At 50.7% G+C, this 276,246-nt stretch overlaps 17 protein-coding genes across 21 annotated transcripts; 12 read left to right on the top strand and 5 right to left on the bottom strand.

Annotated features, from left to right (window-relative positions):
• The first annotated feature begins 36,184 nt into the window (after positions 1–36,184).
• On the top strand, positions 36,185–39,963 carry LOC134506817 (cornulin-like). The gene is made up of 3 exons (XM_063317172.1): positions 36,185–36,322; positions 37,479–38,601; positions 39,899–39,963. Exons 1-3 carry the CDS (start codon positions 36,185–36,187, stop codon positions 39,961–39,963), a joined length of 1,326 nt encoding a protein of 441 aa, XP_063173242.1.
• Positions 39,964–56,394: 16,431 nt separating this feature from the next.
• S100A11 (S100 calcium binding protein A11) lies at positions 56,395–60,425 on the top strand. The gene is made up of 3 exons (XM_063316579.1): positions 56,395–56,535; positions 59,586–59,744; positions 60,229–60,425. The coding sequence occupies exons 1-3, from the start codon at positions 56,533–56,535 to the stop codon at positions 60,394–60,396; spliced, it is 330 nt and encodes a 109-aa protein (XP_063172649.1). The 5' UTR covers positions 56,395–56,532; the 3' UTR covers positions 60,397–60,425.
• Positions 60,426–66,222: 5,797 nt separating this feature from the next.
• Positions 66,223–75,214, top strand: S100A10 (S100 calcium binding protein A10). Its single transcript, XM_063316896.1, has 3 exons — positions 66,223–66,345; positions 73,292–73,454; positions 74,734–75,214. The coding sequence occupies exons 2-3, from the start codon at positions 73,323–73,325 to the stop codon at positions 74,896–74,898; spliced, it is 297 nt and encodes a 98-aa protein (XP_063172966.1). The 5' UTR covers positions 66,223–66,345; positions 73,292–73,322; the 3' UTR covers positions 74,899–75,214.
• A 2,465-nt stretch (positions 75,215–77,679) lies between these two features.
• On the top strand, positions 77,680–87,740 carry LOC134506816 (uncharacterized). Its single transcript, XM_063317171.1, has 7 exons — positions 77,680–78,292; positions 78,398–78,450; positions 81,675–81,826; positions 82,657–82,827; positions 83,479–83,589; positions 84,463–84,587; positions 85,883–87,740. The coding sequence occupies exons 1-7, from the start codon at positions 77,680–77,682 to the stop codon at positions 85,939–85,941; spliced, it is 1,284 nt and encodes a 427-aa protein (XP_063173241.1). The 3' UTR covers positions 85,942–87,740.
• Positions 87,741–90,885: 3,145 nt separating this feature from the next.
• On the top strand, positions 90,886–96,727 carry LOC134506585 (acyl-coenzyme A thioesterase THEM4-like). The gene is made up of 6 exons (XM_063316827.1): positions 90,886–91,170; positions 92,062–92,215; positions 92,976–93,144; positions 95,265–95,375; positions 95,609–95,733; positions 96,189–96,727. The coding sequence occupies exons 1-6, from the start codon at positions 91,045–91,047 to the stop codon at positions 96,245–96,247; spliced, it is 744 nt and encodes a 247-aa protein (XP_063172897.1). The 5' UTR covers positions 90,886–91,044; the 3' UTR covers positions 96,248–96,727.
• Positions 96,728–104,028: 7,301 nt separating this feature from the next.
• On the top strand, positions 104,029–105,153 carry C2CD4D (C2 calcium dependent domain containing 4D). Its single transcript, XM_063316958.1, has one exon. The coding sequence runs from the start codon at positions 104,113–104,115 to the stop codon at positions 105,151–105,153; it is 1,041 nt and encodes a 346-aa protein (XP_063173028.1). The 5' UTR covers positions 104,029–104,112.
• A 6,239-nt stretch (positions 105,154–111,392) lies between these two features.
• RORC (RAR related orphan receptor C) lies at positions 111,393–140,084 on the top strand. Of its 3 annotated transcripts, XM_063316903.1 has the most exons (11): positions 111,393–111,468; positions 121,608–121,637; positions 133,716–133,801; positions 134,108–134,249; positions 134,560–135,081; positions 135,448–135,569; positions 136,048–136,180; positions 136,627–136,734; positions 137,047–137,157; positions 138,082–138,191; positions 138,358–140,084. In XM_063316903.1, the coding sequence occupies exons 1-11, from the start codon at positions 111,399–111,401 to the stop codon at positions 138,520–138,522; spliced, it is 1,599 nt and encodes a 532-aa protein (XP_063172973.1). In that variant the 5' UTR covers positions 111,393–111,398; the 3' UTR covers positions 138,523–140,084. The 3 variants fall into 3 exon arrangements, with proteins under 3 accessions (XP_063172973.1, XP_063172971.1, XP_063172972.1); XM_063316901.1 differs by having other exon boundaries at positions 138,082–140,084; XM_063316902.1 differs by lacking the exons at positions 111,393–111,468; positions 121,608–121,637 and adding an exon at positions 123,609–124,473 and having other exon boundaries at positions 138,082–140,084.
• Positions 140,085–142,870: 2,786 nt separating this feature from the next.
• Positions 142,871–239,893, bottom strand: LOC134506522 (neuronal acetylcholine receptor subunit alpha-7-like). 2 transcript variants are annotated; one of them, XM_063316743.1, is made up of 11 exons: positions 239,821–239,893; positions 238,155–238,294; positions 237,403–237,447; positions 237,195–237,304; positions 236,187–236,266; positions 235,707–235,874; positions 234,826–235,020; positions 233,210–233,296; positions 232,758–232,867; positions 231,731–232,319; positions 142,871–142,882 (listed from the first exon to the last, which is right to left on the bottom strand). In XM_063316743.1, the coding sequence occupies exons 1-10, from the start codon at positions 239,876–239,878 to the stop codon at positions 231,807–231,809; spliced, it is 1,506 nt and encodes a 501-aa protein (XP_063172813.1). In that variant the 5' UTR covers positions 239,879–239,893; the 3' UTR covers positions 142,871–142,882; positions 231,731–231,806. The 2 variants fall into 2 exon arrangements, with proteins under 2 accessions (XP_063172813.1, XP_063172814.1); XM_063316744.1 differs by lacking the exon at positions 239,821–239,893 and adding an exon at positions 238,436–238,934.
• Positions 148,832–150,808, top strand: LINGO4 (leucine rich repeat and Ig domain containing 4). The gene has a single exon (XM_063316950.1). It carries the CDS (start codon positions 148,923–148,925, stop codon positions 150,723–150,725), a length of 1,803 nt encoding a protein of 600 aa, XP_063173020.1. The 5' UTR covers positions 148,832–148,922; the 3' UTR covers positions 150,726–150,808.
• On the top strand, positions 153,624–166,899 carry LOC134506717 (semaphorin-7A-like). The gene is made up of 14 exons (XM_063316998.1): positions 153,624–153,787; positions 158,487–158,626; positions 159,455–159,508; positions 160,392–160,487; positions 160,615–160,720; positions 160,916–161,014; positions 161,309–161,448; positions 162,080–162,255; positions 162,799–162,907; positions 163,866–164,067; positions 164,418–164,533; positions 165,028–165,197; positions 165,417–165,472; positions 166,328–166,899. Exons 1-14 carry the CDS (start codon positions 153,697–153,699, stop codon positions 166,657–166,659), a joined length of 1,887 nt encoding a protein of 628 aa, XP_063173068.1. The 5' UTR covers positions 153,624–153,696; the 3' UTR covers positions 166,660–166,899.
• On the top strand, positions 171,161–177,354 carry TDRKH (tudor and KH domain containing). Its single transcript, XM_063316894.1, has 13 exons — positions 171,161–171,293; positions 171,746–171,852; positions 171,994–172,183; positions 172,408–172,547; positions 173,156–173,459; positions 173,711–173,874; positions 173,988–174,160; positions 174,625–174,689; positions 175,020–175,171; positions 175,255–175,368; positions 175,817–175,913; positions 176,202–176,298; positions 176,686–177,354. Coding segments are annotated over exons 1-13 (1,728 nt in total). The 5' UTR covers positions 171,161–171,169; the 3' UTR covers positions 176,687–177,354.
• Positions 177,569–181,054, bottom strand: OAZ3 (ornithine decarboxylase antizyme 3). The gene is given in 6 exon segments (XM_063317170.1): positions 177,569–177,846; positions 178,169–178,254; positions 178,999–179,174; positions 180,052–180,129; positions 180,131–180,191; positions 180,843–181,054. Coding segments are annotated over 6 exon segments (828 nt in total). The 3' UTR covers positions 177,569–177,631.
• Positions 181,885–186,664, top strand: MRPL9 (mitochondrial ribosomal protein L9). 2 transcript variants are annotated; one of them, XR_010068823.1, is made up of 8 exons: positions 181,885–181,974; positions 182,652–182,811; positions 182,935–183,059; positions 183,187–183,237; positions 184,273–184,374; positions 185,202–185,285; positions 186,276–186,596; positions 186,650–186,664. XR_010068823.1 is itself a non-coding variant. In XM_063316945.1 (7 exons), exons 1-7 carry the CDS (start codon positions 181,894–181,896, stop codon positions 186,408–186,410), a joined length of 738 nt encoding a protein of 245 aa, XP_063173015.1. In that variant the 5' UTR covers positions 181,885–181,893; the 3' UTR covers positions 186,411–186,611. The 2 variants fall into 2 exon arrangements, 1 of the variants encoding a protein (XP_063173015.1); XM_063316945.1 differs by lacking the exon at positions 186,650–186,664 and having other exon boundaries at positions 186,276–186,611.
• RIIAD1 (regulatory subunit of type II PKA R-subunit domain containing 1) lies at positions 189,558–194,530 on the bottom strand. Its single transcript, XM_063317099.1, has 4 exons — positions 194,435–194,530; positions 192,110–192,186; positions 191,115–191,161; positions 189,558–189,752 (listed from the first exon to the last, which is right to left on the bottom strand). The coding sequence occupies exons 1-4, from the start codon at positions 194,516–194,518 to the stop codon at positions 189,679–189,681; spliced, it is 282 nt and encodes a 93-aa protein (XP_063173169.1). The 5' UTR covers positions 194,519–194,530; the 3' UTR covers positions 189,558–189,678.
• Positions 199,876–223,830, top strand: CELF3 (CUGBP Elav-like family member 3). The gene is made up of 12 exons (XM_063316841.1): positions 199,876–200,521; positions 207,676–207,758; positions 217,330–217,378; positions 217,607–217,735; positions 219,076–219,155; positions 220,023–220,166; positions 220,318–220,450; positions 220,652–220,801; positions 221,433–221,498; positions 221,591–221,686; positions 222,816–222,959; positions 223,547–223,830. The coding sequence occupies exons 1-12, from the start codon at positions 200,377–200,379 to the stop codon at positions 223,672–223,674; spliced, it is 1,347 nt and encodes a 448-aa protein (XP_063172911.1). The 5' UTR covers positions 199,876–200,376; the 3' UTR covers positions 223,675–223,830.
• Positions 239,894–242,604: 2,711 nt separating the features above from the next.
• Positions 242,605–259,887, bottom strand: SNX27 (sorting nexin 27). Its single transcript, XM_063317257.1, has 13 exons — positions 259,454–259,887; positions 251,763–251,994; positions 250,176–250,368; positions 249,362–249,426; positions 249,096–249,200; positions 248,396–248,474; positions 247,747–247,910; positions 247,066–247,155; positions 246,650–246,799; positions 246,041–246,169; positions 245,847–245,906; positions 245,585–245,647; positions 242,605–245,111 (listed from the first exon to the last, which is right to left on the bottom strand). Exons 1-13 carry the CDS (start codon positions 259,843–259,845, stop codon positions 245,064–245,066), a joined length of 1,770 nt encoding a protein of 589 aa, XP_063173327.1. The 5' UTR covers positions 259,846–259,887; the 3' UTR covers positions 242,605–245,063.
• Positions 259,888–261,346: 1,459 nt separating this feature from the next.
• TUFT1 (tuftelin 1) lies at positions 261,347–274,507 on the bottom strand. Its single transcript, XM_063317258.1, has 12 exons — positions 274,441–274,507; positions 267,692–267,766; positions 267,304–267,408; positions 266,292–266,378; positions 265,344–265,415; positions 264,762–264,878; positions 264,262–264,390; positions 263,633–263,727; positions 263,387–263,492; positions 263,214–263,297; positions 262,512–262,612; positions 261,347–261,721 (listed from the first exon to the last, which is right to left on the bottom strand). The coding sequence occupies exons 1-12, from the start codon at positions 274,498–274,500 to the stop codon at positions 261,658–261,660; spliced, it is 1,095 nt and encodes a 364-aa protein (XP_063173328.1). The 5' UTR covers positions 274,501–274,507; the 3' UTR covers positions 261,347–261,657.
• Positions 274,508–276,246: the final 1,739 nt, after the last annotated feature.

Here is a 276,246-nt window from a genome sequence, read left to right as displayed (position 1 = left end):
GCTTCAAAAATGGCTCCCTTTCCTAAAGTAAGGGACGGCCCCAACGCCTGATCAATACTCTCATGGTGGGACAATAGGAGGAGGAAGGAGTATTAGGCTTGTTCCCCACCTGGAGTTATTTATAAAAATAATACAGGCGGGATAAAAAAAATCTTAAAAAAAAAAACCAAGATAAAATATTGCGATCGGTGGTGGGTTCGTCCATGGATAATAAAAGCCTGCCTAAGTTTACAGGCAGTATAACAAAATTCCGCTACATGGGTGCTTCCTTTGTCCTGTTCCTTCTTTGCAAACAATTCCAAAAGGTTTTTCTTCCTTTTATCACCAATTTAAGTAAGCTGCTTTGTGCCTTTGTCTCCAAATATTTTGTTTTTTATTTAATTGGGGAATTCTTCTAAGCAGCGGATTCATTCCACCGGCTGTTTCTCGTGCAGTTCAAACAGTGGCTTTTCCTGGATTTTGTCAGATTGGGTAGGCTGACCATAAGTCCCGTTTTGAACGGGACAGTCCCCTTTTTTTTGACATTTCCAGACTGTCCTGTCGTTTTAACACAGATGTCCATTTTGTCCCGTTTTCTTAAAAACCTTACTTAAATAGGTGAAAGTTCCCGCAAACCTGTCAGAAGGCAGTCTGACTTTGGGTGGAAGGAGGGGGAGCTCTGCAGAAACGGCGGGGAAAAAGCCACAGAGCTCAACCCGCCGGGAAACCTAAAAAGCAAAAAACAGGATCGGCTGGTAGGCGGTGATCAGAGGGCGAGCCAATTGGCTCCTGCCTTGAAATGGCAGGAAGAAAAGAACGTAAAAGCACAGCCGGAGGAGGAACAGCTTGTCGGGGACAGCCGTTCACTAGACCCTCCAGCCCAGCCTTGCCTCTCGCAAACGGAGGCATCTGAAAGTTCCCAGCCGGAGAAAACCGGAGAAGTTCCTGCCTGCCGATCCCGCCCATCGCCCAGCCCTGCCCCGTTTTGCCATCCCAATGTCCCGTTTTTGTCTCAAGGAAATTTATTTATTTATTTATTTGTCAAATTTGTCACCGCCCATCTCCCCCAACCGGAGGGACTCTGGGCAGTTTACAATACAGAATAAATATACAATAAAGTTCAAATAAATATACAATAAAATTCAAATAAAATCCCATTAAAAGTAAAACTAAAACATACGGTCAGCCTAAGATTGGGGCCACTTTGTAGTTTCTCCTTGCAAATTACACAACAGGGTGGGGTTGTGAGTGGGCCAGAATCTTCCACAAACCCAAGAGGAGAAACTGGGGCAGAAGATTTCAGCAGCAGCCGTGGGACCATCCAGCGTGCCCGCTGCAAAAGCCAGCCCCTGGGTGTGTGTAGGTGCAGCTGCACCCCTTCACAACCCAGAGTGACATTTGCCTGCCACATTGTGGTCACTTTTCCTGATTCAGTATCTGCAAGCCGGGTGTGAAAATTGCACCCAGGAGCATCACAGGAAATAAACAGCGCAATGGGGCAACCATTAGCAAACCACAGAGGAGGTGACACAAAGGAGGTTGTGTTTTCGGGAAGAAAACACCACCAAGCATCTGCAGGGCTGTGTAATTGAGGTGGCAAACACATTGGCAGCAGCTTGTGGTGGGGAAGTTGCCAACTTTCTCAACCCTTTGAGTGATTAGGGAGGGCCAAAGGAAGCTGTCTTAAAGAATATAATGAGTTCTCAGCACCCACTTGTAGCAGAGGAAAATATCCACATTTTTAAAAGGATTTTACGAGGCTGGCTGCCTTCCAAATCCCCCCAAAACAGAATAAAAGTACATTTTTAAGAAAACTGAGTACACGGAATGAAGACAGTCTCTAAGGGGCAGGAGAAACCATTTGCAGAAATGGCAGATTAGGAAAAAGTGTGTGTGAACATGCAACCGTTAGGAGAAAGATGTCTCTGTCTGTGTGTGATTTTTATTAAAGATCTTTTTAAAAAAAGGAAGATAAAAACGAATGCAAGCTAATATCAAGTAAGAAGAAGAAAAGAAAAAGAAGGAACTCAAAGAAAAAGCTAAAAGTGCAAGAAAGGGGGGGAGGGAAAAAAATAGAAAAGGGAAAAAAAGAAAGAAGGAGCTTCCCATCTTCTTTACAGCAGTTATAAGTACAATTATAAATTTATCTCTCACTCTGTGGTTATTTATCTATTTATTTACTTATCCAATTTCATCACCACCCATTGCCCTCAAAAGACGGACTCTGGCCGGTTTACAGTAGCGCTAAAGTGAGATTAAAATACAGTACAAAAACAAGGTATCTAAAATAAACTTATAAATATAAAATAGTGTCCAGGATGGCAAAATTAAAAGTTCTAATTTCAATTCATAAGTACTCAGGAGCCATGTTAAGGTGGTAGCCACCCCCGGCATTGCCACACAATTCTTTCTATCACCTATCCTGTCTAATCATCAAAACCATAAATCGTAACTTCATTTTCTTTTTCTGTTTCATGCAAGAAGTCCATAAGGGGTTTCCAGCCAGCAATAAACATGGATATTGTGTTCTTTCTGATTAAAGAAGTCCATCTGGCCATCTCAGCAAGTTCCATCGTCTTCACCCACCATTCCTCCTTTGCAGGGATTCCCAAATCTTTTTATCTCTGTGTGTGCAATAATCTCGCTGCAGTTATCATGCACAGCAACAAAGCTCTGTGACTTTTTTCCAACTGTTTATACATCAGTCCCAAAAGAAAAACCCCAGCTCTCAATGATATTAATCTTTAAAACCCTCTGAATCAGTGCATGTATTTGGATCCAGAATTTCTAGCTTTTTTACATGCCCACCAACCATGATAAAATGTCCCTTCTTGTTCACATTTCCAACATAAATCTGAAGTGCCTTTATACATTCTAGGCAACTTCTCTGATGGCCTGTGCCAACAGTAGATCATTTTATAAAACCTCTCTTTAAGGCGATCACCCAGTGTGAATTTCAGCCACAAATTTTCCCATTATTCCATCTGTATATTATAACCAAGATTTTCAGCTCGCTTTATCATACATGCCTTCCCTTGTTCGTCTTCTGTTTCAAATTTCGATAAAAGTGTGTCCGTTTTAGCAAGCACGTATTCATCGTAATTCTGTTTCAAACTCAGTCTTACAATGTTGAAAACCATAAATTCTTTTGCCTACTTTAAATCTTTCTAATAATTGTAAATAAGAGAACCATTGACAACTATACTCCTCTGCCACTTCTCCTGGTTTTATTTTACATTCCCCTTGACAAAATTCTAGTAGCTCAAGGATAAGATAGCCATTTGTGTCTGCCTATTATTTCTCGTCTATAAAATATTCTTTTTGTGCTGAGAGCCACAAAGGTGTTTCCTAAGTTTGCATTTATTCCATTTTCTCAATACGGCACATCTAACATGATTTTTAAAATCTACGTTAACCTTGACTTTATCGTACCACAAATATCTATGCCGCCCAAATTTCAGGTCGTGTCCTTCTAACTCCAAAGGTCTTCTATTTCTTTCATCCAAATCAAACAACAAGCTGCAAAATACAATTTCAAGTCAGACAAGCCCAGGCCTCTTCTTTCCTTTGCATCTTGTAAGACCTTATATTTAACTCATAGGTTTTTTCCCCTGCCACACAAATTTAGATCTAGCCTTCTGCCACTGTTTAAATGGTGCATTGGTTGTCAAAACAGGCATTGTCTGAAACGAAAACATCATTCTAGGCAAGACATTCGTTTTTATCACAGAAATTCTCCCCAGCAATGACAGTTGCACTTTCTCCCATCTTAACATGTCCTTCTGAACTTCATCCCACAACCTAACATGGTTGTTCTGAAATAACGTACAATTCATAGCAGATATTTTACCTTCTTCTCAGTCTTAAAACTGTTATTCATCCGTTCTGCTTGATCTTCTATTTTCAGATCTTTGTTAACATCTTTGTCTTCTGTTTATTAATCTTGAAACCGGCAATTCTTTTAATCTGCCCATTCATATTTCAGCTCCCTTTAAAGGATCTTCCAGAACCACCAAGTCATTTGCAAAAGCCAGAAGGGCAGAATTTGGACGTCAGTTTACAGGACAGCCAAGGTTATCGTTGGCACATTAGAAATGTGCGTGTGGAGAGAAAAACATGTTTAGAAAGAGGTACTTCAAGTCACATGGCAATGCAACTATGATACTAGACCCATGATTTAGTGATTAGCTGATAGAATGTGGGGTGAATGGAAAGGTTCAACCTTCTTCCCCACTTGACTCACCCAACCTGGACATCTGAAGTTACCATTCCTGGCTTTTGTGATGAGTGATGAGATGTCCAGAGAATGTGTGGAATGCTCTAAATCTCCGTATCAGTTCCAAATTGGTTGACAAATGACCAATTGGCGATGCTGGGGGTCATTCCTCCCATTTAGGGATTTTTCTCTGCCATCTGCTCATTCTGAGTAATGACAGGTTTCACGCTGGAGAAGCCCAAATCGCTGATTGTTTTGACACCTCACCTGAAAGAGATCAGTGGGGAAAAGGCTCAGGGTTGAGTTTTAATCAACATCAAACACAGCTGGTTAGTTAAACCACCGTTGGGGAGAACAAAATGTGCTCATTTCATCCTTCATTAAAGGATTTGGCAAAGTGCTTATACTTTGGAAGCCTCGTGGCCACCCCCGTTTTTCATTGCTGTGTTTGGATGCTTGTCTGTTTGTTGAGCTGAAGATTTGTTTGTTTGTTGAGCTGAAGATTTGTTTGTTTGTTGAGCTGAAGGTTTGTTTGTTTGTTGAGCTGAAGATTTGTTTGTTTGTTGAGCTGAAGATTTGACTCCTCTTTTCAATTTTACCAGTGTCTTCTTTAGGAGAGATGTGTTTGTTTCCCATCATGAGCTTGGGAATATGAGCAAGGACAGAAAAGACTCCAGGACCAACGTTGATGTTCCATCAAGTCTCCACCCAAGTCATCTTCTTCCTCCATTTATTTCCCCATCAATGTGTCTTTATTGATAAGCTCTATTCCACATGCTAAACCCAGGCTAACTAAATACTGTGGCTGTGTCCACATGAAATGCGATGCCCATTGTACTTTGGTTCAACATGCCTGCTTGGTTCACACAGCATGCCATTACAAAGCGTGAACAATTGCAACTTGTTCAAGTTGAAAAGATCGCAATCATTCATGCTTTATAATGCAGCCAAACACTGAGTCCCTTTCTTTCTTCCACTAATTTAAGTCCTTGTTCCCCTAATGAGAATGTTTTTTTTTCCTAAACTAAAATTAACCTGCTCTCATTTTTTGACACGTTCTTTCCAAGTACAAGTTCCTCTGGCCTATACATTTCCCCTCGTAAATTCTTTTGTCAAATGTAAGTGCCAGTCTTTGTACGTTACTTTTAATGGCGTACTTCTTTTCAGGCCTATTTGCAATCAAGGGAAAGGAAAAAGAAATGGACCTCATTGGATGCAGGTCCTAGTTCTCCCGTAAAAGTTGGTGGGGATGGAATAGCCACATCTGTTTCCAAAGGAATCTGTAGTAGAATTCTTTCACGATCCCTGATGCTTGGTTTGCAGCTCTTAAAAGACCAAATATAGTTAGATCATAAATATAACCTAAATTTAAATAGAGTTTGCTCACCTAGCAGTTTGAAAACATGCCAATGTGAGTCGATTAATAGGCACCGCTTCGGCGGGCAGGTAACGGCGTTCCGTTTAGTCATGCCAGCCACATGACCACGGAGGAAGTGTCTTCGGACAAACGCCGGCTCTTCGGCTTAGAAACGGAGATGAGCACCGCCCCCTAGAGTCGGACACGACTGGACTTTACATCAAGGGAAACCTTTACCTTTACCTTTAAATAGAGTTGGATCCTACTGCACAAGAACATTTATTTATTTATCTATCAAATTTTACCACCGCAATCTCCCCCCCAAAGGAGGGACTCTGGGCGGCTTACCATAAAACAAAATTTAAAATTCAATAACCTTATAAATACAATATAATACAGATAGACAGTAAAAAATATAAAGCAGAATATGTTTTAAACATGGATTCACTCCCTAGCACCACAGAGCTGGAAGAAACCATCAGAGTTTCTGGAGATTTCCCAAGCACAAAATAGCTGCCTTATTATCAACACCACATAAAAGAAAGTAACGTCGAATTAGCTTGATTCCTGGCGATTTAATGAATAGAAGGTTGATGTGCTTTCCCTGTTGCGATCTAGCCTTCAGCCCTGCGAAATCTTAGAAGTCTCCTGTTCCAGAACTAACCAACCCAGAGAAGCTTATCCAGATGTTTCCATATGTTGAAACACACCAGCTGGTGGAAGGACATTGCAACTAGAGGAAATTAGTGATCTCCCCCTGAAAAGAATATTGCGAAGCCGGGGTTCACAGTCAATTAAAGCGGGCATTGGGGGAGAAACGATACCCAGGCAGATCTTTTTCTGGACCCCAAGAACAACAAAATGGTGGAACCAGATGAAAAACCAGGTTGATTGCAACCAGCCGTGGAAGACGGGATGTTGTCCGGAAGATAACATGAGTAACCAATATTGGTTTCTGCCCTGTGGTCTGCTGTTTTCCACTTAAGCACATTCCATTTGCAGTAATGAGGCTTTGGAGTAATTGAAGGGTCAACTAAATGGAATTCCTTCTTTTTCCCCTGGGCTTTGAATTTCCGGATCCCCGTGTTCTTAAGAACTGTATAAAAAGGATTAGGTCCTCCTAGGCTCCCATTCCATGCTGGCTCTTTGACAACCCACTGCTATCACCACTGACCCAGGTAAGTGTGCTGGAATCCATTGGGGAAATCTTTACCTTCGGCATCTTCTACCTGTCCAACATCACAGACCATGGGAGGATGTCGATGGACAGTCGTCCGGGGGATGAACCAAGAGTGGTGTCCCTGATAACGAAGAAGAGTTGGGGACTTCACCTTTCTGCAGATGGGTTCATCCCTTCTCGGAGCTTCATCTTCCAACCCGACAAATTGATGCCTAGTTCCAGATGTTTCAGGAGGGACAGCTGTGGACGTTGATGGAAAATCAAACCTGGTGGATGGAGGAGACCGCAAAACAGGGGAGGAACAAGAGGTTCCAGAGAGGGACAGAAGAATGATAGGTGTTCACCTAAAGGAACCTGGAGATCTGCATTAGCTTCCCTTGGGATTCCGTTCCCCTGGAGCAGCTCATTTGAGGCCTACATCTATGGCTTCTAAGATGAAGGTCAGGGGAAACTGCTTGGACACCTGATTCTGTTAATTTGGAAGTTGCTCCAGGGCAGCTTATCTAAATCTTACCCAAAAGGTGTTCTGGTTTGGGCACAGCGCCTGCCTCTCTGCCCTACAACCAAGGATTTGTTTTCTCCTGTAGGAAGTGGGGCAGGGCATTCTGTAATGAAGATCTGGGGAGACACAAATCAGATTTAGAATTCACTGGGAATGACATGGAGAATGGAATCTACCTCGCTTGATCTAAGAAGGGGGTTCTCCAACCCCGTTTCAGTCACACAATGCTGAAATTGTTTTGGTTCAGCCTGACGTTGGAAGTGCATACAGGTAGTCCCTGCTTAACAACCACAATTGGGACTGGAATTTTGGTTGCTAAGCAAAGCAATCATTAAGCAAATGATTTTATGACCTTTTTTGCAGCGGTTGTTAAGGAATCACCATGGGCGATAAGCAAACCACGTGGTCGTTCCATGAGTCATGCAGTTCCCCCATTGATTTTGCTTGCCAGAAGCTGGCCAGGAAGGTTGAACATGACGATCACGTGACCACGGGACACTACAATGGTCATAAATGTGAACTGGTTGGCAAGTGGCCAAATTGTGATCACGTGACCAGGGGGATGTGTGATGGTCGTAAGTGTAAGGACCAATCGTAAGTCGGTCTTTCCAGCCCCGTCATAAGTCTGAACCATCACTAAATGAGTGGTGGTCAAGCGAGGATTACCTGTACTGGTGAAGAAAACCTGTTAAGATCAAGTTTTGAATTATTTTATGTCACCTGAAGCAAGGGGGTTGGTCTTTTTGTAGCGCAGGTATTTCTAATCTGCCTGCGTTTTTCCGCATTTAAACATTTGCTTTCTGCTTTGTTCGGGTTACGATTTTTGTGCACCACCGGGAGGAGAATTGCAGGGCAAAAGCATTGAAAGAATTTTAAAGTCTGGAATACCCAGAATTCCAAGCCCACATGCCCAAGTAGCCAAGAATTCTGGGAACGGCAGTCCCAACATAGCTGTAAGGCTCTCTGTATCTGAATCCGTAAGATTCAGAATAGTTGGTAGCCAGCCACTGAAATAGACAGCCTTGCTCCGTCTGTTCCCACGATCTATAAACCTCACAACTCTGCCCCAAAATAAGGTGCAGGAGAACTACTCACAGAGCAATGCCACGTTGCGGTGATCCTGTGCTGTCGGCGCTGATGGAACAGACGCATCCACGTTCTTCAGGTTTAATCGTGACGCAGTCCAGTTTCCATTCTGCAGTTTGCAACCTTGGAGCGTTGCAGTACTTGGAGGCGGGCTGGTTTCCCATGGGTGGAAACGCCTGCCAATCTCCGCTGTAAAGTTCTTGGGTGTCAGCCCTTCAAGGTAGACCAGACTAGGACACTGACGTCTTGCCGGCTAAGACTACTTTCATTATAAGGTTCCAGTAACAGAATCTTGCCAGTCTGAATGTGCGTCCTCCTCCTCTCCCTTAATCTTTGTGAGAACTGGGGAGGGTCTTGTTTGAGACGCTTTCTCGGGTTACAGTTCTGGCCTGGACTCAGGTTTCTTTTATCTGTCTTGGTAGCGGCTCTTTCTCCTGTTCCTCTACCATTGGGTTCCCTCTCTTTTTCCCCCCGCAACAAAAATAAGCACACCATGAGAGAAGGAAAGGGGTAGAGAGGGAGGACCATGGATGGAGGACAAGTTTAGTCCTCCCTGGTCTGTCACCTGCAGGAGGTCACTGCTCGGCTGTGGTCAACTCATCTGTCACCATCTCTGGGCCGTTGCGGGATTGACTTTTTGCAGTGCTGTCTCTTTCAAGGCCTCTGGCTAATGGTCCTGAAGCCTGGATCTGGTTGTGGTGGGCAGATGGACAGCGGACCACACGTTCTGAGCTGTGTTTCATACCCTAGTAGTGTCCCCCAGCTTGATTACTCCTCCAGAGAGGCTAGAACTAGAAGGAAACAGGTGTGACATTCTGTGCCAGCTGAAAAAAGAGAACCACAAGCAGAAAGGCTGTGTAATCTCCCACCCCTGTCTTTTTTCCAGGCAACGTTGTCTCCCTGCATCTCAAGGATGACTCACCAGTGCAAACTCCATACTGAAATCCCCACTTCCTGTTTGAAGTTGGCCACGAAAGGAAGCCCACAGGCCAAAACCCTGACTGTGCCTGAGGCACCAGTGGTATCGGTGAGCAGTGCACCGACCCAGACCTCCACATGTGCCTCTTGTTGCGGGATACCTTTGCTGGCCACCCAATCGCACCCTCCGCAAACGGTGACCGTTTGTGCTGCCCCAGCACCAGCCCCGGCCCAGTCTGTTACGTGCTGCGGGATACACTTGCAGACCCCCAAATCTCCCCCTCCTCAAACAGTGACTATTTGTGCTGCCCCAGCACCAGCACCAGCCCAGGCCCAGTCTGTTACCTGCTGCGGGATACCCCTGCAGACCCCCAAATCTTCTCCCCCTCCTCAAAAAGTGACCCTTTGTGCTGCCCCAGCACCAGCCCCTGCCTCTACTCAGTCAGTTACTTGCTGCGGGATACCCCTGCAGACCACCCAATCGCCCCCTCCTCAAACAGTGACCATTTGTGCCATCCCAGCCCCAGCCCAGGCCCAGTCTGTTACCTGCTGCGGGATACCCCTGCAGACCCCCAAATCTTCTCCCCCTCCTCAAAAAGTGACCCTTTGTGCTGCCCCAGCACCAGCCCCTGCCTCTACTCAGTCAGTTACTTGCTGCGGGATACCCCTGCAGACCACCCAATCGCCCCCTCCTCAAACAGTGACCATTTGTGCCATCCCAGCCCCAGCCCAGGCCCAGTCAGTTACTTGCTGCGGGATACCCCTGCAGACCACCCAATCTTCTCCTCCTCAAATGGTGACTCTTTGTGCCATCCCAGCCCCTGCCCCAGCCCCAGCCCCAGCCCCCACTTTGGTTTCAGTTCCATGTTCCTCTGCTTGTACCTCGTGTGTGCCGCTAACTCTAAGACTGGTGCAACCGGTGAGCACGGATGTCTCCCCGTGTTCAGCTTGCTGCACGGCCCATCATGGTTCATAGAAAGAGCGGAGGAATGGAAGGACCACCCTGGAGTCGGCACAGAACATTCTCTTTTCTTGCTCTGCCATTTTCTTCTTTTTGCGTCTCATTTCAGGCACCCTTCCCTGGTCACATGCCCCCCAAATACGTTGGACTTTAACCCCCATAATGGCCAGCCTCACTGCGCAGCAACTGATTAGGAGGCCAGTTTAAGGAGTACGGGATGGGTCAGCTCTGCTGGCTTCCATCCTCCTTGGCACTGGCGTCCGTAACGAGCCATGATAACATCCAGATCACAGCCCATGTGTGATGTCATCAGAATGACTACAGCGGTGCAATGGTGTCATCACGCACACTGTCTGCTTGTGTCTTTTTGGAACATCGTCAGCCGCAAGTACATAAGTTGTGCCATTAGCCCAAGAACATTAGCAGAGGTGACTCGTCATTCCACGTATGCACCAGATGCCACCGCTCTGTGGGATCGTATTATTCCTGTTCAAAAAAGTTATCTTTTGCTTATCTGAGCTCTGCCTAAAATATTTCCTGCAGCAAATAAAAGGCACTTTCTGTGGCCATAAAAAAGTACTGTGTGTTGTGCTTGATCAGCCTGTTTCACTACAGAGTTGTGGAGCCAAAAGGAGGGAAGGGTGGACGTTAGAGAAATAGGAATGGTTCCACAGGAAGACATTGGAGGTGATCAGGAAGCCATGGGGAGGGAAATCAAGTGGGGGAAGTTGGAAGGAACTAGGTAAGTTTAGGCCAGTGGGGAAAGGACCAGATGGAACATTGTAGCAAATGTCTAAAGGACTTCACAGATTTTTGTTTCTCCTGAGGAGTAATTCTACCAACATAAGTGGCAGGAGACCAGATCTCCATGGACCATTAAGGGAATATTCTTAAGGGTTCAAGGGCAGTTCAGTGGTGGCAGCAATTCCCTAGATCTTAGGAGTTCTTCCTTGCTGAGGGGAAGCATCAAGAAAGGATGGACAACCTTCAGTTGAGGTCACTTGACTTCTGGATTTCCTTCAGTAGATGAAAAGTGGCCTTCAATAAGCCCTCCAGTACTGGGTGGTGAGTTGCATTGACCAACACTCTTGATGTTTGGACATTTTACCCAATGTTCAATGTTGTAGCAACTGCATTCCTGGCACTTGGGCTCTCCTTATGTCACATCCAGCTGGAGAGCATTTGCCTCTTCACGTTGACCACTGATGCTAGTTGCCCACCAAACCAGTGGCTGCCTCATCTTGGCTCCATCCCTCGTCTACCTGGTGTCCAAGGACAACAATCCACAGAAGAGAGAGTGGAAACAATTTAACAATGGGATGAAGCCACATTGCCTAACCACATCTCAAGGAATAACACAACCAGCCACATCAAGGGCTTGTGGTCTTCTTGAGAACTGTGCTGAGACATCGTTAAGCAAGCAGATCCCTGGTAGACTTCTGTCCTTTGATCTTTCCACACTTCCTTCTTGTCTCCCTGCCCACTTACTTCACAATATGCAGCAAACTGGTTTACAGAATTCATCACCATCTCAATTGGCTATGATGCCATCTGGGTGCTGGTCATCAGCAGGCCACATTTGCTTTGCTCTGTGTTTCCGTGATGTTAACACCTCTACCTGCACATTTTGGTCCATTCATCAAGATTACATTAGGTTTACTCCATCCCCCAATTTTCAAGATGCCTTCAGCTCTAAGAGGAAAGGTGGAAAGGAACAATAGATAAATAAAAAGAATAAAGGGAAACAAACCAGCTTTGATCTGCCCTTGTTGACAATTTGTCCCCAACTTGTCCAAGAAAATCCATCCCTTATAGAACCACTTTTTGTAAGGGACACATAGGATCTTTCTCCATTTGTTTGTCTCTTTAGATTTGATTTGATTTGGATTTATTTGGAAAAGAAGCGTCAAGTTGTCCATATCCCACAAAAATACTTAAACTGATGTACAAGTAGTCCTCAGGTTAAGACCATTTGTTTAGTTCAAAGTTACGACAGCACTGAAAAAATGAACGCATGACAGTTGCAGCATCCCTGTGATCACATAATCAAAATTCAGGTGCTTGGCGACTGTCCCACATTTACAACCATCGCAGTGTCCCCCCGTCACGTTCTCCTGCCCTGCACACTGTCTCTGCTCAGCAGGAGAAGCGCGAGATCCTCGCTTAACAACCGCATGGACCTCGTGTAACGACACAACTGGGGCTGCCGGAATTGCCATCACTAAGTGGCACGGTCACGTGATGTTTCGCTTAGTGATTGCTTTGTTTAGCAACAGAAATTCCGGTCCCAATTAAGGTTGTGGCCCGAGGACTACCCTGAAAAGGTTATTGTCCACTTTAATTCCTGTTGAGCCATGTATTTTCAAAACGCCCAAGACTGCACTTGGATTTAAGCTACCTCCTACAATTTTTGCTATTATGCGCTAATATGTATAGATCTTTTATTAATATATGCATGCTGTTCTTGATGGACTAGAATTCTAGCAACTGAACGAATCCCCAGCTATAACCAATATATCCACAAGGAACATTTGAGTTGAGTTTTCTTTCTTTTTTTTAACTAACTCTGAACCAACGAAACAGCAGATCTTTTCACAGACAAGAAAGGAACTTGGATGTAATTTTTACCCAGCAGCCTCCGGAGTCTTTATTATTATTATTAGTCTGGGAACAAAGCATGATATCAATGCTATATCTTTCCACAAAGAAACAAAACAGACAGCATACAAGTTTAATAAATTATTATTATTAATATTAGTAGTAGTAAAATGAAATCTTGGAAACCCGTGCTCAGCAATAGAAAGATACGACGGTGTCAAGACGGAAAGATGTGTGTGCGTTGGGCACCGCTGTGCCAAGGATGCAACATCGCCCTAGCGTTGTGACATCTGACACAATGTCATAAATCTTGTCACTTGGGGCAGGTGATCAAGACTGCCCAAAGTTGCTTTCTTGGGGCGATGGTGTGGCCCACTTGCTGTCATTTGCATTTCCGGTGGGGGAAAAAATAAGTTTCCTGAGTCCATTAACTGCTTTGAAGGACCGAAGGATAACTAAGTTCTTGAGAACTTCACTCTTGATCCACCCATCAGATGACAGAGCAGATTCCATTCCAGGGAACTCAACATCCCTTGTGAATTGATTGGTCATGCCACTTAACTTATTTTCCAGAGAGAATGACTCAGTTAATTTACTGCATTAAATCTGCTAATCAGAAGCCTCCTTTATTTTTTTTCCTTCTGATGAACTCTGTCACATGCTCTCAAGTTAAAAGCAGGCCCTGGTCATTTTTCACTAAAAGGAAAAAAAAAAAAGGCAAATGCTAAACTCACAGGTAAAGCCAGGAAACTTGAGTTGAGAAAATGCATTTAACAAATCCCGAACAGATTTCTTCATGTCTTCTATTTTATTAAACCATTCATATATTTATTCATCACTTTTTATAATATTATATTTTGTTCTGTCTGATCATATACTTATTTATCTTTAGATCTTATTATACAAATGGTTTGTTTGATAGATAGATAGACAGATAGATAGATAGATGTAATAGTTCTATTATTTGATAGTTTACTGTATCTGGCTTACGGATGTAATAAACAATTTTATTGATTTGGCTACTCCTAATAATTGCTACCTTAGATCACAAACTTAGCTATACTCTCAATGGCCAGATTCAAAATCAAAATGATCTCCTCCTAACTAAATTCTTCAAGTGTTTGACCTGGATGAAGTTTCCTAGCTTGCCGCATTATTTTTGGTTTATCGCTCGTCCCAAGCCGGCCTACCTCACAAGATTGTTTTATAGGGACAAATGAAGGGAACACGTCCATTCTCTCTAGAGCTCCCACAGAAATAGCGGGGTACAAATAAATAAAACAATTAAAAAGAAATAAACCACATCCCTACAAGGCTGCAATTTACCAAACACAATATCTATCTCGCTCTGGAATGGGCTTCCAAGGGTCTTTCAGAGTCTGGAACTCCGAATCCCATCCCTGTATGTGGGAGGGCTTGAAGCTAAACCTCTAAGCAACCCATCTTCAGCACATGTCTGCTTCAACCCCTCCCCAAAACTACTGAAATGTGACCTGCTGTTTCAAAGACATGGCCGCAAAATGCAGCCCTTCAAAAGCTTGGGAGTGGCGCCGAAGCCCTTCAAATGCTGCCGTCAAATTTTAATGTTACGGAAGCAAAGGGGGGTGATTAAGCGCAGAGAGAGTCATCCCATGAACTGTATTTCATTTAGTTTAATTTTAATTGCATTTACATGGAAATCAAATTCAATGCAATTCAGAGTTCAGCCAGACCTGCTTTTCTTTTCTTTTCTTTTCTTTTCTTTTCTTTTCTTTTCTTTTCTTTTCTTTTCTTTTCTTTTCTTTTCTTTTCTTTTTAACTGCCTGCTTTTTAAGGCCAAGCAACTGAAACCCAAGCATGGTTTGCAGACTAAGAAAAAATGCACAATCTTAGCTTTCAAGTTGCTGCAAGAGGACACGTATATCTATTAAATATCTGGTTTGTTGTTCCAGGGTAATAGCTAAATGCATGGCCCCAGGAGAAGCCTTCTAATGGTTTTCTGAAGTCAGACGTTTAAAAAAAAGCCATTTAATTATGGTCTGTTTTCTTTCTACATCTCCTGTTTGTTCTGTTGTGTTCTGTTCTGTTTTGCTTGGCTTGGCTTTGTTTTAAACCTGCTAAAGGCAAATGTCAAAATCCGATTGAAGGAGAACCAGAAACAGAATGCCATTGTTATCTGATACAAAACCCACGCTCAGGAATTACAAGATTATCATAATTATCATTATCATAATTGTTATTTTTCCAGGTCTAAGAATACCTGACAGGCAGACATGGGTGTTCTTTCAACTAGTTTAATCAAAGAGGAAGATGCTTAAAGTGACCGCATTCCATTGCTTAGTAATTTTCTTTAAAAAATCTATTTTGGGGCAGGGGAGGTTATCCTACAGCCCAGAAAATAAGTACAGGTAGTCCTCGCTTAACGACCGTTTGTTTAACCATGATCCAAAGTTACGACAGCCTCAGGAAAAGTGCTTTCTGAGCTGTACTCACAACTGTCGCAAAATGTCACACCACCCCCTCAATCACATGATTGCAATTCGGACCCTTGGTAGCCAGCTTGCATTTATGAGTCGCGGTGTCCTGCGGTCACATGATAACGATTTGGGACCTTTTTTGCCACTTTCTGGCAAAAAACATCCATTGGGGAAGCTGGATTCACTTAACAATCATGGTGACTCCTTAAGTACCCATGATTTGCTTAATGACCATTGTAAAAATGGTCATAAAATCGGGTCCGGTCACGTGGCGACTCACTTAACAACCACACCGCTTAACAACCAGTTTTCCGGTCCCTACTGTGGTTGTTAAGTGAGGACTACCTGTATAGTCAACCAGATATCAAAGAATCCCCACCTTTTTGTCATCAAAATCAAACCTGATTTTTTAAATCTAGTGGGGGAACGACTGCACAGAATTATCTTTTGAGCCTTCAGGTTTGGCTTCAGATCAAGGAAACGCTCCCTCTGCCAGCCACGCTGCACATTTTTTAACACGCCAGGGCCCTGCCGTTCTCCCGCTCTGCACAAAACTTCACCACTTGCAGGAGAAGAAAGGTGGGACCGGCTCATTTCCCGCGTGGATCTGAAGCTGGATCCAGTATTGCCTTTAAGTCTGTGAGCCACGGGTTCGACTACCTTCCCTTCCCAGCCTTCTCCGGCAAAAAAATAAGAACTATAAAGCAGGGAGGAGTACATCAAAGCTCCACATGCATGTTTCCCCCAGCCAAGGTAGCCAGCACCTCTTCGGGTGGTGGAAGACATGTGAGCCCCTTTGGAGAGGATGTGACCGCTTTCACCACGTGCAATGCGCGCCCACCTTCGCTCAGCCAGACAATGAGATGCTGGCGGCTTCATGCATTTATGTGCATTTCCTAACGCCCACAGTCAACTTGTTTGCCTCTTGATACATAAAACATCATCTAGCAGCTAATTTCTCCAGGAAGCAGCACGCTTTGGAGCGAGTGGCCTGGTGGCTGTGGCGGTGGTTTTGCTCCCTGAATGCGGTTCGGAGACGGATTTGGCCCCGTGGCGATCCTCTGGCTAACCTCCACCCGCAGTCGAGCACAAAACACACAAAGCCACAAAGCTTCCGAGCAAGGGTTGCGATGGGAGTCACCAAGGCTTCCAACGGAAAGCTAAGGAGAAGATCGGACTCTGTGGCTGAAGAGCCAAGGGGAGACGACATGACCCCGTAGATGCATTGTCTTCCAGAAAAAGTCACCCGTTCTGGGTGGTTCTTATTAGCCCGCCCCCCTCATTGTTTGCATGTGCATTGACCAGTTCCACATCGTTGGAGCAGGTCAGGCGTCCATCTCTCCCACCCCACATGTTTGAACCTCCTCGTTACTTAGCACTTCCGCTCACCCAATTCCATCAAAAACTAACGAGGCTGGTCAGTCAGCAATTTATTGGGTGGAATACATTTGGACTCTCCTAACCACATGTTTCTTTCTCGCCTGGGGCAACTTCCCGGAGGCCAGCCTCCTCCGAGCCGTATAAAAGAGACCTGATGTGAGGCTGTCCTCCAAGCGAGCATCAGATTCCCGGAAACTCCTGCCACTCGTCAGCCACTGCGGTAAGTGTCTCCCCTTCTTCTCCATCTTTGAATATGTCCATCTCATAAGGTTCTGGAGACAACTTTCGAAACCCGGGCAACCTCAGGGCCACATTCCTTGATTGTCCGGTTTGGTCGTCAAGTGGGGCGGAAAGTGATTGAAAAGAGCCAAGGTAGCAATCTTCAGCAGTGGCTTCAGGGCAGGTTATGGTGCTCAGGCAGAGAGGAACGAGGTATCCACCCAACCTTCCAGCTTGCCGGAGAAAGCAATTTCTTAAATGAGTGGCGATGGAGAATTACAGGGAACAAAGGCTCAAGCCAGAGTGGAGACACAAAGGGGAGGTGAGCCGCATTTGGTTGGCGGCAGAATCCCCAGAGGGGGAAGCAAAGGTCAAAGAAAGGAGCGTAAGGGTGGAGAAGGGGAGACTGAGGCAATCTGGCGGTGAAGAAATCATCACACGGACCTTGACGGAGACTTACGAGGCTCTTTTTAATGTGAATTGGCCACCTCCTCCTCGCTGGCCCCATGTGAAATAAAGAGTTGGCGTAAATCAGACTTGCCAGAGCAAAGAGGAGAACATTAGATGGCGAAGATGCTCCCAACGTGCTTCTCCTTCAAGACTCTCCAATTTGGCAAGGGCCCAATGATTTGGTCTTCCTTGCAGAACGGTGTCGAAATGATGATCGTGAGGTAGCTCCCGCGGACGGTGTGTGTTCATCTCACTGGATTAATTATTTCCAGCGGCCTTTTCGGGTGGCTAACGCTGCTTCCTAACCAGTCGTTGAATATCATACACAGACTAGAAAAGCACAATTGAAACTTGCCGCCAAAGCCCCTCAGCCCAAAACTCACATTTCTTTGAAATGTGTTTTAAATCCGAGGGCAGGGACCTCAGTGGGGCCGCCCTAGGAGATTCCAGGAATATATTCACCATACATAGTCGTACCAGAGGCTCAGTCAGACCCAGTAAACAGGTTATGCTTGATTTGCTTTGATCTCGCTTTCGGTTTTTTCTGGAAACGTTAGCAGGCTGTGAAAACCCATCCCGGTCTCTCAAAATAATCCATTAATCCAGGTAAAATGGGTTTTGTGTGTTTTGCTATTCACTTGTGATGTGGAGCCTGTTTTATCCAGGAGGTGAGCTAAGGTTAGATCTGAGTCAATAAATGTTAGCCCTGCGAGGTAGTCCAGACAAGAAGCACACCCAGGAGGACTAGCTCTATTTTATTGTATTATTTATTATTTTATTGTAAGGTTCCTTCAGGACTGAAAGTATTTCTCCCCTCCTTTCCTTTTACTCTCGGGAAAACCAGGGAAGGTTTTCTGAGATGCTTCCCACTCCCTTCTTCCTTCTGTGGGCTGAGAAATCTTTTACATGCCCGTTTTCCAGTCTGCATCTCTTCCTCCTGTCTCCCAAGGTCACTCCCATTAAAATAAACTTACGATTGTGCTATAAGCTGCAGTTTTAATACCTATTCTTCTGGGAGCAAGTTTAATTGAATTCAGCACAGCTGAATGCTGAGAAAACCTGCATGGGATGACACTATTAATCGGATGACCTTTGGCTGGGCCCCATCCTCCCTCACCGATTCTCAACAGAAGGAACCAGGCTTGTTCCCGGTTGTAGGGAAAAGGCAGCTGCAGGGATTGACCAAAGTAGGCTTAAAGAATTGGGGGGCAAGCCCTCTGCTTTGGTAGGCATGCCATGGTGTTGCGCAGCCATCAAAGAGAGGCGCTGGATCCTTGGAGAGCAACCGGTTGCCACACCAGCTTCTCTGAAGTGTTTTGTTTTCCTTTTGCAGAACAAGCCACCTTCTCCCCCAGATGTCTTACCAGTGCAAGCAACCTTGCCTCCCTCCCCCCTGCCTGCAGGGCACCACCTTCTGTGCAAGTCCTGGCGCCACCGTCTGTGTCTCCCCAGCAAAGGGGCAGTGTGTGGATGTCTGCGCCTCCCCTGTCGGGGCCGTCTGCGTGACCCAAGGCCAGTGCAGCAAAGTTTGCCAAGATAGTTGCGGGCCCATGGTGGTGAGTCCTCTGCAGACCCAAGGCTTCTCTCCAAGCCTCACCCTCTGTGCCAAGTGCAATGGCAACTGCTGCGTGAGCGAGACCCAGGGGCAAATCAGCGCCGCTTGCGCCCCTCAGAAACAAGGCTGCCAGTGCACCGCCTGCCAAGGCTGCGTCTCGGTGACCCCCATCCAGAGCGCTGGGGCCTGCAGCTCCCCTTGTGGCTCCGTTTGCGTCACGCCCGTCTCAACGCCGCTGGGCCAAGCCGCGGCCGTCTGCGTCTCTCCCGCAGGCTGCGCCACCGTCTGCCAAGACCCCTGTGGCTCCGTCTGTGTGAGTGCCAAGGGCGGCACAAAGTGCGGCACAAAATGCACAGCCCCTGGAGCCATTGTTTGCGAGGATCCCTGCGGGGTGGTGAAGGGTGTGAAAAGCTGCGGCACCAGGTGCACCAGCCCATGCAGAGACCGGGCCTGCACAAAGGCATGCCCTTCGATATGCACAAACCAGTGCAATGTGAAGAGATGCTGAACACCCCCGGCTTCAAAGCCAGAATGAGAGAAACCAACTGCATTGGCCTGCGGCGCAGGGCACATCCCCCCTTCGGTGAATTTTACCCAGGTTTCTTATTCTGACCCCAGTCGGGCAAAGGATTATCCATGCAAATTTTCAGCTTCTCTGCTCATCCCTTCTGCCATATCCTGGGATTGCAATGTCTGTGTTCCGGTCTTCTGGAATATCCCCTTTCCCTTGGCAAAGTGGGGTCCTTTGTATTGCTAGTGGGTGGACAGATTTCCCTGGCTTTCCTATCACTTCCCTGCTAATCTAGAGCAAATAAAAGCAAATGAAAGAACTTGGTTGGTGCGTCCTGAAATTCTTCAAGGGGGTGACCCCTGTCTTGGTGTCCAAAGGGGCCTCTGGCTGAGAAGATCAAGAAGATCAAAAGCAAATGCTTTGAGGGAAAAGAAGGGAGGGAGGGAGGGAGGGAGGGATGACAAAGGAAAACAATTGAAGGGATGGATGGATGGATGGATGGATGGATGGATGACAAAGGAAAACAATTGAAGGGATAGATGGATGGATGGATGGATGGATGGATGGATGGATGGATGGTTGGATGGATGGATGACAAAGGAAAACAATTGAAGGGATGGATGGATGGATGGATGGATGGATGGATGGATGGTTGGATGGATGGATGACAAAGGAAAACAATTGAAGGGATGGATGGATGGATGGAAGGATGACAAAGGAAAACAATTGAAGGGATGGATCGATGGATGGATGGATGGATGGATGACAAAGGAAAACAATTGAAGGGATGGATGGATGGATGGATGGATGGATGGATGGTTGGATGGATGGATGACAAAGGAAAACAATTGAAGGGATGGATGGATGGATGGATGGATGGATGGATGGATGGATGGATGGATGGATGACAAAGGAAAACAATTGAAGGGATGGATGGATGGATGGATGGATGGATGGATGACAAAGGAAAACAATTGAAGGGATGGATGGATGGATGGATGGATGGATGGATGACAAAGGAAAACAATTGAAGGGATGGATGGATGGATGGATGGATGGATGGATGACAAAGGAAAACAATTGAAGGGATGGATGGATGGATGGATGGATGGATGGATGACAAAGGAAAACAATTGAAGGGATGGATGGATGGATGGATGGATGACAAAGGAAAACAATTGAAGGGATGGATGGATGGATGGATGGATGGATATAGATGATAGATGACATGAAGGAAGGAAGGAAGGAAGGAAGGAAGGAAGGAAGGAAGGAAGGAAGGAAGGAAGGAAGGCAGGCAGGCTTAATTTAATCAACTTTGTGAAAGACCAACCCACTTAATGTCCACATTATGCAAGCTAGATTAGTTTGTAACTGGATTCCGTGTGTTATGCAGATCCAGAAAACGGATGAGTTGAGCCACCAGGTCAACCAAGTTTCCTTGTGGGAAGGTAGCTGAGGAATATTTAAAATTTGTCCTTGTATTGTAGTTAAGAATATTCTAGAGGTGACGGACTCGTCCCTGGGGGAGCTGGGGGTGTCGACGACCAACAGGAAGCTCTGGCGTGGGCTGGTCCATGAAGTCAGGAAGAGTCGGAAGCGACTGAACGAATAAACAACAACAAATTGTAGTTAAGAAGGAAGAAAGTTCCTCACTGCAGCCTTTGGGGATGTTTCCTTCCTGTCAGATTCTTTCCTCTTGCAGCATCTGGTAGACTGCTCCAGAACACGGAAGATTTATATCGATAGCCTTGCTAGGTCCAGTTTTCACAAGGTTATCATCCCACTCCTGGTATCTGAGGCTAAATCTTCTGTCTGTAGATCTTTGACTTCATAATACTTACCTAAAAGCATTGTTTTTGAGAAATCTTAAACACCCTTAAAAGTTTTTTAAAGCTTTTAAATACAACGCTGCCCTTCGCCTGATTTGGGGGAGTAACGTCTGGTGGCAGAAATTGGGTAGGATCCCTTTTCCCACCCAAGAGATGGAACCCCATCTGGGAAAAATCTTAGGGGCATACACTTCAAAAGAGAGAGCATCTCCTGCAGCAAATTTAGAAGTAGGGAAACCAAGCGGGCACAGGGCCCTTATGCAGAAATAAATCCATCCGTAGCTTTATAACCCCAAATCAAAGACAAAATAGGGGTGGAAAGACACATTCCATGGATTTTTTTTTCCCACCAAGGACCAAGGGGGCTTCAGGGCACTGAAAAGGCGTGTTAAAGAGGGGGAACATCAACAGGAAAACCTTCCATCATGTGGGGGGGGGGGAACAGGTTGAAAACACCACCCAGAGAAATTTGAAAGAAATTCCCAAGCTCCCTTTCTTTGAGCAAGGTAGAAAAACAGAAGCCTCTTTATAGGGGAGGAAAGCTTGGGAGAAATACAAGCTGGGCTCCATGGGTTGAGAAACCAGGTAATTGACACGCACCCACCCATTTTGACAGAATAAGGCTGTTGACAGCACCAAGGACTTTTTTTTTTTTTAAGAAGGAAATACAAATCTTTGCTCCAGGGCTTATTTACAAACAAGCAGTCAAAACCATCAGACCTTGTTAAAGGGTGATCAGTGCATGAAAGAATGAGCAAGGAGCCATCTGCATGGCTGGTTCTGAGCAAGTGGAATTTGGGAGGTCCAAAGCAAAGGATCCTGGCTTCCATCTCTCTTCAAGAGCCATTAGATCAAAGCCAAGCTACCCCCCCTCCCTGCTGACTGTCATCCCTGTTGAGAGATCTGGCCCCATCACAACTAAGCGAACGATTCCTTTAACAGAATGCCCTCTTTTTTTTTTCCTCTGCCCTCCCCATCCCTCATTCCTTTTGTGCCATGTCTGTTGGGTGGATGGAATGCATCCCAAATGACAGGTTGAGACCGTGGTTTTGGCTGAAACATCAGTTTAACCAGTCAGGACAAATAAATCAGGGAAGATTTGACAGCAGAAGCCATGGCACATCCCGGTCTGCCAACATTTTTCATAGAAGGGTCAAAATGAAAACCACCGAGGGGGTGGTTCTACTTCCCTGAGAGACAGCTCAAGAGATTTACTCAAAGGACTGGCACTGGGAATAACATCTTGTGCCAAGCCTTACCTCCTTCCAGCTTCGGCTTCCCAGCGTAAGGTTGTTATGCACGGTTAATAGCTACTTTAATTTGTTAATTAAATCGTGGGCGGAGTGCAGAGGACGGATTCACAAGGAATTTCCTATCTCTCTGTATAAAAAAGAGCTTTTGGCTCACGGCACCTCTCGGTCACCCTTTTGGCTCCTCCGTCCCTCCTGGCACCCGCAGAGTCGGGTAAGTCCCATCTTGACTTCTGGAGTTTTACCAGTATATGGGGGTAAATGTATACATATTTATATATTTATATATTATATTATATATTTATTCATTCCTTTGCTCCTTTTCATTTTAAGAACAATTCTCCATGATCTGCAAGCGCAGCGGATCTCTCTTGCTGCTGGGCCATGGGAAGGTTCCTTCCCTGCCGGCTTCTCGAGGAGCTGAACGCCCTCCGTGCCTGGGTTGGCCTTCGTGGCCTTGCGGGGCTCCATCCGAGCCATCTGAGGTTGCAGGTCACCTTCTCGGTGGCAGCGGTTTCAGCCCCTGAGCTCTGCACCTCCAGCCGGCCGAGGAGAAGGGAGGCTGCTGGCAGGGGCTCGGAGGCAAATGCTTTTGAATCTCTGCCACAGAACCCATCCTCTGATGGGCCAAAAGTGTAATTTTCTGCCTCGAGCCGGCAGGTTTTTCGAGGGGCCGACCAAGGGCAAGGTGGATGGATGATATTCTAGAGGTGACAGGCTCGTCCCTGGGGGAGCTGGGGGTGTTGACGACCGACAGAAAGCTCTGGCGTGGGCTGGTCCATGAAGTCACGAAGAGTCGGAAGTGATTGAACGAATAAACAACAACAAAGAGACACAGTGGGGTGGGTTAGAGTGGTGGGTGCATGCCAGCCTGCCTGTTTTCTCTTCCTCTTCCTTGGTCCCTCCATCTCCTTCCTTCCATCCTTCCATCCTTCCATCCTTCCTTCCTCTGCTTTCTTCCTTCCTTCTTTCCTTCCTTCCTCTGCTTTCTTTCTTCTTTCCTTCCTTCCTTCCTCTGCTTTTCTTTCTTCCTTCCTCTGCTTTTCTCCCCCCTCTGCTTCCTTCCTTCCTTCCTTCCTTCCTTCCTTCCTTCCTTCCTTCCTTCCTTCCTTCTTTCCTTCCTTCCTCTGCTTTCTTTCTTCTTTCCTTCCTTCCTCTGCTTTTCTTTCTTCTTTCTTTCCTTCCTTCCACCCTAAACATCACTCACATAGAGGGCCTGACGATCCTCTACCTTGTGAGGCAGTCTACAGTTCCATCACAATTGCTAGAATGAAAAAACAAAAAAATTAGCACGGGCGTTGCTATTCAACTCTGCTTATCTCACCGAGGCATCTGGCCAGTCGCATTTCAGGGTGGAGGGAAGAAAGTCCCTTCTTGAATTCTCTCTGCTTTCCGCTGCCTGAATTTACATGGATTGATTGCTGACTTCATGGTGACATAGCAAATGTCTTTGCTAAAAATGCTACTTTTAAAAAAAAACAATATATAAAAGGGGGACCTGGAAGGTTTGGCAACTGGGAAAGCAGCTGCCCCCCCCAACTCTGCCCATGGTGCTCCTCCTGCCTGACGCAGAAGAGATGCCCCTGCTTTGCAAAACTGATCCCCCCTCTGGAGAGGGATAATCCTGATTCTTCTTTCCTTGCCTTTCCAGATCTCTCTCCCAGCGCTCCAAGCATGGCTTACCAGCAGATACAACCTTGCCTTCCACCGCCCAGCAGCACACCCGAGTGTTTGGCAGATGCCAAGGGCCTTTGCACACTCACCAACGTGGCCCCATGTGACCCCACCTGCCACTGCGCCTCTCCGGGGCCCCACCCTCCCTCCGGGGCCCCCCCATGCCCCACAAGAGCCCCAAACACATGTGCTCCATTTTACATCTCCCTGCACGTCTGTGCAGAAGCACCTTCTGCCCCAAGTGGGTCTCTGGCATTGCAGCCTTGTGTCCTCTTGCCAGCTGATGCCCAGCTGTGCCCGCTGGAAACGGCAGAGGCTCACTCTCCGCCGTCTCCGCCCACGGGTGGCCCAAGCAGTTCAGAGGCCTCCTGCTCAGACCCACAAGGCGATACTGAGCTGCCCTACGTGATGCCAGGCTCCACCGTGTGCTTAGAGCCCTCTGGGTCAGTTTCGGTGAAGCCCGGTGCCCCCAAGGAGGAGGACTCCATTTTCCTGGCATCCTACACTCCCCACTTCACCTAAAAGCTGATGGGCGTCTTGTGATGCCTGGAAGGAGCTAAGCAGGTTTCATCAACAGAAGCCCTTTGATTGTGAAAAATGTTCTCTTTAATTGGCACTGATGGAGGGGAGGGGAGGGGAGGGAGGGACCGACGGAGCACGAGCCCGTTGGCAGATGCCCATCATCCTCCTTTTGTGCCTGGGCCGTGAAGCAAAAGTCACTTAATCAGCAGGCAACCTCACCCAATTTCCTGAACCACAAAAGAAACCAACTCATCATTCTCAGCCCGCTGAAATTTGCAGAGCATTTTGCTGGTTTTTCGTGGATATTAAGACAGACCTGGACTGAGATGTCTACCTTTGTGTAAATAACGTACCCAAATGCATTAAATTGGAGGAAAGTCTGTCCATGTTCCTATTGCTTCCTGGAAATGAAACTCAAAATTGCACCCATCTATCACATTTTTTGCTTCCTGGTCATGCCGAAGTACTTAACTCTGTTTGGGGCATGGGTGTTTTGAAGTCACCCCGGTTTCGGACTTCTGGAACAGGTACCTGTGAGAGGTGCCAGCGGAGAATCTGTTTGACACAAACAAAAAAAGTCTAAATGTCCATCTTTGCTTCTGGGTGTCCTTTCCTGTTCTTGGGTCAAGGGTTAGGTTTTATCAATGTCTAGTTTTGGAGAGGGGGGATGCCAAATATTCAGAGGGACTTGGGGGAGACCCATCCCCAATCCCTGCCTCAGAAACAGTCTGGAAGCACCTGGACATGTGGCCGCTCATCTAAATTCTCAGCCAGCACGTACAAGTTTAGTGGAAGAAGTCTTTCTCTTGGCCTGCGCTCAGGGTTCGCTTAGGGAGGTCCTCCCTTCCTAAAGACCAGGAAACCCCGAAGCAGCGCAGAGATTTCATCTTCTCCTCCTCCTCTGATTTCTGCTTTCTCCTTTGTCTAATTGAGAAGCTTCAGGGCAAACCATTTCCAGCACCTGTTTCCGCCCATGCTGCCTCTCATCAGCACCTGCACATCAACCGTATCACCTGTTGCAGCCAGGAAAATAAACATCAAAACCAGGAACACTGCTCCTGTTTTGCCTCCCCATGCTCACTCATGCTCCTTACACTGGTTTGGATGTCTTTCCTCTGTTAGCCCTTGTCACTCGAGCAGAAAATGCCCTTTGCCAGATATTTTCCCTGCTTCTGTGAAGATGCAATAAAATGCTGTCTTATTCCTGCACGTGCTCAGGTTTGGGGAAGTGATTTCTGGTTTGGCTGGGTTTAGCAGAAGACCCCCGATCTGAATCAATCAGTGATCAAATCCCAACGATCCAGAGAAAGGTCTGGTTTTGCGAGATTTGTAAAGATCTTGATTCCATTCAGTTTAGAATGTCTCTTGAGGGCCCGTTTTGTCTGGTTTTTCTTAAGCAATACTTCAGATCTCCATGTTTCTTTCACAACAGGCTGGGGAGAATGTGAGATCGGAGAGGTCAAAAAACAGGAGAAAATGCACTTCACTGGTTTATGCACTGGGCAAAGGGCTGGGAAGTTTTACTGCCAAATGCTGGCTTTGAATCCTTGTATATTCAACCAGTTTTGTCTTGCACATTTTTCCTTCCTTCCTTCCTTCCTTCCTTCCTTCCTTCCTTCCTTCCTTCCTTCCTTCCTCTGCTTTGCTTCTATCTTCCCTTCCTTTGTCTTCCTCTTCCATCCATCCATGTATCTTATCCATCCATCCACTTCTTCCTTCTTTCCCTCTCTTCCTCTTCCCCTTCCTTTTTTCTCCTTTTCAACCAGAGGCATTTAATCTTTTTGGCTGATCCAGCTCAGTCCTCTCCTTATGAGGATGAGCTGCACCAACTGGGTGTCACCAGTCTGCCACCATTCCCAGTTTACTTTGGCTTTCTGGACAACCAGATGGCAACTGCAATTCCAGATCAGTCAAAGCTTTCTGCCAACCCCCATATTTTATTTTTGATGCATGCTGTAGGGGACAGCACGAAGAGGAAATGAAGAGGCTTTGTAATGCGCAGCTTCCATTCATTTCTAGTGTAAAAAAATTGAAAGGAATCCAGCACCACTGAAGATAGATATAGATAGATAGATAGATAGATAGATAGATAGATAGATAGATAGATAGATAGATAGACAGACAGACAGACAGACAGACAGACAGACATTAACCAGGCAAGGGGTTGCTGGGTGCAAAGGAATTCTCTATTTGCACATTGGTGCCCACAGGCCCAGGGTTGGGGATCCCAGACTCACTCGAGGAGGCCACCAGGTTGAAGAAGGTGGAAATAATGGTTGGCCTGTTGCATCCTGGGCACCTTTGGGGTCCTCCCCATACAAAGGGGTGCCTTTAAGGGATGATCCAAAAGATCCAAAGTAGCATTTGTATCAGAGAAAAGAAGGAGAGGTGATAGCTGATCGTCAGATGATTCATTAATCTACTTCAAGGTCAACGGAGTCCATTAAAGTCATCATGAGAAGAGGCTCTCATTCAAGGGTCACCCCAGTCCACCACATCACCCAGACAAGCTAAGCCCAGACTGGAAAGGCAGTCTTGGAGCCGCAGACCAAATCTTCTGTGTAATCCAGGGATAATTATGTTGCCGAAACCAGAGAGCGTTTATCAGGCCAAGCGGATGATTAACAAATCCTAACCTGAAGCTAACCAGGATGCCATCAGTTAATTAAACTGACACTCAACTCCTCTGAACAGGGCTGCGTATAATACAAGAGGCAGGCTCCAGGTGATTGTTCCCTTGATCCTGCGAGGTAGGCCTTCTCCTCTCACGGAAAGGAAGACCACCGTAGAGAACTTCAGTGAAATTTAGGAGTCTCCTCCGTATCCTCTCCATCACGGACAAGAGATAGTTGCTCTTAGACGATGCTGGACTGCAGATCCCAGCAGACACAGCCAACCTGGCCAGTGATAGGAACGCTGGAAAGCCATAGCTTTGCTGCCTCAAAACCCCTGGCTGGAGAACTGAATTTAGAGGAGTAAATTGCTGCAAGAACTATTTTGGCTCTTAGGTGGTGAGAAGCAAAAAGTTAGGGAGATCAACAATGATTAGCTTCATGGGAGACTGCTGGACCTTTCCAATGGACATCACAGATATAGGGAAAGATAGGAATGATGGAGATGGATGGATGGATGGATGGATGGAGATGGATGGATGGATGGAGATGGATGGAGATGGATGGAGATGGATGGAGATGGTTGGATGGATGGAGATGGATGGAGATGGATGGAGATGGTTGGATGGATGGAGATGGATGGATGGATGGAGGGAGGGATGGATGGAGGGATGGATGGATGGATGGATGGAGATGGATGGAGATGGATGGAGATGGATGCATGGATGGATATGGGAAATCTGGTCTCTTCAGGAACTTGAGAAAACTGACTTTCTTACGGTCCCCAACATCTGGCCATTACAGCAGTCTAGGTGTTATAGAACAAGCTCTAACAACATCTTCCCGTAATATGTGTTGGTAGAAGAGTTGGGAGTATATTGAGGTAATAAGACTTAGGGGGTCCCTGGCCTCCCCACCTTTGGCCATATCAGCCTGTCCGTATTTGTTGCCTCCTCAACCACATTTGAACCCAGATTCCACTCTGATTCCCCAGAGGCGCATCATCCCAGAGAAAATCAAAACCCATCACTCAGTTGGCTCTGCGGAGAAGCAGACACTTTTATTGATTCTCTGCGGTTCTCCCCTCAAGAGCAAAACAGTCCCTCTGTGGGGAATAGAAAGAAATCTGGATGTTCTTGAGAAGATTGAACAACCACCAGGGCCGCTTCCAGAAGATGTCGGGGGAGACCTCCTGAGGACACGAAGACATTGCGAAGCGGCAGAAAGGAACGAACGCCGAGCGAGGAATCACAGAGGCAGCACCCGGAGGAGAGGGAGGTTGAGGCCCTTTCTCGCCCCTCTTCTGTCGCAGCCATGGGGGGTGACAATCAGCAGCAATCCTTGGGGGTTTGTTTGACCTTCTGTGGAGGACACTTTACAACTGTGCCCGGAGAGCAGCAGGGCCCCGTTTTGGGGGCAGCCTTGGTGACTGGAGACGAGCAGCAGGATTTGGGGGGACATTTTGTGGGGCAGCAGGCCTCTGGGCAAGGAGGGATCTTACAAGCTTTCTTGCACTGGGACATGGCTCTCCACCGGGAGAAGAAGTCTGCAAAGAGAGAAAAAGTCACTTATTTAACAGGTGCGTCAGAAAAAAACCCTGATCCAGGCTGGCCAGATGCAACTTAGTGTAACCCTTTAGTTTCCTCCTAGCATCTCCTACTCAGAGCTAGACTGCCTCTGCGTGGGGAGGTTCCACTGCAAGTGACCAGTGAAGAGGAGAAAAGTCTTAAAAATGGATTTTAAAAATATCCTTACCCACCCTGCCCTACTGCATTCAAATCCGGAAATGAAAGATATTTGGGATAAAGGCATGCATCTCTCCCAGCTCTTTCCACCACCCCTTACCCAGGAAGTGATCATGGTGCTTCCTGTGGCTAATAGCCACCAATGGGCTGAACACCCATCTTGTAGCAGTGAGTTCCATAAGCTCATTGGGATATGCTTTAAAGGAAATCACCCTTCACCCTCATCTCTCCTGGATTTCTCACTGTCTGGATGAGGATATCCCCATTCGGTTCCTGGTTTCCCAAAGATTATAGCCACCTGTCCGTGACACTCTGGTCTTTTCAGTTAGGTTAATAATATTTGCAACTGTCCTTTTATTTAATGTCACATTCTCTGTTTTCTTGGAGCTTAAGAAGGAGGAGCAGGATTTTTTTTTCCTTCACCAAGAGGTGTGCATAAATTCATTTCAGAGATCTGGGATTAGTTCAGCTGCATTTTCCCTTTGAACAAGGTCTCCCGATCGAATCGTTGAAGCTTGTCAGGCCTCTGCGTCAGCTCAGATGGAGTTGCCAAAAAAGAAGTGGGTTGAACTCCAAATCCAAATGGAATGGGTGATTCAAACTGGGTTCGGCCACCTTTGCACACATTTGCTCATTTGCAAATAGATTCTGCAAAACATCGGGGCAGGAGAGAAGTAGGTCTTCTCCTGCAACGTAGGGTGCTAAAAACACCATGACTAACAGTCCCCAAATCTGTATTTGATGCTGCCCGCCTCATTTCTATAACTCCAAGTTTTCTTGCCGCAATCCAGAGGCAGACCCAGAAACAGGATATTTAAATTCCACCTCCTTGCGAGGATAACCTGCCATGTTCCTCACCTTCTAAACTCATGTTCCAAGTCTGAAACCCAGGAGTTGCAAAATTTTGCAAAGGTGAGACATCACCTCCCTTGAGGAAAGAAAGAGGGAGAAGAAAAGGAAATGCCAGGCTCTTACCCAAAGTCTGTGAGAAGGCACGGGCACACCGAGGAAAGTCACCACCAGGAGAGACTGAGGGGCCCAAAGCTGCCATCTGTCCTTTTATTCGGATCCCAAAAAGTGTCACTTCCTGTCACAGCCGGATAAAATGCATTGGGTGCGGGTGTTAATTGACTAATTGAATTTTCAATCAGCACCTCCCCTGATTGTCCATCCATGAGGACATTCTTCTCCGGTGACTTTTCACAGCAATAATGTTGGGCCTTCTGCAGAGAGGGCAGGAATATCCTCCTATAGAATATTTGCAATTATGATTTACAACACATTGCTTTTTTATTTTAATCATACAAACAAACAAAACTTCCCCGGCTAAATGCAGTCTACCTCAAAATATTGGTGGTATAACTCTCTTCCAAAGGAGGCCTTTCTCCACATGGCGCAATCAAAGAATTTGTCCCCAATAGGATTTTTAATCTGCATTTTGGGAATCTTTTTTATCAAAGAAGTTTGATAAAAGGATACTTTGTGACAGTGGGTTTTCAGACCCCTTCCTTTTTAAAATATTAATTGGAATTAGTTTGTTTTTTAAATTAATAGCAAAAAAAGAGTGAGCAAAATAATTAGGCCTGTCGTCCAAAGATTTGATAGTCTGAATTGATTTGGATTAATTCAGTCTGATTTGGATAAAACTTGATTACCCTTTCAATTCAATTTGGATCTGTTCTTCAGTCCCACATGTGATTTGAATGGTACAGATCAATTAAGTGAGTCTGATTCACTCAGTTCAATCCCTGCCAGTTCAGACCTTCGATTCAAACTGGATCCAAAATTCAAAGATCTTTATTACAGTCTTTGACCAGACTTTACAACAGAAGAAGAGAAATAGCTTGGTCTCACGATTCGTCAATCAGGAAAAAAAGGAAAACGATAAAACAGTAAAACAACATATCTAATTAAAAGGTTGGCACAATTGAATAACTTGATAAAAATATTTGGCCACTGGCTGTGTGGGTGGAGAGTCCACATCCCTTAAAAAGAAATAAACCAAAAATCCATCAGTTTGACCCTCAAATTTAGAAATGACTGGCGCGATCAAAGCACATCTTGAGGCATCCTCAAAAGGGTGGATCAATTCAAAGTGGATCAATTTCCGGAACCAATTCGAATTTCTCAAGGGCGTGGGCCAATTTGCCGAACTGCTTCAAACCGTTGGCTTGGGCCTGATTGGCAGCCCCCGAGCACCACGCATTTGTGAAAAAGCACCATTTCCCTTCTAAAATCGGACTTCGAAATCATCCTATTAACCGACAGCGTTTGCGAATAGCAAAATTGCTATTAATTTTTTAAAAAAACAAACGGATTGCAATTTTCCGGAGCTGGAAGAAGGAAGAACGAGATGAATTCGGATCACCTGACAACGTGAGACATTTGTCAAGAACTGCTGATGCAAAGACGCGTGTCGACGTTTGGAAATAATCAACGTGAGCTGATTATTTCATTAATCCCGGTGGCATTAGTCATCTCCTAATTGTTGTTCATGCTAATGTATACACAACAGTTGCACAGATCTTCCATTCTCTTCTTTTTAAAAAAATCATTTCAACTTCTGCCCATTTTCTGCATCCCAAGCAAATTGGGTGGGGCGCTTTAATTAACTTTTTTGGAGGGGGGACCAAGGGGCAAAAGGACCCAAAAACAGAGACAGGGTTTCTTTCTTTTTTTTCCGCTGAAGTTATTTGCAGAGAGGGAAGATGCAGAAGAACGGCAATGAAGTCTGGGTAGATACCGATTTTTTTTCCTTTTAACCTCAGCTTCTTACAAGCCATCAAAGAGAGAGCACGGGGGCATGGCTTGTCCCGAATCTAATTACAAAGCCAGCTTCTAGGTCCAAAATAGCTTCGTGAATCTCTTGAGCACCCAATAAATTTAAGTGCTCTGATGCCAAAGCCATCCATTTGGGGCTTGTGAAACCTTCCTTGCGAAAACAAATTCCAAAGTATGGCATTGCAGCCCATTTCAGACAGAAGATTATGCGCTGACCCTTGGCGTCTCCAACCCAGAACAGATTAATATTAATCGTCGTCGTCGTCATGTTTAATATATAATATAAATATTCTCCTTTATTTGCTAGGATTCTGCATAACGGTCTCCCTCTGGTGGTGCAATCTGAGAAATTTTCCGTCACCAAAGAGACGCCTCCCTCATTCCTTTGTGGTTTGGAACACCAAGAAAAGAGATCTTGCAAATTTGAAGATTGCTCCTTGGTCCTTATTTCCTTCCTTCCATAATAAATTAGTTTTATGGGGGGGTGGGGGGAATTATGGTCAGCGGGGAACAAATATCTGATCCTTGCTGAGGTTATGAGGTGCATTATTTTATGAGAGGATAGCTCCCCTTTTTTCAGTCTTCCGATAACCTATATTCTTCTACCCTTCTGTGCACTTTTCATTCAAAGGAATCCAGAAAGGATTATTGTCTTTCAGCATTGTGGGTTTTGCAAACCTAGATGGGCCATGAGTTGTGATGGGCAAAACCAAGAAAAATGGCATTGAGGCCGGAGGCTTGGAAACGAAAAGGAGGGCGAAATGACATCCTTGGAAAGATTTTTTAAAACCTAGCCTCTTTCCTTAATGATTTCTCAGACCCATCTGGAAAAGTTGGCCAGACCTCACCAAACCCACCCAGCTGCTTCTCCAGATGCTTAGCTCCAAGGGATGTGTTGCCCAATGCATTGTGGAAAAATCCTCCAGGAACGCGCCAAGAAGGCAACAACCTGGCCCGACTGGTTGGTCCACCGTTTCGTGACTGGCTGCCTAGAGACACAGCGTGGGCCTCCCGGGGAGAAATGTCCCATGCTACAGCTTTTCTGCAGAAGTGCTTCGTCGTGTTTTCCAACGACGGGAGCTCTTTCCATCTATGCCAGGAGCGTCCGCTTTCCCCTGATGGATTAAACAAATTAATGAGGCAAAGCAAGGCTCTAGTCCTCATGTTTCTGGGAAGGAAAAAAAAGACTTGGTTGAAATTAGGAAGGAGGTGTATCGAGATACAACAATATCTATGCTGGGCATGGGAAACTAAGTGTCCCCCATAATTAAAAAATTGCAACCCTCATTTTCCATGACCCTAACCCATCTTGGCTGGGCCGCTGGTTCCCACTCTCTAGACTTTGCACTGATTGCAACCTGCCCCTTTTTTCAAGCCATCTTCGACCCTGGAGATCTCAAGAATAGTGTCCACCTTTTTAAATAAAAAGAATGCTATGATTATTTGGAGCATTAATGCTTGCTGATTATCCTGGCAACATTTTGACCTGCCCAGCTGACAGCTGAGATTATCCATCTGTCACTTCCTTGTTAACTAGAGTTTTGATTTACTATAACAATTCCCTCCGGAGAAACCTGGCGTAATAACTAATGTTGACACAGGAAACCTTCTTCCCTCCTCCGCCCAGCCCAGCGAGGGGCAAAACAGATTTTTCTATCTAGATTTATGGCATCATTCCAAGGCCAAATGCCAAATTTGATTTCCTTGTGCTCTCAAAGCAAAAGCGATTAAAAAAAAAAACTTTGGTCTCACCTGCTTTCAAGGAACTGGCTCGTCTGACATCATGCAACCCTAAAAATACTAAGTGAAAAAGAAAAAAAATGCTTTCTTAGAGATGCAGCCGGCCTGCTTCTCCCGTCTATTCCATCACTGATTCCCAATGTTTGGGCTGGAAATGCCAATTTTTTTAAAAAAATGACACCAGCCATACACATAAGGGGCATTTCCGGAGCCAGTGAAAGGGAACCCCGAAGTTTGCAAAACGAATGGAAACACGGGGCAAGGGAAGAATGCGATCGTGTGAGTTATTTTTTCAAAAGCCCAAGGGCTGACTGAGATTAGTGGTTTACAGAATGGCGACGGTTCATTTCGAAAGGGGCGGAGGACAATGCAAGGGGCGCGCTGCAAGATTCACTGGGAGTCGGGGGGGCACCTAAATGCAACCAATAGGTGGTGGCCATGATGATGTTTCTTGCATTCAGGGACAAGGCGCCCCCTGGTGGCTGAGCCCGGAACTGCAGATGGACTGAGAAGGTGTTCAGAGAAATCAACATTGGGGGTGGGGGGGCGGGGGGGGCAGAGATGCCAAAATAAAGAACTGCAAATGCAAGTGGTGGGTGAGCAAAAGGCCAGCAACATGGCACCTGTTGGAATACCCCACCATTTGCTGGAAGAATGGGATGGGGGCATGATAACTATGTCCCGCCTGGGGTCTTTCTGGAGGTCTCTGTTGAAAGAAAGAAAGAAAGAAAGAAAGAAAGAAAGAAAGAAAGAAAGAAAGAAAGAAAGAAAGAAAGAAGGAAGGAAGGAAGGAAGGAAGGAAGGAAGGAAGGAAGGAAGGAGAGAGAGAAAGGAAGGAAGGAAGGAAGGAAGGAAGGAAGGAAGGAAGGAAGGAAGGAAGGAAGGAAGACAGAAAGAACGAAAGAAAGACAGAAAGAAGGAAGGAAGGAAGGAAGGAAGGAGAGAGAGAGAGAGAGGAAGGAAGGAAGGAAGGAAGGAAGGAAGGAAGGAAGGAAGGAAGGAAGAAAGAAAGAAAGAAAGAAAGAAAGAAAGAAAGAAGGAAGGAAGGAAGGAAGGAAGACAAAGAAAGAAAGAAAGAAAGAAAGAAAGAAAGAAGGAAGGAAGGAAGGAAGGAGAGAGAGAGATAAAGGAAGGAAGGAAGGAAGGAAGGAAGACAGAAAGAAAGAAAGAAAGAAAGAAAGAAAGAAAGAAAGAAGGAAGGAAGGAAGGAAGGAAGGAAGACAGAAAGAAAGAAAGAAAGAAAGAAAGAAGGAAGGAAGGAAGGAAGGAAGGAAGACAGAAAGAAAGAAAGAAAGAAAGAAAGAAAGAAAGAAAGAAAGAAAGAAAGAAAGAAAGAAAGAAAGAAAGAAAGATGCTGACTGGGATGGACTTGGGGCCTGATCCAGCCCTGCTCCTCTCCTTCCGCGGCCTGAGAAGGAACAATGGAGCCTCCTTGTCCTGACACAGCCTACCTTCGAGCACGCTGTCTGCCTTACAAGGTGAAAAAAACGAGGTTAGAAAATCTTCCGGATGGAATGCAGGCCAGCGCAAACAAAAGAAGAGGGGAAAGGGCGTGGAAAACGTGTTTCTCGTTGATGGTTTCCTTTAGTGGCTCTAAAAATACCCATTTGCCCAGCCATCAAATATGACTTAGCAAGTTTGCAACGAAAGCAAAAGATGCTGGTTATGCCAGCCTCACCCTGGCACAGCAGGCTCGACCAGCCGGGAAGGCCAGGATGCCCCGTTAAAGCTACAGAAACGTCGGGAATCAATCAATGTCATTCTTGGTCACCCTGGGCGGGCGTGGAAGCCCGGGGAGAGGACAAGTGCGGGGGTTTGCAGGAGCCGGGGTCGCTGAGTGAAGGGCCACGTTGGGATGGCTGAGGGTTGAATCAGAGGGGCAACGTGGAGGGGGAGGTTCCTGTGACAAAAACCATGATTAATTGGCCCCGGTATAAAAGTTAGGAGCTGCCAGCTGGCTGCCCAACCAAACCAGGCATTTTCTTTCCTGCAAGGTTGCAACTTGGCACACAGGTGAGTTGAGCGGGAGGGCGAGATGGACCTTGATGGATGGGTGGAGAGGGGAAGATGCAAAATCTTGAACCTTTTGGAGATAGGGAACCCCCAAGTATGGGGGGGAGGAGGAAGAAGAGGAAGAGGAGGATAAATGGATAAATTGAAAATGGGCTTGGTGGTCTCCTATCAGAGAGAGCCTAGTAGATCTTGCACTGAGGGGGTTGGGCTAAATGACCTCTAAGGTCCCTTCCTACTCAACAATCCTATGACACTTTCCTGGCAAACCCAGAGGGGGCACGGCTGAGAGAATTAGTCGATGTAGAAAATGCTCCTTGGATATAGAACCTGGGGAGGTGGGGGGGGGGCTCATAGAGGTTGTTCACAAATTTGGGCAAGGAAGGAATGGAGTAGTGGCTGAAACAAACCTCACGTTGCTTCAGAACAAGGTGGGAAGACGCTGACTGCAGCTTCCTCTGTTCCAAGCTCAATCTGAGCCTCTTGGGAACCATGAGGACTAGAATCTTACTTTGTTCCCGGGAGAAAAGCCATTGTTCCTTGAAAAAGCAAGCATCGATCAGCCTTGGGTACCAAGATGGAAAACGGCCATCACAAGGCATCTTGTCCTCTCTCTGCTCTTTCATTCCAGGGTCCCTCAAATGTGTGAAGAGATGTCTCCCCTTCTGCGCAATATACATGGCATCATCTGTGCTTTTGAGAAGTATGCCAAGGATGATGGGGACTGTAGTACCTTGAGCAAGGGAGAGCTGAAACAGCTGATCCAGAAGGAGTTTGCCGAAGTCATTGTGGTGAGTGCTGGGAACTGGCCATCCTGGGCCAGGAGGGAGAAGGAGACCAAGCTGGATGGTCTAGGAGGACGGTAGGGAATTGTAAGCACAGAGTATGAAGGGCAAAATCTGGACTCTGGATCAGACCAAGCCATGGTTGGATTTGATTGTGGTTCGCTGGCATCTAAACTGTGTTGGAGAACCACAACTGAGTTCTAGACCAAACCACCATGTTATGGTCAACCAAAAAGCGAGTCCACATCCCACCCAGGGCGCCACATTTGGGTGTTCCCAGCCAGATGCATAGAATCTCTGAGCCAGTCTCTCTGGCATTATCTCAAACCTACACGATTATTTTTAAGAAACCACCTCATGATTTGCACAAGTTTGCAAATGATTTCCTAGTAAGAACTCAGTATTTGAACACTGGAGCATAGATAGATCAACAGGTAGCTGTTCGTTGCCTACGATACCACTTTTGGAAGTTTTTTATAAATTGGTTTTATTGTTCAGCCTGTTTTCTAATTTATTTAGAAAAGATGTATTTATTTAAATAAAATGTATTTTTTTAAATAAAATTTATTCAGAGAGCCAGTCTGGTTTAGTGGTTAAGGTGCTGGGCTAGAAACCAGGAGGCTGTGAGTTCTAGTCCCGCCTTAGGCATGAAAGCCAGCTGGGTGACCTTGGGCCGGTACCTCCTTCTCAGCCCAAGAGCCAATCAGGCGTGGTTTGAGAGTTCTAGTCCCGCCTTAGGCATGAAAGCCAGCTGGGTGACCTTGGGCCAGTACCTCCTTCTCAGCCCAAGAGCCAATCAGGCGTGGTTTGAGAGTTCTAGTCCCGCCTTAGGCACGAAAGCCAGGTGGGTGACCTTGGGCCAGTCCCTCTCTCTCAGCCCAACCCACCTCGCAGGGTTGTTGTTGTGGGGAAGATAGGAGGAGGGAGGAGCGTTAGGCATGTTCACCACCTTGAGTTATTTATAAAAATAATAAAGGCGGGATAGAAAATAAATAAAGAAATAAAATATTTATTGGATTACACACACCCCAAAAAAACCTGTAAAAACAAATGTGCATCAGAAGAGAGCAAATTAGTGAGAAGGTGTCAGAGCATAAGGCAGATGGGAGTGGGGATGAGACAAATGGATCCTCTTGTAATCTCTCGGGATCCTTCCTTGCAGGACCCGTATGATCCCAGGACAGTCGAGACAGTGCTCCACCTTCTAGACACCGACTGTGACGGCAAAGTGGGTTTTGAAGAGTTCGCAGTCCTGCTCTTCAAAGTGGTCAAAGCCTGTTATAAAAAAGTGCAAGAATGCCAGGGGCCAGCAGATGGACCCACCAGGAAGGACCACAACAGCACGCAGCAGCAGGAGATCCGCCCTCCACAAGTGTCACCCCGTCCTTGTCAAAAACTTGTAGCCCCCAAGAAAGTTCTAGATGCTGAGGACCTGTCTCAAGGACAGGGAAAGGAGAAGCCCAGACTGGAGATGACGTGTGATAAGCCAGGTCGGGAGCAGCCCCAGCAGGATCCTAGGCACCCCACAACCCAAGCTTCCAGCGTGCAGTCGGTTCAGAAAGTGATTGAGGATCTGATAAGGGGGAATCCCACCTACCAGACTTCTCAGGTAGAATTGAGAACCGAGCAGGACCCTGCTCAGGAGCATCAAAATGTGGTTCCACCCAGGAGCCGATGTCTTCAGAAACCCCTCAGCCCAGATCAAGAACCAAGTCAAGATGTTCTACAGAACGTGACCCAGCCATCATCCCAACAACATCAGCTGGAGGAGCGTCGCAACACCAGGCAGAAGGAAGTGACTTCCCAAGCATTGATGCAAGAAAGACAAACTCAGCAGTCAGCTCAAGAAATGGAGCAAATTCCAGCTGGGAAAGCAACCCAGGAACCATTGCAAGAAACTCTTCAAGGGTCATCTGAGAGAAGGAACCAGCAAGTGCAAGTTGAAGAAAAGAGATCAGCATTTGGGCACACTGGGAACTCACAGGCGGCCAAAATTTGTGACCAAGAATCCCATTCTGTCCCACTTGGACAGCATCAGACTGGCCAAGAGAGACGTCAGTCTCAGGGAGTTGGGCAGGGTTCAGTTGCCCAACAGGGCCAAGAAGTTCAAGCTTCAGGACAGGTCATAAGTGGACCCCGAGAACATCAGATGTTAACACCGCAGGTCCACCAACTTCATGAAGAAAGGGAAAGGAAGCCCCCAGCATTAGGACAAGGCCAATCAGAGCAGGGGGCTTTGCCTCAAGAGGTCATCAGGCCTCAAGTGGCTGAGAGGAACCCAGGTTGTGAGTCTGCAAAGACCACGGTTGCCCAAGGCTCCCAAGATTCTTCTGCCAGATGGCCATTCCAAACGTCCCAGCCCCAGCAAAAACAGAAGCCCCTACAGTTCCCCCCTCCATGGTCAACAAAGCAATAAACACATCCTAGAAAGCCAAGACACCCTCCACACAGCCATGGAAACGGAGATGATCCACCTAGGTCAATCCAACTCACCCAGGACATCTTGCAACTTTGGAGAAAACCTTCCTGTTTTTGCTCACCAACAACATCTTCAAACCTTGGGGGCGTTGGGGAGATGCATGGCCAAGGCCCTCAGCTAGTTGCAATAAATGCCAGGGGTGGGCTGCCTTTAGCTTGTGGATCTCAAGTAGTTTAGATCTTGCTATGCTTATTTATGAACAACCAGGATGGGTGCTTCAAACATGCTCCACTGGTATCTGCAAGGAATCTTTTGAAAGAAACCTGAAATATATGTAGTCATTTCCTCTCTGTCCCATCCTGTGTCTCCCAATAGGCCCACTTAGTCTTGATATGGCAAGAAGGGAGTTCTGGAGCTCCGAGTGGGTCTTGGATACAGCCTGCATTTCCAGCTATCTTTTATCAAATCAGTAATGTTTATCAGCAGTCATTCTACAATGCAATAAAAGATTCAGCTTTACACTGAGTGAATGTTCCCTTTGTCCAACGGAAGGGCTGGCCCTCTATTAGATGAATATTGGAATTATACAAGAGAAAGTTAACTTATGCGTTAGGTGAATGGGCTTCTGTTCATACTATGGATGGTCCAGATCTCCCTCAGATCAGTGTTGCTCAACCTTGGCTACTTTAAGATGGGCGGACTTCAACTCCCAGAATTCCCCAGCCAGCTGGCTGGCTGGGGAATTCTGGGAGTTGAAGTCCGCCCATCTTAAAGTAGCCAAAGTTGAGCGACACTGTCTTAGATGACCATCATATTGTAGAATGAAAGATGTTTTAATTTATTTTATTTATCAAATTTGTCACTGCCCATCTCCCTCAAAAGAGGGACTCTCAACCACGTCACAACTTAAGGTGAGAGATACAAACCATCAACTGTCAAGGGCAAAAATTCATGGCCAAGCTTCACATGGACTTCTTTTGTCTCCCTACCCATCTAAATCAATGCTTCTGAGATCCTGCTTCTTTCTGTGATGCAATAAAAAAGACATTTGCAAACACATGTGGGATGCTTGCTCTTTACGACACACTGATTCTGAGCTCAAAAAGAAACCACAGTAATGCTAACCACCCCCTTGCAAGTTTGTGTTGGTCCTTCAATCATAGGCTTCATGGCCAGCAGTCAGAAGAAGACATATCCACCTCTGTTCTGTGGTGGTATCCACCTATGAAGTATGACTCTTCCTGGGTCAGTTGACTCAAGAGTTAAGTCCTACTCAGGAGTAGAAATTTGTAAGGCCTGCACCTGGGCCTTGAAGTACTCAGGCTGAAAACACTGGAAGCTTGAGGGGTTGGGGAAAACGTATCTGCTCATCAGCTTGGTTGTCCAAGCTATATGGGACTTCTAGCAAGGGATGCTTGGATCTTCTCTGGATTTTGGTTCGTGGACTAGTTCAGATTTTGTTCTACCTATCTGAGGTAGGTCATTTTGGAAATCAAGCTAACTTTGGGGTCATTGCTCTGCCAAGTGGATGAGAGAGGAATAGATCCAAAATAGTTGTTTTTTTTAAGGGGGGATGTGATTTTAAGGGGCTAATCCAGCTCTTTTACAAAAGAGAAGGAAGTTAGCCAAAGCCAACCACGAAATCTTTGCAACCCTTCCGGGGTGGGGGAAAATTGCTCTGCTCAACAAAGCCCAGGAGGTGTGAGAGCCATTCCATCTTGCTGTACTTGATTTGGATTCTCCTTAATCCAGTTTACAAGAGTCCCTTTTGGGAGACGGGTGGTGATCAATTTGATTGATAAAATAATAAATAAAAATAAAGTTTGGCCTAACCCCGCTGGTTCTGTATGATAATTAAAGTGAAATGGAGTCAAGTGAATCAAGGCAAAGTTGTTCACCCCCCTCTCTGCAATGCTGAACTAGGATCTGCCTTGATGTGTGTGTTGTGTGTGTGGGTTTATAAGAGGAATAATTCAACAAAAAGGCACTAGTTTTAATTCCTGGAAAGAAATCCTACAAACTCACTTAGAAACTATGCTCTCACAATGCACTCAGCCAAAAACTAGTCTACCCACATATTTTAGTCTAGCCTGCTGTTGTGGAAACCCAGGTTCTGGCTGATGGTTTGGTGTGTCCGATCAACCCAGTACAGCGCATAGCTTTAGTTAGAGAAGAACCATCAGATGATCTTCAAGCACCATCTTGTGGTCACTGGATAGGTAGCAGCTTATTTCAACCCAGATAATTTCAACACAATGTGGTTATTGGGTGTGGAATACTTCAGAGCTGTGTTTCTCAACCTTGGCAACTTGACAATGGGTGGACTTCAACGCCCAGAATTCCCCAGCCAGTGCTAGCTAGGGAATTCTGGGAGTTGAAGTCCACCCATCTTCACGTTGCCAATCATTGCTTTAGAGAACGGTGTTCTCCATAGCCCCGGGTTGTTTTGCCTCTGATGCAGAATTTCCATCGTTTTCTACAATACGGATCATGTCCTCACCTGTTTCTAAATCCAAAGCCCTCACCCAGGAGTAAAAAGTCAACCAAAAAGACAAACAACATGTTCTTTGTTAGAAGGAACTGCTCTTTAATTATCTCTTGTTCGTTTCCATCACCAGTAGCCCACCAGAAACCCCTTAATCAACAAAGTCTAACCTAAATTCAGTGGTTGCAAAAGTGAGAAGAAGCAAAGCAGAAAGGGGAGGGGAAAATAAAGACCAAAGCAGAAAGGGGAGGGGAAAATAAAGCTTTGATGGCCAACGGTCTGATGGAGTTGACACTCATTTGACCAACGCCGGACATATGCTATGACACGCGGGCCACTTTTGTATGTTCAGCATCAAAGGGGAAGCATGTTGATTTGTTTGTTCACCTCAAAGGATGCTATTGACTGGCTTCCTCAGTTTGTTTTTGATCATGGTTACTTCATCATTACTCTAATGGCTATGATAGGTGGAAAAATCCAGAGTTATTGAAGGTATTAAGACCACAACTGCGAACATTCCTGTTTGCTTCCTGGTCAAAGATTCCAAAATAAGGCCAAGGGAGCTGTGGCGTCTCCAGATATTGATCAACTGACAGTTCCCAGCATCCCTCGTCACAGATAAGGTGGACCAGAGCTACTGGGACATGTAGTTTCTCAACATCTGGAAAATGGCAGTTATTCTACTACTGCTTAGTCTGGCTTCAGACTTTATTTTCTAGCCCCTGCTGGCTGGCTTAAGGCTACGGGGCTCAGATCTGCTTGTTTCGGACATTCTGCATCTGGAAATCCGCTGTGGCCTGCTAGGATCAAGTTCTCTCCGACCACCTTCAGAAGGACTTCCTAGTTCTCGTCTTGGATGACTTATTCGGGCATCTCTCTCCCTTTCACCATACCTGGAGCCCATTTCTGGAGGCCTTCTCCTGTCTTCATCTCTGGTTTCAGATTCAAGTAACATGGGACGTCTCCTGTCTCTCTCACTGTCCCAGGATCCACGTTCATTGCATTGTCTCTCCCCGTTGCCTTCTCTCTCGCCTGCTTCACGGGTCTGGAGCCTTCTCCTCCTTGCAACATCCCTTTCTGGGGACTGGACTTCGTGGTGACGCTGCCTTCTGTGATCATCCCTCCTTGGTTCCTCTTCATAACTTTCAGGTCGGCCATGCTTGGGGTCCCGGGGGTCAGGCTCAGGGGATCGGGGTCTCCTCCTCCTCCTTTCTGTTGCTCGGGTTTCCTCCCAGCTGGACGGCTGCCTCCTCTGCTCCTCATCTTCGTGGCGTTGGGACCGTCTGACTCTACCTTCGGACTCATGAGATGGGGAACGCCTGTCCATGTCCTCAAGCTCGGATGAGTAGGACCTCCTCCTCTCTCGCTCCCTCCTTTCCAGATCCTCCACCTCCGCTCTTCTTGAAGCTTCACGTGGTCGTGGTCTGCTCCACCCATCTTCATTGCGTCTCCTTTCAGATCCCCTTGCTCCTTCCTCTTCTGCCCGATTTGCTCGGCTGACATCCTCTCTCGATCGAAGGGCAGAGCGCTCTTCTCTCCCCCTCCCGCGCTCTCTGTGTTCGGTTTCATGGGACTGGGATCTTCCCTCCCCACCCCTGGGCAACGGGCGATGCCCTTCCTCCTCCTCCTCCTCCACCGGCCTGCGGTCACGAATCCGACCTCGGCGCTCATCAGCCACACGGGGCTCCATGGCACGGCTCCTCGGCTCCTCGCGCATTTCCAGGCCCCGCCTTCCATCTTCCCCTTCCCGTGGTTCACGAGATGGTCGACTCCTTTCAAAATCACGCTCTGTGTGACCGTTTCCTTGATCCACCCGGGCTTCAGAGCCACCTCTGAAGCGTCTGCCCTCAGCCTCCCGATGCTCAGTCTCTCGCCCCCGACGTTGCCTCCCATCTTCCCACCTGGATGGGACCACTGGGGAATACAGGTCTCGTTCATCCCCATCCAGGGGACCACGAGCGTGACGTCTGTCACTGTCATTTCTTCGCACGATTTCTCGGGACTGGCGTGGGGAGCCCTCTTCCGGTGCTGGTTCCGGTTGTCTTGGTTGATGGCGTTCTGGTGTCCTGATATCTTCCTGGCTTCTGGGCTCAAGGCGTCGTGGTTCAGTCTCCCTTTCGTGGTGTTCCCGAGATGGACGGACTCTCCTATCACCGTCCCTCAACTCACAATCATGTCCTTGGAAGTTGCGTTCCTCTTCCTCTTCCTCTTCCTCTTCCTCTTCCTCTTCTTCTACAGGTTCGCTGGGAAGGTAGCATCTCCCCAGCTCCCCTCGTCTGCATTCCTCCATGGGATGAAGGGGTGTCCGATCAGAACCCCGTCTCTCCCGGACATTGTCTCCTTTCCTTTCCTCATCCCGGGACCGCCGGTGGTTGTTTTCATCCCCACCTGGTTCCCCATCATGCACATCTCTGCTCCTCTCTTCCTTGGGTGAAAGACACTCCTCGGGATACCAGCCACTATAGCAAGCTGTGGCCACTTCAAAGATGAAGAGAAGGAACTCATTGAAGTCAACTAGACTCTCTGTATTCACATCCAGCAGTTGGAAGGTCAGCTTGACAATTTGAGGGTTACGAGGGTTCTGGAAGAAACAGAAATCACAGAGAAGGCCATGTCATTTAGAGATTGAACAACCCTCTCCAACCACCAACATCTAGAGAGAGAGATCCCAAACTGGTCTTCAACGTTCTGGTGGATCCTCCTTACCTCTAGAACTTCACCAAACTCTTTCTGCATGAGTCTTTTCATCTCCCTTCGCTTCATGGTGGAACACTCGGTACGCCTTTCAGCATACTGGTGAAAGACTCCAATGATGGTACAAACACTGTCTAGAAGACAAGCCATGTTGGAGACTCTTCCTGCAGAAACAAAGGAAGGATAAGTTGCAGCTATCCTTGACTCCAGGAGTACGCTAACCTCCTTCTTGAATTTTCTTGAACATTCTTGAAAAGTCATGCCTCCATCACCCCTGCTAAACTAAGTTGGAGCAACACAGTTTGGCGAATTTTCACCATTTGCTAAACTATGTTGCTCCAAAATGTGAGTCCTTAATCCTTTTAATCGCCCCAGATTTTCCTCTTTTCCAGCCTGGTCCTGCTCTTTCTAAACTTCTCAGTGGTCTCCCACGTTTACTCCTTTTCCCAACCTCTAGACTCAGCAGTGTCAGATTTCAACCCACCCGGCTCAGTACGTTCAACAGTTGGAAGCCTTCAGAGAAATGAGTTAGAGAATAGCAGGTAGCCGATTCCTTTTTATACATTTCTTAAGATGCTGACACCCTCCTTGGATGATAGATAAATTTATTTCCAGCCCAGCCCGGCTTGTTACACCTCACCTCTTTCAAGCAGGTTGTTAATGCTTGTATTTCAACTTACCCCATTATAGCTGTCTTTTTAAAAATAAACATGCCAAAATAGTGTGAGTTTCCAGTAACAACTAGAATTTGACCTTCCTTGGTTAGCTATCCAATTAAATATTTCGGGGGAGCATCCTTATTAGTTAATGAGGATTTTAACTAAGAGGAATGGGGTTCTAAAACAAAAATGTGCGTTGGGGAACATAAATTAGGTGCACATTTGTTAAAATAATGGTAAGGGAGGAAGTGAAGGGAATAGAAGAGAGACAAAGTTGGGAGCATGAAGTGGCCTTTCCAAAGATCTGGAGCAAGGGTGAGATTATATATCATGGACTAACCTAACCAAAATTTGTGGGGTCTACAGACAAGTTCCATGTTCAGAAGCAGTATATCTCCAAACCCACCACCGCTGGGGAAAACCGGGCTGATATCTCATCTGCTTCACACCTACCTTGTGAACTTCAACAGACTTGTAGTTGCCAATGGTGGAGACTGATGGTCAAGCTGGATGGCCTTTGAGGCTATCAAAATTCTTCTGATTTGGCATAGTTTCCATGGAGGTACATCTTTCATTCCCAAAAGTCTTTCAACTCAAGGCAGATTTCTCATTCATGGCTGGAATGTTCTTTCAAAAAAATCTGTCCCTGGATGATGGTGGTGGTGGTGGTGGTGGTGGTGGTGGTGGTGGTTTTCTGCTCCAAGCTTGTTTTCCAAGACTGGCTACTCGGAGATGCATTTTTCATCCAAGGAAAGAGGAACTGTGGTGAAAGAGCTGACTGGAGAACAAAGGTGGCTTTGGGGCCTGCTTTCACATTTTACTGGAGCAAAATGACTTCTCCTTGATTGTCCCAATGGTGAGCAAGGCAGGATGGTCCAAGAAGATGGCCAAGATTGAAGTCAACCACTATGCCGCATACTTCTATAGCAGTCGAAGGACATTCTTAAGACCACCCCTCTTTTAAGTTGATCAGGGAAGAATGCATGTACCCAAGTTATTCTTATTAACCTGGTTGGCTTCAAAGGTGGGTTGGATGAATTCATGGAGGACTGACCTACCAAGGGCTATCACTCAACCCCATCTCACCAGAGAGATGAACCCAATGGGGACTTCAGAGCTGCTACTGGACTCCTTAACAATTCTAACCAAATAGGACTATTCAGGACACAAAGGAAACATCCCAGCATTCCAGGAACAGGACTGGGCAATTCTGAAAATCCTTAGTTCCATTCCTGGTTATCTTCACACAGAAAATTCCAAGTCTACTCTGCATCCAAGTCTACAGGTTGAGCTGAAGGGCCAGTTCTCAAAGGCATCTTATGATCTTGGATCTATGATCTTGGATCTTAGAGTCTGTTTTTGATGCAGAACAGGGTTCAGTTCCCATCATGTCCTTCTTTAGGATCTTGGATACAAAATATTTTCCTCCCCCAGGAGTTGTTGGGAGCAATGTTTATTCAAGATCCCCGTAGCAGCTCAAGTTGACGGTCTTCTCAAGCCTCCTTGGATGAATAAGTCTGTAATGTTTGGCTAATCATTCCTGCTTTTCAAAAGGTGGGGAATTTAAAAAAATAACATCTTCAAGATAAATGATACAATGAACAAATTGCAGCCCACACCCATGGGCTAATAATACCAGTTCTAAAGCAGTCATTTCATCTTAGATGAAGGCTCCTTTCTTTCTGGAGCACCATCACATATTTCTCGTTCCAAATAAATGAAAGATGCAATCAAGGGAGGGTCCAAGGCATGCAAGCTTGGAGGTTTGGAGAACCACCACATTTGTCGTGCCCTGAAATCCTGTTTTCAAAAAAAGTCCCGGGGACATTCCAGGTCGGAGAAACCAGCAGTGATAGCAATCCCTCACGGCCCGTCTCCATCATCTGGCATTTGGAGAGAAGCTGCTTTTGAACCAGGCGATGGAGTTAGCAAAAGCAGCTTCTCTCCAAACGCCAGATGATGGAGACGGGCCATGCAGGATGTTCTTGTTGGAAAGGGTTTCCCTATAAAGATGGGGAGGGGGAAGGAAAAGGCGGGATTCTGCCAGGTAACATTTCCACCCTGTGATATTTTGGGCCAGGCCCCATCTGCAACTGCCCTGTGTTTCTTAGCACTCAAACCCTGCCAGGTCCAAAACAGCAAATGATACATTGGCCTATCAGTGCATTAAAGTTCCACTTTTTTTCAGGTTCGGCCGGACTCCAATTCCCAAGAGCCACCACTGGTGTGGTGGGTGAGCAGGGCTGCTGGGAGTTGGGGTGCAGAAACATCTGGAAGGCTGCAAGCTTCCCGTTCCTGATCCAACTCCTTCTCATGGAATTTCCTTTCAGTGTCAACAATTATTCTTGCACACACACACACACCCCAAAAAAATCCTCCAACTCAAAAGATCAACCATCTGTTGACCTCTTGAGAGAGGGGTCCCCTGGGCAAGATCCATCATCCACACTCAGCCATGCCTTGGAGGCTTTAGAGGGGTTCTCAAAGCCTTGGAAGGGCACCCGTTGACCGTCGTCTGCTGGCACGGAGTCACAGCCTGCCTTTCCATCTGAAGATCTTCCTGAAATTACGACCTAAAGCCCATCGCGCTAATGAGGATGATGGTTTTGAATCCAAGGCTGGGTGTGCTGCAAGCTGGAGCCACAACTAAAGGAAGAGGGACTTGTCTGAAAAACATTCCAAGAACAAAGAATTTTGGAGTCCCTGGTGCCCTCTGAGCCCGGTTGTTTTCTTGCAGACGTTTCATTGCCAGACTAGGCAACGCGTTCAGTGCGAAGGGGGAGTGGGCCTTGCTCTCTGTTTATAGACCGTGGCTTGCCCTGCTTGTGTTGGTGGGGGTGTTGCTCTCTCCTTGGGAGTTCCTTGATTGGGCTGTTGTTTGCTGCTTGGTTGATTGGCTGAGTTAACAGTTCCTTGATTAGGGTATATTGAACCAACAGCACAAGGTCTATAAACAGAGAGCAAGGCCCACTCCCCCTTCGCACTGAAGACGTTGCCTAGTCTGGCAATGAAACGTCTGCAAGAAAACAACAGGGCTCAGAGGGCACCGAGGACTCCCCAGTTCAACCCTGAGCTACAAATATCCACTTCAATTGGTAGCAAAGAATTTGATCAAACTGAACCAAGCAAGAAAAATGGTCGGATGGGCTGTGTCTCCTTCTGGATATCGTCAAACCATAAGCATTTTATTTAGAAGCAGGAGCTTGCGGCCCACCGGAGGCGCTGCGTTCTCCATTTTGAGAAGAATTGAGAAGAACCCATTTAAATTTAACCACTAGACAACTTAAGGTATCATTATCCAAGGTGTAATTAGCCCAGCCAAGGAGCAGCAACTAAAACAGGTGGCTACAGGACAAAAATTACTCACATCCTTTTCTGCTGAAAACAAAACATAACAAGGAGGTGGCCTTGACTGGTTGAACAAACAGGGCAGGGACCCTTAAAATAAAGTGACAAAGGGTGTAGGGTAGGGACAGGAGAGCTTTTTTAGGGATCTGCCTTGCTCAAAGCATCTATGGTTGGGCACACAAGCTTCCCCAGAAGGTCCTGAGAACTTCTCGGCCATCCTTCTTTTTGGGGTCCATCTGTTGAGGACATGTTCCACAACTGAACACATCCAAAGGGTCTAAGGTGGGGGAATTCACCATACATCTTTCCTCAGACCTGTAAACTTTAATGCACATTTTTCCAAGGCACGTTTTTATTTCTCTTACCACCTTTACCCCACCATCACCATTAGGGTTGTGCAAAGCTTTGATTCAAAAATCGACTTGGTCCAAAATTTCTCTTGCACCAAACTGTCTGCTCTCCTGCTGGCTGGGGAATTCTGAGAGTCGAAGTCCACATATCTTAAAAGTTGCTATGGTTGAGAAACACCGCTTTAGATTTTAAAAAATTGGAGTTACTAAAGCAAAGAGTTGGCGGGGGTGGGATCTTACAGGCTTGGTGTTCTGGAGAACATTCAAAGCCCAGGACCAGATTCTGCTTCTCAATGCAACTTTTTTTGGAAGAAAAATCAGAAAGGGTATAAATTTGAGACCTGGAAGATAAATCTGTCCTTCAACAAGGCCATTCGTTTGACTCCATACAAATGATGACTCCTTCTCCATCCGTGATAGATCTCTCTTGAGGTTCTCCTGCTTAGTGACGACAGGGAATGGGACCTCACCCGTTCTTGGACTACAGGTTCTATCATTCTGGGATATACTGTTTCCAAACCTGGAGGAAAGATGGGTAGAGCTAAAAGGCATTGATAGATCCCTTCTGAATCCATGGAAGTCCGCACCAGATTAAATCATGAATCCTGACGGTGTCATAAGACCTCATGTTTTTACAGCCAAAGCTTAAATGCCTTTCCTTTCTGGAAACCAGTCCAACATTACTTTTTGAACCTAAGAGGGATCAAGACACCTGCTGTGCCAGTGAATTCCTCTCCTGGCAGAGGGTTGGACTGGGTGATCTCCAAAGTCTTCCAACCCTTACATTGTATGATTCTCAGCTAACAACCAGCCATGGGCACGTCAGAAGCAGGGAGACATTGACAACCACCCCATCAGCTATGGAAGGTGCTGTTCCTTTCTCTTTTTAAAATTGCAGAAAAACCACTAATGCTATTTTAGGCTTTTTCCCATTTTAAAGAACATGACAGCTAAAAGGTGGAAATACAAGTAGCCAAACCATTTGCTGAGAAGACACCAAGGTGGAACAGCCAGGCCAAAGATGAATCAGTTTGTCATCTAAAGAGGGTGTCACCTTGCAGGGTACAATTAGCAATCCTATAAAAGGGGATCAGCTTTCTAGCGATTCCTAACCTTTTCCTCCGAGGCCACTAACCTGATTTTGCTGACCTGGGTGAGTTGAAAGATTATGGGGCCATCAGCAGGGATGGCTGGGGATTTGAGGAGGGGGCCTGCTTGAAAACGGGGGGGGGGGGGGGACTCAAGATTGTCCTGGATTTGCAGTGCAATTCAGACCAGAAGTTGCATTATGTGATTGTACAGCAGAAGGATCTGATCAAGAATTTAGAAAAATCCAGGGCGTTCCAAGTTGGCGTTTCTCAACCTTGGCTACTTTCAGATGTGTGCACTTCAACTCCCAGCATTCCCCAGCCAGCCTTCATGTGTTGGCTTCAACTCCCAGCATTCCCCAGCCTTGGGAGTTGGTCCAGATGGACTATAGGGGAGGTGGGCAGCCTGGGGTCCCAATCCAGCTCCAAGTGCCAATTTCATTCATCAGATTTTAACATCCCTTCATCTACTAATTTCTTAAGCAATTATTTGGGGATCGCTTAGAGGTTCTTAGAGGGCGTGAGGATTCCCTTTGGGGCAGCCCCAGAAAAATGTAGGTCCTGCTTCATTGTCCCTTTTCCCTTCTCTGCAGAAAGAAACTCCAAGATGACCAACTTTCTGGACAGCGTCCGCACCATCGTGGGGATCTTTCAAAAGTACGCCCAACGGCAGGGTGGAAGCATCACTCTGAACCGGAGGGAAATGGAGGCGCTCATCCTGAAAGAGTTTGCGGAGGTCTTGGAGGTGAGCGCAAGCTGTGGGGGAGGGCTGAATTGGGGGGTGCCTGCCGTGACGAATTTTAAGGACCCATCGATGCCCTGCCTTTTTGCAAGGCTACGTGCTTCACCTGATGGCTGAATTAATCCATGTTCTAGCTAGACCCCGCACTATACAAACAAAGTGTATCTGAAATGGCTTGTGGGAAAGACCTTGGGAGATGGAGGGGGGAAGAGACGCTGCCTCGGGAACGGTCAGATAAGACAGGGCTGAGCCCACAGCTGCGTAATGGGCGGGGAAAGCGGCTCAGAAGGGGCCCTCCCTGGTTTCTCAGGCTGTAAAGGAGACGGGGGGAGAGTTGGACTTTCAGACTTGCCAGATTCTGTCAGTGTAGCTTTACAATAAAGTAGAATTAGCCCATCTGGTTGTGATTCCTGTCTGGTTTCCCCCGCGAGGTGGAGAGAACCCTTACATTGTGCTCCTTCAGAGGAGGAAGTCAACCCAGGCTGGATGGCCATCTATCAGGCATGCTCTGGTGGATCCTATTCTAGGAGACAGGAGGTAGACTACAGGACCTCTACGGTGCCTTCTGGTTCTACAAGCCTGGAAACACACTGAGCTGCAACACACACGCACACAAGGAACGCATCTAGGCTGAGCAAAGAGTTTCAGTGATCTCAGGGCCCATTTCCCCCAAGGGAACTCATTGGGTGAGCCAACCAATCAGGGATCCTATTGGGCAGGGCAACCCATCTCTGGGTGTTGTTCCACTTAAAACATCACAAATAATCAGCTTAAGCATGAAAAATGTTGAGGTGCTACTGGTGGCTGGAAAGACCACTTGGTCAGTCCCAAAAGCTGACACCCTTTCTTTTTTGATTTGTCCCGACTTCCAGAACCCTTGTGACCCACAGACAGTTGAGTTCACTTTCCAGCTGCTGGATGTCAATGGAGACAGCTTGGTCGACTTTAACGAGTACCTGATTTTCATCTTCCAAATGGCCAAGGCTTGTTACAGCTACCTGCAACCCAGAGAGTATCTTCTTCAAGAGGAAGGTAGCAGAGCCCTATGTGAGGGAGAACCAGGAGGATCCAAAAGAGGCCGTTGGCCACTTCGGGATGAGGAAAGGAAAGGAGACTACATCTGGGAGAGACGGGGTCCTGATCGGACACCCCTTCATCCCACGGAGGAATGCAGACGAGGGGAGCTGGGGAGATGCTACCTTCCCAGCGAACCTGTAGAAGAAGAGGAAGAGGAAGAGGAAGAGGAAGAGGAAGAGGAAGAGGAAGAGGAAGAGGAAGAAGAACGCAACTTCCAAGGACATGATTGTGAGTTGAGGGACGGTGATAGGAGAGTCCGTCCATCTCGGGAACACCACGAAAGGGAGACTGAACCACGACGCCTTGAGCCCAGAAGCCAGGAAGATATCAGGACACCAGAACGCCGTCAACCAAGACAACCGGAACCAGCGCCGGAAGAGGGCTCCCCACGCCAGTCCCGAGAAATCGTGCGAAGAAATGACAGTGACAGACGTCACGCTCGTGGTCCCCTGGATGGGGATGAACGAGACCTGTATTCCCCAGTGGTCCCATCCAGGTGGGAAGATGGGAGGCAACGTCGGGGGCGAGAGACTGAGCATCGGGAGGCTGAGGGCAGACGCTTCAGAGGTGGCTCTGAAGCCCGGGGGGATCAAGGAAACGGTCACACAGAGCGTGATTTTGAAAGGAGTCGACCATCTCGTGAACCACGGGAAGGGGAAGATGGAAGGCGGGGCCTGGAAATGCGCGAGGAGCCGAGGAGCCGTGCCGTGGAGCCCCGTGTGGCTGATGAGCGCCGAGGTCGGATTCGTGACCGCAGGCCGGTGGAGGAGGAGGAGGAGGAGGAGGAAGGGCATCGCCCATTGCCCAGGGGTGGGGAGGAAAGATCCCAGTCCCATGAAACCGAACACAGAGAGCGCGGGAGGGGGAGAGAAGAGCACTCTGCCCTTCGATCGAGAGAGGATGTCAGCCGAGCAAATCGGGCAGAAGAGGAAGGAGCAAGGGGATCTGAAAGGAGACGCAATGAAGATGGGTGGAGCAGACCACGACCACGTGAAGCTTCAAGAAGAGCGGAGGTGGAGGATCTGGCAAGGAGGGAGCGAGAGAGGAGGAGGTCCTACTCATCCGAGCTTGAGGACACGGACAGGCGTTCCCCATCTCGTGAGTCCGAAGGTAGAGTCAGACGGTCCCAACGCCACGAAGATGAGGAGCAGAGGAGGCAGCCATCCAGCTGGGAGGAAACCCGAGCAACAGAAAGGAGGAGGAGGAGACCCCGATCCCCTGAGCCTGACCCCCGGGACCCCAAGCATGGCCGACCTGAAAGTTATGAAGAGGAACCAAGGAGCGATGATCACAGAAGGCAGCGTCACCACGAAGTCCAGTCCCCAGAAAGGGATGTTGCAAGGAGGAGAAGGCTCCAGACCCATGAAGCAGGCGAGAGAGAAGGCAACGGGGAGAGGCAACACGATGAACGTGAATCCTGGGACAGTGAGAGAGACAGGAGAAGGCCTCAGTTTTGTTACTTGGAACCCAGAGAGGGTAGTAAGAGACGGCATCAGCCGATTGACTCAAGAGTTGATGAAAGGGAACAACTCCAGTCAAGAGAACCAGTAACCAGACTAACACAACCTGAAAGGTTTTCTCCATCTGATAGTCCAGGAGAGGACGACTGGAGGAGACAACAGATATGTGAGTCCAGACATACTGAGCAAAGAGAAGGGAGGAGACAAAACTATGACAGAACAAGCTGTGGCCAGAGACAAATCCAGGCAATTGATATTGAGCAAAGAGAAGGTGAAGGGCAAGGAAGAACGAATGCTGAGGCTAGAGATGTTGACCTGAGGCAAACTCAGACACATGGTGTTGACCACAGAGAGCGTGAACAGCAGAGGAGAACCTCATTGCATGACTCAGAAGCTAAAGTCTTTGACCAGAGGCAGACCCAAACTTATGAGGCTAGCTCAAGAGACGGTGAAGACCAGAGGAGAACTTCATCCCATGACTCTAATACAAGACAAGTCAACCAGAGGAGAACCCCAACACGTGAGGTTGACCCCAAAGATGGTCAACTGCCTAGAATGCCATCACATGATTCTGTTGACCAGAGGTGGACCCCCACACAAACTGACCTAAAGGAAGATGGTCAGATGCTCACTCACCTATATGAGGTTAACCCAAGAGATGGTAAGCAACAGAGGACGGTGCAGTCATCTGACCCTGACTTTAGGGATACTGAAATACCCCAAAATAAGGGGAACAGCACCCAGCCTCGTGAGGGTACCTCTCCTTCCAACCAAACAGGTGATCATGAATTTGCAGACGATCTGCTGAGAGACCAAAGGCCACCAGAGTCTGGTGAATTTCAACTATCAAGGAAGCCTGGAGAACGTAAGACAGAACAAAGCCAGGCCAGCCCACACACACCAGAGCAGAAACAGGCCCCAAGAGGGGACCAATGTTTGCCCAGACTAGAACCGAGAAGTCCCCAGAGAAGGTGGCTGCAACCCCATCAAACTGAAGCCCAAGAAGGGGAAGCTGGAGGGGAACAAACCCACCTAAAGGGTTCAACTGAAAACAAGGGAGAGATCTCCCAACCAGATGAACAGCGGACCACTGAAGGCCAGGAAAGCAGGATCAAGGGGCACCATCCCAAACCAACTGCCCATGCTGAAGGTGAGTCTGAATTATCTCTGGCTGGAAAGGGAGGCAAAGCTCAGAAACCTGCTGAGGGAGAAGGTCCTCAAGCAGAGGGACCAAAGTTGGAGGAGGAGGATGGAAGCGGCCCATGGGCCCAAGAATCTCAGCCGCCATTGGAGGAGGATGACCAAGAAGCTGTCCCAGAGAAGCCAAGCAGCTCTCTGGACGAAAGCAAATCGTCTGTGGTTTGCGACCCGCTGTATGAGTATCTGTTGGCCCAGAAGAAGCAGAAGTTGGGATGAAGATGTGAGCTTGAAGCACACTGTGCATTCCTGTCCACCCTTCTTGCTGTAGATGTTCTTTGCTCCTGTTGAGGTTTCTTCTAATGCGTTGATCTAATCCGCTCCAAATCAGCCCTTCTGTTCCAAGGTGATGCCCAGCAAAGGGTGTTACGGGGCCCTGATCCCTTCCCTTGCGGATGTATCCGTGGAAATGGGGTGAGCCAAAGGTGGGTCTGTCTGTGGTCCTGTGGGTTTTCCTCTGATCAGCTCCTCTAATCAGCTCTTGATCAGCCCCTTTGTCTTCAATGAATCTGCAATGCCTTCAAAACTCCATAAGAAGTCTCAAGATGAGGAGGGCGAAATGGAAATCCCACCTCGAGTAAGCAAGAAGCCAATGGAGGTCTAGGCGGATAGATGACAACACCTCGGTGTTGTCCATAGGCATCTTTTTTCTGTTATCAATAAACGCCTTCCGATTGAGGCAACCAGTTCTTCCTCCTGATTCTTTCGTCCGCTGGGAGCCCAACTTCACTCCAGCAGTAGAAATTCGCAATGCGAGGGGGCTTCCTTCTTCACTTATTTTTTTTTTTAAGTGGGGTGATTCCTCAGCGGGCAACACAATGGAGAGACAGCACAAAGAAATCAGCAAGGGTTCAAGAGGGTTAAATGCCGGAGGGAATGTTGGTTCAAGAGCCAATGAGGGTTTGTTTGTTTTTAATTTAATTTTCAAGTCAGTGCTTGCAGAGGGGAAAGTTGGAAGAGATCCACAGACCACAAGAGGGAGGTTGCGTCTTTCACACACCTCTGCCTGCCATTCTGTCCCTCTGGGTGTTGCCACGGGCTCTGTTTTCTGCACCCTCCCCTTCTCGTTGCCGGGGAACCCTTTAATCCAGATCTTTGCCACCAGATCGGCCCTCCTCCTCCCATCCTCCCTCTTTGCACTCAAGCACGCAATTCTTTAGAAATCTCTGGTAGGGTTTGTCCAAAATGCAAGAGGGCAGAGGGAAGTCGGCTTATCTCTGGAAAAAACATTCAGAAAAGAAACCTCCTTTTTTGCAAACTGTTTCTTCCTGGGGGAGCGGGGACAGGGATACAGAAAAGACTTACTTTAGTTCATAAAAACCCAGTTGCACATCTGCCACACTCACATCCAGACCCGATGAAAGCAGGGAGGGAGAGGATGCACTAAGAATGTGCCCTTCGCACAGAATGCAACCCTTTCGGGTGCCTTTTGGGAAATGCCAAGGTTCTAGTCCTCGTTGTTATGGGAAAGCCTCTAGGCAAGTTTCAGAAGAGGAAAATCTGTGAGCTGGCATGTGGCATGTGGCAAAGTTAGTGTCTGAGCCTTGGGACCCCGCACACGCCAACAGAGAGATTTGCCGGCATCCAAACTTTTTTTTCCCCTTCTTTCCAGCATTTAATCAGAGAAGCTGGAGGTTGTAAGGAGATGACTCAGCCCCGCTCAGGCCACCCTTGGCTGGCCACTTGCACACAGAAAAATTAGAGCTATGCAGAAAACGGCTTCCTGCCATGTTCCAAACAGTTTATGGATTGGGGATTTGGGAAAGAATGTTGATTTTGGCTTGCTCTGGCTTAGTGTGAATGGGCACACTCCCGGAAACTGAGTATGAAAATACTCAAGTATATTTCTGTCCACTCCTCTAAAATCTACATTTTGGCATCCGCATTTCCACAGTGTTTGCAAGCAGACTTCCCCGGCTAGAATGCCTCTTTGCAGGTCTGTTTTTCTTTAAACTTCACACTGGCATTTTTCTGCTTGCTTTTAAGCATTGCAAACCGTCTTACCAAACTTGGAAAGTTGCAGAATTCTGCCCTGCAAAGCATGTTCTGGGTTTCCTCGGCATGGGAGACCCAAATGGAGAAAATTTGGAAGAGGTGGGGGCAGGAAAACCAGACGGGGTGACTTTTTCCTCTTAAAGTTTTGGCTCCCAGGTTCTCGGATGAACTGAAAATCTGGGGAACTTGCCAGCCGTCCAGATTGCTGGGCCTCCTTTGGATTCCATGCGCATCCAAAATGTTGGGGAAGGTTCTCCCCCCTTCCACCCCTTCCACACCCAAACCATTTGGAAAGCCTTCAAAGCTGAAACCCAGGCCGATGTTGAGCAGGTGGGAATGCTCAACCGGTTGACTTCCCACCCGTTGGCCCATTGTTTCTGCAGACTCAGAGCAGGCGAGCCACGGTGGACGGCCTTGAGCGAGTTAACAGGAGTTGGGAGGACGAAAAGCCAACTTCCCCTTGAGCGCATTCCTGAGTGAGTGAAGCAAGGTGGGGCGTGCAAGTTCGTCGAATGAGCATGTTTTGCCATAATTGCTCAACCGGGAGACGGAGGCCCTCCCTCGGCGGGGAAAAGCCAGGCGTTGGCCGAGCCGGGGAGGGGCTGGGCTGTCTCTTCACCTCTCAGATCCACTGCGCGCTGCAACCGGCTCACCAGCAGCAGCCAACTTTCTGCTCTGCCCCACCAGCTGTCGACCACAGCTATGGTAAGGCGCACTGGCCCCTTGGCTGCCTCTGAAATGCACCCTGGGCGGGGGAGATTTCCTGGTCCTTCGGCACTCAGTTGCAGGCTGTTTGCAGTCTGGGGGAGGGAAGGAAGCAAAACGCAGAGCTGGGGAAAATTGGCAGGAAAAGAGGAAAAATTGATGCCAGGGCTGAAATCATGGGAAGAAGGGGAAATGGGCGGTGGCTGGGAGACCGAAACGCTCGCCGCATCCAGCTTTCTTCTCCCGGAGGCCCCCTTTTGAACATTCCCAGCCTTTTCAGCCTTGACGGGGGCTCCGGTTCCCCTGCTCCCCAGGCCCCTGGGTGGCTGGGGATGATGGGAAGGAGAGTGCTGGGATTCCAGGAAGGGGGAGCCACCAGCAGCCTGGAGAGCAGAGAAGCCTGCTAAGGTGTGGCCGCCATTCTCATTCAGAAACGTGGCGGGCGTCCACGCCCCTGGGGATGTGGATTTTCCCCGGATTTTAACAGGGGGCAGAAAAGTCGATCTCGTCTTTCCTGCTTGGTCAGGGGAGCAGATCAGGGCAGGCGGTGAAATGTTTGTGAATTTGGATTGTGGTTTCCTTTCTGTTTCAACGGAGGCCTGGGGAAAGGGTGTGGCTGGGCTCCTCGGCAGACTTCCTCTACCCATTTCAGAATCGCTCAGGGTACCCTTGTGCAAAAATCTCACTGGGATAGATGTTCAACGGGTGAAGACTTAGGCTGAAGGCAGATCACTACGGGTTGGATTTTGGCCTGCCACACCAGGATTCAAGGCCTCCAAGCACTGCCAAGGAGAAAAGCCAGCTCTCTAGTTTGAACCATGAGACAGGCAGAAATTAGAGAGGTGGGGTCTCACGGCATAATGGCCTTCCCAGAAGATCCTTGGTGGATTTCTGCCTAGATAGCTAATTCCCAGCTTCTAAAAGTGTGTTATATGTTAGCTAAGTGTGGGTTGCCAAAGAATCACTGCTCCTGCACTTTTGGGAGTGGTTTGATTGGTAGCTGCCAGCAGTAAAAAGATCTGAAAATAATCCTCCTGGCTGATTTTTTGCAAAATCAGCTCTGAGAGGTGTAGGAGGAGGCCTGCTAGAAAACTCTTACTGATGCAAAGACAGTGCAGATTACCATCTGCTAATCTGATTAGTGTTAACTTGAATTTGTTCCATGTTTGTTTATGTGTGTGTCGTTGTCGATGGGCTGTGCAAACCCAGAGGATAAGACCAAATGTCTTGTATGAATCCAGAAAGATGGTTAATTCAGTAACCAGAAGTGTTGTGTGAATGCAACCAAGCGGTTACTGGGGAGGGAGGAAAATTGGAGAGCAATGTTGGTGTGTTCTGTGATTTTTCCCTTCCCAGGGGTCTATGTGACAAGGGTGGGGCCAAACTTCATGCTCCAGTGCCTCCCATCTGCAGTTGCCAAGCTGTGTGTGTGTGTGTGGGCACGCATACATTGCCAAATGCGCTATATCTTTTAAAAAAAGAAAAAAGGCAGAGGTCTCTCAAGAAAAAATAAGTTCCAGCACAGGCCCCTAGGGGGAGAGAGCAAGTGTTGATCTGCAAGCAAAAGGATCACCGCTTCTGGGCATGGGGGGAGTGCCCTCACTGAATTGGCTGTTGGGATATTGATGGGAGCACCTCTCATCTTCTGAGCATATCCTGAGCGCCAACCCATTTGAGAGACCATCTTAAGGTTTAAAAGCAACTATCGCAGGGGGCAGGCAAATTTAACTGGTTCCAGAGTTAATCCATGTTCTAGGCCAGTGTTTCTCGACTTTGGCAACTTGAAGATGGGCGGACTTCAACTCCCAGAATTCCCCAGCCTGGGGAATTCTGGGAGTTGAAGTCTGCCCATCTTCAAGTTGCCAAAGTTGAGAAACACTGTTCTAGGTTCACATAATGCAGCTAACGGGCATCGAGGTATGAATGGGATTCCTCCATCCCTGAGACAGAGGCTCAAAGGCCAGTGGAACTCCCTTGGATCAGCACAGTCTATCCACCACAGGGCTTGGCTGGTTCAGAGCTGCTTCAGAATAAACCGGAGTTAGTCCATAACACGTATAGACGCTACAGACATTAACTCCGCTTGTTATCAAGGATCTCTGGTCTCTGTAGACAATGAACTCCTTCTAATCTTGTGGAGCAGCCTGTCCTAAACTTTTTCGCACACATCCCCATGAGTGAATCTTTCCCAGGCCCTGATTTTTTTTTCCTTTCCATATGTATGTGGAATAAATGACCACAAGATGACTCAGGGGGAAAAAAGATGTTTCGCTCCACATCGCCATTTCCCCTTCTGGGGTCTGGTACCCCTCATTCTCAACCAGGCTGGGGAACATGGGTGCCGGAGTCTGCCCACACTCTCCGAGTCCCCCAGAGTGAGCAGGCTATTTCATTCAGACCCACAAGAGGGGTGGAACTCCCTCAGATAATTCAGAGCACCTCTGTAAAACGAGCAAGTTGATTCCCGGGGGCGGCAGAAAATTTTGAAGATTTCATTTTCTTTAAAAGCAAAAGAGCTACGTTAAACATAGCACCCACCAGAGATCCCTGTTTTATTTAAGATAGAAATTACACCACTGAGAATCAGCACTGGGAGCCAGTTGGGTCTAGTGGTAAAGGCAACAGGCTAGAAACCGGGGGGCTGCGAGTTCCAGCCTGGCCTTAGGCACGAAAGCCAGCTGGGTGACTTTGGGCCAGGGGCATTCTCTCTCACCCAGCCCACCTCACAGGGCGGTTGTTGTGGGGAAAAGAGGAGGAGGAGGAAGGAGTATCAGGTATGTTCCCCGCCTTGAGTTATTTATAACAATAAGAAAGGTAGGATAGAAAAGTAAGTAAATAAATAAATAAAATCTGCCGGCGATTAATGTCTCCAAGGTGCATCCTGCCTCTGTGGATCTCATTTGGGGCAGGTCCCCCCACAAATCCCTTCCCCTCCTCCACTGCCCTGGAATTCCCTTTGGAAACAGGGCGCATCTTTCAGCGAATCGCACGGTTGCAATATTCACAAGCGAAGCCAGCGCGTTTAAATCTGCCCTTTTTAATTTCTGCAGTCCTCCCGCGGTCCCGTCAGCCCCACCGAAACCGAGCGTTGCATTGAGTCGCTGCTGGCTGTCTTCTGCCACTATGCTGGGAAAGAAGGGAGCAACTGCACCCTCTCCAAACAGGAATTCAGAAAGTTCATGGACACGGAGCTGGCGTCTTTCACAAAGGTAGGATTTGCTGGACTTTCAGCATTCAGCCTGGGAATCACCCTTGGTGGGTGGGTGCTCCCCTGGTGGTGAGACATGGAATTGCAAAGTGGGATAGCTGCTTAGGCAACTGAGACTGATGCCTAAGGCGTGTTTTCACTCTGCTGTTGTTGCTCAACCAGCAATTTCAAGACAAAAAAAGAGCCATTTGGGGTGCTGTTTCCAGGCAGGCTTGTGGCCAGGATCTGTCCCATGAAAAATGCTGAGATTTTATTATTGGATGGCGTGTGTGAACCCCCGGTTATAGTATTGCAGTACAGTAGAGGGTAGATCATGGTGACGGTGATTTTATCCATTATTATTATTATTAGTAGTAGTAGTAGTAGTATTATTATATCAACAGCTGGAACATTTGGCAGGGGGCAACTGTACCCTCAAGAAATCCATTTTGGGGGGTCAAAAGAGGCCCAGCTGATCTCCTGTGATCTTTTTTGATGCTTTGCAGAACCAGAAAGATCCAAGCGTCATTGACCGCATGATGAAGAAGCTGGACGTGAACTGCGATGGGCAGATCGACTTTTCTGAGTTCTTGAACCTCATCGGAGGCCTGGCAGTAGCCTGCCATGCCCAGACAATGTCCTCACCCACCGGTGGGGGCCACAAGAGACTGTGAAGGCATCCGGGCCATTTCAAGCAATGTCACCCCAAACATTCCAAAACCGGGGCATTCCGTAATGTCCCAATCAGAAAGGGCGTGCAACACCTTTCACTTTTTTTTCTTTTTTAAAATTGGAATAAAATCAAGAATAAAGCAGATTTCTAGATGTCTGTGGTCAGATTAGCAGGGCTGTGTTGGTCCACAGGTCATGGATTTCCAGCCCTGGGGAAGTTAGTCTTGGAATGCCCCTTCCAAATACCTACTCCCAAATGCTCAGTTTTTGTTTTAAAAATAAAGCTGCTAGCCCTCTGTGTTTGGGGAAAGAACAGGACAAGATTGCAGGTAGGGTTCTGCCTTGCAGGACAAGGAGAGGACTGTTGCTCAGGCCTTCAAGATGTCTGGCCCTGGTAGATTTTACTTATTTATTTTACACTGTCCAGTGGTACTAGAAAATGTACAACTCTCTGCTGCAATGCTAAAGGAGAATCAGGCATATTTGCCAGCAGCAAATCTTTCCTAAATTCTTTCTGCAACGCTGATGTTCAAACGTCCGATGCAGATTCAAACATCCAACCAAGCAGCCTTCCTAAATGGGCCATACCAGGTTGAACCACTAGAGGGCAGGGTCACATTTTTCAATATCCCAAAGTGCATTTCGAATGCAGGCAAAACACCCCAGATACATCCCCTGTGCAAGGAATTTTTGGGGAGAAAAAATACTTTGGAATGGTTTAAAAAAAAAATTCTCCAGGATTCCTTAGGGGAGAGCGTAGCCATAGATTTACGAAACCGTGCCTTCCACGTTTTCTTGAATAAAAGTAGATTGCCCTGTGGGATTTAAGGACCAGACTCTTGTCCTTGTGCGTGAGAATTTTTTTTTAAAAAGCTAGATGCTTTTTATTCTCTTTATCATTCTTTTATCCTCTCTTGAGTGAACAGGATGGTGTTGGCAGGTTTCTGGAGAAAACAGCACCCCAAGTGAGCTGTTACGCTCCTGGAGGAAAGTTCTGAAGGTTGAATTATTTTTTTCTGCACATTGCAGAGGGCTGCCCAAGACGACCCTTGGGGTCCCTACAGATTCCCCCATTCTGCAAAAACAAAAACAACCTGGTATTGTTGAAGTGAAAGGGTTGCATTTGGTCCTGTCCCCCACTAAGTTCTGTTTCTATATTCTTTCTATTGCCAATCTTTGCAAACCAACGGTGGGGTTATCTGCATCAGAAGTCATTAAAAAAAAAGACATGCATTCCAGAAATCCAGCAAACTTCGACCCCTGTTTAACATCTGCCGGGGCTGTTTTCTCGGTGACCTCGCTAGGCTGCGCTGCCAAAAAGCCAGGGCGGGTAGCTCTCAGTTTCAGCTGCTTGTCACCACCGGGGAATATGGCTGTGCCGCTGAGGCTTGGCATCTGGAAGAATCGGGTGCTTTGTTTCCAGCTCCACCTCCTCCCGGCTGGCACCGACCTGCTGCAGGTAGAAATCAAACTCAGAAGTCCCCCCCAAAACGGTCGCTGTGCCAAGCCTGGAGAAGCGACAGCAGAGCGATGGAGGTGCTCCAGAACTCCAGTTTTCCATGATTAAAAGGAAGGAATTGTTCTACATCCAGGGACTGCTCCCCCAGCCTGGTTGTCTAGGCCAGTGTTTCTCAACCTTGGCCCCTTGAAGACGTATGGACTTCAACTCCCAGAATTCCCCAGCCAGCCATGCTGACTGGGGAATTCTGGGACTTGAAGTCCAGCCATGCTGACTGGGGAATTCTGGGACTTGAAGTCCAGCCATGCTGGCTGGGGAATTCTGGGACTTGAAGTCCAGCCATGCTGGCTGGGGAATTCTGGGACTTGAAGTCCACTCATCTTCAAGGGGCCAAGCTTGAAAAACATTGTTCTAGGACTCCTCTGTGTTCATACAGCCCACTAAACTGGCTGAAAATAAAGCTGAATGTTTTGCTTGTGATGGGAACTCGGCCCCCTATTGTAACACATTACATAAACCAGCCGGTACATGAAATTCCTGAGATTTTATTGCAACTTTCCATTTTTTTCCCCTCGCTTCCTTTCCAACACCCACGTGTGCTGGAAAGAAAGATTCAACCATTCCCCCCCACCTTCCTGTTGCCTGGATTTTTCTCATCCTTCTGGGGCAAAAGGCTTCAGGACACGCTTTCCTTGCGCTTGCTCCCCAAAGCGGTGCAGCCCCCACACACATACCAGGTAAGTCTTCCCATAGCCTGGCTCATTGATTGACAGGTGTGGGGGGGGGAGTATTCTAGATCCACCAAGGAGCAGAAAATCAAATGGACAAGGGCCAGAAGCGGCTTTGTTTCCAAAAAAAAAAAAAAGTTTGGGGCCACCACCATCCTCCAACAAGGCAACTTATCAGTCAGTTTGACGTCTCTGTTGCACAATTCCTCCTTGGCACATAACACAAGGATTAGTAAACCTGTTTGCATCAGAGCCAAACTTCTCCCTGTATGATATAACCAGCTGGGCATCACACAAGAACCAGTCTTAGGATGGGTGCCTGTGTTTGCTTTTTTTTTTCCTCTTCCCTCCTCATCTGGTCTTCCTTTACTGCTACGCCTCAAATATTGCCACCTGCCCCAGCAGCCATATTTGGCCAAAGCATACACTGCAATCTTATTTGGGAGCATAAAATCAAATGGAAATTGGGAAGTCAACGGAACCACTTTTTTCTGGCAGAACGAATATGCGGGAAACAACACGCAAAAATATCTCAGGGCTTGACCGGAGGGTTTCCAAGGGAGCAATAAGCAAAGCAGCGATGATAAAAAGCTCCGATGGAGGCTGGGAAAATTCAGATGTGGGTAAACCGAGGCAGGCCAAAGGAACAAATCTGGGATATTTGGGGAGAATTAAGGAGGTGCAGAAACAGAGGCCAAGAAGTGTGCCAGAGTCACCCCCAGCAACGCCAGATCTCAACATCTCGCTTTGAACAAGGCTGCCAAAGTTAGCATATCCATCAGCCTCTGCCCCACGTTGGCAAATTAATTCTATACCCAAAGCCCGTTTAGCCACAGGCTTTGATCTGGAGCCGGCTGGAGAGAAATTCTCAGCAAGGTGGAATGTAAAATCGGGAATGATTTGGGAGGCCAATAAAGAAACGCCCACCTCAGTGCAATTTGGATTTATCGGGGGAAAGATGGGAGGTTAGATGATGGGCTGATGCACCGTCAAGGGAACATGCAGTGAAATATAACACACACACACACACCCTTTTATCAATCTTAGTTGGACTTGCTGGCAGGATCAAAGGTGAGAATCCGGAAGAGATTGAGAAGCGATTGTTGTCTCCGGGGCCTAGCTCTCAAGTGCCGTTCCGTTCCTGGAAAGTTTCGTGAACCTTTTTATTATTATTATTATTACGCTGTCACCTGATCCCTTAAAAAGCCAGCCAAACAAGCCTGAGCAGGGTTTTTTTTCCTTATCCCTTCCCCAACTTTGTTCCCTAAGTGGTCTTAGCGGAAAGCTCCCTTTGTGGGCTGAAAATGCAGATTCCCCGGTTCAGTGTCCAAACTCAGCCGAGTCCCATGGGACAGCGGGGTGGTGGGGAGGAGGCACCCCTGACGGAGGACAGAGGGGCTCAGACATCAGAGCTGCCAACTCAGCAAAACACTTGTCTTGTTTTGTTGACTTTCACACCTGTTTTCCCACTGTGGTCGAGTTTAAGGGGTTGGCGTGGGGGTGTCTCCTTCGCCATTGCAATGCAGGGATTGATGACTCCCAAACGAACAAATTTAGTGGTCAGGGGCTTCCCTGGACCGCCTGCTCCTCCCCGGTGGGGTTGAGGGGGGATAGAAAAACAGGATTAAAAGGAAACTCCTAATTGGTTACTCCAGGTAGGCTAGGCTGGAATGACCCAAAGAGGCAGAAAAGACTCCAGAAACATTTGGTTGCAGACGAGCTAAGAGGCCGTTAAGAAAGAACTCCAGGGCCTGCTGTGTCTCAAACGCAAGCCCTGTTTATAGTGAGATGAAAGTTCAAATCAGCGTCCAATGCTTGGGCCCCTTTCTCCCATCTGGGCTACCCCACAGACAGACACCCCGCTCTTTGGCGCAGGGGCTCCTGTTTCGGTCTCGTTCAGGTCACGGACAGATCTGATATCAGGTTGTTTCCCTCTGACCACGTGTGAACGGATGCTCACGCCAACCTCGGACGAGCCTGAAAAGTGAAGAAGGACCGAGGCTTGGATGGGAGGCCACCAGGAAATCCCAGGGCTGTAGACCAGACTGGGAATTAAACAAGCAAACGTCCTAGAAAAAGGCAAGGGGAAATGCCTTTGGGCTGGCTGTAATATTAGGAAGTGGGGTCACCTTCACAGAGACCCCTCAGCCAGGAACAGACAGGATTACTCAATCCTCCTGCAAATGCATCCATGCAATGCAAACTGCGTTAGTCCTATGTTAGTCTGGGTGCCCTGCTAAATGATCTCCACCTAATGCTTTTTCTACTGAGACAGCATATATTTTCTGACCATAAACCCTGGAAAAATCCCTCCCCCTTCCCCCAAATCTCTGGGCGGGGCGTACGCAAGCAACAACATGGCAAAGAATAACACACGAACCGGTATCGCTCTGCCCTCTCTGATGGAATTCAGGGAGGCGGAGGAGGGAAACAGGTGGCCAGGGAATGGATGGGCAGGGCTGGGAAGGTGCGGAAAAAACCGAGAACGCGGGATAGCTGGGCCTCCTGTGCGGGTGGGGAGAAGAAATCCTGCCTTGAGGAGCCCCCAACTTTATTTCAAGCATCCCTGCTAAGAGCAGTCTATCTGGCTGCTTTGGAGGAGGGCAGCTCTAATGTTTACGATCCCCCCCCCCTGACAACCTGCCTTTCGCTAAGGGGAAACCCTGATTCTGTGTGCAGTTGGGCCTGGTTTTTTAAAAGAGGGAGCTGGCTCGAAGGAGGAACATTCTGGGCAGACAAGGGGAAGAAGGAAAAAAGGCCCAACGCCATTTGAGGAAGCGCGAGGCTTGCGGTTGGCATTGCTTCACCAAATCTGGGGCATTGGTGACCGACCGTGACAACAGGCCAACGTAGTCGTTTTCTTAACCCTGGAGGTGAAGTTGGAGGCCTGCGTTCAGCTTCCGGCAGCGGGGAGGGATGGAGCAGCGTGATGCAGGGTCCCACTCTGGTGGACGGGCATGAAGGCATTTAGAGATGCCCAGGGTGTGGACAAGCCACTATACCAGTGTTTCTCAACCTTGGAATTCTGGGAGTTGAAGTCCACATGTCCTAAAGTCGCCAAGGTTGAGAAACACTGGGTTATTCAGTCCAGCACCTGTTTCTGGACCTGGCCTACCTCACAGGGCCGGCAGTAGGAGATTTGATCCTTGGCTATCCTCCTCCTGCTTTGCACCTACTCTGCAACTGACAGAAGTTCAGCCCTTAAAGGGGAAGTGAAGGAGAGTCTCAGCCGCAAAGCCAGCTGGGTGACCCTGGGCCAGCCCCTCTCCCTCAGCCCTAGGAAGGAGGCAATGGCAAGCCGCTTCTGAAAAAGGTTGCCGAGAAAACTGCAGGGACCGGTCCAGGCAGTCGGTGAGAACTGGACACAGCTGAAGGGAGGAGGAGGAGAGACTGATCTGGAGCAGCCCAGCCAGTGGCTAGGGTTTGGATGGGAGACCCCAAAGAGATTCCAGCGTCTGCAGATTGGAGTGGGAAGCCGACACAACGCAAAGCTGCGCCCCTGCGGAGGTCGGCTTTAAGGGTGTCTGCAGCTGACTGCGCCCAGCTAGACACGGCTGGCGCTTCGGCTCTGGCGCCGCTCCAAGGGGGTGGCTTCTCTGGCGCGGCTGCTGGAGATGCGAGTCCGGCTTCTCCGCCCCCTGCCCGGCCCAGCCCGGCCCGGCCCAGCCCAGCCTGGCGAGGGTTGCGGAGGCGGTGGCTGGACAGCCTCACTCCGTCTCTGCCAGCCGTTGCTCCAGGCTGCTCGCTCAGCCCCGACCCGCCGGGTGAGTCTCTCCGCTGCGCCGCGCGTAACGGGGAGCGCAGGGAGGGCGCGCGTAAAAGAGGGGCGCGCGGCTCCCCCGCGCAGCAGAAGAGAGTGGCGCTCCCCTCCAGACCCTAAAAAGCGGGGGAGGGGGTCTCCACTCGGTGGGAGGGGGCAATGGTACAGGGAGGCGTCGCCAAATCCCTGCGTCCGGGGAGAACTTCGCCTTGCACCCCGCGGGGGACGCGCGAAAATCGGGGTCGTTTGAGAAGAAGGGGAGTCGGCGCTCGGCTCGGCGGGCGAGCTCGGAAAAGCCGCATTTCTGGCTCAGGGTGTGGCCGGTGGGGGGGCGGACTCTGCGTACGTGTGTGCCCGGCTGTCCTGGCGGAAGAGAGCCGGGGTGGGTCCCGCGTCTTTGCGCCCTCCGCTGCCAACCGCTTCGGCATGGTCCTTCCATTTTCCGAAAGGCGTTTTCTTTGGGGTTGGCGTGCGGGGGGGCGGGTTACGCCCTGCACTGTTCAAGTGGGACTGCTCCCCCCGCACGCCGCCCTTTGCGTTGGGCAACAGCCGAAGCGAAGTGCTGCGCCCCGGGAAAGCAGAGACGCGATTTCGAGAGAGGCAATTGAAAGAGAGAAGCTTGGCAGCCTTTAAGTTTTTAAGTTTTCCGCCCTCCCCGGGAAGGGTTAGCGATGCAGCTCTGCCTGCTGCAAAGCAGATGTGCCGCTGGCAGGGCAACAAGATGCTAGTCCTCAGTGTCCCTCGCAGAAGAGAAGCATCCGCTTTTCACCAAGTTGAGCCCCCGCACGTGGGTGGCTCCAGTTACGAAGTGGGCCATGCCCTCACTTTCTCCTTGAGCTTCTGCATTGGGGCGCTCCTGCCACAAAATTTTAAGTCGCGGTAAACAAATCCCCTTGGGTTGGATTTGGGTGTGGCAGAGGCGGGGTTGTTGGCTGAAAACGGTCCCTACTTCCTCTTCTCCTTTTTCTTTCAAAAATTCTTCCTCTGAGGGTCCTTCCCTGAGATTTTCGCATCTGGATTTCCATCCGCTGGCCAAATCCGGCGTTAAGTTCTTAGCGAGGTTTCTGAAGATGGGGAAACCGGTTTTGGCAGGAGGGAACCAAATGGTCTCTGGGTGGGTGGTGGTTTTTAAGTTCCTGTTGTGATCTGATGTAAGGAAGGGGGGCTTACGGAGAGGTGGCTGGTAAAAGCGTCAAGCTGAATTGGGGGGGGGGGGGACAGGAAGCAGCGGGCCAGCTGCAGCGAAACCAGATAAATGTGAAAGAGAAGGTGTCTCTCTGCTACCTTTCGGGCGACCTACATAAGATGGCATAGGCAGCTGGGAGGTCCTCACTTGCTCTCAGAAGAAGGGATCCTTCGATCTGGGATGACCTAGCCCATGGGGCCCCCTTCCCCATTTTAGAAAGCTGATGGGCGCGGCTTGGGAGCCGTCAGAGAATGAATCCACTTCCCAAACAGGCCGGCAAAGGAGGGTTTTTTTGCTCCACCTGGGGGCCGAAAGGCCTCAAATGCCAGGCTTAGAGCGAGCTGAGGCTGCTTCTTGGATCCAGCCTCCGGCTCTCCTTCCTTCCTCTCCGGATTCTTAGAGGCAGACTGCCTCTGCACATGGAGGTTCCATCTGGGGTTGCCACGCCTTGCTAGAGCAAGACGCTGCTTTTCCCCCTTCCTTTGTGGGAAGCCCACAAACAGGGCATCACCCACCTGGTGGCTGGCTTCCCCACCTGGGAGCTGTAAGATAGACTTCCCCTATTCAGGGAGGCACCCCCTGAACTGTCCAACTTTGGCAGCCACTAAGAGGTGGTCTGTGAATTGTCTTTGCACCCCGTGCCCTTTCAAAAGCCATTGGAGCTAACGGGCTGTCGCAGCATCTAGTGGCCATGAGTTCCACAGCCAGTGGAAAAACGTTAACTGCCTGGCCCACCACTGAATCTGTTGCACGTAAGTGGGGATGAACGAGCAGCGAGCCCCTTCTGGGCCCCCACCACCACCCCCTGCTGAAAATTGGCGGCATGATTTTCCAGTATTTAGAGGTAGGAGACAGATGAAAACTGAACTAACCCCACCAGAGGCTTAACATGGTCTGGTGTCCCCCCACCCCATCAGATGCAGGTAGAAAAGAAGAATAAAATAAACTCCATCTATACAGCATCACTCCTCCGCCATCTGCAGCTGTGCCAACAACTTGCTGGTTTAAGCTTTGCCATTTTTGTGGCACTCACCCTGACCCAAGGGTTGGACTGGATGACCTCTAAGGTCCCTTCAAACACCTACATTGGGTGATTCAGGGTGGATAAACCTCCCTGAGACTGGAGCGGAGGTCAGAATGGGACCAAAACTAATCCACTGGTCTTTGAAACGGGACGTTCCCTAAAAATCAACACGGCTTGGCTGGTATGTGTGACGCCCGGCTGCAAAATGTAGAAAGCCTCTTCAGCAAGGAGTGGCATTTGCCTCTGCCTCTGACAAGAAGCCTCTAAATTATCTTGGAGTCATAGCCTCCATTTCAACACCGAGATAAAAACCAGCAGCAGCACAGGGCAGTGGTTTGAGATAACACACTGTAAAACCTTTGCTTGGCTGTTGAAGTCAGCGGCTTGGACAAAGCACCCCATCCCTTTTTCTCTGCTTTCAGGAACTCCCTATTTCTTTGCTTACAACGTTGCCGTCAAAAGTTGGCTGACTGCATCTATTCAGTCAATCAATCTTGAGGACGGCCATCGGCCAGGACAATTAACTGCGCTGGTTAATGAAGCCTCCAGTTGTGGGAGCAGTCTACCTTCCCAGCTTCTGGGACGCCTCAGAGAGAGAGGGTGGCTTTCTCCCCAGCCAGCTTGTGAGCTTCCTAGTGGGCATCATCACCCCCAGCATTTTTTGCAAAAAGGTGGAGATACATGGTTAACTTTTAAAAAAATAGGACATATGTATAGCTTGTGAATAACCATAAATAGGAATCGTGGCTTATAAATCAGCCTTTGGCTGTGATTGGCCCTGTCCTCCTCAACCTGCCAGGGAGAAGGAATTTCTCCTGGCTATTTTCTTGAGGGGTTAGGTTTCTACATGCAGGAAGCTTGAATCCCCCCCTTCCCTAACAGAAGATAAAAGAAAATGACCTTGGCAGGATTTTGTCATCTGACGGAAAGCAAAATTCCTTTTGGTCCCATCTCTGACCACTGGAGTCTTGGAAAGATCAGATGGGAAGAGGTTGGAGAGACGGTCTTTTTGGGGTATCAAGGGGGTGTTCTGAATTGGTGGCAGGTCCGGTCTCTGATCCTTGCTCCCTTTTCTGATTTCGGATGCAAAATGTTCCCTAAATGCTTCATTCTCTCTCTCCACAATGCTGGGACTTCGCAAGATGTCCTTGAAGAGGCTGGAGGCCTCCCTGCTGGCCGTTGAGAAATCTTTTGCGCTCTGCCTCCCCGGGTTGGCTTGAATTTGTGTCTGGCAGGGCAGCCTCCCGAGTTTCTGGGTAGGAAATACCATGCCCAGCCAGCTGAAGCTCGGAAAATCTATCACTCCTGGCCAGGAGAGACTCCATTAGAAGCCCATAGCGTAGATCTCTTTGAAAGAAGGGGAGCATGCCTCAAATTCCGTTGCCCGATGGGTGTAAACAATTGTGATTGAAGCCAAGCACTTTTCCTTCTCTCTCTTTCAAGGTTTCAATGCGTACTTTTATTTCTGGGGTGCAGGAGAAAGGGAATTTTCAAGAGCTAAGAACCCAGGTGGAATTTCACACACAGGCCAAGCAAGATGAGCGGCTAACTTTTTTTTTTTTATCTGTTCAATTGTGTCTGATCCTCGGAGACTGCCTGGACCAGTCCCTGCAGTTTTCTTGGCGAGGATTTTCAGAAGGGGTTTGCCATTGGCTCCTTCCTAGGGCTGAGAGAAAGCGACCAGCCCAAGGTCACCCAGCTGGCTTTGTGCCTAAGGCAGGACTTTGTGCCTAAGGCAGCAGAAGTTTGTGCCTAAGGCAGGACTCACAGTCTCCCAGTTTCTAGCCTAACCATGACACCAAACTGGCTCTCTGCTGCTAACTTAGGTGACTTTAAAAAAAAGATTTGGACCCCCAAGCTAGAGAGAGCCTGCATTTTCAAGAGCATTCTATCACTTAATGCAGCCACCTGACACATGAGAAGAAAGTTATTGCTGTTGTGCTTTGAAAAAGGGGCACGGATGTATTTGCTAGGCTATGAGTAGCGGGGAAAACTCAGCTACAACAGACACAGGGGTATCTGGCTGTTATTTATTTATGTATTTATTTATTGATCATCCCACCTTTATGATTTGCTTCTTGAATGTAGCTAGATGGATAGCCTGTCCAGAGCCGACTTTGAAATTCGGGGGCATGCAGTGCAATATCGTGACAAATTCCTAGGTAATTTTTTCCCCCCAAGATTTGGTTTTTCCCTGATTTTAATATCGCATTAAGCCCACTTTAGTGCTTGCACTAAAAGATGTGGGCCTCATTTAGTAAGAGCAGGGAACGAGGCTGCAGATTTTCAGCCGGAGAGGTCTCCAAAAACAGGAGCTGCAAAATGCATAATTGCATCAACATTTATATGGCCTACGTTGAAAAACCAGCCCGGAATTTAGGTTGTTGCAGATGGGCAGAGGGGTTCCAAGGAGAGATTTAAAAGGAGCAAGTTGCTAGCCCTCAAGAGCACGCTGCTTGACGCTTTAGGGCTAATGAGAAAGGTACCAGAAGGGAACTGAAAAAGGCAAATAGTCCCATTCTGCTTTTATCTCCATTGTAAAATGGATGTTTCTGAGCCTCAGGTCTATGTCATTTTTTTCCTTTGGCGCAAAAAGGCCTGAGTTCCTTCGGTTATAACCGCAGCTCTGAGGAGATTGGCAGCCGACAAATGCCAGGGACACACCCATAGGAAAATAGGGCTGGAACTGCAGCACAAGCAGGAAGGTGGGCAGGCTGCCCAGATTGCTGAAGCTCTGCTTACTCACTGCAACCACCAGGAGGGGGACTCCCCCACCCGGGACCACCCTCCACACCCTTTCAAAGCCGGCTTCTGCAAACACCCGTCCGGAAGGAACACCCAAGAGCAAGCCGGCCGGATGCCCTTGCGGTGCAGCCACGTTGCTTCCCTTTGGTAGGGGTGCCAGTCTGCAAAACGGTGCCTTTCGATCTTGGGGTGATCCTGCAATCATTCTGCCACAGGAGGCTGGAAAAGCTTTGAAGAAAAAGGAAGGAGGGCAGGTCGAAGGAGAAAAACCCCTGCGGCTTTATTATTTTAAGTTGCTGGTTTTAAGTTGCATCTAGGCTTCCTCTCCTAGAATGCTGGAAAATGCCGTTCTTGGGCCCCGCGATCCCGTTGGGGCAGTTTGGGCCTTGCAAGGAAGTTGTTTCCAATACCGGACAAAATCAGCCCCATTTGGCCGCCCAGAATAGCCAAGTGAAAAGGTGCCCCGGTTTAGACCAAAAGTTGCAAAAACAACTTGACTGCTCAGCCGTACGTTTAAAAAAAGGCTGGAATTGAAGCGAGAGCTTTAGCTTGACCCAGAAAAACTTGCCGAAGCTTCCCGTGCACCGTTGTGTTGTTGTTGCGGGCATCTAACTCACCCCCACATCCAAAAGAGCGATGCATCAAAGGTGCCAAATCACAGGGTGCAAAGCATTTGGGGTCACAATGTACCAAACTTTCAAACTAACAACGTACCAAAGAATGTTCAATCATGTTTTCCTGGAGACGGAGGTCTCAGGAAAGCCTGCGTGGGGCTCAACAGCCCCTGGCTTTCGCAAATAAGAATGCAGCAGCTATTGACTGAGGTTCACAGCTAACAAAGATGCGCCGTTTAACTCAACCTCACTGCGGGATGCGAACCTTCCCGAGAATTATGTTTCAAAATCGACTGCCCTCTGCGTTCCAGGTTTGCCAAAGAGGGCGATCCGTGGGTGCTTTTTTTTTTTGCGCTGCCTGCGAAACAGAATCCCAGTTTCCCGTTCCATTTCCCCCAGGGCTAGATGCAAAAGCCCAAAAATTCTACTTTGCAGCTGTGGGGCCCAGGGTGTGGGGTTCACCTGGCCCTTTATCTCACCAGAAAGGCGGGTCCTAAATTCTTATGTGGGTGACTAGCAGGAATGAGTCATTCAAAGGAACGGTTTAGGCAATCATTCCTTTGAGCGTGGATCACCGTCCCAACGGAGTCATGGAAGCATGGCCACGGGGCCCTTCCCTCTGCGCTTAGTCACCCAGTTGAGCCAGTGTACGAGCAGCAGCAGATGGACTTTACCAAAATGCTGCACCGTCAGACTGAGCTTTGCCCAGCCTAAGTGGCTGCGGTTGGACTTTCTGCCACCTAGAAGGCCCCCAGCAGCTTGGAAAGGGGTGGATTCTTTGGCTGAGTCCCAGAGAAAACAAGCACAGAAGGATCCTTCCTGCCAGCCAGAGAGGGGAAGAAGGAGAGGTGGGTGGATCCCTTGAGTTGCGACCATTCACAGCTCCATCTGTCTCTAGGTCGGCCTTGCTTCCCAGGCAGAAACTAGATGGCAGCACCGATCAGCTAGCCGTGTGTGTGTGTGTGTGTGTGTGCGCGCGTGCACACGCATGCGCGCGCTCAAAGCCAATGTGCCCGCAGTGGGTTTATGGAAGGAACGCAGAAGGAAGAGGAGAGGAATTTGCAAAGGGAGGGAAGAGGCGTCAGCGCGCATTTTCCAAAGGAGCATGGTTCTTCTGAAGCGAAACCAAATCAGGTTTCTAGCCCTTATTGTTTTGCCGAGATCTTTCTGCCAAGATGCTGGGAATCCAGCGCTGAGGGAGGAACTCGGCGTTCGGTGACTTTCTCAGGATTGATTCAAGCAGGTTCGGAGGATGCAAAGGAGTTTTGTTTAGTTTTTTAAGGCAAAATCTGACATTTGCTTGCTTGCACCGTTCGCACGATACATCCGGGGGTGGGGAGAAAAAAATAACTGACAACCCCTTTTTTTTCCCCTTCCGTAGACTTGGTCTGCCTCATTCGATCCACGCCAAGATGCCATCCCAGCTGGAACACGCCATGGAAACCGTGATGTTCACTTTCCATAAATTCGCTGGCGATAAGAACTACTTAACAAAAGAAGATCTCCGGCAGCTGATGGAAAAGGAGGTCCCGGGATACATGGAAGTGAGTGGGAAGATGTTGGAAAATGCAGTACAGAGATTGGGGGGGCAAGGGGTGGTTGCTTTTTCCCAGAATGCAAAGCTTTAGAGAATCAGGGGGGCAAGAAGGTTGTGTCTGGGCCCTCCCAGCAATGCAAGCTGTTGGTCCTGCTTCTTCTGTCCTCCCCGCCTGGATTCCACAATGAATATCCTGAGATATTCAACCACCCTCCTGTTGGCTTCAGTAAGAGTGTGCCTTCCTCACCTTCAGAGCTACGGAAGAGAAGAAAACCTTACTCACTGAGGTCTAGTGCCTTGAGATTCCAGCCTGCCCGGAATCCTCTTCCTTGGCAGATAAATATGCACGGCTCCAAGGCCGTTCTTTTCTCTGGTGGGCAGGGTGCTGCGGCCTGGGCTGCATAAGGGTCACCCCTTGCTTCTGGAGCTCAGAAATAGAAGGGATGGTGATTGGTCCTCCCCAGAACCATTCCTGGAGAGAACTGTCCCTGTAAAATGGATACACCTTTTTAAAATCCTTTCTTCCTCTCCTCTTTCTCCTCCTCTTTCTCCTCCTTCTCCATCATGGTCTTCTCCTCCTTCTCCATCATGATCGTCTCCTCCATCATGGTCGTCTCCTCCTTCTCCATCATGATCATCTCCTCCATCATGGTCTTCTTCTCCTTCTCCATCATGATCCTCTCCTCCATCATGATCATCTCCTCCATCATGATCATCTCCTCCAACATGATCATCTCCTCCATCATGGTCTTCTCCTCCTTCTCCATCATGATCATCTCCTCCATCATGGTCTTCTCCTCCTCCATCTGATCCTCTCCTCCATCATGATCATCTCCTCCATCATGGTCTTCTTCTCCTCCATCATGATCCTCTCCTCCATCATGATCATCTCCTCCATCATGGTCTTCTCCTCCTTCTCCATCATGATCATCTCCTCCATCATGGTCTTCTTCTCCTCCATCATGATCCTCTCCTCCATCATGATCATCTCCTCCATCATGGTCTTCTCCTCCTTCTCCATCATGATCATCTCCTCCATCATGGTCTTCTCCTCCTTCTCCATCATGATCATCTCCTCCATCATGGTCTTCTCCTCCTTCTCCATCATGATCATCTCCTCCATCATGATCCTCTCCTCCATCATGATCATCTCCTCCATCATGGTCTTCTCCTTCTCCATCGTGATCATCTCGTTCATCATGGTCTTCTCCTCCTTCTCCATCACAATCATCTCCTCCTCCTCATCTTCTCTTTGTCCTCTGCTCTTTTTTAAAACCCACTTTTAGAACCAGAAGGACCCCATGGCGATCGACCGGATCATGAAGAACCTGGAGGAGTGCCGAGACAGCAAAATCAACTTCGAGGGCTACCTCTCTCTCTTTGCTGGGCTGACCAACGGCTGCAATGAGTATTACATCAAGAAAATGAAACCGACGGGGAAGAAGTACTAAACAGTGGAGACCCAGCTTGCTCTTCCCAAGCACTGACGGCGCGTTTCGGCACAGCCGGGCCTTGAGAGCTGCAACGGTGCCCGCCGAGCCCATCCAACCCGCCTGCCTGCTTCCCGTCCAAAGCCAGTCCATTCTGCTTCAAAGTGACACATCTTGTCGTAGGCCTAACAACCCGAGCTGACAACATACTGGAAAATCTAACCCTTAATAAAATTGTGAAAACCAGCTACACACACAGACCACCTGGTCTCCACCAGAAAATACACCTTTTCCTTACGCTGTGTCCTCAGCCAAAAAATAAAACTTTTTTTTTGTATTGGCGTGTCCATTCCATAATTATTACTATTAATAAAACTCCAATAACCGTTAAGAGCTAATAAAAGAAGTCCGCCCTCGTCTCGAAAGATTCTAGAAACCCCTGGCATCAAACCCTGATCTTGTATCTAATCCTGGCTATTTTCAAACCTGGATGAGCTAATATACAGTGTTGGAGGAAATACAGACTCCCCACTCTGAAAAATAATTTTGTAATCCTGGGAAAGGTGCGTGGTTCTAATCAGAACCATTTTCAGTGCAAGATACATTTATTTTTAATTGGTGCGTGGGAGAGAAATTATTTAAATAAATAAAGAGATCGTTGGGGTGAACTCAGGGAAGCAGCATTAAAATGAAAATATTTGGGGGAAGCAGAATGGGAGTTTGCAAAGAGTCCCCCTTGGGGGAGATGGGCGGTGACAGAAATTTGAAATGGAAGGAAGGAAGGAAGGAAGGAAGGAAGGAAGGAAGGAAGGTAAAAAAGAAAGAAGAGAGAGAGAGAAAGAAAGAAAAAGAAAAGAGAGAGAGAAAAATCCATTGCTTTCTAATCTCAAGGGACTGTGAAACCATTTGACCAAGCACTTAAAATCCACACTGGTGATTTTCCACAAGTGTGGGCAGGCTTTGAAAGACGCGAAGACCAATTTTTTGGCTTCGGTCGGTGTGATTCATTCCCCTCCGTTTTTTCGGCCCCTGGGGTCAGCGCCAAAAATACTTCACGTTGCCAAGGCAATAGAGCCAGAAGTTGGCTGTGTCAACACCAGTAATCAAGATTTGCCGGGCTTTGCAAAGATTTCCAGATGGGGGAGAAGGCCTGGAACTTTTAAATGCATCAGTCAAGTAACGCCAAGGGTGGCTGTTGCGTTTTTTAAAATAATTCTTTCACTTTGCTTTTTACTACTCACAATCTGAAATCACACTTCTTTTTAACGTGAATGGAAACGTTCCCCACCCTTTTGCCGTCAACCCAGCAAGAGGTCAAATCGCAAGAGCTGTGAAATTCACTGCTTGCTGTATTGAACCCAAAGGGCAGAAACATTCCTGGTAGGATCGGTTGGGTTGTTCCAGGATACCTTGGAACACAGCATCCTGCAGAGGGGAAAAAAAGAGTATTTCAACGGAAAACAACATTCATTGTTGGTCTGGGGGGGGAATGAAAAGGTTCAACCCAGATGAGCAAAGGTGGGCGACTTCTGTCTGGCCGAATGTTGCATTTGGCTTTTGAAAAGGGGACGTGGAGCCTTCCTTCTAAAAGGTGGTCGCCTGCAGGATCTGGTCAAGAATTCAGCTTGAAATGCAATTGAACTGAAGAGCTGATTCCTCCAGAGCAGATCCCTTTTCAATCAAAGAGTTACAGGAGGGGAAGGAGGTTGCGGGAAAGCTTTGGGCCCTCTCTGAGACTTTTGGGGTGCGGCTCAAGGATTTTGGGCTATGCACCTTCAGCTAGAGGGTTCGGGAATGAGCAAATCCGCAGGAAGGCGAGGCTGGTACGAAGGAAGCAACGGAGCCAGAATTTTGAAAAGTATAGAGTCAGACTGAGGCCAAACTGCAGTCAAGTGGATCTCGGGTTTGAATTCCTGGCCAGGGAGGGAGTGGGCTGCATGAATGAGATAAAAGGAAATATTCACGCATTCCATGCATCCGTTACATTCTGGACGCCCCGCATCAACCCAAGGGAATAATGGTGCATTTTTAAACGGGGACGGGAAGGCCTCGCCCACACAACCCGGAGCCCGGCCCCGGCAGACTTGGAAACTTGAAAAGCCAAACACGTCCACCAAAATTGGGGCGGCAATATTGATTTGGGCTGCAAATCCGTTTACCAACCCCTGAGCGTTGTTAAACCCCCCGCCAGGAAAGGAAGGGGCCACGCTGGGCTGGGAATCAATTTTGCAGTCCTCGACGAAGCAATAAAAAAGGCCCAGAAGGGACCCTAATGGGGCAGCAGCCCCTCGCCGGCACGCAAAGCACGGGCGTAAGCTGCAAAGCAGTCGCTTCTCTGCTCGAGGGGCCCTTCTGCCATTAGCCAAGGTGCTTTCCCTGTCCATCTCTGCCAGTTTAAAAAAAAACCCTCGCATGTAGAAAATCAGCATGTCAGGAATTGGGCGGAGGCAGCTCCCTGAGGGGCTGGCTTTCCATCTGCAGAGCGCTCCCCTTTTGCCAAGGGTGCGAGGGCGCGCCGGCATCCGCCCAGCCGGAGTCAGGGCCCATCTGCAGTTTTTGGCTGTGATGCAATCGGAGCTGATACTGTTGGCATGAGATGGTGCTTTGTTGCATTTTTCCCCTCCAATGATTCATTGGGGACAGTTCCAGGCGGCGGTCAGGCCGGGTTCCTGCGCCGGCTCTTGCTCTCCGCTGCTTAGAAAGCTGGTGGGGGTTTCCTTGGGGGATTCTGCACATGCTCAGGGGATGCCTTTCCTTTGGGGAGGGGACCCTGCTCATGCACAGACACCCCCAGGCGCCAGAATGGCCTTACACGAGGGCTTTGAGCCTCTGAGCATGTGCAAAGCGCTCCCGCCTAGGCAAGAAACAGCCTTTCCTCTGCAAAGGGGCGGTGCCCCCCAGGTTGCGATTGACAGTCCATTGGGCCAATCGGAAGAACCGCTTGGTTACGTAAACAGACGGGTGAGTCAGGAATATTTGAGGCTCCATTCGCGAGGCCGGGGCGTGGCTCGTCACGCCACGCTGGATTGGCGTTCGGATTATCCAATGGCAGGCGAGGAGCGCTCAGGGAAGGCGCGAGCTGACGTTTCATTGGAGCAGCTCTCGCTCCAAGCGAGCGACGCGCTTTTGGGCCGGCCTGGCACGCCCGCGGCTCCATCCAAACCGCGAAGCAGCGGGATTGAGGAGGCGGGACGACGCCTCATTGGATCTTTCACCTTGATGGACAGGCTTCAGAGCCAAACAAGGGCTGGGTGGGTGCGAGCGGGTGAGGAAATTGCGCCAAAAGGACGAAGAGCGAGGACTGGTGAGGGAGCGCGGGGGGGGCGAACAGCGCACGGCCGCGCCCCCTCGCGTGACGTCAACAGCCGGGTCCTCCTCGCGTTCATTTTCCGGTCGGCAGGCGAGGGTCGCGGAGGTGAGTCGCGCGCGGGGAGGGGCGGGGGCCAGAGGTCGCGCGGGGAGGGGGCGGGGGGAAAGGTCAGAGGCCGCGCCGGCGGCTGACATCCCGCCCCTCCCTCTGGGCTGCCCGGGGGCGCCCTCCTCCCGCGTGACCCGCAACAACAGCCCCGCGAGGTAGGCCGGGTCGGCTTTTCGAGCGGGGGGGGGGCTTCACGCCGAAGTTCCGCACACCCCGTCGCTTCTCGGGGTTTGATGCTCTCAGGCGGCTCGTAAACGGGACGAGTCAGCAAATGAGAGCAAATTGTGGTTTATCCGTCCGGTCGCTTCCGACTCTCCGTGACTTCATGGACCAGCCCACACCAGAGCTTCCTGTCGGTCGTCAACACCCCCAGCTCCCCCAGGGACAAGTCCATCACCTCCAGAGTATCATCCGTCCACCTTGCCCTTGGTCGGCCCCTCTTCCTTTTGCCCTCCACTCTCCCTACCATCAGCATCTTCTCCAGGGTGTCCTGTCTTCTCATGATGTGGCCAAAGTATTTCAGTTCTGCCTTTAATACCATTCCCTCAAGTGAGCAGTCTGGCTTGATTTCCTGGAGGATGGACTGGTTGGATCTTCTGGCAGTCCAAGGCACCCTCAGAAACATTTCTCTGTTGTCAATGTACCGACTGAGAATGCCAAAATTATGTGCTCTGTGTAACCGATGCAGACCATGGGGCAACTCCGCCCAGCTCTGTGCCCACCTTTGGCTGCAGAGGATGTGGTCAGTCTGATTTCGGTGTTGTCCATCTGGTGAAGTCCACGTATAAAGCCGTCTCTTAGGTTGCTGGAAGAGAGTGTTTGTGATGCAGAGTGAGTTGTCTTGGCAAAGTTCTATCAGCCTATGTCCTGCTTCGTTTTGTTCTCCCAGGCCAGGCTTACCTGTAATTCCAGGTGTCATTTGACTTCCCACCTTAGCATTCCAGTCCCCTGTGATGAAAATAACATCTCTTTTAGGCGTGTTGTCCAGTAGGTGCTGCAGATCCTCATAGAACTGCTCTACTTCAGCTTCTTCAGCATCTGTGGTTGGGGCGTATATTTGGATCACTGTGATGTTAGATGGCTTGCCCTGAATTTGAACTGAGATCATTCTGTCGTTTTTTGGATTGTATCCAAGCACTGCTTTAGCCACTTTACTATTAATTAGGAAGGCTACTCCATTTCTTCTGTGGTCCTCTTGTCCACAGTAGTAGATCTGGTGGTCATTTGATGTGAAGTGGCCCATTCCAGTCCATTTCAGTTCACTGACGCCCAGAATGTCTATCTTTAATCTTGACATCTCACCAAGAACCACATCCAATTTGCCTGGCTCATCGATCTTACATTCCAGGTTCCGATGGTGTGTTGATCCTTAGAACATCGGATTCGCCGTTCACCACCAGCACCGTCGGCCGCTAGCCGTCCTTTCGGCTTTGAGCTAGCGGCGTCATCACGTCTGGGGCTAGTTGAGCTCATCCTCTGTTCCTCCCCAGTAGCATTTTGACCATCTTCCGACCTGGGGGTCTCATCTTCCGATGGTATACCGACATATCTCTGGTTGTACTGATCCATTGAGTTTTCACGGCAAGAATACTGGGGTGGGTTGCCATTACCTTCCCCAGGGGTCGCATTTAGTCTGACCTCTCTGTCATGACCTTCCCGTCTTGGGTGGCCCTTCATGGTTTAGCTCATGGCATCATTGAGGTGCTCAGGCTCCAGCACCACGGCAAGGTAACGATCCTTTGCTGAAGAATAAGAGTAATATAAAATATAAAAACAAAACCTTTAAGGGCCTCCCTGACTTTGCACCTGGATTTCAGATGCCTCAAGGTCACAGCCTTTCAATACTGAATTTCCTTTAAAAAACATATATATGTGGCTAAACTGAACAGGCACAGATAAAAAAAGGTGCCACAGTCATAATGTGGGGAAATACATATATACATACACACACACACACACACACATACACACATCCATTCATTTATTAATCATATTTTTATCACCGCCCATCTCCCCCGCCCGGGGGATCCTGGGCGGTTCACGATAAAAACAACTTAAAATTCTTTAAACTCGTAAACAATACCAGCAGTCGATAAATACATAAAATGCAGTCAAATCCAAGTGACGGCAGATCTACGTACGTAACAGCAGCGAAAAGTAACCTTAGAATTTAGGGAAGAGTTAATGGCATGGTATTAATTATCGCAGCTGTGGGCAGCCTTCAGAACGCAACGGAGCCCAAATCCCTCCTGAAATGCCAAATGCTGTGTTTTGCGTTTTCTTTGCCTTTGTAAGCCGCCCCACGGGGATGAAACGGGGGGGGGGGGAGTCGGTGTGGGGTCCAGGAATGAATAAATAGATGTAATAATAGCGTCACTGGAAAGTGCTGAAGGTCAGACCCAACGTGCAGGATTGATTGATTCCCAGGGCTGCTGTGTTGCTCAACTCTGGCGACGCTTCTCGACCTTCACAAGCTACCCTTTTCTGCCATTTCGGCTTAGGACGGGCCTCCCCACCCCGTAACACTGCTGTGCCCCAGATATATTGGATTACAGTCCCCATCAGCCCCACAACTGCAATCATATTGGATGGGGAAGGTGGGGGATGTAGTCCATGACAACTGGGGGGGCAGCTAAGTTGAGGAGGGAAGCCAAGTGTCTTTTTAGCTACAAGACTAAAAACGGATCCGGGACAGCTGCAGTTAAACTATAACCCACGTTCTCTTGACAGGTATAGCCCCCAACACTGGCATTTTTTCCATTGCATCGTGGTTACCTGGGCAAAGAGCCGAATTCTGCTGCCAAGAAGCGGGTCCCTTGTGCATAAGTCATGCTGAGGAGCTGGGCGAGGCTAGGAAGGGGTCTTCCTTGTTTCATGACCCCGAGAAGTGGGGTGCAGGCCTCGATTACCCCTATGGGGGTTCTCCACCATTCCTCCCACAAGCTACAGGAGAATTCAGCAGTGAGTATCAAAGGATTGCCAAGCGTAATCTCTCTTGCCAGCCCACCCTAAGAACATTTTCCTTGGTTTGCGGAATAACTTCAGTCTGTTAGGATTTTCTGCCCCGTTTTCACGTACGTTCAGGTTTCACCCTGACCGTTCCAACACAGCTGTAGCTCGGTGTGCGCGTTCTGCTGCCCCGAAACCTGGTTTGTTTCCTTTGGGTTCAGCCCAGTGTATTCGGCTTGTGTAGCTCCTAAACCCAGTTTGGTGGGTGACCCAAGCTGAGTCGCCTGTTGCAAAATAATCATGGTTGAACTAGAGCCATGGGCTTAGGGAATTTGAGGTGTGTTTACAGCAGCCGAGTTTAGATCCCGTTGCCCCTTCTTCCCCTCCGTGGTCATTTTACCCACACCTGATCTCCATTCCCTATGTTCAGGCCTTGTTGTCTCCATCAGAGAAAAGTAAAGATTGGAGTGTCCCCAATCCTAGCTGGAGCCAGGAGATGATCCGCCAGTTCAACCGATACGTCGAGATGACCAAAGATGGAAGTTGGCAGAAGCTGCCATCTTACAGGAACTTCTGTGAGCACTATCAAGGCAAGCTCCCCTAACTTTCTTTCCTTTTCTTCTTTCTTTTCTTTCCATATGCAAAGCTGTGCCCTTTAACTACCTACATGTAGTTACCACATCAGCGGTTTTTTAAAAGAAACACGGGGCACAACCGCTGAAAGCTTGTTTTAGCCCTCTTATGAATTCTTTTACTTCTTCCCGTCTCTCTGCTCTGTCATTGACTGCCTGAAGCAGTGTTTCAACCTTGGCAGCTTGAAGATGGGTGGACTTCAACTCCCAGAATTCCCCAGCCAGCACCCTTGAAGTCCACCCGTCTTCAAGCTGACAAGGTTGAGAAACCCTGGCCTGGAGCCTAGCTTTACCCTGAAGTCCGTCTCTGCTTCCAGAAGAAACAGGGCCAAGGTTTTGACGAGCCTCTGCTGGAAAATAATTCTGATGTGGTTGGTAGCCAAGGAAATTTCTCTTGGCCTTCCTGCCAATCAATCCTCGTTGAGTTTATGGATTGAGCATGGCAGGTTAAAACAATTTCCCTTAGCCCTATCTGAAGGGGTGAACGGCAAGCAAAGTCTGATCCGGATTATTTGGTCTCTTCCCACCCCACCCTCCAAGCTGTTTCATCCCCAGTGTAGGCCTCTAAGCTCAGGAAATGTAAACATCAGTATCTGAGTTAGTTTTCCTTTCCCCTCGGCTAATACGCCTCTAAATCTTCAATCGGTCCCTGCATGGGACGTTTAGAGGGAGGACTTTGAGGTATGCTATCAGCAGCTTCGTTTCCCTGAGTAATCAGAAACAATACAAGGTGCGTGTCTTCATCGGGATCCAGCGCCGGCTGACACTGGCTTTTGCTACTTCTGCAGAAGGGCACCAGAAGCATGAATTACGAAAACTAGGAAACCGCCTCTTTCTCAGAAGCATTGACGAGGAGGGCATGGGGTTTGAGTACGCGATGTTTCTGAACCCTCTGGAGAAAAGGATCGTTTGCGTGCTCCAGGTGGGGCCCTATCTTGAAGGACCTTCAGGGTAAGCCTTAAAAAAAAAAAAAAAACTCCCCGATTTTCCAGTTTGTAAAGGCTCTTTCATATTTCCATGGAGCTGGCACTTGGGGCTACGTTTCTGCACTCCACTGCTCCCTGGCTTTACACACAGATCTCAGCATCCCCGTGCCAAGTGTATCAGGTTGGGGAAAAATTGGTCTCGCTGGTGAGAAACAAGACCTTGGTTTAAGCTGACGAGACCATCCCTGGTTCCCTTCGTTCTCCCTTGTTGTCCAAATTTCTGGGGATGGGGATTTCCCCCTTTGAGCATCCCTGACTCGCTTCCTGAACGCAGTTAGGCTCAGTTGCTCCCTTGGCAGCAACCAGACTGCAGCCCATTGTTAAATCACTTGCTGGTATCCAGCGGATCTCCTTGGAACCTCTCCTGGCTTAGAATTTTTTAATATAGTTTGCTGCTTCGGGGCACTTCCTTCGCATTTTCGGTCCCTTTTTGAAAGGGAGCCCCGACGGAGCTCAGCCTCCCCCCCGCCCGGTTCCTGCCGTCGTGAATTCTCAGCCTCGCCTTCACCCCTGGAGATTGCAAACCGCCGCTTTTGCGGACAGCCTGGTCCTCCCCCTTTGCTCCCTCCTCGTGAAAAAGTTTTTCACTTTTTTTTTTTCCCCTCTTTCCTTCAAGATTTGCCCACGGCGGCTCCATTGCCACTATCCTCGACAGCACGCTGGGGGGGTGCGCCCTCTGCTTCAACCCCAAAGTGGTGACCGCTAACCTCAGCATAAACTATAAGAGGTAAGTGCCTTAAAAAAGAAGAATTGGGGTGGGCGAATCAGAATCAGCCGTGCGCGTGTAATTAGTGAACGAGAGGAGGTGAGACAGGCCCGTTCGCTCCCGGACGTCCGGAAGAAACAAGATCTGCGCCGCTTGGATTTTATATTTTATATCTATTTTATTTATTTATTTAATGTTTTATCTATCTATATTGTGATTTATGTGTTTTAATTGTGATTTTGTCGTAAACGACCCAGAGTCCCCTTTTCGGGAGAGACGGGCAGCGATAGACATTTGAAAAATAAATAAATAAAATAAGTATCTTCATTATGGTCTTTGACCAGCCTTTACAGTGAAAGAAAGTAGTTTAATCCAACCGTTCGTTGTCAGGAAAAAGGAAAACAATAAAGCGGCGAAACAGTCTATCTGATTAAAAGTTTTGCGCAATTTTTTAACTTGATAAAAATATTTGGCTGCCCGGGGTGTAATTAGTGTCTTTGCAGCACTCATTCTGATTGGGTTATCGTGTGGTGTGTGGTTTTTTTTTTTCCTTCCTTCCTTTGTTTTGCTTTTGTTCAAAAGCGAGCCAGTCTCCTAACCAAGTGGGAAGAAAGGCTGACCCACCAAAAACCCGGTCGTTTTGGGCCGTGCACTGCAAGGCAGAGAAAAGAGTGGGTTCAACTAATGGCGGGGAGTGGGGGATGACTGGGATGAAGCAAGCAAGACCGTGCTTTTCTTGATCAATTCAAACTTGATTCTGGGTGTTCTTCTGGTTTTTTATCTGCCGTCCTGTTTGGTCTTGCCTGATTTGCTCCAGTTGCGCCCTGGGGAAGATGCTTCGGTGGCAGACCAGTGGCTGTCTCGTGACAGTAAGCGTGGTTTCCCCTCTTTCAGCCCCATCGCTCTGTGCTCCGTGGTCTTGGTAGAAGGCAGGCTGGAGAAGACGGAGGGCAGGAAGGTGTTCGTCAGCGGCGAAGTCCGGAGCGTGGACGGGCAGACTGTCCACGCAGACGCCACTGGTGAGCATGTGGCCTCTTGACTTCAGCGGCTGCAGCAAACGCCCGTCTGGATTTAACCGCTTAGTTTTTCCTAGGTCTGGGAAGCGGATCCCCACCGAAATCCACATCTGTTGGGCGGAGAAGGACCTCCCTCGGTCTTTCATCCCACGAGGGTTATGCTCCAGCCTCTTTGGAGAGGAGGCCGAGCTGCAGAAGGCCGCCCCAGATGGGAGATGCTACTGATGGGGAGCAGACAACACGCAGGACTGCCCCCCCCATTTCCTGGGGAGGGCGGGAGAGATGGGATCAAGAGTCCTGACCACTAGAGGGCGATAAAGGCACATTGGTGCAAAGGGACGGATGGATGGATTTAAAATTTCTGCCACCTCCCATCTCCCCCAAGGGGGGACTCTGGGTGGTTGCCCTTCCCATCCCAGGCGAGGCGGCAGAACCAGGTTTTTCAATCCTTCCAGAAGTCTGGGAGCGAAGGTGCCCGCCTCACCTCCGGGGGCAAGATGTTCCGAAGGGCGGGTGCCGCTGCAGAGAAGGCCCGCCTCCTGGACCCGCTAGATGGAATTCTTTTGTTGATGGGGTCTGTGGCATGTCCTCTCTGCTTGACCGGGTGGGACGGGCTGATGATATGGGAAGAGGCGGTCCCTCGGGTAACCTGGCCCCATGCCATGTAGGGCTTTAAAGATGATAACCAACACCTTGAATTGGACCCGGAAGTAGACTGGTACCCCGTGCAGCTCATGTAGCAAAGGTGTTATGTGTGCCAATCTTGGGGCACCAATAACTGCTTGCGCGGCCACATTCTGCACCAGTTGAAGCTTCTGGATACTCTTCAAGGGTAGCCCCATGTAGAGCACATCGCAATAGTCTATGTGGGAGATGACCGGGGCATGAGCAACCGTTCGGAGGGCTTCTCGCCCCAGGAAAGGGCTTGCTGGCAGAGTCCCAGGGCTCCATAGAGGAAAATGTGGCACGGCATCCTGGCTTCACCTCAGAGCCAAGGAGGGCCAAGAAGCCTTGATTCAGATCTCCAGGTTCTGCCTTTGGTACCCCCCGTGGAGCTGGGGCCTTCCTAGGTCGCTTCCATCGGCCTTCTCCAACCTGGTGCCCGCCAGACTACAGTTCCCAGATTCCAGGCAGCGTGGCCAAACGTTTTGGAGAAGTCCGCGTTAGATCAAGAGAGGGAGGTAGACTGGGGTTCCCTGATTCGGGTTGAGGTAACTGGATAGGTTTATTTTCTTAGCCTTGATCTGTCCGTACCGCACGGTTTTCCTTCTCCTCCCTCTCTCTGTTCTTTTTTTTAGCTCTCTTCATCCAGCTGCAGCCCAGCTTTTCACCCCAGGAAAAAGCAGAATCCAAGTAGCAGGGCAGAGCCCAACAGATCCTAGCCTGCCTCCCTCTCCTGCCCCTGCCAGAGTTTCATCAGCCTCCCGGGCTCTCTCCAGCCATCTTCGCACAACCTGCTCGAACAACAGCGTGTGGAAAAGTACAGCCAGCCTGGTTTGGCACCGCACACACTGTCCTGGAGGGGCGCGGGGGGGGAGGCCGTGAGCCTGAAAAAGAGGGACAATCCATACCGCTTGTGTGGCTATCACCTTACTGGTCCGGTCTTCCAGCCATAGAGCTAAATCCTGATGGGCATTCTCCGGCTGCTTCCAAACTAAGTCAGCCTTTTCCGGTCCTTCGAGGGCATCTGTGTTTTTCCGCCTTCGAACGCACCGGCTCTCTCCTTTGGGGGGGGGGAGCGTTTTTGGATCAAACCGCTGGAGTCCAAGAAGATGGGATGGGGAAAGGGTGACCCCTTGGGGATGCCGAGGAACAAATACTCCACGGTGGCGTTTGCTTGGAGCCCTGCAGCTGGCTAGATCCCTTTTGGAAGAGGGAGATCTCAGGGCAGAACAAGGCATAAAGGGGGCATGCTTATGTGGTTGGGGTGCTGGGTGGTGTACATAGAAATGAGGTTCCACAAAACAGCTTCCGGCAAGTTTGGGGCTCCTGAAGAGAGGACTTGTCTGGTCGGAAAGCATGCTACTTCAAAATGAATGGGACCCCAGTTCTTCTCCTGGGGGAATGAACAGAATTGAACGGTGTTTCTCAACCTCGGCAACTTGAAGATGGGTGGACTTCGACTTCCAGAATTTCCCAGCCAGCCATGCTGAATCAGGGGAACCCCAGTCTATCTCCCTCTCTTGATCTAGCATAGACTTCTCCAAAATGTTTGGCCACGCTGCCTGGAATCCTGGGAACTGTAGTCTGGCGGGCACCAGGTTGGAGAAGGCCGATGGAAGGGACCTAGGAAGGCCCCAGCTCCATGGGGGGTACCAAAGGCTGGGGAATTCTGGGATTTGAAGTCCACGCATCTTCAAGTTGCTGAGGTTGAGAAGCACTGGAGTAGAACATCTTTCCTACAGCCCCCAAGCAGGAAAGTGTACGGTTCTGTAATAGCACTTCAACAAAGCTTGAACGGAGACGGCGTAAAATATTTCTAACAAGGGGGGAAAAAAAGACGTCAGTGTGAAATAGAACATTTAATTGCAAGTCCTGGAGCAAAAACCTCAGAATTTTCAATACTTTGTAGAACTTTGCACAGCTGTCAAAGGCATTCTGGCCTGACTTTAGGAGGAGAAGATTCAGCTACCGGAGCTCCTGGGGGGCAGCGCAGAGAGAACATGGGTCTGATGGAGTCTTGGCAGCTTTGGATACAGCTGAGCACAACCTCCAGGATTGTCTCTGGGATGGGGGCCCTGCACAGTGGCTCCCCATCTAACCTCAGGGACGATTTTGGAGAATAGCGTTGGGTGAGCGGGCTTCAAGGAGCGGGGCTCAAAGTGCTATTTTGCCCGATAACGTTGGGGCAGAATCCCTGGGTTGGCCACCTCTGTTGTTACAGATACCTGAGGAGGTTTTCCTCCATGTGCTGAGAATCAGCATCGCCTTGCGATCCCGGACAAGCAGGCACCTTCCATGGGGGTGTGTGCCCTTTATACCTTGGGGTACTGGGGAATGCCCACCTCTTCGCCCAGCCTTCCGAGTGCCTTGGAAATGGGTGGTTTTTGACGCTTCTTAATGCCGTGTTCCTTTTTTACGAGCTTTTTGGAAGTTGTTTGAGCAACAGCACGGAGCTTGCCGATGAGAAGAGAGGTATAAATGTATTTAATCGTCTTTACGTGTCTCCTCTTGCCCTCCTTTGGGAACCTGTTTGTGTAAGCGCCTCTCGTCCTTCCTGTTTCTCCTGATCCCGGCCAGGAGCCAAGGAGAAAAGTGGCCACCGGCTGGGGGTGGGAAAAGGCCATCTCCAGCCTCCCGCATTGCCCGCAGTCATTCATTCATGTTAATGAAGGGTTCCCGAAACGGATAAAATAGCACGGGTCCAACCGGGTCCCAGAGCCATCGGCTAGATTTGGGAGACAGAAAAACTTCCCAGGACCTGGCTGTGGCCAAGAAAACCTCTTGAGCGTGTCCAAGCTATAAGTGGGAATCGAGTTCAACTGTCTAATTTCAAGTTCAGCTATCTGATTATTCTGCCCAGCCTGCTGGTCCCCGGATGGCTCTGGCGGGCACCTCCGATCCCACAGGTGGGCTAGTTGGTTTGAGGCTCGTTCAGTTTTTCTGCTTTTGCCGGTGGCGTCGAAGCCTCCGTTCCCTGCAGCAGAAAACGGCCTGTCCCATCAAGGAATGGACAATTATTCCGGATGCAAAATTGGGAAGAGTGGCTTTCTTCCGCTGTAGTAGACAATGCTGTTTTCTACTGAGCTGTGTTTCAGAGCCGGGGGGGGGGGGGACCTTCCACCCTTGAATCCCATCGTAGTCCACAGGCTTGGAGGCGGCAGCCAGGCAGAGAAGGGGAAATGACCTAGCTGTCCCTGTGCCACCATCAGAGCTTGGAAGTCTTTCTAAAACGAAGTAATACATTGGGCAGGGCAGGCTTGTCCGTGGCTGCTGTGTCCTGCTGATCAATGTGTGGGGAGGGGCAGCCTTTGCGCTGGCGTGGAGCTCCCATGGCAAATAGTGAATCAGTCCCACTTTGTGGTCAGATCTCTGCACGGTTGCTCAGGGTTGGCCTGAATCCTCAGTATAAGCATTGCCATCTTAATTCGTTTTTTAATCCGCTCAATGGTGTCCGATCCCTGGAGACTGCCTGGACCAGTCCCTGCGGTTTTCTTGGCAAGTTTTTTCAGAAGTGGTTTGCCATTGCCTCCTTCCTAGGGCCGAGAGAGGCTGGCCGGCACAAGGTCACCCAGCTGGGCTTGTGCCTTAGGCGGGACTCGAACTTTCAGTCTCCCAGTTTCTAGCCTCCTGCTTAACCATTACACCAAACTGGCTCCTTAATAAAATAGTCCTTGTACATTTCTTTCTGGCCTGATTGACCTAGTTTCACCTCAACGCTCAAGCTTGGAAAATCTCTGCAGCAGCACTGGTTGAAATTCTTGTTTATTGTACAAGGCGTTCTGTTGCTTCCACTGAATTTAATTTAAATGGGGAAATGGTTCAAGAGAAGAGTTGAAGCATCCTTTCCTTGCATCTTTACCACCACTGTCTGGAGTGACTGACTATTATTTTTTAACTGCATATCATTTGAGAGCCAGTTTGATGTGGTGAAGGCATCAGGCTAGAAACTGGGAGACTGAATTCTAGTCCCACCTGAGGCACAAGGCAAGCTGGGTGACCTTGTGCCAGCCAGTCTCTCTCAGCCCAAGGAAGGAGCCAATGGCAAACCACTTCTGAAAAAACTTGCCAAGAAAACTGCAGGGACTTGTCCAGGCAGTCTCCGAGAATCAGCCATGATTGAACAGATTTTAAAACAAATCATTTGTTTATTATTTTTGTATACCGCTGAATCAAAAAGGCACACCATGGATAATGTGAAGGTTCTGTAAAGTGTCAGCTTTGATTTGTGAGAGCCAGGTCTTCAGCTGTGGCCTTCCACTTGGTAGGGCAAAATGGAGTAGGTGAGGGACAGAGCCATGGACAGCTCTTGATGGGTCAAATTTTTAGAGGTTTGGACAGAAGACGCACTCTGCTCTTCTGGCTATGATGCAAAAGGAAATTGGTTGGAAAGACGGGAAGGCCAAGATGATGCCGCTGACCCATCAGTGGCGTGCTTCAGAAACTGTTCTTGGTTGTCCTGATACGGGGAAAGCTTGTGTCACTGAGAGGCTGTAACCCTGGTTTCTGCCACTGCTGGGCAGGAAAAAAACCAAGAGATTCGAGCCAACTCTTAGCAGGGACCTGGACATTTTAAAGCGTTGAGTTTCCTGTTGCTGACGTTTGCAAGCGGCCCCATTTTGGCTCTGGAAGGCAGACCGTTACTGGGAAGCCAAATCATTTCTGCATAGTGGTAGACCTTGTTTGTTCGTTTGTTTGTTTATATTTCAAATTTCCATCACCACCCATCTCCCCCGAAAAGGGGACCTTCCATTGTCTCTTGCAGATGAACTTTGCCTGGTGGGCCCATAGTAAAGCTTCCTCCCTACCACATACCCGGGCACCTTCTTAACATCAGGTAGCCCTCGTTGGCTTACTCCTGCCCTACTACCCCTCTGGGGTTGAATGAAAATGGGAAAAGTCCAGCAAAGGATGTTCCTTCCTTGTTTGCCAAGTAGGTGTGTTCCAGACGCTTAAGGAATGTTCAAGGGGACAGGAGTTCACGCGCGCACACGCAGAGGCTCACGTCCTTAGTTGTTGGTTGGTACGCAGATGTCCAAGGAGCAGAGGAGGACCTAACAGAGAGACTGTATGCGTGTCTGGTTGAATGGGGAAGCTTGCAGGGTGGGAAAGAGGTCCAGTGAAGAGTTTTCTGCAGTAGATGGGTAACATCAGCGGATGGAGATGAGGGTAGATTGCAACTGGGTGCACTTGGAAGTAGAGAAAGCTCAGCCCCTTTTTGTCACCGCACGTGGTTAAAGAAAAGACACCACCAATTGCATTGGGTATGCAGCACTGGGTATGCAGCATCAACACCAATTTCTTAGGTTTATCTGGAGATGTTTATGTGTGCCGATGGGATGGCCTGTTGGGATGCCACAGTTGGAGAGACACCTGCCAAGCTGAGGATGACAGTTTTGGGGAGGACTAAATCACCTCTGTCTGCACATCTGGGCGTATCTCCTGTAACTATTGTCACCTTAAATGCCAGTCGAGCAACAGCGCGTACATTTTGTCTGCCTGGTGACAATATCTCCGCGGATCCAGGTTTAAAATCAGATGATTGGACCCGAGTTTATCACGGAAGATCTCGGTGCACGCAGTGGGGAAAAAATTAAGCAACTCAAGTGAACTTCAGCTCTTATAATTTGAGGGTGTAACTTCGCCAGAAGGAAGAACCACAGGGTTGTTCCAGTTGGTCCTGGGTGAGAGTTCCTCCAGCCTATTAAAGCCACCACCGTTTGGAGATGCGCGCAATGAAAAACCTGCATGAAGACGCAAAACACCCTTGCCTGGAGCTCAGCAGGTGAGAAGATTCAGAATGCACGGTGTTCTGAGGAGCTTCAGCCAGACGGTCAAGGGACTGGCCACCAGCATACCTCGCCTGGCAACGACGAACAAGCTATTGGTACAGCATCCTCATGTGCTCTTCAGAAGGACCTCCACTGTGAGTATTGGGGGGGGGGGGTTAAAAGGAATGGGAAGGACACCCCCCAAAATAAAACTTCATCCCTGGTTTTGGAGGACCATCTAAGAGGTTCTGAGGTCCTCTCATAAAGCTGTCCCAACGCTCTCACCCTGATCCCTTGATCTTAATTGCATCAGGCTTAATCTATTCAGAGATGGTGGCTCCTTGTCAATGCCTGGTCTTCCATTAGATCCCGCCCCGAATGCTTCCTGGTCTGTTGAATCCAAGGCCTTGGATGGAAGCCCACGCTAGCCCATCCTGATTTGTGAGCAGTTTTGTTTTGCTTATCTGCTTAATCAACGCGCATGACTGCCCAGCTCTAATACTGGGACTCTTTAACAGCCGAGTAAAAACAAGCGAGCAAAAAAAAAAATCCAGAAATTAAAAAGAAAGACTTGATAAATCCAAAGCCAGCCACAATCTTTCTCATCAGCGGGCTCAGCGTCCAGGGTAAGGGGCAGGTTTTCAATGCCTTGAGGAAGGTCAGCAGGGTCAAGACCATCCAAGCCTCGAGGTACGCTGTTTTGTAGTGCAGGCTTCGTTCCACGTGTCTGCAAATACTGGATGGGTCTTTGGGTGCGTCAGTGTCCCCTTGGACGTTTTGTAAGCAACTTGAATGCCCGTGGTTGGGATACATGGACGAAACATCCTTTGCTGGACGTCTCCTGCTGGAGATGCTGATGGCTACAGAGGAAGTGCACCTCTTGCGTTCAAAGAGGTCACCCAGGGACCCCCCTGACAGGCCTTATGGGATGGGCAGATACGATCGGAGACCAGCAGGCCCACGGATGACCTAGCCGTGTGCCGCGAAGTGACCTGTGGGCACAAGCGTGCCCCTCAACGCAAGCACCCCCTTGTCTTGCTTCCCAGCAACAGCCCCACCAGGACCTCAGAGACCTTGGTCTCCCCAACCCCAGCTGGAGCCGAGAGATGATGGACCAGTATGAGAAGTTTACCAAGCTGTCCGAAGACGGGTCATGGCAAAGGATGCCAAATCATAACAATTGCTTGGACAGCATGCCAGGTCAGTGTGTCCATTCCACTTAAACATGTCCCCTGTGGCCGCTGTGTTCCTTCCAAGCTGTTCCTTCCGCTAGAACAGAAAGCGTGTTCTTATTTTTATTACTGCTTTTTAAAATAATGACAGGAAAAAGGGGGAAAAGTACCCAAAGATACACACGTTATAAAAAAAAAATGCATAGCCAGTGCTTTAAAAAAAAATAAAAATCCAAAATATAATGTGTCATTACAACAATAAAGCATTACAATTCTATTTATATTTAATGCAAATACGATGCAAGTATATCTGATAAAATTATATAACCAACATGTTTTTCCCTAAGCTACTATACAGCTGGGACCAGACTTTCGGTTGCTGAGCGAAGCAGTCATTGAGCAAATCCAACCCAGTTTTATGACTTTTCATGGCAGTCATTAAGCAAATCACCGTGGGCATTAAGCGAACCATGTGGTTGTTAAGCAAATCACATGGTTCCCCATTGATTTTGCTTACCAGAAGCCAGCTGGGAAGGTTGAAAATGGTGATCACGTGACCACAGGGAGCTGCAATGGTCATAAATGGGAACCAGTTGCCAAGCGCCCAAATTATAATCACTTGACTGCGGGGATGCTGCGACGGTCGCAAGTCGTTTTTTTCAGCACCGTCGTAAGTCCGAACCATCACTAAACAAATGGCCATTAAGCGATTTACTATCTAATAAATATGGAGTCCCCAACTTCAAACTTTCTGGATTTTCCCCCCACACTTATTTTTTTCTTTGTAGTCCACAGCAAATCAGGATACCACCCAGAAAAGCAAAAAGATGCCTGTTTGTTTGTCCGAAACGTGGCCACTGAAGGCCGTGGATTTGAATTTGCCATGTTTTTCAACAGCTCGGAGAGACGGATGGTGGTACCTCTCCAACTGGGCTCATATTTGGAAGGGATGATTGGGTAAGCTCAAGCGGGCTGTGGGTTGATCAAAACGCAAACCGTTCTGACTCCTTCATGCCCGGTCAAGCATTCTTCGATTCCCCCCCAGTTTTCTAAGGTTCAAGGAAAAAGACCTCCTTGCTTATTCCAACCGTGGAAATGCGAGGCTGCCGATAAACCTTGTTAAACTCAGTTTTGAAGGATGCCAGACAGGAGCCCGGAAAGTTGCACATCCTCTGAGCTGTCCTGCCCAATTAATATTGGAGCAGAATTTTGTTTCTGTTTTTTCCTAAATTTCTATTAATAAACCTCTTCCCAGGTTTCATCAGTAGAAGGAGAGGGATGAAGATTTATATAAATCTTCATCCTATAGATTATGGGATATAAATCTTCATCCTATAGATTTATATAAATCCTATAGATGTATATAAATCTAATAAATAAATAAAATTAAGGTAGATCGGTTCCAGAACTGGGCAGCCCCAATCTAACCTGAATCAAATAGGAACTGAATAAAATTGCCACCAGCCAGGCTGAACCTCCTGACACGCCCTGGATGTCTTTACAGCAAGGATTATTTTTTTTAAAGAAACTCCATCGTCAGCCTCTCTCCGTGGCAGGAAAAACGTGAAAATTAGGTGCTTCGGATTTCCAGGCCCACACCCTGGAACCGTGAAACTTATTTTGGAAAACAGGAAGAGGAAAAAGAAGAAATTGTAACTGCTTTCCTTCAGTCTCCTCGTCTTACCCACCAAGGATCATTTCAGCCTTTGGAAGGGAAGCAGAAATCCACTGCAGAAGAAAATCTTTTGCAAGACTCCTGCATCCTAGCCTTGGCTGGGATGTGGCCTCAAGTTGGGTTCCTGTTATTCGCAGTTCCCTCGCTTCCCAGTTTTAATAGGAATCTTAATTGAAAACCAGCTGGGTGGAGACTTGCTGTTTTATCCAGCTAATCCATTCCCATGGCTTGGGATCTCAGGTGTAGCTGGAATACAGTTTTAACGGCTCCAATCAGCCCGTGCCAGGTTGGAAAGCAAGACGGAATCTGTTTATCCCATTCTTGCTGACGAAGGGGTCTAAGACGCATTTCCAGTGCCCCCCACCCCCTGCCTTTCTCCTGTGAAAGCAGGTTGGCTGAAAATCTGCAAAAAAAAAAAAAAAAATCAGTCTGTGCAGATCACAGCAGGAGATGCATTCAGACTGCCTTGGAGAGATCTGCTGGGAATCTCTCTGGCCTGAGAAGCTGGCCCAACCTGGTGAAACCGGCAAGAAACAGTTTAATTTAGGTAAAAATGTTTAGGCTGTTAGGAGGCACGAGGGATCTTCTGGCTGAACCAACGTACACAGGGTCCTGGCGCAACCTTATTTGGCTGCTTGTAATTATACGGAAATCAGATCAGTGCCGATGCAGGCCGGGACCACATACCATCAGCCCTTCGAGGTAGACCAGACCCGGACACCCAAGTCAGGAATGCGGGGACTCTTTTTATTGTAAGGTTCCAGTTTTTCCAGACACTTTCTCAAACTACATTTCTGCTCTGGACTCCAATTTCTCTTACCCAGTGTTTCTCAACCTTGGCAGCTTGAAGGTGTGTGGACTTCACCTCCCAGAATTCCCCAGCCGGGGAATTCTGGGAGGTGAAGTCCACACACCTTCAAGCTGCCAAGGTTGAGAAACACTGCTCTTATCTGACCGTTGTCTCAATTACTCCTGTCAACTCCTGTTCCTCATGGTTATTTTTACAGCCCATTACGCATACATTTAGTCCACGCCTGATAATCAATATACTTTACTATAATCAATATACTTATTAACTCCCTCCCGTTTGTTGTGTTGTTTCATCGGGGATCCTTACTGCCAGCCCTTCCAGATAGTCCAGGCAGGAAACTGAACCATCAGTATCGACACTCCCTTTATTTATCAGAGAGACTTGCAAATTCGAACTCAGTCCTCCCCTCCCCTGCCTTCACTTTCCAGAGAACGAGGGAGGGTCCCTTCTGAGACGCTTTCCACACACCCCATTCCTTCTGCGGGCTGAGATACCTCCTATCTTGTGTGTCCTCCCTCCTGTTTCCTCCCAGCCCATCACGCTTGCCCAGCGCCCTTCCCCTCTTCTGATTTTGACACCTCTCCGATCCAGATTCGTGCACGGCGGGGCCGTGGCTGCCATTCTCGACCACACTTTTGCGAGTTGTGCCATCTGCGTCTTCGGCGTAGTGGTGACTGCCCATCTCTCCATAAACTACAAGAGGTAAGAAATTTTCAATTTCTTCGCCCGTCACGGTGCAGCTGGCCCGTACGCCTAGGTGGCCCTCATTTCCTCCTCGTTTGGGGCTGGCAAAGCCAGTCCAACAAGGGTGGGTGGCGCAGAAGACGAGCGGGTGGTAGTTTGGGCTGACTGCAGGCAGGGGAGAACCCACAGACCGACTTAGTTGCCAGGAAACCTGGCCAGTCGCTCTGGCAAGCCTATCATTCCCGTTCCAGCCCCATCCTGCTGGGCTCTGTGGTCCTTGTGGAAAGCAAGGTGGAGAAGGTGGAAGAGGAGAAGATATTTATGTCCGCGCACGTGCAGAGCACAGATAGACAGCACATTCATGCAGAAGCCACAGGTGAGTGCTTCCTGAATCAAACTGGACCCGCCTGTCATTCTTTTCTCCGAGCTGCTATGGGGGGGGCAGTGGGGGGGCTTCCTCTCTCCAGCCTCCTTCAGAGGGAAGAACGAGGCCCAGAGGCTCAGCCGCCACCTATGTCCTCTGTTTCCAGTTTTCACCCGCAATTAACTTATTTCGTTCGTCCTCTTGGTTTACCTTGGGAGCTGCCTTTGGCGCAAAGACGGGATGGGTAAAAGGCAGGTGTCTCTGTTTTCTGCAGCGCAGGAAATGGAAGTGCTTGAAGGGGAGTTTAAGCAGGCACGGATCGGGGTGGGGTTGAAGCTGCTTGGAATACAGGACGGGCAGCTTAGCCAAAGCGAAGACACCGATGACGTTTGCTCTCCCTACTGATGGCTTCCTGCCCGAGTCTCATCCCGTTCTCCCTTTCTTTGTTTCCATCTCCCCGGCTGCAGCTCTCTTGATCACCCTGGACATGAAGAGAACTTCCCATCCACTGAAACGCTCCAAGTAAACCTCCCAGGCTAACGGTGACCCTTCGTGGGCTTTCTCAAGGGAGCCTCAAATCTCACCTTGTGCCAGAAATACAGCTCTCTGGGCCTTGTTTCCTGCAAGAACGGATAATCTGGGGTGGAGGACTGGGGCTCACTTTGCACCAAGGCAGGTTGCCCGTGCTTAGTTTGATCCATTTGCAGAGGCTGGGAAGGCCTCCTTAGGTTTTTCCTAAAGATTTAGGGTCAGTTTGTAGTATCTGGAATTCCCATGAGAATGTCATTCCTTCTTTCCTTTTTACCTCCTTGTTCCTCTTTGGGCTTCAGCTGTGCCTCTGCCGAAATGACCCGAGGGTTTTCTTTGAAAGATAGATGTGTTGCTGAAGCCAAGTTCGAGGGCAAAGCGTGATTGTATTTCTAACTGTCTCTTTGATGATCTCTGGGGTGGGGGGATGATGCAAAGAGAAGGGTTTTTCCAAATAAAGGATGACTTAAGATTGCTCCTTAAACTGCAGTTTTATAAAGATCGGCTCAGAAGGATGTTGCTAAATTTCCATCGCGTGTCTTCCACAGAGAACTGGAGTTCCTTTGGGAACCAAAGCGTGCGTTCAGTTGGATTCACTCTTTGCAATCAGAGTCCAGCAGCCTTTCCCAATAGGTGTGTGTAATGGTCGCCTGTTCTAAAACAGCATCAGACTCATGAGCAGGATCACAAAGATAGCTGACTTATTAAAGAACAGCGTGCAGGATCACAGAGAAAGCTGAGAATGATAAAAGCGTGCCAAATGCAAACTAAAAACCCTCGGTGCAAATGAGATCCCTCCCCCCGTAGACTCTTCCCAAGCTCACAATCCCAGGTGCTCCTAATGGTTTCTGAGGGTCTGCGGGAAACGGCCTTGAACAGAGAAAACAACCCAAACACATTCCATTGTACTGACTTCACATACAGAGCTTGGCACAAGGTCTCACAGCAGCTCCCTCCCAAACAGAAACGTGCATCAGCACCCTGGCTTGGGAAACCTTACGATGTTTTAAAATACATTGAAACTCTGAACATGACAGAATTAACCACAAAGGGAGGGGTTGGGGCAGAGATAAAAGCAGCGTTGATGAATGAATCAAAGTCTGCGCTAAATGTCATTCGGACTTCTGATCCTCTAATCCCATTCCCAGGAAACGAATCTTCTCTTTTACCCCCTTTCCCTTCCCATTGTCGACGGGTCAAACTTTTGCCATCCCACTTTTTCCACACTCTCTTTGGCTCCCTGCAAAATGCGACGGAGGTTCACTTTTTTTACAATCCCAGTGTTGTGGGTTCTTGTCCGCAGCTGTTCCGTGGCATGGCCACGTTTGGCCAGCTTCCTTGGCTGTCTCTGTTTCTGCTCACACAACTGGGCATTTCCAACAATATCATGCAGGCTTCTGCAACATCCCTCTCTGGGGAAAGAAACAGGAGCATCTTGGTGTTATTTGCACGCCCTGGAACAAGAAGCTTGAATTGACCTTTGACTCTTCAGAGACTGAGACCTTGCACGGGTTTCTCTTTTGATCTTTCAATCGGATAGGGAGTTCCGAAACAATTCATGTCCTCTTCCTAATTGGGGGGGGGGGAGATCTCATCCAGTTGCACTGGAAGAGAAAATCTTTGGGAAACGAGCATTTCCTCCTGTTTTCCCATGCTTCGAAACTTGAACTACAATTTTAAAAAAAATTAAGCAAGTGGCATTAATCATTTGAAGGATGAGGCTCCCTGGAGCAATTTTGCTTCTACATTGGTTCTCAAAGTGGATTCCTTGTTTTTGAATTATCAAGAAGAATAGAGTCATCACCCTTTCTGTCATGAGCACTGATGGCGAGCAGGAGGGGGCCCCTAACCAGGGGGGAAAACGCATGCGTAGTAGTGAAGAGTTGAGCAGCCATTCGAAGAGACACAGAACAGACCCACCTCGACTTTGGGGTTTATCTGTCTGGGTTTTTCCCACGCTTCTTCAGTTTGGTAGGATTTTCTGTCTAATGTAGCAGTAATAAACACTAGAGACCTACTCCTCGTCTCAGCGTGGTTCCTGGCTGTTAGGACACTTTCTCTATTTGTAGGTCTCCACACAGGTTCAACAACCAGCAGGTTGCATATAAGCTGGCAGGGTGGTGGTGGTAAATCTTGGGAAGCCAACAAATAGCTATTGGTCTGGGTGTGTGATGAAAGAATTCTCCAGATTGAAGTAAGGTGTTGATACGGAAGATACTCCTATGCGGTCTAGCTACAACATCACCAATTAAAGCATTAAAACTGCCCCTTCTTTCACCACAGCAAAGCATGAGGCAGCCCCACATGGTTATTCTGCAGGAGATCGCATCTTGCTGTGACAGCCGCAAACCAGATGTTCTAATTGCAAGTTATGAGTTGAGGCTTGACTTGAACAGGACAACCTCTTCATTCCATGCTCGTCTCGTTTCTGAAGATGTGTTACACACCCATTTTGGAGAAAGGAAAGCTACACAGGGTATTTCACTGGTGCTCCCTGAAGGCGCGCTCTTCAAGAGGAAGTTGGCCTGGCTTGAGAAGATCTACGACCGCTGATTTTTACTTTGGTTTCTTGCAACTGGTATCTCCTTAACAATGGCTTCTCTTGCCTCCAGTATCTTTCCTTGGAGAGGGTCTGGGTTCAAGAACCTTCAGGCCCAAGGGGAAGAGTATTAAAATCAGGTCCAGGGAACATCCCTGATGTTGCTGAAGTAACAGTTTTAGCTGGTTTTGCTCCTGGGCTCCACGGGAGCTGTCCATGGTGCTGATGTTCAATAGGGGTCAAGTAGGACTATTGATCCATGAAGCGTTAGCACCATGCTGTCGGGAACCCCAAGTGGGGCCCTCTACAAAGGTCTGTCCTGGCTAGGGTCAAAAGGAAACATTTAGCGTCCTGTGAGCATGTCCAGTCTCTGAAGAGAATGGCCAATGCTTTTGAGTGCCGTGGCAATGACGAAAAAGGATGGAGGAGGCCCCCAATTCTCTACGAGCAACAGAGGGCTTCTCCAGAAGGGCACGGATAGCTCTGCAGTCACCCTTGCCGAGCTTCAAACCAAATGCAGCTTGGAAAAAGATATGAATGTTTTGGCCCAGACTTTTCCAGAAGGTTCGTGACGTCCAGTTGGGTGTGGCGGTGGTTCCACTGTCAATGAATCAGAGTTGCAAGGTAATTGAGGATCACACAATCTCTTTCAGCCTAACCATCCTAGATGGAAGAGTGGGATTCCAAATACAAAGGAATAAAATATGTTGTGTTTTTAACTTTGTGTTTTGGGGGCACCATTCCTCCTAAAACTAATCAGGCGAATCTCTCTCTGTCTCTTTTAATTTCTGCATGCTGGAGCGCAATGTGGAAGACAGCTCTGATCTACATTTTTAATTCATGGAGGAAAAAGCTCCCAGGCAGGCATGATTAGTAAACTGGCTACATTACGATCTCTTTCACCGTTTCCGAAACATCACCGCTTCTAAGTCTCATCAACGGCTGTGCAAGCTGGGTTATTCTAGGCATTCCAAGCCCACACACTGCAAAACCCATGTTAAAAATGCATGAAATCCTAAAATCCATAATCTAGCCCTTCAAAGGAGGAGTTTCGAACGTCAAATGTGGCGCCTTTACCTAGAGTCGAATAGCTCCCCGATGGAGATTTCTGCCAGCTGAGAAAAATCAGAAGTTAAGGATGATCCAAGAAACGGGGTCAGTTCACAAAGAACACCTTTTAGTTCGGGTGGACGTAAGGACTCTGAACCCAGTCCATCTCCAGCTCATCAATTGGTGCTTTAGAAAGATATTTAAAGCGTTTTGTTGTAAAGAAACAAGGGGCATTTCACCGGAGCATATATTTTGTTGCTAACCCGAAGAATAACATGATATCTGCTCTCCTTTCCAACCCAGTATCTTCTGGAGACACAGTCTTTAGGATCTAGCCATCCTTGAACTCAAAGCAATGGGTTGTTAAGAAGTGCAGGGCAGAAAGGAACACCGGAGGGTGGGGGGAATCACCAGGGGGCATGCTGTGCCTGAGGATCTGGTCTAAATCGACCCACCCAAAGGTTGAAGTTCTTCCTCTGGAGCTGGTGGAAGCTGGTCCGTCGCTCGGTGATGTTATAATGCAGCTCGCATTTTGCTAGAAAAGGGAGACAATTGCATGCACAGGAACCTCAAAAGAGGGCTGAGTGTTTGGCTTTCATGATGATTATTCAGCTGCGACCCTCCGGCCTGGGTTTGTTTTCTCAGCCTTCTGGGCCAAGAAAGGTGTCTCTGCATGCCACAGTCCTTGCTGCTGGCAGGGATAGGAAATTAAGAGAGGATCTGCCCTACGTTCCTTTGGGGAGCGTTGAGTGACACCAGCAACACCAGCACAGGCCTCTCTCTTTGGGTCTGGAAAAGGCCTGGGGAGCGATCCCCCTGCCTGCCGTCTATTCAGGAAGGCCAGAAAGGGGGTAAGGGTGCTAAATTAAATTGACAGTGGGGGTGGCTTGGAGCTTGGAGGGCCCGTAAGGTCAGCTTCTCCTACTTCCCGATTTCAAGAGGAGATCAGGAGAGCTCCAGAGATGGTATCTCAAGTCCTTGGTGCTCTCTCTTCTTGGTGGTTGGCTTGCAGACCTTTCATTGTCTGATACGATATTATATGCAGTAGCTGACCCTGCCTGTGTTGCAGGGGAAGAGTTTCTCCTTGGCAGCTCCTTGAACGGGGCATCATTTTCGGCTTGATGGCTTGTCTCCTTGGCAGTTCCCTGGATGGCACTGCGCTAGAACCTCTAAGCTGGGTTATTCGAGAACCACAGGATGATAGAGCTGAAGGGATCTCTTGAGATCATCAACTCCGACCCCAGAAATCCAAAATAACGCTTCCCTGAATGGGTGGTGGTCCTCTGCTTGAATGCCATTTAGCTTTGTGTATTTTTACTGCTGTCTTGAGTTTCAAGAAAAGCGAGGGTGTGCCTCTGAAAATAAATCAACCTTCAAAATGCAGTCCTGGCCCTCCTGACCCCCCACCCATAAACACAGAGGCTTCCTTGCAAACCTCACCCGCAACAGTCAGCCGCAAAGCTCCTTAACATTGCTGGGCAGCATCGCAAAAGGGCAGGTGATGCTAAAAATAAGCATTGAATTGTTCCATTGTTGCTTCCTTCTCAGAACACAGCCTTACAAACCTGCCTCGCACCGAAGTACCACGCCCCGCTGGCTGATCGCCGTCTCCCGTCTCCCAGACATTATTTACTGAGCTGGGTTTCAGTTCCCTCCATCAAAGCTGGCTCAGATGCTTGGGATAATCCTAAAAAGTTGAGGAGCTGGTCTTTCTGACGCTGATGGTTGTAGATTAAACAAACCTCAGAAAAGTCAGAGGTAATATGAGAGATTCACAGACGCAAACCATGTCAGATCCGTTTTCATCTTGCCCCGACCAATCAATTGCCTCAATTCTTTCATTCCCTGCAAATTAGACATGGAAACGCAAGGTTTTTATTTAATTTCTTAAAAACTGCTTGCCTTCAACAGCCCAGTATGAGTAGTCCTTGCTTAATGACCACAGTTGGGACCAGAATTTCAGTTGCTAAGCAAAGTGGTCATGAAGTGAATCACTGCAGGCATTAAGCAAGCCACATGGTCATTAAGTAAATCAGTGCTTCCCTGTTGATTTTTCTTGCCAGAAGCTGGCCAGGAAGGTCAAAAATAGCGATCACATGACCATGGGATGCTGCAACAGTCATAAATGTGAGGACCAGCCATAAGTTTTCTTTCCAGAACCATCGTAAGTCTGAACTGTCACTAAATGAATGGTTGTTAAGCGAGGACTACCTATATTGATAGTTTGTTCAACCATCACATCACCGGTGACAGAAAGCATTTCTTCCCAGTTCCACCGCCATCTTTCCGTAAATACTATGAAGAAGCTAATTGGCTGAATCCAATTTTTTGACCTTTTGCCCTGAATTTCTCACCCTGGTGCACCACGGAAGAGGTCGTGGTTTCACCCCAGAGCTGAGCATTGGCTATTTTTCTATTCCACGGGTTGTCAGAAAGGACATTTGGTTAAAAATAAAAAAAGAGAGACCACAGCCCAGCGCGCCCAAAAAGAACAACAAGTCATTTGACCGTGGCACAAGAGGACTGTGAAAAGCAGAACACATTGCAGCAGAGGCAATGGGTTTTTTTCTTTTTTTGCTGGAAAGTATTTGCAAACATTTACCGTGGCTTAAAAGAATGGTTCTTTTGTTCTTCCCCCGTGTGCAAAACCAGACCGGAGAGGCGCTATGCCAAAGGAACTCCAGGAGGAAGAAAAATTGCAGCCCGGTGCGGACTCCAGGAGGGTGGTTCGAAGCTGTCCAAAGTCACCGCGTTTCCTGGGCCGAATGCAGCATCCGATCGGATCGTCCCACGACGCTTTCCTGAAGCGAGCTCCCAACTTCGACCTGCCGAGCGCTGTTGCCGCCGTGCAGCTCCCCGACCCCGTCTTTGCGGCCGAGCAACGAAGCGGTGACGTTGAATTGCTCCGGGTTGTAAACAGCAACATGGAAAGTTTGCGTTGGGCGGGCGGGCATCTCAGAAAGCCACGAACGCAAGTTGGAGGAGGCCCAAGGGAAGGGCTGGAGAAAGGGAGAGAAGGATGCCCAGGTAATTGGGGCGGTGGGGCAGGTTCCTGAATTTTTCTTTCGGGAGCAGGAGGGGCAGACTTTCCCTTACAAGGGGATAAGATGCAGCCCATTTTCCTGGAGGGAGAAATGTGTATTTTGGCCCTTTTTGCAAGTCTGCTTGGGGGGGGAACATGCAGCTCCCACAAACTCTTGAAACTCCTTGGCATACTTTTTTCTGTGCAAAAGGTTTCTCTGCAATTTTAGATTTGGGCAGGGCCGCCCTGAAGAAAGGCCTGAGGTTCCTGATCTTTTCATCCAGGCCTTTATCCTTCCCCACTCCCCTTCTTTCGGTCCTGCCCAAAATAACCTCCCACCCAGACCTTCTGGTTTGTCCTGGCTTCCGTTCAAGGACTAGAATAGAATCTATTCTGCGCATGCTCAGAGGCACGCTCCTCTTTTGCCCAGTGGGTCATCAGGCTTGCATAGGAAGGTGAACCACAGAAGATGGTGATGTTCAGGGAAATGGAGGGACGTGGGTGCACCTCACACACAGCCCTTGCCAAACAGGCGTCTACCGTTGCCATTTCTGATATTTCTAAATTCGGGCCAACAGCTTAGAGGTGTCCAGTCACACCTGGGCAAGCGGCCACATTAACAGCTCAGCATGGGTGTGCAAATCACCTTTTGGCGCCCTCTCCAACACGGACAGGTGCTCGGCGAGGCGCTCAGAAAGGGACAGGTTCATGACCCACTTTTTTCTTCGGCAAAGCATCGGACGTTTCGTTCCCTGCTGCAAAACACCAGGAACCGTGAAAGGGAGGAGCGGCGTTTTCTTTCAGCAAGTCCTCTGGGCTTAAAAGTGGTTTTTTTTCCCCCTCTGCCAAAAACTACATCATGAGAGAGGGAGGAGGGAGCTCTTCTCCAAAAATTAATCAAAACTTTTGGCTTCAGCATTTTCCATCTACCTGCAGAACGCGCTCGGGTGGAATCTGATAGGGTGGGGTGTTTCTTCTTTTTCTGAGTCGGAAATACTTTTTTTCCAAACAAGTAACTAGTGCTCATGAGGTCCGAAAACGTCAGAGGTGGTTCTTGGCCCCTGAAGCTGGTAGCAGGAAGCTCAGACTTAACTCTACATCCTGTTTGCAGGTGGAGCTGGGCGGTCTTGGCAGGTTCTAACTGGTTCTCCTTCGATTTCCTCCCAGATCGACTTGACAGAATCTGTCCCGGTGGCTCTCTGGCCTGTCCTGGGGCGGCCCTGTGACTCTTCTTCCCCCTGGCTGATCTGAGATGTTTTCCAAGCGAAAGACCCCCAGCCTCCAGCCCACTTGCCCCAACGTGCTTACCCCTGACAGGATCCCCTCGTTTTTTATCCCACCCAACCTCGCCACCCTACAAGGCTGGCGCTCCAGAGCCAGGGAGGCACCGGCCCCGCTTTCTGCAAACAAGGGCATCGCGGGGCAGGAGGAAGGCCAGGCCCGTGCCCCACTTCGCGGCGCTTCCTCTGCGTTCCAGCTGAGCCCGGTGGACTTGGTGTATCTGCCAGAAAGCCCCAATACGTGGCGGCGGGAATCGCTGTTCCACAGCGGGCCACTGCCCCTCCGATCCCAAGGGGCCTGGCTCTCCTCCCCGTGCACGAGGTCCCCTTCACAGCCCACGCCAGGTCTGGACAGCGACACCCCCTCTTCCCCCGAGACCTCCCCGCATAACTCCCCCCTGCCAACACGTCCTCTCAGCGGCCTCCTGCCCTGCCAAGGCTACAGGCACCGCCGGCGGTTGGCATGCCATTCCACCAACGCCGGCACGGCCCCGCGGCCAAGCTCCTTCTCCACGGGGGAGACCAGCTCGACAGACACCAGCCCCTGCTGCCTGCGCCGGGAGACGGACCTTCCCTGGGCCTCCCGATCGCCAGTGCCCCCATTCCCACTGGGCTCAATCCGTTGCCACCAGCGGATCACCAAAGAGGTGGTGCTGACAGTGAGCCAGGGCGGCCGGCTGCGCCTCTCCAGCGAGTACCTCCAGCCGCAGAGCAGCCTGCGGGTCCGCCTGGTCAGTGCCGAAGGCTTCTACCCGCCCCGCGGCGACCCTCGGCACATCCACTGCTGTGTGGCCCTGCAGCTGCGCCCGGGCCTTGGTCAAAGGCAGCGCAGCGCTGCGGTCAAGAGGAGCCGCAACCCCATCTTCAACGAGGACTTCTTTTTCGAGGGGGTCACTCCGGAGGAGCTTCCCCGGCGCAGCCTGAGGATCAAGGTCCTCAACAAGGCCTGCAGCCTGCGGCGTGACGTGGTGCTGGGTGAGTGCGATGTCCCGCTGGATTCTCTTTTGCCCTGAACTCCACCCCTTCAGAAGGGGCCGGAGGGCTGGGCATTGCACAGATGTTCTCACGGAAGGCCGAAGGGCAACAGCTGTCGTCGCCCATCTCTGCAAGGAAGGTTCTTCGTCTTCTCCAGCCTGTTGAGAGGAATGTCAGGAATTGGCTTCCACCCCCCCCCTCCTGAAGGCCCCCAGTATTCCTGACCTGGACCACGGCCACCAGGCTGCGCTCTGCTGACTGCCCTTGGCCATCACTGCCACCATGAGGCAGAAGGTGGTATAGCAGGGGCTGGTTTGAGTGAGATGATGCAAGGGGAGCAGTGAGGCTCCATCGTCCAGTTTCGATTCAAGCCACTGGTTCTCGGAACGTGGTTGCCTGCCATCTGAACGCATCCCATCTTTCTCAGTAGCCCAAACAGCAGGCTCCATGGCAGGGAGTCCCCCACGGTTGGGGGCAAACCCAGAATTGTGGTGTTGCAGCCACAGGGCCAAAGTTGTACCCCCAGTCTTGCAGGGGGTCAGACCAGCATTAAGCCAGGACTTGGACTAGATGACCTTGGCGTATCCCGAGCCTGTAATTCTCTCATCCGATTGATGCCCTTGGAGGGAATCGCTGGCTAGAAGCCTGAACGAGCTGACTCCTTTTCGGAAATGCCACCTTTTGTTGAAAGGTGTCTCATTTCACATAAAAGTTGTTTTATGTGTATGTTTAAGTAACAAAATTTATTGGCTCCTTAAAAATACAAACATGGACTCACATGAAGTGTTTTTATTTATTTTTTTTACACCTGGTTGGGCTTTGTTTCTCGCTTAAATTGGATACTTTGTGTTTGTTTACCATCTTTTATACAGCTGCCCAAGAGAGATCTGGTGCAAGGCCTTTCGGCTTCTTTCGACAGGTCCAGATTGGGCCGCCAGGGGGCAGCATTTCTCTTCGGAGCGCCTCACAGGTGCCATGGCTGACCGAAGCCACCAGAGGGAACACTTTACATTTATTTGATTGTTTGTTTGTTTGTTTATTTATTTAGACTTCCAAATCCCCAAAGCTGTTTGCAAGGCAAAGTTGCAACAGGATGCAATAAAAGAATTGAGCGGCGAATTAACTAATAAACATTCGCGGAGTCCCATCATTTGCAGGTCTTTGGGGCTGCGGGGATCTATCCCAGCCCTTAGGCGTTTGGAAGACCCTCCCAAATTGCTTTGGCGCCCCCTTTAAAGAACGTTTTCCCTGCCTATTCCAGTTGCAATGCCCAGCCCAGCCACAAGAGGGCATCTCTTGGCATCGGGGATGCTTTGCAAGGCTTAGAAAGGGACGTCGCTGCAAACGTTCGGCTCTTTTAATTTTCACGCCTTTTATTTTAGATTCCTTGTCTCCTGTTTCTGACGCGGCCAACCCCCCCAAAGGGAAGCCCGTAGCAAGCAGTCGTGCGCGTCTGTAAATCTGAATTTTGGCCCGATTATTCGAGACCAGAGTTTAGAAGGTGCTTGCCATTCCAGATTCCACCACAAGAGGGCGCGCTGGGACTAGCATTCTAGTTATTCCAACTTCCTTGGGAAAAATCAGTGTTTTTTTCTTTTACCTTTGGCAAATGTGTTCATACCCCTTCCTTCCTGTATCTGACTTGGTTTGCTAACTTTTAACAAGACAAAGTATGACAAGGACACCCACCCCCTCCCCTCCCAGACCTGGAACATTTTAGATTTACTCTGAGCAACACTGAGGACTAGCACCATGATGGCAAACATATTGCTGAGTGTACTTTCTCAGCTGCAATGAGGAAGGAAAGGTTGAGTCCAGGAGGAATGCATTCATTCAAGAGAATATGTATTTTTGGCCCTGAGATTTATAAACAGGGTAATAGAGCTGTAAGAATGAAAATACATTAGCTGCCTCCTAAGTAATAATAATTTATTAAATGTATATGTACCTAAATCTTACATGCTTTAAAGACTGCACAACCCACCGAGCACAAAAATGCATCTTGTGAACTTGATGATGTCTTATCATTTTGATTGCAGATGATGACTTTTATTAGCGTGCTTCAGCGCAGTGTGTCACTTCCAGATGTTTCACCAAAAGTTTGTTGAAGGCTTCAGTGAAATTAATAATAGTCCAGAGTCCCTTGTTGAGATGGGCAGCTATCGAAATCAAAAAAATAAAAAAATAAAATAAAATAAAATACACTCCAGGTGGCCCAGATGGGAATTGCAGACTTTTTCCAGACCCCTCTTTGGCGCTTTTAAAAACCCTCCACAAGGAGTCCTCGAGCGTTGGGCGGCATATAAGTTAAATAAATTATTATTCGACCCCAAACTAGGTCCACCTGTGCCGCCATCAAAAAATTCAGTTTTCCATTTCCTCCCTGGGATCAGGCTTCAGAACAGCTCCCTGTCTCCTGAAGCATCCTCAGATGGAGTCCAGATGCTTCTGCAAATTGCAGGCGTCAAGCAATCTCACGTCGCTGTTCCAACGGGGTGGGGGGCTCTGTCTGGGATCGGGGCCACCAACCGCAGACAGAAGCCTGCTTTGCAATCCTCCCAGCGAGGTAGGACAGGAAGCGAAACAAGGAGGGCTCTGCTCGTCAAAAGGGAGGGGGGGTGTTCTCTGGCCCATCAAGGCCGTGTCTTCCCAAGTCAGCGATGCAAAAATAAAGCACAAAATAAAAATAACAAGCCCTCTCTTTAAGGAGGTTCAGAGTCTAAATGCACCCCCAGTCAGGGAAAGAGGACAGGGCAATTTACGGCCACTTACTCAGCCCTTGAGGGTTCCGAGGTAGACTGCCCTTAAACATGGGTGCTCCACTGGGCCGTAAGACAGCGGGAGAAAGTGCCCACCGTGCCCTACCCCATATGCCTCTGAAGCTTTTCGGCTACAGCTCTTTTCTGCGTGGTTCTCCCTTCTTCCTGCAGCTTGGATGTCCGCCTCAAACAGCACCAGCCGCGGTTGGCTTCTCTTGGCGTGGAGCTTTCTGTGTTCCCAGCCCTTCGGGGCCAGCTCCTCACAACTTTCCTGGAACCCAGATTTAAAAATACACCCCGCCCTGTGATCCAAGCAGGTGAGTCACCCTGCAGTTATATAAGCAGCTGGCAGGGCCCCACCACCCCCACTGCCACCCCCAGGTTGGGCAGGACCGAGCCAGCCTCAGTGGGTGCAGGGAGGGCCTCTCCGCCAGGCGGCAGTGTGGCCAAGGGTCAACCCCACGGAACCCCTCCAGGGCAGGCGGGTAGAAAGCAAGCCAGGATCCATCCCTGCCAGCTGGTGGGTGCAAACCAAGTTGCCTTTTCTTTGAAAATCACATTTCCCAGGAGAACAAATTCTCTTGGCACCTGAGCCACACCTGCTGGGCTGCCCCAAATAAGCCAGGTTATAAGTGTACTGGGGGAAGGGGGTCAAAAAGCTCTGGGGGGCTGAGAAAGCTGTTTTGGGGTGCCCTCTCATAGGTGTCACTCAAGCAGAAGTTGGTGGGCCATGCATTGTCTTCGGTGAGGGTGGAGAGGCCTGGAACTAATCCAGATTTCTCCCCCCTCCCCCACATACCTTGCCTCTCTTTCTCTCAGTCTGGCCAGCCTCGCAGGGTTGGTGGCCAAGGATAAAATAGGAAGGACGATGTGCAGGCTTCACCCTTTCTGCTCCATGCAGAAAGGGGGGGCTTCATGTGAAGAAAGGACATTTTTCTTGCGTGTTTTAGCATTTGTTCTTTGAAACACAATAATTTGGGGAGTGGGGGGGATGGCCTTCAAATGAAGGAGGTTTTTCTGCCTCTGAAGGAGGGGAGGAATCAGGGGTCCTCCTTTTAAAAGCAGGAAAGAGCCAGAAACTTTGAAAAGATCTGTTTGGTTGACGTTTGCTGTATTCCAAAGCGAACTTCTCTCCAGCAAAGCCCTCCTGGGCCGGCCAGAGCCACGTTTAAACGCTTTTGGCCCTAAACCCGAAAATGCACTTCTTAAAAATAAACTGGGTTTCTAGTCCAGTTGACAATTCCTTTTCGGCCCTTTGTGGGTCACCCGCAAGCCACAACGTTGGAATTTGTCCTTTCTTTTTGGACCCCAGCAATGTTCTCAGCAAGGTCTGGACAGCTGAGGCTGGCCAGGTGAGGCTGTAGCCCAAGAGGACAACAAAGGAGGTCTAGTCAGTTTCACTGACTTTTTCGTGTTTTCTTTCTTCTTCCTCCTTCAGTTTCTGGGCTAAACTCCTCTGGGAAACCCGAAATGGTAGTTCTGCTCTGTGATGAAATCCATCTCCTCCCACCCTCTGGAAAGGCAGCAATCCGGTTTAATTGGTCAGAGGAAGCCACATTTTGGCAATTTTGCGGCCCCCGTCCCTTTTCCTCTTTGCCCCCTTCCACAGCCTGGCACCTGCTTGGGATTCAATCCTCCAGGTTTCCCCAAGATGGAGTCACCGCGGTCCTGCTTAGCCAGGACTCCTGGGAGTTGAAACCAGCAATCTACGTGGGTCGGAGGCCGCTTTGGTTGGGGCGGGTTGAGTTAGCCATCTGCCTGCTGCACCTGTGAAATTGCTGCCTTCTAGCAAGCAGCTATTGTAGGCCCAGGAGCCTCTCTGGGGCGGGCCAGGGAGGATCCCCAGATTGGCATTCAGGAACGCGGTTGGCAGCTGGCACAGGTGAGGGGCCCCGACACCCCGGGGTGCTGAGCGCACAACCTGCCTCTCCGCCTGAACCCCTCCTGTGCAGCAGCCCTGGGCGAGGAACCATGTGCCCCAGAAGACAACCACGTAAACAGTAATTATCCTTGGGGACTGCAGAGGGTGTGCCCAGCCGAATGGGGGGGGGGAAGGAACGCTGATGGGGCTGTCGCCCCTCCTTCCGGGCAATGTTGACTGGCGCCCTTTGGAAGGGCTGGGGAGAAGCACCCACCATGCCCTGCCTGTCCTTTGGGATTCGTTCTGCACTCGTGCGTGTTTTCTTCCTTGCCGGAGATGGTCCGGTAGACTGCCCCTGCGCAGGGAGCTCGCCAGTGGTAGCACTTTGGAGGAAACCCTTGCGCTCTCCCCCTTTGTTCCCCACACCCACACCCACACGTCGCGCCTTCTCTCCGGCTCGGCGTGCAAGGGACCCGAGCGGAGTTTTTGCACGCGGGAGCGCACGTGCCAGGGGGCGGGCGCGGGCGGCTCACGCGGCCTCGGCGTGGCGGCTGGGCGGCGGCTGGCCCCGATCCAGCGGCGCCGAGTTGTGTAACGCGGCCTGGCGGCTCTGCAGCCTCAGCTAATCGAGCGCTGTTGGTGGGAGCCCGGGGACGCCGCCGGGGCTGCTCCGGTGGCATGGCTGCCTGGCGGGGCGGGCGGGCGCGCAGCAGCAGCAGAGGCGTCTGCCCTCGCGCACCCCCGGCCCTGTGCGCGCCCCGCCGCCGCTGCTCCTCCGATTCCCCGCCGGCGGACGAACTTCTCCGCCCTTCGCGGCTTCGTAGCATTAGCGCTATTTTTCGCGTTATTAATAACCGTTTGCAGCCCAACCTTCGCTGCGGCCCCAGCTCGAGGCTCGACGGTCTGCCCCATCGGAAATTGCTCGCCCGGCAGAAATTCGTAGGCTAAAGGCCGAGCTTGCACCTGTTGAATTTCTCCTTTCCCCGGCCCTCCTGCAGACGGAGTACAGAGCAGGAGGGGAACGGAAAGGAAAGGAAGCCGTGCGCGAAGGTAGGCATGCCACCGGTGATGTTTCAGGCAGAGGGGCAAAACTTTTTCACCAGTTTCAGCGCTCTGGGTTGGAGGGGACAGGAGAGGGAGGAAAGTCGCAGCGTCGTCGGGCTCACAGCCGGTTCTGGGCCGGGGAAGTCGGCGCGGGGCGGGCCGGGGCTGTGCGACCGGCAGAAATGCAACCAGGGGCGACTGGCGCCCCCCTTCCCCTCCGGGAGACGCAGCCCTAAAGGAAAGCTTCGCGCGTTGAATGACGAGTTCGGGGAGGTGTCTCTAGAAAAAGGGAGGGAGGCGGGAAATCTCCCAATTCTGGCTGGACCACAGTCCCCATCGTCCCCGGCCAGCCGGACGTTGCACGCTCCGCTCTCCCTGCGCGCTCCGGGCCGGTGGGCAGAGCGTGCGGCCCCGATCCCCGCCGGAGCCCGGCTTCACCCGTCGAGTCCCCGGGGGAGGGCGCGGGGCGGGGCCGGTCCGGCTCCGTGCGCCCCTGCCGGCCGCGCGGGGGCCCGCAAGCACCGCGGCCGCGGAGCTTCGGGGCGCCACTGCTCTCGCCTGCAGCCGCGAAGGCGCGTCCCGAGCCCAGCCGCGGCCCCCGTTGGCCCCGGGCCGCTCCATGGAGGCCGGCGGCGCTCGCGGGCCCGGAGGAGCCAAGCGCGGCCGGGACGCCCCCGCCGCCCCCCGAGGTAAGCCGGCGCTGGGTCCCCGGGCGCGGGGCGCGTTTCTCCGCCGGCGCGCGTCCCCCGTCTCCCCGCGGCGGGGAAGGCGCGAAGGATGCCCAGCCGGTGCTTGCCCGCCTCGAGGGGAGGAGGCGCCCCCCTCCTGTGCCGTGCCAAGGGGGCCTGGCTGCGCCGGATGGGCGTCGGAGTCCTGCGCACCTGAGGGGCGTGGCGGGGAAAGGGTATGGATGGATGGATGCGCTCGGGAGCGAGCACTGTTCGGGGGTCGGCGGGCCTAGAGGATTGACACCCCCCTAGTGTAACCCTGGAGTCCTTTTCAAAGCCCCAAAGAGTTGGGTCACCCCGACGTGACTCTTTTCTGCTTTTCACACCGCCCCTTTCCTCCTGCCTCCCCCCCCCCTTCTTTCGTTTCGGCAAAGAAATGAAGTTTCTTCCTCCTCCTCTGCCCCCTCCCTCCCCAAACACTTTCTGGGCTGGCAGGCAAGCCTTGTACAGCCCACACTTTGAGGAGGGGGCTCTGTGGCTCCCTTTTCTCCCCCTGCCCCCCCCCCGTGGGGCGGCCCCACTTGCAAGAGGAGAACTAGAGGGCTGCAAACTTTATTCCCCTCTGTCCACACACCCCCATCCCCGCCACAGAGCAGGCTCCTTAACTTTGTGCTTTTGGGTCGGCTGGAGCACCAGTTCCCATCACCCACAGCCTATTGGGTGAGGTTTCTGGGAGTTGTAGTCTGGCCCGGATTGGGGCAGATGTTTGGGCCTTTTCCTTGCTGGTGGCGAGGGGGTAGACGACTTGCATTCTAAGGCCTTTTCCCACTTGATGCTGGACTACTGCTCCCATGTTGCTGGGCGGGCAGCAGGGAGATGCTCATAGGGGATCCTCTCCTTCCACTAATGGCCTGTTATAGCAAGAGGGTCCCCAGTTCCCCGCCCCCGCACACACCTCTGCTTGATCCCCCCCCCCTCTTTTCTGCACCATCTGGGGCATTCGGAAGCTTGGCCTCTCCTCCGCGTTTCTAGCCCTCGTGAAGGAGCCAGAGCTCTCTGGAGGCTGTTGACAAACCCATCCCCAGCTGCCGAGCACCCCAATTAAGTCATTTGCGGCACTTTCGAGTCCTTGCGTTGCAGGGAGCGAGGGAGGATTGGTATCTGACTCTGAGGCAGAGAGCAGGAGGTTGGAAACGCCGCCCGGCCAGTTTCGGAGGATCTCTGGTTTCGCTGCTGGCGTCCTCGTTCCTCCTTCCCTAACAAGCCCCTTCGACCCCCAGCGCAGCCGTCCTGGCCCGCTTGGAAAGCGGGGGAAGAGAGAGCCCCCCCACCCCGGCTCCCTGATTTTCCGAGAAACCAGCTTGCAATTCGTTTCACTTCCCTGCAAGCCTCCGCGCCGAAGCGCCTCCTTTGGCTTCTGCATTCACGTTAAGACCCAGAAAAGAAATATATTGGGGGGGGCACCACTGTGCTCTTTCTCCAACCCTCCAGGACAAGCTTTGGGGTGTCTTTTGCCCTTGAACTTGATGGGCGGGGCCGCCGGACCCTAATCTTTTCCGACAGACTGATACTATATTCCCCAGCATGGCTGGCTGGGGAATTCTGGGAGTTGAAGTCCACGCCTCGTAAAGTTGCCAAGGTGGAGAAACACAGCTTAGTCCTTCACTTCTGGTCTGTTTGCCTCCATGCTGAGCAAACAGGTGGCTCCAGGACCTGGGGGACCTCCACCTCTGTGTTCTGACCCCTAATCTCCCTCCATGAGGACTAGAAACACGAGGATGCTTATCTCCCTCTGTGCCACAGAACTGCCCTTTGAGGAGTGAGGTTTCAAGGTCAGAGGAGGAGATGCTGTGAGGCCATGCTTCTCTGGCTGATGCTGGGTGGTCACCCATCCCATATGTAACACCCCCCCCCCCATTTATCTTTCCACTGTTGCAACCAGTTCTCTCTTGGCATCCAGGTTGGCAGCTTCCCTGGCAAACAAACACTTTTATTTTTAACTGCTTAGGGCCGGTGTAGACTGCAGTGAGCTGGGTGAGCATACTCTGGCACTCAGCCCCTTTTAGTTGAAGCTTCCTGTGCAAAGGATTTGACAGGCCTGCAAGAAGCTGGTGGGCTGTGTTGGGAGCCAGAAACCTGGCGGGGGGGGGGGAAGGCCTTTTGTCCCCGTTTTTGTGAGAGTGGATAATATATGAATTGCATTGGGAACGTTCTGGTCCTGACAGGCAGCTCAGAAGAAGGAAATGTTTGGCTACTTGTTACTTTATTTAATGGGGGATGCTTGTTGATGCTAGGAAGCTCTCCCTTTCTCCTCCAGGGGCTGGAAGAAAAAAATAAACAAATTCGTTCCTTTTCCCCAGCTCTGTAAGATGCTCCCAACAACCCCGTGAGGTAGGTTTTGAGCCAACAGTTTGAGGCCCTGGGTATCCGAGGGGCTTAGGAGCTGACTGAAATCTGGGCAGCCCCTCCCAACGGGACCCCCGTCATCCACAGTTGGTCCTACGTTGACTTAGCAGCAAAGAAAAGGCTTTGTAAAGCGGCCAATGCAGCGCCAGGCAATAAGACTTTGCCGGGGAGCGATTCCTGCAGGCGCATTTGATGGGCGTGTTGGGGGGGCAAGAAATGGAGATGCCAACAAAAGGTGGCAGGCTTTCTCCCCACCACCACCCCAGCTCCAGATAGGGCCTTTCCTCTTTACATCTGCTTCTTCCATAAATGTGGGGCCCCAGTCCCTCTCAGCACCCCCACTGCGCATGGATGATGCCACTGGGGCAGTGAATGGATCAGCTCTCCGCACTGGAGCATCAGAAATAAAGGCCATAATATGTTGATTGAGCGAGCTGTGGCACAATCTTTAATTGGGCAAGTTTGATTTTTCTACTCCTTAGAAAATGACTCTCTGAAATGTTGGGGGGGGGGGAATACACACATACGTGTGTGTGTGTTATATCTTTCTTTCTTTCTTTCTTTCTTTCTTTCTTTCTTTCTTTCTTTCTTTCTTTCTTTCTTTCTTTCTTTCTTTCTTTCTTTCTTTCTTTCTTTCTTTCTTTCTTTCTTTCTCATGCAGTGGGTCTTTTGGTTTCCGATGAATTCGGTGGCCTGTCCATCGTAGTCACTTTGATTTAAAAATCAGCAATTGCAGAATCTCGGTGCCAGCAGGCTGTTTCGCCACCAGCCCGTCCTGTGTCTGATTCCCCAGGAGGTTACACCCCAGCTTGACAAGCCACAGTAATATTTAAGTCATGTTTTTGCAGCCTCGATCCTTCAAGCAGGCAGCTAGAAACTCCCCGGGAGCCATGTTGGATTCCAACAACCCATTTAAAGCTTGGGTTCAAAGCTTGTCCGTGTTCCTGATTCGTACAGGGCTCTGGGTCTGAAAAAAATCAGAATTTCCCCACGAAAGGAACAAGGAAGGCCCCCTCTCCCCCACCCCACCCCGAATGCCACCATCCTTCACAAAAATGGGAGATCTGTTTTTGCAGCTTTGTGTCTCAACTTTAGACTGGCTGCTTGCTCAGGAGGCTGCCAGGAGCCTCAAATGATCTAAAAAGCGCCCCCCCCCAAATATGAGTGCTGCGGCCTTCCAGGTCCCCCTCCCACAAAGGACAATCTTTAAATTAGTCAAGGAGAGGGGTGCTTGTGCCTAATCGCGGGTGCTGGGAAGGGGGCTGCAAGGTGATCACGGATGATTGGGTTGATTCTGGTTGGTGAGCCCTGGGGGGGGTCTCTTCTGCAGAGGGGGCTCAAGGGCACCCCCCCCTCTAGATTTAACATTTCAGGCCCCCTTGTGCCGGGTTTTTTCATTTGGCTGGCCGTGCTGGAGAGCAGCTTTACCGCAGTTTCTGTGTTCTATCTGTCACTTCCCCACACCCTTTAGCCTAGTGTTTCTCAACCTTGGCCGCTTGAAGACGGGTGGACTTCAACTCCCAGAATTCCCATGCTGGCTGGGGAATTCTGGGAGTTGAAGTCCACCCGTCTTCAAGCGGCCAAGGTTAAAAAACACTGCTCTGGCCCGTTTGTTCTGGGTATTTGGACTTCTCCATTTGGGTGCAAAGTCACTAGGCAAGAACCTGCCGGTCTGCACTGTATCCTCCCATTCTTTTTCTTCCTCCGCCCGGTAAAGTGGCCGGAGTTGGGTCAGGTTTCCTGTGGCCCCCCATTTCTCTCCCGCGGAGGCCAAATGTCCCTTTTTCTCTTGGGCAGCCCAGCAAACTCAGTTCAAGTGAAATTGAAAACATTCCTTTGATCCGGTCAGTTTCCCCAGGCCTAGGCAGGAGTCTTCCGGCTGACCCTGTCTCTTTCCCAGGTGGGAGTCTCCCTTCTTTGAAAGGAAGTTTGGGTTGATCAATTTGGAAGTTGGCTTGCAAAAGCCAACCGGGACGCTTCTCGACAGAGGCCGGCCTCTCCCAGCCATCGCGTTTCCCTGCGTGGCAAATGCAAATTGGATGCTCGCCCGGACGCTGTGTAAGGAAGGAGCCACAGATACGTCCTTTGGAGTTCTGGAAAGAGGGTGAAAGAGTTGGGGGCGCTACCAAACTCAATTTGCAAGGAGAGATGGCGGCCTTGGGCCGGGAGACCGGATTTTCCCTTCTCCCCACAGGATTTTTCAAATTGGGGTCTCCGCAGCTGCTCCTGGTGCAAAAGCTTCAGGGGCTTAGGGGAAAGAGAGCTGAGGGGGCGGGGAGGGGTGTGTCTCTCTGGCTGAGGACTTAGAGGAAACTGGATTGTGTGTGAACATCCATGCAAAAGAGAACTGGGAATTTGGCTCCTGCAGCTCAGCGCTGTGGAATTCCAGGAAGATTGCCACGGAAAACTTGGCCTTCGTCACTTCCAGCGTACTGGGCAAAAAGCTTTAGCAATATCCCTGCCCACCCACTTCTTTCTTCCCCTGTTCTTTCGCTGGAAGCTGGAATTGCCGTCGGCAAGCTCTGAAGGGCCCCAACTGGCAGCTGGCAGCTCCTCACCGCGAGCCCTGTTGGAAATGCCACCCCTCCTTCCCTGTGGCGTTTCGGAGCCCAGTGCCTGCCTGATTAGAGGCGGAAACCGCTCTGTGCGTGCTCAGAGACTCCCTTCCTAAAATGGGAATGAGGATGAGTTGTAAACTGGCACTGGATTCCGCCTGGATTTTAGCCGTCTTCCGAGCACCGGAAGAAATGTGGGTTGGATGTCTCTGGAGAAAATCACATTTATTTTCTTTCCATTGCACCTCTGTTTGGGAGGGTTCTTCTCGGTGGGCGCTGTCAAAAATTTCAGGGGTCGTTGGCTCAGGGCGTTTGTGAGTTCCTGGCATCTTTGGGGAACGATCGTAGGTGGATGGGAAAACCGCTTCGTGTTAAAAAGGTACGACGACAACGTGCGGCTGAATTTGTGGTCCCCCAGTCTGGAGTTGGACTGTTTTTGAGGCATGGTGGTTCTGTGGAGGCTTAATGCTGGCTAAACCAAGTTACTCGCTTCTAGCCATTGCCCACCCAAGAGGAAGCAGAACACCCCAGTTGTGGCCCAGACTCCTCCCCCTTTGGAACAAAGGCCACCTCCCCCTGAGCCAAGCCCCACCCCTTTGAAGAGGGCGGGGCTTATCTATGTGCTTCTGGGAGAAACAGGCCCAGAATTCCCTCTGCTCTAGCAGGCCAGTAAAGGAAGCCTGGGGTGGGGCTATGCAAATTAGGACAGATTCCAGGATGTAGGGGAGATTGAGGACTATTTCCCAAGCGATCTCCTAGTGGTCTCTTTTCCAACGTGGCATGGGATGGACGCCGCTCAGGAGCTTGTTAAATCCTTGGGGTTGGCTTGTCCCTGTCTGGTGTCCTCCTGATGCGTTGGGCCACAGTGCCCATCGTCCGCAGATGACACAGCGTTCAGCATGCTAGCAAGGAACAGTTGGGGGGCGGTTCCGGCGTTTGCAATGGAAAGCGAGATTTGCGAGCACTGTGTTGGTGATGCAAGCAAGCAAGCCAGGCGCCCCGCGTGACTTGGGCGTTTGTGCATTGCACGGATGGCACTCGGTCATTATGTAACCTCCTTGCACCGGTCTGGGTGTGTCAGGGCTTGCCAGCCAGCCTGGGCGTGGCCTGGATGAAGCCCAAGGTACCTCCAGTGAAGAAGTGTGTGTGCAGTGGTGATGGTGTGCGTCTCGACGAGATGCCTGCATTGGGCGGCAGAGACAGCCGATCTGGTGGTGGGGCGTGCGCCTTCGAGACCCCGGCAGTGTGTGAGCCCGGCTGGTGTCGCTTGGGACTTGCCCGGGTAGGTAGAGCATGGCTTTCGGTAGCCCAGAGTGACGGTGGCCTCTCCCAGCTCAAGGACACCATGGGGTTTGGTGGCCACTCGGTCTCCAAACAGCCTTGCTCCCGAGAAAAACCAGGGAGACCCCAAAATTCTCCCTTCCCATCTCTTGTCGTCTCAACAACCCTGCTAGGTATTGGAACCGAGGGAGCAAGAGATGCCAACGGGCCCACAAGCTTCCTTGGCATCAAATTGGTCCACTGGGCCATCCAATTTGCATCGCGTGTTGCTGACACCTTTCTCTGGACTGGATCAGACATTCTCAAAGGCCCAGCGAGCAGGACTTTTAGCTAGCCTGGGGCATGAACCAGCCGGAGACTTTTTAGTGATGGCTCCGACCTGTGGAACTCCTTTCCACTAGATTTCCATGTTTAGGTAGCCCTTGGAGAGCGCCCTCTTTGCATTTACTATGGGTTGGTCTAGATGCCCTCTAGATGGTTCCCAGAATTTGCCTTTATGCTGGCTGGGCAAGGTTGACTCCCTTAAAGAAAAAGTTGAGCAGCCCCTCTGGTAGCCCACCGTTGCAGCCTGGCTGTGATGTCACAGAATGTTTTAACTAATGTGGGGACCGTGTTAAACAGAACAGGCAGAGACCAAGGAAGGTTGAAAGGGGACATGGAAATTAGATAAGGGAGATTACTTTTTGGTTTCCACCCGTTTTTCTATTTTTCTGCCCCAAAGATAAGAAACAAAGGTAAATTCGCCTGTCCTAAAGAGAAGGGGGGCAACGTTCTCACGTTAGCCCCTCAATCCAGTCCAAGTCCCTTTTTAAAACTAGCCCTGAACCACAGAGAAAAGTTTCTTGAAAGTTGCCCATCCGTGGTTCAGGGCGCCTGGTTCGACAGTGGCTTGGAGGGATGGTGTCACCATGTTCTGTTTTGCTCAGGGTGGCCTGGCACTCTGCCCACAGGCAGGGGTGCCCCGGCTGAGCATCAGAGGGCCAGGCTTTTGAGCCTCTGCCACCCCGCCCAGCTTCAGTGTCAAGCGGCAGATCCTGTCTATCCTTTTTCTGCCACTTTCGTTGCTCCTTCCAGGATGCCCCACCCTGTGCCAAGCCAAGGGCCAGGACCCCATTCCTCCATTAATCCAGAGCTGGAGAAGGAGTGATTTCCTTCCCCCCCCCCCCACCAGCTTCCTCTCCTCCTCCTCCTCCTCTTACTCAGTTTGGCCTTTACAGGCTTGGAAGAGCGGGGAAGCTCTGCAGCTGGCTGGCGTTGGCTCCGCGCCCTGGGGCTGGCTGCTCGCCAGGGCCTGGTAAGGGAGTTATGTAACTGCCGAGTTCAGGCAAGGACAGGACGGGTTGGCTGCAGCTAAGTCCTTAGCGAAAACTCCACAGCGAGATTTGGGGGAGGAAGGCCTGCGAGGGAGAAGGGGGGGGCGCATGTCCTTCGCCCTCTGCCTTTTGGAGCGGATTGTTCTTTCAACATTTTTCCCTGACATCTTTCCCCCCACCCTGGAAGAATTCTGTGGCTTTGAAAGGGATTCCCGAGCATTAAACTCCCCCCTCGCACACACTGCTTGTTTGCAAAATGCAAGCCGGCAGGGTGATCTTTGGTGCCCGCTAGATGCAACCGATACCCCGTTTCCCATTGTCCCTGCCCGGCCATGCTCTGAACGACCATGGGGGGCCTGGTTGTGCATAACTCCTTTAGAGCCCCCTTGGCCAGGAGGAGGACGCAGCTGGTTGTCTGTGGCCATAAAAAGTTTTAAAAGTTGCAGAGAGCTAGTTTTATTTCTGATTAAGGTTGCCTCACTGAGGATGGGGAGGTGTGCCTGGTGTCCTTGGGTCCCACGCTGCATCTGAATTTATCCCTCCGTCTTAAAACCTTTTAATCCAGAGTATAGCCAGATCTCTATTCTGCCCACCTCCTTCCTTCGTGACTGCCTTTAGATCCGTTTCAAGATGGTCTTGGGGCAGAGACTTTCTCTGGACTTCTTGAAAAAGAGGAGGAGGAGGAGGAGGAGGAGGAGGAGGATTATTATTATTATTATTATTATTATTATTATTATTATTATTATTATTGGAAATAAGGAGCAGGAGAAATATTTCTGCTCCAAGCTGTTGATGGGGAATATGGCCTCAAACAAAACTATCTTAAGTGTTTGGTTCCAAGATGACCATGACGTACCTTAATTTTCCTGTGTAGCAGAAGAAATTAATACTCACTAGCTACGCTGTCTTGCCCTTTCTTTAACCGGCCTTTTTATCGTCGGTCTCTCTCCGTAAATCAACATTTCCCATTCTCTTAGTAACAAGCTTGAATTAAGCAGGACCTATGGGAGCAAAAAAAAAAGAGAGAGTAGCTTTTAATGCCCAAATACTTAATAGAAAACTTTCTTTTCCCATTTTTAATTTTCCTGCCATTCTTCCTGAGTGGCTCCTGTGTGGGATCTGGCTAGAAAATGGCTCAGCTTTGGCAGTTGCCGCATTTTTGATTTATGAAATTGCATGCTTGTGGATAAAAAAAGGAAGCATAAAATAAATCCACAGGGAAGGGTGCACACGGATGGACAAACACACATTTTGTTTTACTCCGCTGACAAGCCTGCTGGTGAGTCCCTCCTGCCCTCCCTTTTTTGCTCAAATTTCAGCATACCCTGGTTTTGCGATCTTTCCATCTGTTCCTGAAAGCCAGAAACTTAGATGTGTCTATTTACATGGAGGCAGGCAAACGCTGAGATTTTGCACCAGTCATGGAACAGCGGGTTTTGATGTCTGCTTGCCAAACACACACACACACACACACAAACTCTCTGTGCCCATGAGGACTAGCAGCCTTGTTTTCTAGTTAAATAGAAAGGTTTGACTTCTCGGTTGGCTGATTTGTGCAATGCAATCGCAGATATGCAGAGTATCCAGCCTGGGCTGGACATAACCCAGGAGAGGAGATCCGACAAGCCTAAATAGAAAATAAATCAGATTAGTTCCCTCTTAGCCATCTGAGTTTGCAGTGATGGGGAAGCTGTCTCTCTGTTTTTCACACGCACAAATGAGGACACACACACACACCCACACACTCTTTCTGTATGCCCAGAAAGATTTATTTTCTTCCTATTCAAGATTGCAGAGCTTGAGTTGATTAGAGAGGTATGGACAGGCTGTCTGGTTCTCCCCATCTTAAATCTGTGGGGCCGGTGAGGTGGCCCCAAACCGAAAAACACCCAGCTGGGATTCTGCTCCCCCTGGTGGTCAAAAAAGGGGTAACCATTCGCCCTTGGCATCTCGCCGGCTTTGATGCTCCGGTGGCCCCTTATGCCATCGTGGTCAAGCAGCTGCGTCTGGTAAGATCCGAGTTGTGCGTTGGACTTGAGGGCTCCTTGGCGCCTCTTAGAATCATCAGGCTGAGAGGGACCTTGGAGGTCCTCTAGACTAACCCCCTGCCTGGATCCTCGCGCCATCCCAGACAAAGGGCCGTCCAACCTTTGCTCGAAACTCTCCAGCGATGGAGCAGCAGAGACCGTAGGAGGCCACTGTTCTTCTGCTTCAATGCCCCCACCACCGAGACATTCCTCTTTACTTCAAGCTTGAATTTCTTCCTGCAAGGCTTCCCCTCCTTGCTTCTTGACCTGCCCTTGGGCTGACTGGAGACTCAACCCCCACCCTTTTCCCAGGACGGCCCACCCCTCCCTCCTTGTGTCCGTGTCCTTGCCGCCGGGTCAGTCCTTCCCCAACCCAACTGGACCAGTGGCTGACTTTCAGGCAGCCCTTCCCTGACGTCCCGGCAGCTCAGCCAATGGCCCGGCCAGGCCGTGGGCGAGAGGGAGAGATCCCCAGGTTTGTGGTTTGGGAAGGGCCATTTCAAGGGCATCAGTTGGGCTGGCTTTTCGTCGCCCCGACGGCACCCACCAGTTTCATTCTCCGTTCCTCTTTCTTTCAGGAGCTGTGGCCATGAAGAAGACGCACACGTGTGAGTACCATCTTGTGGCTTCTTGGTTTTGGTAGTGGGAACTGTTTCGGCATCAAAAGAAGGCAAGCGCTGGGCGTGAGCTGACCCGCCGGCCTGCTGCCTGCTTGTCTGCCATTGGTTCTGCAGCCGTGGCCACCTGATCTCTCCTCGCTCGCCTTCTGTGCTGGGGCACGTTTTGGCTTTTCCCGTCACTTCAGGCAGGAGCAAAACACCAATGAAAGCCAGAAATTGAGCTGTGGCGATTCACCTTAACGAAGGCGAATGTTGGGATTCTGCGCCAGTCGGGGCAGCAGGTTTTGATGTTTGCTTGCCAACAAAAAACAAAACAAACACCTCTGTGCTCATGAGGACTAGCAGCCCCTGGAGGGCCCAAGGTTGTTGGGCCAGATCCAGCCACGGCTACTGCCCAATCTTTGTCTCCTCCAACCAAAAAACGGCCCCGCCGTTAGGTAGAACAAGGCAGCTGGCTGGGGGCTCCCTCCAGCTGGGGAATTGTTTTGAGCTGAAAATCAGAGTCAGCAACGGGGCTAAGATGTTGAGGGTGTGGTTCTGGGGGGGTGGCATCCCCTTTGGCCATTGCAGATAGGGGAGAAGTCATGTTTTGATGACCAAAAGCCTTTGGGGGCAACCACGCTCCTGCGAGGGTTTACGCCGCTGATTTCTAGCCATTATGTCACTAAAATTCGGGGATGCGCCCTGGAATGCGGGGGGGGGTGATGCTGAAGCTTCTTGTCCCTTTTCTGGAGGGCTCTGATGGGTTCATTAGAGACTTGGCTGTCTTTGCTAAATGAGGGTTAGTTTCAACCCTCATTCGGGAGGGTTGTGAACTGTGCACTGCTCAAAAACAACATTTAGTTTAAGTTGAGTGGCCCTGTTTGCGCCACACCTCTAACCACCTTGTGGAAAGTCTCGCTAGCCATCTTTGCACTGTGCTCAAGGCTGGCTGCCTTTTCATCTCAGTTCTTCTCCGGCTTGGCAAGTCAGAAGCAGTGTGGGGACCCTGTTGCTCCGTCACTCAGCTCCTTTGCAAGGCTGAAGGATGCGGCCTTCAAAGGCAAAAGGCATGGCGAGAACGCCCAATGCCATCCCCGTCCTGGGAATCCACTGCCTTTCCCTGTTGGCGTCTGAAGATACACTGCCCCTGGTTCGGGAGGCTCAATGGAGCCTCCTTTAAAACTGCCACACACTTGCCTTCCTGGCCCTTGCGACACCGTTAACAAACAAGTGAAGCTGGAAAAAAAAATTCTCTTTTGTCAGTCCCAAACCTCCTTTTTTAAAAATCAAATTCGGGGCCTCTGGGTGTGGGTGGTGGGCACGCTGGCTTCCTCTCTGCAGGGTGCCTGGCACAGTTTCTATGTGGTGCAACCCCATCCTGTGTGCCCGATCAGCATCATGGGTTCTTGCATCCTTTGCTGGCACACTCAGTACGGTTTGGCCCCACCAGCAGCCCAAGGTGGGGCCTTGACTGGAAACTCACCTTCCCTCCTTACGTCAATGCTTGCGGTGGTGCGGTGGCCCCAAAAATGCCAGAGGGAGCGTTTTGCCCTTGTATAATCATCTCTCTTAGAAAAGCAGGTGAGATCTTAAATTGGGACGCACCAAAATCCCACCACCGTTCCCTGCAGATGGAGAAATTGCACGGTCTTCCTTTGCTTTTTAAACACTGGTCTTTTTTTTTCCCCCAAGGGGGGAGTTAAGCAAGTCACGTCGGAATATGTCCCGTTTGGTCACTGTTCATCGCAAACCATCCAGAAAGTCTCAGCCGTTGGGCAATTTCAGTTAGAAAAAAACCCCTAAAAGGAATTCAAATAAGCATGGGTCATTTTTAAAATCCCGCTTTTCAAAAGTTCAAAGACGCTGAACTTTTCATCAGATAAAATGAACTGAGGTGGCTTGAAAGAACCTGGGGGGAAAGCCGTATGTTTAAGAGGGTCCCCATCGAGATTTCAGACATAGGCCCAAATGACTTTTATTTAGTATATTTGCCTGATTTATTTATTTAGTAGATCATTATTAAGGCTGCCTCAGTTCTCTACATCGGCCACGCTGAAAAGCCATTAAAAGTGGCTTTTTGCAGGACACCCAAATGATTTTTTTAAACTGTTCAGATGGGCAACTTTTTTCAAAGTTCAGGGGCCATTTCGGTTGCTTAAGTCAGGCCAAGCTGGTGAGTTTTCCAAGTTCCTGCGAGAGGCTGCATTTCAGAAGGGATCTCAAGATTATATCCCCACCACCCATCTTCACTCCCCCCTTCAACATCTCCGTACCTGCAAAACCAGTGCCAAATGTTGGACGGCAAGATCGGCCAAAGACAGGTCGCTTAATTCAGCAAGCCAATCTGCATCCCGTCAAGATGAGGGGGAAAAAAAAAGCTCTCTTTGGCCCAAATCTCAAAAGAGTTGCTGGCGAGCCCCTGCCTCTTTCTCCAAGTAGACCCCCCCCCCATCCCTCCTGCCTTTTGCTAATGGAAACTTTGCCCTTTTTTTTTTGTGGTTACTTTGTTTCTAGCGCTCTTTCGTCTTTGTGGTTTTGGAACTTTCCACCCGCTGCTGTCGGTTTCTCCCTTCTTTTTCCCCACCCCCAAAATACAGCCGGGGCTTCCGATTGGCCCCCGGGGATGCCAGTCGCGAGGTGCGCAGCATCACCTGGAGGCCCGCTCTGCCAAGGCTGCCTTTTCTTAAACGAGAAAGAAAATTGAACCAAATTGGACCCCCGTCATCCGTCCAGCCACCGAAGCTTGATCTTAGCATCTGGCATCCTGAAGCTGAACAGGTGCCGCCGAATCAAAGAACCAGCCCCTCTGATCCTTTCCCACAAACCAGCAGCATCATGCGAGGTACTGGGACCGGGGGGGGCGGTGGCGTTCAAAGGGGGCAGCTGCTTGGTAACGTTAGCGCACGGGGAGCAGAAGTTTCCAAACTTCTTCAGGCCGTGAGGCTGGTTAGTTAAAAAGGAAAGAAAACTTCTCAGAACTTCAGTTCAAAAGGCACAAATCTAGGGGTAGAAAATTGGCGGCGTTCAAGCAAACTCCCCCCCCCCCATCCTATTGCTGCTGTCTTGCAGAATCCCATCAGCTTCTCGCTGAATCTCAGTTCGGAAAACCCTGGTTTGTGTGGCATCTTTGTTCCTCCCTGCCAGGTCCCAAAGAAGAGGAGGCCGATCCGTCTGGGATTGTGTGTCTGTGCGGCCGGGCGGCGGGCGTGCTTGCCGGACTCTGTGGATGGATGTTATTGTTCCTGATTTGTGTTGTTGTTGGCTGTTGTTGTTTTGCCCGCCTTGTTCCCGGTTTCAGAAAGTCTAATGCCTTTTTGGGAATGGTGGATCCTCCCGGAGATGAAATGACTTTCTTTCGGTCCTTGGCCTGCCTTAAATGAGATGGAAATAGATAAGATTGAGACAAGATAAGATAAGATAGACACAACGAGCACAGGTTTAATTTTTGTAGCATCAAAACTTTGGGCCTTTTAGCACCAAGCCATCCTCATCATCTTAAATTGCAATCAGAAAGAGTAGGGATGATGGTGGTGATGAAGAAGAAACAACTTGGGACAATTTTGATTTGTGAGTGGCCTTAAATGAACATTGCAAGAAGCATTTTAGTGAAGGGGGTGATTTGTTGCAAGCACCAAAACTCTCTTATGCGTGTTAATAACTGCAGTGGGGGTGAACTCAGTTGGCATGAGGTGCAAACGGGCCCCTTGGAAACGCGCCGGGTTTCGTGTGCAAAAAAGTGGAAACGGCCCCAATTTGTGCAATCGTTTGTGATGATTCCAATTAAACAGAAACCTCAGTTACTCTGTTATTTATATTCCTTTGCTTATAGCAACATTTTGTCTGCTTTCCATGCAGCTGATCAATAAAAGAAATTGCAACACACACACACCATTTTGCAGCATTGCACCAAAGCGACCCTGGGAGAAATGCACGTTTTAACATAAATTCAGCCCCGGTTCATCTTGGTGAACTGGTAAATTGTTCAATTGACCAAAAAGGAGCTAGATTGTGCACTAACTGAAACTAAACTAAAGAGAGGACATCCCATAACGTTTTAAAACACCCCTCTCTTAAACCTCACGCGGGATTCGAAGATCTCTCCTCAACCATGCCAAAATGGGTCCCTTTTTCCATCTTTCTTGACATTTTCTGCTGAAATAAGAAACATGGAAGAGTCACTGCAGTCAACTGTTTAAATCTGAATCTGTCAAAGCGGTAGACTTACGGCCTGAAACTGGATTTCTCATTTCAAAAAACCAAGATTCAGAGATATTTTTTTCTTTTTTCCTTTTTTGCTATGTTCAGGGACTTTTCAGTGGTGTGTTTTTGACTCTGAGTGGTACACTTCGGGGATCCTTCCTTAGATGATAAGATTTATTACTTCGGTGTGCGAAAATGCACTTCTGAACACACGCCGCAAGGTCCTGCTTTCAAATTCCCAAATTCCCTTCCTTTTGCCCTTTTTTTAGATGGAAATCTTGTAGGGCTTCTCTGCTACTTCCCAGTCAGGCGTAGCAAAGCTGATCTGAACCATGGAAAGGTTTATAACTGCCTGGCACGGTTTTGCGTCTTCAGGATATATTTGTGGTAAACGCTGCAATTTCAGAATATTTTGAAATGTTTCTTGAGGGCTTTCTGTCCTTTTTACAAGGACCCAGAAAGGGTGAATTGTTTGCTCCCATTTTCTGCATTTTGCAAAGTGGGGATGAAGGTTTGAGGAGGTTATCTGCAAAGTATCCCCTGTCTGAAATGTGCAAGATTTTTTCCAATCTCGGGCTTTGGATTAGAAATTCAGGACGTCTTGACTCATCCCTAGATGTCCCTTCGGGTTGGCAGGATCCTTAAAGGTATCTCTCAGATGTTATTTGTGTGCCTCCATTAATGCAAGGAAATGTTTTCAAAGCAGTTAAAAGGAAAGATCCTCACCCCAAGTAGTTTTAAAAAATTGGCCCAGGAGTAGGAAGGGGAGAGAGGAAATAAACAGAAGAGTTTGTTTATTTCTGTTTACAAAGAGATTTGCAATGATTGTATGTTTTAGCCAAGTGTCTATAAAAATACACACTTCTCAAGACAAGATGGATGAGAAAAGAGACACCTGGAGCTTGGAAGAGCCCGGATACCATTTTTAAATATTATTTTTCCTTCTAGTGTTTGGCGGCATGTTTTCAATGAATGAACTTGCCAATCAACTCCCATTTCGGGATAAATACGTGTGTGTGTGTGTCCTGTCCTAAAACAAGTCTCATTTTAACTGACCAGAGAAATTGCAGGTTGGAAAAGAATGATTTTTAAAAAAAACCCAAGCAACTCTGGAACTAATTTTTAAAAGTCTAAATTAAAAGAAGGAACTTAGTACAGGGGGTGGGCAGGGGGTATGTAGCCTTTTCAGCTAATATCCAGCTAATATTTCGCAAACTCACACAATTCCCATCCTGCTGGGCTACTTTTAAAATACACTGATGATATATATATATATATATATATATATATATATATATATATATATAGTTTATTTATTTGTGGGGGAGATGGGCGGTGATAAATCTGATAAATAAAATAAATAAATTTATTTATTTATATTTCCTTCTGGTGTCGTAGGTTTGACTTAAAGCCATCCATAAAGTAAAACTAAAAATACAACGGATGATCTGTTTTCAGAAGCAGCTCGCTGGTTCTTTGTATACATTTCACTCCACCATTTAGAAAAAGGGTGTTATCTGCACAGGACTTGACTTCTGGGCATTCTGGAATTGGGCTGCCTTTTCCTGGCCCTGAGAAATCTTTTTTTTTTTTGCTTACACCAAAAAGTGCAGATTCAGCGAGATGAGACCATTGCAAATTTGCAAAGCTGGCGGCGAATCTTGCTTCAGCGATTTTAATTGGACGCTAATTGCTTGTCCTTTTCCCTTCTAACTTTTGCAAGTCTCCTGGTTCCATGTAGACCAGCAAAGGGCACAGGGTGGATAATAACTGACAAATGCATCCTCCTTGCATTTTGGCAATCGACCTGCACTGCCGACCCATCCAGAGACCTTCTGTGGAAGGGGGCGATGGATAATAGGGATACAAAGCTGCTTACTCACAATATCTTTGGGGTGCCGCCTCTCGCTGAACGCAGCAGCTCCCCACAATCAGCTTGGGAGAAAGTTGGATTATGCAGAAATAATTATTTGCAGATTCTCTTTCCAGGGCACACAGCACACTACGGCCGGCCGAAGCAAGGTTCAAGGCTTTTGAACAGAAAGCTAAGAATGGGTTTTTCTCCAATTTCTGCCTAGGTGGCTGGCTGGCTGGCTGTGCAAACGGCGTATTATCTTCTTCCTGGATGGGGCTCAAAGGATGTTTTTTAAAAAAAAAGCATTCTCATGCATCTTGCACAGCACATCAGCATCTTTCTAGATGAGAACCCCAAGACTATTCAGAATAAGTGCGTGTTGTCATTTTCATTGCCAGACGTCAGCCTAAAGAGCTGAATGCTTAACAATGCATTATTTTTCTTTCATTCGCCACCTCCCCCTTTTTATTTTTATTTTCTGCCAACGTTAGGAGCGTTCACTTCCCCAGGGATTCAGAGATCCACTTTCCCAGGATCCCGACAGTTTGGAAACGCAGCCAGCATTGGCCGATCGTTGACTTGTAGCCATCATGAGCTGACATTTCCTTCTGTGACTGTCTTGGATAACCGTTTTGAAGGCAGCCAGGAGGCTGATGTTTGGAGGGCTGGCTTAAAAACTGGGCTGCCCTGGGTTCAAATCTCGAGGTTAGCCACTGCCCCTTGGCTTAGCCTACCCATCAGGACGTTGTGAGTTAAAACATGAGAGTTTGGAGGTCTTTCGCTCTCCAAGAGAGACCGGGCCACCCCACCCAAAAAAGCAACTTTTGCATTTCCCCTGTTTTTCCTTCTTTCGGAGAGGGGGTGAGCAATGTTGCTGATGCTGCAACCACTTAGTGGAAGGGGTCTTTCGCGAGCTCGGATGACAACAGCGCCAAACAGCCAACCTGAGCTTTGCTCTTCGTCGCGTGCAACTTTGATCCTCTAGAGAACCACCAAGTGCCATCTGGATGACTGTGGGTTTGGCTGATTCAATTCTTCACTGCTCTCAGGTTTTTATTCCCCCCCTGCTCCCCCCCCCCCGTTAACTCAACTGGAAAAGCTGTCAGATGTGGAGAGGTTTAGAAAAACCCTTGGGTGATGTTGGCACTGTGGATGGCCTCCGAGGCAGGGCAGCACCACAAAACCAGAGAGGCATACAAGCTGTAGGGGGGCCGGCAGCTTCTTCAGATCTCTATCAGCTTCAGCTGGCTTTGAACTGAAAATGCAAGCCTTATCTTTTAAACGCCGACTTATTTCTCCAAGTTCCACAGTGTGTGCATGAAAGAACCTGCTAAATTAGCTCAAGGAGGGATAACCCCCCCGATTTTCTTCACCCCTGATCTGAGATTCCTCCTTGGAAATCTAGCTTGTGTTTCCAACCCTAAGGGGTCTTGCGCAGAGACCCGGGGTGCCGGCCTTACATTGCTGGGGGAGAATTTAGGGAAAATTTCCCAGCATTTTTTTTAAGGCGTGTCCAGCTCTGACTTCATGGCAACTGGACATTTAATGCCATTAAATAAATACATGGGCACCTCTGTCCATTTGCTGTCCCCCTCCTCCTCCTCCTCCTCCTATTATTATTATTATTATTATTATTATTATTATTATTATGGACTTAATGGGTGCAACTGAGTGCCCTCTCCATGCTTCATCCATATTGTTAAAACCATCAAATAGCAACTCAGAATTTGTGTGGGTAAAACAGTTAACCAACAATGTGTTTTCCAAACAGAAGCGCCAATCTGGCCCAAGTTGAGCGCCTTGGCGATCAGCCGACCTCGTGGCCAAGAACTTGCGGGTGTCTGCAATTCTGAAATATTTCAGTTATTATAGGGAGCCCTGAAATACACACACAGAGACACAGAGACACGGAAAGGAAAGGAAAGGAAAGGAAGGGAAGGGAAGGGAAGGGAGGAAGGATTGGTGTCTGCTAGTTCAGTTTCGTTCGGGGTCACTTTATTTGGGCGATGGTGGCTGCAGAAAACATTGCAAGGAAGGGAAGATAGAGGGCATTCAGAAACAGCTGAATAGCCCCAATCTGTTTCAGATGTATTTTATTCTGGAATTGGAAGGGTTGGAAAGGAGAAGAGTTTGGGGTCATTTTTAAGACTATCCAATTTATTATTACCCAAGTTGTGTTTAAGGTGTTACAAGGCTCTGCAGGTTTTTTTTGCAGAAGACTAAAATGGCTCCTCCTTTGGAAACATATTCTCTGCATGTGTCTCTGCGTGGCTGTGCGTGTGTTCAGGTGGCACAACAGGGAAAGGCCTGCAAAGACGGAAGAGCTACGCAGCCTTTCCCTGCCCAGCGGACGCTCCGAAATCTTTCCGGCGCCGAAAGAGGCGCTGGTCCCGGGTGCCACCAAATATATATATGTATTAATATTACCCGGACCCTATTTTGGTCCCCCACTGCAGAATTGCACAGCCGGGAAAGTGGAAAGCGTTAATTAAGCTCAGTGAGTGGCTTGCCAAGAAGAGGTGGGTTGTCCATAGGGTTGACTTCGTTAGGGAAGTGGGAATTCTTGGGCTTAATTGGGCCCAGGACAAATACTGGGAGGATCGGCAAAGTTTGAAGCCTTCGTGGAGAGTGGAGATGTATATAGCGTGCTATAAAGCATAGAGATCCCTCCCTCCCTCCCTCTTCTCTCCTTCCTTCCTTCTTCTCTCCTTCCTCCCTCCCTCCCTTCAGCTTCTTCCTTCCTTCTTCCTTCTTCCTTCCTTCTCCTTCCTTTCTTCCTTTTTCCCTTCCTTCCTTCTCTTCCTTCCTTCCTTCCTTCTCTTCTTCCTTCTTTTTATCCCTTCCTTCTCTTCCTCCCTCCTTCATTCTTCTCTTCTCCTCTCTTCTCTTCCTTCTTCCTTCCTTCTTCTCCTTCCTTCTTCCCTCCCCTCCCCTCCCCTCCCCTCCCTCCCTTCCTCCCACCAATCATGTTAAGAAAGCCCAGAATTCTCTCGGTGGAAAAGAGGCATTAGGAACCTTGTCATGCTTCTGCCCCAAACACTGGGGTCTCCCTCCTCCCAGAGTTGCTCCTGAAAGTCCTTTGGCAGCCTGCGTGTCCTGCAAGGGTTTATCGCCAGCTCAGCAATCTGCCGGCTTTCCCTCCGCATCCATTCTTACCAGAAAAACCACCTCCTTTTGACTCGGTATCTTGCATTCCCCATTTTTCCTTCTCTTTGCAAGGGAAGACCCCTCGATGTTCTCAGTTGTAGCCAAGCTTTTTTCTTTTTTTTTAGGGGGGGCACCTACCCCGAGCTTCTCTTTTGTCAGCACCCGACAGAGCTGAGTAACCAATCCACGGGGGCGGAGGTGGTGCATACCTGTCTGTAAATGCTTGCGCAGCTTTTCGGTTTGATTCATGTGGGGAAAGTGTTAACGAATCTCCCTTCTTCTCCCCCTGTTGTGGGTGCCCCGGTGCTGCCAGAGGGGGAGGGGAAGGGGTTGGGGGGGATGAGTGGCTCCGACACACAGGCAGTCATCACGAGTGCCGTTTCTCAAGCCATGTGGTTTGGGGGTTTTGTGCCTGCAACAGGTGCAGAGGAGGCCAGGAATGCTCTTTCAGATTTATGTTCGAAGGAGGGAAGGTTAAAGGCAGGCTTGGCCTACCTGAAAAAAAAGAAACAATGGAGTGGGAGGTCAGTTCTTCCTGGCATGTGTTGCTCTTGCACCGTCCCCACGAGCCAGAGGGAGGTTGGTGGTGGTTTGTCAGTGAGGAGCAGATGTACAGCCCTCCAGGAAAGTCTGTGTGCTGTGCAGTTGACCTCCAGTGAGAGCCTCACCTTCACAGGGACTAGTGACCTGACCCTGGAGTCAGGGCCATAAGAACCAAAGGACACGCCAGCCAAAGATTCAGTGCCCTGCCTTCAAAATTCGCGCCAGGGAAACAGGAAATACGACCAGATGAGCTAATTCTATTTTGTAAGGCTATATTAACAGAATCTTGCAAGTCTGAAAGTGCAATTCTCCCCCGTCTCCTTTACAGCCTGAGAAACTAGGGAGGGTCCCTTCTGAGACTCTTGCCCCTCACATTATGCAGCTGAGGGCTAAGCTGTCTCTTATCTGACCGTTCCCTTGGCAGCGCCTCTTCCCCTCGTCTCCCAAGGTCTTCCCCACACACAGTTACAGGAAGGGGCAACTCAAGATTTTCCAAAAGTCTTAGAAAGTTATACTTTGCATGGTGGTGCTGTTGGTAATAGGCAACTGGGATTGCTGGACATTTTGAGAAAGGAGGGAAAAGTCGATGCTTCAACATTCCGCAGACCCAACTGGGCCAGATTGCGCCGTGGATGCAGACGTTGGGCCGTGTCTTTTAGTTCTGGAGGTGACCTGAAGTCGGTGGGTGGTGACCAGGTTGTACCAGTTGGGAACAAGGGTTATCTTAGCTTTCCAGGGGGTGCTCATCATCCCAGGACAAAAAGGCCCTGTACTGGGTGTAGACGCTAGGCCGATACAACTTAAGATTTACTGCTCATTTCTGTTGAATCAATCTCTCTCGAATTCTCGCATTGGGGGAACGCGTGGCAGCCGTTCAGAGCTGCGTTCAAAACAGCAAAGGGCCCGAATTTAAAAGCAGTTGATGCAAGAATACTGATGCTTCGTCACTCAAGGAGAAGGAGGAGTGGATTGAGGAGGCCGCCATGGGCGATCTGAGTAAGCCAGACGTGCAGTCCTGGGATAAAGCCTTCTTTCATGGCCCCTGGGGGACCAGAGCCACCCACCCCTCCCTTTTGAAATGTGGACCTCTCTGGAGAAAACCATTTTGACGGCAAAGGACCAGCATCTCTAATCACAGTTGGACCTGCCCTCCTGTTTCCGCTGACGCCATCCTTCCTGTGACATCTCGGAATCCGTAACGTGCGGATGGAATCATGGGTTTAAAACATCCCGATTCCTGACCACGTCAGTTTGAGAAAAATAAAAGAGAGAAGATGCACTCCCCCCCTCCTTTTTAGCATCGTCTCCCTGCAGACGTCCCAGTTGCAGCACCCAAGGCCCTGTTGACCTTGGGTTGGAAAGCCAAGTTTACTGGCAGAGACCTTTGCTTAAAAGTGAGAGTTCTTCTTACTGGCAGCTCCGTCAAGGCGGGCCGATTGACTAATTGAAAAGCTGACTCAACTCTGCTCCCGAGTGTTCGCTTACCAGTATCGGCTTTTGAAGTCAATACTTTGAAGAACTATTTGGTCTCTGTGGTTTGATTTCTCCTCTCCATGTCTTTCCGCTTATTATTTTGTCGTTACGGGGGAGATGGAGGAAGATAGTGATGGGTTAAACGATGGGGAAACCAGATTGTGTTTGCATATGAGTGTGTGGAAGCTGTAATTTGGGATCCTGATGCTTGCTCGGCACTACTGAGTTCACAGGTCCAAAAAGGGAGGAATTGCTGGGGGGGGGGGAATGTCCCTCCCTTGCAGTGGCTTTTCTGCTTTGCAGATGGGCTTGGCCGCTAAATTGCACAACGGCTTTGCGAGGGAGGCTCCTCCGTCTGTTTTCCAAAGAGTGGGCGGTGTTGATCCGAGCAAAATGTTGGTGGAGGGAGGGGACGTCCAACTCAGGTTCTGCGCTGCCTTCCCTTTCCCTGGCCTGCATTGCAGATCTGCCCCTCCCTCCGCACGCTCCATCCCAGAAATGCACACAACTTTTGCTGGGGTGACAAGAGAAGGACACTCTGCGGAAGCTCCGAAGCCTGCTAGTTGAAAGGACTGGTTTTCAGCTATTTCCAGGTCTTGCGAAAGGTGCCAGCGGGGAACGTGGGGTGAGGCTGTCCTCTGGTGGACTCTGAAGAACATTGCAAGGCCTTCTGGCCAACAGGCAGAGAAACGTTGTCTAAAGTTGGCCACTGACTTTTCCCAACAGTCGGGAGAAAGGGCCATCTGGGGCTCTCTCCAGGATGTAGCTCACCAGTTGGCTTGTTCTCACCCCAGGAGGACTCATCTCATGTGCTCCTCTTGAGACCTGCCTGCTCAACCTCTTCTTGCCTTCTCTTCCCCCCACAGCCCAGATTGAAGTGATCCCCTGCAAGATCTGTGGAGACAAGTCTTCCGGGATCCACTACGGGGTCATCACTTGTGAAGGATGCAAGGTGGGGAACAGTCTTCTCATTCCCTGGGATCTCATGGGCTGGGCTCTTGGCCATTGAGTCCCGTTGGCCACAACTGGTGCCCTCTCCCTTGCAGAAGACTACCCCTAACCCCCCCACAGAGTGGGGTCCCCCTTTTCCCTTGGACTCCTGGAAGCTGATGCCCTTAAATCTCTACTGAACCAATTGTGGTACTCCTTACTTCCCTGGGGGACCATTGAATCCTTTGGCTTCACGCTACCCGCTGAAGCCAGAGACCTCCCGAGGATCCACCTTCTTGGTTCATCCTCCTCTTGGCTCCCACCCCAGGGCTTCTTCCGGCGTAGCCAACAAGGGAGCGTTACGTACTCTTGCACCCGGCAACAGAGCTGCCCGATCAACCGCGCCAGCCGCAACCACTGCCAATACTGTCGCCTGCAGAAATGTCTCAGCCTTGGCATGTCCCGTGACGGTAAGTCCCACGTCGGGGTGCACCTCGGGAGGGGGTTCCATAAGTACCATAAGATTTCCCTGGATTGCTAAACACAACGTTGTACACTGGGGTTGGGGGGCTCCCTCCCTCCCTTGCCTCAGTTTGGTGCGCTTGTTGGCATACCACAAAACGGGACAGGGGAGAGAAGAACCAGGTTGGAGCTCCGGGCGGAGATGTTGAGAAGGAGCTCTGAGTACCGCCGAGTAACACACACATTGCTCGCGCCGTGAATGCCTTGCATTGTTTTAATCTCTGGAGAATCATCCCCCAAATCTTCTTCCCTTCCCAGCTGTCAAATTTGGCCGGATGTCCAAGAAGCAGCGGGACAGTCTCCACGCTGAAGTTCAGAAACAGCTGCAGCAGCAGCAGCAGCAACAAGGCGGAGAGAGTTCCTCCTACTCCTTGGGCGTGGCCAACGGGCAGCTCAAGCTGGACCCTTCCCCGGATCTCCGAGAAGGCTCGAGCTGCTCCACCGCTCTCCTGACCGGGCACACCCGCCTGAGCCAGTCCCCGGATGAGACTGCGGCCTTGGCCTACTCCAACAGACTCACCAAGGCTCAGAGCCTCCTGGGTGAGGACCGGCAGGACGCCTTCAAAAAGGGTTACAGTCCTGGGGTCATCAAGGTAGAACCCAGGACGAGCATCTATTATGCTTTGGAGGCGCAGGCGTCACCGGAGCTCCTGTCCCCCAATGTTGGCAGAGCAGAACGGACAGCAATCGGAGGGGCTGGCATTGAGACCCTTGACTTCTATACCACCCCGAGCTTCGCCAGCTTCCTGGAGCGCCCACATGCTTCCCTGACAGAGATTGGTGAGTGACAGGAGGCTTTCAGAATGGCTGGGGGGAGCGTAAGTGTTAACAAGGTGATAGGGTTCTTCATGATTTTAAGGAAGGGTGTTCTTCCCAGGTGGTGGGCATTATCCCCCCTCCCCCTCAGAATGCCATGTAAGTAACGCTGCCTCCCTCAGGAGATTTCTGTTCCAGGAATCGGCCAGGATTCGTTCTTCCACTTGGAAAAGGCTGTAACTCAAGATGAAGGGCAGGCTTTGTGCCCCCTCCCAAAATCAGGCTTAGGCAAAGCAATAGAAATCAAGGCAGCTGAGACTAGGCCCAAGGCAGCTTCCTCAGGGGCAGGGGATTGCAGACACGCAGCCATCTGTTGCCTTCCTTCTGCAGAGCACCTGACACAGAATGTCCTCAAGTCCTACCGGGAGACCTGTCAACTCCGCTTGGAAGACCTCCAGCTGCTGAGGTGGGAGACCTTCACCAGGGAAGAAATTGGGAACTACCAGAGAAAGGTGAGATGGGGTTCCACCCATTCTCAGAAAGAGACTCCATCTTCACGATCTGTGCCCCCTGTTTTGGGGGGCAAGGTGAAGGCTTCACAAGAGACTGTGGCCTTTTTCACCATGGTAAGAGTCCCGCTTTGGAACAGTCAGCTGAGGGTTAGTGCCCAAGTTAGGAAGAAAACATCTAACAGTAGAAGGTCACCATCACAGCAGGAATGACCTTCGTTTTACTTTCATGAGATCTTGGAGACTTAAACATCTAGGTAGAAGGGACAACTCTGCAAGAGGACATTATGATCCAAGGCAGCACTAAGGGGCCTAACAAACAAACAAAAACCCTAAAGAAAAGGTTTTAAGAAGCATATCTGGGATCCCCATGCAAAACCATGTAGAAATGTTCTGGATATTTTACTCCCCTGTTTTTCAAGATCCACCCAAACTTCTTCTTCATCGTCTTCTCTCTCTCCCCCCCCCCTCCTCCTACCAGTCTATGGAGGAAATGTGGGAACGCTGTGCCTGCCGCATCACGGAAGCCATCCAATATGTGGTGGAGTTTGCCAAGCGGATGGGCAGCTTCATGGACCTCTGTCAGAACGATCAGATCGTGCTTCTCAAAGCAGGTAAGGGGCATGATGCCCCACTCCATTCCTGAGAGGCCTTTGTGGGCCCGATCTGTACAGCCACCTTTTCCATAGGGAGTAAACTATACTTCCTTTTATTGTTCAATTTTAAGTCCCGCCCCCTTTATGCTGGATGTCTGAGTCCGACACGTTTTCTCTCTTTCCTGTGCTACTTGCTATTTCTTTACATTGTTGCGTTCGGCTTTGCTTTGAATGTGTTTTCATCTTGTAGTAAATTGGTAATCCAGCTAGAGAGCTTTTGTAATTGGATGGATTAGAAGTCATACAGAATCCCCAAAGATCCCACCATCCCTAACACAGAGAGGGACCAGAACAGCAGCGGATGGGCACAGAATCCCATTTCAGTCTGAGCTAAGGACTCCAGCCAAAGTTTTCCCCAAAGGAGGAGGGGTTGGCCAAGCTAATGGTATCCTCTTCCCATTCAGGTGCCATGGAGGTTGTTCTGGTGAGGATGTGCCGGGCCTTCAATTCCGAGAACCGGACCGTCTTCTTTGAGGGCAAATACGCTGGCCCAGAAGTCTTCAAGTCTCTTGGTATAAGAACATCCTTTCTGTCTAGATCAAGAACGGCGGATTTCCCTCTGTAGACTTGGGTTGGGGTCCAAAGTAGGGCATAGAAGGGGGTCTTCCTAGGCAGGGTTTTGGTGGCAGAGTTGAGGAGCATCAACTGTCACCAAGAGGTCCTTGCAAATCCAGGAGCATGCTCTCAGTTGGTTGCAAGATTCATCTAACTTCAGCAAAGCAGAGCACTGATGAGTTGCATCCTTCCTCCTTCCTCTTCCTCCTCCTCCTCTGAGATGCCCAGTTTTGGAATGTAACTTGAGAGACGTGTCTTGCTTTCCTCAGGGTGCAGCGAACTCGTCAACTCCATCTTCGACTTCGCGCACAGTCTGTGTTCGCTTCACTTCTCCGAGAACGAAATCGCCCTCTTCACGGCCCTGGTGCTAATCAACGCAAGTAAGAACCGGGCCCTGCTTGGGGCGGGGGCCAGATTCTTGCCGTCTGCTCTTTTGACCACAATTAATTGCTTTTGGTTTGATGGGAAAGAAATGGCTGTAACCTCTTTGTTCAAAGGGAGAACAACAGTGGGAAAGTCCTTGTAGGCATTTTCCACCTTTCTTTATCGAGGGGCCCGAGGCCCAGCGTTTGTGGGTTTTCCATCTTTCCTTGCACAATTGCCTCTCCAGATTTCTTGTGTTTTCACTCACATTGCACAAGAACTGAAAACCGATGGTTTGATTTACCCGCTGATCACGCAACATCAATATAACGTTGCAAATTAAACCATCAGTTTAAGCCAGGCTTTCTCGACCTTTGGACCCTGGAGGAACCCCTGAAATATTTTCCAGGCCTCGGCGACCCCCTGTGCATTCAGGCTCAAATATAGGCCAGAAGTTACAAAATTATTATATTTGTTTCATGCGTAGGCCTGTATAGATGCATTAATAGTCTTAAACTAAAAATAAAGAACGAAAGCTCTTTAATGTGAAGTTGCCTGAATTTCAAATGATTTTTTAAATAAATCGTGATCTCCCAGGGAACCCCGAGTGACCTCTTGTGGAACCCGAGGGTGCCCCAGAACGCTGGTTGAGAAACCCTGATTTAAGCAATCTCTGAACAACAGGCTAATTAAAAGACTCAGTTCCCCCACCAACTGATAATAGAAGGCCTGGGAAAGTTTAAAAGAACGAAAAACACCGTTGCTTAATGTCAGGCCGCTGCACCAGGAAGGCTTTGCAGAATCAGGCCTCCTGGCAAAGATCTGCACCCAGGCTGTGCCAGAGTAGGAAAAGCGAACCCCAGCTGGGGTGCCTAGCTCCTTCGCAGCTCGCTTTTCCAAACTGGGTGTGGCCCCAGCAGATTGCTCTCTGCGTTTTGCAGATCGCCCGTGGTTGCAAGAGAAAAGCAAGGTGGCACATCTGCAAAACAATCTGGAGGTGGCGTTCAAGCACATGCTGCAGAAAAACCACCGGGAAGGCATCTTAGCAAAGGTGGGTATCTGCCAGGGCAGAAAAGAGTCTGCGTCCCACGGGGATTACCAAGCACAGAGTGAATCTTGCCCCAGACATGGCACCTTCCAGGTGAGCCAGACAATGCAGGAGTGTCTCGTTCTCGCCGACTCCAACTCCCATCTCTTCCCTACTCTCTGTTTTTCAGTTGCCGCCCAAGGGGAAGCTCCGGAGCCTCTGCTCCCAGCACGTGGAGAAGCTTTGCTCCTTTCGCCAAGTGCACCCCGTGGTCGTCCATGCCGTCTTTCCACCACTGTACAAGGAGCTCTTCAGTTCAGACTGTGACCCGCTCCAGGGGGGGCCAGGGGAGTAACCCCCTTCTCATGAGCCGAGGATGGACCAGAAATCGCCTCCTGGTCACTCCGAGGTGGGGGCCAGAAGGGGTGGGAGACCCGGCCAGGCACAAAGGAAAGGAACCGGATCGAGGGAAGCGCTGAAGAAGCGGGCAGTCGCCCACCCGTCTTCTGCCCTCCCGTCGGGGATGTCCCGCGTCGTCCTGAAAGAAAAGCAGGCCAGGCCCCCCGTCTCCCCTCACTGGAACCGTTGGGTCAAGGAGGGAGCCCGGTTCATGAAGCACTCCGGATTACCTGGAGGGGTTAGCTGCCCCCGAGGCCCTAAGTGTCAAGGGAGGGCCCTGCGGACACTCCGCGCTACAGCAACCAGGACGATTCCGCCGTGATGTGGTTTCGTGGGAAGGTGGTGTCCGACTTTGCTGCCAACTTGGGCGACCCAGAAATACCTCATTGTGCTGTTCAGCGGCACGAGACATGGCAAAGTTCTTTAGCTTTGTCGCGTGTGTGTTTTCCTTTCCCCGAAAACGAGTTTTTTTTGGGGAAAAATATATGTATATATACATAGACATGGACAGATGTGGTTCTCTAAGATAGATCTTTATTTTTCTGCTACGTCTGTATTTGATAACAACGGAATCCCTGTCTGTTTTCCCCTTTCTTTCTCTCTGTGCTGTGGCATCGCAAACGAGCCTCAGTTTCTGCACTTGGAGTGCATGGTGTGTTGGTCAGGATAAATCTCAGCATCTTACCTGCATCAGAGTGGTGATCTAGAAACCAAACCGGCTGGTTGGCTCCTTGGCGGTTTCCCCGATGGGCTTGCAAAGCCCGTTTGGTTTCCTTTGGAGACGGTGGTGGTGGTGATGACGTTCCCAGGATAATTTTAAATGCATCGGGCAGCAGACGCATTTTCCAAGACCTTCTATAGAGAAGAACTTTTATGATCATTATGATCAACGCCTCCCTTCCGGTCACCTGTGCTTCAAAGAAGCTAACATCTCCCCCTGTCCTGACATAAAATGGCAACAACATCTGGGGTTTGTTTGTTTATTTATTCATCAGATTTATATTACCGCCCCTCTCCCCCAATGGGGGACTCAATCTCTCTAATCTCAGCCATGTCTGTTAAACGTCTGTGCCTCTTTGGAAGGTATCTCTTGGATGTTAACCTGGGAAAGGGAAAAAAATGAACGTGTCAAGCGTCACGTTCAAACGGGCGCAAGGAACAGTCGTGCGGGGCACGTGTTAGTGGCCAAGGCCCGACTTTCCTGCTAAAATTGTTGTGAACCGCCCAGAGTCCCTCCTTGGGTGGGGGAGATGGGTGGTGATAAAATTTGATAGATTAGATAGATAGATAGATAGATAGATAGATAGATAGATAGATAGATAGATAGATAGATCCCTGTACAAGTGTGGGAATAAAGGCCCCATAGAAATCTCTTCCCTGCCTGGATTCTCCCGGGAAGCTATGCCACAATAATGCGACAATCCAGAACAAGCAGCAAGACAATTGGTATTCCTCTGATATTCAAAGCCCAACCTTTCCCCTTTGGCGTCCTTACCTGCAAATGGTTTGGCTTGCAGGGAGGCAGGAATAAATCTCAGCCCCCTTTCCGTCAAGAGCTGTTCAAATGATGCCCCTAGCCGGTTTGCACAGAAACATCTGCTAGGTCGCATCCTTTTCCACTCTCCTTATCTTTTTCTCAGGCTAAGAAAACAGTTTGAAATATTTAAAGAATGTGGGGAGGGGATGCCTTGTAAATACCTGTTTTAAAAGTTTATTTTTTTTTTAAGCTAAGCTTAGAGCAGCTGGTCTTTGGAAAGCGTACGATGGAAAGAGTTTAGTTTACTTTTTAATTTAATTAAACCATGGTGCATATTGATAAGACTGGTTGGTTTTTATTCACTTGCCAGCCCTCCTCTTCCTTTTCTTCTGTTTCGTGAGTTTCCAGGTGGAAAGGTAAATCTGAGCATTTTAAAGGCAATGAATCCCATCCGCGGGAGGGACTTTCCAATTTTGCAATCTGTGTTTCTGGCAAACCATCTTCGTCTTTTAATTATTATAATGTCCATGTTTGAAATAAGTTGCTGAGACGGTCAGAATTCAGTTGCCTCCTTGACATCTCTAGAAATTGAATTTCATAAATGGACCCATCTTGGCTTTAAGGGTCGTGCAGATTTAAGGTGTGGGTGTTGGGAAAGTGAAGAATCTTCCTCTGCCCCAAGAGATTTACAAGCCAGATAGGAAGCCTCCGTGGGCCAGTTTGAGGCCCTGGGCCTTGAAGTCCCCCAGACCTATCCAGAATATTGAATTAAGCAAACTGAAAGGCTGGTGCCAACCAGTTCTAGAAATGAGGGCTAGACTTCGGTTAGATCCAATGAAACAGGCCTAGTAGGGTCCGGTTCGATAACATGGCCGTTGTGTGCAGGTGTCTGCTATTTACAAAGGCCTCCGACTTCAAGCTCCCTACCCCCTGTGTCCAGCTTCAGTTCCCATAGCAAGCTGCAAAGTGCAGAATCGTGGGAGGGCACCAGGTTGAAGAAGGCTGTGAGCCTGACCCCCACCGCTTGCTATGCAGAAACAAAAGGTTTGCGACCACCCCGAGTGGGAGAAATTAAACTGCCATCCTGCAAGACAGTGCCTCTCTTCAGAGCTGGCCTTCAAGGGTTAAATGGAGCCCCCTTGTACAGGGGCAGTGTAGCTGTCGAGTGCCAGGAGCTGGAATCGAGCAATGGGGGGGTGTTTTTAAAACATGGCCCAAAGATTTGTGGATTGCTTTGTACCTCTACAAACGAGGAGAAAACAGCAAAAGACGAATTGCAAAGCGTAATCTAGACAGGAAAGTTCCATAGACAAGGCTCTAAAAAGAGATGCGGCAACATTAAATGGAGCAGCGCAAACACGGGACAGAATCTCACATCCTTTGGGGCCCCTCATTGTCCCCAGATTTTTCCAACGAGGTGTAGCACCTTCACTCAGCTGGTCTCTATACTCAGAGTCCTTTCTTTGGGGTGTTTCAAGGAATAAATACTTTCCCCTCTTCTGTTGTTTTAAGAAAATGTCTTCCCAGGCACCAGTATATGTGCTGTGGATATTCCAACACACGTGGACAGAAAAAGCACATGCACCTGAGCATGTCTTCCGTCTAATTCCCTACACAAGGCTAACCTTGCAGCCACGGGTTTTTGCTGACACCCTTGATTAAGAATCTGAGACCAACACAATAGCATGCGCTGGCCTACGGAACAAGATTAACCCATCTCCTACTGGTTTACAGCCTATATACCCTTCACCCCTGAATAAGGAAAAGCGTGGCCGTCCCCAGCTTGTTTTTGGGGGGATTCGGTGAAGAAATGGGGCACATTCGGTGGGCTTCCCAGAGTGGGAGTCCCAGCCCCCTATGGTTGGAAACAGAGGGCAGGGTTCGATTTTGGACTTGTGGGCCAATCGCTAAATCTCGGGCTTGCCTTTCGCTTCCATTTGCTAGAACGAAAATCAGCTGCTTCGCTTTGCAAGAATGTGAGTGCGTGTTGTCCTGCTTTGCTGCTGTGTGTGCTAAGCAGCTGTTAAAAAAAGAAAAGGAAGAAAAATTACAGAAAGTCGGGAAGGGAATGTTCTCAAGACAGGATGACAGCCACGTGGCTGGGAGAGAAGGAAGTGAGACAGAATCAGACGCGGTTATCAGCCCCAGGTAAGCTGTTCGCTGTTTTCTGAGATACTTACTAGGATCAAAGAAAGTGGGTGAGCTGCCTGCCCTGTGCAGCTTCTCTTTGGAGGGAAGAAGGTGGTGTTAGGTGAATACTTCATTTCATTTTGCAAAAAGCAGCTATCCAGGGGAGGGAGGGGAATGTAAGAAAGTGTTGCAAAATTGCTCGTTCCATCCGGAGAGGGCTGAGCAGAGGATCCATGGGTTGATGTTAACCTGGGGCAGCTTGCTGTATCCCCTTGGCATAGCACAACCGGGACTTGGCACACAAAGGCCCCAGGCTTGGGGGGAAAGGGTGCCTGGAAGAGGAAGGAATGCTTCAGAGCTGGACCGATCAAGGGGAGAAAGGGAACTACATTTTGCGCTGCTTGGATCTGTAGAATTAACGAGGTTCCCTGTTGCATCTCTGCATGTTGGACGCAGCCTCTGAGCTTGTCTCTAGGTGCCCTTTGATGCAGCCAGCAGGAGGACAGAAACATGGATGCCGTGGGAACTAAGTGTTGTCGCAACATCTTAAGGAGTTGGGGCGCTGTTTCAGAAAGAAGTGGGTGGAGAGGGAAGAAGCCTGTGTAGGACCTGGGGGTAAGTTTACATTCACAATTCCTCTGGTTCCCCGGCGCTCAAGGACTCTTTTCCATCCTTGTTTTTCATCTGAAACAAACCCTGGTTTGGAGGGCTGTGAATTGGAGGCGGTGAAAACAGAGAATCGATCTCGGGTGGATTCCTTCCCCTGCCTGGAACGGCGACTACTGCAGATGCCAGGAGCTGCTGCCACTCACGCCTGACACGCTCACATCGTTAAATCCAGACACAGGAGTGCAAGAACGGCAGGGAAAGTACGGGACGATGCGCTGGACCGAACGGCGTGTCCTCGCTCTTCGGAACAGCCGCAAAGTTGTGAGCGGTGAAGCTGTTTGAGTGAGCTGGAAAGAGCAGCTCAGAAGTGGTTGGCAAAAGAAGGAATGGAAAGGGAGGGCAGATGAATGCGCAAGGGGGTGTGTGGAGCCTTGTCTCCCCAGAGAACAAATTTATTCTTTTTAACTCAAAAGTCTTGTATTTGAAGAGCAGGAGGCCCAGTTTATTCAGTCCAGTTCAGGGAGGTGGAGGATGGGATGGGCAGGGAAGGAACACCGGGCCACCGAGTCACATTTAGCGAGTGTGTGTGCATGTCTCCATGTCACTAAGCTACGGTGCAAATATTCTTTTCCCCTCCCTTTCTGTTTTTTAATGGGGGGGTGGGAAGATTTGCTTTCATGTGGGACCGCAGATAAAAACAGAACTAAAAGGGGGGGTGTGGTGTTCTTTTAAAGGAGCTGTTCTGATTTACCCCAGAAAGGAAGCTTAGAGGGAGAGAGAAATGGGCAGATTCTGAGCCTTGGGATATGTTGGGTGTTGGGGTCCCCCCCCCGCAAACTCTGCAGGCCCTTTTATTTCGAGGTGTCACTTTTTCCCCCCTCCCGTGGGAATATTACAGGAAAGGTTGGCCTGCTTTTTCTGCCCAGATCTGGGCTTGGGGGAAGGTTTTCATCCCACTCAAGCAGGAAGGAACTGCAGTCCTTCTGCAGTTGCTAATTCTTCCTCTTTCTTCCTCTTCCTCTTTCTTCCTCTTCCTCCTCCTCTTCCTCCCTCCTCCTCCAGAGCAATGATTTCAGCCCAGTTCTCATTTGGTTGAAGGTGGGAAAATAAAAATAAGTGACTCCTTATGTGTCAGAATAGCACAACTTGCAGGGAGAATCTGTCTCCTTCAAAATAAATTTTTAAAAAAAACCCATTGTGGAGGCGTTTCTGGGAAGACACAGCGCCTCGCCTGGTTCCCACCTGGCGCTCCTCAGTCCCAGATGTTCGGGGGTGTCATTCACGCTGGTTAAGGGACTTCTCTGACGATTCCTCCCACAGTTAACGTTCAGCCACCCCTGAGTGACCCACATTTTATGCAAGGTGACCAGGAGTTTATGAAGCATTGCGGTTTGGAGAAAGGGAGCTGTCCAGCCATTAAGTGGGCAGAGCAGGTTTGAATTTCTGGAAAAAGTCCCAGATGGCTGGAGTTCTGCAAGGTTAAAATCCAGCTGGTTCAAACAGCAGGGACTTGTCGTGACAAGCAGATGCCAACACAATGAACTGTGGCGTTGTGGCAAGCTAAACCGAGCAGCTCTTTAAATCCGGGCTCCTCAATGAGGACTAGCAGTTTGCCCTAACATGCTCCCAGATTAGCGCAAGGATTCTCCCTCCAGAATAAGACCGGGGGCATCTTCAGAAGTCAGAGGAAAAGTTGGGGGTGGGGTGGGGGGCAATGCCAGATGCATTGCTATTCTTTCATATGGAGGAGGGGAAGAAAAGGGGAAACTTCTGTTTTTTCTTTTTTTCCAGCCAGTCTATCCTTGCACCTTGCAGGTGTGGGAAACCCACCCAGGCCTTTAGAGCAGAAAAACCTCCCATCTAAGCACCCTTTGTGCTCCTTCCTTCGCTGCCTCCTCTTCTGGGCCCACTTTGGCTCCATTCGGCTAATTAAATGTTCCCATTAAGATGCAGAGTCCAAGCCAGCGTCTCTGCAGGAGCTATCACGCTGCCGAAGACACGTGCCCATTTTGCATCCCGTTTCCCCCTCCGTAAAGGGCAAGGGCTGTATGTGATGGTGAGGAGGAAGGAACAGCTGCAAATTTTTTCATGGAGGGCGTCTCTTTCCCACCCACCCCCCAAAAAACAACCCCTCAGGTTATTTTTTCACCCATCGATGCTTCATTTAGGGTTTATTTTCTCCCTCAAAGGACTTTTTTCTACTTTTCTAAAAACTGGGACCCCTCTGAATCTGCTACATAGCACCTTCGGGCCCACGTCTCTTGCCAGAGGTCACCCGTGTTACCCAAATTTCTCAACTCCAGCACTAAGCTAGAAAAAATTGGAGCACTTCGGCAAGTGCACAGATTTTTCTTTCCTGCCCTAAACTTCGGCCATCAAGAAGAATTGGCTGCTTGAGATGCCCACAGGCCCCGGCCTGGGAATGCTCCTCCGAATCTCCTGTTGGTGCCCTGACCACAACATTATAAAGACGCCTGAGTTCGTGTTAGAATTATAGTTTGGAAGGTGGGGGGAGAGAGGTTGAAAGTGACTTGCCCGCTGCTTTTATCTGATGGCCAAGATCAAGCCTGGATGTGCCGGTTCCAATCCTGGCCTAGCATCTCTCCCTCTTCTATTGAATCAAAATTTAAACCCACAGTGGATCGCTAAGCCTTGTGGCTTTAATGTCCAGACTTGATCGTCGGTCCTGACCGCCTGTGACTTGTCTTTCTCCATCACCTGCCCCCTCCAGCTGCATCCTTGGCTTCGCCGTCTTTTGTTTTGCTCTGGATGCCTCTGTTTTAATGCACCAGCTGGGATTTTGCCAAGGAGCTACTCAAAAGAAATTGCGTCGCAGTGGCTGGTGGCTGGAGCTGCGCATCAGGGCTGGGCGGGAACAGGGGCCTCCTTTGCAAAGCGCTCTGCGCAAGGATTGTCAGTGGAGGCCTAACCTGGTTGAACTCCAAGCCCAGGTTGTTTGGGACCCCACCAGCAGGTCTTTGCACCAGTTCTGTGTTTAGATTTTCAATCCAAGCTGATCCCGTTCCAAGGAGCCCTGTAAATCAACTTCACCCTGGAGGTCTTTTAAGAGAAGACCTGGCGGTGGAAATACCTTTCCCCCCTTTATTCAAATGTATTAACTATTAATCATCAGCAATAATTAGAGCTAGAGACATGGATAAGAATTCCACTCATCTTTTTACTCCTCCTCCTCCTCCTCCTCCTCAGATCTGGAGTCTCGTTTTCAAGATGGAACAGATGCAGAGAGGTGGTTAATGCACATGAAGTGGGTTTTTTGTTTTATGCTCTTTTTGTTTTTCGTTTTCTAAATGCTGCCGAGGTACCTCCTTGCTCAAAATTAGCCAGGTCTCCCCTCTTCTAAACCTCACTGGCCCTTTCCCTCCACTCTTCTGCTAAACCGTATAACTAGCTAAAACACGGACACATGGTGATAGAGATGGATGGATGGATGGAGGTGGATAGAGATGGATAGAGAGGGATGGATGGATGGATGGATGGATGGATGGATGATGATGATGACGGATAGATGACTAGATGGATGAGATGAGAGAGAGGGATGGATGGATGGATGGATGGATGACATAGATGATGGTGGTGATAATGGTGATAATGGTGGTGACAGATGACTAGGTATATCAATAGCTAGGGAAGGATGGCCTACATACACGCTGCCTCATGTGGAGCGGGAAGGTGGGCAGCCATCCATGGGGTTGGCTCGCGCCTAAGAGCCCCTCCCAGCAGATTAGAATTTTCTAGCCTCTTGGATTTTACATTTATTTATATTGTATTTTATATTTGTAAATTGTTTTATTTTGATACGATTTTAATTGTTTATTGTTATAGTTTTAATTTTACTGTAAACTGCCCAGAGTCCCTCTTTTGGGGGAGATGGGCGGTAGCAAAATTTGAATAATAAATACATACATAGAGATAGAGATAGAGACAGAGATAGAGAGAGAGAGAGAGAGATGATAGATAGATAGATAGATAGATAGATAGATAGATAGATAGATAGATAGATAGATAGATAGATTGATATGATATGATATGATATGATATGATATGATATGATATGATATGATATATGATATAGAACAATTTGAAACTGATTTTTTCAGGGAAGTTTATAAGAACCAGGTATGTTTAACCTAGGAAAAGAAAGATTCAGGTTAAAGGGCTTGGAATATCAGAAAGACAGCCTGGATCTCGCGTCCTGATTTATTTTTTGGAGAACAGGACCAGAGTGAGCAAGTGGAAGAGGGGACCCCCAAGGAAGTGAATTTCAACCGAAGAACACGCAACACTTCCTACTGGCAAGAGGGTTGGACAATGACACAGACTGGCTCTGGAGGCGGAGATGTCTACGTTTTGGAGGCACCTAAGCAGGCATCAGTCGGTTCGCCATGCCTGTAAATTATTCCTGCAGTGAGCAGGAGGTCTTCTCAACCCAGATTGTCAGCTGATAGATCACAAAACTCTCTCTTGATTTTTATGCACGGGGCAAAGGGGCTTTTCAACCATTCTTTAAGTGTGTGTGCTTCGCGTCAGCGTGTGCATGTCTAATCCCCTTCTTTTTCCCAGCTATAGACCTCGGTCTTGCCAAACCGGAGAACCGATCGGGGAGAATCCTGCAGAGTCACGTCTGTTGCAGCCCCAGCCCAAGATCAGATGCCGGCTTAGGAGAGAATGAGGTTTGATTTCACAGCTGTGAAAAGCACTTTGCTCATTGGAGGATGTGCTTCAAGTGGTGAGCATTTAGTGGAAGGGTGGTGGGGAAAATGAGAGGATGCTGTCATGCTCTCCGTTTAAGGAAATTAATTTCACAGACTCCTTAGGTTTCATCACCGTGCAGGACATCTAATGAAAATTCTTGGGGGTCTTCCAGAGATCCACTTCTTCCAAATGCCTCTTTCTAATGAGGTTTCCCCCTCCCCCACTCTACCTGGAGATGCAAAATCCAACTTCAGCTCTCCAATCCGCCCCAAAGGTTAAAAGTGCCTTTTTTCCTTAGGATCTCAAAGATCTGATTCACCACCAGTGGGGCTCCAGCTGAAACGAGTTCGTTTCTCTTCCAGGAAAGCCGGTGGAAGGACTCAGAAAGCCGGTGAGCTCTGATGGCTGACAAAACACAGCTTGGTTTCCCCCGAGAAGAGTTTTCCAGGTTTTCATCGCTGTATGTTTCCATTCACTCCTTCCTTGTCTCAGGAGGGTTGCTTGAGAAGGTCTAACCAGGACTCCTGAATTAAGGGTGGAGGTCACCCCTGGCTTTTCCAGACATCAAGCAAGGAGGAAGGAGACCAGGAATGGAAGAAGGGTGTCCCCCCAGAGTGGTCAACTGAGGTCCTTCTTTGCTCTTCAGCCAACAGGGTTAGGAGGTGTTCCTAAGCTGGTTAAGTCCTGGTTAAGGGTTGCTGCTTGAGGCTCCCTGCCTCCTCTTTGTGTCCTTTCCAGTCCTCCATGTATCTATCCTTCTACAAATATGAGTTCCCTGAGGCTCAGCTTGAATCCTTCCCTTACCCAGGATCTGTGGACAATGATGGCTTGAGAGAAGGTGGTTGACCAAGAGGGCCTCTCGGAATCCACTGGGTGCTGCCCACCCCAACGGGAAGGGGTGCCGAGCAGGCAGTTCCCCACACCACTGCCTGCTTCCAAGGACAGGGTTTTGAGATATTAATCAGACTGATTTCCTGCTTTTTATTCAGGCGTTCGCAGTGGTATATGTCTGCATCGCCGCCTCCTTCCAGTTTTGTCCACAATCACAGCCCTGCTGGGTAGGTTGGGCTGAGAGAGAAAGTGCTGGGACTTCTGTGACTGGGGGGCAGGGGGGGACTTGAACCCAGGTCTTCAACACCTTCCCCTTACTCCACCCTGCCCCTTCTTTTTCAGAAGCCACATTCTAGCGGTTTAGTCAGGATCTCTCAGCTGTTTTTACACCCCAAGAGTCTCTCAGGTGGCTTGCTCACGAAACAAAGCCGAAGATGAAGACGTCCAACTTGAAAACCACAGAACTGCAAAGGTCCCTTTCCAGATGCTCAAAGTTGCCCTTCACCATGGCTTCCTCTTCATCTTTGTCGATGCCTTCTGACTGCAGATCTCTCTGTGTAGTTTAGCTGTGGTTGTTGCTTCAGGAACTTCTCAAGATGTTGATCAGGCCCTCACTGGATTTGCCCTCTGCTTGGGCAAGCCACCGGTTCCTGGTCTTTGTGATTTTGGTCTTCTTGGTGGGACCTGGATGGAGCTGCCCTTTCAGGTGCATATGTTTGGTTCAGGAGAAGGTTGTCCTCTGCAACAGCCGGAACCTGACAGCTGTGCCGGCCAGGATCCCTCCGGATTCAGAATTCCTGGACTTGAGCCAAAATGTCCTCCGCATCCTACATCAGGGCATGTTCTCCCGTCTCCAAGGCCTGAAAGAGCTGGACCTCAGTTATAACATCATCTCCAACATTGAACAGGGAACCTTCAATGGCCTTCAGAAGATCATGACCCTCCGGCTAGCGGGCAACAGGTTGAAGATGGTACCAGACGGGGTCTTTACAGGGCTGCCCAACCTCTCCATTCTTGACCTCAGTGAAAACAAGATCCTGGTCTTCTTGGATCACTCTTTCAAAGACCTCTTCAGTCTTGGGAATCTGGACATACGAGACAACCCTCTGGTCCTGATTTCAAGCCAGGCTTTCAGTGGCCTCCAGCATCTGCGGCAGTTCACTCTGCAAAAATGCAACTTCACCAGCCTGCCAACAGAGGCCCTCTCCCACCTTTACCATCTGGTGGAGCTTCATCTCAAAATCCTCCACCTCAGAGTTCTCCACAACTATTCCTTTCAGAAGCTCCATCAATTAAAGATTCTGGAGATCAACCAATGGCCTTTCCTGACAACTCTGGAGCCTCACAGTCTCTCTGGCTTAAACCTCACTTCCTTGTACATCATCAAATGTGGCCTCCGTGATGTTCCTTATAAAGCCATCAAGCACCTGGCCCATCTCCGTTTCCTTGACCTCTCTTACAATCCCATCTCTATGATCCGTGGAAGGAAGTTGCTGGATCTTTCCCGTCTTCAGGAGTTCCACCTAACTGGTGGCCGACTGACCACCATCCAAGCCAATGCTTTTGAAGGCCTCCTCCATTTCCGTCTCCTCAACGTCTCATCCAACAATCTGCGGACCCTTGAAGAAAGGGTCTTCCACTCAGTGGGGAACCTGGAGGTCCTCCGGCTGGACAAAAACCCCTTGGCATGTGACTGCCGCCTTCTTTGGATCATTAAGAGGCGGCAAAGGTTGAACTTTGAGGCTCAGCTGCCCATCTGTGCTACCAGCTCAGAAGAAGGAGAAAAGGTCTTCCATAAATTCTCCAGCACTCTGCCACACCACTTCACCTGCCGGAAGTCTAAGATTGAGAACAAGATGCTCCAGAAAGTGATTGTTAATGAAGGGGAGCAGGCCAACTTGACTTGCAACAGCGATGGAGATCCACCACCCAGGATTTCCTGGGTGAGCCCTCAAAACCTCACCTTGGACTCAACCCGCAAAGGCCGGACAACAGTCCTTTCTGATGGGACTCTTAAGATTCAGTACGCCCTCCCCGAAGACAGTGGGCTGTACCGTTGCATTGCAAGCAACGTGGCCGGCAACGATTCCATGATGGCTTCTCTCCACGTCCTTGTGCCTTTGTTCAACCAGTCCCTGGTCTGGAATGACTTCAGTCTGCGCAATAAGACTGGGATCTCCCCTCTCTTCTTCATCAACACCAGCATCTGGGTGGGGATCCTGGCTATTGGAATTGTCCCCTTTCTGTGCTCCGTCCTGGTCTGCTTTGCCTTCATTTTCCTCTACAGCAAAGGCAGAGGGAACGTCACCCACCCTGTGATTGACTCCGAGCCCCGTCCCTCCCGAGGGTTCAAGGCCGTCCTCAGCAAATCAAGAGCAGCTCCGAGAAAGCCAAGGTGAACGCTTGACTGTTCTCCCAGTCGGAGGTCTTCATTTCATTCTCTTCCACCCACAGCGTCAAGAAGACAAATTAAGGGAGGCTGTTTGAGAATCTCGGCCATTTCATTGGCTCATGCCAATATGCAGAATTTCTCTGGCCCGGGGTCATAGCAGTGACAAAAAAAAAATTAGCAACAGGTCCAGCACCCCCTCTCTTGCAAATTTGTTTTTTAAAAAAGTCAAAAACTTTTTTCCAAAGTACCGACAAACAGGGAAAGAATTCTGTGATCACAGAAAAAGAAGACATGGATCCAGACGCAGCCAAGAGGCAAGGGCTTTGTCCTGTCACCTCAGCCTAATAAACAAGCCCTGCTATTATTATCTGCACCTGAAACTTCTCGTGTTTTTTTATTCCTGAACTACCCCTGTTGGAGTGCAGCCTGGAAACGTCCCTCTAATTACATTAATCTGAGCAATTCCATTTTTATCCCCCCCGGGAGTCAGACTCAGCTATCTGTAGCCCAAGAGAGAAAGGCTGGCTGGTTTCAGAGGAGCTGAAAGTTTGTAGAAAGTTTTAAAAGCCCTAAAAGGCAGGCTGGCTGGGGAATTCTGGGAGTTGGAGTCCAGGCAGCCTGGCTGGGGAATTCTGGGAACTGACGTCCACATATTTTAAAGCTGCTGAGATTGAGAAACACTGAATTAGAGGAAGGATCTCTGCCCCACGTGGGGAGGTGGGAATGGGGCAGACAAGCACCCCCTTGTGTGTATTTTGGCTTACGGTGATTGTGCCAAAGGTGGCTTTTGAGGATGGGGTCTCAAGGGGTCTCCTATGGGTGTTCAAGGAAGGTACTGCATAGCTGAAGTGAAGCCTAACAGAATATGTGAGCAAGATTTTCAGGGGGCCAAAAGTGACCGCCCCAGAGATACCAGAAACCAGAAATTTTGTAGGGCTTCATAATCAGCGGAGAAGCATTGCAATTACTGGGGGACTGAAGGGTGCCAGATTTTAAAGGGAACACAGCCAAATCCGGGGGTCCTTGCTCTCCCTGTGCCCCCTGGAAATCCGGCCCAGAACTGCGCCCAGGATGAGACATTTCAGACGGGAGAGGGCAACGCTGTAAGCCCTTAAAATGCCAGCAGCGAAAATTAGCTGGCCCGTTTTTCCTCCTTGACGAACGGAGGAAGCGCTTGCAAACAGGCCTGTCACTGCGAGGTTAAGCATTCATTCCAGCCGGCAGCTGCTTAGGAAAATAGGTGGTGGTGCTGGGGGGTAATTATTATGATTTTGCCCAGGCGGGCGGCTTATTCTTGAATCAGCGCGACGCTTCCCCGCTCCTGAGCTGCTCGGCCCGAGCCTGGCGGGCGAGGCGAAGAGCTTTCGCCTTCTCTGGCGGCCCGGCGTCGGCAGGGCTGCAGGCTCACCAGCAGAGGGCGCCCCGCGAAGAGCGCGTGAGCGTTCCGCCGGGCGAGAGGCAGGCAGGCGGGGAGGAAATTGAAGAAAGAGAGGGAAGCGAGGGAGGGAAGAAAGGAAAAAGGGAGGGGAGGGAGGGAGGGAGGGAGGAAGGGAAGGGAAGGGAAGGGAAGGGAGGAAGGAAGGAAGGAAGGAAAAGGAAGGGAAGGGAAGGGAAGGGAAGAAGGAAATTGAACGGAGGGAGGGAAGGAAGTCGAAAAAAGGAAGGAAGGGAGGCAGGGAGGACAAAAGGAAGGAAATTTTTAAAAAGCTAGAAGGAAGGAAGGAAGCCAACATGGCTGATGCTGGTGTCTCTGCTGGTTTCCCTGATTGGAAAACCAAAGAAACTTCAGGGCTGGACTCCAATCACAAGGTTCATTTCTTTGGGCTGAGGCCCCCATTTCCAGAACCCCGAAGGAGGCAGCCACAATCTGCTCCTCTGGCAGGCCACAAATCCCTGCCCCACATGAATCCCCCCCCTTCGGGCTCTCACTGGCCCCAAGCAACTGCACCGGGCCGCTAAGCATCGCGCCCAGCCCAGTGGAAAAACAGGGACTTCCGAAACGTGGCCCCTGCGGGCCCAGGGCCCATCTGCCACATTGCTGCCTGGGGCTGCCAGAACCCCTTGAAGCCTCCCAGATCAAAACCCTCCCTGCCTCCGAATCAGCAGCGCTGCAGCAGATGAGCCGGGGCGCCCGACGTGCCAGGCTCACAGTGCAGTCGCCTTTGCCTCCATCCACAGGGGAAATCAGAAAAAAAAATCCCCGCAGGTTATAAACCTCCCACGTTCTCCCACCGCACCATCTCCTTGCTCACCAAAAAGAATGAACAAATCCAAATTGGGGGGGGGGGCAGGGTGCACCGCGTGCCCCTGCTTGAAAATTTCCTGTTTAGAGGCCTGCAGTTGTCCCCAACAAGAACGAGGGGTTGATCTCAGGAAATCTGGGAACCTCCCCTGCTTTCCGGACCCCCCAGCGGATGTTTGACATTTGATGCCAGCATTGGGTGTCAGGCTTTGTGGCCCAGGAATCAATGGCGAAGAGAGAAATTTTATTCGTCTGTCGCGTGCTGGTGCCTGTTAGATCTGGATGGATCTAACCCACAGCAGTCCCCGTTTGACTCATTCACACCCACACCCACACTTTTTAAAAATCCTGCATCTCTGTCACAGCTGCCCTCTCCCCTCAGATTCCCCTGCAAGGGGGTGCAGTTAATGCCCCCCACATTTAATGTCTTCTGCAAGGGTTTCTGGCCCTGTATTTTTCAGTTTCACGGTTCCCTGCTAGGCTCTGGGTCTCCTCCTCCCCGCCGGCCGCTTGAGGGAGTGATGAGGCTGGCGTTGGCCGTTTCTTGATGGATCATCTTTTCTTTCTTCTTTTTTTTTCCCCCCTTTAATTGGTCTATAAATTAGAAAAGCGAGGGGGGAGGGAGGCGCAAACCAGCTTGGGCTGGAGGCAGGGATAGAGCCCGTCTCCAGAAATCTCCTGCAGCGGCTCCTCCTTCGAGATTCATCCCTTCCGCAGCGCCCGGCTGGCCTCCAGGATGACGGGGCTCCTCCATTGCTGCCGCCTCTTTGCCCTTTTCTGCCTTGGGGTCTCCCAGGACACCCCCCGGCTGAAGCTGATTCCAAAAGGTGAGCCTTTTTCCTACCATCATCATCATCATCTCGATTCCAAAGGGGGTGAGCCTTTGTCGTCTTATTATTCCAAAAGATGAACTTTTTTTCCTATTATTATTATTATTACTATTATTTTGATTCCAAAAGGTGAGCTTTTCTCCTATTATTATTATTATTATCATCATCATCATTATTCTGATTCTAAAAGGTGAGCTTTCTTCTGATTATTATTATTATTATTATTATTATTATTATTCCAAAAGGTGAGCGTTTTTCCTATTATTATTATTATTATTATTATTATTATTTTGATTCCCAAAGGTCAGTGTTTTTCCTATTATTATTATTATTATTATTATTATTATTATTATTTTGATTCCCAAAGGTGAGTGTTTTTCCTATTATTATTATTATTATTATTATTATTTTGATTCCAAACGGAGAGCCGCTTTATTATTTTATTATTACTGTTCACCCCACTTTCGGACTGCACAGCTTGCCCGGGGGATGCATATGCTGAATTTCTAAATGCCAAGCCTTTAAAAAGTCCAGATGCTGACTGAGCCAGCCCTGGCTGCTTACCCGTGTCCTCCGAAGAACAGAGGACCGAGATTGCCTGTTTTCTCGTTTAATTAATGCATTGAATTAAGGCAGGGTGGATTGAGGAAAGAGAGAGAGAGAGAAAAAACAACTGGCCGACCAACCAACCCTGATCCTACTGCGGAATGGAGGATGTGTTTTCAACATCTGCTTCAAATCCCCTCCTCCTTCTGTAAAATGCTTGCAAACCTGAGAAAGGGATTTGAGATCCTGGTTCGTTTGCTCAGCAAGGGCTGCATTTGGTTTGGACCGATTCCTCCTCCATTGCCAAGTCACCAGCAAACTTGCCTTCTCAGACGGGTCCACTGATGCCATTATTGTTGAGATTCACACTAATGGGTTAAATCTGGAAAGACCCAGTTTGGGCCCCCCCACCACCACCACCAACTCAGCCACCGAGGCGCCTCTTTGGGCCTCCCCTACCTCGCAGGGCTGTTGTGGCTAAAAATTAGGGGAGGGAATCTGTGTATGGTGCCTGGAGTTCCGGGTGGAAAGATGGCTACAAACTGTAAATAAATCCTGCCCCTTCTTTGAGCAAAATGACCTTTGAAATCCACGGTTGGCTTGCCAAGTGGGAACGGGAAGAGAAGGGTCTTAGAAATGTATGGGCAGCACATTTCTTTAATCCTTGGAGGTCTAGAAGCAGGATGTGATCTTCAGAGGAGTGTCAAAGAGGCCTCCAGGAAGGTGTAAGATAATAAAAGTGCTCCTGTGAGTTTTAAAAACATTATCTAAGATGATCTAAGTTCATGTTCTTTCCGTTCCTTGAAAATCTAGATGATGGATAGGCAGAGAAACATATTTCTGGGGTCTCTTTCATTTCCCAAGCCCCCTTCTTCGATGTAAGAAAAGCAGCAATTTTGAGGAAAACGTTCAGCCTGAATTACGGAAAATTTCTCTGGGTGGGGCAGAGTGATATTTCCAGAAAAGAAAAAGACCCTACATTTTAAACAACCTGCTTTTTAAACCCTTCTTGGCTGGGGAGAATGGGTATGATATCCCGAGGAAAACCCAGAGAGAGAGAGATTTCAAATTGCCCACTTGCTTTAAGTCTGATGTCTCGCTTCCCCAGGCTCGCCTAGCCTGGCTCGCTTGCCCTGAGCCGTCTCTGCAGCCTGCCCTTTATTGATTAAAGCAAAAGGTGATGAAGTTGAGGGGCTTAGATAGGAAGGAACTCCAATATTAATTTTGATTCAATCAGCTTCTCTTTTCCAAAGACAGCCCAACCAAGAGCTTTGGAAGGCGACCAGCCAGGAGAGGAATGGAATGGAATAAAAAAAAACATTGCTTTTCATCTTAAGGCAGCAGAAGAGGGGCCTGGGATGGGAGATTGGTCCTTCCACCTGCCTCTGGAAATAATTGAGCCCTAAATTCAGATGGGGAAAGAGAGTTTGGACTTGGCACACTTTCCTGGATGTGCCCATCTCAGTGCATGAATGCGCAAGTCCCTCGCCAGGCCCTGTTTGCAAACCAGATGGAGGCCGGCAGGGGCTTTATTCAGCCAAACCAATTTAGTCAAGGACGGGGCCAGAATCCAGACGCAATCCACGTGGGATGCAGCATCCCTCGCTTCCAAGCTGGATGCGTTAACGAGCGCAATTAATTGCAGAGGTCTCTCGGAGAACACCGCCAGGTCTGAGATTTTAAAAACGTCCTGGGGCGTCTCCTCAAGGAAGACAGAGAGAGGGAAAAGGCAGAAAGAAGACCCTTCTCTGTCCCAAAATCCATATTTTGCTGCAGGGAGGATCTGTCTGGATGCATCTTCCTAAGAGAGGTTTCCCGCATTGTAAGCGAGGGATTAAACAGTTGGGTCTAGGCGGGGAATGAATGTCTGGCTCCGTCGGATCTCAATGCGCAGTGTGGCAAGGTGCCCTAGGTGCACTTTGGTGGGGGACCCACCCCCTTCCCACCCACACAATTGCTCCTAAGTGAGTTATAGGTTGCCAGATCTGGCAAAACCTGCCTGTCCCAGGGCTGTTTTGAGGAGGGGGGGTGGAATTTATGGCAAGAAAAGCCATAAATTCAAATGAAAGTTGGCAGAATCCCTAAACGTGTGAACAAGTCCCAGAAAGCTGGGGGCGGGGAGAGAAAAGTGGTAAGAGTCCCAGTTGCTTTCTCTGGAGTTCTCAGCCCTGAATATTCAGATAGACTGGGTCTGTCCCTGGAAGTTTACCGTATCGATTTGTTAATGGATGTTTTCATGCCACCTCAACCAAAACAATTCCGAGTGGTTTACAAAAGCTGTACCCAGCGCACAGCCCTCCTGTTTATTTGTCTGCCTGACTTAAAACAACTCAATAACAGCAACAAGTGGAGGAAAGAAATTAAAATCCCAGTATTCCCTTCTAATCCTCAACTCAGTGGCTGCTAAAATGAGTCGGATCAGACTGGGCAATCCAGCTAATCCAGCCTCCCCATGGGGATCAGCCAGATCCATCTGAGAAGCCCATCAAGACCAAAGCCTCCCTTCCCATGGCTAAGCTTGACAGGTAGACTGCCTCTCAAACTGGGAGTTCTGTTTAGCCCCCCGAAAACCAAAACAAGCCCCAAATCAGGCCCATTTCCTCTTACGAAAAGAAGGACTGGGAAAAAAAACTTCTTATTTTTATTTATTTGTTTGTTCGTTTGTTCTTCAAATTTCTATCACCACCCATCTCTCCCAAAAAGGGGACTCTTTTCTTTAAAAAAGGGTAAACAGTCTAAGGTCCCCATCCATATGGCATGTAAAGTCAAACATCAGCTGGTTCTGACAGGGAGCAGAGGCGCATTTCCATCGCTACCAGGAACAGAGGGAAAAATCCACGCCTTTGCAACTGTTCGGAAATTCCCTGTTGAAAAAGAAGGGTGGGGGTGTTTTCTACCAGGGAGCAAGCAGGGCATCTGGTTTTGGTACCCCTGAATTAATCCCCCCCACCGCAAAAGAGCAGAATACCACAAACAGGCCTTTGTGCAAAGCAGCGCATCCCTGGCTGTGCGCGAGAGGGAGAGATTTTTTCCCCATGAGGTCAAACCCATTTTGGCCCTCTCTGCAATGCAGATAAAACAGAGATCCTGGCACAGAGAAGTAGTGGGGGGGGGGAGCTGGAGGGGGGAAAAAACACAACACTCTGGATTCATTGCCTGGATGTGTCTGTTTCCTCCCCTGTGACTCACCCCTGCAGATCCAGATTTCTTGCCTCCCTCCCCATGCACTTGGGACAGACGTGACCGAGAAACACGGGGGTAAAAATGAGAGGGCTGAAGCAACAGAAAGGCGTGGTCCCTTTTTACTGCTGATAGATCTTGCAGTTTGCCAGGGCCTGACCGGGCAGCGTCTCAGAGACAGCATCCATTTGCATAATGGATTAGTTTGTAACCTCTAGATAGCCTGAGCATCCCTCCTGCCCGCACCAGGGTAGCGACGTGCATCCAGGCCCGCAAAAATAAACAGCCCTGGCACTTTACAGATGTAACGCAACAGTGACGGGAGATGGCCCACCGCTTTCAAACGCATGCGGCATTATCCTGGGGACGGTGCATGCTCGCCACTGTGTTACTAGAGGCTGGCATAGATTGTAAACAGCAGGGAAAATGGAGGCACTGACCCCAATTTGGCTTTCCTCCCCGGGGTTAGCGTTCCAGGAGCAGGCAGCTTTGCTTTGAGGCCACCGGTGCATAGCCAAGATTTATTCCAGGAGGGAGGAAGAACAAAGAACATCGGGAAGTGGAGGTGTTTACAGAGAGGCTTGGAGGGCCAGAGTTGGGGAATTTGCTTGGCTCCTGCGCATCTCTGACCTGCACTTGGTCCCGGGTCAGAAGTGGCGAAACGCTCATCAGAGTCCGAGACCGGCGTGCAAAAGATGCTGGCTTGTGAGATTTGCACGCAGGGATGTCAACTGTGGCTCCGTTGCCCAAAGCCAAGCTCAAAGGCGACATGGGAGTGGGTTTGGACCACGGACTGGGTTCCTGGGGGTGGGCGTGATGTTCAGATCGGTGGGGTTGTTTTTAAGAAGAGTCATTTTGAGATGGGCGGTATAAAGATACAACACAAATATAAATAAACAAATAAATAAATAAATAAGAAGACCTTCACCCTTTGCGGATTTTAATCCACGTTTTTTTTTTTTTTTCCCAGATGCCGTGACCCGAACTTTCAACCAGAAAGAAAGGCTGATGACCATGTTTCACGAGGCTGGGTCCTCCCAGGTTTTGGTTGGAGGCCGAGGAACCGTGTGGATTCTGACATTTGTGGGTTCTGAAATCACGCCCACACAGGTAACCCCCCCCCAAGCCATCTATGGCTAAGAAGCCCCAAAGATGGGTGCTTTTCTCCCTGCGTCGAAATGGTCAAGGGGGGAGAGACGGTAAACGTTTTGGCCTCTGAGAATATCTTACAGCCTCTGAGAATATCTCTCACTTTGCTTTTTAAAAATTTTTTGCTATATCAACCTCAAATTTCAAATCAGTCCATATCAACGTGGGGCAATTGGGCTTTACAGATAGTCCTCGCCTTACGACCACAATTGGGACCAGAACTTCTGTCGCTAAGCAAAGCATTCATTAAGTGAGTCATGCCCAATTTTACAACCTTTTTTGCCATGGTCGTTAAGCAAATCACAAGGTTGTTAAGCGAATCCGGCTTCCCCCATTGGCTTGCCAGAAGCCGGCTGGGGAGGTCACAAATGGCAATCACACGATCCCAGGACGTTGCAACTGTTGTAAATACACGTGGGTTGCCAAGTGCCTAAATTTTGATCACATGACCGCAGGGATGCTGCGACGGTCATACATACGAGGATCGGTCGTAAGTCACTTTTTCAGTGCTATCGTAACTTCGAATGGTCACTAAATGAATGGTCGTAACTCGAGGACTACCTATATTGGTTGATTTTCCAGTTTAGACATTTTTAGCCCATTCTTGAGGACAGGAATATTTTACAGGTAGCAATAAAACAGCAGGTGTCGGGGGGTAGAGTTTACAGTCAGAAGAAAAGGGGGGTTGACTTTCAATTACCCATCGGCATTTGGGAAATCTAATGCTCACGTTATGGGAAAGGCTGGCCTGTCCTCAATGCTCAGGATGTGTCTCTCCATGGTGCCCAGGTCCCGGTGCGCGTTGAAGAGGAAGCCGAGAAGGACTGTAAAAGAGCAGGGAAGGTAAGCCGGCGGCTCAGGTCTGAAAGGGGCAGAATTTGTCTCCAAGGGTGGGCAAATGTTGGCGAGACTTTGCATCAGAACAGTTTTAATTCCCTCAAGCCCAACGCACGGTTTGGCCTGGTCTGAGCAACACTTGGCAGTGTCTAGCTTGTGCCACTGGCAAAACCCAACTCGCTTGGTCATCCTAAGCTGGTCGCCTGGCACAGAGCATCCCAGAGGTCTTCTAGTAGGCTTAGCAACCTTGCAGGAGAACAACAGGCCGTCTTTGCCCCTTCCATACGTGCAACCCGGTCCTACAGGTTTTACATCACCTCTTTGCTCCCTGCAAGCCTCAGACTTTGGAAAAAAACGTTAGGTTATACCTGCCACTAACCACTTGCCCCTTCCTTAAAGAGTGGCTCTACCAAGCTGGTGGGCGAACACTGAACATGGCATCAGGATCTACAGTGGCACTGAGGACTAGCAACCTGGCTGGGATGTTGTCAGCACCCACAGGGGGCTGTGAGCATGGGCAGCTGACCAGCCACAATGTTTGCTTGCTGACGTACAGCTCTGACTCTGATCAAATTCCTCATGCTACTGAGTGGTTGCCAGCCAAAGCACCATTTAGAAAAATACGCAAGGAACGAAGAAATGCCAAACTCCTGCGTTTCTGCAGCTGTGTTAGTCTTCAGGGCTAACCCGACTGGGCCTTTGAAAGCTAACACAGGTATTCCTGCATATATTCCAACAGCCTCTCTCTTTTTTCCTATGAACAGAAAGTTGGCAATCTGAACATGATCCAGGTCTCTTGCTCTAACACAGGCTGCTGTGATTTGATTTGATTTGATTTGATTTGATTTGATTTGATTTGATTTATTTTTTCCTGTTCTGCCATTCGTAGAGAGACTGCGATAACTTCATCCGGATGATCGAAAGGATAGAGGATAAAACACTGGTCTGTGGCACAAATGCAGGTTCTCCCAAATGCTGGATCCTGGTAAGGGGGTGGGCAGCAAATACGGACGGGGGGGTTGGGGAACGGCACCAATAGGAATCAAGAGGACGATGGTCTCCCTTCCGAACGGCTTTTATGCACAGGCTGCTCTCTTGTGTTTTTCCTCCAGGCCAACACAACATTGCACAAAAACAACCAGGGTCAGCTTGTAACCATAGTAGGAGACAACATCATCTCAGCCTCCCCCTCCCAAAATGCGGTAACCATTGCCATCGGTAAGGGCTCGGGAGGAACCCTTTTTTCTGAATGTCTTTCCAAATCTCAGGCCTGATTATTATTTTTAATTCTTCTACTGGCAGCATCAGGCACAGAACGCTGTGCGAAACAGATCAGATCCTAGCAATGCATGAAGCATTCAGCATCCCTCCGTTAAAGGATAGCTTTCATAACCTGCTTTTCTCCCATCTCAGAAGACAGCCTTTATTCTGCCTTATCCGGGAACAGAAGTTCCATCCTGCGGAGCTACGGTCGGAGGAAAGGGATCAAGACCAGGGAGAGTTGGCTGAGCAGTAAGAAATGTTCTTTGTTACTTTTCCCACTTTCCTGAAAATGAAATAGGCGCGAATAACGAAACGTTATTTTGTGTTTGGCTGTCTTTTTTGTTTCTTTGTCCCCCCCTGCATCCCTGGAATCCAGAGAGAGACTGGCCTCGTTTCCAAACAGAGCTTCTAGTCCTCATGAGTCATTGCTGAACAAAGCTCTTTAAAAAGGCAGTGAGATGCTCTCGTAGCAAAGCTGGTAGGCGGGTCATAGCAGCCGATCTGCAGATTGTGACCTTTGGGGCTGTTTTTCTCACCCTACAGACGCCGAGTTTGCGGGCGCCGCTCTGTTCCCGCAGAAGGACCGGAGGAAGGACGAAATTTTCTTCTTCTACAATGAGGTCAACCAGTCAGCTGGGCTGGACGGGGAGCCTTACAAAGCTTGGCTTGGCCGTGTCTGCAAGGTGTGGAAAAGGAGGGCTATTTGGAAAGCGTTTTCTTTCTAGCTAGGGCACAATGGCTTGGCAGAGCAAGGCGCAGGACGAGGATCTGCTTGACCTCAGAGCCTCTTGGAACACGGGGGAGCCTGAGAGCAGCCGGGGCAAATAAATTTGAGCTTAAAGGAGGCTGAATTCGTTTGTTTGTTTGTTTGTTTGTTTATCAGACTTGTCACCGCCCATCTCCTCCGAACGGAGGGACTCTGGCTTACAGCATAAAACAGTAACTATAAGATTCCAGTATAAAATGTAGACTAAAAACCATTTTGAAAACTACCAAGTATAATAAAATCCCAAATTCATTTATATTTTATATGTATATGTATATGTATATGTGTATATATATATATATATATATTTAAATAATGAATCTGTTTTTATGGTATTTTACTCGGTTGCTATCTTAATTTGATTGTGAGCCACCCAGACTCGCCTGCCGAGATGGGCGGTGAAGAAATGTCATAAATAAATAAATGAATGAATTTTCATGAACCAGGTTCTCTTTATGGTGTGGTGGTGGGGGGGGAAACCCAGAATGGGTCTTGAAGGGGCCAAGAAACGAGACTCAGTGGGTGCCTTTATCTCCTCTGGCCTTCAGGTGGATCAGGGGGAGAGGCCGACCCTGGCCGATTCCTGGAGCACCTTCCTCAAAGCGAGGCTGGTGTGTGGACGCCCTCACAAGCCCACGCAATTCCACCGCCTGCAGAACGCCTTTGTCTCCAGAGAGGCCGGCCAGGCCGAGGCAGTGTTATATGGGGTCTTCTCCAGCCCATGGTGAGTGGCGAGCAACGCCCTAAAGTTCAAAGGAAAGTTGGATCCAGAATCCTGTTGATTGCATTCTTGGCTCTGCCGGGGATGTACCAACGTCAGTGCAGATAGTCCTCAACTTACAACCATTCGTTTAACAATGGTCCGAAGTTACGACAGCCTCAGAATGGGTGCTTAACGGCCTGTACAGCACTTCTAAGCACCGCAAAAGGCTGCACCACCCTCCCTGCACGATCGCACTTTGGGTGCTCGGCAACCAGCTCAAATCTACGACCGGTTGCAGTGTCCTGCTTAATGACGGTGGTGATTCACTTAACAACCACCACAAAAATGGTTGTAAAATCGGGTCCGGTCCGGTGGTGAGTAGACTTACAACCGCAATGACTTACAACTGTAGTTGTAAGTCGAGGACTGTCCGTGGTCCTGAAATACTCAGGCTGCGATCATTTTGCACAGATACCCAATTGTGAGTCAGGACCAGGATACATTGATGCGAAACTCACCCCACCGTCTTTTTTTAAAATTTACTTCTGCTTTATTTCTCCCCAGGGGCTCATCAGCAGTCTGTTCATACTCAATGAACCGAATCAGTTCCGATTTTGAAACTTCCAAATTCAAAGACGCCGCGGGCTCTGTTCCCCATCCCAGACCTGGCCAGGTACATTTCAACTGAGACTCTGATCTAGGTCGTTTGGTGTTTTTTTTATCAAATCAGGAACCCCAGCAACCCTCTTCCAGACCGACTTGGGACCCCAGCTCTGTGCAGGCCTCGGGGTAAAGAACATCCTGTAAATATGAAATATATCCTGTATCTTTCCCCCTCTGGGAGCAAATCACTAGAGCGGGGTTTGGAATAAAGAGCTGAAAGAATTCGGTGGTACCTCCTGTACTGCATTTCTCCTCCTCAACTGATCCTTTTTTTCCCCCAAGACGGTTTGAAATTTTCTTTTCTTTTTTTAAGCAAGGCCAAACCACAGATTTCTTTGTAATCTGCAGACTGAAATGAGGCCTTGTCTATGGAAAAATCTGCCGGACCCTTAATGGGGGAGATGGGCGGTAATTCAATGTGAATCATCATAATAATAATACCTGGCAACATATCCGGAAGAATTCCTTGATTTCTGAGGGTTTGAAGTAAAGGGTTTTATTGTACTGCTGATGGATTTTAGCTGGGTTTTTATTTTCCCACCTTCCTTCCAGGATCTTGGGATTAAAAATAGTCTTCCCCTGCTAAGCTTATCCTCATAAAAAAACGGTAAGGCACGTTAGGACTACCCAAGACCGCACAGCAGGAATTTCTCCCCAGTTATAATCTGTCGCCAGATCCCGGGAACCTAACTGCCACTTCATTTTTTCCTTCCTGCCCTGAACCTGTATTTGCCATTATTATACTCAACGATAATTTAAAATATTTCGGACGGGCCCTACGGTTTGCAAGTTAAGATCAAGAGGGTTTTCTAAAACGCTTTTTTGAAGCGTAATTAATTGGCCAGAAAAGTAACTGAATGGAGCGACTTTTCTGCATTCTAGAACTTGGACAGGATTTGGGGTAAAATTTGGGATGTTCCTCTTCTCTGCTCCTCACTTCCCTTGCCTCTTTTCTTCTCCAACCTCAGTGTGTTGCACCGGATTCCAGCTCCTACTTGTCCAAGATGGTGGCCTTCATTAAGGACCACCCGGAGTTAGAAACCGTGGTCTACCCCGATGAGGAGCAACCTCTGTATGTCCTTGAGATGAATGATACATACACTCATGTGGTGGTGGACAAGGTACGGGACGCCAGCAATGTCTCCCATGATGTCCTCTTCCTTGGAACTGGTGAGTTTTCTGCGTGAGGAAGAAAGACCTTCGTCAGCTCCAATCAGGAATAAGAACGGGGCTAGAATTTATAGGAACCTATTGAGGTTCTACATCCATCACTGCCTCCACTCTTGACTTAAGCCGTCTTGATTTTGCGCAAGTATTTGAAAGGACTCTTGACGTCTCTCCCTCTTGAAACCGATGCTCCCCTTGCTTCTTCCCCGCCCTTAGAGACAAGCCATCCTCACCCCTTGGCTCGATGAGATCCAAGGCCTGTCTGGTGAAGCATCCTGCCTCCCTGTTATTGCTAAGAGAGTGACCATCGTGGTCTCCCTCCGTCTTAACCAGAGTTCTGTTGCTCTTTTCAGCCAAAGGGAAGGTTCACAAAGTTCTCCAGAGCAAAGAACAGACAGTGATCATTGCTGAGATAAGCCCCTTCAAGAATGAAGCCCCTGTCGTCAACATGATCCTGGATGCCACCACGGTAAGGTGAAGGAAAGGCCTCTTGGTAGCGTGCAACTTTTGGGGGTAAATACTGGGGGCTCAGCAGGCACCATTGTAGCTCATATCTTCCAGCATACTGAGTTGGGGGGCCAAAAAAAAGAGAGTTGGCCTTTGACTTCCACCTCTTAAGAGGGCGAATTGCCAGTAACACCAAGGGATCCATATAGGGGCACCCTTCTTAGCTGGCAATGTTCCCTGTCATGAGATGCATTTCCCAAACCTGGAGGTGGTCCTAGATCATGAACAGAACAGGGACTTTCTCCCTAATATGTTTTTATTCCCATGGCTAAGGACCCCACTTTGCTATGGTCATCCCTCACCGAAGTAAATCTACCCACCACCGAGAAGTCAACATGTGAAGGGTTCGAAACAGGGAACGGGATCCCCTTTCCTAGCATCAGACAGGATCTCAACAGCTTCCTTTGCTGAGCTCCTTTCTTCCTCTTGCATTAGAATCCATTTTGTCTCTGGTAGGGCCATCTCTTCGTGAGCACAGAGACTGAAGTGACGCGTCTACCCCTGAAAGACTGCAACCAATATAATGAAAATTGCTGGAAGTGCATCTTGGCCCGGGACCCTTACTGTGGGTGGGACGCAGCTGGCAAGAGGTGTTCTGCCATCTCCCAGGAAAACCACACTGTCAGGTCTGCCAAAAAGCAGCAGGAACGGAAGTGGGATCTTGGGGGAGGGAGAATGCTCTGCGCATGATCCGCTGACACCCAGAGCAGTCTTGTGTGACTTAAGTGTTTAGTAAACGCTAAGTATGAGATCCTTCACTAGGGAGACACGAGGTGCTGAACTAAGTGGAGCTCTGGTTGGGCGCAACAAAGTTCTTGAGATGTTCCCCTGCTGTCCTTCAACAGGTTGATTCAGAGCCTGGATTCGTCAAGCACCACTCGGGCCTGCAAAACAGCTGAAGGTAAATCCGTTTCTTTATAGTGTTGGTAAGAGGGTGCATGGGGCCTTAAAGGGTCTCTGTCTGGTCAGGATCGATCGATCACAGATGAGCTGTGGATGCAGCCTAAGGGAGGACCTCTAAAACAGACTTTAGGAGGGTGGGCAGCTCTAGAAGGATAGAGCCCCTAGAGGCCAAGCCTCTGAAGCATGTCTGGAACATACTGTCAACAAGGCAATGGTTAGAGATCCAAGTGAAGAAGTTGGCTTGATTAAATTTGCGTTTGATTAAGCCCCCTTTCCTCACCCAGAAGATGCTCAAAGCCTTCCTAGGCCAGGTATGGCTGGTGAGTCCCACCTTGTGCATCCTTGCCATTAATATTTCTGGCAGTGCAATTGAGAGGGGTGGAGCTGGGTCACCCCCTGCCCTCCGACCCACCCTTGCAAGCATTTTAATTTGACCACTCTCACAAGGGAGCTGTAAGCTACAGGCAGTCCTCGCTTAAGAACCATTGTTTAGTGATGGTTCGGACTTACGACGGTGCTAGAAAACCAACTTACGGCTGGTCCTCACACTTACAACCATCACAGCATCCCCACAGTCATGTGATCACGATTTGGGTGCTCGGCAGCCGGTTTGCATTTATGACCATCACAGCATCCCGTGGTCACGTGATTGTCATTTTCGACCTTCCTGGCTGGCTTCTGGCAAGCAGAATCAATGAGGGAACCGTGTGACTCGCTTAACGACCACTGCAAAAAAGGTCGTAAAATTGGGTTAGATTTGCTTAATGACCACTTCACTTAGCAACCAAAATTTTCATTGCTTCGGGTGTCTCTGCCTCACCCTTTCTCTCTCCCTAATTGCTGGACATGGTAGAAAAATTAGCCCAGGACGCCATCAAGAAAGTCAACGTGGATCACACGGCTTATATCTACTTGCCCTGCCCTCTGAGGTCCCACCACGCCGCCTACAGTTGGGTCAAGGACCACAAGGTTTACCCCTGTTCCATGGAGGACCAGTCCTGCACACTCCGCTTTGGCCAGAACATGCCCATGGATGAGGGGGTCTTCAAGTGCACCGCGAGGGAGGAAGGTTACAAGGAGGAAATTGTGGGTTTTGAAGTTACTCTGAGCAGTGGAAGAATCCTGGAGCTGGCTCTGACAGCGCCGGGCGCCGTGTTCCTCGCCATAACAATTCTCTTGCTATAGACCAGATTCCTAGCTAGAAGTGGATTCCATCACACTGCCAACAATCTCTTTTTCATTTCTCCCCCTTTTTCAAATAACCGGCTTTGAAGACATCAAGCCGCTGCGGCCGATTCTCTGGGCCGTGCAGATTGACCCCAGGTCCCAGGAGAGAGAGGCGGGTGGACGCTTTGCACATGTGATGGGGCTGGGGGAAGCCAGTAAGCGTTAAAGCAGGTGCAAGGAAAACAGACGTTTTGTCTGGAGAGATATGCAATGGATGCATTTATTCTGATCTGGAAGTGGAATTTAAGAAAGCCCCTCTAAGCAATGGGGGCTTGATTTGGCTACCTGGTCCCCCTCCCCAACTTGATTTGCTCCAAGCTTTGAAGGGCAAAATGCTTCCAGATTGTGCAAGAAATATATTCTGGGCATGACATCTTACCCTGTTGTTGTTGTTTTAAACCCTTCTGGTTGCACGTGCAAATTTTTTTCTTGCTGGAAAGAACGATGCCAGTTATGCCTTCCAGTTCAGCCCTGAAGGAGTCGAGGTATCTGCCTCTTAAGCACAGGGGTAGAAAAGTGTGAGAGAATTGCATTTACGTCATTGGCTCTTTTTTTATTTTGTGGCAAGGGAAGATGCCTGATGGTTCAACTCACGCCTGGGCTCCAAAATCTCCTTTTGCACAACTTCCCCAGATAAGATAGCATCACCTTAAGAGACTTGCAGCTGGAGATGTGTCCATGGAAGGAAGGAAACAGGAGATGCAGTGATATTTCACTTTATCTTACGGCGAGTTGGATCTGTCCGGCTCCAGGGACGATGCCTGGAACGGTGCTTAAAATCCTTCATCAGTAGCAAGCAGCCATTGTTCATTTTCAGTTGTGCTACAGTTACATAGATTTCTTTTTCCAGTTTGGCACCTGGGAAGCTTATTTATGACTTGGCTGCACGGCCATAGTTTAACTGCTTTGCATCTGCGTTTTCAATCTTCCCACTGTGGACTTTCCACAGCTCTAGCTTTGGGGGGGCTTCTAAACTATGATGGGCTTACGCAGTCTGTATTTTCTCAAAGGGTCTGGATGCATCCTACATCGAGCCAGCCGTATCACGTGCCTCCTAAAAAAGCGGATGCCACCTTCGGCTCTACTAACAGAAGCATTGCGCCCCGGAGAACAGGAAGTAATACTTTGCTCCTGCTCCGTGGTGGTCAAGTTAGGCCTTCTCTATCATGGGTGTCATTCCAAGTGCCACCTTTATGAAGGATAAATCGTGTGTAGAGAGGCAGTTAAGCAGAAGGTGTCAGCCATCGGGCAGGGAGTTCAGTAGAGTTCAGGGGTGAAGGTGTTGGAAGAGAAAGTCCAGGTTGAAAGCCATCTTCAGCCACAAAAGCTTCCTGGATGACTTTGGCCCCATCCCCATCCCCTTCCCCTTCCCCTTCCCCTTCTCTCAGCTAAATTACCCCACAACTGAGCTCCCGGATTAAAGACAGGATATAAATTTAACAAATAAATAAATAAATGCCGTAGCTGCATCTCAAGTGGCAGAACTAGGATCTAAGCTGTGGATCGGAGTAGATGGTCTCTGAAATTCCCTACAAATTCTTAATCTCCCCTCTCACTCCCATGATCTTTTCCACCTTCCCCTTGAAAGGAATTTCGCTTTTTTAGAATTATTGTTACGGATTTTTTTTTAATAGAAAAGCTGTGAGAAGTCGACCTGCAGAAAAGAAGAGAGCTGGAGGGTAGAAAATGCACATTTCCAGGGGGAAGGGAGAAGGAACGTGTAAATAGTCTGGGAGGAGTTTGCTACAAGATTTAGCTTCGCTAATGGAAAGAGATTCTTCTCTATGCAAAGGAACAAATGCATAAAACTTTGTTTGCTGTTGTTAGCAGTGTGTCCTTTAATCTCATTTAAAGTCAAACAAAGAGCCACAGTCCACCTGAATGCTGGCCAATTAAACTTAGCACATCTTCCCATGAACCTCCAAACATTGATTAAAATCCCAGCAAGTTTCTGTGCTGTCTTCTTATAGGGCCCGACCTTAAAGTCCAAATGGCTTTTCTGGGAAATACAAGACTATAGAAGCTCTTTGATTTTCCTTTCCAGCACAGTAAAACTCCAAGGAAGCGGGCGGGGGAAGCAGAAGGAAATGGATTTGGACTCCAAATAAAGGGAGGCTGTCAGCTGATGTCTGTCTCAATGATTTGAAGCCTTTCTTATTATCCTTTCAGTTTGGTTTCCGCAATTATTATCACCCTGTGTACATACAAACCACGATGATTAAACGGCAGCTTGCAAATCTCAGCCTCAGTTAAAAGCAAACAAACATGTTTCTAGTCCTTGTTGTCCCAAATCTGATTTATTTATTGCTTTGCTCATTTGTAATATTATCTATCGTTTGCTAATACATGTGGTTACATTCTCTACTCAGTCTTGCCTTTCTGATCTGTTCCTCTCGTTTAGCACCTGTGTTTAGGCGACCATGAGGTCTAAACTGTCTTGTTTTATTGGGAATTACTTGTGGATGTTTAAAGCACACAGTTCGCCCACACAGCAGCCCTTTATTCGACAATTCCCTGTGATTCATTGTGAGTCTGCGAGTTGCTCCTTCCTCCAGAACTTGAGGTCTTTTGGAAATCACTGATTTGAAACAGCTCACATGAAAACCAGGCTCTAAACTCTTAATGCTTTGCCCTTGGCAAAGAACTCAAACCAGATAGAAACAAGTCACCAGCTTGCAGCTGTTTTTACTCTACCCTTTATGTTGCTAATCCGATGCTTCAGGAATTAGACTTTCAGTGCGAGATCATTCAGCGTCATTTAAGCAATTGGGTGCAAAGTTTCCCACAGGAAGGAAGGGAATCAAAAGTGCCAATGGGGCGAGATGGTTCTATGGCTCCCTTGCCCATCGCTCACTTTGATTATCAGAGCAAGAGATGGGGCAGTTCTGGGCCGCCCAGTCCCTCCCAACTCAACATCCTGGCTTCCTGCGGTTGGCCTGTCTGTGAATCCAGCCACTGACATCCATAAAAGTTTAATGCAAGGCAAGAATCCAAGGCATTATGGTTTATTCTGCAATCTGCGGTTAGAGCCCATCTCAAGGCTCTGGGCACCCAGGATCATTTGGTGTTTTCTGCAAGAGCCGTCGAGCGGCCAACGGAGCAGGTGGGCTTCACATCCAGCAAAGCTTGCTGGTTTTATGGCCCAACCGGAAATCCGCTGGTCAAATTTTCAACTGGCGAAAAAGGCTCATGAATTAATTCAGGAGGACCCAGTCCATGTGTGCAAACTTTTCAAAACTTTGGGGTGCTTTGCAGATAAGCATCCCTTCTCAACCGTCACGTTTGCCCAGGGCATTATGGGTAATCCATGGAGTCAGAGTAGCCCCCTTTGCGCACAGGGCACTCTGGGATTTCTTAGCCAGGGGGCCTTGAGGTGCCAGAGAGACCGTTAAATCTCCCTCTCCCGCCCACGCCCGTTGCTGATTGGTCGCCGCCCGCCCCCTCTTTCGCCTATTGGTTAATTGAGGGCCAATTCTCGCGTCCTCTCCCCGGTGTTCCCTTTAATTGCCCCGCTCGTTCCCGATTGGCCACTCCGTTCCAACTCCCCCTCCCTGCCGCGGGTTGTTCTCTCCGCTCATTGGCTCAAGTGCTCGCGCGTGGCGAGAGGACGGGGCGGGAGGCTATAAATATCGGGTCCCGCAGAACCGGGACGTGAAGACGTGGAGGGCAACCGGCGGGGAAGGTAGGGCCGGCCAGGCTCGCGGTGTGGGCGGGGCGCAGAGCGGGAAGACCGTGGGGAAGACTTGGATGCGAAAGGGGAGAGGGTGCAGGGGAGGGGCAATTGGTCCCCGGGATCATCTTTGAAAATACAAATATAAATATTGGCGTAGGAGCGGGTTGCAAGCCGAATGTGAGTAAGTAGGAAATGGAGCTCCCGTGGACAGAGGCAGTGTATCTGATGCCGAAGGCGTTCAGAGGAGGGAGGAAAAAGAAACAGCCGGAAGGAGGCAGCAACTGAGTCCTGGAAGTGCCCCCGCACCCCCGAAATTAGAACCGCTTCCCGGTGGTTCAGGTCCCGGCGCTTGCAAGGCGAGCAGCCGCGCGGGGGTGGAGAGGGAGGGCGCCGCTGATCCGCACTCGGAGCGGGAATGCAGTGCGCGTCCTCGGCCGCCGCTCTCCCCGGCTTCTCGGCTTCGTTTCTTGGCAGCAGAACCGGCAGAAAGGCACCCGCAGGCCGGGAAGGGAAGGGCGGGGTCGGTTTGCGATGCAGCCGGTGGGATCGGGACCGCTGGGCAAACACCTCGGGACGGATTGCCTGGGGGGGCAAGCGAGGAGGAGCTCGCGGCGGCCGGCTTTTCCTCCTTTGCCCTGCGCGGGATGCTGAGTGGCCCCGACGTCCCGGCCCCGCGGGAGGGGTGGTGCTGGCTGGGAGGTAAAGCTGGTTACAGGCAGCCTGCTGGCTTCGCTTTTCCTGCCTCCCCAGAAGCTGGACCCCCCTGCTTAGGAGACGGCTGGCCGCTGTGGAGCCATGGCCGAGGAGCGCGGCTCCTGGGGGGGCCTGACCGGGCTGCAGAAGATAGCGCTGGGCCTCGGGATCCCGGCCAGCGCTGCCATCCTCTACATCTTATACCGCCGGTACCAGGAGGACCAAGGTGAGCATGCCAGGCCCCCGCCTTGCGCTACTGGCTCCCCCCAGCCCGGGTGGGATGTTCAGCTGCCGCTGGCCCAGCAGCCGAACCCTGGCTTCTCTGTTGTTCCCAGTTCATCCATGTCCCTCCATGGGGCAGAGCGGTCTTCCTGCCGTGGGGGCTTTGAAACGGCCAGGCGGAGAAGGGGGGGCAGCAAAGGGCGAGGGCTATGCTCTAGGAAAAGAACAGGGGCTTCTGAAAAACTGGCAGCCTGATCCAGAAGGAAGGCCCACCAGGTTTGGAAAGTACCAGCTTGTTCCTAACGAGATCAAGCATGTTTCAGGGACTGGGGGTGTTTTGGTGCTTGCCAGGTCTAGGTGCCCCCCCCCACTGCCAAGCAGTGGAGGCCCTTGGAGGGGTGGGGGGGGCCAACTGGGTCTTCTCCTTCAGCTCTGGTTTCTCCTTGCTGTGCCCAGAAAACTGGGTCCCCTTCGTGGGGGAGGAGGAGATTGAAGCAGAGGTGAAGGTGCCACAGGAGGCTGTGAAGGTCCTCATCGGGCGGCACGGGGCCCGCGTGAAGCAGGCAAGTTGAAGGAGGGGGCTGGTGGGCTGGAGACCCCCTCGGGGCCCTCTGTGAGGGAAGCAAGGCGGGTCTCGGAAGGGACCCCGGCAGCAGGAAGGCCCCAAAGACCACCACTCGGGTCTTGCCCCCCCTCTGCTGCAGCTGCGGAAGGACACCCGTGCCCGCATCAACGTGGACCTGGAGGAGTCCGGCAAGGAGCGGCTGATCCGGATCTGCGGCTCCCCCGCTGAGGTGTGCAAGGCCAAGGCCGCCATCCACCAAATCTTGGCAGAGAGCTTGCCGGTGACGGAGAAGATCTACGTGCCGCATTGGGCGGTCGGGCGAATCATTGGTACTCGTTTCTCCCTAAAGCTTTGTGGGGGGGGGGGGTGGCAGCAGCAAGGGCCACGTGTGGATGCTCCAGGGAGTCGGACTCTGACACCCTGCTGGGCTTCCGGGCGGGAGATTCCTGAATGGTTTGGAAAGCCGGCAGGGGTGGGAGTCGTTCCATGGTGTGGTGCCCCCTTCTTTGTTCCTGCCGATGCCAACGGGCTGTTTGCCTCGCTGCTTCTCCAGGGAGGGGCGGGGAGACGGTGAGAGCCATGTGCCGCAGCACCGGGGCCAAGATCAGCTGTGACCGGGAAGGGGAGGGGGCCCTCTCGATCACCCGCCTCATCACCCTCTCTGGGACTCGCAAGGAGGTCCAGGCTGCCAAGGTAAGGCCTCCGCCTCTCCACCCTGGCTGGGCTTCTTTCTTCCCCAACCATGTGCCTTCTGAGCATGCGGGATCTGCAACGCGGAACGGTGGCATTCGAGCTGGGCCCTGTTTACAGTTCCTGCGGCTGCAATTTGCAAAGCTGAGCGGGCGGGAAAGCCGTCACGCCCCGTGCCACAGGCCACCCACTTCTTAGATGCAGCGTTGATGAACATTTTAATAAAGAAGCGAAGACAGATTGAACGAAGCGATCTCTTCCGCTGGAATTGCTGCTTCGGCCCTGCTGGAGAGCTCAAGCCCTGTTCGGATGGGGTATCCAGAAGTGGCCCCTCCCTGACCTGGGAATTGCAGAGATGAAGTCTGCCTCTCTCCAGGGGGCAGGGCCCTCTCCATAGCTGCGTCTCGGCTGCGAGGTGGCCTACCTCGTAAGGTGGTTGTGCAAAAGACAGCGCAGTTCCCGCCAGGGCTGCGGCTCCCATCATCCTCAAATGGCACAGCCAGAGGGAACCCAGGGCAGGTGGGGAATGGGAAATAGGGGCCGTAAGGGGCGCAGGGACTTTGGGAGTGGCTGCTGCGCATGGCCCATCGCTGCATTTTCACGCTGTGCAGGAACTGATCCACGAGAAGCTGTCGGATGATGAAGTTTTCCGCAGGAAGCTGTCTCAATCCGTGTCAACGCGCTCTCAGCGGAAGCAGGCTCTGGGCACCCGGCGGGAAGCAGGAGCTGGTGATCAGGGAAAGCTGCCTTCCCTGGCCGCAGAGCCTTCCTCTCCGACGCTGGACCCTGGGCACCGCCGGGAGGCCGGAGATGGGCTTCCGGATTATCCCTCGGACTCCCAGGAGCTGAGGAGCAGAGCAGGGTCCCCGAAAAACCCCTGGTCGGGTGCTGCTGGGCCAAGCTCTGCTTTTGAAGGTGAGCGAAAAGGGCGGCTCCCCCCTCCCTCGGCCACGCTGTCACCCAGCACGCTGTTTGGAGATAGGCTGCCTTGGCGTTTGGAGGATCGGGCTGGGTCTAACGTGGCCGTGAGCTCGTTGCAGTCCCCTGGAAAGCCGCGGGTGGTTTTCTGCTTTGAAGTGGGAGGTTTGAGGTTCCCCAGATGTCGGGGAGAGCTGTGTGATGGGTCCTAGCTCAGATCCCCCCAACCCGCCTGCCTTTCATTTCAGTCCCCAGCCCGGATTTCAGCATCCATGCCAATGAGCACTTAGAGGTCTACGTCTCAGCCAGCGAGAACCCCGGCCACTTCTGGATCCAGATCGTCGGCTCGCGGGCCCTGCAGCTGGACAAGCTCGCTCGGGAGATGACGCAGTACTACGAGGGTGGCGGCGCGGTGAGCCCCTGGCAGGAAGTGGGGAGTGTATTCCCTCCTGGGGTTGAAACGTGGGAAGGCCGAGGCTTTCTGCCCCGTCGCGTCACCCCTGCCCCTTTTTGTCCCTTGCGCAGCCGGAAGCCCAGAGCGTGCATGTGGGGGACATTGCGGCGGCCTTCTATCCGGATGATCGTTCCTGGTATAGAGCCCGGGTCCTTGGGACCTTGGCCAGTGGGAATCTGGACCTTTACTACGTGGATTTTGGAGACAACGGAGAGGCGCCTCTGGAGAAGCTGCGGCCATTGCGGTGAGGGCTGGATGTGGGGGGAACCCAGGCCAGGGGTCCTAATCCTGCCAGGCTCTTCCGCACCACCTGGACTTCAGTTCCCACCTCCTCGTTCACACGGCTGATAGCAGGAAGTTGGGAATGTCTGGTTTGAAACTCTGGGGGGAACATTAGCTGGCCTTCTCCTGGTTTTAAGCCACTGCCCAAATCCTGCCCCCGAGATTCAGCTGGGCTGCCAACTTGTAGCCACCTCCTTGGGAAGGTGTCGGGGGGCTGGCAAAACGGGGCTGAGGCCCCACCTGGCTGGGGTGATTTTGAAGCTTGGAAAACCACCTTGGTTTTCTTTTCCTGATTTGAAGGCCAAACTGAAAAGCTGTTTGAAGCTTGGGTGACGGGAAAGGGGCTTGATAGGAAGAGCAGGAATGGGTGTGGTGGGCAGGTGGGGGACCTTCTGCAGCCCCTTAACCATCTGCTTTCTTTTGAAGGGCTGACTTCCTTGGCCTTCCCTTCCAGGCCATTGAGTGTGGCCTGGCCGGCGTGGCTCCCGCTGGTGAGTCCCTGTGCCTTCTTCTTTTCTCTAAAGAGATGTCGGTTCTCTCCTAGGATTTCAGGTCATTTTCTTTTTCACTCCATATCCTCCTCCAAGCCATCTTCCCCAAACCCTGTCCCATCGACCCTGCAAGCCTTGAGCGTTAGGGTTGGCACACAGGCAGGCATCCTGTGGCGGCCGTCCTGCCTCCACTTGGCTGCAGCGACCGGCCTTTTATCTCACGGCTGACAAGCCCCCAGCAAGAGCAGCTGTGACCCTGGTTCTTGGTGGACGCTTGATCGGGCACGCACCTCCGGGCACTGACTTGGATCGTTTCCTGCTCTGGAACAGGGGAACGCTGGGAAGAAGCCGCCCTGGATGAATTTGACCGCCTCGCCCATTGCGCCAAGTGGAAGCCGGTGATCGCCAAGATCTCCAGCTACGTGCCGTCCGGGAGCAGCATGTGGCCACGTGTCCGCTTGTACAACCCCACCGATGGGCAGGTGCGGTGGCCCCAGGTTGAATCTTTCCTTCTCTTAAGCGTGGCCCAGCGAGCATGGATTTACAGCCCAGCTTCTCTTCCCAGAACGTCGATGTGGGAGAGGAACTGATACGGTTGGGCTACGCCGTGCGGACGTTGCAGGACAGAGACGAGGCCTCCTGCCCGTTCGACGAAGGGGAGGCCTTGAGCAAGACCCTGGTTAGTAATCGGGCTGAGGATCCCGCCTTTCTGGTGATTCTGGCAGGCGTGGGATTCGTGGCTGGTCCTCGTGTGAAGCTGTGAGCCTTGCCGTGGAGGAACAGGCTGGCTTTTTTTAGGGGCAAAATAACCCTGTCCTGGCTTTGAATTGCAGACTCGGCTGCTGAGTGGGCTCCCCACACAGCGCAAAAGCCAGATGTGCAGTGGTTTCCATATTAAGCTCCAGGGGGAGCCATCTGTGACCCTGCTGCTCTTCCTCTCCAAGGGAGCGTCCCTCCCCGCTTTTTTTTTTTTTTTGCCAACCAGAGATGGAACAGCCACACGCAGAAAAGAGCCGACTCTTTCCAAAGTGGCCCAACCATTCGGGGATGACTTTGGGCTGGGCAAGCGATGGCACAGAGGTGTCCCGGGGGCCTGTCCCAAGCCCCTCGCCTGCTTGTTTTCCCAGGGAAACCAGACCAGCATGTCCTTGGAGAACCTTCTCTCGGATACGCAGCAGAGCCCTGATGAGATGCCGCTCAGCTTGTCCTGCCCCAGCCTTTCAGGTGCCCCGCTGCATGCGTGTGTTTGCGCGGTCTGTCTGCGACGAAGCCGCAGAAAACTTCCAGTGCCATTCTGATTGGGTCAGAATTCTCTCTTCATTCCCCCAAACGAATCCTGAGTGTCTTTCTCTCTCTCTAAGCAGCTGTCCCTTTTCTTGCCACCCTGTTTTTTGTTTGTTTTTTTCTGCTGGCCACTGACTCCTCCTCCCAGCTCCCGTCCTTTCCCACTTCCCCTCCACGCCTGCCTGGGGTTGGCACCCAGAATGCCAGTCCTGTCTCTTGGTTCTGCAGAGGTCGCCTCCACGTCAGAAGGGGGGGACCTGATCCTGTTGGAGGAGAACTCGTTGACGCCACGAGCCCCAGAGATCCCGGGACCCCAGGAAGGCTGGTGAGGGGTGCTGGATTGAGGGAGAATTGGGGCAATGTGCCCCAAGACAGGAGGGGAGGCCCTACAGTTGTTTGGGGGAAGGTGTGGGACCCTCTAAATTGGCCCCCAGCTGGGGCCCTCTCGCTTTGCGTGGGGCTGCGGATCCTATCCCCCCAGTCCCAAGTTTCTGTAGCCTTCTCAGAAGTCTCTGGCACTGACGCTGGGTGTCCATTTATTTCAGGGAAATTTAACGCGGGATGTCTTGATCTAAACCAGGTTCCCCGGCCCAGTATTTTAGGACCGCCACAATCGAGATTTCCACTGCAGACGAGCACCTCTGAAAGGGGGACCCTTGCTTTGAGGAAGTGGACCTTAACTTCTGTCCCTGTTTCCCCCCCTTTGCGTCAGATCCTCTGCCTGGAACGGAACGGAGGGAGCCTTGTTCCTTTAAGGCGCCACGGGAAGATCCCACCCGCCTGAGGGACTGTTTTGGCATCTCCGGGGGACGTGTGGCCACCAGCTGTCCCTCGGCCCCACAAGAGGGAGCTTTACTACTGCTCTTCAGCTACATTTGGATAGTTTTTGGATGGCTGGACGGGGGCTGATCCGAGCTGGTTTTGACCAAATATAAGCTGCCTGCATCTCCGTTTTCTCTGTGCCAGGCTGGGAAGTTCCAAGGGAGGGGCCTGGCTGGCCATTTCTCCCCCAGAACATGACTGTTTGTGTTCAAGTTGGGCTGTTAGAATCCATCCCTCCTTTCTTACCCAAAACACCTTTTGGCCCCCATCTGTCCGGAAAAGGTTGGGGTAGCCTGATTTCTCTTGGCCTGAGCCCCAGCGCCTGGTACCCCGTGCTGTTGATCTGAAGCCAGGAAAAGGTTGTCGGAAAGGACAGGGACAATCTGGGGACGAGGGAGGGTTGGTTCTGCCAGAGTTGAGTTCTGCTTCGACCCTGCTGGGGCGGGAAAAATACACAGAGTGTTGAAACGTGAAGGGCCGTGGCGAGATGGCTGCGGAGAACGTTGAAGGGAGCGCTCTCGGTTTTATTTTTGTCTGAAATAAAGGCTGGCGTTTGGCATTTCCTCTCCCGAGTCAAAAAGGCAGCAGCCAGGGTGGGGAGAGAACTTGGCCTGCTAAGTTTTGCTTTGGGGGTGGGGGAGAAATGGCACGGAGGTTGTGCGTCTCGTGACCGGGTCTTTGGCTCACATCTTTGTGGTGCTGATGGGATGGAAGATTTGGGGGCAAGGGGAATTAAGTTCTCTGCTAAGCGTCACTAACCCCTCCCTCCCCCCCAGTCATTCAGAAGCTGTTGAGCTTTCATGTCAGTTTAATGCCATGGGGGGGGGGGGCTGAAATCAAGGCCCTGGTCGAGCTGCTCCGGAGAGGCTCTCCATCGGTGCCCCACCGTCCTGCCTCCGGGCCCTGGAGGCGTCTTCGCGTTGCTGCTCCCAGCCGAGATCCCGTTCCAGGGGGTAAGCCATGAAAATGGTGTCTTCCCAGGGGGGCAGGGCAGGATGATCTGGGGGCACAAGTTGAAAACCCAAGAAGCCGAACGCTCGTAGCAAGTCTCCTTGGAGAGGGGAAAACCAGGGTTAGCAGTGTGGAGAGGAGAAAGTGCACCCTTGAGTTGGTCCTCAGCTTTAGCCACCTTCCTCTTCTATTTGCAAGGTTCAGGCAATAAGTTTTACCGGCCTGTTTTGGGGGAGCCCCGCTGTGCCGCCTTGTGCCCGTCTAGTCCCTCCAGTTTCATCCTTAGAATTTTTCCCCCCTTTACAACTTTGATTAAGAACAAGTAGTTTAAAAGGTGCTGCACCCCTGACTTTTCTTTCTGAGGGTTGGAATTTGTTCCCAGACCAACTGCAAGGCTAAAACCTCGCAGAGCCCCTGCCTACCTCGGTCGCGCCGAGACTTATGGAAGTTCACCAGCACCTGCTTCACATCTGTTTTCTCCTCTGCGTATTCCAGCGTGGCGGTCAAGCTAGGAACAGATGTGAGCGTGTGGTCAGCGATTCGGGCCTTATAATGCTCAGTCCTACAAGGCAGGGATTGACTTAACCCCGGTGTCTTGATCGTGTTCAAGGAAAAGCTGAATGTTATGCGGTTGAGTCTACAGGCAGTCCTTGCTTAACCACAATTGGGCCTGGAATTTTGGTTGCTAAGTGAAGTGGTTGTTAAGTGAATCTGGCCTGATTTTATGACCTTTTTGCAGTGGTCGTTAAGTGAACCATGTGGCCGTTAAGCAAACCACGTGGTTCCCCATTGATTTCGCTTGCCAGAAGCCAGCTGGGAAGGTTGAAAAGAGCAACCCGCAGGACGCTGCGATGGGCATAAATGCAAACCGGCTGCCAAGTGCCCAAATTGTGATCATGTGACTGGGGACTCTCTGACAGTCGTAAGTGTAAGGACTAGATGTAAGTCGGTTTTTTCAGTGCCCTCATAACTTCGTAAATTGTCACTAAGTGGATGGTTGTTAAGTGAGGACCACCTGTATTTGGAAAAGGACCATAATTCTAGGGAAAAGCTGACTTGCGCTAAGGAGCAAGAATCAACATTGCTTTCTTGATTCCCGTTTGAGTTCCTAAGGCTCTCCCTTGAGAGCTAGCAACTTGCTTCCCGTATTTTAAGCAAAGTCTTCCCTCCTACCCCAGATGTAAACCTCTGCTTGTCCTAACCAAAATGCCATCTTTCTCTGTGTCTAGCAAAGCACATTTTGCTGCCTCACCTTTCGCGGCTGTTGAAATCCAGGGCAAGATGTGGGGTGTCCAAGAAAAGAGTGCGTCCTTTCAGAAGGCCGTGCCAGTGAGTGGCACCCTGGCTGCCACGGGTAAAATGAAAATCAAGCTGCACTGGCTGATCCGGTCGCTGACGGTTGCTAGCAAAAACAGTTAGGTTCGCAGCCTGTTGTGAGGTCAGGGAAATGGTGCAAAACACTGGTTAGGGGATGATGATGTTAACAGCAAGAAGTCGCACACTCCCAGATTTTTTATGTATTTATTTTTGCGTGTGTGTGCATAGGCTGGTAATGTAAAGCAGTGTTTTTCAAACCGGCAGCTTGAAGATGTGTGGATTTCGACTCCCAGAATTCCCCAGCCACGGGTCTAAAGGAATGTAGAACTGATCTTGGGGAAATAGTTAATTATTAAGGGGGGGCTTGGAGAAGACATGTCATGGGTCCCAAGATGGAAGGAAGCATGAGAAAGAAGCTCTAGATAGCCCCACCTTGATTTTGTTTGGTGTAGGATGTATTGCGCACATACTGGGACACAGTATCAAAATTTGCGATTCCACTCAACAGCAAAAAGTTCCTGGAATTCCTGCTGTGCCTGTTTCTTGGCCTGGCCTACCTCAAAGGGCTGAAAGCTTGCTAGGGCGAAGGCTAAATCTTCACCCCGAGTGAAGTAGGCCGGAAGTTAGTTTTTCTCCCACCAAATCTCTCTGCCTCTATTTTATTGGCTTTTCTTCCTCCTCAGCACAAAATGGTACATGATTAAGATTTCCAAAGGCCAATTTTTCAGTTGTTGGCTGGCACAACCAACCCTTGGATCTCCCTATAGATGGCCCTCTGAGATGCAATAATGGTAGTCAAGCTACTAATGGATGGGATGGTTCACCTCCAGGTGATAACCTCCAGGGAGGCCTAACCCAGGCTTACTGGAAATTGCAAAATACATACATACAGAGTCTTCCCGGTATGGTTGCGCTACAGTGCCCATCTTCCTTCCCCCCTAGCCACACTGGATAAAGGGCACCCTGATGGCTTGAAACCAACTCTCACCTTGTAGATTTCCCCTGGGCTCAAATTGTCTGCAGGGCCGCTGTGTCTCTGCTGGTTTGGGCTGGCGCCCTCGAACTCAGGAACACTGCGGGCAGTAGCGGGGGCGGATGCTCAAGGTCTCGGGGTGGGCAAGCGTTGCCCTGGCAAAGGAGAGAAGGGTTAAAAAGTGCTGGATTTCCCGTCGCCGACAAGAACGCTCGGAGTGGCTCGCTCGGATTTATTTAATAAATTTATATGGCCGCCCAACTCTCATGATGGTTTTCCATTGTTCACATCTTTAATTCCTAAACTCCCATATTTGATCCTTTTTCTTTCTCCCTGAGCTGAACATAGGGCAAGTCCACCCAGAGTCCCTTTTCTGGGGGGAGATGGGCAGTGGCAAAATTTGAAAAGTAAAGTTGGACGCTTTGTGGGAAATGCACGGACCGAACGTGGGTGGGTTGAAACGGCCTGGGAAGCCTCACCGTTTCTCTTGAAAGGCGAGCTTTGCACGCAGCTCAGATTTGCGAGCGGTGGGCCTTTGTTGTAGACAAGGTGCAAAAAACTTAGGAGCGGCGTGGCACCGGGCAAGGCTTCCCTCTACCCGCCTCCATCCCCAGTGGCCCAAAGGAATTGGCACCGGCCAAAGAGGGTCAGGAGACCCCAAATCCCATTAATTGGGGAGGGCCTGTTTCTGGCTCTGCGTTGCAGGGCTGCCCACAAGGGGTCAGCAAGCCATGATTGGTGGCTTGGCCTGTTGGGCGAACCAACTTGGTGGGCAGCGTTTCCCAGCTGGAGCTGCAGGGGCTCACTTGCTGTTCGAAGGGGTCATGTTTCCTCTGCTGTTGAGGGCGAAGCTCCAGGCGCAGCCAAAGTCGGGGACGAGGCTCAAAGTGGGGTCCAAGCGGGCTTGGCGTGACCCCAAAGTGGGCAATGGGGTCCCTGGACGATCTCTGGCTCTCGGGTGGCGCCTCCCCAGGATAAGTGGCTCCTGAGGGCTGGGCCCCTGAGTCAAGGGTCCCATTGTGACCCGCCTGCCCCAGACCCAGCAACTGGGGGGGGCACATCAGACCGCATTGTGACCCGCCCCGCCTGGGCCAAGCTCCTCCCACCTCTGGACCTGCCCATGGTGGCTTGTCTACATGCCTTTGAAACCAGTTTGAAACTGGTTTCTGAGCAGGGGTAGTGTTGGCTCGCAGGTCACCCTATTGATGGTGGCTTTTGCTGGCTGGCTTCTTTTCCAGAGATTGAAAGAGTGTTTGGGGTCGTAGGAAAGAAAACACTCGGTACATGCTCAGAGGCACGTGGCCTTCGTGAAACAGCCTTTCTGCGCTGGGAGGGAAGAAGGCTTTGTACCCCCCCAAATCAGAGGATCTTCGAAGGGGGCCTTTCTTGTGTTCAGGGGGGAAAGCATTCTGTCCATGCTCAGAGGCACTCTGCTGCCTGCTCTTCGGTTTGACGGAAGCTCTCTGTGCATGCTCAAACACCCCTTCGCTCCCATGCTGTTATAGCTTTGCATCCATGGCAGGGAGGGGGGATGCCTTGGCTGCTGACGGGTCCTCTTTACAAGCTCAGAGACCCCCTCGCTCCCACCCCATTGCAGCAGGGAGGGGGCGGCCCTCTGGGCATGCTCAGAGGCAACCTGCTCCAGGAGCCCCGTGCCGTGATGCAGCCCTCCCCCGGTCGGCTTCCCTCCGGCCCGGCCGAGCGAGACGCCATGGGCTGCCGTGGCGCCGCTGCCCGCGGGAGGAGGGCTGGGCTGGGAGGGCGGCGCTACGCGAGGCCGGGGCTCAGCCGCGGCCCTGAGGGCCTCCGCGCCTGCGCAGCCGCCTCGGGGGCGGGGCCTGCAGCGCGGCGGCGGCCATGATGGCGGCGGGGCTGTCGCGGGGGGCGTCCGCGGGGCCGCTGCTGCTGCGGCGGGGGCTGCGGCTCTCGGCCCCGCGGGTGAGCGCGGCGGGCCCGCGGGGCGGGAGGGCCCTGGCCCTTCGCGGGGGAGGTCGGCCCAGCCGTGTCGGGCGGGATGGGGCACCACCAGGAGAGACCCGCCTTCTCGGGGCGGCCCGGGGTCGCCCATCCCGATGGGCTTGTAGCGGGGGAAGGCTCTGCGGCAGGGCGGGCCGTGGAGGATGGCGTTGCGATCCAGCCCGCGTCCAAAGAGGGGAGGGTCGCCTGGGAGAGGCTGCTTCGCTCCCTCCAGACCCGAGTTGGCGGGCGGGGTCGTCTGAACGCGCCTCCATCCTCCTGGTCGGTTTCCCGGGTTCTCTTCCGCTTGGCTGCTGTGGCCCCGAGCCCCCGAGGAGGGAGGGAGGGAGGGAGGGAGGAAAAAGAAAAAGCAGGGGAAGGGAAGGGAAGGATGGGGGGAAGGAGGAAGGGCTGCGGCTTGCCAGGTCTAGCTAGACCCGAGCCGGGGTCCACCCGACCCCCGCTCCGCATCCCAGAGGAACGCCATCCCCAGGACTTGCGCCAAGCTGGTCAGCCGCATCGTGCCGTGGGAACCCCTGTCTTTTCCCCGCTGGGTAACCTCCAGGGCGGCATCCCCTGCTTGGGGGCCTGGTGAAAGGCCGGGTCCGAGGATGGGGCAGGGGGCAGGCCTGACTTCTCTGCCCTTCTCTGCCTTCCAGGAAACGGCCATCGTGGAGCGCTGGTGGAAGGTTCCTCTGAGCAAGAAGGGGCGTGAGCCTCGGATCGGGCACCCCCGGTACCGGGTCTACCGCTTGGTCGAGGACCTCAAGCACAGCCCCCAGCAGCCCCTCCAGCTCATCCTCACCCAGCCAGTGGAAGGTACCCGGTTCTCCGGCGGCCGAACCCTGCGCTCGGGCGGGAGCCGGGCCCGGCCACGGCCGCTGTCGCCCGGGACGAGGCCCGCCAAGAGCCTCGCCGGAAACCGTTCCCCCTGTTTTTCAGACGTGGGGAACCGCGGCGAGACCGTCTCCGTCCACAAATCCTTTGGCCGCAACCACCTCCTGTTCCGAAACCGGGCTGTTTACGCCTCTCCCGAGAACAGGAAGCTTTTTGAGGAGGAAAACCGAGTGAGTTGCGCAGGGGGCGTGGCGGAGAGCTCTGCGTTCCCTGCCTCCCTCCGGAACGTGAAGTTTGGAATATTGGAGAAAAACTGCTTTTTCCTCCTCCTCCTCCTCTTCTGTTTCCGTTCTGTAGTTACGTCAAGAAGGGAAGTTGCCGAGGTTGCAAAGCCACAGCGGGATGAAGGTGAGGGTGTGAAGAAGGTGTCGAGCGCGGGGGAAAGTCCCCTTTTGAAGAGGATAACGGGCAAGAAGTGTCTTTGGGCTGCCGCTGGTAGAACAACGTCCCAGCCGTGTCCGTCTTGTCGCGCGTTCTTTTTCTGGCCATGCGTTTTCACTTTTTAGAATCGCTGAAACACGGTAAAAACTCTAAAGCGCGTAAGAAATCAAGGTGGGTTGTGCCCAAGAGAGTGGATTGGTGCCAGGGATGGCCCTAACCAGACACAACAGTTCAGCCCTGCTTCCTGAGCTAACTTACACCTGGAGATTAAGCCTGGCCTCTCTGTGCTTAGCAGCTACAGCCAAGTCTATTCCCAACCGGCTTAAGCCGGGTTGGTTCGCTTCCCAGCAACACAAGCCGTCTGGCTGGATTTAACCTGAATTACAACTTGGTCAGGCGCTCCCAGGACCGTAGTTATGTTGATGGTGGTTTATTTAAGCCGGGTTTGGAGTTACTTGACCATAGTTGGCTCTTTTCGCACAAGAACTAAACCTTGCTATCCTGGCTTGGCTAAGAAGTGAGTGTGTGAACATCCCTGCCTGTTAACACCTTTTGAGAAATAGACCTTGCCCAGCCCTGTAGTTTTCCTTGCGTTGTTAAATAAATAATTGTGTGCGGCAGGATCTTATGCCCTGAAAAAGGAGGTCTGAAGAGGCCCAAGTTTCTGAATAATATCGGCAAGAGAGCTTTCTTTTAAAGCTGGGTTGTGGCGAACAAGTTTCTATCACTTGTCTGTCTGTCCCATTAGCAAGAGGGGCAAATGTAGCAGAGTATGTAATCTCTCCTGGGCCAGAAATTTGAATTTTACCCCCGCTTCTCTTTTCTCCCAAATTCTAAGCAACCGGTAACAGATCCAGAGCTTTTATTTTTTGGCCCAAGGAGCACGGGCAAAGTTTTTAGCATTTTCCGTAGTGTTTTGGAAGAATTTCAGCGGAAGTGGGTTGGTTCCCATCTCTCCTTCCCTTAGGTTGCTAGCCTAAGATTTCTGCGGCTTTTTTTTAGACTCTCCGGTTCCTGAGGAATTGCACCCTTGAGATCGGCGTGAATGAGGGCAACCAGTGGGAGCTGACTAAAGAAATTGTCAGCCGCCATTTCCTCCGAAATGTGAGTTCTGCCATGTTTACATTTGCGCTGGGTGCCCTGTGGGAGTAGTGGGGATGTCAGCCTTGATACCTGCCTTACGTTAAATCGGAACAAAACTTGATTCTTTGCTCAGATTAGTAGCTCGTCTCCAGGAGTGGCTCTTATACTTGGAAGTCTTTCAATAGCTCGACTCTTTTTTAACCCACCCCTTATAATCCTATGCATGCTGCGGAGCAGGGATTCCTAATTCAGGCTCTTCACTGGGCAAGAAGCACCTCCGTGCGCACAGTAACAATTGTGCTGCTATTAAGAACTCTAGCTGACCGCTGCAGTGTTATTTCCTTCAATTTTTTTTTCTCGATTGCATGGTTTTAGCAAATGACATTGTTGCTTTACTATTGTTTATTTTTGATGTTGGGTAGATACGTTGGGAGCTTTTCCATTGAAGTCAGATTCCTTGTATGTTTGATCATACTTGGCCGATAAAGTATTCTATCTGTCTGTCTGTCTGTCGCGCATGGTTCATCTTATATTGTCAGTAAGGGAAAGGAAGATGAACCAGTGTGTAAAAGTAGCTAAACTTTAGTTCTAAGAGGGGCAACTTTATTTACAAACCTCCAACGAGGGCGTTCCAGTAGATTGAATAAAACTTTACCAGCTAAGAAACGTTGAGCTGGGCCAGAATCAGGAAGGGACGTGATGAGCGTACCGTTCTGCCAGAGGGAGGTATAGGAGAGGTGAACCCTGGTTTTTCAGAACCTTTCCAAAGATGAATTCCTATCTGGACTCATCTTAAGAAACACACTGTAATCCTATTTTTGAGAAGCTGTGTGCCCTGTTTCTTTCAGCTGGGGGTTATGGTGCCCCCCCACACTCTGACTCTCCCAGAAGACCCCATCACAAAATTGGGCAGCTACTGGTGCGAAGTTACGGTAAGGCGAATCTGCGTGCTGGGCCTCCACAATATGCACGCTGGGGCTCTGAGGGCTTTGTGGGGGGGGTGGCTAGGAGACCTTGCGATCCACGGTGCCCCAGGCGGGTATCCGAGGTTGGCGTAGAGAGGAAGAATAAAAAACAACAGGCCCTGCTAGCAAAGGGAGCCTCTTTGTGCAGGGATAGTATACCTGCAGGTAACAGTAGTTGGGAGCAGTAAGCAGAGACAAGTTGTCTTCTCTCTCTCTTTCCCTCTGTGGCATTCTTTGAAATACTCAGATTTTGAGAAACAGGTTTCTGTGCTGCCCAAACTCGGATCCTGGAATGCAGAAATGGGATTCTTTCGCCTTTTAATTTATCCGATCTGTGATGGATGCTAAACTGCCCTTAGCTGCAGCCTTTGGCTTCCTTTCGGTCTCCTTATCCAGCGTTCGCAAAAATGGGGAGAGGTCTCTGCACTTGCGCTCATCCTTGATCCTTTTGCCTCCGGGATTGTCCATCCAGGCCCCTTTGCCCCTTCCCCCTGGAAAACAGCAGCAGGGGCTCGCTCATCGTGCAGATAGGGCCGAGATGATGCCAGGGATTGGCGCAAGGTGGCCGACGTCCAATGCCCAGGTGGCCTGCCAAGGCTCATGGGAATTCAGAGCCTTAAGCTGCTCTCGCGTCGACACATCACGGCAACGTAGATGGGGGGGAAAGGGACAGAGTCCTCTTTTGAGAAGCGGTGCACAGCATCTTTGATCTTTCCCTCCCCTCCCCAGCTTTCAGACCTGCCCTGGTAGGCAGAACGGGGGATCGGGAGGCGCACGGATGCTAAAAGCTCATGCCCCTTTCTCCAAAGAGAACAGGGAACCAGGGAAGCCGGTGCCATCCAGCAGATGCTTGATTTTACCGCGAGCGGCTCAGCTGCCGTCCCCAATTCGCTCACCACGGTCTCAGCACTACAGAGCGGGGCTCCCAATGACTCCTCCCCCCCTTCTGCATTGTAGGTGAACGGGCTCGACACCGTCCGCGTCCCCCTCTCAGTGCAGCAGGTTGCCGAACCGAAATCAAGCAGCCATCGGCTGTGGCTCGCCCAGAAGGAACCAGACGCCGACCACGAGGGCGAAGCGGAAAGCCCTTGATCTCCCCGCGGAAAAGGCCGGGGCGCTTCCCTTCTCCCGGCAGCTCTGAAAAGGGAGCCCGTCATCGGCTTAGGATTTTTCTCACCGAAAGCCCCTCTTGGGGGTTCCTTGAACTGGGCATGGTGGGTGAAGCAGGCCGCTTTTCTTGTCTCTTAAAGCCTCGGGCAGGTGGTCTCTCGGGATGAGGTGACCCTGCACGGGCTGCTTCTGCCAGCAGCTCTCCCCAGAAGTGGGAAGAGAGAGGAGTCTACAGTGAATAAAAAAATACACCTCTGTCAATACCTGCTTTCTCGTGGCGATGACCGGCTCAGCGAGGCCCCGTTGGTTAGAAAGAACAGCCGCTTTTCAGAGGCTGCTGAACGTTTAATGTAGGGGAAATCTATACTCCGGCGTGCTGAAAGGAATTTGTGGTTGGTAATAGCAAATCTGCTGGCTTGAATTGACCGGCTTCTGATCCCTTCCTGGAGGGGGTCGTTTATCTGTCCGGGACCCGCCAGCCACCGATTTGCCAGTTTGAGGCTCCCCGAAAGTTAAGCAGAAGCTGGATTAGCCGGATGTCGAATGCCAAGGTGGCGTTTGGGGCAGAGGCATGGCCTCTCTGCCAGCTAGAATATCCACCCCCTTTGAAAACGGCAGCTGCCAACCTCAGGCAGATTCAGAAATCCGTCCATTAAAAAGACCTGCCATCTTGCCCTGCAAGAGTGTAAGATACGCAGTCAGGTGGCGGGTCAATAGACCACCGTCCGTTCAATCTTTTAAGTCCCCCTTGAGGTGCCACCAGTTCTCCTGCTCATCATTCTAACCAGTTGCGGAAAGCACCCCACCCCCGGAAGAGTTTTCTCACCCACAGGCCTGCAAGATGGGGAGGCAGGGCCCATGTCTCCTGCTGGATCTGCTCCTCTCCGCCCTGACCCCGAATTTGGGGCAGGAAGAAGCAGGCCAGCAGGCTGGGCAAACACAGAAGAGTTTGGTGGGCTGTGAAAAGGGCTCTCTGCCTAAAACTGGGGGGAAGGCAGCATCTTAGTTCCGCCTTGCTGCCGCTAGCGTGCCAGGCTCCTGCCAGGGAACAACAGAATGTCCCACAGTGGCCTGTTCACGACAATCTGCAGACTTCGAAAAGCTGGCCGTCGCACCACCGTCCCTTCTCGCATTAACAATCCCGTCTCGGCTCCGGCTGGAACAATCTGCCCCGTACTATGGTCCCTTGGCACGGCGGGTCTGCTGTCAAGCCATCGCTTCACTAATTTATGCCCACCCCTGCCTCTTCTTTTTCTCTCTGACCCCGAGGGAAAGTGGTGCTGCCTCCACATCGGGTTGCGAGTCCTGGAGCGCCAGCCCAGCCCCGTGTCCCCCGCGGGGAAGATAACGGGAAACGCTCCCCTGCCCACCAGCCCCCACTTTTAAAAGCAAAGGTGGAAGAGCTGCCAAAAATATCATTAGGGCCCTACGTGACGATCCTGGGGAAGGGGGGCGCGCTCCAGGGCGGGCCATCAGAGCAGGGCATGAATATTCAGGGCAAGCCGCCTGCTGCAGAAGACCCATCCATTACAGCGGGCTTGACGTCCCACCTTATCAAGGTGACTGCTGAGATAATGTCGGGAGATCTTGCCAGGCCTGGAGGGGGGGCAAGATGGAGGGAGTCCGTGGTGCACGGCCCTGAACGTTCAAAGGGGGGGCTTCAGGTTGAGGTTGCTCCCCAAGTCGCTTCTGATGGTGATCAGCAGGGAAGGAGAGGCAGAAATCCAGCCCCTTGAAGCCCAAGTCTGCTTCGGGGTGCCCGCCGGGCCCTCCTGGTCCTAAAGAGGGCAAGTCTTGTGGATTTAACAACCTGAGTAAAGTTGCTGAGGACTCCCTTGGCTTTGCAAGGAGGGTGACATGAGAAGGCTTTCTGCACAGGGGAATCCCCAATGGAGCACCCAAGATGCTTCCCCCCCCTCCGCCTGCAGGATGGCTGGCTCTCAAATGGGCACGTTCTTGCAGAAGCCACAACACCCCCCCTTGCTCGGCTTGGCTGACCCCTCGCCCCCTCTGCTCCGCCAGGGGGCAGCAGAGAGTGGCACCTTTGCATCATCCTTGCCCGTCTTGCCTGGCGCAAAGGGACATTTTCCACCATGGTTGGGCAGCCCTGTGTGGTCCCTGGCGTGGTACGGGGTTGCTTTTTCCAGATCCCCATAGGCCTTTGGGCTTGCCACGTAGCATGGCCAGGTGGTCAGTTCTTGGGAAGGAGACCTGCAGCTGCCAAGGAAGTTCCGAGTTCGTCCATAGTCACTGGAATTACGTGCCACTCGACAGAGGCCCACCCGGTCAGCGTTTGGGGTCTCGGGAGGCAAAACGAGATGGGTTTCGTGAACAAGCCTCTGGCTTGTTGGACAAAATCAGGAGCAAAGCGTACTTTAGTTCTCTGGGTTAAAGTAAAGTCAAGGTTGGGCATTCATGACACAGCCAAGCCGGGAGTATTGGGTTGGCATTCCCAAAAGGACATTGAACAGTGTAACACTTCTTTCTCTGGCCATGCAGGCCAGGAGCTGATAAGGATCAATGGCTAAACATCTGGAGCGCTTTTACTTCAAGCTGGGCCTCTAGAGGTGCTCCAACAGCAGATCCTGAATCCTTAAACATGCATGCTCAACCCAGATAGAGGGGGGAGATAATGGAAATCAGGGTCGCAAGGAACCTGCGGGTCCACTGAAGATCATCTAGTCCACAAGCCCCACACGGACGCACTTGGAGCAAGATTGCAGAAGTTTGCTTAGCTCAGTCAAGTAAATGGAGCTGAAACTGCTCTTCCTGTTTCAGTCATTTAATTTTTAAATATAACCCTGTTAAGGTTCAGATTTCCCACTCATATTAATGTAAAGGGCTATATCAATTGTGTTTGAGAGATTAATAGCTAATAATAATAAACACTTCTGTGGACAGGTGGGAACATCGGTGGAGCATGTTTAACTGTACAATCCAATGCAACTTGGGAGAAAATTCCAGCAGGTCATGGTGTTGCATAGGATTGCGATTTTTTAACGAAGAAACCCTCTTCCCAACTCATCGGCAGGCCCTGAACCAGCCCCATGGGTGAACAGCCTTCATTCCCCCATCTTTCATTCCCCACCCACCGGGTGCAAGAAACAGGAGCAATTTTCATGTGCTTTGCTGGTTTATTGACAACTCTGGTGGACGTAAAAAGGCTCAAAGAAACCACATTCTGAAGAACTGGAGGGTGGCATTTTGTTTTGGGGCAGTGCGAAAGCAGGAATTCAGCCCAAGGGGGCTCTTAAGAAGCCCGGTTTAGCTTCTCCATCATCTGATGCTGGATCTTCTTCGGCAGCTCAGGGTTGGTGAAATAGTCTGGAAGGGGAAGAGGGAGGGGAGGGAAGGTTTAGACCAACCCTGGTGTGTAGGCCGATTTGCACGCTGTGCAAGGCAGGCAAGGGTGGCCAAGCTGCCCACATCCCCCGTGGGTGGATTGGCCTCATCGAGATGTGTGTTCCCTCGGTTGCAAACCTGGGAATATCAACCCAGAGTGGCCTGCTTTGTGCCACAGCTCTTCAGTTTCTCTGCCTTGACCCTTTGCTCCTCCAAGGGAGTGTGTGCGTGTGCAAGATCCCAGGTGTGCAAACTGCAGAGGGAAGCACTCTGCACGTGTGGGGGAGGGGTCATTTCCCTGGGGGTCTCTTTCCCTGCCCCAGAAACAGCTACTATTCCACGCAGGGCCCGGCCGGCCTTCTCAGAAGCCAAACTCCAATTGCAAGGCCATTGGCCTTTCACGCTCCTCGTCCAGCTTGGACATGAGTTCAGGTCTCATGGAGCAGAATTGCTTTTTTTCCTTTTTACGGACAGAAACGGGGGACGTTCCTAACCTTCCCACCAGCAAAGTTTTGGGCCTGCCAGCTTCCTTTCCAGATCTGCAGACCGAACGCTCAAAGGGAGCGGTTTTGGAGCTGAGTTGCCTTTCCCAATGGAATGACATTTGCTGCAGCTGAACCAACGAGAGTCCCGTTCTGAAGTGATTTTTACTAAGGCCCTAAAGGGATGGAGATCTGGAGGATATTCTGGTCCTCACTTCAAGTCCTTCAATAGATTCCCACAGTGGTATCAAGAAAGGGACAGTTCAGTGCTGACCATTCTGGTCTAGAAACGCCCTTGCAAGGAAAGTGGAGGGAGGGAGGGAGGGAGGGAGGAAGACAGATCAAGTTTAAGGATCCTGTTTGATCCAGAATCCTAAGTTGAATTTAAGCTTAGACTCCATTGACTTTAGACTGAATGATCAACCAGTTATTATTAACTACTTGAATCATTGTTATGCCTCTTTTTGAAATCTTATTTGGGTGGTGGGGTCTGCTTTGTTTTTTAAGCGATGCTTGCTCGGCATGCTGTCTGGGGGTCCTTCGCGACTGAAGGACTAATCAGGGTCCAGACTAATCAACATGAAAGCATCCTTGAAAGGCAAGAACTGGATGGGTATTTTATTCGGGGGGGCGGTGGGGAGGTGGAAGAGATGTCCTTGGGGTGGAGAGAACATTGGAGGGCGTGCAACTCCATCTGGCCAAAAAGAAATCAGAATTTTCCATGGTACCAATCGAATCCCAGCCAATCAGAAGCAGCGGCTGGTGTTTTGCACAGAAGTTGATTGGACACCAACAGTCCTGTGCTTTCCTTTTGCCAGGAAAACAAGATCTTCCGAGGGATGTCATTCAGATAAATTCTCACCTGCAGCAAACTCCCGAATATTCTCCGGCCTTTGCATCAAGACGTCTCTGGAAATAACAAAGGGGTGGGGAGGGGGACCGAAACAGGCTTTGAAAGAATTTTTGAAGCACCCAGCTTCCCCCACCCTTGCTGATTTCCTCAGCCCTTGTCAAATTGGTAAATTACTCCTTCCGTATCGAGAATCGATAAGCCAATTAGCAACCAAGGAGAAACGTTTAATTTATATCTGCATCCCCCTTCGGCACAAAAGGGGGCGGGGGGAGATGAGAAGAACTTTCTATTAAAAACCCGAACAAAAGCATACAAGAGTCAGTGAGCCAAGGAAATATTTATAACAATTAAAAATACCTTTTCTGAACCACGCAACTCCGGCACTGGGAATCAATAAAGCAATTAGAAGGCACTCCAGAAACAAATCTTGAAGTTGGTTAAAAGAAATTGAACCAAGTGAGGAGGGGAAAAAATCATAAAGGTGAAATACTGCTTTGTGAAAACACCCCCAGGACCCTTGTTGGTTTCAGTATTTTGGGGGTTGGCAACTGGCAGCCATAGGCTCTGGCCTGGCCTGCGGCTTTGGCCCATTGTCCACCTGTGGCTTTTCCTCCTGACCAGAACTGCCTGGCATCTTAAGCAAAGCTGCACAGGAGTGTCCACTCTTGACTGTAACATTGCCAACTGCTGACTTGGGAGAATTCATTGCAATAATTCCCCCATTTTGGGTAGGGAGGGAGGAGAATGTTATTCATTTAGAAGGCAAGTCCTCACAGCCTTGGTTTTCTGCCGGCTGCAGATGGGGGAGAGAGCATTGCCCACCCCGTTTCAAGGTGGCTGAAAGTAGGTTAAACTACAGAATTGCTGCCTAGAGAGCTGGGGAGCCCCACGCCATCTGCTTGCTCAGTTTCCCTCGGGTTGCATTATAGTGAGTTGGGCAACAGCAAAGTCTCCTGCCTTGCTTTGAGAAAAACCCCTCCTCTCCCTCAACTTGGGAAACTGACCTGAGGAATCCTGACAGCAGCACCTCGATTTCCGTGTGAGCCCGGAGGTACTTTTCATTGTTAATCTTGGTGTTGATCTAGGAGGATAAAGATGGGATACAACAGGAAGAAAGAGGGATCAGCGGTTTGAAGCATCTCACCACATCCTGCGGCCCTGGGAGGCCTCATTTGCTCTGTTATGTCCCTAATATTGCCCGTAGCTATGCTAAAATCTGCCTGTAATCTTGGATGGAGGCATTTGCAAGCCTTTTCCAGACCATGCCGAGCAAAATCATCAGTGGCGCAGCGTCCAGGAACAGTGTGTGAATCGGGGGTAGGTGAAAGGCTCAGGATGTCCATGAGAAAATATGACGGGTGCAGAGCAGAAAGAAAGAAATCACAGGCCTGGCGCGTTCACTTGCCACAAAACCTGGTTAGCTCATTTTCTCAGCGGGGAAAACAGCAAAAACTTTATGCGGGGTTGAAGTTAACCACGTTTAACGGCCTGTGCAAATGCTGGTGGGAAGGCTTTACACGGGCTGCTGTGGGGACCCAGCTTTCAACAGGGGTGCAATTCAGAAAAATATTCAAGCTTTGTTGGGTAGGAATATCTTGAAGATGTGTGGACTTCAACTCCCAGAATTCCCCAGCCAGCTTGGGGAGCTGGGAGTTGAAGTCCACACATCTTCAGGCTGTCAAGGCTGAGAAGCACTGATCTCGTGGTTTTCCCAAGGTGCTAGTCCCTATTTCAGTGCAGAATTTTTCCAGCATGCAACACAGTATACTTCAGTCCTACTGAGAAAAAGCAGGAACTAAAGGCCAGTGGTTTTCCAGATGTTGAAGCAAAGGAGCCTGGGAGTTGTAGTTCCTCCTAGAGCTTCCACAGTGGCAGAAAAGGGAATGGGAAGAAAAGTCCTCAAATTGAGGCACTGAAAGGTGTTGGGGACAAACTAGCCCTCAGGAAAAAGTCAATTAAGTTCCCTGGCCTAGAAAAGCAAAAGGCAAAGAAAGAAATTGCTTTTTTCCTACCCAGCGACAAAACCAAACAAAGGGAAATCAATGCCTTATGTATGTCAGACAGATGCAGAAGATTGGCATTGAAGGAAGGGACCAGCTCCATCTACTCCACTAAAGGCCAGGAGGGTCTTGAAAGCCATGTTTTGCCACAATAAACATTTTAGGCTGCTTAAGGTGCTGTTGCCCCCCACAAGCCAGCCTACCCTGCAGGGTTGTGTGGAAGATCAAAGTGGTGATGCTGTTGGATGTGAGGTGGGGCAGATCCCTTGATAAAATAATATTGTGCGGTCTAATGTCTGCACTAGCTGAGCATGTTTTCCTGAAAGGAATTTTCCTAGGTTTTTGCTTGTTATTGTGAGTGTCTGTGTGTAGCGTGAAAAACACTCCTTCATAATTGTCCCCAGTTGCATAACAAGCTCAGAACAGTATTTTTCCAAAGCTTTGAGCCTTTCCAAAATGCCCTAAATCCCATAAGCATTACCTGGCCCATAATAATAATAATAATCTGAACTGCACAGATATAACAGGAAAAGAGAGCGGGTTCATTAAGGAAAACAAAAGAAAAGAAAAAAGGAAAGGAAAGGGATTAAAATCCACAAACTCACACTCAGGGCAAAGAGGAGAGAACTTTCTTCCCCGAAATCAAGTCAAGTCCCAGATTGCAAAAAACAATCAATTTTGTGGTTATCCTGCTTGCTTGTTAAAAATAATCATTTGGAGGCGGCCTGGCCACCTTCCTGCGTTTTTATCATTTGGAAAAAAAAATCTGGGTCTTTCGCCTCTGTCCACATGAACGCTTCACAAAGTTATCACTCAGGTTGTCTTGTCAATTCCCATCCATTCCTGTCCTTGTTGTTTCATGGCTGGGAATGCCGTTCTTGGCAGTTGGGCAGCAGCGACCATTTGCTCCAGATTTCAGCCCTCCGGCTTCTTTCCCAGCCCTCCCGCAATTGCACCCAGGATGCCAACCCCAGCTGGTGCCAACCTCAGCACAACCTTCCGCAAATTTCACCACCTCCATTTGCAAGTCTCAGTCCTTTGTGGTCTCGGCTAACCCCGAGCCAGTTATCTCAAGGAAGCCAACGAGGTCCTTTTCCAATGGGATTATTTATGGGGGATGGCCGTAGGATTTCTGGCTCAGGCTTAAAGGATGGGGGGCTGGCATCGCTCTGCCAAGAGGGAAGTGTCTGCACCACCCGGTCGGCGCCTGTTCCTTGCCAGCCCGGGGAGATCATCAGCCGGATGCAATCCTTTTGTTCCGCTTTGGAAAGGAAGGGGGGCCCTACGGGAGGGGGGACCCTTTGCCCTCTCCCCCCCCCTCCTACCCACCTTGAAGGCCAGGAGCTGGTCCTGCTGTTTGGAATGGAGGGCACCCACATCCATGCTTTCCAGACCTGACTTGACGTCAACCATTTTGCTCGCCGGCTTCTGTCCCAGGCAGAAGCTGTTGCCATGGGGACAGTTGCTAGCGGTTGCATGGCCTTGCCCGCCAAGCAGAACCAGGCCCTGTGTCCCCCCGCCTTCTTTTTTTCCCTTGTGCCAACATGCCTTGAATTTCCACACCTTGCTTTACAAGGAAAGCAAATTCCAGATGCACCAATTGGGGCCTTGTCTGTGTTAGAAGTAGTGACTGGCCCATGGGGGGGTGGGGGGTCGTGTTAATTTTACAGCCCACCGCCCCATATGCTGCAACAGCCCTTAAGGTGCCAGTTGGCTGTATCTGGCCCGCTGGAACTTTCCTTCCTGGAAAAATGTTTTTTACCTTCCTGCCCTCCCCCTCAAGCCACTCCATTGAATTTTTTCCCAGTCCCCATGTGGCCATAATTTGCACAAAGCCCTGTGGAAGGGGTGGCTTGATGCTTTTGATGCTGGTTTCGTGCAAGGTCTAAACCCACCAGACTATTGTTTAAGGCTCGGCAGCGAGGCCAGCTCAACTGTGTCTTATGCAATAAGCCATGATTAAAGAAAAACCGTGATGCACAAAGTAGGTCACAACACACCTTGTCCACCTGTGTTTTCCCAACAATGGATATTTATTTATTTATTTGCAGGCACACATCTCAACCCCAAAGACAAATGCGTGTGAAATAGCCTGGGGGATCCAGGCTGATTATCAGCCCCGTGGCAGAAACGGACTAGAAACAGGCGGATGGCATCACTCAGAGATGCCCCAGGAACCCTCCTTTCTGAGTGGGTGATCTAGATTCTTGAACCTTACCCTGCAGGGTGAGGGGGGGTTCCCACAACCACGCTGAGCAGTGACTTGTTTTATCCAAACTTTATTGAGCAGCTTTAGGGCACTATCAGCATGTCACCCATACCTATGAGAGGTGTGTGTGTGTGTGGGGGGTTCTATTTACACCCACGGGAATTCACGCACATTTATTTATTTATTTTATTGATCAAATTTAGCCACCGCCCATCTCCCCCAAAAGAGGGACTCTCCCATTTGCTGGTGAGAAGCTGGTAACCCAGACTGGGTGGGGTTTCGATAGAGGGAGGAAGTCAGAGCAATGATTGTAAAAGAGGCAGAGAGGGAATCTGCATGTTATTCCGAGGCAGAATTCCCTCCGGAGAAGGCTTCACACTTCTTGCCTCAAGGGCTGTTCATGCTAAAGAGGGACTCAGCACAGGGTGGCAGCTCTTTGGCCTGACAGGCCTCATTCTCTTCTCCGGAGTGATTACAGAGGGAAGTCAGCATTTCCCTCTTGAAAGGGTTGTACCCTCTGTGCCTCTGTTGGGACTTCCCAGGCCTTCAGGCCCCAAACTCTGGCCTTGTTCCTGACAATTGGAGAGTCGATTTCTCTGCTGTTGGTTGGTGCTGTGCAGGAAACACCCTTCCCTCCCTCCCTCCCTCCCTCCTTCTCTTTCTTTTTCTCTTTCTCTCTTTATTTCCTTCCTTCCTTTCTCTTCTCTCTCTTCCTCCCTCCCTTCCTCCCTTCCTTCCTTAATCTGCTTTTCTTTTTTCTCTCTTCCTTCCTTCCTTCCTTCCTTCCTTCCTTCCTTCCTTCCTTCCTTCCTTTTCCTATTTTACAACACCCAGTACCCCCTTTCCCTCAGCTCCTGGAGAAAGCCTGTTAATCAAGGTTGAAAAGACTGGTGGCCAGGCAGGGCTGTTGATCAAAAAAAAAAAAACTCCCTAAAGTAGAGGAAGGAGAACCACAATTCCAAGCTGCTGAGGGCCTGGGTGTGCCTGCTGTTATCTGCGTGCATATTTTTATGCACTTCTGTGTGTGTGTGTGTGCGTGCGTGCACGCACACAGGCAGGAAGGAGAATTTGTCCCCCTTTCCATCTCCTCTAGGAATGAGATCATCATGGAAACGGAGCAAATTCTTAAATCATTCTGCCATCTCTGATATCCACAAACAGTGCTCGCTCCTTGACAGATGTCAATATATATTACCTCGGTGAGTGTCTTGGTCATCCACATGCAGATGCACTGAGGGGTGCCAGCTGGTTGGAACATGGATCTTTAACACTGGGTGTTTCTTCCCTATTAGCCAAATTTGGAACATGCAACCTTCAGGTGCTGAAGTTCAAACCGCTGTGTGTCCACTGAGGCCCACGCTGAGGGCAGGATCTAGCTGGGCTTTGCAACCTTCAGCTGCTGCTCAGTGGTCGGCGAGAGCAACATGCAGTGCTCCAGATTTCATGACTACAGCTCCCAGAATCCTTTGCCACTGGCCCTGCTGGCTAGCAGGCATGGGAGCCAGAATCCAGCGACTCCTGGAGGACCCCCAATTTCCCAGGCCCAGGAGAGATGAGACTGGGGCTGCATTTGTACATTATGAAGGAGGCCAAAGGCTCCTTGGCTGTGGCTTATTGAAGACACCATCCTAGGGTTGGCGCAGCCCTCTAACCTCTCAACCATGCTCCCCAATTGCATAAAATGCAGATGCAAAAGGTTATATCCATTTAAACAGATGATAGATTAGATGATGGATGGATGGATGGATGGATGGATGGATGGATGGATGGATGGAGATGGAGATGGAGATGGAGATGGAGATGGAGATGGAGATGGAGATGGAGATGATAGATAGATAGATAGATAGATAATAGAGATAGAGATGGAAAAATTATAGAGATGATGATAGATAATACATGATAGATAGATGATAGATAAAGAGGCAGAGAGATAGAGAGATAGCAAGAGAGACAGAGATGGGCAGGGTTGAGCTTTCTCTCCTTGGCTTGCAAAGTTGGTGGTCCTGTCTTGATGGGGAGAGGGGGAGCAGGGGAAGAAGAAAGAGGTTGGGTTCGTAGAAGCAGCCTGCCTTTTTTCAGATCGGGGAAGATCTCTGTGCATGTTCAGAGGGGCACCCTGCCTTGCCTTGCCTTGCCTTGCCTCGCCAAGCTTGAGGGAGGTGCTCGTGCGCCAGGCGCCACAGGAAGGCCTGGGCAAATGGAGGAGGACCTGGAAGCGTGTTGACACCCTGTCTGTCTCCTTTAGAGATCCGGCGAGCGGGGAGGCGAGGGCAGGCGGCTGTCGCCAGCCTCCCGCTCCATTTCCTGCCCCCCCCCCGTTCCTCCCTCCGCCCGGCTTTCTTCTAATTGTGATCGGGCCAGCTGTGTTTCAGCACCGCGGACAGCTCCTGAACAATGGGACCGCGCTGGCACTTGGGGACTCTCTGCAAATTCCAAACCGGGGGAAGGAGGCAGGGAGGCTGGCGAAGGAGGGAGGGGAGGGGGAAAGAATGGGACGAGGGCGGGGCAGGTTCTCTCCCCCCCCACATCGCCTCTGACCCTCCCTGTCCTTGTGTCCTTAGGGGAGTCAGATTGAATGCTATCCCCTTTGGGATTGTATCACCCTCTCTAGAGCTTCCTCATGGCTTCTCCATCTTCCCTCTCAACTTAAAATAAATTCTGGGTCAGGGTGTCTCCAGAAAAACCTTAAATTTTAACCCCTTTTCCATTCCTGCATGCCACTGGCCACCGGTGGGTCTACAAGCCCCACTTTGGGCTCAGGGAACGGCATTAAAAAGCAACTGAGTTGGCTCTGCTCCCACCCAGTGATGGGGAGTTAATATCCTCAGACTCTGTTCAGTCGCTTGCGTTTTGTGGCAATGCAGTCTCTTGGAGTGTATGGTGTGCTGTTGTTGTTGTTGTTTTTAACAATCCCGGGTGGTGCCAAGAAAATGCAACTTAGGACCATGTTGATGAAGATGCAGAAATACCAACCAATGGCTTCGGGTTCTTTCTTGACAGCCCCTCAAACTGGACCCCAAAAGTTTCCATCTCAAATGGTGGGTGATGAGCCAATCAGGAAAAATAAATCAACTCCGCTCGGTGAGAAAAAAAAAAAGAGTTAGAAAAGATGTAGGTATTTGGGACGTTTTGAACTCGCCTCTCTTCTGACCGAGGGATGGAAATTTGCTAGAATTTAGGGGTTCATCTCCCCACAACCAAACTTTTTGGCTATATTCTCTGGGGAAGGAGAATGTCAAAATTCCTTTTTGATGCACGTGGCTCAACTGAGAAATGGAGAGTGGTCCTGGCCGTCTGAGTTAGAGGTGTGTCCATGTTTTTAAAGGTGGATATATTCAGGGAGGTTTGTGGACAGAAGCTTGCTGAACATCCAGAATGGTCCAGTGGAGCTTCTCTCTTCAGAGATAGTCTACCTCTGGGACTAATGGAAAATGAGACCCACAGGCTGTTTTCCCAAAGCTTCTACATGGCAAGTTGGGTGGAACAAGATGCTGGCATTTGAGCCTGCTGCAACAGGCCTCTCTAAGGCCTTTTTGGTGGGTTTCATTCAACCATTTGAGGGGGTCCAGTGTTTTCTATTATCTACAGATTTTGGATGTGCATCCCTGCCCTAAACTGAAAAGACGATTAGTGCTCATCACTCCGGGCAAAGTTCAGCCCCTCCACGTTTAACACTTGCTGGCTGCAGTGATTAGGATTCCCAGGCCAGGATCCGAAGCCCTAGGAAGATGGAGCGAACGTTGGGCCCGGAAGTGCGTGGCAGTCGCATCCCTTCAACGCTGCTTTGCTTTGTGCTGCAGACCCAGATCGTCTTTGGGAACTCTGCAGCCCCACAGCCCCAAGGGTGGGCCTTGAGGTCCAACGGGATCGCTCCAAAGTTTAAAATCCCACCTCTGCTTCCAGGAAGGAGACCAGGCTGCAGAAGTCGGCGCAGGAGAAGAGTTTAACCCCTTCCAAACTCTGCATAGACGTTATCTGAGACCTCCGCCCAACAACCCAGCGAGGAAGGCCGGCGCTGTATTCGCCCTTGCGGAGGGCCGGTCCAGAGAAGGGTCGTTCATCTGCAGAGTTGGCCCCCCTGCTTCGCTGCAGTCCTGCCGACCCGCCAAGAGGCTGAAGTCCGCCTCTGTTCCGCTGGACCAGGCCCAAACCTCGCTTTGGAGAGCCGTGGGCAGAACAATCGAGATTTCCTTCCTTCTCCGTGAGAGGGGAAGATCGTTTGGCAGGCGCGCCGCTTTCGCCCGAGTTGGCACTTTGTTGCCTGTCCCTAACTCTGACATGGTTATTAGTCAAGGGAAAAGAGGTGGACCGGCTGGAGGATTTTGTGGGTAAAGGAAAAGGACCGAAAAACGGAGCAGGAGACTCCGACCTGCACCACACTGCCGAAGCGGAGCTCCAGGAGGGGTGGGGGGGGAGGGAAGAGCTCGAAAGAAAGAGGACAGCGAAGAAGGCGGCGGGGGGCCGTAAAAAAGCCAAATACTAGGAAGAAAAAAAGAAGAAAGCCAGCCAGCCAGCCAGCCAGCCGGGGGTGGGGTGGGGGGGGGGGAAATCACAACCGAAACCGACGCCTCAGGGAAAGTTGATCGATAAACTTAATTAACTGCTCCCCGGCTTTGCAACTGCAGCACCCGAAGAAGCAGAATGAGGGACTGGTGCGAAAACTCGTGAGTAAAGGCCAGGCATCTCCAACTCTGGGCTTGGCGCCTTTGGGGAGAGAGAGAGAAAAACCCAGAGACTTGCTTTTATTTCGTTTTATTTTAGTTCTTTGGCTGGAGGGCAAAACAGGGCGCTTTCTCCTGCGAAGAAGGCTCGGCGAGGGGAATTGCGGACATGCCAGTCAATTAAACCGAGACCTGAGGGCTCCCCCCCCCGCACCCCTCCGAAGCTGCCCGTCGCTTTCCATCTCTTTGTTTCATTATTCCAAGTCTGACAAGTTCCCCTGGTTTATTTCCATCGGTTCCGGCGTATTATTATTATTATTATTATTATTATTATTATTATTATTATTATTATTATTTTGGGCTCGGCATTCCCAATTTGAGGCTCGCTCCCGTTTGGACCAATGAAGGAACCGGATGCGATCAAACTTTTCATTGGACAAATCCCTCGGAATTTAGACGAAAAGGACCTGAAGCCGATATTCGAACAGTTTGGCAAAATCTACGAATTAACGGTCATTAAAGATAAATACACCGGCATGCACAAAGGTAGGGAGACGGGCGGCGGAAGATTGGGAAGGGTTTCGAGGCGGGCGGGCGGGAGGGGACGCGGCAGAAGTGGAAAAGGAAACGGACCGAGATTGGACAGAGTAAAGGTTGGAAGTGTGTGGCTGGGGGCACCAACCCCCCCCCATTAAAACGGGAAGTGGGGTTCAACGGCTCTGCTTCCGTGTGACGGACGGTTCTCGCCCAAGCCGCCTTTAAGGTGTACGAAGGCCGTCAAAACTCGGCATGTGAGCAGAAGCGGGTTTCAGATCAAGGGTAGATGTGTGTGTTGGCGGGGGGGGGGGGGCACAGCAGATGGCAGGAGACTGAGCTGGGAGATTTGCATGAATAGAAAGTTGGGCGGGGACCATCCGCAGGACAGACAGTGGGACGGTGTGTTGGACGAAGCTCAGAGGGCCACATTTGGCTAAGCCGGGGGGGGGGCGAACAGGGCTTGCAAACGGGGGGGGGCGATGCCACCGAGGCATGGACGTGGGGAGAAGGGTGCATAGAAACAACGAGGCTGGCGGGGCTGGCACGAGCTGGTTCGGTGAAGCCTTCGAAAGGTGTAAGCCTGGTCTGTTTTCCCCCAACGCCTTGCTGAGGATAAAAACAAGCTGGGATTAGACCAAGCCTTGTCTCAGCGGGTCTGGGGCAGAGAGGCGGCCGCCTCTGGAAACGGGCGGCCGGCGTTTGGGGCTCGCGAGCCTGGCACGGATCTTGGGGGAACAAAGAGGAAATGTGTATTTTTAGCTGAACCCGGCCTTGGCGCTGGGGGAGCGGAAGCGGCTTTCCAAGTTGAAATACGCCAGGTTGACTCAGCTCCGGAGAGTTTTGGCTTTCAAAACAAGGAGGAGGCATTCGCCAGCCTCCCTCTGGCTGGGTTTCCGGAGGATCCGCTGGGACTGTCCAAAAGCAGGTTTTCCCTCCCAACACAACTCCAGAAGAGGACGTGAGTTTGCTTGACTCTCTGGCGGGGTGTGGGGGGCGCGGGGGTGGGGTGTTAAACCCTATTTGACAGCATCTCAAACTTTGGTATCTATATTTGGGAAGGAAGGAAGGATTTTCTCCCCTGCAACACCAGGATGATCTGCATTGGTTTGTAAACATCCCCCCCACCCTTTCAAAAGCCACGTTTAAAAGAGGGGAAAGTGGTATGAGATTCCTGGAAGCCGAGTCAGCTAAGAATAAAATCTAATTAACCCAACCAAATGAAAGTTAAGAGGGGCTAAAAAATAATGATTATTCCCCAAGTCTGGGTCCCCTTCATTTGGGTTAAGCCCACAGACCCTCACCGCCCACCCCACCCACCCACCGGTGCAACTTTTGGGCAAAGCTGGTCTGTTTTCATCTGGAATGGCTGATCCCAACTGGCAGGGATGGATAAGGGCTAGCAGGTATTTGCTGTGCCATTTCATGAGCTTTTTTTTTTTGGCTCTGGGGAGGGAACCAGGAAGGAGGGGCAGGGAAGCAGCATTTGCTGAGTCAATTCTCACCTTAAAGTCTCGGAAAACCATTCCTCTCCCATAAGGTGGGAAGGGATTGCATTATTTAGCACCCTAATGTGCCCAGACTGAGTTGGAAAAGGGTATTTCTCTGCAGACCAAGGATCAGACAATCCCAAGTGACAGACAAAACCATAGATTCAGGTTTCAATCAGCCTCCTTGTATTTTTTTTTTTCAAGGACCACTGAGGACTAGAACCTTAGTTTATTTTTCAGGAATCAATTATCCAAGCACCTGCTTCGAAGCACCAGAGGCACCAATATGATCATCCTCACTAGTCAGGGCTTGGCATGGTCTAGGAAACTTCCTGTGTTTAGCATCTGTGTTTCCTTTTTTTTTCTTCTCTTTTTTTAATGCAAATAGACCATCCATTTTGGGCCGATGGTGAAAAAAAGATATGATTAAAGGTACAGGAGCAAAGTCAAACCACAAAGATGTCATTGGAAAACTTTGGGAGAAGGGAAGAAATCTGCACCGTTTAGGATTTCACTCTTGGGCACTGGTGGGACACAAACTCCTAAAAAAAGAAGCATCAGGATTTTTGCAAGAGGTGAAATTTCATGCCTGGCGGTGCTAGGCTGAGTGGTGTAAAATCCTCCTGAAAAAAAATAAATCCACTAAACTAATGATTTCCTCAAATAAATTTCTGGCCAAAATTTGCAAAGAAACACGGCCTATTCCAAATCTGAGGATGATTTGATTTTAAAAAAAAATCATTGCCAACCATCAGTGGCTCAGTATTTAGAGATGAGAAAGGAAAGGTTCAACTTTCCCATTTTTTCCAGGGCAAATTCATCATGGCATGTTACTAGTCCTCAAGGGAATTGGCTTCTCACCTCTGCTCCTGAGTGGAGTACATGAAGAATCAGATTTGGGTTGCTTCATCTAACTAGTAAATAGTAAATTTAAAAAAACTAGTAAATAATAAATAGTAGGGGCTATAAATAGTAGGGACATGGAAGGGCTGCTGTGTTGCTCCAATTTTCAGTCAAAGGTTTTCCCCAGCCTTACCTGCAGGAGAGGGGGGCGTTGCGTTCAAGAACTTTTGCGTACAAAACGGCACCTTCAGCCATAATCTCATGCTCCCCCCCCCCACATATTCTGTGGGATGCTTCCACTTTCAAACCATGTCCTAGATGCACCCCGTTATTCTTGATGAACAGGTTTTAAAAACAGCATTTAAGTTAGGGTTGATTCCAAGCATCATCACCTTCCAGGATGCCCCTTTCCTTGGGCCCACATCTCTGGCTGCCAACTTGGAGCAAGCACATGGCTGTCCTTTGACAGGCACACGAAGATCCAATGCAGTTTCACCCTCATCGCAGCCAACAAGGCCAGAAGCCCATCCTCACCCAAGCATGGGCTGGTTTGGATTGCCGAAGGGCAAAAAGCTGGCAGCTTTAGATATCAGCAGGAGGGGGGGGGCTTGAAAAATGACTGGTTGTAGCAAGGGCCAGGCTACAACTTAGGCCAACATGTGCATCATGCTCTGCTGATACAGATAAGGAAAGAGGGCCTTTTCAACTCAGCCACAAGGGCAGAAAAAAATCTTGTTTCGGCCCCCTTGACGGAGCAGGGCCTTGGCCAAATGCCAAGAATTGCTAAGGGTTATTCTGAATATATGAAGGACCTCACCCCAGCACTGATCGACTATATTGGCTTTTGAAAACATGTCTTCGCTTGCAAGGGGTGTCTTTATCTCCCCACCTCTATACTTCGCCTCTCTTCTCTCCCCCCCCACCCCAACGGCCTTCCTCACCGATGATGCCAAGCACCTAATTCTTTTGCTGATCCATGGCCTCCAACCTGGCGCCCTCCAGAGCCTTTGGCCGGGGATGATGGAAGTTATAGTTGAGTGCATCTGGAAGGTGTTTGGGACTGAAAAGAGGTTTAGAGTGAAGGTAGATGCTTGCAAGGGAATCAAGACAGGTGTGTTTGTCTAAGGTAGAAGTAAACTATAGATTTAGCTGTGGCATAGTTAGCAGATCCAAAAATCTTTAGAAAGTACTCACACCAACCTTAAACTTAGAATGAACTGTCCTTAAATCGGTGGGATTTGCCCCCAAGTCAGCGTGTTCCAGAGATTTTTGTTTTCCCTTTTGGCTTTTTCGAACCAGCTGAATGATGTTTGTCAAAATGTAGAATGCACCAACCTTTTTCTTAAAGAACAGAGGAAGCTAACCAGAATTCAACCTATAAATAAAGGCCAGGGACAGGTTCTTGGCCTGTGGTCCAATGCTTCCAACTCTTTCTTATGGAACAAGGGAATTTAAATAATTTAAAAGAAAGAAAGTGGCCGGGAAACTTTGAAGGATTTGGGCATGATGTTGTACAACCAACTCAAAGCAAAAAGTGGGGTTCTTATCTGTCTCGCACAGACAGAATTCTGGAAAACACCCGTTTAAGATGCAACGGATGGCTAAGGAGGGGGAAAAAGAGATGGATTGGGCTTTGGGGATAGAGCTGGGTAGATAAAAATTTTGTTTTGTTTCCCTAAATGGATATTGACAGTATTGTGCTTGTAGGAGGTATCGCTGAAGGAGGATAGAGAAAATAATCAGGGGTCCTTCTGACTCTTTTACTATTCTACGTTTAGGGTCCAATTAGGAGGGAGGGAATAATTTTGCCCCCCTGAATCCAGGGGCTGAGGTCTCTTCCCAAGTGGAACCAATAGAGAGCCTGTCTGGATTCATCCCGAATTTGGGCACGGGGAGGAAGCCAATGCGAATTTGTAAGCCAGGCCCGGCTACCACATTTAATCCTGAGCACATGAGTCAGGCCTTGGGACAGGGGCTTCGGGGTGGGGACAGAGGCTCTCAATCTCCTACAAGTTGAAAACTAGCATGTCAGTATTTTAGCCCTAGATCTCTTCCTGCGAGGTTGAATGTTCTGCATGCACCGATTTAATTCAGATTTGGGGGGAGTTGTACATGGCGTGGTCTGAACGCTCCCCCGCAGCCCGATGATGCTCTGCCCCTCCGTTTTTGCTACCCCCTCCCCTTGCTAAGCCCTCTCCTAAACTGGAAAATGGTCGGCAACAAAACAGGGAGATTGGGTTGAAGGAAATTAGAACTTCCAGAGATTACAGTTGTTTCTGCTTTTTGGAAAGGGATCAGACAAAAGCTGGGGGGGGGGGCGTGGAAGAGGAGAAGAGGCCTCCCCACAAGTTTGTGCATGGGTGCCAAGCATGCAATGTGATGCTGGGGCTTCTCAGTTGTTGCTTATCACTCCACGCCCTCTTCAAGTTGCTAGTCCTCAGCGTTTGGCTGTTTCTAGCTCTCAGCATCTGGTGTTTAGCAAAACATCCATCCTCATGCCGTCAGCCAAGGTTTTTTCCCTTTGTGGGCACTCGGAAGCCACTTGATTCGATCTGTCATCTTCTTATATGTTTATTTTGAGAAAAGGGATCAGCGGGGCGGGGGGTCCCTTTCCTGCCCCATGGTGTCTTTTCGTTCCCCCCCTGCCAGAAAGCGACTGCTGGCAGCTCGTCGGCTCGGCTGACGTGGCACCATCAGACCGAGCCGCTGGAGCATGACGGGGTTTAGTTTTTCCACTTCGTTGCCTGTTGTGACAGGCTTGCCAGCAGAGTCTAAATATAGGCGCTGTGCCGAAGCTTGGGAGAAATGGAGCATATTTTGCTGATGAATTTTTTTGCAAAAGGTTGGCAGGGAAAGGGAGAGGGTGCAGGGGGGTCCGTCATGTCAAGACAAGTCCCCTCTCTTTCAAACTGGGCCCGGGGCCGGATGGAGAGGAAGCTGGACCAAAAGGCAATAGGCTTTGTAGTCTCAGGATGGCTTTGCGGCTCGTAGCCGGGCACAAATTCAGGCCTGCACAGTTTTGCTTCCCAGGTGCAGCCGGGCGAAAGAGGCTGCGGGAAGCCTCTGAGGAACATCCGTGCGCTTTTTTCAGATCACGGCTGTTATATTTATTTTGGGAACCGTGGCACCCCGCCCTCTGCGCATGGTAAACCCGGAAGCCAGGCTGACCTTAAATTCAGGGCAACTTCTGAGCAATCAGATCGGGAACCTTGGATCTTGATTATTGAGGGACACGCGCTAATGCTCATTGCAAGGCGCAAAATGCCAAGCTGAGCATGCTTGGGCTGCGGAAGCCGATTATTACAAGCAGCCGCCCCGCGCCAGTGAAGAAGTGGCATCGGTCTATGCTCAGAGGCCCCGAGAGCTGTAAAGCACAGAGTCCTTGGTGCTCTCTGAGGTTGGTGGCTTGCTTGCAGACATTTCATTGCCCAACTAGGTGGCATCATCAGGGCGAGGGAGGGTGGGGGGCAAGCCACTGTATACAACAGGGAGCAAAGTCATAGCTGGCAACGTGGCCCAGCCCTGCAACGCGCACCTTCCCCCAGCCATGCTCAGCTCTGCATTTTGCACCCTTTCTATTTGATGCATTTGCGCTCGGCGGAGAATATAAATGCGTCCCGTAAACATCACAGCAATTTATATCCAGGCTATGTGCAATCATCTTTATTGCAATGTAATTCTAACCCACAATGCCCACTTCGGCTCGATGGGGTGGGTTTTGACTCTTAGCAGAGAGGAAAAGGTCTTACAGACAGGGCAAGATATCCAGGACGGGGCCTTCGTTTCGGATTTCCTGGCCCCAACAGGATTTTGGTTGGAGTTTTTTCAGCTCCTGGCCCTGTTTTCACGCCCTTTGACCTGCACGAAATCCGCTCTGCCTTCATGTCCCCCGTTTCTGTTTGCAGTTCATGGTCAAGTTGGCTGTCGGCATTCAGACGTAACTTGGGGTCACAAGCCGCTGACAGGCAGGGGCAAAAAGATTTGGGGAATATTGACAAATCGGAGCATGCCAGGGTCGACGTTTCCCGACGGTGTGTCAAAGACGTTCCTGGATGAGATTTCGTGGATTAAGTGGCCTCCGGGGAAACGGGACCCTGAAATCAGTCTCAAACTAGCCTCTGCCTGCCCCGTCGACCCCTTATTCCTTTTTTAAAAAAAAATCAAGCTGGAAAGGTAATTAAAAACACCCTGCCTTGGAATCCTGGCTTAGGTTCAGTCAGGCTGGAAGGAACAACGTTTGGCTCTGTTTGGTTTGTAAACATTCAGCCTATCAATTAACAAGCCAGCTTTCTGGGCCAGCTATTTCCAGCGCAAAATACCTCTTTTTTCCCCAACCGAGTGCCCTCCGGATCCTACACTGCGTGGTCCATCCGTAAAGGTGACGGGAGATGTGGTCAATAATATCTGGAGGGAGAACTATCATTTTATACTGGTTTAAAGTTAGCAGCTCCCCTCAATGTTTCTCCTATCCCACCTAAGCTCGCCAGGTGTAGGCTGGGAGCACAGCATCTGCTGGTGGTTATTCAAGAGGTGATACATTAAGGTAGACTGCCTCCGGACACCGAGCTCGTTTGATTGAGAGTTGGCGGCTCCTTTTTGCCATGGATTCTAATTTAGGGGTCCTTCTTTTCTGGCAGGAATTAGAGGGAAAAGGGAGGAAGGAAACTGTGGAACCAGTTTCCTTCTGGCCTCTCCAGTTAGGATCCAGGGCAGTCAGAATCTGCCCAGGGTGCCCTGGGCATCGCTGAATGGCCTCCGGATTTGGCTGTGAACAGCACCGGGAAGGGATGTCTTTGGGGAGCCATGTTTAAACCCATCCTTTTTCTCCTCCAGGATGTGCCTTCCTGACTTACTGCGCCCGTGAGTCAGCCCTCAAGGCCCAAAGCGCGCTGCACGAGCAGAAGACGCTGCCAGGGGTAAGTCCTGTTGATCGCTCCTCTGTCCACCCACTCTGCCGGTGCCCTTTCCACCCCCTTCCTTATCACCTGTTGCTACCCTGGTTCACACACTGCTCTCCTCCTGGTTCCGGAAATGGGAGCTGACAACCCAGATGGCTTCAGCATTTGCCATGATGCCAGGCAAACACCGTGTGTGTGTTTGTGTATGCATGTGTGCGTTGATCCCACTTAGGTCTTCCTTGTTTGCAGATCTCATGGCCGAGCGCTTTGTTTGCAGGAAACCAGATTTCTCCTCAGGCTTATTTAAGCTCTAAGAGAGATGTCGGGTGTGTTCAAGAACAGTGCCTTTTGAATTCACTTGCGCCCAGCTGCACTCAGGATATTTTCTGCCTCTACTTGTGGACGGGGGGTATTTAGTCAATTGCATATAACTTTCTCAATAAATCAGTTGCCATCTGGGGGCAGACTCCAAGGGTCATAGTCAACAGTCAGGAATCTAAGTCTGCTTCTCTGCCCAGCTCTTGGGTGGGTCTAAACTTAACAATGGGTTCACCAACGACTTGTGGTGTCAGCAGTGGGATCAGTATTCCCAAGTCCATACGGAGAACCTGAATCCAGGAATCGGTGTTCAAATTTGGAAATAAAAGTCTTGCAGGGGGCTGTTCATAAGGTGGTCTGCCTGCCCTGGGGGCCTGTTTTCCTTTTAGAACATTCCCATCGCTCCATCTGCAGAGAAAGACAATACAGTTTTTAAAAAGGGGCAAAGCATATGCAGAAAGCCATCCTGTAGTTACTCCTTAGCAGAGCAAGCAGCTTATCTAAACCAAATGTGGCACGTGGATGATCACACACCCCACCCCAAGTGCAGAATCTAGCGTTTGGAGATCCTTGCCTTTTCATTTTTTTAAAAAGTCAAGTTTCTAGTTCTCACAACTGCATGTGGAGCAAAGCCTGATGTTGCAAGGTGAATGGAGGGGGAAATCCTCCATCCTCAGGCGGAAAGCAGATTTGCTTCTTGTCCAAGGCATTAACTCTTGACCTAACCTCGTTTGCTAGGCTGCAGTTGGGGATAAAAGAGGAGAAAAGATACGGGCTGCCCTGAGTCCTCGGGAGAAAAGGGTCGGTTGTAAATAGGATCACGAAATCGGATAAGCGTCGGCCCGGCTTAGTGAAGGCTAAGAGGTCAGAAGACCCTGGAGGAAAGCTGGCATCAGTCTTGGCAGAGGGGAAGGGCTGGGCAGGAGCAGGAACAGAGAAGGCATCCAAGTTGGCTTATGAACAAGCCCAGGTTTAATCCTTGCAAGAGCCCAGGAAAATGGCCCGCATCGTCCGGGGGACGGTTTGACCTTGCAGATGCAGCAAAGGGTTTAGTTGTATTATTTGGGGAATGGGTAAATGTGGAATCGGGGGGCTCCAAAGCACTTGGCTAAGGAAGCAGGTGCTTCTTTGCGGGGTTCGGGGTGATGCCACCCCGTTTCTCCCTTTGCCCACCTGCCCTCCTGGGCGAGGCCCCCGCTCTGCCCACTCCGGTTTCCTGCCAGCTATTTGCCCAAGGAGGGGCTGTGAAAAGGAGCAGGTGTTTCGCCAGCTGTCCCCCTGCTTACAAGAGCTATCTCACTCTCTGGCACGGCCTCGTGCCAAACCCTCGTGTCAGGCTCAAAATTCGCCTTTGGCTGCCTGCCGGGGCGGGGGGCGGGAGCTCACCTGCAAAGGAAAATCAGAGCACAGGCTGGCTTGAGAAGGGCCACTTCCCCCTTTAAAAGCCCAGTCCAGTTGCTAGTCTGACGGTAGCCCACCGATGCCCACCACATGCAACTGCCCTGCCCAACTGGGCCTTTGGGAGTTGGCCAGCAGCACAGCCAGTCTGGCATTTTCTCTTATCCCCTCCCCGGCATCTGGAGGTAGACTGCTTCTATGCATGGGGGTTCCTCTAAGAAGTCATGGCAGAGAGCCGTTGATCGTGTTCTCTATGAATTTGTTCCTTTGCAGGGAGATAGGGAGATAGATAGATAGATAGATAGATAGATAGATAGATAGATAGATAGATAGATAGATAGATAGATAGATAGATGATAGATAGATAGATAGATAGATAGATAGATAGATAGATAGATAGATAGATTTAATGTAACAGCCAGACAACTAAGCTGCAAGAGAGCCACTGGCCCAAAGTCACCCGTGGAGCTTCTTAAATGCCTGCTGCCTTAGAGGGAAGGTTCCACGCCTTGCATTCTCAGATAGACTGCCTTGGCAGATGGGAGCTCTATGTGTCACCACGGTCTGGCTAGATCTCCCCAATTCAGAAACCATGCAAGCTGGGATTCCACCGCACACGATCCAGATTTCTGATCCTTTTATTTTTATGCTGGCACCTTTGAACCAAAACAGCTCCCCCCGTCCCCGGCCCCCAAATTCTCGCTGGGCAGGATAAAGGATGCTGTGTAGAAACGGCCCACTCTTGTGGATAGGGTCAAGGATCAGAAAAGCAGGCTTCCAGCAGGAGTCTGGATGGGGCGTGGTGACAGGGAAGGTGGTGGGGCCGAGTTGGTAATTTTGGAGCACTAGGCGGACTCATTACTCAGCAATGCTGGTCTGTCTGTGCCGTATCTTGGTCCCTCCTCCTCCTCCTCCTCGTGGGAGCCTCTAACCTCAAAGGCCATGTCACCCCTTGCTGGACCCAGATGCTCCACAAACTGGGGGTGCAAATCTGCACTACCCCCACTCGGCACGCATAGCATGCCGGGATCCCAGGAGATCTGGGATTGGGCTGGATTATCCCCGGATTTACTCCCGGGGAAGCCAAGCCAAAGGGTTGGCAGGGGGGCGGGGGGCGGCAGGCAAAACTGCATTAGAGAAGGGACACCAGGACCCTTACCTTTTGATCTTGAGCCCCACCCCAGGCTGCGGACGAGAGGGAGGAGACACCAGGAGATGCACTGAGCAACCCGGCGGCCTTGCTGCCGAACTGGGGGGGCCTTTCTGAGAAACCGATGCAAAAGGGGATAATTCCTTGCTCCGTGTTTTGGATGTGTCTGCAATAGAACCCCCATATGCAGGGGAAGTATACCTTTCAACCTCCCCGCAGCCAACTGGCTGCACAAAGCTGGACCACGGCTCTTTTGTTTTTTGGCCGGGGCTGAGGAGGCAGAGCTGTTATCCCCTGCATGCCCCCCCCAAGCTGTGAAGGTGGGGATTTGTGCCCAGAAGGCCTGTGCGAAGCCCCCAGGAGCCATCCTCGGGATGTGGGGTGCAGACTGGCCCACCCAGGCAAGAAAAACAGCAGTTAACCTGGTTTGGCCACCAACTGAACTGACATGGGCAACTGGCTCTCCCTGTTTCATAGCCAGCGTGCCACGATTGCGCATTTGGAGACATCCAAGGCTGGGCTGGCTGGCAATTCAGAGGACCCTCGTGCCACCCACTTTGGGGGCTCCAAGTTGGAAAAGATTCATGTATGCAAGTTGTCAGCAGGGTGTGGTCAAAAAAGTCAAAATGACAGTCCCAAAAGTGTAACTCAGTGTTTCTCAACCTTGGCCGCTTTAAGATGGGTGGACTTCAACTCCCAGAATTCCCCAACCCATCTTAAAGCGGCCAAGGCTGAGAAACACTGGTGTAATCAAAGCCCCACCTGGATTTTTTTGTGCATCGCAAAACTGGCCCCAAAGCCTTTTTGCTTTAAAATTCTTTTTTAAAAACCCTCAAGATTTCTTGCCCATCCGATGCGATAATGGGCATTTTTGCCCAGAGAAACCTGCGAGTTTAGACACAACGCAGCCCACAATTCATTCACGCTGAAGATCAGGAGCTAAGCCACGCAGCCTTCCTTTCCCTCTCACCCCCAGCAGCTTTCTCTTTGCCAAAACGGGGGCGCTTGAGGTGCACTCGGCCCAGATGGCCAAGCGAAGTTAAACCGATGTCGTGATGCTGCTAATCCCCCCAATCCCGAGCTTCCATTTTCTTGGGCGGTCTGGATTCCCCGTCAAGGGTCTTCCGAGGTGTAAATGCAGCCAGCCTTGGCCATCCCGTTCCCCAGCAGGGCCCGCGATGCGCCAAGGGCAGAATTTAGCCTGGTTTTACGAGTCCTTTTTTTTTTCCCCTGCAGGAGCACAAGGACGCTCAGCTTGTGCCTTGTTTGGCCCTCCCCATCCATCCTCCTCTCTTCTCCCCACCTGGGGGAGGTGTGATGGCCATGGGGAAGGGGGCAGCAGAGATCAGCCGAGCCCAGCCTGGCAGCCAACCCTGTTTTCCACCTGCTGCTGGGCAGGGAGAGGCGCAGTGCCATTTCCTGGATCCTAAACATAGAGGTGGTTTTATGGCACCATCTGGGCAAAGCGCAAGCTGTTGGCACCCAGGCTGTAAGACTGCGAGAAGCAACAGTGCCACTGGAGGAGAACAGAAATTCAGATTTCTGTTCTGTTCAAAAAAGGCAGGAGGTCTCTTCTGGTCCTTTGCTAGGTGCCACGCTGGACCTGCAATGCTTCCACCAAACATCCAGGCCAGCACATAATTTCAACGCAAGCTCAGGGACTAGAAACTTGATGGTTGTGCTCTGCAAAAAAAATAAAAATGAAAACGAAAGCCGTGCGTCTCCAGATGCTAAATGAAGGCTCCAGGCTGGGTCCCCAAATCCCAGTTAGCCATTCTGCTTTCCCACATCTGGAAGCTTGGGAGCCATAGAAATGATTCCAAAGCTCACCTTTCATCTGGCATTTCAGCCAAGATGCCCAGACGGCTGTGTTTGGGGCGGGTGGGGGCAATTCTCTCTCCTTTGCCCCCCTCAACAGCCTGGGAGAGCCCCCCCTCCAGTCCCAGAGCAGGCTGCCCGAGGGTCCCCTGTGGCAAACTGAGTTAGCCAAGGGAACCTGGTTTGGGGTATCGCCCCCCTAATGAGGCGAAGAGGATGGAATGTGTGGAACTGGCAAGATCGACCTGTTTGATCCAGGATAAGACAACAAGTGCTTTTATCTGATGGACTTTTTGCTGAAAGCGGGGGGGGGGGGGATGAATCAGTGACTTATGGATTGGCTGATTAAAAAGGGTTGAATGCGGGAAGAAGGGAATTATGCTGTAATTTTAATGAGGGCGGAATGAGAATAAGTTTGTTTGCTGTAAAGAAAATTGGAAGTCGCTTCTGTATGTGTGTGAATATTTTCTGTTCGTATCTCTTTTCACACTTTCTGTATCTTTTTTCTTCTCCTCCTCTTTAATCTCACTCCACATGCTTTTGAGTTTTCTTTTACTTTTGGGAATATGTTAGGAAGGACCTAACAGGTTCGATCTCTCTGTAGGGCCTGCCCCGACTGAAACTGGGCCTCAGCGCAGTGGATTAACACAGATTTAAAATAAATGCATTTGGGGGAAAGGGCTAGGAAAGAGAGGGTGGGAGGGGGCCGGGTTTCGAGCTGAGATTCTCTCCTTTTTTTAAAAAAAAAATCTGCTTTCTGCTTGTTTGCCTGTCTTTGCCTAACACAATCTCTCCCCCACCATAAAAGCCGGCAAAGGGCACACTTTTTTCTTTTCTCTGCCCCCGATCTCCCCTCTCCTCCCCGTGCTAAACTCTCCTTCTCATTGTTTATAGAGATAAGTGATGATGTCAGCACGGTTCCCATGGCAACCCGAGGGGATAAATGAGAGATGAGTGGGTGGTTGCTATGGAATATTTTCTCCAGTTGCCATAGAGACCAGGCATCTGCTTCCTCGCTTCTTTTTCCAGCCCCCACCTGCCCAAGGAAAAAAAAAACGTATTCCCCCCCCCCCCCGGCAGATGATGACGATGGGAAGGGAACAGCCTTTCAGAAGTTGACGGTTTATATAATTTTGGGGCCTTTCGTTCTCTAATATTGTCCGTCTCGGATTCCCCCACCCCCCAGGTTGTGATTTAATAGATCAGGGATGTTGTTTCTGGCAAGGCTATTCTATGCTCCCCCCCTTTTTTTTTTTAAATTTTGCATAAATGCACTGGCAAGATAGAAAAGGGATCAATGCTCTGTTTAAAGACAATTTTTAAAGACCTGCCTGTGCATTCAGCGGGCTCAACTCAGAGCCTTGTGTTCTGTGACAGTTCAGGAAATAAATACAGATTTTCCTCCCGTTTCTCTGTCCCCACTTTCCTACCTGCTAATTCTGCGGCTCCTTTTACTTGCCGTTTCAGACCACAAGAGCCTTTTTGTTGCACTGAAAACAGGTCAAATCAAAGCAAACAGAATTCCGTACCGGAAAAAAATTCGTGCATTTTTTCCTCTGTGGTTTTGCCTTTTTCTGTTATTAAAGCATAGGCTGTCAGCACTCAGGAGTGAGGACCCCTCTTTTTTTTTTCCTTTGCACTGTGTTGTTTGCAATGAGGAAAGTAAGTCATGGAAGGTGCAGGAAAGGTCCCCGAGAAATTTCCTTTCTCTGGAATAAATAATAATAATAATAATAATAATAATAATAATAATAATAATATCCTGAGTGGCAGAGGAGGGAAAGAAAGCGAGAAGCAGAACTGGTCCTGTTGGCTGCTCTGGTTACTGTGGCAACAGGAGGCGAAGAAAGATACAGGCCTCGGGCGCCATGGCAACCCCATCACTGCCTCTCGGGCTGTGATAGGCAGGAGGGTGTTTTGTGTCCTCTGCTTGCCGAAGGAGGCGGCGACGAAAGGAAGCTTTTGGAGTTTGGATAGAGACAGTTGGAAATGGTTCTCATTCTCCAAAGCCTGAGTGGGAATTTGTGTGCGGACCCCCAAATGCCCAGCCTGATGGTCCCCAACCCAGCTCAGGAGATGGTTGGTTGGGATAAGATGGAGCAAGAAAAACGAAAAAGGGCATTTGGGATTCCTTTGTCATTTCTCTGCCTCTAGGCCCACCAATTGGCTGAGCACCCTGGTTTTGGCCCCTGTTACAGCTTTCCCCATCTTTCGTCCCCCTTCAGCAGTTGGAAGGGCGGTGAATATTCCGCAACAGCCGTCTTGCAAGTTGCACCTTGCGGACCTGCTTGCTTTTAACCCCCCAAATCTCAAAGACTGGGCAGAGGAGGGGAAGTGGGGTGAAATCTGGCTTTGTTTCATCCTGGGAGCACCTCATTGAATTTTGGAGGATTGAAAGGGTCCTGAGAGATCATCCAGTCCAGCCCCCTTTCTCGGACCTGCTGGATTCTTGCTCTCGTTATGCCAAGTCAGAGAGGCTCACCCACTCTCTGGACTGCAGAAATTCTTTTTCTGGGGCAGAAAAATGGCTTTGGGCACATTTTGAACCAGCGAGCCCAGCTGAGCCCAGGCCTGGGGGGTTAAAATAAAAGTAAAACCTTTATTTGGCTTCCCCTCCTTGCACCCTGGTTCATGGCTCTGATGGATTCCTTCCCCTCCACAAATTCCTTTCAGCCTTTTCCAAGCGCTCCTTGGGTTAATAGTGGCTGCCACATCTTGTGGCAAGGAGCCCCATAGATTAATAAAGAACTCACTTATTTGGCGTGCATTATATTCAAGTAGAATACCAAGCAAGACAGAAAAATAGAGGCTTCTGCTATAAGGGCAGAAGGAAGGAATGTTCTCCAGTGGAACTCCCAGCCACAAGGCGCACCTTTTCAGCGGATGGCCCCAAATCTTAATCTGATGGGGAGGAAAAAAAATCAGCCTTTCCCCTAGAAGAGAGGAGGAGGAGAGACAAATTCAGTCTTCTTTTTTCTTGCAATTTCTTCCAGCTCTGGAATATCCTGATTAAACGCTCCCCCGCTACTGCAGACCATAATCCAGATGCTGCATGCACACGCAGCAATTAATACAAAAGAACGGTGGCTTCTCAATAAAGCCTGGGTGGATTTGCCAGGGGAAAAAAAAACATTTGACTGCCCCACCAGATTCAGAGGGCACTCCCTTACCTCCACGGTCTATTTTTAATTCAGGGTTACCTTGCTGGGATTGTAATTCACAGGTCTCTGCATTTGTGTGTAAAAAGGAAAACATCTGCTAAGTGAGATGGCAATCTTTTCATTTCTAAGCCTGTGGTTTTGGTGGGCGGACGGCGAATTCTTTTTCAAGCAGGATTTTCTTTCCTTTATAAATGACGTAAGACCTATTTTCTGGCCTATGCTACATTTTTTTTTATAGGACACCCAGCTCAAAAAAAACCCCAGCAGCCCTACTGTCGATTTTGGGGGACTGAGAGCAGACGTGTCTTCCAAGGGTAGAACTGTGCATGGTCCAGCGTAGCAGTCAAGCAGAGAGATTTCTAGAGAGGGCCAAAGCAGGGTCCAGTCTTTATTTCAGAAAGCAGCTCAGGTAGCAAGTCAGCCAGAACAGAGTAAATACCATTCAGTGGGACTCAGTGCCAGCAAAACTGCCTTCTTTAGGGCTTTTAAAGGATGCCCTGTATTGAGCCCCTTTTCAGACTGGTTTTCCATGCCACGCGATCAGTTTGATATGGGCGAATTCTCCTTCATAACTGTCCCAGCATGCAAGAAAACAGAACTGCAGTCCCAAAGATTTTATAGCTTTATAGCTCAGCCCAAAGGGAGGTTCTGTGGAGGATCTCTTGATTTAGCTTAAATTACTTTTTCTAAAAGAAGGCCAGGCATGCAGCCGCCAAAGAGACCCACGCCTGCTTATCTTTAAGATCCTGCAAGCCTTGAGGATACACCGCAAAGGTAGGTTCAGTGGATAGAGAGATGCATGGCAAGTAAGAAAGTTGGAAGGAGGAATAAAAGGAAAAACCAGCAGAATTTTGGGAGGTTTTCCATTTTGCTCCTTCTTGTTTTTATCCCCAGAAAATGCTATATTCGCAGGGCAGGCTGCCCCACCCAAGACAGGCAGAAAAGCAAGATGGTGGCTGGGGGTTGATCCACCTCTCCCGTGACGTGGCACACCGCCAGCCGAAGAGACGGGGGGCTGTAAGGATTCCCTCGAGGGTTGCCGGCTTGCAAACCGCCAAGCTGGACTCCCCCTTGTGGAAAAGTTCCCACGATGGCCCACATTCGCCTTAAGCCGCATGAGATGTTTCCTCAAGGGTGGGCTGGGCCAGGGGCCAAAGACAAAGTGAAGATATGCTGGCTTTTGGGGTGCCCTGTCCTCTTGAATGCCTCTTCGAGGTGATGAGCCAGAGAGAATACAGTTATATTATCATAATATAATAATAACGGAGAATACATTGTGAGGCGAAGTTCTCCTTGGCTTGCTAATGCTGGGCCTGAAAAAGCAGCCGGCCCTCGGCTAGAAAAATCCCACACTTTCTCCTCCTCTCCTTCCTAAGAGGCAATCGAAGGGGCCTCTTAGGAAAATTCTGTGCATGGGTGGGGCTGCCACTGAACATAAGTCAAAGGCAACTCCCCCCAACACCTGCTGCCTTCAGGATCTGGGCCACGAGGACACCCATGGCTCCTAGCCAGCTGGTTCCGGACATTCTGAAGGTGCTGCTCAAAGCCCCCAGAAAGGGCCAGCTTGGGACAGTTCGTCCAGCATCTGGCAGCCTCTTCTGTCCATGTCAGCTTCTAACAATGATACGGGGGAAACACAGCTCCGATGAAGGCGGGAAGGGCGAACGAGGCTGGGCTGTTCAGGTCAACCCTCCAAGCAATAACTTGCAACCAAAACCTCCATCCTCATTTCCTTCTCTTCCAGATGAACCGACCAATCCAGGTGAAACCAGCGGACAGCGAAAGTAGAGGAGGTATCGTTTCCTTCCGTGTCTTGGGGGTCTGTGGTTTGCAAATTCTGCATAGCCTAGAATTTATTAGGGCCCCCATTTTGTTATCTTAGCATGGGCTCCCCAAGATTTCGAGCTACGGCGTTGGCCTACCACTGTACCGTCCTACTGCTCTATCGATCAGATGGCTGGTAATTGGCAAGGGAGAGTTTGCCCTTTCTCTGAGCTACTTCCTGTCTCTTTGTCTTCCAGAAGACAGGAAGCTGTTTGTAGGGATGCTGGGCAAGCAGCAAACGGATGAAGACGTTCGGAAAATGTTTGAGCCTTTTGGGAACATCGATGAATGCACGGTACTCCGAGGTCCTGATGGCACAAGTAAAGGTGAGTTAACGTCCTTTTCTCATCTTCCAGCTCCTGTTTCCAGGTTGACCCAGGGATTCATTGCTCTGTCATCTGCTGTTCTGGAAGAAAATCTGGGATGGATACAGACTTGAGCAATTTTTCAAGCACTTCTTCGTACTTTTTTTGAGTTACGCTGCCCGTTGGCCCCCTTTTTATAGACGAAAAGTTTGACCAGTTTTAAAGCCGTTGAGGCTCCAAGAAGCCAGACAGGCTTTTGTGACCACACAGATTATAGCCAGTTGGAGCTGCACACATTTGCCTTTTGCTGCAAGGGCATAAAATCAGTGCTCAGATGGGGTAGGATGCTCAAACGGTAACGCACAACTCACTTCAGGAAAAACGAGTTTGGTTTGCTTTCAGCACAAATCCCAAAGCAGAAACGTAAAAGAGGGATGGATTGATTTTTATTTCCCTCCTAATACCTGCCTGGAGATATAATGTGAGTTGCCTCAGCAGATTGGCACAGAAGACTATTTCTAAATCATCGCCTTTCCAATTTAGCAGCACAAAATCACCATCTTGGAAACTTTTCCACTTTATAAAGAACTTTATAAAGATGAAACTTGGTGCCTAGTCTGAAAGAAAGTAATTCTTTATTTTCTTCATGATGGAGTTTGTTTTTTCTGTATGTAGAAAAGGGAAGTGCACAAAGCAAAGTGGTAAATGCAGTTGCTCACCATCCTGCAGTGTGTAAAGGGTGTAGCCCAGCGACCATTTAATCTCTCTCTGGCAGCCGTTCTCAACTTTTTGACCCTGGAGGACCCCTTGAAATATTTTTTCAGGCCTTGCTCGGGGAACCTCTGCACATTCAGGCTCAACTCTAGGCCAGAAGTTACAAAATAATTATATGTGTTTCATGGGTAGGCCTGTATATATGCATTAACAGTGTTCCTGAACTAAAAATAATGAAATTTTAATTTCATTTTTTTAAAAATTCCTTTAATGTGAAGCCTTAGGCACAAAAGCCGGCTGGGTGACCTTGGGCCAGTCGCTCTCTCTCAGCCCAACTCGGTGCAACGTAGACCAGCCACCCGGGCAACGTGACTTGTCACGGCTAACTAGTCTACACATCTGGCTGCTGGACCTCACAAGGATTTCCCGGCAAGAAAAAGCAGCATGAACACCGAACTGCTATGCCATACGATTTTTTTTTTAAGTGAAGCCTGAATTTAAAATAATTTTTAAATAAACTGATTTCCTAGGGAACGCCGTGTCTCCTGGAACACGAGGGTGCCGCGGAACCCTGGTTGAGAAACCTCTGGTTTGGCAGAACACGCTCCTTTTATTATTCACGTTTTCCCCCTGTTCTCCTCCATCAGGCTGTGCCTTTGTGAAATTCCAGATGCACGCTGAAGCCCAGGCAGCAATCAATACGTTGCACGGGAGCCGCACGCTGCCGGTGAGTCCTTCTGCGCAAGACATGCGCTGGCATGCCAGCAAAAGCTTTGACCTCAAAACTCTGCAAGCTGTAGAAATAAGGGGATTTTTCCCGTAGACTCGGCTGCCCCCGTGTGGTCATATCTTTGTATTGCACGTTCGCCACGCCAAGCATAAAAAGAAACGCTAGCTCGTCAGCGGGTGCAGGAAAAATGAAAAAGGCGTTCACCAATTTGCTCGGGGAAGGTGTTTTGCCAGGGTTGTGAACTTTGCGGCCTGCCTCGGTAGTTCTGCCTTCATTAGCAGCTTGGTGTCCGACAAGGCGCGAACTCGCAATTTAATAATCAGGATTAACTGCTCCTGGCTTCCCGGCTCGTTCAAGGCCCCCAGATAAAGCAGCCTTCCTTGCCAACTTATCTGGAAAAACAGGCACAGCTTGCTCCTGTGCTTTGGTAAAGGAAATGGCAGTTCAGAAATCTGGCCCGATGCTGAGGAGGGGGCATTTCTTCTGAGCCCAAATGCATGCCCGCCGTTTGGTACGGAGAGACTGGATGCTTACTGGGGGCCTGGAAACATGGCAGGACATTGTGATGGCAGGCAGGCAGGCAGGAAGGAAGGAGGAAGGGGTTAGAATGAAAGGAAGGAAGGAGAAAGATGGAAGGAAGGAAGGAAGGAAGGAAGGAAGGAAGGAAGGAGGAAGGGGTTAGAATGAAAGGAAGGAAGGAGAAAGATGGACGGACGGACGGACGGCAGGCAGGCTACACGGACACCCCTGCCCTGCAATTTCCTGAGAAACATCTCCACCCCGCACCCCCCGGAGCCCAGGCCTGCATCGCTGCTGCCCGCCACTTCCCAACGCTTCTCCCTCTGCCCCCCCCCCGCCCCCCAGGGAGCCTCTTCCAGCCTCGTGGTGAAGTTCGCGGACACGGAGAAGGAGCGGGGCCTCAGGCGGATGCAGCAGGTGGCCAACCAACTGGGCATGTTCAGCCCCATCGCGCTGCAGTTCGGAGCGTACAGCGCCTACACTCAGGCAGTAAGCGGGCCGGGCCCCCCGCCGCCCCCCAGGCCCCGCGGGGACGCGAGTGGGGTTGCGCTCGTGGGCGGGCGGGCGGCGGCGGCGCGAGGGGCGCGAGGGGCGGCGGGGCCCCGGGCCGCATGTGCCAATGCTGCCCCCGCCCCCGCAGCTAATGCACCAGCAGGCTGCCCTCGTCGCCGCCCACTCCGCCTACCTCAACCCCATGGCTGCCGTGCAGATGCAGCAGATGGCCGCCCTGGCCCCCAGCGGCCTCATCGCCACCCCCATCACCCCCTCCTCAGGTAAGGCGGGCGGGGCCGCGGGGAGGAGCCAAGGGCAGGCGGGCGGGGGGTCCGAGCCCCGCATTCCGGGCAGGGCGCCCGTCGGCGCGAGTCCGCGCGCCGCCCCGGCCCCGGGTTGCCGTCGGGGGCCGCAGGAGGGGCCCCCTGCCGCTCCGGGGGGCGGAGGCGGCCACCCCTGGGGCTCTCGCTTCCCCCCCGCAGGAAGCAGCACGCCGCCCGCCATCGCCGCCACCCCGGTCCCCGCCATCCCCGCCACCCTCAGCGTCAACGGCTACGGCCCGGTCCCCACGCAGAGCACGGGGCAGCCGGCCTCCGAGGGCATTTACACCAACGGCGTCCACCCCTTTCCAGGTACCTCTCCCACCCGCCGCCGCCCCTCCTTCCCCCCACCCCGCATTCCCACGGTCTACTCTCCTTTCCCCGGGCACCCAACTTTAGCACGAGTTAGAGCGCTCTTCCAAGCGCGTGGGCTCAGGGCGGGGCCCGATTCGCGGGTGCCCGAGCTTCAGTCCGGAGCCCCATCCAGTCTTTCCAAAAGCAGAAAGAAAAATAAAAGACTCTGCTGGTTGCTCTGCGGTCTGTGGTTGGATCAGAGCCCTGTTGCTCAACCTCAGGGGCTTTAAGATGGGTGGACTCCCAGAATTCCCCAGCCAGCATGATGGGTGGACTTCAACCCCCAGAATTCCCCAGCCAGCATGCCTTATGATGGGTGGACTTCAACTCCCAGAATTCCCCAGCCAGCATGCCTTATGATGGGTGGACTTCAACTCCCAGAATTCCCCAGCCAGCATGCCTTATGATGGGTGGACTTCAACTCCCAGAATTCCCCAGCCAGCATGCCTTATGATGGGTGGACTTCAACTCCCAGAATTCCCCAGCCAGCAGGTGGGAGCTTGGCCATTTTTAAGCCCCAGCAACTCTCATAAGTGTGTGTTGTTTTCCCATCTCCCCCCGCCCCGTCCCCCGATCCCCAATGCCACAGCACAGAGCTCAGCGGCCCCCGTGGACCCCTTGCAACAGGCCTACGCTGGGATGCAACATTACACGGGTAGGTGACCCGCAGGCGGATCCTTTTTGGGGATGGTGTCTCCCCAGCTCCCTGAAAGCTGAGCCCTCAGTCTCCGCTGCTTCCCCCCACAGCTGCCTACCCCGCTGCCTACGGACTGGTCAGCACAGCCTTTCCCCAGCAGCCCACCACCATTATAACCCAGCAGGCGCCCCCCCAGCAGAGAGAAGGTAAGCTGAGTTAGGGGCCACCCTGGGATCAAGGCAGGGCTCATCCAACAGGCTGAGCTCCCAATGGTTTTCTGGCCTGACTCGGCAATGCGGCGAACCCTTGGCCAAGCCAGGGTGCAGCTCGAACCATTGCAGGGACAGTGCTCCGGCGCATCTCCTCCTCCCCCCTCCCCGCCCATCCTCCTCGCTTGCTGCATCTCCGGTGGGAAGCCAACTCCAGGGAAAGAGAACCAGGGCAACCACATTGGGGCTGCAAACATCGAGCGAGCCACTAGAGGGCAGCAAAAGGGGAGGTTTTGCTGCCCTCCAGTGGATGTCTGGATTTTTGCAAAGATGGCCAGCCAGCCGCCAAGTCAAATGTAATGCTCTAATGCCACGTTTCTCAACCTTGGCAACTTGAAGATGGATGGACTTCAACGCCCAGCGGGCTGGGGAATTCTGGGAGTTGAAGTCCACCTACCTTAAAGTTGCCAAGGTTGAGAAATGCTGCTCTGATGGGTGGTTAAAATAATTTGTTCACAGTTTTATCGCTGTAGTCGATCCCTCCAGTGGTTTTGCACAACATTGCACAACATCTTTCAAGCTGTTGCAAAAGGAGGTGTGTTACTGTTATTGTTACCACCACCACCACCTAGGGCCAGTCTTCCTCGGCCATTCAGTGGTTGCATGACCCACCAAATCTCCATCTTGACAGCAGCTTCTTCGCCTCTTACGCAAACACAGAATTCGGAAGCTGCATTTTTCCACGGCTGAGCAACATGGGGATCCCCAGGACCCCCAAACTTTTACACGGCTCCTTTCCTTCCAGACGCCACAACCTGCCTTACCGGGTTTATCTTATTTTCTTCTAAAATAATTCAGCTGGCATTTGGGGGCATAGCCATGGCGAAGAAACAAGGGGGAGGCCTTGGCAAAAACGCCAAGGAATCTTTCGCAACCGGATTGGGAAACGCTCCTAATATCGTTGGCGTTAAGATGAGGACGTGTATTTATCTTTATTTTTATTTTATAAATTTATTCGCCGCCCACCTCCCCGCTATGGGAGATTTCCCAGCAATCTCTCCCCAACCCGGGCTGTTCCCCGTCTGTTTCTCCTTCTCCTGCCCAACAGCTTGGTTTCCTTTTGCAGGTCCCGAAGGCTGCAACATCTTCATCTACCACTTGCCGCAGGAATTCACAGACTCCGAGATCCTGCAGATGTTCCTCCCCTTCGGGAACGTCATTTCGGCCAAAGTCTTTGTTGACCGAGCGACCAATCAGAGTAAATGCTTTGGTACGGAGGGGGATGTGGGAGCATCTCCAGAGGGGGTCCTGAGGCTAAGGTGTCCCACCACCTTTCCTTCCACGGGCCCAAAGGACGACCATCACCGCAGCTCCGGTTCCTCAACCCGAGAGCCTTGGGTGGGTGTCCGGCCAACCTGTTCCGGCTTGGAACACAGTTTGGGCGTTGCGGGCACCGAAGCAGGGCATCGATCAGTCCCCAAGCCAATGAAGACATTGGAACCAGGTCTTCTCCAACTGAAGGGCACCAGACCATCTGGAGCTGCTTTAACACGAGAAGAGGAACGTGTGTGGAGCGCGTCCCAGAATTACGAGGCCTTGGTCCTCTATCCTAGGATGTATTAATCGTATTAGGAGATGTGCAAGGGCAATAGATCCCCACCCCATGTCTTCTTTTGGCCATAAGATCTCAGGCAGATGGGACTTCCTGCGTTCCACCAAAACTGGATCTCCCCCCAATCCCATTTCTTCAGCAAGGGAGGACCACGCAGCAGGGGGTCTCCCCGCGCGCTCTTGGCATACGCAGGGCCCTTCCCGCCCCTCGGCTGCGAGGTCCTTCCTCACCTCTCTCTTCTGCAGGATTTGTAAGCTTTGACAATCCTGCCAGTGCCCAAGCTGCCATCCAGGCCATGAACGGCTTCCAGATCGGGATGAAGCGACTGAAGGTCCAGCTGAAACGTCCGAAAGACGCCAACCGGCCGTACTGAACCACTGCCCGCCAGGTGGGTGCTTTGCCAGCCGGGCTGCTGGCAGAAAGCGAGGAACTGAGTCGCACGCTTCTTCCGGCGGCAGGATACAGCCCCTTTCTTAGTCTGGCTCGTTTCTCAAAACCCACCGCTTGGTGGATTTTTAAGGGCCTGAAAGAGATTATAGATTATAATTTAGGATTTCCTATATGATGGAGCTTTTCCTTCCTGCCCCCCAACTCAGCACCCCTTGTTTTCCTTGAAAGGGACCTGTGGCTGAAAGAAAGACCCCCACCAAATCAAAACATGATAAAATTCAAATTAAGAGTTCCTCTCTCAGCAGGTTTAAGTCTCCGCTGCTGAGCTTAGGGAGCAAAACAGTTTTTAAAAGGGGCAAACTGGAAATTTCACAGTGATTTTCATCTGCCATGAAATTTTCCATTGTCAAGCAGGGATTTTTTTCCAGGGCACGGAGGAGACCACCTTGTCCTTGACAAGAAGTCCAGATGGTTTGGGTGCCTTTATTATTTCTCAAGAAACACTTTTCTGGCCTAACAGGCAGTTTGCACATAATTTGAGGCGTGATTACTAACCCAGGCCCACAATTCCGACTTAAAATTTCCTCCAATTTTTTTTTTTTTTTAAGGGTTCAGCCTAGATCGCTCCAGATACACACCTCTATCTGAAATACAATACTTCCTTTTAAGGAAAGAAGCTGTAGAGGCTTTGTTTTGCTTTGATAATGAAAAGGCCTCCTTTGCTGCCTATTCGGGAGGGGGAAAGGAATGCTATAAGACCCCCAAATGCTGAAGAGGAGAAACTTTTGAGTTCCAAAAAGCTGCATTTAAAAAAAAAATCATTTCTCAGGAAAGGCTTTCTGTTCTGCAAGACGCCTCTTGTAATTTTTTTAATGATTATTAGTTATGCCCTTTTACCTCTGCCTGGGGCATTTTACAGAGTGTAAAAGCAGAGATCCATCCAGTGAAGAGCCTTAAGGAAATATAATTTTACCCAGGAAAGGACAGAATTTGCAATGTGCTGGGGGGTGGCATGTGTTTGTGTGCGTGTATAATTTTCCTCCTGTTACATCTCCAGAATCCATTGGAGTTGGGCAGCTATAATAAATCTGAACAATCACAGGGGGTCCTTGTTTAGTGACTGCCTCATTTTGCCACCATTCGCAGTTACGACAGTGATAAAAAAGTAACTTTGTGACCAGTCCTCACATTGACGGCCTTCGCAGGTCTGTAAAGCAAAGGATAGCTGGAGTAAGATCATAAGCAGTTGCAGTTTCACTTAGCGACTGCTGCGCTTAACGACTGAGTTGCCGGTCCCAATTGTCGCTAAATGAGGACGTCCTGTAATAAATAAATGATCTGCTCAGGAAGAGGTTCTGGGAGGGCTCTAAATCCCTTTTTCTATTTCACTGTTAGCATTGTAGATAGCAGATAGCTGTTTTCAGCAGCTGTGTCCTGATGGGGTGTCCTTATCCACTTCTGCATTGGACTCATGACCTGGTCTTTCTTTCCCAGTCCCCCCCCCCCCAAATAAACTGGGTGCTGAGAATTTAATATGTCCAGGTTAAAATGGTTCTGTCTTGTCTCTCTTAATGTGTAAGTAGCAATGTCATTTTCTTTGAATAAACGTCTTTTCCTTTTTAACCTGTTTCTTTCCAAAAGGAAAAATGCTAAAAAAAAAAAAAAAAAGCTTAAAAAAAAAGGAGGGGGTGGGGGGAGCTATTGATTAATTTTGTCTAGAAAGCACACATATTAAGAAAGGAAGAAAAATGAAAAAGAAAACCAAATTCCCCCTTTTCTTTCTCGGCTGCTCGAAATCACGCCCTCCCGCCCTCCCTCCGGCAGGGGTCCAATCATATCTTGAGACGTCTCTGTTGCTAAGCCACCATTCGTTGTCGCGGGAGACCTAGATCCGCCCCCCCTTGTAAGTTGCATCCTTTGGAATGAACAAAAACTAAAGTGGTTGTATTTTTTCTCCTTCTCCTCCCCATTCTTCTCCCTTTGATTTGGAAAGGCCAACCGTGTGACGTCATGTGAATCCGGGTTGCACACTTTTTGCATGACGTCTGCGCGAAATAGCATTTCTCTGGACGTGCTGTGAGTTTCCGGATTGTAGTGCTTGTTTGGTGGAGTGCCGTTCCCTCTCTCCGCGCCCCCCCACGAAGCATGCACGCCCGCGTGCGCCACGCTCGCACACGCAAACCGGAGCCTCGGGCCCCAACCGGCCCTCTCCCTTTGCAAAAAAGGAAGCGCGGTCCCATTGCAAACGTGGTGGCCCTGCCAAGCCTTTGGCTCCCGTGTGATACGGATCCAACCCATCCTCCTCTCCCTTCTACACGCCATGTGTTCTCACCGTTACTCCGTCCGTCGCTGTCGTCACCGTAAATCCCCCCATGGGCTGTGCTTTTTACAACTCTCTTGCCTGTGCTGTTGTTTTGCTTGTCTGGTTTTTGTTTCTCAGACACGTTGGTTACTGGTGCCATGACTGGTTTGTGCAAACGCAAAACTTCCCGTGGCTTCTACGTTCCCCTGTCCCCGACGCCAAGACGCTCCCCGCCTTTGCCCCACCAAGCTTCCTGTGGCAGGGTTGCTGCCGTCCAATTCCATGCTTTTACTGGGCCAGGCTGCTGAAGATCGAAGACGGCCTTGCCGTTCTCCGCTCTCCTGTTAAAAAGGTCTTGATTGGTTCCCGCAGCCAGAATGAAGCAGTTAAATTGCAGGGCTCGTAAATTGGATTCATTAACTAATTCCGCCATTAATTGATTGAGCAATTCGCTGCCAATTTAAAAAACAGAGTTGTTTAGACGCGTGGCACGGCCGCCCCAAAAATGAACTATAAAAACGGCCTTTTCGGAATTAAGATCTCGGCCGGCAGCTGCCTTAGCGGATGGACAGCTGCGAAGGGTGTGAGCTTGGCTGCGTGCGCAAACTGCATTTTTGCGGGGCCCTCACAACATGGGCGCACCATGCGCAAACCAAGTCAACATTAAGGGGATGGAGCCCCTGAGCCAAGGGCCCAAAATGGGGACATCTTTGGCTGGCAGTTGCAGAATTCAAAGGGGGAGGAAATTAATGTTTTATTCCCACCACGTTGTGCCAAAATTGCAGCCACCTCCATGGCAAAACCTTCCCAAGGTGGATAAGGACAAAGGTGGGGCAAAGGAGATCCCCAAATCCTGGGGGGGCTCGGCTTGCAATCTGTTCTCCTCTCCCCCCCCCCTTTCCCCCATCACCTCCATCTTCCACCTGGTCTCCAGTAATGCATGGACCTCCATTTCCATCCTCTGTCCCACCGCCATCCTGGACGCAGGTTCCACCCAGCCAGGGAGGTTCCGCAAGGAAGAAGTCACAGATCTTCAGAATAGCTCCTATCTCCACCCCGCCTTCCTTCCCTCGTTTTGGTTTTTGTCATCGTTGTTACTGTGGTCGTGGATCTCTCCTGTGTCTTGTTTCTCTGTGTATTTGTCGGTGCGTATGTGTCCGTGCGTTTGTGTTGCCGGTCCCGTGGAGATGTCTGGACGAGGTGCTCCGCAGGGCAGTCCTTGGGAAGCGTGATGGCTTTGAGGCTCTTCCGAACCCCGGACTCGGCTCAGACGGGTTGTCGGGGTGTCCACCTTCCCACCCACCCATTTTGGGCGATTTTTTGCCATTTTTCCTGACAGCAGGGAAACCAGGAGAATGGGGGTGTTCTCTGGCGGCAGGGAGACCCAAGTCAAGAGCTGTTAGGGCTCCATCGCTCCCCAACACAATTCCTAGCAGCAATTATGGTCTAGTAGACAGATAAATGTGGATTATCTTCTGCATCCTGCCAAGCCCACTTTATTTAAGTGGAACACACCAACCAGAGCAACTTTTTGGCCCTCTGTTCCCCAAGGGGAGACGCCGGTAAGTTCAATCAGGTCCCGAGCAAAAGTTGGTTCACTGCCACCTTGGCCCTCTCGTTTAGGCACTCTTGGAGAGAGGGCAAGATGGCATCCTGGCATTCGGAGGTCTGGCTGCTGGAATCTTGGGGTGCTGGCGAAATACAACAAAATGGGGATACCCACAGAGTTGGGGACAAGGAGGCCAGGGAGGCAGCGGGCAGCAAGGTTGTGCCCTGCAGACCTTGCGCTCTGACGTAGGAAGACCGAAGGGGAGGAGGAGGATAGGACTGGATTTAAGGGGCAGGTGGGGAGGGGGGCATGGATATCTGGAACCCAAGGTCCCAGCCAGACTGGCCTCTCTGCATGTCCTCGGCCCCCAGCCCCTCCCAGTCTGTGTAATCTGGCGGAAAAGCCGGCCAGCCAGCAAAAGCCAAGGTCTGATCTGCTTCCATTCTGTCTCCTCTCTCTTCCTGTAGGTCTGGAGCTAAAAGCAGGAGCCATCTCTGCTTCATCCTCTTGCCACTTCTTCACCCGCCCTGTTTTCTCCTCCTCCTCCTCCTCCCCCCTCAAAAGCCTCCTAGAAAACCGCTTATCCTGGGCACGGATCGCTTTCCTCACTGACTTGACCCTGTCCCGCCAGATCGGTCCCTTGTCCTGCTGCCTCCTCTCCAGCGTGGGGTCCATGCCCCTCCGTCCTCCTGGTCCAACCAAGGAGCACCAAGTTGGGGAGGCCGCTGCAGTGGCGGCCCGTTCCCGGCCAACGGCGGAGCGACGGAGCTTGGAGAACTGGGAGGACCAGAACATGGCTTTTTGGGATGGATGGATGGATTTGAGATGGACCGATTCGAGATGGATGGATGGATGGATTCAAGATGAGAAGGCAGCCACTTTGGGGGGGGAGCTCGCCCTCACAGCATCCCCCCCTCTTTTCCCACCCCCATGCAATCTTCTTGCAGGCATTGGTGAAGGTCAGGTTGACAACAGAGTGGTAACAGTCCAAGCCAAAATTCAGCTACCTCTAACTTTGTACACCCCATCTATTCGATGTGCTGGTCTTTGTGGAAAGTGGGGGGGGGGGGCAGCCCATACGGTCCAGATGCTGCCCAACGGCCTCCCCGAGCATCCCTCACCATAAGCCACGCTGGCCAGGGTTGATGGGCACGGTAGTCCTGCAGCATTGACAAGGCCACAGGTTCCCTGACCAGCTTTCTAAGCCCCCCACCAAGAGAGATTGAAATGATAAGTAGATAAAGGGGGGGGGAAGGAATCCCCCCCAAGTCACAGGAAATTCCTTACACACACACCCCATTACTTGTAGAAGGAAGCGGAGAATATTGAAATATTCCAACATGGCTTGTCTGTTTCCCTCGTCCTTCTTCCCTGCAGGTGCAGCCCCTCCCCAAATTTCTAAAGACAGGTCCTGCTTCCTACCAAAATCTGAAAATACGGACTTCGGAAGCTTGAAACCCTAAATGGGTTTTGCACCATTTTTCTCTGCTGCAGAGAAGCACCTCCTGATGGAGGCAAGCCAAGATTAGGGAGCCATACAGTTCCCAAAGGGGGGGGGGAACAGGTTGTGTTTCTGGAAACGCCCCCCCCCCCCCCCCCGCAGACAAAACATCTTGCCCTACTTTCCCTCGCTCACCTGGAGAATGAAATTAATTCTCCCTTCCCCACTGCACTTTCAAACACACCTCCTCATCCCCTGCCCTCTTGCAAACTTTTTCCTGGGCTTAAATGAGGGTTGGAGGCAATTTTGGGGGGCGGGGTAGAACTGCTGTGGCTGCATCTCTCCCAACGCACACGCACAAACACACAGACAGGTCCAAGAGGCAACAGGAAGGAAGGTGTGAAACTGAAGCCAAGGTACCCAGGCAAACGTGTTTGGCATCACCTGGCACACCATCTCTTCAGAGGACTGAGATCTACAAGATCCAGGCTCAACCAGGAGCAGGGGATCCCTTGGGGATGAGGTCTACGGCTGTTGGGAACCTCTCGGGTGTGAACCAAAAGGACTACAGAGCTCATCTTACACCACTCCGTCCTGAAGTTCCTACACTCATTGCACCGACCCCAAAACGGGGTCTTCGGCGGGGGCCCCTGCAAAATCTGGATTTCTTCATCCGTGCTCAAGATCGGACAGGACAGGAGGACGCCCCCCAGCCTGGCCGAGTCCAAGGAAAATCTCTTTCCCGAAATCTCCACTGCTGCTTCCCACCTTCTTCAGGGAGAAAGAGAAAAGGCCTTTGGAGGAAAAAATTCTCTTTTCCCACCTTCCCCCCGTCTCCTTTCCAACCCCATCTCCTTGCAGCCATCCGCCTTGACTTCAGCCTCGGTGGCCAAAGATTTTGGACAGGAAATCTGCTTTTCTAGCAGCCCAGTGCAGACGATCCCAGTCCGTACATCCCTTCCTTTTTCCCTTCGGATGCGTTTTGGTTTTTTTTTTAAACCAGGGGCCGATTGTTAGAGCCAATGAGAAAATCGGGGGGCGGGGGGGAGCGAACTCCCATCCACGAAGCAAATGCTAGGCCCTGCTCCGATCCACGCAGACTCATTCTATTAGGCCATCTGTCCTAAAATTTAGGCAAAGCTTAGGAAGCGCAAGATGGATTTTCCCTGCGGAAAAAGGACACCGAGGTTGCTGGTCCGTTCAGGCCTTCCTCTAAGGACCCAAAAACTTGTTGCGTGGCCCCCAGAACCCCCCTCTTGATCCCTAATCTGCAACTCCCTTACGCACCCCCAACGCTGCTCCCCTCTTTCCGGAATAGCTCGGTGCGTGCAAAATTAATCCTAGGAGCTTGGGTTGCCAGATGCCCTGTCCCGTCTCGTCCTTCTGGGAAACAGACCTGCTCCGCCGAGTTTCACCCGCGTCTCTCTGCCGGCAACTTTTGTCTTTTACACCTCCGAAACGAAGGTCCCACCTTAACGCCAGAAAGGGAAGAAAATATGTTTACAGCCTCTTTTGCTGATCCAGTAATTGTAAATAATTCCATTGCAATTAAATTTTGAAAAAGGGGTTTCCATCCATCCTCTTCCCTTTTCTGATCTTAGATGATTTTCAAAACTTTCTTTTTTCTCTGTCGTGTCTACCCCCCCCCTTTTTTTTCCCTTTCTATTATTTCACTTTGTAGGGCTGGGAGGTGGGTTTCATAGTGGTTTTGTTTAGAAGGACAAAAAACGGGGGGGGGGGAGAGAGAAGGGGTTAAAAAAACGAAAAGTTGGTATGTTTCAGACACTATCAAGGCTTAAGTTATTATTTATTGCTGTTTGCTTTTAATAATTTATTTTTTTTTTCTGTTTCAATAAAATAAATGATACACTTTGGGTCTCAACAATGATATGGCGAGGACGCGCTAAGGGGGGAAAAAACGCCCTATAGTGCCTGTTTTTTTTTGCTTTTTTTTTTAACAAAATTCTGTTACTGCTGTAGGTTGGATCGTAGCTGATCTCAATTTCAGGCCTGAAACCACTCTGGAAATTTCTGTGGATCAGAAAACAGACACAAGAACAGAAACGCAGCACGCTCGTTTGGGGTTCCAGGTTTTAAGGATCTTTTTGTAAAATACACAGATGTGTAAATGTGATGTGACTCCGGAGGGGGGAAGAGAGGTGGGAGCACGGCCTGTACAACACTCTGGAAACAGAACTGATTTGGGGTATTAAGATGTTGAAGCAGAACAGAATTGGGGGTGGGTGGGGGGCAACAGCCCCACTTCCTGTTCTGTTGCAAAGGGTTTTAAGAGCTTTTATTGCATTTTGGTCCTCGAATCAGCCCCGCCAGAGGTAAGGGGAAAGAGACCCATCTGGGGCCCCTGAGTGGAAGAACGATGGGTCCAGAGTCAAGGCAGGGGCCACGGTGGGTGTCGCTGTTCACAACAGGGTGTGCGCCTTGGGGGACGTGCCCCGACTTTGGGTCCCTTTGGGTAAGACTTTGTGGACCTTGGAGCCCCCTCGTGTCGTGGTCCATCGGTGGTGCTGCTCCCAGACATCCAGAAGCCGGTGAGCTTTCCACGTGGCCTTGAGCAGGAGTGAAGGATCCAGAGGAGAAGCTGACTTGGGTCTCGGCAAGGCCACCGTTTTGGTCTCCCTAGCCAGCGAGGACATCATGTCCAGCAGGAGCACCGTAGCCTCTTGCCACCCCCCACCAAAATCTGGTTTGTTCGGATGCACAGGAGGGCCCAAGGGCCCATTTTCCACTGGCCCTGCCTTTTGCCACCCAGGAGAGACCCTCTCGCCAGCTCAGGGAGGCGGTCCGAAGCCCGTCTCTGAGGCATCACAGGAAGTCCTTGGTGATGGCCTCGGCGAAGTTGGGCGCTGCCATGAGGATGGCGAAGGAGCAGACGATGTGAAAGAGGGCAAAGAGGACCAAGCAGAGGCGGTCAATGACCGCCGCGGCAAATTTCCACTGGCTGCAGGTGGCCCGAGAGGCATCTTGGCTGCGGAAACGCTGAGCCACGTAGCGCAACTCCTTCAGGATAGAGCTCAACTGGGGGGCCGTGAGAAGGTCCTCCGGGAGCCCCGGCGAGAAAAGGAACGGCCGTGGCACATCAGGCGGCTTGGTGGGGAAGGGGGCAGGGGCGGCGGCGGCAACAGCGGGCACCCCCGTGTAAGCCAGGTTGCCATTGGCGATGGGCACAGCCGGGCGGGTCGGTGGGCTGCCCCCATCACTGTTGTCCGAACTGCAGCTCAGCAAACTGGGGGCGCAGGGGGGGCGCCCCACGGGCTCTTCTCCCGGTTGGCGCATCCGCAGGAGCCAAGCGCCCCAGTTCAACACCAGCACCTGGACCTGCATGGAAAGAACGGCTCGGTGAGAGGAGGGGGCCCCAAATCTCTTTTTTTTTTAATAGCAACTTTACTAAATTTTTAAGCAAGAAAGATAAAAAGCTAACAAGAACTAATATTTAAGATGGATGGAAGGAAGGGCTGGCAAGGACAAGGAACCTGCAATGTAAGACGATGAAAATGCATCTCCGTAGGTTGAGGAGGAGGACAGGCCGAGGAGAGAGATCCGGAAATGGGCACCCCGCAGGAGACGAAAAGCGTAGTTTAGAAGGAAGTTGTGGAGACTTGATCTTTTTAGTCCCAAATGGGTCTGCAGGGAGATTCCAAAGCGGATGCAGAGGGATCCCAGAGAGCAGAATTAAAAGTGACAGCACCAGGTGCTTCTGCAAAGATTCACGCAGGGGGAAGGACCCCTGAAGTCCAAACGGCTAGTGGCACTCACCCATCTGGGCATGGATCCGCCCTCGGGGTCATGGTGATGGTACTGGAGAACGAAGACGGTGGTCATCACGGAGAGGCCCACCATGCCCATGGTGCTGGCAAAATACTGCCCTGGGGAGGAAAGCAGCGCAGAAGGGTCCTTGTGCCGTCTCAGGGATGCGCCCCTGCATTTCTAAGCCTTTGCTCAGCATCCCAAACACCCACTGGCCCCCGAGAGGAGCAGAAAAAGGGGAGGCCTTCAACAACAAAATGCCCACGTTCCAGCCGGATTTGACTTCCCTGCCAGACTCTAACTGTGCCCTCCAACATCTTGCTCCTCGTTCATTCCTCACCACATCGAAAATCCCGGCCGCCAGATGCGCAGGCCGCCCTCCCAAGTTTGGAACGGGGAGGAAGAGCGGAGGGCGCTCAGTTGAAATGAAACCTTCCCCTCGCCCCGTTCTCCAGCCTCACCTATCAGCGGCACGGAGTCCGAGGTGGCCGGCATGACTTCAGCCACCAGCAGCATGAAGACGGTGAGCGAGAGAAGGACGGTGATGCCTGGGGTGAAGAGAAACCCCAAAGCATTAGATTTTGGGGTGAGAGAGGAGGAGGGAGGCCCCGCTCATCCCCGTGCCTGACCTCGGCCTCAGTCTTCCCATCTGCAATATGGGGGCAGTGTTAGACTGACCTTCCTTGCTGTAAAGGAGGCTGAGGTAAGATTTAGGCCAGGAACAGAAGGGAAGGGTTTCTGAATGGAAGAATACAGGTAGTTCTTGCTTAACGACCACAATTGGGCCTGCGATTTCGGCTGCTAAGCGAAGCGGTCATTAAATGAATCCAACCCAACGTTACCACCTTTTTGCGGCAGTCATTAAACAAACCACATGGTCATTAAGCAAATCACGGGTTCCCCATTGGTTTTGCTTGCCGGAAGCCAGCTGGGAAGGTCGAAAATGGCAATCATGTGACCCTGGGATGCTGAGACAGTTGTAAATGCGAACCAATTGCCAAGGACCCGAATTGTGATCATGTGACCGTGGGGACGCTGCGACTGTCATAAGTGTGAGGACCGGTCATAAGTCAGTTCTCCAGCACTGTCGTAAGTCCGAACCATCGCTAAACAAATGGTTGTTAAGCGAGGACCACCTGCAATTGCTAAAAAAACCAGACCAGAGCATGCAACCAGACTACAACAGGTCCACAGGACTTGGACCTTAAATTCTCCCCAGCTGGGAAGCAAGAGAGAGGGCGAGCCTCCTTGAGTCTATTCCCATCGCTCTTGTTCATGGGTTTTAAAAGGGTTCAAACTACATTTTCACCCACCAGACAGAGGGGTGGGGAAAGACACCCCATTAAGCCAGTTGGGTGCCAGTTGCCAGATCAGCCCTTGGCAGAACTCCAAAGAAATGATGGGGGGGGAAAGGGTTTCAACAAACAGCATTGAGATGAACTTAGCGGTGGTTGTTGTCCCGGGGGGGAAGGGAAGAGGAAGCGTTGTGCACCCCCACAGAAGGACCGGTGGGGGGGCGTATCAAGTGATGCGTCTGCGGATTTGCCTCCAAAGGGGATACCTGCCTGCCCACTTTGGGAGTGCAGAGAAATGGCTTTTTCCGCTGCTTGAACCCCAGAAGAAAAAAAATCCTCTGCTCTCAACGTCTTGAGTCCGGCAGCATCTTTTCCGACCGACAGATTTTATTAGAAGGCCCTTTAATAAAATTTGTGAGCCGGAAAAGATGCTGCCAGACGCCGGAATTTTTGTCGCTGTAGCCTAGCACGGCCCTCGTCCTACGAAGTCTGTTTATTAAGGCATTTGCTTCACCAGCTAGAGTTTAGCCCGCAAAGTATCTACCCCAGTGTTTCTCGACCTTGGCAACTTTGAGATGCGTGGAGTTCAACTCCCAGAATTCCCCAGCCAGCCATGCTGGCTGGGGAATTCTGGGAGTTGAAGTCCACGCATCTCAAAGTTGCCAAGGTCGAGAAACACTGCTCCACTTATTAAAAAAAATAAAGTTTGCCCATCGGTTATCTCTCCCCCTCGCCCGGCTGCACAACCAACCTCGCCACTTCCTTCTGCCAATGAGTTTTACCCAGAGAAATTTTCTCCCCCGAATCAGCAGGCAACAGGAACACCAAGAACGTCACAGCCGAAAGTAGCAAGCAGGGCACCAGCATGTTCAACGCATAGTAAAGCGTCCGGCGGCGCATGATGACGGCGAAGGTGACATCCAGGTACGGCTCCCGGCAACATTCGTAGAAAACTTTGTTCTCGCTGCCAGGGACACCTGTGGGATGACCGGGGGGGAAGAGTCAACTTCCACAGGGCCACGGGGTCCTAGCAACTCCAAACTCTAGAAGAACGGAGAAAGGGTGGGGAAAGGCGCAGAAGAAAATGGACGGCTTTGCTGCGCTCACGGTTCAGCCCGAGCCAGGAAGCCCACCGCATTCCACCCAGATTTGTCATCCATGCTTTGCAACGGCACGCTTCTGAATCTGGTTTGGCCTTGGTGTTCTGCGTTCAATCTCCCAGTGGGTTGCGACAAGCTTGATTTTTCATCATGCATCAAAAAATTTCAGATAGTTTCACGTCCCCCCGCATATTGAGTATTTTTCGCTTCCTGGCTGTCGGCCCCATGAGGTAGACCAGACCAGGAAACCGACCCCAAGGAAGGCTAGAACTACTCTGATGGAGATGGGCTGTAAGAACTAAACCTCGCAATTCCTTTTCAAACTCCTGTGAATCTGGGCAAGGTCTGTCCGAGCTGCTTCCAAACGTTACCTGGATGTTCTGGGCTCAAAAAACCCTTCGGCCCCTCCTGCCCAGCCAATGGTCCTTGCGTATTTCCTTCAAGGTCACCTTCCTAACTCTCTGTGCTGGCTGACACGGACGATAAAACTTCTTCCCAACCTTGGGACCACGCCAAGCCTTCTCCACTTTGCTGGCCTCCCGTAACGTTCGAACAACCCTTACCCACAAGGTCCCATTCGCCATTGGACACGTAGCCCGACGTGTCCATCTCCAGCATGCGCAGGTCGAGCAACCACCCGTCGTGAGTCCAGGAGCCGAACTTGAGGTCGCATTTCTGGGTGTCAAAGGGGAACCAACGGACGTCGATTCGGCACGTGCTTTTCAAAATACCTGGAGGGGAGATCGAGGGAGGGTGGGGGGCAATATGGGAAGGGAAAAGGGGACAAATGTCATAAAAGCTGAGAGGATGGCAAGAATTAGACGCCAGACCTCCTCAAACCGGTTGGGCCACAGCGAAACGCCCAACCCTTTTTGTATTAAAAGAAAAAAAAGTTACGCAGGGGCTGGTGTGTACAATACATCCATCCATCCTGCTCAGCGGTTCAAAGCATTTGCAACATGCTGGACTTGTTGTGCGACTTCATTTTTCAAAAGGGAAATAAATCCTGTTCCCTCTGTTGCTCTGCACCCGCTCCATCTCACCTGGGGGCAGCCACTGGCAGTAACCGCTGGAATTAACCAAGATGTGGGTATGGAGGGTAGAGTCGAAATCCTCATTGGCACTGAGAAGAAAGATTGGGGAGGGGACAGAACAGGACCCCTCCAGAGTCAGATGTTTCCAGCCCGCTTTGGCTAGCAATCAAAACGGCCGCGATCATCGCCACCTCCCGAGAACATGGAGACGAAATGAGCCGGCGGTGGCTGCCTGCGTTAATCTCAAACTGCAATTTAGCCTAGTAAAGGTTGCGAGACGAGAATTAAAATCTCCCGTTTTATTTAAAGCCTGCAGAGAAACGGTCGTGATCGTCCCTTCCCTGTCCCTTGTGCAGGATCCGCCTTCACCACCTTGGTTTCACCCGCAGGGGACCCCCAAGTCCCCCACATTTACATTATATTATATACAAAACTATGTATGTTTACATTATATATAAACTATATTATATATAAACTAATATTATATAATAAATAATTAACTATACTATATATAAATATACTAAATAATACAAATAAACTGTATTATATATAATAGTAAATAATAAACTGTATTATACAGAGCCTAATATTTATATTAGATAAAACTATATAGATTTTTACTATATATAAAACTATATATAATAAAAAACTAACCTGAACTGACATTAAGAATAAAGAGAAAAACAGAGAGAAATAAGAAAAGAACAGAGCCAAAAGCGCAGAAGAGAAAGAGAAAGAAAGAAGGGAATATACAGAGACGACTTCCGATTCTCTTTTACAGCGGTTACAAGTTTAAATGTACATTAACCTCTTTCTCTATGGTGACATCCTTACTTACATTTTCCCCATAACCTTTTTCTTCCCTGACCATCAAATCCCTACATAATTTCATTTTTTTCTGCTTCACGCAACAAGTCAGTAAGGGGATGCCAAACTCAGACGATCCCTAACCAAAGCTGTCGGTTTGGCCCATCTAAGCAAGTCCCATTGTCCCAGCATTTTTGAGGCCCCCCTTACCTGTTGTACAAAAGGATGTCGGGTTTCCACACCTGGCCAGCCGAGAAACGCAGGGTCTTCACACCGGGGTGGTCTGATTCATTCCACTGCAAATAATGATCGTACCAGTACTAAAAGAAAACGGGGCGCACTTTATTCAGCTTATTTTGGGGTGCCACGGCTTACACTTTATCGTCCCTAAACAATTAAAAAACAAAACAAAACTTACCATCTGCAGCCAGACGTTGGTGGTGAGGACTTGATTTTTCTCATCCTGCCCAAACAACGGGAAAAAAAAGCAAGGAATGATTCTTAGAAACCCCCGCAAAACATACGCTTTTTAAAAATTCCAGAACGACTCCTTGCCATAGGCAAATCAGTTTAATAGCAGGGAATCTAGTTAGCTCAGGGTTGAATTGTTGGGCTCTCTGTGTCCTTTGCATGTGGTGGTTTTGGGGAGGGAGTAAATTTTGCTGGTTATAAAACAGCAGAAAACCCCACTCGCCCTCATACTGATGATGTTCGCTATTTGGGTAGTGAAACGCCTGCAGGGAAGCCTCGGAAACACCAAGAACCCAACAGCATTCGATCCTCGGGGCAAAATGACACGGGCAAGACGATAAGAGGAAAACAATAATGATCAGAAGCATGAAATCTCTCTCCTGGGTGGCACCGTTCAGCTTCTCCGCCACCCTCAAGGCCCTCAAGTTCCATCAGCTGCTTCATCAGTGCCACTGAGTTGCCTTCAGTTCCAGAGGACCAAAGCTTAGGCGTTTGGACCCTTCTCTGGTAGCTTCTGTTGAAGTTAAACCCCTCCAGAGCAGAATGGACGGTGGCTTTGCAAGCTGGGGAAAACCAAGCGCAGCGTAGCAGGGGAACGTCAGCCCCCAAATATCTTGGCAGGCGGAGTGGTGAGGTCATCTCTGGACTCGGGAATCCACTGGATGCACCCCTAGTTTGGAGCTCATCTCCAGGACCTACCAGGTCCATGATCTGCAGAAGACTCAGAGTGAAGTGGACGGTGATGGCTTGAGCGTCGTCCCCCACCGGTCTCTCCAAGGGGATGTAGTCTTCCATCAGCTCCTTCAGCAGCTGCCGCTGGTGAACGCCTCCTTCGGAGTCTGCAAGCCAAGAGACATCAAGAGCCGGACACGTACCTTGAGTGGAACGTCAGGATCTGGAATTCGGGGAGTTTTTTCCTGGAACCTCCTGCTCTGCCGAGTCTACCTTGGTACAAAATGGTGCTTAAGTGGTTGACTTACCCCAAGGATTAAGGAAAAGGGTGCCTATGAGCTCTGAGAAGAACTCTGGAGAACTTCTGGCCTGTCTGGGGAGCCAGGTGCCTATTTCTTGTGGGCATTCTTGCCCAGAGAAGGTAACTCGGCAGCCTGGCAGGGGGACAACAAGCTTTTGGAAATTAGGGTACCACAGATCTGATTATCTTTAATGCTCCAGTTAGGTTGGGTGTGAGACCTGAGCTGGCAATGGGGCAGAAAAAGACCTCTGCGCCGGGCAAAGCCAAGGGAAGATGGAGAAGATCAAGGAGGTCCCCGGATCGTTTGGAAGAGGTCTGGATTGTCTTAGGCCGGATCTGGCGGAGGAACCAAGCATTGGTCCACATTCCCACCAGGGATCGGGTTTCCTTCAATATTGCTGGAACCAGAAAACTGGCCTCAACTGCCTGATTGAGCAAAGCAGCTATGAAACTGGTTAGGATCTGGAGCAAAGAAAATACCCAGGAGGGGCTTGAAATAACCCATCTGATCTGACGGATTACTTTTAGCCCCTGGGAGCCAGCGGGATCCATCAAGGATGGATCCCCCGCCAGCTCCTGTGATTTTTTTCAGGACCAACTCCCCCCTGCCTCTCGCCAGCACATTGCTCAAAACTTGAGCTTTGGGTTCAAAAGAGCCTCTGGCCCAGGCTTAAATCCCCTCTCCGACAGATTTCCCCCCACCCCTTCCCAAATTGCAGCACAGGGGGAGGGGGGAAACCCAAGCCCCTTCTCTACCCCGGCTCTGTTCATGCAAATTCGGAGCTGATTCTGAATGGCAGGAAAAAAGAAAGGGGGAAGGAGGACATGGCCTATTTGAGACCCTCCATTTTACCCCCAGAGCTCCCCGTCCTTTCCCATCTCGCGAAGAAGCAGGATGCAAAGCGTAAAATTTAAAATTCACGCAGAAAAGGACCTAAGCTGGTTTGTTTCCATGCCTGCAAAGCGTTAACACACACAAACACGCACACAGGCAGGCAGGCGAAGGCAGAGCGTGACTAAATAAAACACACACACACACATCAGAGGCTCAGTGAGGATGCTATTCTCAGTGCCAATCATCAAACCCCGAAGGATGTCTCTAGACAACCTTGAATGGTGGACCCAAGTAGAAAAATGCGTCCCCCCCCCCCACATCTCTGAAGACCAGTCGCCTTCGGAGGGAGAGCCAAATCTACCCACACAGATGTTTGGGGGGGGGGGGTTTGTATGAAATCTCGGATCTGTTTCCAAAGCCCCACGGATTCTCCTTCGCCCCCAGCTCAAAGCCCTTAAGGGGCATCTGCCTGCCCTCGCCACCGGGTCATTTCGGGGACAGGCGCCCCAGAGAGGAGAGGAGAACCCAGAGGGACAGGAGGACAGGGATAAAGTTACCTTGAAGCAGAAGGAAGAGCCCAAAGGCGAAGAGGCGCGCGGAGGATTCCGCATCCATGACCTGCTGGACTGGAAAGGCGGTCCGACCACCCAGTCCTTCCTCCCAGCTTTGGGCTGGAGCGCGAAGAAGATGCGCAGCTCAGGAAGGGAGGCGGCAAGACCTTTATTTAGGAGAGAGAAGGTGGGGGAGGCAGAGGAAAAACAGGAAGCTTCCCATTTCCAGCCATCCTTAATCCTTAATCTTTCGGGGTCAGCGTCCAGGGGACTGAGTGACACCCCCTTTCCCTTGAAACGCCCCCCCGGGGAGCAGGCAAACCGGTCGGTGGGAAAACAGGGACCCGCTTAGAGCCCAGAGGCAAGGTTTTGGGGACGGATGCACTTACAGGCAAAATGGAGACGCTGCAGCCGGCCAGCTGGAGGATCCTGGTCCAGCGCAGGAGGGAGACCCAAGGCAGGGCTGGGGTAGGGGGGCGTTCGAGGACCAGCCCTCAGCCCCCCAACATCATCAAGGCGCCTCTTACTGCAGAATCACCAGGAAGCAAAGGGAGGAGGATTTCCCCAGCTGGAACAGCCTTCAAGGGGTTGACAGAGCGGCTGATGCCTCGGCTGGCTCCTCCGTTCCTCAAAGCCTCACAAGAGCTAGTTAATGGGCTCCTTCGAGGTCATCCAGTCCACCACCTGCCCCCGTTCCATTCAGGGCCTCCAGAATTAGCAGCCACCCAAAAAGGGTCTGGAGACATCTTTTGCAATGAAGACTCCCATCTCACCACTCATTTGATGAGAATTTTTTTTTCCGTTTCACAAATTCCTCCTGATAAATCCAACTTTTCCCTCCCTTAATGAGAGAGTCTTAAAATACAAATGTCATTTCTTAAGTATACTGCCCCCCACCCAGGAAGATCCCTTTCTGCCTTCCCTTCTCCCCCTTTTCAAATCCACATTCCCCAGGGAATATTGCATCCGCACGTCCTTAAGGAATGTTCATTGATGGGCCAAGATTCCAGCTGTTAAACAGCCAAGTTCCTAGTCCCTGCTGCCTGCAAGCTGTAGGGAAAAGGGACCAGGAGATTCAATGCCATCTATTCGCTCAGTGTATCAACTTGAGCCCCCTTTCTAATATTCTGTGCTAAAATGCACACGGGTCATCAATTTTTTAAAAAAAGCCGCAAAAGGGAATATGGGTGAACAGCCACACACACGCACCCCGCACGAGAGGTTTCCTGGCTGCTTCCTCAGCGACCCAAGGACTGCAAAACGTTGACCTCAATTTGGTTGCAACGGAGGAAGGAATCTAACCGGCTCGCCCACCTTCCAATTCTCTGGCCTGGCCCTCGTTTGCAAACCACAGTTGCTCCTTCTGCAACCGCAGCTGGATTCAAACAAAGAAGGGTGGGAAAACTCTGCAATTTGCAAGCCTGGGGAGGGGGGGATCCCATCCAGGTTAGACGCCACAGGTCCCGCTAGGATCGGAGGGCCACCCCGGTCGATCAGCTGAACCAAGGCACTCTGTCCAACGTCTGCTTCCCATTCTGCACCAGCAGACACCGCCCCCCCGGAGAAATATGGGCAGATTCCCGCTGGAAGCCCAAGAAAAAGCTTCCAAACGGTATCAGCAGTTGGAGCCAATGAAAAAAAAGCCATCTTGCCTTTGTTGGGGGTCTTTGAAGGGGAGTATATAAAAGTTTTTCCCCACCACCTTCAAATTGTTCCAAGCAAGGCTTCTCTTCCTGTTCTGTCTCCCCTTCCAAGGCTGAATTTTAACCTGGATTCTGTCCTTATCCTCCTTGGGAATGATTATCGACTGGACCCGCGCTGTAGCCAAAAAGTTTTCAGGACATCGACGCCAGCTGAGCCCTGAAGAGGAAAACGAAATTTACTTATTCCTTGTTAGCTGGCGGGCTGGAGATCTCCCCAGAGTTCTGCAATTTTGAAATCCAGTCTTTCCTCTCTCAAATCGAGCCAGCAGAGTTTCAGAGGCCCGGGGGATCCGCTTGAAGAAGTTAAATAAAATCCAGGAAAGGTTGGTATGAAACATTTTACTCCAGCGTGTCTGGAGCAACAGCGCAGGCTCTCAAAACTTCGACTGGTCCGAATCCCGGAAACCAAGATTTTATCTAAGAAGTTTCTAGGCCTCAAAGCTGCAGATACCTGCTTAGACATTGCCCCCATCCAAATTTAAGTATACATAAAAGCCACGCTTTCAGAATGCCAATTAAATGAAGTGTACACTTTTTTAAGGCACTGGTCATATGCACACACGCAGACCTCCACCAGAATTTAAGGCTAAGAAGTGTTTTCCGCTTTCTAATGGGTTTCTGGATTTGCACATGTGGGCACAAGTAACACTTATAACCCTTTGCATAAAAAACAGGCCCCCATCATATAAATGGCATCCCTTTTATGTCCATACAGCGTAAAGAAGAAGAAAAAAGGAAGCGAATGAAGGCTTAACTGTTTCATCATAAATCAATTTATTTAAAAGAATATGTTACAATTAGTTGTACTAATTGACTTTTACCAAACAAATTTTTTAGAGTGGTTAGCTCTAAACAAGATGAAGAATGTCACACGCTGCCCCCCATCTCTTCAAGCCTTCTCCTCCTCCTTCACCACCGTTTCCTTCTTCACATCCCAAAACGGCAAATAAAAATAGAAGAATATGCCGTGAAAATTACAATTAGAATTCTGTCAAATAAATTAAACAGCGAGAGACACACGTGCAGAGCATTGGGGGACCCAGGGCTTAAAAATATATATACTGACCCAAACCAGTGATATTTAAAGAAAAAAAGAAAAAGAGGAAATTGGGGGTCAGATGGAGACGTTTTTCATCCTGATCCTTTGATAGCAGGCTGTGGTGTTACAGCAACTCACAATTCTGTAATGGAAACAATCAATCAAGCCTCAAAGTGATTCCACACAGTTATTGCAGTTGGGGGAAAAAAAAAACAATGGCGGGTTCTTTTTTTGCAGCAAGATGCCTTTTTTACATGCTGCATCCTGGAGGAATGGAGGAGGGAACATCCGTACCCAGGCAGGAAATGCCGCAAATGTCGCCTTTTGCTCAGAAATGGGTAACGGACTGCAATTCAAAACGGGCACTCACGCCGGCTCGATGGGGCTCTGAGGAGGCCGTCGGAAACGAAGCCGAAACACTTGAAGTGCTTTTGATGGGGAAACAGCGGACAAACTTTTAGCAAGAAGCTCTGCTGCCCGGATAAGAGCGACTGGTCCTTTCTTTCCCATCCGGGAGTGCGTTCAGACCCCTTTGATCCCGCCACCCTCGGATATTGCTTGCACCCAGAGCATTTGCTTTAAAACCTGGCCAGGGTGGTTGTGGGAGCCAGGATCCTGAATCAACCACTAAGGCATCGTCCCCAAAGCATTATCCTGGTTAAGAATCAAGGAGAGGGAGGTATGTTGCTTCGGCGCTCTCCAAGACTTATTACTTCAAGCGTATACCCCCCGTCCACTAAACACAGCACAGCCGAATTTGCACTTAGGGCTAGGATGCCAAAGCTCTCGTTTTTTCTTGGTGTTGTTTCCTTTGGGCTAAAGCAAGGCGCTAGTCCTTAAGGAGACGAGCCTGCGTGCAAAACACCCCTGCTGCCTTTGAGCTACGGTCCCCTTCCAGCAAATCCTACTAGCTCTCGAATTCTGGCTGTCTCAACACTCCAGAAGAAAGCCCCGGTACAGATGGCCCTTCTTGCCATTATTAGTTGGATCGGTGGATTCTCAGGGCTAGGGCAAGCATTCATCCTTTTAATAGGAAACCAAGCTGAGGTCTACGCAGCGCATGCCCTTGCCCTCCCTCTTCATTTCTAAAATTGAGCAGCCACACAGACTCTGACGAACTCCCCAGAAGGATCTTTTGGCCATGGAGTAATTGCATGCTTTTTAGTGCATTCAGGAGCATCTCTTACCATCGAGGGCACATGGCTGCCATTACTCCCTTGCCACCCTGAGATCCAACGGATGCCTCTTCTACCATCCCAGGCACGTGCTGCCACCCACTTTCTCTCCCCAAAACTGAAACGCAGCCACTTTTTTCAGATGCCACGCCAGCCTCCCCGTTCCTGCAGCTTGGCTGAGAATGGCCCTGGTCCAGCTGCATGACCGTTTTTGCGGTTAGCAACTGGCTGCCCAGGGACAAGCCTGGCCTCAGCCGTTGAGCAACAAATTGGCAAAGGGCTTTGGCGGGGAAAAGTAGGATTTGTTTACCCAAGGGGAAGTGCAGGCATAGAACAAATTCTCACCCTTACCCACCGCCTTAAGCTGGTTGCAAGTTCCACCTTCAGACTACCGAAAAGGAGGGGGGGAAAATTCTCTCCTACTTCTCAGCCAAACACAAAATCTGAAATGCTGAAATACGAAACCAAGGAAGTTTTAATATCACCAGGGAGGAGGAAGGGGGGGAGAAGAGGGAAGTTACAAGCGCAGAAGCTGAAGCTAGATTTTGCGTTTCAACCCCAGCAAGGGACCTGTACTTATCACCGTAAACGTACACCTGGCCATCTCAGTCCCGATTTAACCCAAAGGTTTGGTCAAAACGCTCCCACTTTTTGAAGTTTCAGCTTCAATGCCGGGCGAGGGGTGATCTAAACGGCACATTCACATTCCCCGCGAGATTGCAAAGCCTGGGCCGCCCTTTGAAGGGGTTCAAACTGTATTTCAGCTCCAGGGAATTCCCGTACGGGGCCCAAGAGGGAAAGCCAATTTCCCATCTCCCCGCAGAAAGACAAGTGCCTCTAATGTAACAGCCACCAATATGAAAAACTATATATATGTATATAGGGGCGTGATAAGTTTGTCTATATATATATTTGTTTTTACATACATACATATATATTCCAAACAGTGCAAATGGATGTACGAGTCTCCATCCAGTTGTTAAAAGGAAAAAAAAAAAAAAAGTTCAGCGCCGTCTACCTTCCAACAACAGGTCACTCCAAAAATGGTAGGGGACAAACTACCAAAAAATAAAAAAATAAAAAAATAAAAACATAATTGCTGGCAACAAACCGGGCGCCCCACTCCCTTGATCTGGATAATGGTGGTCTCCCTGTCCCCTCCCACCCCATTGCTTAACAGGACATTCACAAATGGAATTAATATGAGTTTAATACAATAAAACATTTCCCTCTCTCTCTTTCTCTTTTTTTCCCCCCCATTTTGAAAAGTGTTAATTTTTCAGGACGGGCTGGGAAAGGGGTAATACGCTTTTGTCGGTTGTCCAAAGAGGCTCAAGTCGCAATGTCTCTGTGCTGCGTCCGCATCACCTGGAAGATATTCTGGAAGAAGGAAGAAGAAGTGGAAAAGAAAAGATACTGAAAGCAGGGGGAGGGGAGCGTGCCACTTCCTCTAATACACACCTGTCCAGCTTCTCCTAAAGGTGGGACATGGACATGCATGCACCCCCACACCCCCCCAGAGAACAGGCATGTTCTCAGGAGGCTTTTGTGGCCCTTCCTTGAAACGTCCCTCCAGGGGACAGACGGAGGACCCGGAGCGCTCGCAGGGGAAAGGGCTGGGGACAATTCAGCGGGTTACTTTCGAGGGGCCGCTCCTGCTGCTGGTTTCTCAGCCGGAGGGGGATGAAAACTGGGGGAGACAGGGAGGAAGGCCTCCCTCGCTGACCCAAACTTGGCGACCCAATTCTTCCTTCAAACGGAGAGGGCCCCTCGTTTCAGATGCCCGGGCCCTCGAGCGCCAGGGGAAAGCGCTCCGGCGCTGGATCCTTCGGCTCCCCGGCCTCCCGGCTCACCTTACTGCACATGCTGTCCTCGCTGCAATTCTTGTTGTCCTTGTCGGTTGCCTCCTCTTCCACCTTTCAAAGGGAGATTTGGGGGAGGTGAGGACGGCAGGCAAGGGCCGAGCGGCTCTGGAGCGCAGGGCCCAGGCGGGCCCGTCTTTGGCCGGGTGGAAGACCTCGCCTGGCTCCTAGGGAGGGAGGGAGGGAGGGAGGGGGCACTTCTGCTGGGCTGCACAGGCCCTCCCCTCCCCTCCCCAGCTCTCCCCACCCTCACCTCTTTCCGCCACTTCAGTTCGCAGAAAATGCGTTCAAAACACTCGTGCATGTAGTTGAACTGCAGGGAGAGAAAGGCCAGGAGTCAGGGCCTGGGGCTCTTCCCTGGCCGTGGCCCACCCCAGCTGCAGCAGCTTCCTCCCCCTCTGGGGGTCCAGGCCACGCCCCCGCCGCCTCCCAGCCCCCCAGGCTTACGTAAGGGGTGAAGATCTTGACCCATCGCGGCTTCTTCTCCCCCCGCGCGTATTCGAAGCAGAAGGCCATCCCTTCCTCGTCGGTGTCCCACCGCTGCATCTCATCCCATTCAAAAGCGATGACCTGGTTCTGGAAGGACAAAACCAGACTCAATGTGGCCCGAGCGGAGCGCCCAACGGCAGTCGGGGGCTTCCTGGGGCAAACCTCGCTGCCCCGCAGACGCCTGCAAGTTCACCCGCCTTCCGCCCTCGACCCCCACAAGTCCCACCCAGCCTGCGCCAATCTCCGTTCTCCAGGCAACTGAGCAACAGAAATGCAGCATCTGCCACCATTCTGATGCTGTAGCCCATTTCCTTCCCTGGAGAACCCCGCCACCCCGCAAATTTCCTATTACCAGAGTGAGACGGTGCTGCCTGGCCTCCTTTTTCAGTGCCGTTTACGTTCTTGTCTATTTTTCTCCCAACCTGGTGCCTCCTCCAGATCTCTCGGGGCTGGAGCTCCGTAAAACCACCACCCGCCCCCGCCAGATCTGGAGGGGGGCGCTGGGCTGGAGAAACGGAGCTGGCCCGCACCACCCTCTTCCTGCTCCGAGCACCCACGGCTGCCGACCTCGAGCTGGCCCTCCTCGGTGCAAGCGTGGAGCTTAAAGTGCTGGATGCTGATGGCCGTGACCACGTGGCCTTTGCGGCGTGAGTCGCAGGAGCAGTGGGGGAAGACGATCTCGCTGTAGCCCTCGCAAGTCCGCAGCATGTTCAGATACTACGGGGGGAGGGAGGGGAGTGAGGGGGGAGGGGATGGAAGACCGGGGGGGGGGCAGGGCCTTGGATTATTTCCGCCCTCGCCAGCCTTCCCAGCCAAGCCGCCGAGGGGTCCGGCTCAGCTCTCTGCCATCGGGCCAGCTTTGCCACAGCTCCTGAAGGCCGGCGTGGAGGGCCTCCTTGCGCGCCACCCCAGCGGGAAGGCGGTGTGCAGAGCCCGTCCCACCAGAGGCCAGTTTCCCGCCAGAGGGAGGAGAGGCGCCGTACCATGACCATCTTCCTCTGCTCGCAAAGCTTCTGCAGCTGGTAGGACTTCTCCTCGGCTTTGACGTACCCTTTCTTCACATCGTCGACCGCCTGGGTCGAACAAGTTGGGTAAAAGGCTTCCCGAAAACTGAAGGACCTTCCGGCACCCACCCCCGGCTCAGCCTTCCTCCCACACCCTTCTCCGTTCCTGCTTCCAGCTCCCAGCCCTCACGCGGACCAGACTGGGAGGCTTTCAGAAGAGCTTGCTAACGGGGCCAAAGTCAATCGCGCCAACGGAGGGGGCAGCTCCCTAAAGCGCCGGTGTGTCTTCTAGCTGGCCGCAGCCTCCCCAGGAAGCGCCGTTCCACTCGCCAACAGCCTCTCCCTGATGACCGATCTCCCGTCCTTAGCGGGGGAGATTTTCAGGGAAGAAAACCTCTTTAAACCTTGAGGCCTTCCTGAGCAGGGCAGACCTCCCCTGGCACAGGGACGGCCCCACTTTATACGCAACGGCACTCGCTCGAGACGGCCCAAATCGGAGCACGGGGGCTTTATAGAGCGACCCCCTCTCAAACCTCCTTGGGGTCCTGCTCCCCACGCCCGCCTGCCTTCTCCTGTCTCCACCCGGATCCCGAAACGGGACCACCGGGAACGCCGCCTTGCCCCTGGCGAGGGGGCCAACGGCCACCCGAAGGGGCCCACCTGGTGGAAGAAGTACGTGACCGCCAGATCGTTATCGTTCAGGAGAACCTCTTCTTCGGTGGTGAACAGCCACTTCCTGATCGTCAGGCAGGTCCCCGGCACGGCCGAGGTGTAGTTCTGCACGTACAGCTTGTGGGGGAACTCGTTGGGCGCCAGCTTCCGCACTGCAGGGGGGACCAAGCGAAGTGGGGTATGCCGGGCTGGGCCCCTCCCGACAGAAAGGCCAGCCCCGCAGCAAAGAGGGCCGGAGGGCACCGGCCACCCCCCGCCAGACCTCAACGGCAACTCATTTTTGGAGGTGGTTTGCCCCCCTCTATTTCTCCGTGTCTAACAGCCCTTCTTCCCTCAACTGGTTGAGCCTCCTCCTGAAGGCATCTGGCCACATCTGGCGGCAGAGAATCCACCAGCTAACAGAAGGTCCCGCCTTGCTGCCTTCTGTCTCAGATCTAGAGCCCCAATTCACCATTTGATCTCAAGTCAGAGGAACGGGGGAAGGAGGGGGGGAATTCTCCGGCCGCTTCGTGCCCTGCACCCAGGAATTTTGTCTTTTCCCTAATCTAAATGGCGGTGGCATTTGGACCCTTCTTTAGAGAGAAAGCACCCTTGCACGATGCAGAAGCGGGCCTGCCGTCTAAGTGATGATTCTTACCGAAAGAATGATTGATCACTTCAAACAAAGCAAAGTAGTTTGCTGTTGTGCCATCCATCCCAACCTTGGAAGCAACGGCCTGCAGAGGAAGGAAGGAAGGAAGGAAGGAAGGAAGGAAGGAAGGAAGGAAGGAAGGAAGGAAGGAAGGAAGGAAGGAAGGAAGGAAGGAAGGAAGGAAAAAGAATTGGAGGGGAAGGAAGGAAGGAAAAAGAATTGGAGGGGAAGGAAGGAAGGAAGGAAGGAAGGAAGGAAAGGCATTTCAAAACCTGAAACTTTCTCCTCTAGTGAAAGCTTGGTGAAAAACAGTCTTGCTTTCCTTTAAGATACTTTCCTGGATGTTTCTATTCATGTGAGGGGGCTGTGTTTGACCAGAGAGCATACCCAACACTTTGTCTCTATCCCCCTTCGTTCACAAGTCACACAACTGCAGAGGTGGGACAGGAAACCCACCTTCCACCTCAGAGTTTCTCAACCTTGGGAACTTGAAGGTGGGTGGACTTAAGATTGAGAGACTCTGTTCTACCCACTGGAAGACCAGCGAATGCGCAGGCACCAGCTGCCAAGCCTCCTGCGATCAGCTTCCTCCTCCTCCTCCCCCGAGCATTTGAAGAGCAAGTTCCCTCCGGCACCCTCAATTTCTCCAAAGCCCCCTTTCGCTCTTCCCTGAGAAGCAGCCCATCCCCGGAGGACCTCCTCCTACCTGGTAGACTTGGTCGGTGGTGCTGTTCTTTTTAACCCGGACGGTCACTGTTGTGATATCTGGAAGGGCCACTCGGAGTTCCACGTCCGACACCCCATTGAAATTCTGGGAAGGAACAGCCCGGAGGAAGCAATGAGGAAGGCGGTTTCCTCTTGGGGTGGGGTGGGGGCTTTTTGGCCACCCCGAGAAGGGTCAGACCGACAGCCTTACTCAGTGCAAGGGCCTAGTCCCACCTCCCAGGAGGAACCGAACTCCTGCCGGCCTACCTCATCCGATTCCGACAGGAATTCCTGCATGACATCACTCTCCCCGATCACCCGGATGGAGCACACTGCAGGGACACGAAAACAGAGCTGTGACTGGATTGGGTGTGTGTGTGTGTGTGTGTGTAGCCTACAAAACAGAGCTGTGACTGGATTGGTATTGGTTTGTGTGTGTGTGTGTGTGTGTGTGTGTGTGTGTGTGTGTGGCCTAAAGGGTGAATGGTCTCCCTTGGATTGGTATTGGTGTGTGTGTGTGTGTGTGTGTGTGTGTGTGTGTAGCCTACAAAACAGAGCTGTGACTGGATTGGTATTGGTGTGTGGGTGTGTGTGGGTGTGTGTGTGTGTGTGGCCTAAAGGGTGAATGGTCTCCCTTCTGGGACTTGTTCCGTACGTCTAGGAGGGAAACAGCAAGGATCCAAATGCCCCATGTAAACAGGGCAGGCCCTTTCCAATTACACTTCCCGACAGGATGATGTCAGGAGAGAAGAAACATTCATCAATGTCTGGGGTCACACGCTGCGCATTAACCGCAAACAAACCACAGGGCTGGGTTTCTGCAAGCTGAAGCCAAGGAAGTCACACTTGGCTGCGCAGGACGCAAGGGCCCAAACGCAGAATAGTACAAGTTCTTGTTCATCGCGTAAATAAACTGCGTGGCCGTCTGACTACGCGATCAGGCTCGCCGTTCCAAAGACGAACTTTGCTTTCAAAGGCGAGCGTCTTCCGAAGCCTCCCTCCCTCCCATCGCACCCCTCTTCTGTGGGTGCATTTAAACAGGCAGCCCCCCTCCCTCCCACCGAAAAGTCCAGCCGTGTACCCTTTTCCAGGTATTCCTCGAGGCCCCGCCTCCTGGCGTCCAGCTGCTGCTCCGACAGCGAGAACGGCCATTTGCCCGGCAAGCGGGGGAAAGTAAAATTGGCGAACTCCCGCTTCAGGTTCTGGTGCAAGATGGCAAATTCGCGGTACCGCTTCGAACACAGCTGCCGGCCTGCCATGTAAACGTTATAAACCTAGAAAGGAGATGTGGGGGGAGGAGGGGAGAGAGGGAGGGAGGAAAAGCCACATCAAGTCCTTCTGCTGGCTGGCGAGGCCCAGATTTTGGAGACTTTCCAGAGCACAGAGCTATTCAGCTGCTGCCTTTCTCAACGGGGTGCCCAACAGGATCGGCAGTTTCCTCCACGGCTACCACGTAAATAACACAAAATTCTTCCCTGCTTTGTTACGTTTGTTTACTTGGCCTTGGTCAAGGGCCAAAGGGGAAGTCAGAGCTGTTCCAAATGCGTCTGAGCTCCCCTCCCTTGGTCAAGATGGCCAGCCAACCTTTTATTCCCCCCTGGAGAGGCAACCTAAGCCAAAGTTATTCTCTGCCTGCAGAATAACCAAATTGGCCTAGCTCCCCTTCTCTTTGCACCCAACGGGAGCCGTTTTCCCTTCCTCCTTGCCTGCGGTAACCCAGCCCTGTTTAAAGCTGGCTAGCGCGTTGGGCTGATACTTATTTTGAAACTCTGCTCTCCCCCCAGAGCTTAGCCTCTTGCTTTTCTTTGCAAGGTGGGGCACGCTCTGGGGCCAAGCCTCCATCTTCAATCCTGGGCACCCAGAAGATGTGCAGGGGGAGAGCCTGGAGGCTGACTCCTCTGGCACGCCCGAGCCAACTGTCAAAAGTGAAACAAACAAAAAAAATGCCACGAGGACCGTTGCTGAAGAGGGAAGCGAAGACCACATAGGAAGCGAGAAAGGGGGAAGTGGATTCCTTTATTTACCAGAAGGGCACAGGAGACGAGGTGCCTCGGTTCCTCTCAAAACCGGTAGAGGCAAAGGCGTGAGAATGGGGATGCAGTGGCCACGGCACTGTGCCAAGTCCCATAGGTTACAGACTCTCAGCGGGACGTTTTTAAAAAAGGGAAAGCCTCCCTCACCATGACCTTTCCTTCTCCAGCAGGCCTCATGCAAGTGAGAACGCTCCTGGCCTCTCTTTCTCTGCCTTTGCTAGAGAGCACCCCAGAGAGAGGGGTAGTCCTGTCTCCCTGGGGCAGAAGAGGCCGTGAAGACCCAGCGGGAATCTTCCTCCAGCCCTGCACCCAAGCAAAGGGCCCACGTGCTCTCGAACGGCCTGAGCCTGTTGGGAGATGCGAACGGGAAAGGGGGCTTCCCACACAAAAGCTAGAGAAGTGGGGAGCCCTCCCATTCCACGTTTTCTTCCTCCCTGCGCCGGTCACCATGATGCTCTTCACAGGCCAGGACAAAAAGGATGGGGAAGAGGACCAGCCTCAAGGATGAACGTGGGGAGGAAAAAGAGACCAGAGAGCAGGAAGGTTTTCCCTTTGGGGGCCCCGTCAGGAAGTCAGACTGGCAGGGCACGGGCCCCGGGGGCAAGGTAGAAGACCGCAGCCGGGCTGGTACTCACCACGAACTTCTCACCATTCTGCTCCACGTGCTTGTAGGTGGGGATGGAGATGGGCACGGCCTGCTTTTCCGTGTAGTCGTAAAAGGACTGGCCCAGGGAGTCGTCGCCGGGGTCCAGGTTGTCAGCCTCGTGGGGGGGCACTGACAACACAGTCAGGATCAGCTCCTTCTCGCCAGCCCGGATCAGGTCCACCACCTGCTTGTGGGTGGCCCCTTCCACGTTCACGCCATTTCTGGGGGGAAGAAGGAAGGGCGGCGGCTGTAGTCACACACCGGCCGAGGTGCGGCTCAGTCGCTCTTTCGCGAAAGCGGGCAGCAACTCCCAAATTGAGAATGGCTTTGGGAAGGAGGAGCGGGCGGGTGAGCCCCGGGTTTCCTGAAGCCTGCTCCTGGGTACCGGGGAAGAGGTGTGATTGGGCCTTTTGCCGTGTTTAAAATCATCCCCCCCTTGCTGCGTCATTTAAGAAGCGTTTGCACGCTACGAGAGCCATCAAGACACCCCTTGCTAGCGGAACAGAGAGGCAGAGGATGCCAGGGCTGGGGAACGTTCCCAGCTTTTTCCCTTCGGCACGCGGAACTGAAGCTGGTCACCACCGACCAAGCCCCGCGAGAACCTTGGGCGGAAATGCCTTCCGAAAACAGCCCCCTGGAAGAGGCAGCTCTTGGCCTCCCAACACAAACAAGCAGCTGACCAGACTTTCTGGTACAAAAGGACTTTAACAGAGGAGAACAATAGCCCAGAGCCCGCCGGCCTGGACAAGCCTGGATTCTCAGGGTATGTAAGCAAGCAAAGGTGGAAGGGCCAGCCTGCGACCCAGCGGGAAAAGCTTTTCTGTACCCACCCGGTACAGAATCCACGACGTTTTGCACAAAACCCTTCCACCCTTGGTTGAGAAGAGGCCGGCCCACCGGGGCATGAAATGGGGGTGCCAGTTTGGGAGAGCAAAGGAGGCCCTTCTCTGATAGGAGTTTGGGCCACCCAAGGGAAGGCTTGGCCAGAAGCTCATCTCAGCTCCGACTTGTCTGCAAGCCTGAGGGCTTCTCTCCCTCTAAGATAGCACGTATCAAATGGATATGGCCGCCCACCTCGCAAACAATCCTCCCATTTTTTGCGGAAGCTGCAGGGTGCGTGAAGGGGAGGCGATGGGCCCAGCACACGAAGCACCCGTCTGACCACCGTTTGCTAACAAGCTCCTGTCCTTCTGCTCAACAAAGAGTACTCTACGGCCATGGATATTCGGTCAGCGGAACCACGCAGACAGCTGGGTCAGAGCTCAGCACCTGAAACATCCTCCTGTTTACCAGCAGCACAAAGGTTTTCCTTCCCGCATCACCATCAAATGGGCCACATCTGCTGGCAGGCAGGCAGGCAGATGTGGGCCAAGCCCAGGCCTCCTCCAGAGCTACAAATCTGCCTTCCCATGAAGCTTTCCAAGATAGGGGGGCTTCCTTTGTGGCGGGCCTAAGCATGAGGGACCTCTGGCCTTTCCAACAAAATGCATAATCATCCAGGGGAAGAAATGCACAGCCACCCAGCCAATCCCATGCCGCAAAGTCTCCACAGGAGGAGGCGGCCTGGCCTGTCTCTGGAATCCCCACATGACTGTGAGCGAGCCACAGCTTGTACACTTTGGTAGCCACCAGGAAAAGCAGGTTCCTCCCCTCTATCCAGCCTTAAAACCTCTGAAGACGGGCACTGCATTAAAGATGCGTGTGGTGGGCTCTCCACCAGGACTCCAGGTTCTGGAGAGGGGGGGGAGAGGAATCAAGGCCACCCATTTCTGGAAGGACCATCGTGATGTGCATTGCATGTTCCCAACGAGGCAGGCGTGAAGACAACACTGCGTACCCAAAGAGGCCCCAATCCACAGCATGCAGACCGGTCAAAAAGATGGCGGACAAAGAGGCAGACTGCCCAACGTAAGAGCCGGAATGGAACGGGGCTGGTCAAGGGAGAGCTTCGAGACACTTGGCCCCCAGCACCGCTGACCCAGGAAGCGGGCAACTGGCTCGGGGTGAGTGGTCGCTTCACCCCATCTACCCAAGCCTGTAGTATCTCCTGCTTGCTATCCAGGGGACTAAGAGGAGAAGGGGAGTGTCTTGCCAAGGGAAAAGAGGTCGTTGCTGGCCTTGACGTTGCCTTTACTGAATGAATCAATTGTTCGGGACGGTGCTGTTTCACCGCCAGGCACACCCAGGCCTGGGAAAATGTTTGTTTCTGGATCTGGCTGCCAGGTGGGAAATTTCCCACAAGGAGACCCTGGGGAGAGGCTTGGGGAAATAAATACTCGGTGCTGAGTCCCATTTCCCCCACTTCTTGATTTTAACGCAGCAGAGCCCAGCTGCACGCTAGGCTCCTGGCGAAGGACGTTAGGCCTAGTCAGCTGGTGCAGCCTGGACTGAGCTGGAAATACACCTGGCGAAGCTACCTGGGGCTCAGCCCAAGAGCGGAACCTGCTGCTCAGCCCCGGCGCATCTCTCTCCTCTGCCCTTTCCCAGGTGACCAGGATGCTGGGAAGGAAGAGGGGTCACACTCTGCCGTGCCCTTTACATGCCGAAATAGTGCTGTTCTCCGTGGCCGTAGCTTGCTTCCTCCATGCAGTTATCCAGCGGAGAAGACTGTCGCCCAGCAAGGGGGGCAGAGAGAACCAGCACATGGGTCTGGGCAGGCTGCACATGGCAGCATCTCCTGAGACCCACACAACCCAAGACTCTTGCTGCAAGGGAATTTCAAGTCCACAAGCTCCAAAAACATCCGGGGCTCGCAAAGAGCCTTCCAGGGCAGGGTGGATCACGGAACTGAAAACATCTAACTCCTTGAGAGGGTTTTTCAGAAGTCTGCCTGTATTAAAATGAACGCAAGCCTGGCTTTAAATGTTTCTAGACTTTAGGGTGGCACTCGGAAAGCAATGCATAGGTATTACACGATCTGCTTGTTTGTGAGCTTTTGAGAATGAAAATGCCCCGCTGCTGAAGAATTAATAAGTGCCATTTAAAGATAGCCTGAAAGAAGCACCAGCTTTTTATTCAAACTTCACATCGGTACAGTGTTTCTCAACCGTGGCAGCTTTAAGATGGGTGGACTTCAACTCCCAGAATTCCCCAGCCAGCAAATTCTGGGAGTTGAAGTCCACCCATCTAAAAGCTGCCACGGTTGAGAAACACTGAGTTACTATCTATTCTTCCAGATAATCAGCTTGTGCCTAAACAAAAGCTTATCTTCCTTGTTCCACTGCCTTCTTTTCAACAACCCACTTTCGTTCAACAACCTGCAAGGAACACAGGCATCAAGGGGAGAACAGGCCTCGGAGACGAGTCCAGCTTTCAAAAAGTTGTAATCCAGAGACCGTGCCTTGCTTACACAATTGCGTGCCTGCTTCGCTGACTCAGAACCATGGCGACAGAGCCGTATTTTTAATAGACACAAAAACATCACTCAACCGTGGAATATCTAAGTTATTGGCTGATGGCACTGTTTTGCTCCCTTTATTCTAAAAGCCCAAGGTGACACCGGTAGGGGTGGTCTTCGCAACAAGCCTGACAGGTAGGCTGGTCTGAAAGAAACCAACTGGCCCAGTCACTTGACGAGTTCTACAGTTAGGTCGCAACTTAAACCTGGCCTTTTTTATCCCGGTGTCACTTAAGCGCTATGCTATTCCCTTGAGTGACTTATAAGCAGAAAAGCAGAGAATAAATGCAGTAACAACATGGCTGGCTGGGGAATTCTAGGAGTTGAAGTCCACACAGCTTGAAGTTGCCCAGGTTGAGAAACACTGCTCTACCCGTATCTCATCTTTAACTACCAACCCCACGAACACCAGATCCGTTCAGTCTTTTCCAAAATATCCCTCGCTCCAGTGTAAATGGGAACAGAACTGCACTCTCATGGAGGCCGGGAACAATTCCAGGCCCTAACCTCATCCTAAGCACCCACGTTTTTTTCAAATACGTGGTAACTGGTGTACAGTCTTCGACTCTGATCATCTCAGCTTCAGTTGGTTGTTGGGTTTTTTGAAACCTCTAGTCCTCATGGCTGCGAGGAACTATTTGAAAAGACGTATTCTCGTGCCATATGCAAAAAATGCATGGCTCTCCAACTTTCCACATGATTTTTTCTCCATTTACATCTACCCTCCCAAGCTGTTTTTAACCAAAAGGGTATGTATGCTTTAAAAAAAAAAAAGGGGGGGGGATAGCACAGCCTATTCCGAAGGACAAAGAAGGGACAAGATAAGGAACCTCCAATAGATACAGTGTTTTGTTTAAAAAAATTAAATTGTTTATGTGCCAGCCAGAAATTAGATGGGTGTTGTTTTTTTTACAAAAAAATCTATGCCTGTCATCCCACACACACACAAACCTTTTAAGTCTGCCAAAAGAGCTTTACACCCCTCCACTTAATGCGAACGTAATACAACTGACCAATTCACTCAGCTGGAAGAGTTCAAGGATAACACCGTTATTGATTCTGAATACAGAAGAGTTCTTAAAAATATAGCCCCTGTGGCGAGGAAAAACAGGCTTGCACAGAAGTTCCCCTGAGACAGCGAAACTGGGCAAAGTGCAGAGGCCAGGGGACAAACAGCCCTTTCTTATTATCTGGCCTGAATCAGGTGATTTTTATAACCGGTCTGGGTTTGCGCGAAGCGAGGAAGAACTTGGGACTGAAAGGGTGGGGTGATGAGACGCTGTTTCCAGCACAGGCTCTTTAGACTTGTTTGCCAAGATAAAAAAAATTCCATCGGCCAGAAAAGCTACTGTCCAGACACATCAACTTAATTCAAATGAATTTAAAAGGAATCAGCAAAGTGATGTTCTGCAGTAGAGCCTCTTGTTAAGGCATTCCACGGTTCACAGATTTAAGAACTGCCAAACAAAACAAAAAAAAAACTTTGGCAAAAAGATGAAATCAAAAGCATTTAATGTTTTTTTTAAGGTACCCCTATTAGCTTGTGCGCACAAGTACTTTTATTCCCTTCAGCTAGCTGCCAGCAAAATCTGAAATGAGGGCAGGCTTGGTGGTCTCTCAAATGTCCTTTGAGCAGAAGTTCACCTTTTATAGGGTGACCTGGGAAGTTCCCATCTGCTGAACAAAAGCAGGCCTTGATTTTAAAAGAAAAAAGCTTTAAATATTCCCGCTCACAGAGATTCAGTAACTTCTTTAATAAAACCATTGCTATATACAGGAATGTCCAACAATATTTTACTTCTGTCGGGATTTCAGAGCAAGAGCATAGCAACACCTAATCTGCCTGGCCAAAAAATATCAGAACACCAAAAATGTTTGGCTTAGAACAGGCCAAGCGCAGGCTCATAGGAAGCCCTAAGTCTGAAAATGATTTTGCCTGGTTTCTGGGGAGGGAGGGAGGGAGGGGGGGTCCTACTCTGCAATTCTGCTCTGCAGCTTTGCTTTGTTTCCTCATTTTACACTTAACAGCCACAATCCCTTCTTCCATTTTGTAAAATTCCCTGCTGCTGAATGCAGGAATGATTCAGTCTCTGCTCTGCAGGATCCTGGGGCGGGGGAAAGGTCCCTTCTCCTACACAGCTCTGCTGAAAAGTCAGCCATGCCCAATTTAAACCCTGCAAAGGAAAAACAGGTGACTCTCTTCTTCATCCCAAGGAATCTTTCCTTTCAGCCACACATCTTGCCTTTCTGCCAGGCACCCTGCCTCTGTCCCAGCCACCAACACAAGCCTAGAAAATTCAAAGCACCAGTTGGCCCTGGGGCAGATGAGCCGGAATGGAAAGCTCTTTCTAGCAACACTCGTTAACCTCCCCACCTCCCATTAAAATGTTTCTTAGGATGTGCAGTGGAATGAATAAGGCAACGAAGAGTCCCAGACCAAAAGGATGTTTGTCATGGCTTTCCAATCCTCATCAAACACAGGTTCACCAATAATTTCAGCACCAAGGAGCATTCTTGTGAACTCTTTCTATTAAGAAAGAAAGAAAAGCAGAAAAGGAGTGGGGGAGCCACACAGGAGCCAGGAAGTCACCTGATGTTAATTACAGAGCAAGAGAATCGCCTTGACCTGCTTCTGTTATTTCCACATCCGGTAAAATTGGGGCGGGGGGGAGATACCTCTTTTCTTCAGGATCAGGAACAATTTCATCTCAATGCGTTTCATGAATGTGCCATTATTAGTCAAACTTCTCAGGGACAGTCATAGTCCCAAATCTAGAGTTTACGTCAAGCGACAACACTTCGGCGTCCTCCAGATGCTCCTAACTACAACTCCCACTATTCCTTGGAGCTGGTGGTGGGCGAGAACATTCAAAGCACAAGAGGCAAAAAAGAAAAGAAAAAATAGGTTGCCTAGTGCGTGCTGTCTGGGTTAGGAAAAATGTGCTACATTTAAGGGCCAAGGAGATCTTTGGTCCTGGCTGGAAAACATGCGGTAACATCATGCGCTTTTCCTGTAGGCACTTTGTAACTGGCCAAGGGCAACAGAAGTCGTAATCCCAGACATCTGTAGCACCTTGGGGGCGATTCTGCTAAGATTAGATTGTTTAAAAAAAAAAAAAGGGAGTCAAGACCCTCCCCACACACGCTTCATGTACGTCCCCAGCCATAATGAAAACTTTGCCACCCTGCCGAGGAACGTCACATGTTACATCCTTGTTGGCTATTTCCCAAATGTGGATGTTTTCAGGCACTTCACAAGCACATAACCTAAGGAGGCTTGGCCTCTTAAAGCCCTTTTCTCCGAAAAGGCCACCAGAGCAACTTGCAAAAATAATCATCAGGCAGGCCCCACCCCAAAGGCTCACAACCTGGGGAAAAAAAAAAAGTGAAACAGAAAGGAAGGGATCAGGGAGGGAAGAGCAAAAAGGGGACAGGAACAGCGTCCATGCCCAGACGCCTCTAAGGACTACAGGCCCCATCACAGGACAGGGGGGTTATGGGCCAATGCAGCCATAAGGCCGCAGAATAGAGAGTTCCTGCCCCGGCTGGCTCTGGATGATGGGAGCCGCAGCCCAGCCCTGAAGCCCAGACTAGAGGGGGCATCCTGGCCAGGCATAAGGGGAGCTACAGTTCTACAGCCCCCCCCCCCACGCAACTGGGGTTCAATAAACAGGTTAAAATGGGCTAAAGCAAAGGGCCAACCTGGTCGGGGGACACACTCTGCTGGGGAGGGGGGACGTAAGAGCTTGAGCCTGGGAGGGAGGCAGCGCAGCTGGACCCACTGGGGCCGAGGCCGGCCCCTCCGCACCGCCCTGGCCAGGACAGCGGGGCTCAAGCCACCCCAGTCGATCTGGTGAGGCGCGCGGCTCGGGAGACTTCCAGGAGCGGGGATGATGGGAACAGCAGCCCAGGTTGCCGGGGAGGGCCTGAGGAGGGCGCAGGGCCACAGGAGGGGGGCCAGCCCAGCCCCACCCATGCGCCTCCCAGGTGGGGTGGCCGGGGGCGACGGGAGGCAGAGCCCCCCACTTGGGACCCCTCTGGATTCCGAAAGGGGGCCGGGGCGATGGGAGGGGCGGGCCGTGCCTTCCGGGAGGCCGGGGCCAGCCCGGTCGCGAAGGCGCGGAGGATGGGGGGTGTCGTCCGACCCCTGCCCTGGGCCAGGCCGGACGGGGAGGCCACGGAGGACGGGAGGGGCGGTCCGGCCGCGCGGAAGGCGCGGAGGATGGGCGCTGCGGTCCTGCCCGCTCCGGCTGCGGAGGACGGGGAGCGGGGCGGCTACTCACACCTCCAGGATGCGGTCGCCCTTGCGGACGCCGGCGCGCTCGGCCGCCCCTCCGCCCAGGACGGCGCTGACGTGCTGCAGCGGCGCGTAGAGCTCGCCGTTGATGCTGCGCAGCTGTCCGCCCTCGCTGACCTGCCCGCGCACGTTGAACCCGTAGCCCGACTCCGACTTCACGATGCGCACCACGCGCGGGCCCGCCAGCGCGGCCGCGGAGGGGGCGGCGGGCGGCGGCGGCGGGGAGGCGGCGGCGGCGGCGGCGGCGGCGGCGGCGGGGAGCGCCGAGGAGGAGGACGACGACGACGACGAGCCCCCCCCGCCGCCGCCGCCGCCGCCGCCCCTCAGCGGGCCCGGCAGGACGGAGCGCGGCAGCCCCTCGCCCGCCTCGTCCGCCATCTTGGCGCGAGCGAAGACGCCGCCGCCGCCGCCGCCGCCGCTTTTCCCCCCCCTCGCGGCGCGCGCATGTGCGCCCGGGCGCTGTCACGCGACCGGCCACGCCCCCCCGCCGGCTTCCGTAGCCCGCCCGGCGCGCGTGCGCGGCCCGCGCCTCGCTCGCCCCGCCCCGCCCGAGCGGGCTCGGCCCTCCGCAGACCAGGGGGCGAGGGGCGCATGCGCGGGCGGCGCGGGTGTCCGCGCGGCCCTGAAGCCCGCCGGCGAGCGGCCCGGGAGGACGACGCAGCACCGCTTCCGGGGGGTCCCTTCTCCTCCCGCGGGGGAGCGCGGACTTGGGGTGGCGGAAGGCTGCAGTCCCTGCAGAGGCCCAACCCCCGGCTGCTGACCCTTGGGCTGGACTACCGCAAGGCACTCCTTGCAGGGCGGCCCTTGGCGGCGGTCTGGAAGTTGCAGCCCGGGCAGAAAGTTGATCCCCAAAGCCAAGGCAACGGGCTTTCCCCCCCATCGTTCTGATTTTTCTGCTAAAAAGCCACCTCCAGCACAGTGCTTCTCAGCCGTGGCCACTTTTAAGACCCGTGGCCACTTTTAAGACCCGTGGCCTTCAACTCCCAGAATCCCCCAAGCCCGTAATAAACCAACCAACCAACCACCACTTTCTGCTAAACAGCATGCGTCGCGCAGCACTCCCATGCGAAGAGCGCCAGCGCTACCAACACCAGACAGAGAGACCAAGTTGGGGCAGGGGAGCGAATGCAAAGCCGCCCTTTGGATCATTGTGGGCCACCCAGAGCCATTGGCACTCCAGCTGAATAAACCATCATCTGCGGAACTGCAGTCAAACCCGATTGCGGAGCCACCCCATTTTAGAGGTTCTGCAACACGCTGAATCTTCGACTCATCCAGCTGGGCTGGGCTCATTGCAAAGGGGGAGACGCCCCCGCCCCCAAAAGGAACCAAGTTAATACTAAACCAGCTTGGAGTGCTGAGCAAACACCTGAGCGGACGTTTGCTCCCCATCTAGGCACACACAACTCACGGGTGCCATCAACCAAGAGGCGTTTTTGGAAACCGGTCTCTCCAAAACTAAAGCCAAGCAGAAGCTTCCGGCCCCCCTTTTCGCCATAAATCGGGTCAACGTGAGACAGCGCAAGGCACAAGGAAACAAAGCCCATTCTTTAAACACCATTTTTGCATTTATTTCATAGACAGACATATACAGATACACGCACACACACACAAACACGGTGCTAAATTAAATTACAGGAATCAACTGTCCATATGCAAACAGGGATCGAGCTTGGTTTATTTTATTTTGGGGAGTGAGGGGGGCACGCTGGGTTCAACCGGCCCACGTTTCTCCCCAGTGAGAGCAGAAAGTGGGAAGCGCCATATCAAAAAGGCAAATAAGAAAAGCTCCATTTTTCTCATCAATCTTTATTCTCCGGAAGAGCCACTAACGCATCATCCCTCCTTCCCCCCCACCCCCAAAATCGCTTTGGGCAAGAACCAAGCTATGAAATTTGGGGGGGGGGGGGTTGAGTGTGGAAGTTTAAAAGGCACTGTCCTTTTCTAAAGTAACCCGCTATCCAATCACTCGATTTTATTCTACAGTCCCACATTTTCCTCCCCGATCCACACCATCCGAAAAAATTCACAGCTTTTGACCCGGGGGAGGCCTTCCTGCTCATGCCGACTCCCTCCCTTGGCACAGGAGGTGGTGAGGTGGGGAGCCTGGGGGTCGAAGCGATAAAGGAGAGGCGAATGCCTACATCCAGCGGGTTTCCAGTGGGCACAATTTTCCAGGCACGATCCTGTTCATGTTTCCAACACTCTGATCAGGGGCAAAGGTTTTGGTCCCAGAGGTTTGGTGAACCTTTTGCTGGAGGAAAAGAAGAAGAAAAAAAGATTTATTGCAGGGACAAAGGTGAGCAAGGATCTGCAGGGATAGGCGTGGCTGGGCCTGAGCCTTTACTTTTCAACATTCAGGGTTTCCTGAGCTACCTCTGGGCCATCAATAGGTAGGATTCACCTCTGGGCTGGCCTTCCACTGAGGACAGAAGACATTAAGGGCCCAAATTAACTCTGTGACTGAGACTGACAGCTCGCTTTATGGCCAACTGCTTTTTGCCCTGCTTGGACCCGAACAGGGGTGAAAACCGGCCATTCCAGGTAGAGCCGATGCGAGTTCAAGTCACCGTTTTGCTGCAAAGTCCTCCAGTCGCTTTGGACATGGCTGGGATGAGTATTCTCCAGAGGAGAACAAGCCACTGTGATTCCATTTACATTTCTCTTTGCTGCCCAGAAGAGACTGAAAAAAGCTCTCGCAGAAAGGGGGGTGGTCTGCTGGGTTCCTGGCGCCCTCATTTCGTTGCCCAGAGAGGTAACGTCATCCGTACGAGGGAGAGCGGGGCTGGCTGGCTATAAGTAGCAAATCCCTCTCTCCCTCACACTGGTGATGTCGCCTAGCTGGATAAGGGAACGTCTGCAGCAGAGCGTCAAGAAACCAACGGTTCGACCCTGAGCCCCCAGAGGTGGTCCTCGACCTCACCTCCAGTCCCCACCGACTGGAAGCTTGAGATGCAGGGAGGGCGTCCACCCAAACCACCCTGCTGGCCCTCAGTACGATGGTGGCCTCGATACAAGCTGAGTCGGGGTGCCCCACGGCTCACCTGCCGAGCGTCTCCGATTTGGAACGGGTGCGGGTGTGGAAGGCCCCGGGGTTGGCTTGCTTCTCGATCAGGTGTTCCATGCGATCGTGCATCTCCAGGTTCTTCCACGCAGGAAAGAAGGGGAGGGGGTCAGGAAGGAACCCCTCGCCCGGGGAAGTGCAGAAGCGAGGAACTGAGCCGCGAATAAGGGCTTCCCTGCTTATCATGGCCTGGCCTTGCACGTGGCCCAATTCATTCCCTAGCATTCCACCACAGGGCAGCAGCGCATAGCCTCGGACCATCCTGCAGCCTCCCCCAAAAACCTAGGATGATGGGAGTGGGAACCCCACATCTTCGTGCTCCCAAAAGCATCAGGCTGGTTTCAGAAAGGGAGGGGGTTCACCACAGCTACCAGCCAGACCGTTTGTGGACCCTCCCGATTCAGAAGCCAGCTATCTCCAAACCCCAAATGAAGGGGAAGCTGGGAAGAAAAAGATTCGGGGCGACCCTGGCGGGAACGAAGATGTTGGGTGTCACAGAAGGGCACGTCCGTAATCTGCCCTTTGTCCAGAACAAACTAGAATCTTTGCTAAGGGAATCCAGGGGTACAGCACCACGGATGGCTGCCGTGACAGCTTGTGGACAGCCCCCCCCATTGACTCGGGTGCAGGGGGCTCCCCCAACCCCAGAAACAGAGCGGCAACGCAAGAATCAGCTCCTCACCTCGGCCTCCAGGTATGCCACTCGCTCTTTAAGCTCATGAATGATCGTGTCTTTCGACTGGATCACCATCTTGGAGTTCTGCAGCTGGAGAGAAAAGACCAGACATCAGTGCTGACCCCTGGGGCCCAACCAGATGCCCCTCGGACCGCCGGGCCCCCCACCACCGCACCAACCTGCTCGATCATCTGCCGGACTTTGCGCTGCTGGCTCTTGAGCATGTCGTCCAGGTGGTGGATCTTCTCCCGCAGCGTGGCCACCTCCTCCTCTAGTTTGGCCGACCTGGAGGGGGAAGAGGGAAAGGGATGGCTTGTGGGGGCCGGCTTCTTCAACCAGGGGTCGCCGAACTGGCCCTGGGTCTGGCTGCCGAGGGAGGTTTGAAGCCCTTTCGGGGCCTGCCCCGAGGCTCAGCTCGGCCTCACCTTTCCTGCTTGGCCACCCAGTCCTCCTGCACGTTCCTCAGCAATTCCAGCTCTGACTCGCCGTCCCTCACCTTCTGCAGCAGGACCTGGTGCTCCTGAAAAGGGAGGCAGAGGGCGGTGGGGCGGGAGGGCCACCCAGCCTCCTCGTGCGCCTTCCCCGCGTCCCCAGGACAGAAGCGCACCGCCAAGCCCTGCATGCAAGCCAGAGGGGGCCTCGGTCCTACGGGGGCCAACCCCGAAGCTGGACTCGCACCAGGGAGAGAGAGAAACACCTGGAGGGTGGGTGGGCAGATGCGCAGAGCTCCATTTGTTCCTTTTCCTCATTAAGCCCCTCAAAATACAGGTGCTGGTTCCCCGACACGCTGGACTCCAATTCCCGCTTGCTTGCCCTGCTCAGGGGCTCTGCGCACCCCGAAACAGGCGCCTATTTCCACCCCGAGCGACCTCCTTCCGGAGTAATCCAGCAGGCTGCCCCCATCGCCCTGGACTACGGTGCCCATCACTGGGAGGGGGCAGAGGCCCAGTTCCACAAGAGCAAGGCCACAGGAAAAGGGTGCCCAGGGGTAGATCCACAGACCCACGCCCATTTCAAAGCCGAGGCGGCAGCGGGGTGCATCCTCCGGCATTACCTTCTCCATGCCAGCCAGGAGCCTTTGCAAATCCTCCAACTTGAGGTCCTTCAGTTCCAACTCCGTTTCGGCTTTCCGGAGGGCTATGCCCGACTGCTCCGCCTCCCGCTGGTAGTGGGAGATGGACGTCTGCAGCGCAAGAGGAAAATCCGGATTGAAAATGCTCCCCCCAGCCCAGGAGAAACCCAGGGCGATTCAGTGCTGCTGCCCCCGTCCTTTTTTTCCTTATGCATCGTCGGTTTTAGACAGTAAGCTTGAAAAATGACTACAGTAGTCCTCATTCAACAACCACTAGTTTAGTGATGGTTCGGACTTATGGCATTTTTATTATTTGTGTACCCCGTTAGAGTCTGCAAAGCATTGTCCATTTCCCATCCAGGGATCAGAACATCATTGGGGATTTTCCACGAGGAATCCAGCCCCTCCTGTTTAAAGGGTGCATTGCAAGATATCCATCCAGGGAGAAATTCCGGCGCCCCAGAATTCCCCATCAGGCTCACCTCATAGGCAGCCCGGTCCGACTGATGCCTCTTCTCAGCCTCCTGAAGTTTAGAAAAGAGCCTCTTGGCTGTCTCGCGCATGACCGAGATGTCCTCTGCAGGGTACATCGGCTCATCCTATGCCCAGAGATGGATCAGAAAGGGGGGGGGGTTAAATCAGGAGGCAGGAAGCTGCATTTGCTCACTGCACAAGGGAGTCTAGAAAGAGGTTTTAATATCCATTTTAATCATGCCAGTATTATTACGGTAACAATACCAGATATTACTCCAACGATGGGGTTTTTTAATGGACCAATACAACTTCCATTATTGGTTTCATGTTCAAAGGGACTAAAATCATACCAACAGGAGTAGGAAAAACTGAAATCATAATAATTAATTAAACAGATGTGCTGCTAGGCTCCCAGGGACCGTGAAAGGTTTTCTACCCCTTCTCAAATGGAAACTCCGCGATCCAAGGAAGCGGTTCCAAAGACCCACGTCCCAAACATCACGAGGCTCCCCGGCATCGACCCACATTCTGGGGGACAGCCCTACAGCCCCGCTTTTGAGCTCAGCCACTTCCGGAATCCCAGCACAGACCTGGCTGACGGATACGCTGCGATACGAAACCGTTCGAAGAGGCTGGAAGCCGTTGGACTTGCCCAGGGTAAGCTGCGTTTCAGAGAGGAAGGAACGAAAATAAAATCCCATCAGGCACGTCACTGGAGCCATGAATCCGTCTCCTGACGGGTGGAGCGCTCACCCTTGGGGTGACAAGTTTGGCAGATCCAGGGTGAGTTGCCACAACGTCCCACCCAAATTCTGAAGTCACGGCCCCCCTTCCCCGGGAGGCTGAGATGCCAATCCACCAGCGGGCAGGGTGTGCGTGCAGCTCAGCCAAGAAACACATCGCAGAGACAGAGACAACAATGCTGTGCCAGCCAGCTAAACATCTGGGAATGGCATCCTGCCTGGCTCGTCAAGGTAAGAGTGAATCAGCCGGCTATGCAGGCAAGCCTTTGGTGCCAGGGAGACAGAAACCATTCCCTGCCAAACACAAAAAGCTCCTTTCTGAGCAAAGCCCAGGCTGCCAAAGTACCCACTGACAAAGGGTGGGGCAGGGATAAAGACCCGTATCTCTGTGTAGAAAAGCAAACAATTTCAAGGGTCGAAGAGGCAAGCCTGTTCCCTAGAAAAAGGGGGCGGCTTGCCTTTTTGTCTGCACAAGCCTCGAGGAAGCAGAAAAGAGGATTCTTCAAACCCCAGGGTTCCACCAGAACTCGATGGGGTTAAGCACCAAAAAAACACGGCCAATTTTCTATTGTTGTCGCTCTGCCTCTTGATCACTGGTTCCTGGGATCAGATTTTTTTTTCAACTAATTCAAACTGGGAAAGTTTGAAAACTCGGCCCAGCCTTTGAGAAGCGGCAAAGGGACGATGTTCTGAGCGCTCCAGAGAGGAGCTGATTTTGCCAAAAGTCGGGCCTCTGTTGGCAGCTCGCCTCTTCCTGTTGCGCGGCGGGCATGTCACATTGAAGGCGCCAATTACCTCTTGCGGGTGACAGTTGTCGTTTGTCAATGGAGAGAGGTCGTTTCCCTGCTTCGCCCTGTCTTCGGCCCGCGCTCTGAGATACACCTGAGTCACCAAAGGAGAAACCACAACGCCAGTCGGAGAGAGAACAGGGGAGAGGACTACAGAGCCTGACAGGGCAAGCCAAATTTCTCCTGGGGCTGTTGCAAAGCGGTGCACAACCTGGGATTGGGGGGCAGGGGCACGGGAGCACACACACACCCCAAGAAGCCTAAAAATCAGGCTGTGCCGGTTTTGCAAACAAGATGGCACGCCGGGTCGCTCGGCACGCAGAACCGTCCTTGGCTCCCCTGCAGAAACTTGTCTTGAAGAGGTTCGGGGGCCGTGTGTCTCGGGACGCAAAACTCAAGGGCCAGCGTGAAACAAGGGAGAAGCAAAGGCCTTGTTCCCTTCCCATTTACAAGCATCCCCTGAGCTTTGGGGGAAAAGACCAGCATGGCTAGTTCTGGGGCTACTGCGGAGGGTGGGAACGGTGGAAAAAGAGAACTTGCAAGGTGCCACCCAGGACAAGCCTCTTTGTGGTCCTCTCCTTGCACCGCTTTTAATGATTAAAACTGGCGGGGAGCCAATCTGGAGGAGGGTGCTGATCAATTTTGTCAGCCAAGCTCCTTAAAAAAAGAGCCTTTCCCTGCCATCTCAGAGCAACAGTGGGAAAAGCGGATTTCTTTTCCGTGTCTCCACCAGACATTTTGGGAGCCGAAGAGGCTAGCCGCTTCAACCCCAGCGGAGGCTAGCCTCTTCCGCCCTTTGGCAAAAGCGCTCAACCCGTCCGAATGCCGGCCCATTCGGGAACGGCTCAGGGTTCCAATCTTCAAAAAAAAAAAGTATTACAGGTCACGAATCCAAGGAAAGGGGGGGGGGGCACTTCGGGTCGTTTAAGGGCACAAGGATGATTTTTACGGAGAACCCAAGGGAGGCTCATGCTCAAAGCATGTTCCCTCTGAGAAACCCTCGCCAGCAAGCACCTCACCTTGATGATCTCTTCATCACCATCGTTGGATTTGACGCATTCGGAAGCCAGGGCATGGCTGTTGGCGGGCTGGTTGGCTACCATGGCGAAGGCCCTCCCCACCGGCTGCAGTGAGAAGATGCAGAGCAACCGCTGAAGAGCCTAGCCACAAGCAGGTTCAAAGCTCACACGGCCCCCAGCCACTTCCAAGACACCCACTTCCCACCTGCTGGGGTGGGGGGGAGTTTCAAAGGAGGGGAGAGTGATCCAGAAGCTCAAAACAACCCAGCCTTAACTTTGTTTAGCACAAGACCAAGGACCTTGCACAGGCTTTCCAGCTCACTGCAGGAAGAGTGGTGGCCATTTCCTGAACTGGCCTACCTCGCAGGGTTGGTGGGCACAGCCTTACCTTTTGCTTTACTTGGTTACGTCGGTCGCCAGGAAGGTCATTCTGGAGGGTCAGCCTTAAGACTTTCACACTGTCCTGAAGTCACAGTGGGTGGGTGGCGGGGGGGAAGAGAAAGAGAGAGTTTAACAGTTGTGTGGCTCAGCACGAATTAACAGTTGGGTGGCTCAGCATGAATTATACTGTGCAAATGTATTACTACTATTTATTTAAATTTATCAGCTGCCCAACTCTGGCAGGCGTCTCTAGCCAGGGAGAGAAAACACTTTCCAATCCAGGCACAGGATCCAAATCCACCGGAGAAGATGGCGATGCCAGAAAGGCCTTAGACGCCTCCCTGTTGCAAAGCATTTGCAATTTAAAACTCAGCAGCGGGAGAGACAGAGGACCAGCAAAAGAAAACCAAATTCAGAGGCTCCCGGCTGAAATTAAGCACTGGCACCTCATTTCCCTATGCAAATCAGGCTGCCTAGCAGGGTCATCTGCATGGAAAACATCCTGCCCAGGTTCCTCTCCCACAGAAGTCCTTTGGGATAATCACCCCTCCAGCTTTGATGATCCAGCCGCCTCCCACGATGCCTGGCACCCCTTTGCTACCGCTGACGAATTTATGGAACAGAATTGCATTGCCCCCCATCTGCGGCTCAGCCTAGGCGCGCACGTTGGCCTTCGCAGCCTTCTGCCAGGCCAGGTCAATCCCATTCTTCGTGGCTTCTGCGAGGTGCTTTGGCCTCTGGGCAAAGCAAAGCCCCCAACCATTTAAAGCTACGCTAGAGGACACACACACACAAGCTTTAGCAATCACCAAACCTCACCCCCGGTGGGATGACGCCACCTTCTCAAACAGCATCACCACCTCCATACCTACAGAATCCATCGGGCAAACCGAACGCAACCACCACAGGGTGCTGCCACCTTCCCTAATAAGGCAGTGGGAAAGGGATCGAGCCGAGATCTGCCTCACTTCTATCGGCAAGCGCCCCAGCGGATTCCCACCCAGAGCAAAGGCATGCCAGGAGGGGTGATCTGCTCTACAGGTGCAGGGGGCACCGAGGGATTCTCCTGTAAAGGGTCCCAGCCTGGCAGCCGTTTCTTCCCCCAGGAATCTGGGGGGCGTTTGCAAATTCTGCGGCTGGAAGACCCCAACTTCCTTGCTGACCTTTGTGGCCTTCCAACGTCCACCTTGGAGGGTGGACTTTTGGCCACAGAAGGACCCACGCGCCCCTGCTGGATACCCTTTGCCAGAAGGACCCTTGACCGCCTGGAACTGCAAAAGACCCCAGACACTTTTCTTTTAAGACAGTTTCTCAAACTCGGCGACTTTAAGACGGGTGGACTTCAACTCCCAGAATTCCCCAGCCAGCATGGCTGGCTGGGGAATTCTGGGAGTTAAAGTCCACCCATCTTAAAGTCGCCGAGTTTGAGAAATACTGTTGCGGTTTCTGCCCAGTTAATAACATTTCACTATTTCGGGGTAAATCCTTCCAACGCCCTGTACAGAAGACAGACAGACAGACAGACAGGGGAAAAAACGGTCTGTGGTCATTATGAAATGCCCCTCTAGAAAATTATGCAGCCTGCAGGCGTTATTCACCGTGGGCTGACTCAAGAGTCAGTCCATTGATGTTTCCCTGCACTAACAGTAGAGCTCACAAGAGGCATGGCTGGTCTGCGGAATCACCGCTAATGCCTGGCTTTATCCGTCACCTCAGCCCGCCAAAGGCTGAGCAGGGCACTGATTCATCTGCAAAACCTTTGTGGAATCTGCACCCGGTGTTACTCCAACGTTTTGTTGAAGCTCCAGTTAGCACTGCACACTCAACAGGTTTGTACCGAGAAAGGTGATCAAACCGGGCTCAGCCCCAATCAACATGCCCCTACAAGGGAACCCAACCCGCCAGGATTTTGCCAAGCCTCTTCCCATGACTGCCACCCGAAGGACCGTCTTTATCCTTCTGGACCTCAACCCTTTATCAGATCCGTGTTCGGCCCCATAGTTTCCCACGGGTCAAACACTCAGCCGCGTGGAGAATAAAGGAATTCTGCTTCAGAGACTCACTAATTAAGGCCTTTTTTTTTTTTTACAGCGCAAACCTCTACCCCATCAGCAATGTTACTGAAGATGCCACCAACAGACCTCCTTTTGTGTCCCAGAAAGTAGAGGAACCATGTTGGCTGCTCAGAAATTGCTTTCCTCCAGATCAGCGTCTCTCAACCTTGGCAACTTGAAGATGGGTGGACTTCAACTCCCAGAATTCCCTGGCTGGGGAATTCTGGGAGTTGAAGTCCACCTGACTTCAGATACTAAGGCTGACATCATCATCTCCACGCAAGGCACCTGGATTATTCCAGGTTGACAAAGGTGGCACAGCTAAATATAGCAAAACAAGGCCTTCACAACCCCCAGAAAAACACAATTAGCTGTTTCTGATTCGCTTCACACACACCCTTTTGCCGTTCCGCACAACTCTCTCTCTCTCCAAAACCTGCAAGACAACTTCGCTTTTCAACAGTGGCGAGCTGTCAAAACTGCCCCTATCTGCTATGCACAACTCAAGGTAGTAGGATCAGCGGCCACCGGAGGCCGTTCGCAAGAGCCGACAAACCCCCAGAGCTGGGTTGGTGTGTACTGAGCCGCAGAACGGAGGAAGTCCCATTTCCTGAGTGAGGAAGTCGTCTTCTTTCCATCTGACCTTTCACTAAGGCCCATCTGCTCCGTTTTGGCAAGGGAAAACTCTTTGAGATCCAGAAGGAAAGGAAAGGCGGCATCCAGGAACGCATTAAGCCAAGACAATTCAGCCTTTATCTTGCTGTTTACCAGGAAGGGTCAAAAATATGCCTTCATCCTTTGCCTTCTTAAGTGGCCTGAACAAGGCAGCCACGGAGAGGGCCTCCTAGTGAAGACCATCAAAAGTTTCCACTGAGCTTAGTCATGCCCAACCCACCAAATCTGGGACCCCCCATGGGTGCGTTGGGCGACAAGAGCAATTGGGAAGTCCAGCTGTTGGGAACAAAGCCAAGTTAAACTCCTTGAAGCAAGCCAGATGAAGGAGACATGAGAACGGTCACTTTGCTTCCAAACCAGGAGCAGAAAAGTCCCGTCGTTGCAGCTCCAGGTGGAAACGGCTGGGGCATAAAAGCAAGAAAGCCAACAGCCTAAACAGATATGAGTCAACAAGTTACGTCAGAAGTTTTCTCAGGAACCTTCAGCCATCATCCAGCCAGACCCAACCACCCAGCCTGTGGAAGGTCAGAAGAGACTAAAAGGAAGAAGAACTGTTTTCCCTTCCCAGCACACTTACAGGCACAATTCTTTATGTATGATCTGGAGAGAACCATGAAAAGCATAACTCACAAAGAGGAGTTGAAGGCAACTTAAGCGCTCCAGCCTCTCGATGGCTCAGGAAATTGGTCCCCCACCCCAACCCGTTTATATGGAGGGAAGGAGCTTCGTTAGATTTTTGTCACCCAGCAAAGGGACAGATATGGGAGGTCTGCCCAGTAAAAATAACTACATGGTGCCCACAGGCCAATCACCGGCCCTGTCCCCCAGTGCTTTCAAGAATGGGGCAAAGTCTCCTGTTTTTAAAAATTACTGGCAGTTCGTCTTGGTTGATTCCCAGGATCCAGTTAGCAAGTGGCCCCCGGAGCCCAGAAAGTCCTAAAATTTGGGGGGAAGGAGACAAGCTATATTTTTGCAAACCTTTTACTCTAGGCCCGCTGGGAGTAGGTGGGCAGAGGGTGCCATTTTGGCTACCAAAGGACAGGAACCGGGAAATTCGTTTATTTTGTACGAAAACCTGACTTTAAACCCCACATTCCAGGTCCCAAGCCGAACCCTCTGAAGATGGTGCATTTAGAGAAGTTCTACCCAGCACTGTTCAAAGTTGTAACTTGTCACATTATTCTTTTTTAAGTTATTCTTTCTTGCCTCCTAATCGCAGCTAACGATTTGGGCCTGTAACTCGCCAAAGCATTCTGTTGATTTTTAAAAAAAATTCCTTTCATTGGTTTGATAAAAACCAAGTCTGTAAAAACAGATCAGCATTATCGGACTGAGCCATCCACTGAGTCCTTTTTTCAAGGGGGCAAAAAAAGCCTGGATGGGGGGGTTAGGCCCTGAGCACGAAAGAGCCATCGCTCTGTACGTGGTCAGAGGCCCTTCTACGTTGAGATGCAGAGTCGAGGAAAGACGAGGAGGAAGAAGGGGGTGTCCCAAATGAAACCCAGAAAGAAGAGTGGGAGATTTTCTGCCAAGCCTTAGGAAATCATTGACACACGGTTGAAGGCTGAGTCTTCGCTTTAAGAATTTCAGGAATCCGGGTGGGAAAGTGCAGACAGCTAGGGGAAAAGTGGGGGGGGGAGGAGAGATACAGACAAGTAACACCCACTGCATTTACAGGAGATGACACTATCGAGGTATGTTTATCAGCCCAGTTTTAAGGAGGGGTGGAACCCCTGGCACTCTGCAAACCATCTTTTCAGTGGGAGAAAATTTAACCAAGGGGAGCCAGGCTGATTTAATTCACCAGCCACGCAACACCTAACAGCTTTGGGAGTTTTGCATCCAGTCAAGAAAGAATATTTTCCACATCCTGGGAAGAGATTTTTACCTTTGGAGGGCACCCCCTTCTCTGGCTAGGCAGCCCTGCACAATTGGGATTAATCAACGCCGCATCACCCCAATTCCCTCTCTGGCTTTATTCATCAAGGCCCTAAACCTAACTGGAAACGCTTCATGGTTTTCGCTCTGGGCCAGGTCAGGGTTAGGGTGAGTTTCGCCCGGGCGAGGCAGCAGACTGAGAATTAATCATCTTTGCATTTTCAAAGCCGTTTTCTTTATCCTTGAATCGGCAGATGCAACTTGACAGTGGTTGTCTTCATTGCTAAACCATATAATAAATGATAAATAAATAAACCAGGCACTCCGTCGAATTTCCATCCTAGGACAGACCTTAAACGTCTTGTGAATTTGGAGTCCTCCTCCTTCCCCATCCCGTTTTTCCCCCCTCATCTGGCAAGCAGTGCTGCAAAACTCAGGTTTTGATGTCGCTCCTTAAAAAGTACTTCCCTATCATAAAAGAGGGCTTTTTAACCATGGTTATGATTTATAAGCTTCAGTAAGCCACCCCTGTGTTTATCCACGGGGAGGGGGGAAAATCCATCTTTTTTTAAGTACAACATGCATTTAAGAGCGGTTTCTTTTCTTTTTTCCCTTTGAAATAGTCCAGGCCTAATTAAGCCAGTTCTCTTATTTGACCAACCACAAAAACATAAAGATGATTAACGGACATCAATTAAATGTACTGCAGCAAAAGCGTTTTCTTCCACTACACCCAACACCTTGCCTGGTGCAACCCCATGGCAAGCTTTTGGGGTCCCATTTATTCAGCAATTATTCCCCAAACCTTCCACCTGGTTACCTACTGAATCCAAACCAATCAAACTCAGTGAAACCACGGAGCGTTCCCTTAAAGTCCCCAATTTTCCAAACCACGCCAGATGCCCCACAGAGTTTTATCTGGACACACCCTGCTTGCGCGCACACACCACACAGGGATTCGCAGATGTTACGTAAAAGACAGCTGCAGCACACCTACCGATCCCTGCCATCTGGGTGTCTGAGCTGCGTTGAGCAAGATCTGCCTTGCACTATACGCTGAATTCTTCTCCCATCTTAAGGCTCGAAAGTGAACCGCCGGGCCAAAATAAGTCCAGCCCGTCTTGCGTTTTGCACATTTCTACCATCCAAAGCCGGGTTTCCACCGCACAATTCCAGGCATGCAGCTGGGGAACCAAGAATCGGCCAAAGGGCTGGGTGGAGACCATCCCAGACCCCGATAAATCTGGGGGGGGGGGTTTTTAATTCCAAGGAGGGAAGCTCAGCTTTGCAGTGGGATGACGGGGCGCGGGCAGAAAAGCCCATCAACCAGAAATCAATCAGAGCTATTGATCAAGGGATGAATGATACCCATTCAACCACCACCTCTGGTCCCAATGCTGAGCAAAATATCTGGTTTCAAAGAAAAAAAAAAAGGGGCACTCGAAATGGGGTGGTGGTTTTGGAGACCCCCCCCCACACACACCCCAAATGGGGAGCTGGGGAAGGAGAGATGGAGGGCTCGACCCCCCCCTTCCCCATGGGCAGGATTCCAGCTCCCATAACTCACAGCCACCAGACAGGGGATTGTGGGAGACCTCATCCAAAACATCTGTAGGGTGCCAACGCGGGGGGGGGGGAGGAGAAAGTCTGCACATGCTCAGAGGCGCCCTGAGCCCGCGGGAGGGGCCCTTCTTTCGCCTCCGGGATGACTCCCGGGGAAAAAGCAACCGGATTCTCCGCCTGGATCCGCAGCCAGACTCTGGCGGCTTTCCACACTGCACTGCAGAGATATAACTCAAGAAGGGTGGCAGCTGGCGCTTATTTAAAAAAAAAAAAAACCCGATTTTTGGCCGCTCCTGAGCCGTCATGAAACATCGCTTTTTAATACCCCCCCTTTTTTTTTTGCAAAAGGTCTTGGTTTTGCTTTTTCTGTTTCTACTTCGCTGCCTGATGCGCGGCGCTTCCCGGGACTTTTTCCAAGAAGAACGCGGCGCCGCTTGGACTTTTAAAGCCAAAAACATCCCAAGTTTTTCTTTTAAAATACTCCTGCAGAAGTGAAGCAATGCAAACGCGCAACAGCCAAGCCAAGCCAGACTAAGCTAAAATAAACTGCATTTACCCCACCCCGCGCCCGCATACGCCCGCTCACCGGGTGCTCGTCCGCCGTCTGCAAATCCACCAGCGTGCAAAGACTACGCGCTCCGCTCATGGCGACGCCCCGGCGCAACTGAGGCGGAGACGGCCACGCCCGCCGCTTATATACCGGCCACGCCTCTCCTGACGCCGCGAGCGTTCCGAACAGCTCCAAGCCGCGCCCCTTCCCCGCTGCACGCCGGCGTGAATGCAGGGCGGCAGGCCGCGCCCCTGCTCAAAGGTGGTTGGCCGGTCTCCTGAGGCCTCGCGCCGCGGGGACCCGCCTCGGGCTCCGCCCCTTCGCCGCCCTCCCCCCGCGCATGCGCCTGCCTGCCTTGTCCTCTATTCCTATTTATTTTATGTTTTGACAACTTCTTTATTAACTAAGTAATCAGCAACGTGTGAGAATGGAGGGGGGGTGAGCGGGGAGGCGGAGAGAACCCATCCTGGAAACATTGGGGAGTGGGAAAAAAAAAAGGAGAGGCCAACTCAAGCTGCTGGACTACAGTGACCATCATCCGCAGTTAGCGGGGCTCTGCATCATGGGGGCTGGAGTGCAATCTGCCATGCCATGCACTGGCGCTCCAGCACCTACCATAAGGCTTTAGCCTGGATGGGGAGTAGCAATTGCATGGAACAGTTGCATTAATTTGCTTTATTTGCTCACTTGGTAGGTGCCAAAGCAAGGAAGACTCCAGGGCCTTGCAATCAAAACGTGCCAGCTATTAAAACCTCTCGACTCTGAGCAGCGCCTCAGAGGATGGGGGGGGGGGGAAACCACCACCGAAGGCAGGAAATAATTTTAAAAGGCTCCTTCCTGCCCATCATAACGATTTAGCAAAGGCAGGTAATCCCTTGCGAAAACGCACCATAACGCCCAACGGCGGTCGGAGAGTGGAAACACCAAGGAGATCCTTCCAAGGGGGTTATTGAGTCAGATAGGTGTGGTGCTGCCCCGAGCAGGAGGTGTTTTATCTTGTTATTGCTTTTTTCCCTTGAAATGTCAAAATTAACACTGTTTCCTTTCCTGGCTGGGAAAACAACAACAATTTCTTAAATTCGTACACAGCCCAACTCCTATTACGTTGGCTGGGGAATTCTGGGAGTTGAAGTCCACCCATCTTCAAGTTGCCAAGGTTGGAAAACACTGCTTTAAGGCATGCTGGGAGATAAAACTTCTACACACGGAAGAATTTTGCATCTGAGAGTGGATGTATATCATTTGCATCATTAAACCTTTTCCCATCATTTAATATTCGGAGGTTCCTAGCAGACAGGCCTGCCTTAATGATTTCACTCCTTTGTAAGCCTTGTAAGCTCGTCACGCTGTCTGGTGGCGGTGAGTTCCACAAGGCAATCACCCATTGGCATCATGGCATCTGCCATGGCACAGGCAGGCGGGGAACTTAACGCAGGCTTTCAACTTCACCACCTGCCTTAACTTCGTCCAGTTCCAGGCCGCACCCAGGCCACGGAAAGTGCCTCCCTGCCCTGCCCTGCGCGTGGTCCTCATCCCCAAGAAGGCAAGTGGCCTTGTTAGGTTTGCACAACCTGTGATACTGAGTTCAACCGGTTGCCAGAAACGGTAGCTGTGGGTTTAGGATGCGTTTGTGCATTTGGGCAGGATGAGCGAGGCCAAGACCACCCCGTTCCTCAAAAATGCAAGTCGAAAGAGAGTCCCAATGCTCTCTGAGCATGGGCAAAGTGCATTTGCCCGTGCCAGCGAGCAATACCCCTGCAGCCTTCCTCTACGGCCCCGACATTCAGCAGCAGAACGCCAAGGCATGCTGGATTCGGACCCGCCACCGAGTTTGACGATGAC

Source organism: Candoia aspera, chromosome 17 (genome assembly GCF_035149785.1).
Source record: "Candoia aspera isolate rCanAsp1 chromosome 17, rCanAsp1.hap2, whole genome shotgun sequence".
NCBI classification, from domain to species: domain Eukaryota; kingdom Metazoa; phylum Chordata; class Lepidosauria; order Squamata; family Boidae; genus Candoia; species Candoia aspera.
Note: the sequence above shows the minus strand (reverse complement) of the source record. Positions and strands in the feature narration are given on the sequence as shown.

Coding starts and splice junctions, on each gene's coding strand:
- LOC134506817 (XM_063317172.1), top strand. CDS start 36,185: ATGTCTCCCCTTCTGCGCAATATACATGGCATCATCTGTGCTTTTGAG. Junction 36,323..37,478: donor AGTTTGCCGAAGTCATTGTG/GTGAGTGCTGGG, acceptor CCTTCCTTGCAG/GACCCGTATGATCCCAGGAC. Junction 38,602..39,898: donor GGCTGAGAGGAACCCAGGTT/GTGAGTCTGCAA, acceptor CTTCAATCATAG/GCTTCATGGCCAGCAGTCAG.
- S100A11 (XM_063316579.1), top strand. Junction 59,745..60,228: donor AGCTGGCGTCTTTCACAAAG/GTAGGATTTGCT, acceptor GATGCTTTGCAG/AACCAGAAAGATCCAAGCGT.
- S100A10 (XM_063316896.1), top strand. CDS start 73,323: ATGCCATCCCAGCTGGAACACGCCATGGAAACCGTGATGTTCACTTTC. Junction 73,455..74,733: donor AGGTCCCGGGATACATGGAA/GTGAGTGGGAAG, acceptor ACCCACTTTTAG/AACCAGAAGGACCCCATGGC.
- LOC134506816 (XM_063317171.1), top strand. CDS start 77,680: ATGGCCTTACACGAGGGCTTTGAGCCTCTGAGCATGTGCAAAGCGCTC. Junction 78,293..78,397: donor GGCAGGCGAGGGTCGCGGAG/GTGAGTCGCGCG, acceptor CCCCTCCCTCTG/GGCTGCCCGGGGGCGCCCTC. Junction 82,828..83,478: donor TATCTTGAAGGACCTTCAGG/GTAAGCCTTAAA, acceptor CTTTCCTTCAAG/ATTTGCCCACGGCGGCTCCA.
- LOC134506585 (XM_063316827.1), top strand. CDS start 91,045: ATGCACGGTGTTCTGAGGAGCTTCAGCCAGACGGTCAAGGGACTGGCC. Junction 91,171..92,061: donor TCTTCAGAAGGACCTCCACT/GTGAGTATTGGG, acceptor CTTGCTTCCCAG/CAACAGCCCCACCAGGACCT. Junction 92,216..92,975: donor TTGCTTGGACAGCATGCCAG/GTCAGTGTGTCC, acceptor TTTTCTTTGTAG/TCCACAGCAAATCAGGATAC.
- C2CD4D (XM_063316958.1), top strand. CDS start 104,113: ATGTTTTCCAAGCGAAAGACCCCCAGCCTCCAGCCCACTTGCCCCAAC.
- RORC (XM_063316901.1), top strand. CDS start 111,399: ATGGAGGCCGGCGGCGCTCGCGGGCCCGGAGGAGCCAAGCGCGGCCGG. Junction 111,469..121,607: donor CGCCCCCGCCGCCCCCCGAG/GTAAGCCGGCGC, acceptor TCTTTCTTTCAG/GAGCTGTGGCCATGAAGAAG. Junction 135,082..135,447: donor TGCTTCCCTGACAGAGATTG/GTGAGTGACAGG, acceptor TTCCTTCTGCAG/AGCACCTGACACAGAATGTC.
- LINGO4 (XM_063316950.1), top strand. CDS start 148,923: ATGTTGATCAGGCCCTCACTGGATTTGCCCTCTGCTTGGGCAAGCCAC.
- LOC134506717 (XM_063316998.1), top strand. CDS start 153,697: ATGACGGGGCTCCTCCATTGCTGCCGCCTCTTTGCCCTTTTCTGCCTT. Junction 160,488..160,614: donor CTCCCAAATGCTGGATCCTG/GTAAGGGGGTGG, acceptor TTTTTCCTCCAG/GCCAACACAACATTGCACAA. Junction 164,534..165,027: donor TGATCCTGGATGCCACCACG/GTAAGGTGAAGG, acceptor TGTCTCTGGTAG/GGCCATCTCTTCGTGAGCAC.
- TDRKH (XM_063316894.1), top strand. CDS start 171,170: ATGGCCGAGGAGCGCGGCTCCTGGGGGGGCCTGACCGGGCTGCAGAAG. Junction 171,294..171,745: donor CCGGTACCAGGAGGACCAAG/GTGAGCATGCCA, acceptor TGCTGTGCCCAG/AAAACTGGGTCCCCTTCGTG. Junction 171,853..171,993: donor ACGGGGCCCGCGTGAAGCAG/GCAAGTTGAAGG, acceptor CCTCTGCTGCAG/CTGCGGAAGGACACCCGTGC.
- MRPL9 (XM_063316945.1), top strand. CDS start 181,894: ATGATGGCGGCGGGGCTGTCGCGGGGGGCGTCCGCGGGGCCGCTGCTG. Junction 181,975..182,651: donor TGCGGCTCTCGGCCCCGCGG/GTGAGCGCGGCG, acceptor TCTGCCTTCCAG/GAAACGGCCATCGTGGAGCG. Junction 184,375..185,201: donor GCCGCCATTTCCTCCGAAAT/GTGAGTTCTGCC, acceptor TGTTTCTTTCAG/CTGGGGGTTATGGTGCCCCC.
- RIIAD1 (XM_063317099.1), bottom strand. CDS start 194,518: ATGGTTGACGTCAAGTCAGGTCTGGAAAGCATGGATGTGGGTGCCCTC. Junction 192,187..194,434: donor ACCAGCTCCTGGCCTTCAAG/GTGGGTAGGAGG, acceptor TTATCCTCCTAG/ATCAACACCAAGATTAACAA. Junction 189,753..191,114: donor TATTCGGGAGTTTGCTGCAG/GTGAGAATTTAT, acceptor TTCCCCTTCCAG/ACTATTTCACCAACCCTGAG.
- CELF3 (XM_063316841.1), top strand. CDS start 200,377: ATGAAGGAACCGGATGCGATCAAACTTTTCATTGGACAAATCCCTCGG. Junction 207,759..217,329: donor AGCAGAAGACGCTGCCAGGG/GTAAGTCCTGTT, acceptor CTTCTCTTCCAG/ATGAACCGACCAATCCAGGT. Junction 220,167..220,317: donor ACAGCGCCTACACTCAGGCA/GTAAGCGGGCCG, acceptor CCGCCCCCGCAG/CTAATGCACCAGCAGGCTGC.
- LOC134506522 (XM_063316743.1), bottom strand. CDS start 239,878: ATGGATGCGGAATCCTCCGCGCGCCTCTTCGCCTTTGGGCTCTTCCTT. Junction 235,875..236,186: donor CTGCCAGTGGCTGCCCCCAG/GTGAGATGGAGC, acceptor TCTCCCCTCCAG/GTATTTTGAAAAGCACGTGC. Junction 235,021..235,706: donor TGGCGAATGGGACCTTGTGG/GTAAGGGTTGTT, acceptor GTCATCCCACAG/GTGTCCCTGGCAGCGAGAAC.
- SNX27 (XM_063317257.1), bottom strand. CDS start 259,845: ATGGCGGACGAGGCGGGCGAGGGGCTGCCGCGCTCCGTCCTGCCGGGC. Junction 251,995..259,453: donor GGCGACCGCATCCTGGAGGT/GTGAGTAGCCGC, acceptor TCTTCCCCCCAG/AAATGGCGTGAACGTGGAAG. Junction 247,156..247,746: donor TCACGTACTTCTTCCACCAG/GTGGGCCCCTTC, acceptor TGTTCGACCCAG/GCGGTCGACGATGTGAAGAA.
- TUFT1 (XM_063317258.1), bottom strand. CDS start 274,500: ATGAGCGGAGCGCGTAGTCTTTGCACGCTGGTGGATTTGCAGACGGCG. Junction 267,409..267,691: donor GTAACCAAGTAAAGCAAAAG/GTAAGGCTGTGC, acceptor TTCTCACTGCAG/CCGGTGGGGAGGGCCTTCGC. Junction 263,298..263,386: donor TCCGGCAGATGATCGAGCAG/GTTGGTGCGGTG, acceptor TTTTCTCTCCAG/CTGCAGAACTCCAAGATGGT.